This window comes from Anomaloglossus baeobatrachus, chromosome 5, assembly GCF_048569485.1.
Source record: "Anomaloglossus baeobatrachus isolate aAnoBae1 chromosome 5, aAnoBae1.hap1, whole genome shotgun sequence".
In the NCBI taxonomy this organism is placed as follows: domain Eukaryota; kingdom Metazoa; phylum Chordata; class Amphibia; order Anura; family Aromobatidae; genus Anomaloglossus; species Anomaloglossus baeobatrachus.
Window position 1 is genome coordinate 538,228,926 of NC_134357.1, and position 270,474 is coordinate 538,499,399.

The 270,474-nt window shown below is 46.2% G+C and overlaps 3 protein-coding genes across 4 annotated transcripts; all 3 read left to right on the plus strand.

The window, feature by feature from the left end:
- The first annotated feature begins 23,358 nt into the window (after positions 1-23,358).
- LOC142312928 (protein mono-ADP-ribosyltransferase PARP9-like) lies at positions 23,359-24,012 on the plus strand. Its single transcript, XM_075351916.1, has one exon. It carries the CDS (start codon positions 23,359-23,361, stop codon positions 24,010-24,012), a length of 654 nt encoding a protein of 217 aa, XP_075208031.1.
- Positions 24,013-79,635: 55,623 nt separating this feature from the next.
- Positions 79,636-243,310, plus strand: LOC142312194 (uncharacterized). Its single transcript, XM_075351095.1, has 12 exons — positions 79,636-79,812; positions 79,942-80,088; positions 80,171-80,294; positions 80,381-80,478; positions 82,051-82,182; positions 82,303-82,482; positions 82,564-82,687; positions 82,771-82,868; positions 84,005-84,095; positions 100,075-101,077; positions 195,712-196,439; positions 242,575-243,310. The coding sequence occupies exons 1-12, from the start codon at positions 79,636-79,638 to the stop codon at positions 243,198-243,200; spliced, it is 3,528 nt and encodes a 1,175-aa protein (XP_075207210.1). The 3' UTR covers positions 243,201-243,310.
- On the plus strand, positions 176,609-195,640 carry LOC142312191 (oocyte zinc finger protein XlCOF8.4-like). Of its 2 annotated transcripts, none has more exons than XM_075351092.1 (6): positions 176,609-176,853; positions 194,054-194,482; positions 194,565-194,688; positions 194,770-194,867; positions 195,061-195,151; positions 195,566-195,640. In XM_075351092.1, the coding sequence occupies exons 2-6, from the start codon at positions 194,228-194,230 to the stop codon at positions 195,571-195,573; spliced, it is 576 nt and encodes a 191-aa protein (XP_075207207.1). In that variant the 5' UTR covers positions 176,609-176,853; positions 194,054-194,227; the 3' UTR covers positions 195,574-195,640. The 2 variants fall into 2 exon arrangements, with proteins under 2 accessions (XP_075207207.1, XP_075207206.1); XM_075351091.1 differs by having other exon boundaries at positions 195,542-195,637.
- Positions 243,311-270,474: the final 27,164 nt, after the last annotated feature.

Consider the following 270,474-nt stretch of genomic DNA (forward strand, 5'->3'; position numbering starts at 1 on the left):
GCAAATTTCTTTTGGTATTCATGAACACCTTGAGGTTTGTCAAAACTAAGTCACTAAAAGTCTTGATGTGATGACCTTTGCTCCCTGTGGGGTAGAATTTGGATTTGGGTTTGACAATAGTGTGGACAAAGGGGAGATCTGTTGGAAGAGTATTCGTGTCACTAATGGGGGGAGTATTACTATTTAATAAAAAATGCCTCTTTAGAGTCAATTTTCTGATATAATTTTGGACATCTAAAAACACATCAAAGTCCTTGGAATGATATGAAGGGCAATAGGAGAGGCCTTTTTGGAGTACTGATATTTCCCATTTATTCAACTCATAACTGGAGAGGTTAAAGATGTTTTTGGTATTATTAGCTATTTTCAAATCTAAATTAATCTGATTTCTTTTTTGCTGGAGCCGGCGACCTGCTCGAACTCCTCTAAAGTGTTTTTTCTTTTTTTCGTGGAACCCCTGGGTATGAGGAAATCTGTTATCAGATTCTCTTTGTTGGCACGAACTGGGGGCAAAAAAGGAACCAGTGGAGTGGCTTTAAGAGTATTATCAATTGTTATGACTTTATGGGTCATGGGGTTGTCATTTGAAGATGTACCAGCAGACTGTGAAACAGATATCTCCTGCGCCCTTGGCGTTGGAGGGGAATCCTCATGAGTAGATAGATTGAGTAAATCTATAAAATCAAAGTCCTGTGTATTCCCAGTATTTGATGCTGAAATTTTTAACCCTTGGGACTCAGAGAGGTCCCTCTCCTTTCTGATTTTCTCAATCTGAAGCCTAATATTTGCTAAATGTTCCCGTATCTCATTTGGATCCCTGGGGTTGGGTTCCAAAGGGGGCACACTGGTGTCTTTGGTGGACTGGGATTTACCAGGTGAAATGGAATTTTGTGCAGTGCCCACTCGTGAAAAAACCTCACTCGCTAACTGATCTATAGTGTCAGGAATTTTCCTATAAGTTTTTTTAGGGAGGAATGAAATTGTGGCAGCTGATGGATTTACTGCAGTTTTCGCCAGATCACGGTCCTTAGAAGGATCTGATCTCAAAGGTTTATGAAATTTACTATTAACAAAATTTCTACTGTTAGTAGAACTATGCCTCCTGGATTTAGGTATTCTCATTGGGCTGGAATTAATTGTAGTATTGGTATGAGCTTTAGAGACGCAGTCCTGCCTGTCTCTCTGGATTTTTTTAGATTTACGAATGATAGTATCATGCTCCAGCTGGGTTAGGCGAGTATTAATGTCAGAATTAAGGTACTTATATTCTGGATGTGAATTATAACGAATTAAGTCCTTATATAAAGCAGAAATTTTATCAATGCATGCCGTGGCTATGCTATCCCTTTTTTTGTATAAACAAAGGAGCATACCTTGCATGCAGTCCATTAGGAGTTTATCCCATTCAGTGGTGAAAGACAAGTCCTGGGGGAAAGGTGAGGTATGTTGGATCCTTAAGCCTCTGGGACAGAGTCTCTCTTCCATGTAAATGGAGAGGAACCTTGCATCAAGGCTGAAATGAAGTTCCTCCTTTAGGATATCTTCCAAGCAATGGAATAATTTTCTCATATTTGCTGAGTCCTCCTCAGAAAAAGGAGATGGTGGGTCCACGTCTATATCAAAATCTTCTTGTTGCCCAACAGTACGTTGGATAAGCCTCTCTCTAGAGGATAAGCGGTTGTCGAAGTAATCCATACTGATGATGGTTAGAATAAACCCTTGCAGCTGCACTCCACTGGAAAGGATTTTTGGTCTCAAAGCCAAAAAACGGTGTAAGAATCAAAATGCTGTGGAGAGAAAAGCGCACATAGGGTCTTATCTGGCAAACAATGCAGGCTTAGAAAATGAAAACAGGTGCTCACCTGTGGAAGTTGTGACAGGCACAACTCCTATGTATGCAGAAAATGGTCAAGCAGCAGCCCCGATGATGCAACAGGGAATCATGAATGGATAAGAAAGTCGGGTTTAACACTGCGCTAAAACCATGAAGCCAAACGATGTGATGAATTCTTTGCTATATTTTCTTTATTTAGGCCAGGTCTACGCGTTTCAAAGGCATGTCCGCCTTCTTCATCAGGACAAAGGAAAAAACAGCATGATACCAATTGCTACTTGGGGATACATATATATTGAAAAAGAGGCTCCACACCTACACAGGTGATGTCAGTCAGGGAGTGGCTGAACATCACGTGTATGAATAACAGAAAGCAGTGGAGAAAAAAATGGAAGAAACAGAAAGAAGAAAAAAAAAAAAAAAAAAAAGGAATTGGAAGGGGTTAAAACAGAGGGGTGTACGCATATGTCTGTAAAAAATTTTTTTGCTTTAATAAAAAAACAAATGTAAAAAAATAAATGTAAAAAAATGTGCTTTATTTATAAAGCTTGCGCCTAAAAATACATAAAAATAGGTCGCTGCCAAAACAATCAGCAAGAAGGTGCAAAAATATATCAGCAAGAAGGTGCGAAAATATATATATGTATATAATACTGGAGATGATCCAGCAGTAAAAAAAAAGGGGGGTTTATGCTTTAATAAAAACAAATGTGCTTTATTTGTAAAACTTGTGCCTAAAGATACATAAAAATATAGTGTCAGATCGCTGACAAAAACAATCAGCAAAAAAGTGCAAAAATATATATATGTATGATACTGGAGATGATCCAGCAGTGAAAAAAAGGGGGGTTTTTTTCGAGGTACAAAAATGTGAAAAAAAGGGGGGTTGGGACACACGGGTTTTTGCTTTAATAAAAAACAAATGTAAAGAAATGTGCTTTATTTGTAAAGCTTGCGCCTAAAAAATACATAAAAATATAGTGTCAGGTCGTTAACAAGACAATCAACAAAAAAGTGCAAAAATATATATATATGTATAATACTGGAGATGATCCAGCAATGAAAAAAAGAGGGTTTTGTGAGGTACAAGAATGTGAAAGAAAAATGGGACACACGGATTTTTGCTTTAATAGAAACAAATGTAAAAAAATGTGCTTTATTTGTAAAGCTTACGCCTAAAAATACATAAAAATATAGTGTCAGGTCGCTGACAAAACAATCAGCAAAAAGGTGCAAAAATATATGTATGTATGATACTGGAAATAATCCAGCAGTGAAAAAAAGGGGTTTTGTGAGGTACAAGAAAGTGAAAGAAAAATAGGACACACGGGCATAGGGAAAAAAAAAAAAAAAAAAAAAAAAAAAAAAAAACTCCAACGTGCTATGTGAAGTGCTGAAAGGGGTGAAATGAGTTCAAAGCGTGGGAAAAAAATTATAGCAGGGTGAAAAGAATTCATGTCGGCATAGAGAACGGGCTGGTTTCAGCGTGTTTCTTAAAGGTTTTTACTCTTTATATTATATTCATATCTATTGTATGTATTTATTTAAATGTGATACCATCAAACACTGTTTTTTGCCCTTGGATGGATGAATACAAAATTTGATCTTTATATTTGTTTCACTCTCCAGAAACTATCTTCTTTATTATTTGATCTACCCCCTTTTTTCACTCACTGTATTTTGTTCCAGCCCGTTCTCTATGCCGACATGAATTCTTTTCACCCTGCTCCTTCATGCGCACGCATGCGCAGATAATTTTTTTCCCACGCTTTGAACTCATTTCACCCCTTTCAGCACTTCACATAGCACGTTGGAGTTTTTTTTTTTTTTTTTCCCTATGCCCGTGTGTCCTATTTTTCTTTCACTTTCTTGTACCTCACAAAACCCCTTTTTTTCACTGCTGGATTATTTCCAGTATCATACATACATATATTTTTGCACCTTTTTGCTGATTGTTTTGTCAGCGACCTGACACTATATTTTTATGTATTTTTAGGCGTAAGCTTTACAAATAAAGCACATTTTTTTACATTTGTTTCTATTAAAGCAAAAATCCGTGTGTCCCATTTTTCTTTCACATTCTTGTACCTCACAAAACCCTCTTTTTTTCATTGCTGGATCATCTCCAGTATTATACATATATATATATTTTTGCACTTTTTTGTTGATTGTCTTGTTAACGACCTGACACTATATTTTTATGTATTTTTTAGGCGCAAGCTTTACAAATAAAGCACATTTCTTTACATTTGTTTTTTATTAAAGCAAAAACCCGTGTGTCCCAACCCCCCTTTTTTTCACATTTTTGTACCTCGAAAAAAACCCCCCTTTTTTTCACTGCTGGATCATCTCCAGTATCATACATATATATATTTTTGCACTTTTTTGCTGATTGTTTTTGTCAGCGATCTGACACTATATTTTTATGTATCTTTAGGCACAAGTTTTACAAATAAAGCACATTTGTTTTTATTAAAGCATAAACCCCCCTTTTTTTTACTGCTGGATCATCTCCAGTATTATATACATATATATATTTTCGCACCTTCTTGCTGATATATTTTTGCACCTTCTTGCTGATTGTTTTGGCAGCGACCTATTTTTATGTATTTTTAGGCGCAAGCTTTATAAATAAAGCACATTTTTTTACATTTATTTTTTTACATTTGTTTTTTTATTAAAGCAAAAAATTTTTTACAGACATATGCGTACACCCCTCTGTTTTAACCCCTTCCAATTCCTTTTTTTTTTTTTTTTTTTTTTTTTTTTTCTTCTTTCTGTTTCTTCCATTTTTTTCTCCACTGCTTTCTGTTATTCATACACGTGATGTTCAGCCACTCCCTGACTGACATCACCTGTGTAGGTGTGGAGCCTCTTTTTCAATATATATGTATCCCCAAGTAGCAATTGGTATCATGCTGTTTTTTCCTTTGTCCTGATGAAGAAGGCGGACATGCCTTTGAAACGCGTAGACCTGGCCTAAATAAAGAAAATATAGCAAAGAATTCATCACATCGTTTGGCTTCATGGTTTTAGCGCAGTGTTAAACCCGACTTTCTTATCCATTCATGATTCCCTGTTGCATCATCGGGGCTGCTGCTTGACCATTTTCTGCATACATAGGAGTTGTGCCTGTCACAACTTCCATAGGTGAGCACCTGTTTTCATTTTCTAAGCCTGCATTGTTTGCCAGATAAGACCCTATGTGCGCTTTTCTCTCCACAGCATTTTGATTCATTTTTATCAAGTGGCATCTTGCCAGCAATGGTAAGGGTAGGCCTTTCCATCCCCTTAGTTGTGTTATGATTTTTCTGATCAGCGGGCCATAATTCATTTTATAAATTGTTTCCACCGTTCTCCCCATCTGCACTCCCAGGTATTTAATTGATGTCTGTGCTATAGGGATCCCACTTATACAACCATCTCTCAGATTTCTCCCAACAGTCCCATGACCTCCCCTCAAGAACAAGATCTCGCACTTCTCTTTGTTTAACTTAAAGCCTGAGAATGATCCAAATTTTTCAATCATGTCAAGGGTTTGGGGTAAGTCGACGCTTGGGTTTCCCATATACAGTATCACATCATCAGCGAAAAGCGCTATCTTTATTTCTGCCCCGCTAACTTTAATCCCTTTGAAGCTGTTAAGACCCTGGAGAACTCTAGATAATGGCTGAATTGCCAGGTTAAATAGGAGGGAGACACGCCCGGGAGCCATGGTGACACGTCCCTGCCTCCCAGGCGTGCACCTGTGTGACGGCGCGGGTGTAATTCCCCGCCTCTCGCCCCTCTGCCGCCCGCGCATGCGCCGCAACTGTCTGTAATCACCTTTGGATCCCATTCAGTCATATCCACACCGTATATAAACACACACAGTCCTCTACTCTCCTTATACTGCCCTAAGAAAAAGCGCTTCCTGCGAAACGATCGTTGGGAGGGCCTCCCTCCCACTCACTGCGACCTCATACCTCCACAGGTAACCATGGGGAACTGTTAATTTCTTTTTTTTCTGACTATACAATTGTGGATTATCTCCATCTATCACTTCCTTTTTAGGTGATCATATTTGTATTGGCTGTGTTTGCAATTTCCCTGTGGATTGGACATGTAAATCTATTGTTGATATATACTTCCACTCTCAGTAATTTACTCTTTCATGTCCACTCCACGTTTTAATATACACCTGCCAATTTTCTCTGCCACCAATTGATATGGTGCCATCTTTTTGGCATCAATGTCACTATTACCTCCTGGTTTTGAATGTGATTCCATCATATTTGAAAGTACTCGTATAGCCATTTTTCATATGAATTACTTTACAATCTTTCCCGGTTACCCCAAATAGCCTATATTAGGTGGTCGTACTGTCTGGGAGGGGGACCCCTTCACCCCCCTTCCTTGTTTGAATCTGTGCAGTTTCCTATGTAATTTTACTTTCACTGTTCTTGTATCTGACCTCCAGTAGTTTACAAATTCTTATTACTATTTAATAAAATATTTATTATTTTCACTCAAAAAATGTTTTCTGGTTTCGTTCTTCTTTGCCTCATTTCTAAAAATGTACTTTGAAGAACATACCCACTTAGGAACCACTAATTAGTGGCACCCTAGTGTATTATTACTACAATTGTTATGGCCCTTTTTGCATTGTGTCAAATGCTTTCTTCTGTGGTTACCACAGCTCTTTTTCAGGCCTCCATGAATTTCCGAGCCAGAGACCAAACCTGGCTTACCCAGCTCAATCAGGTTACTAAGGACTGTGGTGGTACACATCATGCTCCTTCCACTAACAATGGAACTGTGGAGGGCCCTTTAGTGCAGTCTGTAGTTCACCGATACAGGGACCTGTACAAAAAACGTACCCGTATATGGTGGAATAGAGCCTTTCTCACCAAGTATTTGGAAAATGATCGGATCCCAGAGGCCTCCATATCCATGTTTTCCCCTCATTCCCTACCTTGGATGACTCATTCAAGAAGGATTGGGAGAAAAAACCTACACTCATGTTCCAGAAATCTTCTGGAACTTCTTCTCAACATAATCATTCCACCCTGGCCTCTATTGAGTCAGAGCTGGATAACCTGGAGAAATCACTCTCTGACCTTTGTGATGCTGAATCCTGGCTAAGATCTATGGAGAGATGGAACAGGAGGTGCTTAAATGGGAGAAAGAGATCTGTGATATCAAGATAAAAAAATTCCAACGCGATGCCAATGATTATGCTTCTGAAAACAGTCTATAGATGGAGTCATCGCTACTCAAGAGGCCGCAGCCTATCCCGCCATCCCATTCCCTCTTGGTCGAGGTCCACCTCACTATTCTCTGAATCCTCAGTTGAAGAAGTCGGTACATCTAGCACGTCCGGCGGGTCACGTGATGTGGTTGAACCTGGGAGAATCCAGACTAGGAGTATACGTACGAAAATCGAATAACGCTTCTCGAAGCAGTTATATCCGTCTGGATATTGATAAAAACAAGAAACAGCTCCAGGTAATCAACCTTTCCTCGCATGCCCTGTTGGATGTTGAACTAGACGTATTATCAAAAGGCTTAAATTTTTGTCCCACCAATTATTTTAATTTTTTTGCAGCAGTAAAAGACACAAATCTCTTTGCCCGTAAACTACTACTCAAAAAAACTACATACCCGGAAACAGAGCACTAGCGACATGGACCTGACCGAGAGACAAGCACTGCGTGACCTACAAGATCTCCTCGAGGGAGCAAGACCCCTCCATAGGTAATTCCCCAGTACACCTATTGCCCAGATCTACGAGGTTCCCCCCCTTTGTCCCTTTGCCCAGCTGTTGACATCTTCACACGACTAGTCACGGAAGATTTAAAAAAATTACCAACTAGACGCCAATTCGATAACTGTATATATCAACAACGATTGGCGATCTAAAACTTACAGACATATGATGACATTGTGATTAAGGCAGCGGACAAAGGGGGGCAATATCGTGATCTGGCCAGTACCCATGTACGAGTAGGCAGTTCTTAGACAGCTTCGTGATAAGAACACCTATACACGTCTATCTTGCTGTCCTTTGAAAACTTTCTCCCAGGAATTGAAAAAGATCTTGCTGCACGCCCATGATTTTGGGTATTATTGACAAGAAGATGCTCGAGGGTTTGCTCATAGACTTCCCACGCGTTCCCATCTTTTATCTTCTACCAAAAATCCATAAAGACGCCCCTCAACCCCCCGGGACATCCGATTGTGTCCGGCATAGGAGGGTTATGTAATCCAATCTGTAAGTTTATCGACTTTTATTTAAAACCATTGGTCGAATGCTTACCCTACTATGTGAAGGACACCACGGCTGTCCTGAGGCGTCTTGATGGCGTCTTTATGGATGAAGACATGATCATGGTCTGTGCTGATGTGGAAACACCGTATACCTGCATCGGACATGAGGATGGACTGGAAGCTGTCTGCTTCTTCCTCGGCACCTCCGGTCGGGATGGCACACTCAATGATTTGATCTTGGAGCTGCTCAGTTTTGCCCTCACCCATAATTTTTTTGTTATTAAAGACATCTATTATCTACAGCGGCGCGGCACTGCGATGGGCGCGACCTGTGCGCCTTTGTACGCCAACCTCTTCCTAGGCTACTGGGAGAGGTTGGTTTTTGGAGACGGGGGCGCCCAGGACAGCGCCCATGTGCAGTGCTGGCTCCGCTACATAGATGACATTTTTATTTTTTGGCAGGGCAAACCTGAGCAGCTCAGTTCATTCATTGATACACTCAACTACAATCCTTATAATATTAGACTCACCCATAGATCTAGTCGCTCTAGAAATTGATTTTCTAGATATTCGGATTGTGGTTGATGATTTTGGTGGCGTGCAGACCGACGTGTTCCGCAAGGACACGTCGGTCAATGCACTACTAAATGCATCGTCTAGTCATACTCCAGCCACCATACGCACCATCCCTACCGACAGTTCCTAAGGATGAGGCGGATCTGCTCCTCCAGTGACACCTTCGAGTTCCAGTCCTCCGATCTCCGGTGCAGGTTCCGAGCGAGTGGGTACAGTAATAGGAGTATCAAGAAGGGATATAACCGAGCGAAACATACTCCTTGCAACCAACTTCTTCGGTACACCCCCACGTCGGCCTGGCCATGATCAAAACGTCCGCTTTATTAGCACTTAATAACCATGAGTGGGATGCGATGAGGGGCATCTTGGACAAACACTGGCCGGTATTACTTACTGACCCCTCCTTAGCATCAGTGTTGTCCGATCGTCCCCTCATGACAGCTAAACGGTCAAGCAACCTCAGGGGATCTTCCTTGTCAATAGCCATTATATTTCCCCCCGAAAAAAATTTTTCGGCTCAGTGGCCCACTCTGTGGGTGTTTTCCTTGCGGACATTGTGTGGCGTGCAGGAATATCATCAGAAGCAGACTCCTTTTCCTCCTCTGACGGCAACAGATCCTTTTCTATTAATCATTATATCAACTGTGGGACTTCTTTTGTCTACTATGCGAGCTGTGCGTGTTCCCTGATCTATGTGGGCTTGACCTCGCGGGAGCTCGCATACGGGTCAGGGAACACGTCAGGGATATCATAGGCGTCAAGTCAGCAGAAGATATTAGCCTACTTAAGACTATACCCGCGCCATTTCAGACTTCACCATCAGAGTGATCCCAGTTCCAGGTCAGAGGCATTGATTTAGTCCAGGGTGGTATCCGGGGTGGAAATCTGCGTAAGACTCTCGTTCAGCGAGAGTCTAAATGGATTGTACTTTTGAATACTTTGGTCCCTAGCGGCCTCAATGAGGTTGTTAGTTATGCCCCTTTTATTGTGATAGTATTTTAGAAGAGATTTCTCCCATACCCCTGATTTGGATGATTTAATCAATCCTCGACGTGGTATCTCTTCTCAGTCCCTTCTTGTTGAACTCTTTAGTACCTTACTGCAGACTGCTGTAGGACCCTTCCATAGTTCCTTATATTTAAACATGAACATACATGGTAGTCATTTGACAATTATAAGTTGAGATATATCCATGTATTGGTCATGTCTTTCTTGGAGCACTATATACGTGTATAATTATAGAACGTATAGATTCTGACTGGCCTCCTATTCATGTGGCTTATTTATGCCTATGAACCCTGTGTAATATATGGTGCATGTATATACTTTAATATTCACTTGTCTTTCTCTCTATTATGTATCTCTTTCTCATATAGGTCTTTGTATATATATTCTATGCTTATCCCAAGTACAGGACCGCTTTTCTGGACGTGACATCCCTTCTAAACATACTGCCGATACATGAAACTGCATATAAACTTTATGTACGCTTACCCAGAATTTGTATAACCTTGTTGGTTTTTATGTACCCTTTGTTACATATATTAACCTATTATAACCTTCTATACAGTACAGTCCGTTTTTCTGGATGTGATATCGCTTTTAAAGATATTATTGATATATATAAGTGCATCTATTTTATGTCTGCTTACCTAGAATATGTATAATCCTTCTGGTCGCGTTTGTTCTAGTATCGTTATTTCCACTTTTTTATCTTAACTCGGCCTTCCATTGGTTAGGTCTGAGGGGGATCCCTTGATTGCAGCAGTGCACATGCGCGGACCTGCCGATGGCCAAGCGGCGGTGATTCCCTGCTTTGCTGTGTGCGCACTGCCCGGGAGCCAATGGTGACGTGTCTCTGCCTCCTGGGCATGCGCCTGTGTGACAGCGCAGCTGTAATTCCCCCGCCTCTCGCCCCTCTGCCGCCCGGGCATGCGCCGCAACTGTCCTGTAATCACCTTCAGATCCCATTCAGTCATATCCACACCGTATATAAACACACACAGTCCTCTACTCTCCTTATACTGCCCTAAGACAAAGCGCTTCCTGCGAAACGATCGTTGGGAGGGCGCCCCTCCCACTCACTGTGACCTCATACCTCCACAGGTAACCATGGGGAACTGTTAATTTTCTTTTTTTTTTTCTGGCTATACAATTGTGGATTATCTCCATCTATCACTTCCTTGTTAGGTGATCATATTTGTATTGGCTGTGTTTTGCAATTTCCCTGTGGATTGGACATGTAAATCTATTGTTGAATATATACTTCCACTCTCAGTAATTTACTCTTTCATGTCCACTCCACGTTTTAATATACACCTGCCAATTTTCTCTGCCACAAATTGATATGGTGCCATCTTTTTGGCATCAATGTCACTATTACCTCCTGGTTTTGAATGTGATTCCCATCATATTTGAAAGTACTCGTATAGCCATTTGTCATATGAATTACTTTACAATCTTTCCCCGGGTGCCCCAAATAGCCTATATTAGGTGGTTGTACTGTCTGGGAGGGGGACCCCTTCACCCCCCTTCCTTGTTTGAATCTGTGCAGTTTCCTATGTAATTTTACTTTCACTGTTCTTGTATCTGATCTCCAGTAGTTTACAAATTCTTTTTACTATTTAATAAAATATTTAATCTTTTCACTCAAAATTTTTTTTCTGGTTTTGTTCTTCTTTGCCTCCTTTCTAAAAAAATAAATAGTAGTGGGGATAGCGGGCAGCCCTGCCTCGTCCCCTTCATCAGGGGGAACACTTCAGACAGGAAGCCCGGGGTATGTATCCTTTCTCCCGAGTTGGCATATAAACTTCTCATGTAAAGTCTCATTTTACCGGTAATTCCTGTGGCCTCCATCACCTTATCTAGCCAGTTCCAATTAACATTATCGAACGTTTTCTCGGTGTCGAGTGTAACTAAAGCAGGTTTTGCCCCTCCCTCGGTGCGCCCCAATCTAACCGCATCTACCACTAAGATCGTCTTCCTGATGTTGGTAACTGCATTTCTCCCTTTGATAAACTCTACCTGATGTTCGGAGATTATCCTAGGCAAAATCAGTGCTAGTCTATCGGCCATGATTTTGGACATTATTTTTAAATCCTGATTAATGAGCGATATGGGCCTGTAACTAGAGGGATCATCTAGGTCTTTGTTACCCTTCGGGAGTAATTTAATGTATACTATGTTGGCATTTCTAGGGATTTCTGTTCCTCCCAGGATTGCATTAAAAACTGAGGTTAAGTCCGGTGCAATCAGATCCTTAAGTGCTCTATAAAATTCCCTATTAAAACCATCAGGTCCTGGCGCTTTATTGGTGTTAAGCTCCCCGATTGTTCTTGTTACCTCCTCCACTGAAATGTCCGCATTTAGGGCTCCCAGCTCTTCCTCCATTAAGCTAGGCATTTGAGCTTGTCTTAACCAATCGTCCTCGTCAGTGAAATCATTGTTTCCTGACCCATATAGCTTTCTATAGTATTCCCCCAGCACCTTGTTGATATCTTTGGGATCTGTGGTTACCCCCCCTCCCTTTGTTTTCATTTTGGAGATTACCGTTGTTTTTCTGCTACCCCTTGCCAAATTTGCCAACATTCTCCCTGCCTTATTGCCGAATCTATGAAGATCAGCTTCCTTGTGAGACCAAAAGAGTTGTTCCTTTTTTTTGGCCCACTTGTCAAAGCCCCTCTTTGCCTCCAACCATCTGTCCCTTGCCGAACTAGACCTATCTACCAGATAATTTGTATATGCTAGCTGCACTGCTTCACTATGGGAGTTATATTTCTTGTTCATCCTCCGTTTGATCATGGCCGCATATCCCACCAAACGTCCCCTCAGAACCGCTTTTGCCGTTTCCCAGAACAATACTGGAGTCTCCCTGTGTTCCTTGTTGTCCTCTGTGAACGCTTCCCATCACTCTCGCAGTATCTTGTGAAAATTATCCTGTCTGAGGAGGAACGACGGCAATCTCCATATAATGTCAGAACCTCTCCTGAAATTCTCTCTGATGTCCACTCTCACCGGACTGTGATCAGAGATCACCATATTCTCAATCACGCAGTTTTTTGCTCCATTCACAAGATCCCGAGACATCCAAATCTGATCTATGCGCGACCAACTGTCATGTGGGTAGGAGAAGTGTGTATATTCCCTATCATGTGGGTGGGTTAGCCTCCATATATCTTTTAGCCCTATATCTTCTAATGATACCTCCCTGTTTACCATTCTCTTGTCCCCAGGACCCTTCTCCCCTACCATCTCCCTCTCCTTCTGTCTTCAGCTGAGTTTGGTACTGTGTTGAAGTCTCCCGCCACTATGATGTTGGGTGCCTCATCTGATAGTATGATAGCTTTCATATTATCATAAAACGTAATCTGATGCAGGTTTTGACCATATACATTGTAAATACTGAGTGTGCCCGCTGGACTAGTAATTGTTAGATGTTGCCACCTTCCCTGTTCATCCTCCTCATGAGCCACTACTTCATGGCTGAGCTGTTTGTTTATCAAAATCAATGTGCCCGCCTTCCTACTTTGTGCTGCTGCCCCATAAACTGAACCTACCCAGAATTTTTTCATGCGAAAAAAAATCCTCCCTCCCCAAATGGGTTTCTTGTAGTAGAGCAATATCTGTTTTTTAATCTTTTCAGGTGCCTTAGAATCATTGCTCGCTTGTTGGGTGATCTTAGGCCCTTAACATTCCACGTTGTTAATTGTACCATTTTTGCCTAAGTAGACCACTCTTACCATTTCCACCCCTCAAGACCCCAGCAACAGTGGAGATGAGATGGCTAACTCTAAGCTCACAGATGGCTCCTCCAGAATGACACTTCCTTTCCCCAACTTGTAAATATAACCCAGAACAACAAAGAAAAAACAAATAACGGATAATTATGCAACATGTTGTCCCTTTTGAGGGAGTGTCGGCGCTTTTCGCCATGTTGGTGACTTCCCCTTTTCCTAGCCAACATATGAAACTCCCTAGTCACCCCCCATAACAAACATATCCTGTACTTTATCCCCCGCATAACATGCAGCGACCGCAAACACTATGTCCGTATTAATGCAATATGGTAAATATGGAAAAACCTTAGTGAGATATTAACAATCGGGTCAGTCTTGAAATTAGGGCACTGTCCAGCCGAATGGCCCCGATCTGCTACGCATGGATCTAGTAAGCAATTCAGAGAGGAAAAAAAAAAAAAGAGGGGGGGGAGCAAAGAAGAGAAAAAAAAAATGTAGTGGGACCTCTTTCCCTCCTCCTCGTGGCATCTCTCCCCTCTCATCTTAATGCAATAACATCAGCATCTTTCCTTGGTCGAGGAGAACAAAAAAGAGAAACAAAAACAGGGTGAACCCACTCACAAATCATGTGTCCGGATTCTTCTCCGGTCGCTGGTCCCTGAGACCCGACCTAGGACTGTGCTGCTGGATTGGACTTAGTCTCCTCTCTCCTCCAACCTCACTTTGTACTTGCCCTCTGTGTTTTTCCTTCTCTCTTCCCAAGCCTGTGGGGTATCCTCTTCCGTTGGTGCCTCCTCCGCTGGATCCTCTGTCTTGTCCTCCCGTCCGATTCTTGTCGTGCTCTAACATGAGGGTGTTTTCCGCTTCCTTGTGATCTTTATAGTATGAGAACGAGCCACTAGGGTTTCTGACTTTTAGTATAGCTGGGTAGAGCAGCTGGCATTTTACTCTTTTGTTGTACAAGAATGTGCATATTTTACTGAATTCCTTTCTTCTCTTAGAAACATCAGCAGAGTAGTCTCCGAAGATTAGCAGTCTATTGCCTTGGTATTGTAATGGGCGTTTTCGGTCTCTGAAAGCCCTCAGTATTTCCTCTTTGTGTTTGTAGTCGAGATACTTAACTATCACCTGTCTGGCTCTTGGTGCGGGTTTATTACTTGAATTTTGTCCATCCCCTTTGTTCACCTCCTGTTGCCTCAGTGGTCCCACTCTGTGGGCCCTCTCCACTCTAAACTTTGCTTTTATGCCCAGGGCCTGTGGTAGCTCCTGCTCACATATGCTGTCTAGCTGTCCCACAGATACTGATTCTGGCAGCCACACAATACGCAGGTTGTTGCGTCTTGATCTGTTTTCTAGATCTTCTGCCTTGTCTTTTAAATATTCATTGGATTTCACTAGGTTTGTAATTTGCTCCTGCATGCTCTGGATTACATTCTCAGAATCAGAAATTCTCTGTTCTGTGTCTGTTAGTCTATTAGCGTGGTCGTTTAACTGCTTTTGTATAGTGGCAAGTGAATTTTGTATAGCTGCCTCAATGGCCACTTTTATTTCTTTAGACAGATGGGATGCCACTTCTATTGCCAGTTTTTTATAATCCACATTGAACTCTTGCGGTTGCTCATTATGACCTGCAGGTGGTGCTATTGCCTTATATTTTCTTGTCTCTGCTGATCTGTTTCCTTCTCCCAGTAATTTTCCAGATTGTCATAGCTTTGTGCTTGCACGTTTTTTGTTTCCTTTAAAAGGGGTATTAATGCTTTTATTAAACTTTTGGGAAGATTGGCCAGATCTGTTCCCCCTACACTGCTGGCCTGCATTTTCCTCCTGCCCTCCTAATCCTCCATGCACCCCTTCAGCTCCACCTTCTTCTTCCTCTCTTTCTCCTTCTATGTCTCCTTCATCCTCCCATTGCGATCCTCCCTCTTCTGACCCCTGCATCCACTTCTCTGCAGCATCAGTGATCTCTGCCTCCTCATTTACATCCTCCATTTCTCTGCCTCTCCGGCCCAGCCTTACTGTTTCTCTTCCCTTGTCTTCTGGCTCCTCCCCCAACAGATTTGCCGGCACCATGCTTATCTCCTCCATGCCCTGCAGCCCTTCAGCATCGCATCTCTTCCAGAATCCCTCTCCACTGCTGGCACTCCGTAGCAGGTACCGCTCCATGCCTGCCGACCTCCTGGTCCCTGCTGTATTACTTGCGATGCGGCCACGTGAACGGGGGAGCTTTATTCTGACTGATTCCACGGGGGGTTGCAGGAGATTCTTCTTTATGCATCAAAAACGAAGAAACATCAGCTCTCCCCTCTTCACTCCCAAATCTTACCTCCGGTGCACGGTTCTCCTTTTCTTCATTCTTCTTTATGCCTCCACCTCAGCCAGGACCAGATCCGGAAGTCAGATAACATTTTTAAAACTGTGATAGCCAGATTGCTATACGCGGCAAGAAAATTAATTGCCAAACACTGGATGCAGGGGGACCCACCGACTAGAGGGGAATTTATCACATATTCTAATTATATAGCTCAGATGGAGAAAAGTATATATGGGAAAAGGAAACAACTCTCACTCTTTGATAGGTTGTGGAACCCATGGTTGCAGTATGGATAAATAAAAGGGGCGGGGGAAGACGGTGTCTGAGAGTGGCTATTTGGTTCTATGCATTCCAATATATGTCACTGAAATGTACAAATGAGAATTTTTTTGTATAGATGCGGGTAATGTGTACGCTGAAGGGGGGAGGGGATGTTGGGGAGGGTAAGTTTGTAGTTATGTTTACTATTGCTGGACAAATGACTTTGGCTTTGTATATTTAATGAAAAATAAAAAAAAATTTGATTAAATAAAAAAAGGTATATTCACATTAGTAACATCACAAACATTACACCACACAAACTACATAACACAATACCAAACATCCCAAAACCGGTGATGAGGCGCTACCATTACAAGACTGTCGTGGTAAGTTGGGAACATGCGTCACAGCACAGATATTCCAGCGCAACAAATAATGAAAAGCAGATTAAAAACATTACATAACAATTTAGCTAACGTGTTGCTGTAGCTAATGTCTTGATTCTATTTTCAGGTTCAAGGTGTTGCCCACTTTAGAGATCCTCCAAGTGGCTCCCAGGGTCATCGTGAGCGCAGTGGTGGTCAACAGCGTGTGAGTTTCTTTGGTTTTCAACAATATTTTTTATTTTTGGTGGTATTAGCAATTGTAAAAATGCATTAATATTTAAATGTTTTTAATGTAAATTTTGTTTCTATTCCACAAGTTTCACAGCGGCAGCGGGACGAGGATTCTGATGGGGAGGAATCAGATATTGACGTGGACCTCCTCATCGACCTCGTCCATGCTTGGCAGCCGTTGTGGGACATGCAAGACCACCGTCATGCTGATGTTGTAGTCAGCCAGCGGCTCTGGGACGAGATTGCCGTAGTAGTTATTGATGTAAGGGAGGATCTGAACATGAGGGCACAGAATCAAGCACGTAAGTATAGCTACTTCACAAAATGTCCTTGCCAGCTTTAAACTGTTGTACGCTTAACCTTCTGTATTATCTATTTTCAGGTAAAAGGCTGATGACCCGGTGGTGGTCCTTATGTGATCGCTTCAGGAGGGACTATAATAAGGAGATGCAGGCTCCTAGTGGATCCGCAAGATGCAAAGGCTCAAAATACAAATACGCCAAAGTCCTGCATTCCTGAAAACCATAATGGTAGCAAGAAGGTAGTTACACTGTCTTTTTGTCCATTTCTAATGTATTTATGCTTAACATATTTTTACACCAGCATGCCGGTGAAAAGTAAACATATTTTAATTTATGTGTTTTTGTTTTATCCCACAGAACATTCACTAACACCATGGATCCTGCAGCAGTCCCGCACCCCCCTAGAATGATTTCTGAACAGACCGTCACCGGTGACCCCTCCAACAGACCCTGTGATCCCTCTACCTCCTCTACTTCTGATGCCACCCTCCCTTCCACCTCTAGTTCTACTCCCTTCCACCTCTACTTCTTCTACCTCTTTCCCTTCGATGCCATCTTTCCCGACCTGCCCAGCAGCATACTGGCAGACCTCATTACATGCTCAGCAGCGAGTAGGTGTTCCCAAATCCAACCCCTCGGATGCTCCCGACACTTGAACAGCGTTTGGTTCGGTGCGACAGTGCCAAGGGGACAGGATAGGGGCAGCCATGAATTCTTGCATCTGAATGCATCCATTCACAGCTTATTTAAGGTTCTACTTGAGCAAATTATTGCTGGCTTCACCCTGATAATCCATAGTTTACAGGAGTTGTCCAGCAGAATAGATCTGATGTGTTCAGAGGCAATACAAACACCCACTCAACATTTTTTTCAGTCTGTAGTCAGACAGCTGGAAAGCCTACCCTCTGAGCATCAACTGCAGGCCTGCTGGTAATGCAGGCCTGCCAGAATGCTATTTCCCAAGTCCGTTCTCTTCTCCCTGTTCAGGTGCCCACCATTGCACCACCTCAGCCCACAGCCCCTCCTCCTCCACCACCTGCCCAAATTCAGCCACCTGCCCTGTTCCAGCAACCTGTCCATTACCGGCCACCTGTCCAGTACCACTCTTCAATCCCCGCCCAAACTACAATCCCTGCCCAGCATCTACACTCTGTTCAAACCTCCCTTCATTCCCCGTCTCCACTTTCTAGCCCACATGTAATGTCTGCCCCAACTCCATCCCGTGCCTCACTGTCCACTCCACCTACATTCAGTTCCCCGTAATAGCAATCTGTTTCTGCCCCCTCTTACTCCAAACCCACCCATCCTCCGTCCCTCAGCCATCTCCCAGCCCTCAGCCATCTTCTGTCCCTCAAACTTATTTTCTTCCTACAACTTCTCTTTATTTTGCCACACCTTCACCTTCTGTCTTACCTTCTGCCCAAACTTCCCCTGTCCCATCCTCTCTTCATACCCCATCTGTCAGAACTCCTGATTCCTGTGCTTTTGTTTTCTTTATGGCGGGCCCTGACACTTTATACATCTCTGTGTCTGGTGGCTTTTGTCTCAATCTTTGCTCCTCCATGGACAGGGTCTTACTGCTGCTGGATTCCTGTACCCCACTTGTAGTGCAATGTCCTCCCTCCTGATCCTCCTCACAGTCCTCCATCTGTGTGAGAGGACATCTCTCCCACCTTCAGGGGTCCCCGGGCTCCAGATCTGCGGTCAGTATTGGTGGGTACTTCCCCTGTGATCATCACACTGGGTTTCCCCTATACCTGCGGGCCCATCTGTCGGCTGTCTGGCATCATCGTCTGTGTCTCCTCTGCACTCTGGGTGGTGAGTCCTCTCGGCTGCGTCTGCTGCTGAGCTTTTCCCAGCACCTCCATAACTGCCGACGCTTTGCTGCACGCCGCTTCCACCTCGTGTGTAGCCGCGGCGCCCATCTTGGGAGTCACCTGCAAGGCTTCCTTCTACTCCAGCCCAGATAGAAACTGTTTGATGCCCCTCTCAGACCGGGAAGCTCTGATGCTGCTCCCCTGAGATCTCCCTCATCTCCTTCATTGTATAGCCTGCTTTCTAGTTTCCTCAGCTGCGTGGATTGTCTGATATAAACTCCACACAGCACGTCCTCATTTGCCGCCCCTGCGTCAGCAGCCGGGCTGCTTGGATCCGGATCTGCGGTGGCTCGATGGGCGTCCGGACCCGAGGGTTGTGCGGCCACTCGAATGATGGGGTATTTACAGGGGATTGTGCCTTTAAGGTTCATGACGCCACCCGTGGTGTGTGGTAAGGTGGAGTACCACCGCTGCAGCTGGGAGTACCTGGTGGCATTTGAATGGGCCGCTAGGTGTTTAACCCCTCCACGGGTAGGGGAATGCCCCGGGACTCAGTGATGGTGACGGGGATGTGCCGTTGGGGATGCAAGGGTCACTTGCGTACTCACTCAGTCCATAAAGCTGACACCGACAACTTGATAAACCAAAGTTCTTGACACCGCTGCCGCTGAGGGAGCACGTTTGGGTCCCATTCCCGCTGGTGTTTCCTGATGATCTGTGACCTTCCCCTTGGCACTTTGTTCTCTTAGTTGGCCCCTATAGCTTGAAACTAGTTGGGTCCCGCTCCCCAGTCTGGATAACTGAAGGAGCTTGCTCTCAGGGTTTACGTTTGGGATTTCCTGGACAGTTTAATGGAAAGTCCTATCCCCCTCGTTGCGCTAGTACCCCCGATTCTGGAGCGGGTGGAGAGCGGATCTTGAAGGCTCCGTTCTTGTCGGGTCAATTGTCAGGTTGCCTGAAGCTACTCCCTGATCTAGGGTCCACGTATCCCATCGTGTCCTGGCCCCAGCCTGGTGATGGTGCAAAACCGCCGGCTGTCTTCCTCGACAATACCGTGCCCCTTGTCACGATCCCCTGCGACCGGGGATCCAGCTCCTGCTAGGCCCAGACCACCGTCTGCCCTGCCACCTAGTACTTCCAAGGAGCCCAGCTCCTGACCTCCTCTCACTTCCTCTCTCAGACTCACTTCTCACTGCTTCCTGACACTCCTGACCTCCCCTTAACCAACCCCCCAAGTGGGCGATGCTATTCCACTCAGGTCGTCCACTGGTGTGTCTCGTGGGTGTGGTGCAGAGTGTTCCTAGGGTTTTAATTAGCTGCTGTTGGCAACACCTTTGGTTGGGGACCCCTAACCAAGGAGGTGGTGGATACTGCACAGAAGAACAGATTGTACAATACCCTGTGACGACCTGATAGGCCAGGGCGTCACACTCACTCCTCCATAGCCAGGACACGCCCCTGTTAATGTCATTTTTAATGCGCTTTTGTAAAAAAAGATACAAAAGTACTTGGCACACCAAAATGAATATAAGGACTTAGTTGTACGTGCAATCCCCCCAAAAATTAAATGTTTTGACCCCTATATTTGGGTCTTCATCAGACACAATACACTGTGTGCAGAATTATTAGGCAAATGAGTATTTTGATCACATGATAATTTTTATACATGTTGTCCTACTCCAAGCTGTATAGGCTTGAGAGACAACTATTAATTAAGTAAATCAGGTGATGTGCATCTCTGTAATGAGGAGGGGTGTGGTGTAATGACATCAACAGCCTATATAAGGTCTGCTTAATTATTAGGCAACTTACTTTCCTTTGGCAAAATGGGTCAGAAGAGAGTTTTGACGGCTTTGAAAAGTCCAAAATTGTGAGATGTCTTGCAAAGGGATGCATTTTGAAGCGTGATCACTGAACAATCAAGCGTTTCATGGCAAATAGCCAACAGGGTCGCAAGAAGCGTGTTGGGCAAAAAAGGCGCAAAATAACTGCCCATGAATTGAGGAAAATCAAGCATGAAGCTGCAAAGATGCCATTTGCCACCAGTTTGGCCATATTTCAGAGCTGCAACGTTACTGGAGTATCAAAAAGCACGAGGTGTGCCATACTCAGGGACATGGCCAAGGTAAGGAAGGCTGACAAACGACCACCTTTGAACAAGAAACATAAGATAAAAGTCAAGACTGGGCCAAGAAATATCATAAGACTGATTTTTCAAAGGTTTTATGGACTGATGAAATGAGAGTGACTCTTGATGGGCCAGATTGATGGGCCAGAGGCTGGATCAGTAAAGGACAGAGAGCTCCACTCCGACTCAGACGCCAGCAAGGTGGAGGTGGGGTACTGGTATGGGCTGGTATCATCAAAGATGAACTTGTGGTGTTGAGGATAAACATTAAGTAACCAAAAATACTTAATTCAGCCATTTCATAGACTCCGGTTTGTAGTTTAGTTGATGTAACCTAACACATATTTTATGAATGCTTTTGTTTTATACTAACCCATATATATTCAGTGTTTTTCCTTAACACAATATTTAGCACATGTAACTTAAAGATGGCTCCTACATCGTGGCCAATTCCCAAGATGATGAACACAAAGGAGAATTCTCAACGTATGGACTGACCAATCCAGTAGAGACTATGCAAATTCCTATACGTCCTGAATACAGCCTGTGATACTTGATTGGACTATATTTTGTCTACACCCTTTACTTTTCTAGAACTATAAAGGCTTCGTACTTGAAAAATAAGCGAACAGAAGCTCACTGGCGTCCGTCATGAGAGAAAGTTCATAACTGACTCGTAGTCCGTTATTTAATCCTTTCTCGCGTGCACACATGACAATATAATCTGAACATGGCAGTCAGACCTTAAGAGACCCATTGTAGTCTCACCTCAACAGCTGGCACCAGACGTGGGGAACCGAAAGCGTGAGATCTTCCACCTTACGGACATTAAGAACAGGAGAAGAAAGCAGGGGGGTCAGTGAATAGGAGCTGCGAGTGAGGAACTTTTAGTAGCAGAAGCAGGGGGCAAGCGCTGTTCACAGCATCTGTGACTAATTAGGCACAGGAAAAGGGGAGTCACTGGGCTAGTGGAGGAGATCGATGGGGCTGAGGGTTTGCAGCTGTGACAGTTTGTTTGGCATTTATGAACAGAGCAGAGAGGTGAATTCCATTGCTGTATTTATAGCTGGAGAAACAAAGAAACATACGGAAAAAAGAGTTAAAGTATAGTACCCGTGTGTTGGACGCTGGGAGGAGTATCCTCTAAATACGAGCGAGAGCGAGGAGGGGAGGAGTTCAGGTGAACGATAGTGTTAGAATTAGCATATTCCCCACGTGCCACTGCTGTGTAGGAAGCTGGAAAGGGACGTATGAAGAACAGTATATAGTGTTCATACGTTGGATGTCATAAGAACGTCCTCCCATACGCAGCGAGGTGGGAAAGGATTCTGATTGGAGCTGGCCAGTCCAATTAAAGCACTATGTATACTTTGTTCAAGAAGAAATAGTTTTTTCCTGAAGGAGCTGAAAACACTGTTACTCTAGTCAGTAGACGAGAAGAGAAAAAATATACGAAACATTGTAAGAAATTGTGTAAAGTTGCTGGACTGCCTTCAGGAGGAAGATTGCAGCCTAGTTTATGGAAGTCCATACTGACCTTCAATAAGGGTATACTTGAGGATAATAACTGCAGTTTTACAAAGAGAGGGATGGCAGGAGATAGAAAAGGATCAAGGAAATGTTAAGCTGTATGCTTATTTGTTGTGTAAAACCGAAGGTTCAAGTGACAGATTTACAACACTCGCCACCCGCCGTCCTATAATCGTACTGTGGTTGGTCCAGGCGGGTGGACTTGTCCTGTTTGTGATTGCCAAAATCCTGATTATTGTGATATCTGTTATAATTGTGGAGCACACAGACCCCATTCGATGCTTGTCGCTTCTCACAGTCCCTCTCATTACCTCCCTCTGCCCACCGTGTCTGGAATCACTAAATGTCTCTCTCCACAAGTTACAGTGCCAGTCGTACCTCATTATCCCCCTTTAGGAGTCATTGCATCTGGTACTAATCATAGCCCCCTTCACACACTGGAATGCACACTGCTCCAGAAGCATTAAGGCCAACACCCTTAGCTCAGTCCGTAGCTCCAGCCCCTCCCATTACACCCATAGTGTCCCAAAATGGCAGTACTACACCATCCGGTCCTGGAAGTCAGGTGCCTGGAACTTCCTGTGGCGGCCATCTTGCTACACCCGCTGATGGCATTACAACTCATAAGCTCCAGCCAATTTGTCCAGTCATCACCCCGGCCGGTACCAATTATAACCCGGTGCCTGAACCCGGTTTACTCTGTCCCAATCTTCCAGTACTCTCAGTGGCACCTCCAGTTCTGAAACTCCACAGGCCCCCACCACATAATACCCGTTCTATACTGTCACATGAGCTTATAGATCTCGACCCCTCCCAACAGGAGTGTGTAATCTATGCACAGGAAGGTGTGGCTTATGATGACCCCCATACGGATGGAGGGTCACATGATTCATTTTCTATAAAATCTGAGGACTGGGACCCTGTCTTTGAGCACAATTATGCCGGTGCCAATGGCGCCACCCTCCTATTCTCAGTTGGAAAGAGAGACATTACCACCATGCCTGTAGGAGCTGTGGTTAATCCTGCCGACGGCCACCTGCGCCACAATGGTGGCCTAGCTGCCCGTATAGTCAGGGCTGGGAGCGAATCTATTCAACGTGACTCAGACACTCTAGTACGTTCACAAGGTCCTGTCCAGCCGGGACGAATTGCTATTACAGGCCCTGGCAACCTGCCCTGCCGTCTTATCATTCATGCAGTTGGCCCAATTTATGATTACAATCAACATGATACCAGTTGCCGAGTCCTCCGTGAGGCAGTCAAAGCAGCCATTCAACACGCCTCCCGAACCTCTCATGCCCAGATGCCTCTACGGTCAATAGCCCTGCCCACCATTTCAGCTGGAGTTTTCGAATTTCCTATCCAAGCTTGTGCAACTGAGATTGTTAAAACTATAATGCCCCTAATCCATAGCCAAACGTTGAATTTGCAAGAAATTTGTCTAGTCAGAGGTCTGGAGGCGACTGTTAAGGTTCTCAGAGATGCCCTCAAAGGATATGTCCGCCCATCCAAAACCACTACCACCCACAGGACACTACCTGTCATTGTTGAAGATGCAAGTGATGACCACGTACCAGTCCGGACACAGAAAGTCATACTTGATAAAGAAGACCCAGAACCCTTTATGTATATCAAGTTCACACCTGGGTAGGCAGAAACCTTAGTCTCTACACTGCCAGACCCAGAGGCCCAACCCATGCCATTCTACCGCCGTATTGTACAAATCCAGAAGATGTATGCAGCTACATGGCAAGATCTAATGTCACTGGCCCAAGTTAAAGCAGGAGACTCCTATTGGCCGGTCATGGAAGGAAGCCTGAATGATTCCCACCTGTCTTCTGATGAAACTTTGCAATCCAGAGTCACTTTTTGCGAACAGTTGAAATCCTGGGCACAAGACCGTTTATCTGATCAAGCTACCAGCCTTAAGGACGTGATTCAAGAACAAGTAGTCAGTTGAAAAGTATGCTTCCAGACTCGCACAGATGTTTGCCAACCTCAGATTCTCACAACAAATTAAGACTCAGGCTCAGCTTCTGTCACAGGCCTTTGTCTCTGGTCTGAGGGAGGAGCTCAGGAATAATATAATGAAGACTCGCCCTGAAATTGAAAATCTCCCCATGAAAGATGCTATTACTGTAGCAAAGTGCTTTTAGAAAAATAAGAAGCCCTCCAAGAAGGCGGTGGTTGTCCTGACGGAAGAGGACTCTGGGGACCCTAAATACGTCATGTCTAATTTCCTACGCAAGTGTAACCTCCCACGATCTATCAGACTACAGTCGAACCTTCACCACAATTCCAAACCTACCCTAACCAGAGAGGGATTAGAGGCCCTTGCTTTAGGTGTGGAAGAGAAGGACATATCAAACGTGATTGTCGAACACCCTCTAATAGGTGTTACCCTCAGAATGACAATAGACGACAACAAAGAAGGCAATACTTGGCACTCGAACAAGGTGACCAAGATCAGGCCCAACAACAGCCGCAATGATGGTCAGGCACGCCTGAGCCCACCATGGCTTCTACCACAAGTGCCTTTTCTCCTTGCTCTGCAGTCCCCTACTGGTAGATAATAACCCAATCAAATTCATTGTGGACACAGGTGCGGACAAAACGGTTATTAGACAATTGTCTGTTCCTCTTCAGACACTTTTACTTGTGTTGGTGTAGATGGCACACCAACTAAAAAACAACTCACAGTGCCAGTCCCAATCGGTCCTTTCCCTGAAGTTTTGCCCAGACTCCTGGTGTCACCTACTTGTCCCATTACTCTTCTGGGGGCTGACCTCCTACACTGTTTTCGGGCCAAAATCAATTTCGACTCTGTTGGCATGACAGTAACTTTCCACAATCCAAATATGTCAGAGGGAGTTGAAGACGTGTGTATTATCTCAGCATTGCCCCTAATGCTCCTATACCGGGACGATCCCATGTACGGAATACCTGACAGTACTGTAGCCCTTATACCACAGTCTCTATGATCAACGGGACCCAACGATATTGGTCGTCTACAAGTCCCCCCTGTTGTGGTGCATCTTAAAACCAGGGCACAGCCACCACGAGTGCCACAGTATCCTCTGAAATCCAAGAACAATCACTCAAACTGCAGATATCTGCCCTCCTCGCCAACGGGGCCCTCATCCGCTGTGTTTCACCGTGCAATACGCCATTGTTTCCTGTTAAAAAGAAGATGCCTAAAGGAGAAGCTCCTAAGTTCCGGTTAGTGCAAGACCTGAGGGCCATCAACACTATCATTCTGTTGGAGACCCCAGTGGTACCCAATCCACATACTCTTCTTAGTCAGATCCCGCCCTCAGCGACCATTTTCACTGTTATTGATCTCGCCAATGTTTTCTTCAATGTACCTCTACATCCAGACTGTCAATATCTGTTCGCCTTCACCTTCCAAGGGAGCCAGTATACATGGACAGTCATGCCACAAGGAGCGCAGAACAGCCATAATCAGTTTACTCAGGCGATGTCTATCGTTCTTTCACCATGGCAACAAGAGCACCCGGAAGTGACTCTTCTACAGTACGTGGACGATCTCCTCCTCTGTGCAGGAAGTGAAAAATGAAAAAAAATTCTTTCGGTCTAATATAGCGCAATAAGGATATATGCTGATATTAGTTATTTAAACTTTATTAATTAGGCGCTCCTATTATTACAACGCGTTTCAGCGGAATTGCTTTCATCAGGTAAAATAGGAGCTCCTATTTTACCTGATGAAAGCAATTCCGCTGAAACGCATTGTAATAATAGGAGCGCCTAATTAATAAAGTTTAACCCCTTCACGACCTTGGACGGATCTATCCGTCATAGATCGTGTCCCGTTAAGCCCCGCCCCCTGCCGCGGGCAGGCGGCGTGGATCGGCACACATATCAGCTGTTTTCAACAGCTGACATGTGTGCCTACATGTTCCGAGTGGAATCGCATTCCACCCGGAACATTAACCCCTTAGATCTCGCTGCCAAAGTCTGGCAGCGAGATCTACATGCGCGCGGCCATCTTTTTTACTTACCGCCGCCCCCTCCGGACGTCACGTGAGTGATCACGTGACGTTCGGTGGTTGCCATCGTAGCACAGGGTCATGTGATGACGCCTGGTGCTACGAAGTTTCACTTTCATTCTTCCTCGGCACGGAGCAGAGGAAGAAAGAAAGTGACTGAATCTGCTGATTACAGCGGTATAGCTGTGATCAGCAGATAGCGATCAGCAATCGGATTGCTGATTGCTATAGCCCCCTAGGGGGACTAGTAAAATAAAATAAAAAAAGTAAAAAAAAAGTTTTAAAAAATTAAAAAAAAACAAAAAACCTAAAAGTTCAAATCACCCCCCTTTCCCCCCATTGAAAATTAAAGGGTTAAAAAATAAATAAATATACACATATTTGGTATCGCCGCGTTCAGAAATGCCCGATCTATCAAAATATAAAATCAATTATTCTGATTGGTAAACGGCGTAGTGGCAAAAAAATTCCAAACGCCAAAATTACGTTTTTTGGTCGCCGCAAGTTTTGCGCAAAATGCAATAACAGGCGATCAAAACGTAGCATCTGCGCAAAAATGGTACCATTATAAACGTCAGCTCGAGACGCAAAAAATAAGCCATCACTGAGCCATAGATCCCAAAAAATAAGAACTCTACGTGTTTCGGAAAATGGCGCAAAACGTGCGCCACTTTTATTGGACAAACTTGTGATTTTTTTTTAACCCCTTAGATACAAGTAAACCTATACATGTTTGGTGTCTACAAACTCGCACCGACCTGAGGCATCACACCCACACATCAGTTTTACCATATAGTGAACACCGTGAATAAAATATCCCAAAAACTATTGTACGATCCCACTTTTTTTGCAATTTTTCCGCACTTGGAATTTTTTTGCCGTTTTCCAGTACACTATATGGTAAAACTTATGATTTCATTTAAAAGTACAACTCGTCCCGCAAAAAACAAGCCCTCATATGGCAAGATTGACGGAATAATAAAAAAGTTACGGCTCTTGGAAGAAAAGGAGCAAAAAACAAAAACGCAAAAACGGAAAGTGCCCGGGGGCTGAAGGGGTTAAATAACTAATATCAGCATATATCCTTATTGCGCTATATTAGACCGAAAGAATTTTTTTCATATACCCCCTCCCCATTGGGAATCGGTAATAGCTGCAAAGGACCTGCTGACATATCAAAAAATCTAGCTGGTAGCTGGAGGATTGAAGGAAAAAAAAACCAAAAAAAAAAAACCTGAATTCCATGGTGCCGGTGGAAATCAGTAGCTGACAACGTTACCCCAAATCTGGACTCCTGAAGCCTGGTTACAGGATCTGCTCGGAGGAACTCCAGACTGATAAGCTTACACTGAAGTTGTGCGGGGGCGCACAACCAACAAAGGTGAGCAATTCTAATATTTTAAACGCTAAAAGGATTCCACGGGTGCTTCTCATAGTGCGCTTGTTTTATCTATTTATTTCAGGAAGTGAAAAAGACTGTTATGATTTCTCTGTATCTTTACTTCAGTTCCTTGCAGTTCAGAATTGTAAAGTCTCTAAAGCAAAGGTTCAGTGGTGCCAACCTAAAGTCATATTCCTTGGTCACTCTCTTTCACCAGGCTCCAAACACCTAACAGAGGACAGGAAAGCAGCCATCGAAGCCATACCTTTTTCCAGGAGTATCAAATAACTACAAGCCTTATTATGCTGTCAAAATCAATCATATCACATACAACGATTTTCCTGAGGATTATGACAAACGGTACTGGGCTTTTGAAAAACTTAAAGATGCCATCTTATCAGTCCCAGTACTGGGCCTCCCGAACTACGCTTTGCCATTTACTCTTTTTCTTCATGAGGTCGATGGCCATGCATCCGGGGTGTTAACACAAAATCATGGCTCCGTGCGGTCCATGCTGCGCACCTTCTTCTTGACAAAACGGCCGACATTACCCTTGTCCACCCCACAGTGATTCAAGCACCCCATGACCTGAAGGCGATCCTTGATCAGATTCAACCAACGCCACCTTCGCCTTCAATGCTCCTGTGCCGCCCCCGCCCCAGCAGCCGCCGCTGCTCGGATCCGGACCTCCTAAGGGGGTGGCTCGAGGGTCTCCGGACTCGGGGGTCTCGCGGACATGCCGAATAAATGGGGGGACATAGATGTACGGGCTAGGCCGTATTAAGTTTGTGACGCCACCCATGGTGTGTGGTGAGTTGGGACACCACCGCTGCTGTTATTGTGCACCCGGGGGAGATGTAGTGGCAGCTAGATGTTAACCCCTCCGTGGGTAGGGATGGTTGCCCTGGAACCCAGTGACTTGGTGCAGGGTATAGCGACGGCAAAGGGGTGCTTGATTATTCACAGTCAATGAATCACATGAGTCTTTGGTAAACCAAGGTGCTAGTGGCCGGCGCTGCGGCCGGTTGCATTCGGATCCCCCCACCCGGGCTGGTGGTCTCTATCCTTTTCCTCTGCACTCACTTTGTGTGAGGTGGACTTCCTAGTCTGGAACTCAGGAGTCCTCTCCCGGCTGGATGTGGCCTAAGTAGCCGTGCCCACAGACGCTGGCCCGTGGGATCTATGCGCCCTGGCGGTGACCTCCTATCCCTATCGGTGGGCTGTTGTCTTCTATGAGGGACTTTGGGTGTGACAGGACCTCTAATCCTGGCCTCAATCGGTTAATTAACCATGCCGCTGGTTTCCGGTCCTAGCTTCAGGGTCTGAGTACCCCCCTTGGTGCTCCGGTTTCCGGGTCGGTTCCCCGTGTCTGTACCGGCGTGCTTTAACCCTGTCCCGGTCCACCTCGGTTCTGCTGAGCCATCTTCCCGTCTCCTGCTGATGGAGACCACCGTCTGCCACCTAGCCAAAGGCACCAGGGCTCTTACCCTGGCACTGTTCAACTTGAACCTCCTCTGCTGGAGCTACACCTAGCTCCAGCCCACACTGCTCTCAACTTGAATTACAAACTTAATCTACTTGTTTTCCTGCCCCGGGCTGTCTAGACCCCTGGGTGGGCGTGTCCAACCACCTGGTCCCACCCACTGGTGTGTCTATCTTTCCCTAAGGGGGGGTGACTAGGGTTTCAGGTCGGCTGTGTGTTTCCTAAGTGAGGGAAGGTGTTATGCAGGGCCCTATCTGTGACTACCTGGTTTTGCCAGGGCGTCACACTCCCTACTGCTTCCTGACAATGTTGCTCTACAGCGGTGTACCACCTTGAATCCCACCACACTTCTTCCGTTTTCTAGGGGGGACTACCCCATATGTCAACATGAAGCCCATGAATGCTGCAGCTCCTGCGACATGGTTGGCTGTTACATCTCGTGGCTCTCCTGAGGCAAGGACTGAGGCAGTCTCCCATTCCTTGCCTGCCACGAGCACTCCTGCTCAGCAGCGCCGAAGGTCTGCCAGACTGCGCAGTGTGCAGGAGATACCTTCTCAGAGAGGCAGCAGAAGGGTGACACCTAGTGGTTCTCCTGTTACAAGGAGTGAAGCGGTCTCCCATTCCTGGCCTGCCGCAGACTCTCCTGCTCAGCGGCCCCGAAGGTCTGCGAGGCTGCGCAATGTGCAGAGGTTTACTGCTCAGGGAAGCAGTGAGATTCCCGTTATCTCTGCACATTGTGAGACCGAGGATCCCGCCTCTATTTCCCAGAGGCAGGAGGGTGAGCATGTGCAATGCGTGGTGGGTCCTGATTCGCTCACTGACGTCACACGGCTTGATGACAAGGCTGGTGACGTGGTGAATCCTGACTGGCCAGGCTGGGACGTCGTGGACCCTGATTGGGTCAAGTCCGTCATCTCCGCCTCGCGCCCGCCCTCGGGTGGAGCTGCACCTCCTTAAAAGCTCCCCCTGCCATCATGGCGGCGCGCGACCGTCCTTCTATGTTTGGATGTCTGGCAGCGTGCTGCCACGCCACTGCTCAGGCATTACTGTCTCTTGTGGGCTTGGCCCTTGCTGCTCCGGCAGTACCTCGTTTGCAGGCCGTGTTCCTGCCTTGCTGCTCCGGCAGTATCCCCTTCAACAGGCCGTGTTCCTGTCCCAGGTGAGCGCCTCGAGTCTCCACTGGACTCACCTGGTTATTGAAAGCACACGTGCGTGGGCACCTCTGTGCTACCCTCGTGCCATATTCTCGTGACTTCCACTGGCACACGTGCGTGGGCACCTCTGTGCTTCCTCGTGCAACAGGTACACCGAGCCGTGAGATCCTTGCCATACAACCCTCACGGGTTAGGGCAGATCGGTGTACATAGATCGTCTGTGACATTCCAGACGATCGCTAGCAGCTACCCGCTCACTCTTCACCCACCATAGCGGCGGTCCCTTACACCGCACAGTGGACCTTGACCGGCGGAAGCTGTCCATTTCCCATCTTGGCACGCTTCCCCGGGTCCCCCTCGTAACAGTTGGCGTTCCTGTTTGCAACCATGATTGCTTAAAGGAGATGGAAAAAGAAACTACTACACCTCGCCAAGTATCCGAAACACCCCTGCCAGATGCAGATCTTACTTTGTGGACAGATAGTTCCCGGTACGCGGATTGTGGCAAGTTCTACACAGGATTTGCTGTGACCACTCTGGATCAGCCAATCATATCGGGAGCTATACCACCCCACATGTCAGCACAAGAAGCAGAATTGGTAGCACTCATCAAAGCGTGTGCAGTTGCAGAAGGGAAAAGAGTCAACATATATACTGACAACAGGTACGTTTTTGGAGCTGTACACGACTTTGGACGGCTATGGTTGCACAGAGGATTTATCACCGCAGCTGGAACTCCAGTGAAGAATGCGGCACTTATCCAGAGACTGTTGCAGGCAGTTCAGTTGCCCAAAGAAATAGCTGTCATGAAGGTCCGAGCATATGGACGACTAGACAGCCCAGAAGCACTTGGCAATCATTATGCTGATGAACTAGCAAAAACGGCAGCATGAGAGAATCCGGAAGAATTGGCGGGTATTCTACTCATGGTAACAACCAGAATGGGGAGAACCACACAACCAGTGGAACCAGACGATAAAGTAGAGAGGACCCCGTACAATAAACTAACATCAGAGCAGATCCATGCTCCACCTGATGAAATAAGAGAATGGAAGAAGATGGGAGCCAAGTTGGATGAGAAACTTTGGAAGTTGGAGAATCAAGTCTGTCTACCAAGAAGAATGTTCCAGAAGAATGTTCCCTGCAGTACTAGCATGGGCTCATGGTTGTACGCACAGAGGCAAGAACCAAATGTTGGCACTCATCCAGAAGTTGTATTATGTGAGTCGCCCATCACAGCGCTGCAGCGGTCGCCTGCGGGACTTCTCTGTAGGGACCCTTCTGGCAATAGGTATGTCAGGTTCACTTTCATGGGAGTCGTGACGCCACTCTCGGTTTTGCAGTCAGAATGAGGGGTGACCACCACTGCAGTTTAACGAGCGTCTGGGGATGATGGTGTCTGCAGTCTAATGTTATGGCCTCCCGAGAGTGAGGCTGGCCCCAAGGGCTCGGGTGTATGTGTGTGGATCCACAGATCGCAGAAGAACTCACACACAGTCCAGAATGTCTTTCACGGTTTTTACTCACTTTCAGTTGTTTTCTGTGAGGTAAACCGGGCGATACTGAGACAGACCAGAGAGAACAAGGTATCCTTCAGGCTGAAATAGAGGTAACTGCAAGCTCGCCTTCCTAGCACTTCTTGTTTCGGATAACCCCCGACTTGACGTATATGGGATTCATCCAGGGAAGTCGCATCTGCCTTTTCTCCCCTTTCTGGCCAGTTTGCTGGCAGCGTGGACCAAGTAAAGATGGCTTCTTGCCCTATCTCACTTATGGGCCCCCTCGTTGCTGCTGATGTTGCGGACTCTGTGTGTTTGGTGAGACACTTGGTGTGCCCTCACAGGCAGGTTTTAGCAGACCACTAAATGGATGTCTGGCTCTAGGGACCTGTCCCCGTGCGTGCCTGGTCTACCAGGAGTTCCCGTACTCAATCACCCCGCTTCTTCCTGAGGTGTCTTTCAGGCTGACTGTGTGGCAACCGAACTCCCCCTCAAACAGCCACTACACTTGCAGGGTCTGATTAGCGTGTCTGCGTGCCCGCTCTCCGCTGCAGACTGGCATGTGTCCTCCTCCACTGCTCTCTCTTGGACTGCCACTGCATAACTCCCTCCAGCTTCTCCACCATACCACTAGCTGAGATGTGGAGGCCATGCCCCCTCTTGGGTCTGCCCAGGGGTCCCCTCTAAGGTGTGTGTGAGCCCTGGTTAAAGTGTGCCTGTGTGTCCACACCTTATTCAGCCTTTGGGATTACCTTTTGTACTCACCCAGCATGGGTGCAGTACTCAGTGGTGCCTGACCAGGTCAGGGATGCCACATATGCACCAGGAATTTCCTCAGCAATATCCACATACACTAGAAGCTGCCAGACGTGCATAACATGTAATCCTGCACCACCAGAGAAGACACCACAAAAGCATCTGATGAAGCCTCTCTACCCATTCCAAAGAATACAAGTAGACCACATCCAACTACCTAAGGTGGGGAAATATGATTATGTTTTGGTAGTTGTCGATATCTTTTCCAGCTGGCCCGACACCTACCCGGTAGTCAATATGACTGCTAGAGTCACAGCTAAACAACTCATCACAGAAACCGTGTGCAGGTTTGGAATACCAGAAGTCATTGAAAGCGACCAAGGATCAGCTTTTACAGGTAACATTTACCAAAAACTGTGGAATATGCTTGGAGAAAGTCCAGGACTGCATACTCCTTATCATCCCCACAGCAGTGGAAAAGTGGAAAGGACGAACTCAACTCTGAAGACTAAACTACTCAAGGCCTCACAAGACAGTGCACTACCCTGGACAGAACTTCTCCCTATAGTCCTGTACCATGTCAGAAACACCCTCGTTGCAAAACATGGCCCGACCCCCTTTGAAATACTTTTCGGTTCCGTCCCCAGATTAGGATATTATTTCCCTCGAAATTTGTCTGACCACCATGAGTCGGTGGTACAGTTTGTTATTGAACTAAGTCGAGAACTAGCTAAAACACATGCAGCAGTTTTTTCTTCTCTTCCAGATCCTCAGACAGATACAGCTACCCACCAATTGAAGCCAGAAAAGTGGGTGGGGGTTAAGAAACACATCAGGAACAATTGTCTGGAGCCCAGATACGAAGGTCCGTTCCAGATAATCCTGGTGATTCCCACCTCCGTGAAGCTCGAGGGCAGGACAACATGGATCCACGCCTCGCATTGCAGAAGGGTCGATCCACCAGAGGTGCACTGAGCGTCCTGCTTGTATTTATCCTTTTCAAAAGCCCTGTACAGTCTCAGGCTACCATTACTAAAACAAATGAGGTAGTTACGTTTTGGTACAATAGTGGAACACAAGTTGTCACTTTCAAGTTTGATTACTGTGATATTGTGAAATGTGAAATTAGGCGGGTCGCCCAAATGGGATGTCAGGCACACTTGAGACAGGGACAACATATGCGTTACAGGAGGTGGATATGTGGCGCCCCTGACCTTGTCATGACCACTGAGTACTGCACCCATGCTGGGGGCAGTACAACACAGGTAATCCAGAAGGCTGACCGGGGTGTGGACACACGGAACACTAGTAACCAGGAGCACACACACAGCTAGAAGGGACTCCTGAGCAGACTCAGGGAGGGGGCATGCCCCTCGCCTCCCAGCTAGTGGTGAGTGGTGTCACTAGGAACAGGAGTGTGCAGAGGCAGAGAGTCAGTAAGAGGAAGTGGAGGTGAGGAGTCGCGTCTGGAGGGTAGAGCAGTGAGCAGAGCCCTTCCAGACACTGCACCCTTCATGGCTGCTGGCGGGGGAGAAAGGGCTACCTGGTAGTGCCGCCCGAAAACCACCTGAGGCCGGAGTGCAAGAATGTGGCTGAGTACGGGGACTGCCTAGTGGACCCTGCCCGCACGGGGTACAGGTCCCCAGAGCAGGGGCCCATTCAATGGCCTGCTCAACCTACAGGTGAGGGTACTTCATACCCTCCACCAAAACACCACAGTGTCCTGAGCCACGTAGCAACGAGAGGGCCCATAGATCACAAGAGGCAAAAAGTCGGAGTGACCTGGTCCAGGCTACAAGCAGACGGGCCGAGAAAGGGGAGAACAGGCAGAAGCAACTTCCCTGGGTGACCCCGTAGGACTGCAAGTCTGGGTCACCACGAAAACACAAGGGCTAGGAAGGCGAGTCAGTAGCCACCCTCATAAGTCAGCCTGAAGGAGCCTGGTTCCCACTTGGAGTATCACAGCATCGCCCGGGTTACTCACCCCTGCCACCTGAAAGTGAGAAAAAACCCTGAAAGATATCTCTACCTCACAGTACCCTTAGGCGGGCTTTGCACACTACGACATCGCAGGTGCGATGTCGGTGGGGTCAAATTGAAAGTGACGCACATCCGGCATTGCATGCGACATCGTAGTGTGTAAAGCCTAGATGATACGATTAACGAGCGCAAAATCGTCGTAATCGTATCATCGGTGCAGCGTCGGCGTAATCCATAATTACGCTGACGCGACGGTCCGATGTTGTTCCTCGCTCCTGCGGCAGCACACATCGCTGTGTGTGAAGTCGCAGGAGCGAGGAACATCTCCTACCGTCGTCACCGCGGCTTCCGTAGGATATGCGGAAGGAAGGAGGTGGGCGGGATGTTTACATCCTGCTCATCTCCGCCCCTCTGCCGCTATTGGCCGCCTGCCGTGTGACGTCGCTATGATGCCGCACGACCCGCCCCCTTAAGAAGGAGGCGGGTCGCCACCCAGAGCGGCGGTCGCAGGGCAGGTGAGTGCATGTGAAGCTGGTGTAGTGATAATGTTCGCTACGCCAGCTATCACACGATATCGTACCTACGACGGGGGCGGGGACTATCGCGTGCGACATCGCAGCATCGGCTTGCGATGTCGCAACGTGCAAAGCCGCCCTTAGTTTTCAGAAATGGCAGAAATAAGTCTTTAGGGGGGACTGTTGAGGATAAGCATTAAGTAACCAAAAATGCTTAATTCAGCCATATCATAGACTCAGGTATGTAGTTTAGTTGATGTAACCTAACACACATATTGATGAATGCTTTTGTTTTTTACTAACCCATATATATATATATGTATATGTATGTATATATGTATATGTATGTATATATGTATGTATATATATGTATGTATATATATATATGTATATATATATATATATATATATATATATATATATATATATATATACACCGTATTTTTCGCTTTATAAGACGCACCTGATTATAAGACGCACCCCCAAATTTGGTGAAGGAAAAGAGAATTTTTTAATAAATGGGGTCCGTCTTATAATGCCAGTGTCCGTCTGACAAATCATATAGGGTATATGTCCCTCATAGCCCCCCCCCATGCTAAAATTAGCCCTCTGAATCTGGATATGGCCCAGTGATGCCACATGTCCCCTATGCCTTGCACACATCCTCTATGGCTGGCACACAGCCCACTGTGGCTGGCACACGGCCCACTGTGGCGGCACACGGCCCCATGTGGCGGCACACGGCCCCATGTGGCGGCACACGGCCCCATGTGGCTGCACACGGCCCCATGTGGCTGCAAACGGCCCCATGTGGCGGCACACGGCCCCATGTGGCGGCACACGGCCCCATGAGGCTGCACACGGCCCACTATTACTGGCACATGGCCCCATGTGGCTGCACACGGCCCACTATTGCTGGCACATGGCCCCATGTGGCGGCACATGGCCCCATGTGGCGGCACATGGCCCCATGTGGCGGCACATGGCCCCATGTGGCGGCACACAGCCCCATGTGGTGGCACACGGCCCACTATTGCTGGCACATAGCCCCATGTGGCGGCACACGGCCCCATGTGGCTGCACATGGCCCACTATTGCTGGCACATGGCCTCATGTGGCTGCACACGGCCCACTATTGATGGCACATGGCCCCATGTGACTGCACACGGCCCACTATTGCTGGCACATGGCCCCATGTGGCTGCACACTGCCCACTATTGCTGGCACATGGCCCCATGTGGCGGCACATGGCCCCATGTGGCGGCACACGGCCCACTATTGCTGGCACATGGCCCCATGTGGCGGCACACAGCCCCATGTGGCTGCACATGGCCCACTATTGCTGGCACATGGCCCCATGTGGCGGCACACGGCCCCATGTGGCGGCACACGGCCCCATGTGGCGGCACACGGCCCACTATTGCTGGCACATGGCCTCATGTGGCTGCACGCGGCCCACTATTGCTGGCACATGGCCCCATGTGGCAGCACACGGCCCCATGTGGCTGCACACAGCCCACTATTGCTGGCACATGGCCCCATGTGGCGGCACACGGCCCACTATTGCTGGCACACAGCTCCCTGTGTTATATATCGCCCCATGCTGCTGCTTTTAGTAAAATAAACTTTCCTTACCTTCTCCAGCATTGTCCTGTCTGTGTCCCCCTCCTCGGGGTTGATCTCCGGCCTCCTGCATTTCCTGGTTCTCGGCCGGTCATGTGATCGGCATGGCAGAGTGAAATCTCTTGTGCCTTATCACAGCAGCAGGAGGGAGGCCTGGCAGACACGCTGGAGGAGGTGAGTAAAAAGTTTATTATTTTACTGTTTGTAGCAGCATGGGGGCCATAGCTAACACGGGGGAGGGGGCATGTGCAATCAAAGAAGGGCGCAGGCAGATATAATATACACTGCTGTCCCAGCCCATCGCCGCGGTGCACTTTCAGCACCATGGTGGTGGACAGCGGCTGTGCATATTATATGAGCGGGAGCAGGAGATCAAACGCTGCTGCTCCCAGCTTTCACAAGTCCCCCAGCAGAGCTCCAGAGCTGCCCGCACCTCCCCTGGACTCTGTAGTGTGTGTATATATATATATATATACACCCCCCCCCGTATATTCGGATTATAAGACGCACCCCCTACTTTCCCCCAAAATTTGGGGGAACAAAAGTGCGTCTTATAAAGCGAAAAATACGGTATATATATATTCATTCAGTGTTTTTCCTTAACACAATATTTAGCACATGCAACTTAAAGATGGCTCCTACACCCTGGCCAACTCCCAAGATGATGAACATAAAGGAGAATTCTCAACGTATGGACTGACCAATCCAGCAGAGACTATGCAAATTCCTGTACGTCCTGAGTCCAGCCTGTGATACTTGATTGGACTATATTTTGTCTACACCCTTTACTTTTCTAGAACTATAAAGGCTTCATACTTGAAAAATAAACAAACAGAAGCTCACTAGCGTCCGTCATGAGAGAAAGTTCATAACTGACTCGTAGTCCGTTATTTAATCCTTTCTCGCGTGCACACATGACAATATAATCTGAACACGGCAGTCAAACCTTAAGAGACCCATTGTAGTCTCACCTCAACAGTAGGACCTTTTCGGGTTGATGCTGGAGTGAAGCTCAACTCCCAGACCTACTGCCAGTTTCTGGAAGACAACTTCTTCAAGCAGGAAGAAGTCAGTATCATTCAAGAAAAACATGATTTTCATGCAGGGCAATGCTCCATTACATGCATCAAACTACTCCAAAGCGTGGCTGTCCAGTAAAGGTCCAAAAGATGAAAAAATAATGACATGGCCCTTTTGTTAAACCTGATCTGAACCCCATAGAGAACGTGTGATCCCTCATAAAATGTAAGATCTACAGGGAGGGAAAACAGTATACCTCTGGGTACAGTGTCTGGGAGACTGTGGTGGCTGCTGCACGCCATGTTGATCATAAACAGATCAAGCAACTGACAGAATCTATGGATGGTAGGCTGTTGAGTGTCATCATAAAGAAAGATAGCTATATTGGTCACTAATTTTTGGGGGGTTTTGTTTTTGCACATCAGAAATGTTTATTTCTAAATTTTGTGCCGTTATATTGGTTTACCTGGTGAAAATAAACAAGTGAGATGGGAATATATTTGGTTTTTATTAAGTTGCCTAATAATTCTGCACAGTAATAGTGATCTGCACAAACAGATATCCTCCTAAGATAGCCAAATCTAAAAAAAACTCACTCCAACTTCCAAAAATATTAAGCTTTGATATTTATGAGTCTTTTGGGTTGATTGAGAACATAGTTGTTGATCAATAATAAAAAAAATCCTCTAAAATACAACTTGCCTAAAAATTCTGCACACAGTGTAGATTCTTGTGTAGGGATATGCCTTTAAGGCCTTGGTTCCACTTGCGCTTAACTTTCAATGTGAGAGCGTCAGAAGCGATATGCTAATGACCCTCTGCTGACAGTGTGAGCTGATGGTCATGCTACTGTGATCCGATCTTGCCACGTCGCAATGACACCCAGCGAGTGCAATGCCGAACACCGCATGACTGGTACACTTCAAATCCTCATCAGTTTATGCTGTGAACAGTCTATTAAGCCCTGTGGATATACATGCTGATCACCTTTACAATGTGCTGGCAGGACAAAGCTTCCCTGGGTCCTGTGCTTCCACATTCCTGGACCGAGCAGATGAATATACGCTCCGTGGATTGTACATGCTTAGAGCTCCCATAAAGACGCTGATCAAATCCTTCACATCTTAGCGACATTTTGGCGGTGACGTCCCCTTTCCCAAGCTGACCATCATTGTCATTACTTAGGTACATAACAGCGCACATCATATCCCTCCACCAATGGAGAGCCACCATTCTAAAAGCAATAAACCTGTTGACAGTCATATACATACATGTGTGTGGATTATAACAGGAATACATTAAAAATACAAATCTCATTTAATCCTTTAAGAGTTCAAGTTTCCAAGGTATAAATCCAAAAGTCCTCCCTCTGGAGCAACATTTTCTAAATCTGATCCTTATCTCTGCACCATACCTCTTCAAATATCACCCATCTGAAATCAGATACCACATGTTTATGTTCCCAAAAATGTCATGCTACCAATGTTTCATGAAGTTTCTTCTTCAAATCTCTATCATTCTCTTTTTGTGTCTCCCCATGTCCTTCCACCTTCTTCTGTTTAAAGTGAACCTGTCAGGTCTAATATGCACCAAGAACCACGAGCAGTTCTGGGTGAATATTGCTAATCCCTGCTAACCGTCCCTGTATACACTAATATAGATAAAGGGATCTTTAGAAAAAATATTTCTAAAGATCTTTTAGCCCCCTGGAAGTCAGTTCCCTTTGCCAGTCGCTCCCATTAGCATGTTAGTACGTCCCTGTGGGTGTGCTATCATACTTATGAATATGCAGCATCACACGATGATCTCGCTCACCTCTTCGCCACCATCGCCGCCCAACACTGGATTTCGGCTTAGTGCACCTGACCCTGGAGTTTGGGTCACGCGCACTATGAAGCCGGGTGTATGCGTCCTGGCTTCAAACTGAAGTAGTACGCATGACCCAATCTCCGTGGTCATGCGCACTGAGCCGAAATCCAGCGATAGGCGAAATCCAGCGATAGCGGCGGAGAGGTGAGTGAGCTCATCATGTGACGCTGCGTATTCATTAGCATGATAGCATGCCCACAGGGCGCGTACTAACATGATAATGAGGGGCGACTAATGCCCAGGGGACTAGTGCCATCGCTCATTAGCATACGGTAAAAGATCTTTAGAAATACTTTTTCTAAAGATCTTATTATCTATGCTAGTGTATACAGGGACGGTTAGACAGGGATTAGCAATATGCATCCAGAACTATGTGGTTCTGGGTGCATATTGCAGTTGACGGGTTCCCTGTGACGGGGTATGCAACAGAGCAGGCAGGGACACCAGGCCGATGAACAATCCAACAAGTTTTATTGAGGCAGATAGCATAAAACATCCAATATCCAAATGGTTCTTTAGAGTCCACAATGAGTCCTTACAAAGAAAACAGATCCGGGGCGCCACACAGCAATCCGATGCCAAGGAAAATGCAACAACAGTTCATAGATGTGTTCCTTAAATCCGATAGCGTGGCTGAGACAACACAATCCCACGTAGCAGCTGATCTTCAATGTCCCATAGTCCATACACAGGTACAAGGACCTGCCCTCAGCACAGATCCTCACCTTTCCCCAACATAGCATCAACTAACTCCAAAACATGTGATTGATTCTTCCCCTCTCCTTAGATCCACCCACTGGATGGGAAAGGGTTAACACCCACTTTTTAGTATGTGACTTTATTTGGAAATGATTCCAGGAACTACAGGCTGGTATTGCTTGAGTCCCATGCAGGGAAGAACAAAGACACAGTCGCCCTCTAGATGTTGACCTAAGCCTGATTACATTAAATTTCAGACACATAGGCAAGGGAGCGACACACTGTTATAACCCCTTCCCCCCTCAAGTTGTGTACGGGTCGTTTGTCAAGTACACATAAACATGCCAACCCTGACGCGGGGCTCCTCCTGTCTGGACAATCCATCTGCATTTTGGTGTTAGCTGCAGTTTGCATCCTCCTTCACTTAAACTCTGCTTGCTGCACCCACAAATTGGCATTGTATATCTCCCACATCATTGCCTAGGAGAATGTCTGCAGGAAAGCCGCTCATCACACCGATTATACATTGTTTTGCCCCAAAACCATAATCCAGGGTTAGACTTGCTCTTGGAATATATCTCTGAGTACCTCCAGCCAATTCAATTGCAATTCCTGGTCCCTTTTGAATTGCTTCTGGTTGAATTACTCGGGGATCTGCTATGGTGAGAAAAGCCCCAGTGTCACGAAAGCCAACAACATTTTGGCCATCCAGCATGACCTCCTGTAGATGGTTATGCTGAAGATCATAAGAACAGGTGGCTGTGGCTCGCATCCCATAGACTCCTGGTAGGGAAGTCAACATATCAGAGTCACTTGACAAATCATCAGGGCCTGAATCCAGCTCTTCTCCTACTGAGGGGGTCTGTAGATAATGGACAGGCAAAGGTGGTCTGCAGCTGTTCTGCCTCCGAACACCTGGACAGTGAGCTTGCAGATGACCAGGCTGCCCACATCGATAACATCTGCGCTGCATCACACTCCTTCCAGTTTGCCTTCTGGAGAAGTAGGTAGGAGACCTTGGTGACTGATAAGGAGGTGCAGGTGCTGGAGGTGGTTGTCGATTTGGAGGATGACTCCACGGGATAGATGGGCATGTGGCCCGGGATGCCCACAGCTATAACATCTTCACTCTTCTACTTTCTCTCCTCGTCGCATTCCAGAAAATGTAGTAGAAACAACTGGAGGCACATACACACGGGTATCCACATGAGGTGGTGATCTAGGAGGTCGAGGAACATTGGGCACTGAAGGACAAGGAACCTCTGGTGTTGGGGAGCTGGTCATTTTTGCTCCCTCTGCTAGCAGCTTCTTCTACTGAGGTTTGATAGTGAGCATCTCATCAGCTAGAGCAGCAGCTTGTTCCACTGTCTCTGGTCTCCTCTCACGCACCCATTCCCGGATCTCAGTAGGGCACTTGGCATAAAACTGTTCTTTTAGGATGACCTGGATGAACGTCTCCCAATTTAAGGCCCCCTCTCCCTCCAGCCAGCGATGGCATACTTGTTTTAGTCTGTGGGCATACATCTTGAAAGACACTTCCCCATCACAGGCTAACGTACGGAGTCCTATAAGTATGTGGGGTCATGGCATAATGTTCTAGAATGGTCTGTTTTATCTCCCCATACTCACAATTCCACTGAGGGTCCATAGCTCTATAGGCGTTGGCAGCTCCACACTCCAAGAGGCCCACCAGGTGTCTGACTCGCTCTCTTCCTGGGACTTCCATTAATCGGCACTGATGCACAAAGTCCTGGAAGAAGCCCTCAATGTCGCCTGCAGCTTCATTAAATGGCTTAAAGTCCTTGCGGGACACTCTGAAGAATTCCCTCATAGTTTGTGCTGTGGGTACAGTCTGTCTGGAGCCTCTAGATGCTTCCACAGCAAACCTCCTCTCCAGCAATGCTGCCCTCTCTTGAGCTCTGCAAATGGCATTCCTCTTATCTTCTATGGTGGCCTCCTCTCCAAGCAGTGCCATTTCCTCCTCATACCACACAACTCAATGACTTTTTTGGGTATTTACCTCCAGCTCCCGTCTTTCCTCCCCTTGCTGTGGAAATCCTTCCTCGGTGCCATCTTGCAGGCAAGCTCCTTCCAAAGCCTCAATTAGTTGCTCCTTAGAGAGTCCTTTGTAACCAACTCCTAATTCACGGGCCTTTGTTTTGAGTTTCGACATAGTCCAGTTCCTGTATCCTGAGGTTCTGGTTTCAGACGTTGATGGGCCGTTGTCCTCCATTTCTTCTGCTCTGATCCTGCCGCTGCCAACCAGTTTGTGACTGGGTATGCGACAGAGCAGGCAGGGACACCAGGCCGATGAACAATCCAACAAGTTTTATTGAGGCAGGGAGCATAAAACATCCAATATCCAAATGGTTCTTTAGAGTCCACAATGAGTCCTCACAAAGAAAACAGATCCGGGGCACCACACAGCAATCCGATGCCAAGGAAAATGCAACAACAGTTCTTAGATGTGTTCCTTAAATCCGATAGCATGGCTGAGACAACACAATCCCACGTAGCAGCTGATCTTCAATGTCCCATAGTCCATACACAGGTACAAGGACCTGCCCTCAGCACAGATCCTCGCCTTTCCCCAACAAAGCATCAACTAACTCCAAACATGTGATTGATTCTTCCCCCTCTCCTTAGGGGTACTTCTCACATAGCGAGATCGCTAGCGAGATCGCTGCTGAGTCACGTTTTTTGTGACGCAGCAGTGACCTCAATAGCGATCTCGCTGTGTGTGACACTGAGCAGCGATCTGGCCCCTGCTGTGAGATCGCTGCTCGTTACACACACTGCTGGTTCATTTTTTAGTTGTTGCTCTCCCGCTGTTAAGCACACATCGCTGTGTGTGACAGTGAGAGAGCAACAATCTGAATATGCAGGGAGCAGGTGCCGGCGTCTGGCAGCCTGCGGTAAGCTGTAACCAACGTAAATATCGGGTAACCAAGAAGCCCTTTCCTTGGTTACCCGATATTTACCTTCATTACCAGCGTCCCCCGCTCTCACGCTGCCAGGGCCGGCTCCCTGCTCCCTGCACACGTAGCCGGAAGTACACATCGGGTAAAATTAACCCGATGGGTACTCTGGCTATGAGTGCAGTGAGCCAGCGCTAAGTGGTGTGCGCTCGTAATCAAGGTAAATATCGGGTAACAAGCGCTTGGTTACCCGATGTTTACCGTGTTTACCAGTGTCCGCAGCTTCCAGACGCCAGCTCCCTACAAGCGCAGCATCGCTTCCACGTCGCTGCTGGCTGGGGGCTGGTCACTGGTCGCTGGTGAGATCTGCCTGATTGACAGCTCACCAGCGACCATGTAGCGACGCAGCAGCGATCCTGACCAGGTGTGTCTCTAATTAACTCAGATGTTGCCAATAAACCTATGAGAAGCTTCCAAAGACGTGACATCATCATATATTTAAATGCATAGTACTTTTAGTGTATGTAAACTTTTGACTTTGCAGAAAGTAATAAAAATGTCTTAAAACATTCTCTCATTATTCTGGCATTTAGCAAATATAAATAATTTTGGTTCTTGATTGACCTAAAATGGGAAACATTTATTCTTATTTCATGTCATATAGTGAGAAAAACATGCAGATGTGTCTTTTTAGATAGTATATGTAAACTTCTGGTTTCAACTTGTACATGCAGTGGGAAAAAAAGTATTTGGTCAACCACCAATTGTGCAAGTTCTTCCACTTAAAAAGATGAAAGAGGACATCATACATCATAGGTAGACCACAACTATGAGAGACAAAATGAGAAAAAATAATCCAGAAAATCACCTTTTCTCATTTGGCAAGATTTTGTTTACAAATTAGGGTGGAAAATAAGTATTTGGTCAATAACAAAAGTTCATCTCAATATTTTGTTATATATCCTTGGTTGGTAATGACAGAGGTCAAACGTTTTCTGTAAGTCTTCATAAGGTTGGCACACACTGTTGGTGCTATGTTGGCCCATTCCTCCATGCAGATCTCTACTAGAACAGTGATGTTTTGAGCCTGTTGCTAGGCAACACAGACATTCAACTCCCTCAAAAAGGTTTTCTATGGGGTTGAGATCTGAAGACTAGCTAGGCCACTCCAGGACCTTCATATGCTTCTTACAAAGCCACTCCTTCATTGCCGTGGCAGTGTGCTTGGGATCATTATCATGCTGAAAGACCCAGCCATGTTGCATGTTCAATGCCCTTGCTGATGGAAGGAGGTTTGCACTCAAAATCTCACGATACATGGCCCCATTCATTCTTTCATGTACACGGATCAGTTGTCCTGGTCTCTTTGCAGAGAAACAGCCCCAAAGCATGATGTTGCCACCCCCATGCTTCACTGTAGGTATGGTGTTCTTTGGATGCAACTCAGCATTCTATCTCCTCTAAAAACGACAAGCTGTGTTTCTACCAAACAGTTCTACTTTGGTTTCATCAGACCATATGAGATTCTCCCAATACTCTTCTGGATAATCCAAATGCTCTCTACCAAACTTCAGAGGGGCCCGGACATGTACTGGCTTAAGCAGGGGAACATGTCTGGCATGGCAGGATCTGAGTGACTGGCGGTGTAGTGTGTTACTGATGGTAGCCGTTGTTATGGTGGTCCCAGCTCTATGCAGGTCATTCACTAGGTCCACCGGTGTAGTTCTGGGATTTTTGCTCATTGTTCTTGTGATCATTTTGACCCCCTAGGGTGAGATCATGCGTGGAGCTACATATCGAGGGAGATTATCAATGGTCTTGTATGTCCTCCATTTTCTTACTATTGCTCCTACAGTTGATTTCATCACACCAAGCTGCTTGCCTATTGCAGATTCAGTCTTCCCAGCCTGGTGCAGGGCTACAATTTTGTTTCTGGTGTCCTTCAATAGCTCTTTGTTCTTTACCTTATTGGAGTTTGGAGTGTGACTGTTTGAGGTTGTGGACAGATGTCTTTTATACTGATAACAAGTTCAAACAGATGCCATTCTTACAGGTAATGAGTGGAGGACAGAGGAGCCTCTTAAAGAAGAAGTTAAAGGTCTGTGAGAGCCAGAAATCTTGCATGTTTTTAGGTGACTAAATACTTATTTTTTAACATAATTTCCAAAATAAAATCTTGCCACATCAGACAAAGTGATTTTCTGGATTTGTTTTCTCATTTTGTCTCTCATAGTTGTGGTCTACTTATGATGTCAATTAGAGGCAAATCTCATCTTTTTATGTGGGAGAACTTTGGACAAATTCAGCCAGTTCCCAAGCTTTTTAGCCATGGTGGCCAGTGGTGACCTGATGTTTATGAATTGATCTTGTGGAAAGTGGTTGTCAATAACATGGACTAATGCGATGTATTCCCGGGTCAGTGTGCAATAGTGAAAGTTACCATTACCAGGATTTTCTGATGTACATAATATCCATGTAAATGGAAAAATGAATTTATGAGTGGACTTTCCTGTATATTCCTCAGTGCTGCACTATATATACTTTTTCATATCGTCAATTTATGATTTTGTGCGTTTTTTGATTTGAGACTTATACATAGAGCGCGGGCTGTTGAAGGCTTATGTGGTGAATATCATTCTAGCCTGATTTTGTATCTGGCTCTTTGCTGTCCCAGAAGTGGCAGAGATTGAGTGCACTGAATGGATCTGTTCATCTCTAGTCCCAACCGTCCTGGATACAGCAGCACATGCCCGGATTTGGGCCTACATGTCTGCTGAATGTCCCTCACTGCCACCGCCGCTCTGACATCTGCTCCTGCCAGAGTAGAAAGAAGTGACAAAGGGGTGTGGCTAGGGGCATGGCCAAAATGTGTCACAACGTGCGACTTGTCTCCTTTTCTATTCTTCAGAAGTTGCGAGGTATTGCTCATCTAGTCTGGCCACTCAAATGGGACTGTAAGGCCAAAACTGGATGTGCCAAGGGAGAAACACAATACTATATATACGTACACACACACAGCGCTGCTCAGTACACACACGGCTCCGCTCCGTACACCTCGTACACACACGGCTCTGCTCCGTACACCTCGTACATACACGGCTCCGCTCCCTACGCCTCGTACACACACGTCTCCGCTCCGTACACCTCGTACACGCGCGGCTCCGCTCCGTACACACACGTCTCCGCTCCGTACAACCCGTACACACACGTCTTCGCTCCGTACACCCCGTACACACACGGCTCCGCTTCGTACACACACGGCTCCGCTCCGTACAACCCGTACACACACGGCTCTGCTCCTTACATCTCGTACACACACGGCTCTGCTCCGTACACCTCGTACACACACGGCTCTGCTCCGTACACCTCGTACACACACGGCTCCGCTCCGATCCGTACACACACGTCTCCGCTCCGTACAACCCGTACACACACGTCTTCGCTCCGTACACCCCGTACACACACGGCTCCGCTTCGTACACACACGGCTCCGCTCCATACACCTAATACACACACGGCTCCGCTCCGCACACCCCGTTCACACACGACTCCGTGCCGTACACACACGGCTCCGCTCCGTTCACCTCGTACACACGCGGCTCCGCTCCGTACACCTCGTACACACGCGGCTCCGCTCCGTACACCTCGTACACACGCGGCTCCGCTCTGTACACCTCGTACACACGCGGCTCCGCTCTGTACACCTCGTACACACGCAACTCCGCTCCGTACACCTCGTACACACGCGGCTCCGCTCCGTACACCTCGTACACACGCGGCTCCGCTCCGTACACCTCGTACACACGCGGCTCCGCTCCGTACACCTCGTACACACGCGGCTCCGCTCCGTACACCTCGTACACACGCAACTCCGCTCCGTACACCTCGTACACACGCGGCTCCGCTCCGTACACCTCGTACACACGCGGCTCCGCTCCGTACACCTCGTACACACGCGGCTCCGCTCCGTACACCTCGTACACACGCGGCTCCGCTCCGTACACCTCGTACACACGCGGCTCCGCTCCGTACACCTCGTACACACGCGGCTCCGCTCCGTACACCTCGTACACACGCGGCTCCGCTCCGTACACCTCGTACACACGCGGCTCCGCTCCGTACACCTCGTACACACGCGGCTCCGCTCCGTACACCTCGTACACACACGGCTCCGCTCCGTACACCTCGTACACACACGGCTCCGCTCCGTACACCTCGTACACACACGGCTCCGCTCCGTACACCTCGTACACACACGGCTCCGCTCCGTACACCTCGTACACACACGGCTCCGCTCCATACACCTCGTACACACACGGCTCCGCTCCGTACACCTCGTACACACACGGCTCCGCTCCGCACACCTCGTACACACACGGCTCTGCTCCGTACACCTCGTACACACACGGCTCCGCTCCGTACACCTCGTACACACACGGCTCCGCTCCGTACACCTCGTACACACGGCTCCGCTCCGCACACCTCGTACACACACGGCTCTGCTCCGTACACCTCGTACACACACGGCTCTGCTCCGTACACCTCGTACACACACGACTCTGCTCCATCCACTCTGTAAACCCCTCCTGACCCCACACATAACCTTCCCCTCATCCAGCACCATGACACCCAGCACAGCAGAGTCCTGCATACACTGAGCATGACCATGTGACCCCTGACTCCTCCCCTCCATGTGACATCATCACAGGTCCTGTAAGCACAGAGCAGCCATATATCTAGTGTGCGGCTCTGCAGGAGGAGGTATGTGGAGACTCCCCATTACTGGGGCAGGGGGCATTAACCCCTTCAGCTCTGAGACTTTCTTGGGGTTTTTCTCTCGCTGATTTCTATGAATCGTGAGGTTTTTGTTCCTTTTCCTCTGATAGATACAGACGCCCCAACTATGAGAGGCCGGAAGTGAGGAAACCCGTCTGCCCTCAGTCCTCGGCCCCTTTCCTCCCCTCGGTCCCCGGCCCCTTTCTGCCCTCAGTCCTCGGCCCCTTTCTGCCCTCGGTCCTCGGCCCCTTTCTGCCCTCGGTCCTCGGCCCCTTTCCTGCCCTCGGTCCTCGGCCCCTTTCCTGCCCTCGGTCCCCGGCCCCTTTCCTCCCCTCGGTCCCCGGCCCCTTTCTGCCCTCAGTCCTCGGCCCCTTTCTGCCCTCAGTCCTCGGCCCCTTTCTGCCCTCAGTCCTCGGCCCCTTTCTGCCCTCAGTCCTCGGCCCCTTTCTGCCCTCAGTCCTCGGCCCCTTTCTGCCCTCAGTCCTCGGCCCCTTTCTGCCCTCAATCCTCGGCCCCTTACTTGCTACCACACAGTAATGTTTCCACAGTACCGGCCGCCGTTCCCTCCACCACAGTGTAATGTTCCTGTCATGGGTGACAGATAGTTCTGTGGTGTCCGGCAAAAGAAGGTCACAGCGTTTGGCTGCGCTAAATGCTCCCTGACTTTCTATTGTTTGTGCTGTCAGTATTCAGTGTACTAGGTAGCTCCTCTTCTGGATTTTCATCCTCTTCCATTTAAGACCCAGCAGATCTCTTCTTCCTTTCAGCTTCCAATCATCTGTAATTTCCCTTGGGTTTAAATACTCTCTTTTTCCATGGATTTGTGCTGGTGATATTCAGTTCATTCAAGCTCAGGATGCAAGCAAGGGGCTTGCACTCATTTGTAGTATTGTTGCTGTAAGTTTGCTGAACTTCTATGTGAGTCATCAGTACAGTACACTACAGTTCAAAAGTTTAATGTCACTTAGATATTTCCTTATTTTTATTAAAGAAAAGCACATTTTTTTTCAATGAAGCTGACAGTAAATTAAACAGAAATACACTCTATACATTGTTAATGTGGTAAGTGACTATTCTAGCAAAAGGCTGATTTTTAATGCAATATCTACATAGGTGTTTAGAGGCCCATTTCCAACAACCACCACTCCAGTGTTCTAATGGTACATTGTGTTTGCTAACTGTGTTAGAAGGCTAATGGTTGTTTAGAAATCCCTTGAAAACCCTTGTGTAACCCTTGTGTAAGTATGTTAGCACAGCTGAAAACAGTTTTGCTGATTCGAGAAGCTATAAAACTGACCTTCCTTTGAGCTAGTTGAGAATCTGGAGCATTATATTTGTTGGTTCCATTAACCTCTCATATTAACCAGAAAAAGAGAACTTTCATGTGAAACTCGACAGTGTATTCTTGTTCTTAGAAATGAAGGATATTCCCTGCAAGAAATTGCCACGAAACTGAAAATTTCCTACAACGGTGTGTGCTACTCCCTTCTGAGGAGAGCACAAACAGGCACTAACCAGAGTAGTAAGAAAAGTGGGAGGCCGCGCTGCACAACTGACAACAAGACAAGTACATTAGCGTCTCTAGTTTGAGAAATCGACGCCTTCCAGGTCCTCAACTAGCAGCTTCATTAAATAGTACCCGCAAAATGCCAGTGTCAATGTGGTAGACACACATTTTTTGTTTTTAAAGAAGCCTGTAAACTGTTCTGTAGGCTTCGGCCTTTCTCCTCTTTAGATGAGGAACAGTGAGTGGGGATTATGATCCCTTTGTTGCAAGGGGATCCACAATCCTGGGCTTTCTCTTTGCCACATGCTTCCAGTTGCCTCCGGTCAGTGGATGAATTTTTTGAGGCCTTGGGTCTCATCTATGATGATCCTAACCGAGTCTCCTTGGCTGTCTCCTAGGAGTCCAGGCTGCATTGCCTCCAGCAGGGGGATCAGTCAGCGAAGACTTAAGCGGGTTTTACACCCTACAACAAATCTAACGATTAGTGATGAGCGAGTATGCTTGTTACTACTCGGTACTCGCACGAGTATCACTGTACTCGGGCTACTCGGCGGGGACCGAGTAATCTCGCGATACTCGTGCTGTACTCGTGGTCTTCATGTTGGCGCTCTTTTTACAGCCATCCCTTATGCAGGGATTGGCTGGCAGACCACTGCAATGCCACAGCCCTGTTGTGGAATTGCAGTGATTGGCCAGCCCGCACAGCGTGTCCGTGCCTTTAGCCCGACACTTCCCCGCTCGGCTACGGCCCCTCCCGCACTCCACTCCGCGTGTATATATATATATGCACGCTTACACACACACGCACGTTTTTTTTTTAATTTACAGTTTTCTGGTTTCTACATGCTGCCGGGGGTGATTTCACAAAAATACTCGGGTCTCCCATAGGATAACATTGGGCTCGGTGCTCGGGCCGAGTACACGAGTATCTTGGGATGCTCGGCCCGAGCCTCGAGCACCCGAGCTTTTTGGTACTCGCTCATCACTACTAACGATGTGTCGGCGGGGTCACGTCGTAAGTGACGCACATCCATTATCGTTAGTGTTGTTGTAGCATGTGACAGCTACGTGCGATTGAGATTGAACGTAAAACCGTTCATCGCATGCTTGTCGTTCAAAACCTAAAAATTGAACATCGGATTGTTCAATGTTCCCGAGGCAGCACACATCGCAGTGTGTGACACCCCTGGAACGATGAACAGATCTTACCGGCGTCCCGCGGCTCCCGCCGGCAATGCGGAAGGAAGGAGGTGGGCGGGATGTTTACATTCCGCTCATCTTCGCCCCTCCGCTTCTATTGGCCGGCTGCCGCGTGACATCGTATGCAGAATTAAAAGGTGTAAAGCAGGGTTTATTCTTCAGAATTTCATAAATGTGCAACCGACGCCAAGTGGAATGATCTGGCTCTTAGAGGACAATTCTGTCAGGACCTCTCTGAAAGGTTGAAAGATGCCTTGCTGATTTATGAAACTCCTGAGTCCTTGGAGGCTGCCATGTCCTTGGCTGTATGTGTGGACAGACGTGTTTAAAGACCATTTTTCCTGGGGACTCTTTCTCGGTGCAGTACCCCATTGCTGGGCGGGGTGGCGAACTGGGGGTGGACCATCACCCATGGGTTTGGAGGTGCCCATGCAGCTGGGGGGAGCCACTACTTTGCAAGTTCCCACTAAAATCCGTAAAAAGAAGGTGGTTCTTTTTGTGGTAGAGAGGATCATTTTGTTGGAGTCTGTTTCTCACTTCTTAAGCAGAAAGGAACATAAGGAACCCGGCTTATGCTTTGTGGTGTGGGGATGGACAATCATGGTGTGTGTCTTCCACATGTAATTCGCTTTGTACTGACAGCAGGGGTTGTGCTAGAGAGCAGTATTTGTGTTTGTGGACAGTGGAGCAGGACTCAGCATGGTGGTTGCTCTGTGTGTACGAACTCATGGGCTTACCTGCAGTATGTTAACTAAATCGATCTCCTTCTATGCCATAGACTCGGCTCCACTTGCTCAGTGATGCCTGACACAGATGTTACATGATAGAAAACTGAGGGTAGGACCCCTGCATTATGAAGTAATTTCCTGCTATGTCTTGGAAGGCTTCCCCACTCTTATTGTACTGGGTCTACCCTGGTTAGTGAAACATAATCCTGTGGTGGATTGGCAATCCAGGGAAATTGTGGAGTGGGGAAACTACTGTTTTGATAACTATCTGAATATCTCTCTCTGCGGTCTCCATGGAGACCTTACCGGCATTTTTGTCTGGGTTTGATGCTGTATTTTCGGAGAGGGTGTGTCAGGATTTGCCTCCCCATCGTGTATATGACTGTTCCCATTAATCTGCTTCCTGGAGCATAATTTCCCAAGTCCAGACTATATAACCTTTCTAGACAAAAGGATTGATTCAGATAACGTTATGATTAAGGGCGTCAAGCCAGAAATGCGTTAACGTCTTCTGTGCACTGTCTGATTTTGCACAAATAAATTACCATTAGCACTCAGCTGGATCAAGCCTTTTGTTTATTGCTGTGCGGCCAGGGCAGGGCCGGTGTACGAGCCTGAGGCACGGTGAGGTCAGGTGGTGGTGAGCTGGATTTTTTCAAATAACCTTTCTAGCCCAGAGAGACAGGCCATGAAAGATTACATTGCTGAGAGCCTGGAGAAGGGACATAACAGACCCTCTTCTTTGACCATGGCAGCAGGGTTCTTCTTCGTTAAGAAGATAGACGAGGGTCTCCGCCCTTTTTTTTTTTTTTTTTTTAGAATTAAATCAGAATACCATTTGAGACCTTCATCTTCTCCCTCTGATTCCCATATACAACCAGAATGTGGGAGTTAAGTGGTACTGCAAGTTGGACTTAAGGTGTACAATCTGGTTACAATCACAGAAGAGGATGATCAGTTCTGGGTGCATATTGCTAATTCCAGTCTAACCATCTCTGTAAACACTAATATAGATAAAGAGATCATTAGAAAAAGTATTTCTAAAGATCTTTTACCGTATGCTAATGAGCGAGGGCACTAGTCCCCTGGGCATTGCTTCCCTTGCTAGACGCCCCCATTAGCATGTTAGTATGCCCCTGTGGTTGTGCTAACCTGCTAATGAATGCGTAGCGTCAGAGGATGAGCTCACTCAATTCTCCGCCGGCATCGCCGCCCAATGTTGGATTTCGGCTCAGTGCGCATGACCCCGGAGTTTGGGTCATGCGCACTATGAAGCCGGGTGTACGCGTCCTGGCTTCAAACTGAAGTAGTGCGCATGACAGAAACATCGGGGTCGTGCGCACTGAGCCGAAATCCAGCGTCGGAAGCGATGACAGCGGAGAGGTGAGTGAGATCATCCTCTGATGCTGGACATTCATTAGCATGTTAGCACGCCCACAGAGACGTACTAACATGCTAGCCAGGGGAACTAACGCCCAGGGGACTAGTGCCCCTGCTCATTAGCATACGAAACGAGCTTTAGAAATACTTTTTCTAAAGATCTCTTTATCTATGCTAGTGTATACAGGAATGGTTAGCCAGGGATTAGCAATATACACCCAGAACTGCTCGTAGTTCTGGATGTATATTGGACCTGACAGGCTCCCTTTAATACACCTGAGGCCTCCTTCACACGTCCATGTCTCCGGTACGTGTTTGGTCCGTTTCCTCACATAACGGAGACCCGGGCACACGTAGACCCATTAAAATCAATGGGTCTGCATTCACGTGCGTATTCAGCCATTCGTGTGTACGTGTGGAGCATACGTGTGCCCGTGTGCGCCACACGTAGACATGTCCGTTTTTCTCCGGCATCACGGGTGTCACACGGAACGCAAACAGGTCACACGTATCGCAAACGGACCACACGGATGTGTTCCGTGTGACACGCACCGGAGAAAACACGAGTCTGCGAGAAAAAAAAACAACTTTACTCACCTTCTCCACCTTTGCAGTCTCTGCCATTGCTGTCACTCGCTTCCGACCGCTGCTCATTATGCTCATTGCATATTCACTTCACTGCGGCTAGAAGCATCAGCAGCGGGGAGTCGTCAGGACCGGAGACTGAAGGACAGCGACGCCAGGGACAGGTGAGTAGAAAGTTCACGTTCTCCATGTGTTAACACGGATAACACACGGAGAATACACGTGTGCCATAAACACGGCTCACGGAGGGCATTACGCACCTTTGACAAATGGTGCGTGTTTTTTCACGGACGTGTGAAAGAGGCCTGAAGGACATTTTGAAAGTCTGGTCATGCTATTTGGTCTCACTAATGCCCCTGCCGTTTTCCAACATTTTGTGAATTTTCACTAATTGGTGGGCAGGTTTGTGGTGGTTTATTTGGATGATATCTTTATCTACCCAATATGGAGACATCAGATACATGTAAAACAGGATCTACAGATTTTAAGGTATAACGAATTGTATGCCAAACTGGAGAAGTGTGTTTTCGCTGTCCAAGAGGTACAATTTTGGGGGTACCTGTAGTAGTCTTCAGGTTTGCAGCGCTTTCTAAGGTTTACCAATTTTTACCGGAAATTTATTCAGAACTATTCGGTAATTGTAAACCCTCTCATTGACATGTCAAAGATAGTGACAGATTTCTCTAAATGGTCAGACTCCACCAGCAGACTTTTTCCTCTTTAAAAAGATGTTTTCCACAGCACCTATACTATTTCAGCCTGATGTTTTGCAGTCTTTTATCGTGGAGGTCGATTCATCTGAGGTGGGGCTTGGGGTTGTGTTTTCGCAAGATCCGTATCCCGGTAAATGGCGTCCTTTGTGCTTTCTTTTCCAAGAAATTGTCCTCGGCCGAGTGAAACTATGATGTTGGCAATGGAGAGCTTTTGGCAATTAAGGCTGCTTTCACACTTGCATTGAACGGCATCCGTTGCTATCCGCCGCCTTGAGGAATTACGGTAACCATTGCAGGAAACCGTTTATTTCTCATAGGCTTCTATTAAGGGCGGATTGCAACAGATGGTCCTGCGTTGCATCCGCTCCGCGGCGCATCAGTTGTTTTGTCACTGACAGTCAGTGACCGTCGGGCGGAAGGAACGCTGAGTGTAGCGTTTTTTGTTGCTGTAAAAAAACGCCCTCCGTAGGATTCCGTTGGGATCTGTTACGAGGCATCATGAATGTCTATGGTGCTGGATTCCGTCGCCATGTGTTTGGCGACGGATTCCAGTGCAGGATTCCGTCACGTTCTACTGAGCATGCTCAGCATGTCCAGCAGAACGTTCTAAATCGTTTAAAAGCACTCCTGGTCTCTCTCTCTCTGTCTGTCGGTCGGTCTGTCTGTCTCGGTCTCTATCTCTCAGACGGTCTCTCTGTCTGTCTGTCAGTCAATGTCGGTCTCTCCCTCTCTCCCCCTTTCTCATACCGATCACCGGCGTGGCGCTGCACGGCTGTCACACTTCTCTGGGGGGTTCTCCTCTTTTGAAAATTCTAGCCGCTCATTATTCCATCTAGTATTCACTGCTTCGCCCGTCCACCGGCTCCTGTGATTGGTTGCAGTCAGACGCGCCCCCAAGGTGAGTTACAGCTGTCTCACTGCAACCAATATAATAATAATATCATCTTTATTTCTATAGCGCCAACATATTCCGCAGCGCTTTACAATTCAGGAGGAACATATACAAACAAGTAACAGTTATAGAAAATACAATATTTAGAGGGAAAAAAAAAGACAACCCTGCTCGTGAGAGCTTACAATCTACAATGAGATATGGGGGAGGACAAGGTACAAGTGCTTATTTACAATGACAATCCAGCCATCTCACGGAAATGGGGGATAGATAATGGTTTCCTGGGTCAGTGGGCCAGAGCCTTGAGATGCATTTGGGTGCCATGGAGTTTGATGTGGAGTTATGTTGTGAGAAGTTGTACAGGGACTATGTGAATCGAATCTGATTAGGGAGTGTGATAAGCCGCCCTAAAAATATGCGTCTTTAGGGTGCGTCTGAAGCTGAGTAAGTTGTGATTTGTACTAACTTCTTGGGGTAGAGCGTTCCAGAGGGTTGGTGCAGCTCGGACAAAGTATTGGATCCGGGAGTGGGAGGTTCGAATTAGTGTGGATGTTAGTCGAAAGTCATTTGCAGAGCGTAGCGAATGGGTGGGGTGATAGACAGAGAGGAGGGTGGAGATGTAGAGGGCTGCCGCACTTTGGAGAGCTTTGTGGGTGAGAACAAGCAATTTGAGTTGGATCCTATGATATATGGGCAGCCAGTGCACAGCCAGTGACTGGCACAGAGCAGAGGCATCCGAGTAGCGGTTAGCCAGATAGGTGACCATGGCTGCTGCATTAAGGATGGACTGTAGAGGAGAGAGTCTAGTTAGGAGGAGACCAATTAATAGAGAGTTACAGTAGTCAAGGCGAGAGTGGATCAGGGCCACAGTGAGGGTTTTTGTCGTTTCCATTGTGAGAAAGGGACGGATTCTAGAGATGTTCTTGAGGTGCAAGCGGCAGGTGCGGGCAAGAGATTGTATGTGGGAGGTGAAGGAGATATCAGTGTCAAGTATAACACCCAGACAGCGGGCTTGCTGCCTAGGAGTTATTGTGGTGCCACACACAGAGGGAGATGTCAGGTTTAAGAAGGTTGGAGGACGGAGGAAAAAGCAGAAGTTCAGTTTTGGAAAGGTTAAGTTTCAGATAGAGAGCAGACATGACATTGCAAACTGCAGTCAGGCAGTCACTAGTGTTCTGTAGTACAGCGGGGGTGAGCTCAGGGGATGAGGTGTATAGCTGTGTGTCATCAGCATAAAGATGGTACTGAAAGCCAAATCTGCTGATGGTCATTCCAATTGGGGCAGTGTAGAGGGAGAAAAGCAGAGGGCCAAGGACTGAACCTTGAGGGACCCCAACAGTGAGAGGAAGAGGAGAAGATGTGGAGCCAGCAAATGATACACTGAATGAGCGGCCAGAAAGATAGGAAGAGAACCAGGAAAGCACAGTGTCCTTTAGGCCGATAGAATGGAGCATAGAGAGAAGGAGATGGTGGTCAACAGTGTCAAAGGCGGCAGAGAGGTCAAGAAGGATAAGCAGAGAGTGGTCACCGTTACGTTTTGCTGTCAAAAGGTTATTGGTCACTTTGACAAGGGCAGTTTCTATTGAGTGTAAAGGGCGGAAGCCAGACTGATCTAGAAGAGAGTGAGTGGAAAGGTAGCGGGTGAGGCAAGAGTAGACCAGGCGCTCCAAGAGTTCGGAGATGAAGGGGAGATTGGAGACTGGTCTGTAGTTGCTTGTGCAGGACGGATCAAGAGAAGGTTTTTTTTTAATAATGGAGTAATGATAGAGTGTTTGAGGGAGGAAGGGAAGATACCAGAAGAGAGAGAGAGATTGAAGATTTTAGTTAGGTGAGTGGTGACAACCGGAGAGAGGGACTGGAGTAGAGGGGAGGGGAAGGGATCAGTAGGGCAAGTGGTAGGACGAGAGGAGGATAGGAGCCTGGAGACTTCCTCCTCTGTGACTGGGTCAAATGTGGAAAGTGAGCTGGATGGGATGCGGGGAGGGATGGGATTCACAATGCTTGGTGGCTGGGAGCTGATCTCTCGGCGGATGTTTTCTATTTTCTCTGTGAAATACGAGGCCAGGTCATCAGCATGAAGGGCTGTGATGGGGGTCTGTACTTTGGGACTGAGGAGGGAGTGAAAGGTGTCAAAGAGCTTTTTTAGATTGTTGGCTAGTGAGGAAATAAGGGTGGTGAAGTAGGTCTGTTTGGCGAGGTGAAGGGAAGAGTTGTAGGTCCTTAACATGAACTTGTAGTGGATGAAGTTTTCTGGTGTGCGGATTTTCCTCGATAGGCGTTTGGCACTCCTGGAGAATCGCTGAAGAAATAGTTTGGGATGTGAGCCAGGGCTCTTTTACTCTGTGTTTGGTCTTTCTGAAGTTGAGGGGCGCTACTTGGTCTAGTGTACTCCTGAGTGTGTCATTGTAGTGCTTTACAGCCAGATCAGGAGATGAAAGTGAGGAGATAGGGGACAGTGATGAGTGTAGAGAGTCTGTAAGTGTTTGAGAGTCAATGGCCTGTAGGTTTCTGAATGTGTGATAGGTGGGAGTGTACTGGGGCGGATGAGAGTTTGTGCGCTTGAAGGAGAGGATGTTGTGGCCAGAGAGGGGAAGAGGTGAGTTGTCAAAGTGAGAGATTGAGCAGAAGCGGAAAAAGACCAGGTCAAGGGTGTTACCATCTTTATTTGTCTCAGAGGATGAGAGCTGTGAGAGGCCAAGGGAGGTGGTTAGAGATAGAAGCTGGGATGCAGATGGGGAGGAGGGGCTGTTCATGGGGATTTTGAAGTCTCCTGAGGGTTGGCAATTCAGAGGACATGAAGTGTGGCAGCCAGGCTGAAAAGTAGTCAAGGAACTGGGTGGGTGAGCCTGGGGGACGATATATGACAGCTACTCTGAGGGAGAGGGGATGGAAGAGCCTTATGGTGTGGACCTCAAAGGATGGGAATGAGAGTGATAGAGCTGGGGTGATGACCTGGAAAGTGCATTGTGGGGACAGGAGTAAACAGACTCCACCACCATGTCTGTTTCCAGGTCTTGGTGAATAGGTAAAGTGTAAGACACCATGAGAAATTGCAGCAGGGGAAGTAGTGTCAGAATCCAGAATCCAGGTCTCAGTGAGGGCTAGCAGATTAAGAGAGTTATTGAGAAAGTAGTTGTGGATGTAGGGAAGCTTGTTACATACAGACCGTGGATTCCAGAGAGCACAATTAAAAGAGGGAAATGAGGGTGTACAACTAATGTTAATAAGGTTAACAGGGTTTCTATGGGAGGTGTGGGAGGAGGTAAAGTTAGCATGGGGTGGACCGGGATTAGGTGATATATCACCTGAGAGAAGTGGGAGTAGAAGAAGAAAGATCAGATGGTTTTTTGGACTTGTGGCATGGATTTTTGTGTAAGACCCTAGAGCATGATTGATTGAGATTATTCAGGTAGGTGAAAAGAGCCTGGGAGCTGTACATGGGAGAGGGAAGGAGAGAGGGGCTGATGTGGATGAGTGGTGATGGAGGGGGGACAGGGCGGTGAAAGTGGGCAGTAAAGGCACATAGGATGATAGAGATAGAAATAATGGTCATGGTTGAAACAGACGGTGTCAAAGAGTAGTTTACCTGACTCCTGCCTTGACTAACTGCCATTGAAATAACTGCCCAACACTTAGCAACGATGGCACTTTGCATAAGATGACACACGCATGCAGGCACCCCAAACGCGTGCACCCCTTAAGAAGGACACAAATATATAGGACTGACAAGAGGAATAGTTAAGGGGGATTGTGGGAGCTCACAGCTGCCTGTGGGTGGGTCTATATAGTGCAGTACAATAAACAAATAATTAAAAAAAACGACAGTCGGTCCCCCCCCAATTTTGATACCAGCCAAGGTAAAGCCACACGGTTGAAGGCTGGTATTCTCAGGAGCCCCCCCAGCCGAAAAATATCAGCCAGCAGGAGCCCGGAATTGCCGCATCCATTAGATGCGACAGTCCCAGGACTCTACCCGGCTCATCCCGAATTTCCCTGGTGCGGTGGCAATCAGGGTAATAAGAAGTTAATGGCAGCACATAGCTGCCACTAAGTCCTAGGTTAATCATGCCAGGCCTCTGTGAGACACCCCCAATGATTATCTTGTAAGTGAAAGTAAATAAACACATACACCCGAAAAAATACTTTATTTGGAATAAAAGACAAAAAACCACCCTCTTTCACCACTTTATTAATCCCCAAATACCCCTCCAGGTCCGACGTAATCCAAAAGAGGTCCCACGATGCTTTCAGCTCTGCTACATCGGAAGCTGACAGGAGCGGCAGTAGAACACCGCCGCTCCTGTGAACTCCAAGCAGAAACTGAAATGAGTCGCACTGTCAGCGGGGACGTCACTGAGGTAATGCCGGTGTGTGTGTGGTGCAGTAGTGCAGGGGTGTGTGCGGCGATGATGTGGGCGGTAGTGCCGGTGTGTGCGGTGATGATGGGGGCGGTAGTGCCGGTGTGTGCGGTGATGATGGAGCGGTAGTGCAGCTGTTTGAGGTGATGATGAGGGCTCGCTCTCTCTCTTGGCTATAACGCAACACGTTATTTCACAGGAATCCGTTGCCATTGTTGCCATTGTTTTTTACCAGGTTTATTTTACTGTCACTTACTATCCAGGCAATAAAAATATCAAAGCAATGTATTATTCCGGAGCTTCCCTGGTACCGTGTTTTTCCAAAAAATCATCTTTCCCCAAAAAATATGCCCTAGCAGGAATTTTCAGCATTTTCGGTGTAAGACTTAAATATAAGCCCTACCTGGAAAATAAGCCTAGTTGCAGTTGAATAATAAAGTGTCCGTGCAGCTAAAAAAGATGGAGAATACTGCAGAACACTTCATTATAGAAAGTAGACAGCCCCAAAAGAGAGAAAATAGAAGACCCCAAAATCATACTCACTAGATGCTGAACGGGAGAACCCGCAGTGGAACACACACCCTCACACATCAGATCGCACACACACATAAACATCAGATCACACACAAAATCACACATCAGATCGCACAGACACACTCACCACATCCGATGATACCGATTGCTTTTAGCTGGTAGAGAATCCTGGTAAACAGAGTAGTGGAATGCATAGAGGACCTGCGGTAGAATGCGCCAATGTGTTCCATCACTGAGTCATCCATGCTTTCCATCGCAGGTCCTCACTCACGCTCCACTACACTGCGTCCCATCTTCCCCTGCTGGATGGAAGCAGTCAGTATCTCCAGATGTGGTGAGTGAGTGTGTGTGCGTGATCTGATGTGGGATAGTGTGTGTATGTTTGTGTGTGCGCGGTCTGATGTATGTGAGTGTGTTGGCCAGAAGCAGTTGAGGACCGCGTGGGTCATACCTGCTGGGAAAGCCCGCCGAAGATCACAGGGGGACCTAGGGGCAACGCAGACGTCCAGGGTCTGGTAAATATGCTTCTCCTGGGAAGTGGGTCTGCTTCTGTTTTTTAGGGGGGGGGGGACTTACCCAACCATTTTTCCCCAAGATAAGCTCCATCCAAAAATAAGCCCTAGCGATTGTGTCAGGGCAAACAAAAGTATGACTGTTTTATTTTTGGAAAAACATGGTAGTAGTGATCATGTGAACCTGGTACTTATTTTGCAGAATGGGGTGGTTGTCTCAGCCTTGTGTCCAGACCTGGAGGGGGAGGTGTTGGAGACTCAGGGGGACGCCCCGACCTCTTGCCCTTCAGGGATGTTGTTCGTGCCACCCAATTTGCACTGTAAACTAATTGGGGAACATCACAATTCTGTACTTTCGGGTCATCTAGGTAGTTAAGCAACCTCGGACCTCCTTTCTTGTCATTTTTGGTGGCCGAGGTTGCATCAGGATATGGTTAACTATGTGTCTACTTGCAGTATTTGCGCACACTCCAAAGTAATGCATACACGTTCATTGGGATCTCTCCTGCCATTGGCTATCCCAAATAGACCATGGGCGAATTTATCCATGGATTTGATTACTGACCTGCCTTCGTCTTCGTGAAAGACTGGTTTTGATGATTGGGGATAGGTTCAGTAAGATGATGCATTTCATTGCGATGCCGACACGTCCGAATGTCAAGACTCTGGTTTAGATGTTCATCAATGAGATTATGAAGTTCACGAGATTCCTTCCAATGTGGTCTCAGATCGGGGAACCCAGTTTTTTTCCAAATTTTACAAAGCATTTTGTGCTCAATTAGAGGTGCAGTTATTTTTCTTTTCTGTCTCCCATCCCCAGTGGGAAGACCCAAGCGCATAAATGAAAATTTGGAAACTTACCTTAGATGCTTTGTATCCAAGAACCAGGAGGATTGGGCATCTTATTCACCATTGGCCGAATTTGTTTTAAATAGTCACCTGGAATATACTGGAAAGTCACCATTCTTTGGTGCATATGGTTTTCATCTGCAATTTGGTACCTTTAGTGGTAGAGGTGCTTCAGGAGCTACTGAAGAGGAGTGTTTTGCCTCATCGCTCTTTTCTGTATGGCAAGGGGTTCAGAGTAATTTGAAGTTAATGGGAGACAGATACAAACATGGCTGACAAAAAACGCTTGCCAGGTCCAGACCTAAGTGTGAATGACTGTGTGTGGTTATCTACCAGGAACATAAAGTTAAATATTCCTTCCTGGAAGCTGGGACCTAGGTTTAGTGGCCCCTTTAAAATAACCACTGACATTAACCCAGTAGTATTTTGTCTGGAGTTACCTCAGGCTCTTAGGATCCACATTGTGTTTCACAGGGAACTGCTCAAAAAATATGTGGAACCTTTGGAGCCACACCCCTTGCCGTCGGCCCCAATCGTGGCTGAAGGTAATCTGGAGCTTCAGATGGCTAATATTGTTGCTTCTCATTTTCTATCTTGTTCTTTTCAATACTTTGTGCACTGGAGGGGTTACAGACCAGAGGAGAGGATGTGGGTTCCAGCATCGGATGTGAATGCCGAGAGATTGGTTCATTCATTTAAAGGGGTTTTCCGGCTTCTTTGACTTTTTATTTTTTATTTCCCTATTGGGCTACATTGGGGCAGGTAAGTAGATAGAGACCACTTACCTGCCCTGCTGTCAGCCCCTCTCCCCCCGGCTCAGAGTGGTCATGTGACCGCTCCTGCCGCAATTTTGCTGCTTCCGGTCATTTCATGTCAACATGGGCAGGACCATGTTGACATGCAAATGTGGAACAGCATGTCGCCTCCCTGCTGGGCTGTACAGTGCGATGAGCCCCGCCCCCTTCCCTGCACCCTCCCACACATTCCCCCGCATCTCTTTTACTCTCCAGTAACCTCCCCCTGCACTGCTGTGGGGTCCGTGCCCTGGGGGCGGGGCCTGGCGGCAGCTGCCATGGTGTCAGCTCCAGCACCGGGCCCCCTGCTCAGGATCACACATTCAAATGTACCGGCATCACAGATCACAGATGCCGGTACATTTGAAAGTGCTGATGAGAAGCAGCGCAGCGCTGCTTCTCATCACTGTCCCTCCCGCTGTCTGTGCTCTCTTCAGCACAGCGGTGACGTCACTACTGTGCTGATATGTCCAGAGCACAGACAGCGTGCGAACGTGCAGGAGCGGCGGGGACCGAGGACGGGTGAGTATGTACTCCCCACATGTGTTCCCTATGGGGGGGTGCAGAGCCATATGTGTGCGTGTGCAGAGCCATATGTGTGCGTGTGCAGAGCCATATGTGTGCGTGTGCAGAGCCATATGTGTGCGTGTGCAGAGCCATATGTGTGCGTGTGCAGAGCCATATGTGTGCGTGTGCAGAGCCATATGTGTGCGTGTGCAGAGCCATATGTGTGCGTGTGCAGAGCCATATGTGTGCAGAGCCATATGTGTGCGTGTGCAGAGCCATATGTGCGTGTGCGGTACAGAGCCATATGTGTGCGTGTGCGGTACAGAGCCGTGCGTGTGCGGTGCAGAGCCATGCGTGTGCGGTGCAGAGCCATATGTGTGCGGTGCAGAGCCATATGTGTGCGGTGCAGAGCCATATGTGTGCGGTGAAGAGCCATATGTGTGCGGTGCAGAGCCATATGTGTGCGTGTGCGGTGCAGAGCCATATGTGTGTGTTGCAGAGCCATATGTGTGTATGTGCGGTGCAGAGCCATATGTGTGCGTGTGCGGTGCAGAGCCATATGTGTGCGTGTGCGGTGCAGAGCCATATGTGTGCGTGTGCGGTACAGAGCCATATGTGTGCGTGTGCGGTACAGAGCCATGCGTGTGCGGTACAGAGCCATGCGTGTGCGGTACAGAGCCATGCGTGTGCGGTACAGAGCCATGCGTGTGCGGTACAGAGCCATGCGTGTGCGGTACAGAGCCATGCGTGTGCGTGTGCAGAGCCATATGTGTGCGTGTGCAGAGCCATATGTGTGCGTGTGCAGAGCCATATGTGTGCGTGTGCAGAGCCATATGTGTGCGTGTGCAGAGCCATATGTGTGCGTGTGCAGAGCCATATGTGTGCGTGTGCAGAGCCATATGTGTGCGTGTGCAGAGCCATATGTGTGCGTGTGCAGAGCCATATGTGTGCGTGTGCAGAGCCATATGTGTGCGTGTGCAGAGCCATATGTGTGCGTGTGCAGAGCCATATGTGTGCGTGTGCAGAGCCATATGTGTGCGTGTGCAGAGCCATATGTGTGCGTGTGCAGAGCCATATGTGTGCGTGTGCAGAGCCATATGTGTGCGTGTGCAGAGCCATATGTGTGCGTGTGCAGAGCCATATGTGTGCGTGTGCAGAGCCATATGTGTGCGTGTGCAGAGCCATATGTGTGCGTGTGCAGAGCCATATGTGTGCGTGTGCAGAGCCATATGTGTGCGGTGCAGAGCCATGCGTGTGCAGTGCAGAGCCATGCGTGTGCGGTGCAGAGCCATATGTGTGCGGTGAAGAGCCATATGTGTGCGGTGCAGAGCCATATGTGTGCGTGTGCGGTGCAGAGCCATATGTGTGTGTTGCAGAGCCATATGTGTGTATGTGCGGTGCAGAGCCATATGTGTGCGTGTGCGGTGCAGAGCCATATGTGTGCGTGTGCGGTACAGAGCCATATGTGTGCGTGTGCGGTACAGAGCCATGCGTGTGCGGTACAGAGCCATGCGTGTGCAGAGGCATGTGTGCGTGTGCAGAGCCATATGTGTGCGTGTGCAGAGCCATATATGTGCGTGTGCAGAGCCATGTGTGCAGAGCCATATGTGTGCGTGTGCAGAGCCATATGTGTGCGGGACAGAGCCATATATGTGCGGTGCAGAGCCATATGTGTGTGTGCGCAGAGCCATATGTGCATGTGCGGTATAGAGCCATATGTGCGCGTGTGCGGTACAGAGCCATATGTGTGCGGTACAGAGCCATATGTGTGCGGTACAGAGCCATATGTGTGCGGTACAGAGCCATATGTGTGCGGTACAGAGCCATATGTGTGCGTGTGCGGTACAGAGCCATATGTGTGCATGTGCGGTACAGAGCCATATGTGTGCGTGTGCGGTACAGAGCCATGCGTGTGCGGTGCAGAGCCATATGTGTGCGTGTGTGGTGCAGAGCCATATGTGTGTGGTGCAGAGCCATATGTGTGTGGTGCAGAGCCATATGTGTGCGGTGCAGAGCCATATGTGTGCGGTGCAGAGCCATATGTGTGCGGTGCAGAGCCATATGTGTGCGGTGCAGAGCCATATGTGTGCATGTGCGATGCAGAGCCATGTGTGCATGTGCGGTGCAGAGCCATATGTGTGCGTGTGCGGTGCAGAGCCATATGTGTGCGGTGCAGAGCCATATGTGTGCGGTGCAGAGCCATATGTGTGCGGTGCAGAGCCATATGTGTGCGGTGCAGAGCCATATGTGTGCGGTGCAGAGCCATATGTGTGTGGTGCAGAGCCATATGTGTGTGGTGCAGAGCCATATGTGTGCATGTGCGGTGCAGAGCCATATGTGCGTGTGCGGTACAGAGCCATATGTGTGCGTGTGCGGTGCAGAGCCATATGTGTGCGTGTGCGGTACAGAGCCATATGTGTGCGGTGCAGAGCATACGTGTGCGGTGCAGAGCCATATGTGTGCGTGTGCGGTGCAGAGCCCGATGTGGGGCTGTTATTTGCAATGCTGTAGTGATAACAGGTCAGGTGCTGGGGAAGAATACTGACGGAATGTGTGTGCAGGGGGTGGGCAGGGGGAGAGGCTGGACACTGGGGTGGGGCTGGACACTGGGGTGGGTGGTGACAGCTCTGACTGAGGTTCAGCACAGGAAGTGGCCATGTTTGCTGGATCTGAATGTAAACAAGGAGCTGCAGAGAATAAAGGGATAATTCAAGAGGAACAAAAGATAGAAAACAAAAAATAACAATGTAGGTGTGATTTATATGACAATACAGCACAGATAAACTCAAAAATTTTTGTTAAGCTAATGTCGGACAACTCCTTTAATGTTTCCCATCCAGATAGGATGCGGCCTGAGTGTCCGAAGACCACTTGTAGAAGGGGGTGTACTGTCACGGGTGTGTCTTGGGTGACAGATGGTCATGCGGTTTCTGGCAATAGAAGGTCACAGAATTTGGCTGCACAAAATGCTCTCTGACTTTCTATTGTTCCTGCTATCACTATTCATCGTATTAGGTAGCTCCACTGCTGGATTTTCATCATTTTTCTTTTAAGACGCAGCAGAGCTCCTCTTCCCTTCAGCTACTAATCATTTGTATTTCCCCTTAGGTTTAAGTATTTTAATTTTCCCTGGACTTGTGCTGGTGATATTCAGTTCATTCAAGCTCTGGATACAAGCAGGCGACTTGCACTCTGCTGTGGTGATGTTGCTGTAACTTTGCTGAAATTCTACCTGAATCATCTGTGGATATGTAATTCATGCACAGTGTCAAGGCTGTGAGTCGGTAAGCCAAATCTTTGACTCCGACTCCATCTCGGACTTAAAGGGGCTTTACATGGTAGCGATATTGGTACCGATATCGCTAGCGTGCGTACCTACCCCCATCGTTTGTGCGACACGGGCATATCACTGCCCGTCACCCACAAAATCGCGCTCCCCCGTCACTAGCACATACCTGCTCTGCGACGTCGCTATGGTCGGCGATCTGACTCCTTTCTAAGGGGCTGGTAATTCGGCGTCACAGCGACGTCACACAGCAGGCGTCCAATAGAAGCGGAGGGGCGGAGATGAGCGGGACGTAACATTCCGCCCACCTCCTTCCGCATTGGCGGTGGAGGCAGGTAAGGAGATGTTCCTCGCTCCTGCGGTGTCACATATAGCGATGTATGCTGCCGCAGGAACGAGAAACAAAATCGCTAATGAAAGGTAAACGATTTTTTGTTTTAGGACGACCTCTCTGCGGCCAACGATTTTGGCCGCTTTTGCTATCATTTTAGGTCGCACATAAGTGTCACACGCTGCGATATTGTTAATGACGCCGGATGTGCGGCACTAACGACGTGACCCCGACGATAAAACATTAACGATATCGTTTCGTGTAAAGCCCCCTTTAGACTTCCACATACATGCCTGTTTGTGATAAATTTACTGTAGTAAAATGGTAACATCAGGCTTTTAATCATTATTATGATGCAATAGTCAAGCTGTTTAGACAGAACATAAAATATATTTTATGAAATACAAGTTTAGAACACAAAAAACCTTTAATAAATTGTAAATATGCAATACACTGTGCAGTAAGTGGGAAAAAATAATTTTCAGCAAAAAATGTATGGAGTAACATTTCAGTTTTTGAATTTGCTCTGAGAAATAGTATCGCCTGCATCAGACCCTCCTTAAAAGAATTAGGTCAGATTTGAGGTCATCTATTATCGCAAGAGAACAACCTCTCTACACTAACTTGGGTTGGTGGCAAAGCAGTGACTACATGAGCAACATCTCTAATGATTTAAGGGTATAAAGGAATTGCCTCATGCACACTCAGTTTTGATGAATGGTTCAACTTTTCTACTTTTTTGAGAGCAAGTGAAAAATTTTATTGAAATATCGTCAGTCTGTTTGCTATTGGAGTGTAATCTTTTTACCTGCGGCAACTCCTTGCCTGTTCCATGTCGGCCATATACTTTTCAAAATTAAATTCCTCATCTTATGAGGCTGAAGATACGGCAGTAGTAGCACTGGCAGGATTCAAATCCTCTTTGCTCTTAGCAGTCCTGTTGCCCACTCATCCTAACTGCTATCTCAGTCAAAGCTTCTTTTCCTTTAGTAAGCTGTTGATCATCCAGCAACATACTTGGATCCACATACACAACAGCCAGAAGAATTTTATTTTCTAATAGCAGTGTCTCTCTCTGTTTCATTGAAGCAGCAATGTCATCTGCGATTTAAACCTCCTCTTTGGAACAGGCAAACAACAAGTTCTTCCACTCCTTTATTAATATGCCGGGAGTTAAATCCTCAGCTTGTATTTTTTTAGTCATTAGAAATGGGTGATGAAGCAATTACTTCAATTCAGCCACCTGTGTCTATTGACCGTCAATTAGTGTTACCTGAGGGTTGGCCATGTCTACAAGAAAGGGTTTCAGCTCAAGCAATCACTCAATCATTAAATAAGTGCTGCCCCACCAAGTGGTTGATCGACTATTGCCCCTTTCCCAGCACGTCTCTTCAAGATGGAATCAATTCTACAGGATCTGGCAGCAATATCAATTTCCTCACCTTGCCAATCAGAATCCAGCATGTCCCTCTTGCAGACTCTTTCTTATTGTTGGCTGCAGCGTGTGCACAACACAGCGCATGTGATAAATAGAAAAGAGATGTGCAGCAGCTTTAACAAGATCATCTAATTCTAAAGGATCATTTTGCTGTTTATTGGAAATTTAGACTTGCTTTAAGGCCTAATCCACACGGCATGAAAATCGGAGCGAGTGGAATGCGATGTTTTATCGCATTCCACTCGGACCAATATTAGCCTATGTCCCAGCACCCATGAGTGATTATTTTCTCAGCCCTAATCGGACCGAGAAAACAATCGCATCATGCTGCGATTGTACTGCGAGTCTTGTTTCTCTCGCACCCATGGGGGAGTCTATGGGGCAAGAGAAAAATCGCACTGCATTCGCTGTACACCGGTGTACTGCGATTGCAGGGCGAGAATGGCAATAGCTAGCAGCGGAGGAGATAGAGAGATAAATCCCTCCCTCCCCTCTGCAGTGCTGGCCCGCCCCTCCTCAGCACTGGTCCGCCCCCCCCCGCAGCTTAGGTCCGATCGCATGATCAGATCTCAGTCGCAGTGACACTTGCATGACACTCGACTCCTGCTGTGCTGCCAGCGTGAGCCGAGTGTCATGTGAGGATCGCAGTAGATCCCTGTGTGGCCCCGGCCTTAAGAAGTACTTTCCTTAATCCTAGTTTCCTGTTCACTGTAGAGTCTCTAGCAGTTCTGAGATGATTACAGGCATTTTTTGTTTTTGTTTTTACCCTATCTGTAGAGGTGGAGCTTCACTACTTATATCATGTACCTGAAATGCAGCACAGATTCAGCTCAACTAAAAGCCTAGATCCTTTGATTAGGAATAGACTATATGGGAGAGAAAAGGCGCAATAGGGTCTTACCCGATATATTGGGCAAAATCATAAAGAAGTAATGCACTCACCTGATCGGGTTGTGCCAGTCACAACACCATTGATAACAAGAATGAGCGCCCAAGCGGTCCAGCAGCAGCCCTGCTACACAAAAGGAACATCAGAAAAAAACTGGAGGAAAAACAGGTTTTATGCCGCGCTTGGAGACCACAGACATTGATGTCGGAACAGATGATTCTTTTATTGTTTCATTCCTACGCGTTTCGGAGATCCAAACTGTCTCCTTCTTCAGGGAAAGAATTTTACAGGGGCCAAGGAAGAATCCTTTTAAGAAGCAATGAAAAGGGGAGGGGAGACAAAGAGGAAATCCCTGCCCATGACGTCAGCTCACCATGTGTTGCAGAGCGATGACTCATGGCCACATGGAGTTGAACCTCATCATAGGTCACACTGAAAAAAACATATACTACATATATATATATACATATACATATATATATATATCATACATAAATCCAAAAGAACATCAAAAGGCTGTCAGAAAATGCCAAAAATAGCTAATAAAAATAATGAAGACAATGAAAATATTCATATACATATGAATCTATGCAAATACATATACGTATAAAAAAGCAAGAAACTAGACATACATTAATATAAACCCAAGAAAATTTTTTTTGTGAAAAATCACTAGCTGCTTCACAGTCATTACTATGACTGAAAAGACATTGCACTGTATATGGTGACAGCGTGTGTACCTTCAGGCTAAATTATTATGATCTCCATTTAATGATATTATCATTCCTATTGTTAACCTTGTTATTTGAAACATAGGTTTTGTAAGACAAAGAAGCATTTACAAGAAGGGTGATGAAGCGTGTATTTCGGACATTACTAGATAGATCTGAAAGATCAAAAAAGGGGGAAATCAAAAAGACTTTTTGATATATTGTGCGCATGCGTGAGGAAAGAGAAAATTCTCTTGCCATGGGAGGTGAAGTGAGTTCAAGCCGTGAGAAAAAAGGCAGCGCGCAAGCGCGCTGCACATGGAAAGAAGCAGTATCCTCACAAGGGGGTCAGATGAGTTCAGAAGCGTGGGAACTGACTGTAGCGCGCGTGCGCATACATATCGTAGTTCCACAGCAAACTGAAGGGAAAAAAAGAGGGGATACACATGATCGTGCCATAAAAAAAGTGAATAACATGATGGTAGGGGATAAATGGAACGGGACCTTGCCCGACCGTGCAAGAAATAGAACAATTCGAAAAAAGAGAAAGAGAGAGAAAAAGGGTGCGTTTGAACTTGAACAAGGGGAAAACATTCCAAGTGACAAAATAGATGAATATACAAAAAAATCACAAAAAAGCAACCTTCGTTCGACAAACAAGGCAGTGGGCGGATGACAAGAAGGGGAGGAAATAAAAAAATTATGAACGCGCAATGATGTCTATACTAACCCGATACTGAAAAGACAGTAAAAAAGCATGAACAAAATGTAAATATATATATATATATACATCAGCCAGTACATGGAACTATTAAATAAGGTATTTATCACATTGATGTCTGCATATATGAGCAGAGGGGGAAGGGGCACGGATTAAAAACCATCTATATTTTATTAACATCTGGAATATACATTAAAAATTGAAAAAATAAATATATATATATAAAAAAGTATGTATATAAAAAATGTGTACAAAAATGTATGGGAATATAGAAAACTTTTTGAAAGACATATATACCGTATATAAATTTATAAAAATGTTTATTAATTTGGAAAAATAATAAAAAATGATGAAATAAATTAGAAAATGATAAAATAAATGCAGACATCAAAAGTTACCGGGCAACATACAGCAGATTCATCTAAAGATTAATAAAATTGATAAAATTAATAAAATAAGTCAGTGACTTCATTAAGACCAAAGGGTTTAAGAGTATTCAGCCTGTGTATCCAATAGGACTCCTTTCTACTGAGGGTTTCTGCTCTATTGTTGATACTAGAAGGGACTTGCTCTATGGGTGTAATTTTAAAAACTAAATTCTTATTATGTACAAGCGTGCAGTGTTTGGACAACCCATGTTTTAGGAAGCCAGTTTTAATATTAAAACGATGGGAATTTAATCTGTTGTGGAGCTCCTGACTGGTTCTACCCACGTACTGTTTCCCGCAAACGCAATCCACCAGATACACTACATGATCAGACTGACATGTTAAATGCTCTTTTATTTGAAAGAACTCAGAGGTTCCTGGAGCACTAAAGGTGGTCCTTCCGTGATTTATGCTTTTACAACACAAACATTTTTTCATACCGCATCTATATGCCCCCCCCACGTAACTGGAATGCTTCTTTTTTGGCTCAGTGTTGGTGCTCTGAGTCTACTGGGGGCCACAATAGTTTTGATAGTGGGTGCTCGTCTGAAAGTGACTCCAGGGGTTGGAGGCAACACTGCGCTCAGAATGGGATCCTTTTGTAGGAGAGCCCAATGTTTAGTCAGGGTATTCCTTATAGCGATATTGTCCCTACTAAACGTGGTAATGAAGTTACATGCAAAAACACCCTTATTGGCTACTAGCATATTCCCCTTAGTTGCCTGTATGGGGTTCAGGGGATCTTTTTTCTTTTTGATAAGGTCGGACTGTTTGAATTTAGCAGTCTCCTGATATGCTTTCCGGACTAAGGACTCAGGATATTCTTTCTCTGAAAAACGTCCTTTCAGAATACCCACTTGGTCTCTGAAATCGGCATCACGTGTACAGTTCCTCCTAATCCTCTTGTATTGATTAAGTGGGATATTACATAGCCATTTCACATAATGTTCACTCCCAAAGTGTATATAGCCGTTAGCATCTACTTGCTTAAAAAAGGTTTTAGTGAGAATTTTAACTTCATCATGAAAAATGGTTAGATCCAGAAAATTAATCTCTTTCTCACATATAGTAGCCATGAAAAACAGACCCCAATCATTTCTATTAAGTTCATCTAGAAAAACACTGATGTCAGAACAGTCCCTATCCCAAATTATGATCAAATCATCAATGAATCTTTTGTACGGCACGGTGGCGGCACGGTGGCTCAGTGGCTAGCACTGCAGTCTTGCAGCGCTGGGGTCCTGGGTTCAAATCCCACCAAGGACACCATCTGCAAGGAGTTTGTATGTTCTCCCCGTGTTTGCGTGGGTTTCCTCCGGGTACTCCGGTTTCCTCCCACATTCCAAAGACATACAGATAGGGACTCTAGATTGTGAGCCCCAATGGGGACAGTGTTGCCAATGTATGTAAAGTGCTATGGAATTAATAGCGCTATATAAATGAATAAAATTATTATTATTATTATTATTGTACAATATAATACCACTATTATGTGTGGAATTATCGATTAAAAAGCATTTCAAAAAGCCCCATGAATAAATTAGCGTACGAACATGCGGCTTTTGAGGCCATGGCCGTACCGATCCGCTGGTGATATAGTTTTCCAGAAAAGGTAAAAAAATTGTTGTGAAGGATGAAATGCATACTTTGTAAAAGAAAGTTTTTTTGCAAAGGTGGAAACCTACTATCATTTTCCAGATAAAAGGAATAAGCTAAAAGACCTAGATGGTGGTGAATATTAGACTAAAGGGATGCTATATCAATTGTCACAAAAGTGTAAGACTTATTCCATGTGACAGTATCCAGAAGTTCTATCAGGTGAGCTGAATCTCTAAGGTGGCTGTTAAGATTAATCACATGTGGCTGCATTAAAACATCAACATAATGGGCTAGGTTTGCCGTAAGGGAATTAATACCAGAAATAATTGGTCTCCCAGGGGGATTGAGCAGATTCTTATGTATTTTCGGAAGATGGTAAAAGAAAGGCAATGGGGCATTATTTACCTGTAAGAATTTTTTCTCAGCCGGGCTCAGCATATCCACATCAATTGCACTTTGAATCAAGGATTTATATGCTATAACAGCTTGATCATATTTGTCTTTACTAACTACTTCATAGTATACCGGATCTGATAGAATTCTATGAGCCTCTTTGATGTAGTCTATCCTATTCTGAACGACTATCCCCCCTCCCTTATCTGCCGCTCGAATTACTATTTCACTATTATTTTTGAGGTTGCTCAAAGCTGATTGTTCCATACGTGACAAATTATGCTTGAAGGATCTCTTACAGTTGACTGCTACTTTCAGATCTGCCAGTACTAGATCGCTAAAGGTCTTCAAAAAATGACCCTGACTGGTTGTCGGATAGAACTTCGATTTAGCTTTGACACTGGTATGAAAATAGGGAGTTATTTCTGGACAATTAGCAGAATTAGTATCACCTTTTAGTAAAAAATGCCTCTTTAGAGTCAATTTTCTGATGAACTTTTGGACATCCAAAAAAAGGTCAAAATCCTTTGACTTATAGGAGGGACAGAAAGAAAGGCCTTTATTCAGGACCTGAATTTCCCCCTCATCCAGCACATGATCAGAAAGATTGAAAATATTACCAATTGGGAGGGTTTCTTCCAAATCACCATTAGTGCAAACACCGTTCTTGTTATTCGCACTAACACTATTGTTTAAACATTCTTTCTTTCTTTTTTGCTTATGTTTGGAGCCTGCTCTGACCACTCTGTATCGTTTTTTCTTTTTTTGGTTGATGCTCGTGGAACTAAAAAATCCGTTATTAGATTGGTCTTTTGATTTCTTATTGATGGTAAAAAGGGTACTAGCGGCTGGGTTATATTGGTGTTATCAATAGTGATTTTTTCAGGCTCTATAGGAATACTTTTTTGGACAACAAGGGTATCCGAACAGGATGGGGAAATGTGATCTTCATGGACAGATAAGTTTAATAAGTCAATGAAGTCCTCATTTTGCGACATAATAAGAGTGTTTTCCTCTTGTTCTATAAGGGCTCTTTCCTTTCTGATTTTCTCTATTTGGAGCCTGATTCTCACTAAATGAGCCTGCGTATCTTCTGGAATTAGAACATCTGGATTTGCTGGCAGAGAATTATTAGAAGTAGAGGGGTGAACTACTGGAACTGTTTCTATCATCTTAGGTTTAGAAATGTTGGTTTGATGGAATACCTCATCAACCAGCAGATCAATTTCATCCGGCTGTCTACTGGGTTTACTGGGTCCAGTCAGCCTATTGGAAGTAGGGGGCTCAACTGGTACATTATCGGCATCCACAAAGGTGCTACGGCGATTATTATTTTGTTTATGAAACCTACTATTGATGAAGCTTTTTCTGTTATTAAAATTATTATTATTGCTGGAGGTTGAACTATATCTCCTATAATCACTTTTCTTTGGGAGCGGCACAACACTCCCAACCAAAGGGAGGGGTTTAGCTTGGCTTTTATCATGCCTATCCCTTTGAAGCTTTTTCGATTTCCTCATAATCGTATCATGCTCCAACTGTAGAAGGCGAGTATTAAGTCCAGAATTTAAAAATGTATAGTCCGGGTGTGAGAGAAAGGAAGAAAGTTCATTGTTAAGCTCAGTAATTTTCTGCATTGAAATCATGGCTATATTAGTTCTTTTATCATGAAGACAAAGCAACATGCCTCTCATGCAGTCTTTAAAAAGGGTAGTCCAATTGGCTGTAAAATCTTGATCCTGTGGAAAGGGCGATTCACGTCCAATTTGTAGACCTTTGGGGCAAAGTCCCTCCTCCAAATAAAACGACAAGAACCTGGCATCCAGGCTATAATGCAATTCTTCCTTCATAAGATCCTCCAAAGTATGAAAAAGTTTCTTCATACGGGAGGTGTCCTCCTCAGAAAAAAGCACCTCTGAGTCCATATGGGATTCAGTATCACTGTTAACAGGTGTACCCACAGTTTGGAGTATCAATCTCTCTCTAGAGGAGAGACGATTGCTGTAGTAATCCATGTCGCAAGGAACGATGGAATGCTGAAAGGGACCCTCTGCTGCCCAACTCTCAAGAAAGGGGGATCCTGGTCGCAATGCCGGACCCGGGCGTCCGAACGGACTTGAGCAGACTATATGGGAGAGAAAAGGCGCAATAGGGTCTTACCCGATTATATTGGGCAAAATCATAAAGAAGTAATGCACTCACCTGATCGGGTTGTGCCAGTCACAACACCATTGATAACAAGAATGAGCGCCCAAGCGGTCCAGCAGCAGCCCTGCTACACAAAAGGAACATCAGAAAAAAACTGGAGGAAAAACAGGTTTTATGCCGCGCTTGGAGACCACAGACATTGATGTCGGAACAGATGATTCTTTTATTGTTTCATTCCTACGCGTTTCGGAGATCCAAACTGTCTCCTTCTTCAGGGAAAGAATTTTACAGGGGCCAAGGAAGAATCCTTTTAAGAAGCAATGAAAAGGGGAGGGGAGACAAAGAGGAAATCCCTGCCCATGACGTCAGCTCACCATGTGTTGCAGAGCGATGACTCATGGCCACATGGAGTTGAGCCTCATCATAGGTCACACTGAAAAAAACATATACTACATATATATACATATACATATATATATATATATATATATATATATATATATATATATACATATATATATATATATATATATATATATATATATATATATATATATATATATATATATATATATCATACATAAATCCAAAAGAACATCAAAAGGCTGTCAGAAAATGCCAAAAATAGCTAATAAAAATAATGAAGACAATGAAAATATTCATATACATATGAATCTATGCAAATACATATACGTATAAAAAAGTAAGAAACTAAACATACATTAATATAAACCCAAGAAAAAATTTTTTGTGAAAAATCACTAGCTGCTTCACAGTCATTACTATGACTGAAAAGACATTGCACTGTATATGGTGACAGCGTGTGTACCTGCAGGCTAAATTATTATGATCTCCATTTAATGATATTAAATATTATCATATTCTAATATTCACCACCATCTAGGTCTTTTAGCTTATTCCTTTTATCTGGAAAATGATAGTAGGTTTCCACCTTTGCAAAAAAACTTTCTTTTACAAAGTATGCATTTCATCCTTCACAACAATTTTTTTACCTTTTCTGGAAAACTATATCACCAGCGGATCGGTATGGCCATGGGCTCAAAAGCCGCATGTTCGTACGCTAATTTATTCATGGGGCTTTTTGAAATGCTTTTTATCGATAATTCCACACATAATAGTGGTATTATATTGTACAAAAGATTCATTGATGATTTGATCATAATTTGGGATAGGGACCGTTCTGACATCAGTGTCTTTCTAGATGAACTTAATAGAAATGATTGGGGTCTGTTTTTCATGGCTACTATATGTGAGAAAGAGATTAATTTTCTGGATCTAACCATTTTTCATGATGAAGTTAAAATTCTCACTAAAACCTTTTTTAAGCAAGTAGATGCTAACGGCTATATACACTTTGGGAGTGAACATTATGTGAAATGGCTATGTAATATACCACTTAATCAATACAAGAGGATTAGGAGGAACTGTACACGTGATGCCGATTTCAGAGACCAAGTGGGTATTCTGAAAGGACGTTTTTCAGAGAAAGAATATCCTGAGTCCTTAGTCCGGAAAGCATATCAGGAGACTGCTAAATTCAAACAGTCCGACCTTATCAAAAAGAAAAAAGATCCCCTGAACCCCATACAGGCAACTAAGGGGAATATGCTAGTAGCCAATAAGGGTGTTTTTGCATGTAACTTCATTACCACGTTTAGTAGGGACAATATCGCTATAAGGAATACCCTGACTAAACATTGGGCTCTCCTACAAAAGGATCCCATTCTGAGCGCAGTGTTGCCTCCAACCCCTGGAGTCACTTTCAGACGAGCACCCACTATCAAAACTATTGTGGCCCCCAGTAGACTCAGAGCACCAACACTGAGCCAAAAAAGAAGCATTCCAGTTACGGGGGGGGCATATAGATGCGGTATGAAAAAATGTTTGTGTTGTAAAAGCATAAATCACGGAAGGACCACCTTTAGTGCTCCAGGAACCTCTGAGTTCTTTCAAATAAAAGAGCATTTAACATGTCAGTCTGATCATGTAGTGTATCTGGTGGATTGCGTTTGCGGGAAACAGTACGTGGGTAGAACCAGTCAGGAGCTCCACAACAGATTAAATTCCCATCGTTTTAATATTAAAACTGGCTTCCTAAAACATGGGTTGTCCAAACACTGCACGCTTGTACATAATAAGAATTTAGTTTTTAAAATTACACCCATAGAGCAAGTCCCTTCTAGTATCAACAATAGAGCAGAAACCCTCAGTAGAAAGGAGTCCTATTGGATACACAGGCTGAATACTCTTAAACCCTTTGGTCTTAATGAAGTCACTGACTTATTTTATTAATTTTATCAATTTTATTAATTTTATCAATCTTTAGATGAATCTGCTGTATGTTGCCCGGTAACTTTTGATGTCTGCATTTATTTTATCATTTTCTAATTTATTTCATCATTTTTTATTATTTTTCCAAATTAATAAACATTTTTATAAATTTATATACGGTATATATGTCTTTCAAAAAGTTTTCTATATTCCCATACATTTTTGTACACATTTTTTATATACATACTTTTTTATATATATATATTTATTTTTTCAATTTTTAATGTATATTCCAGATGTTAATAAAATATAGATGGTTTTTAATCCGTGCCCCTTCCCCCTCTGCTCATATATGCAGACATCAATGTGATAAATACCTTATTTAATAGTTCCATGTACTGGCTGATGTGTGTATATATATATATATATATATATATATATATATATATATATATATATATATATATATATATATATATATATATATATATATATATATATATATATATATATATATATATATATATTTACATTTTGTTCATGCTTTTTTACTGTCTTTTCAGTATCGGGTTAGTATAGACATCATTGCGCGTTCATAATTTTTTTATTTCCTCCCCTTCTTGTCATCCGCCCACTGCCTTGTTTGTCGAACGAAGGTTGCTTTTTTGTGATTTTTTTGTATATTCATCTATTTTGTCACTTGGAATGTTTTCCCCTTGTTCAAGTTCAAACGCACCCTTTTTCTCTCTCTTTCTCTTTTTTCGAATTGTTCTATTTCTTGCACGGTCGGGCAAGGTCCCGTTCCATTTATCCCCTACCATCATGTTATTCACTTTTTTTATGGCATGATCATGTGTATCCCCTCTTTTTTTCCCTTCAGTTTGCTGTGGAACTACGATATGTATGCGCACGCGCGCTACAGTCAGTTCCCACGCTTCTGAACTCATCTGACCCCCTTGTGAGGATACTGCTTCTTTCCATGTGCAGCGCGCTTGCGCGCTGCCTTTTTTCTCACGGCTTGAACTCACTTCACCTCCCATGGCAAGAGAATTTTCTCTTTCCTCACGCATGCGCACAATATATCAAAAAGTCTTTTTGATTTCCCCCTTTTTTGATCTTTCAGATCTATCTAGTAATGTCCGAAATACACGCTTCATCACCCTTCTTGTAAATGCTTCTTTGTCTTATCAAAACCTATGTTTCAAATAACAAGGTTAACAATAGGAATGATAATATCATTAAATGGAGATCATAATAATTTAGCCTGCAGGTACACACGCTGTCACCATATACAGTGCAATGTCTTTTCAGTCATAGTAATGACTGTGAAGCAGCTAGTGATTTTTCACAAAAAAAATTTTCTTGGGTTTATATTAATGTATGTCTAGTTTCTTGCTTTTTTATACGTATATGTATTTGCATAGATTCATATGTATATGAATATTTTCATTGTCTTCATTATTTTTATTAGCTATTTTTGGCATTTTCTGACAGCCTTTTGATGTTCTTTTGGATTTATGTATGATATATATATATATATATATGTATATGTATATATATATGTAGTATATGTTTTTTTCAGTGTGACCTATGATGAGGTTCAACTCCATGTGGCCATGAGTCATCGCTCTGCAACACATGGTGAGCTGACGTCATGGGCAGGGATTTCCTCTTTGTCTCCCCTCCCCTTTTCATTGCTTCTTAAAAGGATTCTTCCTTGGCCCCTGTAAAATTCTTTCCCTGAAGAAGGAGACAGTTTGGATCTCCGAAACGCGTAGGAATGAAACAATAAAAGAATCATCTGTTCCGACATCAATGTCTGTGGTCTCCAAGCGCGGCATAAAACCTGTTTTTCCTCCAGTTTTTTTCTGATGTTGATTAGGAATAGAAGAGACATTTATAGAACATTTCATAACTTTACCAAATTCTTCTGAAAAAATCTTTATCACATACTGCAATAAACCGCTGTAACCAATTTATTATATATTTTAGGAGTTGGAGACTGTCCATTTTCTACTGACTCTACCAACATGGACACTGACTCCAATACTCCGACTCCACAGCCCTGCACGCACTTTGTGTCCTCCTCGTTATTTTCCTTAGTGTTTAGTGGTGTGGACGAAGCACTCACCCCTTCCATTCCCTATTTAGGGCCCAGCACTAGTGATACCTAGGGTCAGGTATCCAGCTCAGCACATAGGTGCGGAACCTATCTAGGGTGGTGAGGCACCCCAGGGACCAGCAGTAGGTTTAGTCAAGGGTCACCATATCCCCCTTCCCTAGACACAGGGTTTCCCTTTCGCCGTTCACTTAATACTTCCTCGTACCTAGCATGATAGTTCCCACAGTACTGCTGTCCCCCCCAACACAGTACCGCCATCCATCCACACACAGTATACTGTTCCCACAGTACCGCCATCCATCCACACACAGTATAATGTTCCCAGAGTACCACTATTTCCAAACAGTGTAATATTCCCACACTACTGTCATCCCCTCATGCACAGTATGTTCCCACAGTACCATCCCCCACACACAGTCTAATGTTCCCACAATACCCCAATCCCCATACACAGTATAATGTTCCCACAGTACCACAATTCTTCCACACAAATTATAATGTTCTCACAGTACCGCCATCCCCACCACATAGTATAATGTTCCAACAGTATGGTACCATCCACACCATCGGCTAATAAATAACGAGACAAGAGACAATAAATCATCTACATGTTATATTTCCTGATATGTTTCCCCTCATTATATCTAGTAATTGTATTATTACAGCGGATTCTTTATGATGTTATATTGTCATCTTCTTCCCAGTCAGATCTCTAAAATATTAGATCCTCTCAGTAGAGATCTTCTATATAAGAGAATTTTCCTGATTGACTCGTCAAGTATGGACAAGGACAAGATGGTGGAGAGGATATTACACCTCACCCTAGAGATCCTCTTCCGGCTTACTGGAGAGGTGAGAGATTCTGATGACGTCAAATTACATCATTCTTATCTATGGGAATAACAGATGGACAGAACTGGAGAGGTGAGGATTCTGGAAATGTCTGTAGTGAGATTTATTAATATGTTTCTCCATAACCAGGATTACACAGTAGTGAAGAAGACCTCTAGTGAGCGCTGTCAGGACCCTGTGTCTGAGGGATGGGGAAGACCGCTGATACATGAGGACATAAATGACCAGAAGATCCTAGAACTCACCTACAAGATGATTGAGCTGCTGACTGGAGAGGTGACACTGCTGGGAATGCTGAGACATTATACAGTAACACTATGAAGCGATCGAGGGATGACGGTATCAATGTATGTGTCAGGTTCCCATAAGGTGTCAGGATATCGCCGTCTATTTCTCCATGGAGGAGTGGGAGTATTTAGAAGGACACAAAGATCTGTACAAGGACATTATGATGGAGGTTCCCCATCCGCTTACATCACCAGGTAATAGACAGGACTATATTATACACATGGCCCATAATTATCTATATGTAAGGAATGAATTCAGTCCCTGTATGTGTTTCTTCCAGTTCTGTGCAGTAAGAGGACAACACCAGAGAGATGTCCCCGTCCTCTTCTTCCACAGGACTGTAAACAAGAAAATCCTAGTGTTCCCCAGGATCATCAGGTACTGTAGATGGAGAGAAGATGTCATAAAATCTCCCACATGATGTGTAGACGATAGTGATGGGCGGACCCACACTGTAAAAGTCCAGATCCGCGTGGTTTCAAACGTACTCGGGTGATCATGTTTTCTAACTTGTTCCCTTCAATACTTGGTGCACTGGAGGGGTTACGGACTAGAGGAGAGGCTGTGGATCCCAGCATTGGATGTGAATGCCAAAAGATTGGTTCATTCATTTCATGATGCCCATCCGGATAGGCCTGGTCTTGAGTGACCACAGACCACTAGTAGAAGAGGAGCTACTGTCACGGGTGACAGACAGTCATGTGGTTTCTGGCAATAGAAGCTCACAGCGTTTGGCTGCGCAAAATACTCCCTGACTTTCTATTGTGTCTCCTGTCAGTATTTATTGTACTAGGTGGCTCCTTTGCTGGGTTTTCATCCTTTTTCCTTAAAGACCTAGCAGAGCTCCTCTTTCACCTACTAATCATCAGTATTTCCCCTTGGGTTTAAATACTCTCAATTTCCCTGGACTTGTGCTGATAATATTCAGTTCATTCAAGCTCTGGTTTCAGGCAGGCGGCTTGTACTCTGCTGTGGTGATGTTGCTGTAACTTTGCTGAACTTCTTCTACCTGAGTCATCTGTGGTTAAGTAGTACATGCACTTTTCCACTGTGTGTCCTCCTTTGCAATGCTCGCCACTGGGGATGGTGCTGCGGCAAGCAAAAGTGGACCGACTAGACCGCAGGAAACCCTTTTAGTGGGGTAAAGCTGACTCCCCCCCCCCTTCATCCTTCATGGCAGGGGCGGACAAAGGTACAGACAGGGCTGATTCCGAAGTGTAGACAGGTACCACAAGGGTAGCTTGAGGCAGACAGCACAGGCAGTACGAACAGGCATAGTTTCTAGCACCAACAGGGCAAGACAAGCAGAGTTACTAGCAAGGCAGATGGCATGGCCAGAACGGGTAAGACGGTCACGAGCACCAACATAGCAGGGCAGACAGTCACTAGCAAGGTAGATAGGACAGGCAGAGTCACTAGCAAGGCAGATGGCACAGCCAGGACAGGCAGTCAATATTACCAACAAGGCAAGATGGACAGGGACCAGGTACCAGCAGGGCAGGGTGGGCTGGAACCAGGTACAGGCCGGACAGGACAGGATAGGCAGGTACAAGTGGGACAGGACAGGCAGGAGATCTGACCACTAACTAGACAGAATGCAATTGACTAAACTTAGGGTGTTAAACAAGCACCTCCTCTAGTGGGAGTGTGCCTGAAATACTCAGTGCTTCACAGCAATAGGCTGAGAGGCACTGCTTAGGAGTGGTGCACTGGCTTTTTGAGAGAAGGACAGCGGCACTCGAACATGCACTAGGTGTACTTCCGGAGGCCCCGTGCCACATGCGGAGGAGGAACCCACATGGAGGAGAGCAGGGACTCTGGGCAGCATGGAAGGAGCCGGCCGCAGCTGTGAGTTATATCTCCTGATATGTTTCCCCTCATTATTTCCAGTAATTGTTTTATTACACAGAATTTTTTGTGATGTTACATCGTCATCTTCCTCCCATTAAGGTCCCTACAATATTGGATTCTTTCAGTGGAGATCTACTATATCAGAGAATTTTCCTGATTGACCTGCCAAGGATGGATATGGAGAGGATATTACACCTCACCCTAGAGATCCTCTTCCGGCTTACTGGAGAGGTGGGAGATTCTGATGACGTCACTTTACATCATTCTTATCTATGGGAATAACAGACAGAACTGGAGAGGACTCTGGAAATTTCTATAGTGAGATTTATTAATGTGTCTCTCCATAACCAGGATTACACAGTAGTGAAGAAGACCTCTAGTGAGCGCTGTCAGAACCCTGTGTCTGAGGGATGGGGGAGACCCCTGACCCTAATCATGGGGCTGCAACCTCACCCCCTGATGCAAGAGGACATCAAGGACCAGAAAATCCTAGAACTCACCTACAAGATGATTGAGCTGCTGACTGGAGAGGTGACACTGCTGGGAATGCTGGGACATAGTACAGTAACGCAATGAAGGGATTGGGTAAATGACAGTATTATTGTATGTCAGGTTCCTATAAGGTGTCAGGATATCGCCATTTTTTTCTCCATCGAGGAGTGGGAGTACATGGAAGGACACAACAATCTGTACAAGGAAATAAAGATGGAAGTTCCCCAGCCCCTCACATCACCAGGTAATAGACAGGAGTAAATACACACTGCCTATAATTACCTAAATGTAAAGAATGACTTCAGTCCCTGTTTGTGTTTATTCCAGTTCTATCCAGTAAGATGACAACACCAGAGAGATGTCCCCGTCCTCTTCTTCCACAGGACGGTAAACAAGAAAATCCCAATGTTTCTCAGGATCATCAGGTAGATGGAGAGAAAGTGTCATGAAATCTCCCCCATGATGTATAGACGGTAGTGATGGGCGGACCCGGACTGTAGAAGTTTGGTTCCGCGCGGTTTCAAACGTACTTGTGTGTTCTCAGGAAAATTATCTGGAGCCGGCAATTCGGGAAATAAAAAAAATAAAGGAAAAATAAGAAATCAAGAGTGCTATATTTACCAAGTCTCATGTGCCGCTGTAACTGCTTCTGGGGACGTTCATTCTACGTCCGGGGCCGCTCATTAGCCTCATACATATTCACTGCTTCCCCTTTCCACTGGTAGTCCAAGCGTCTGTGATTTTCACTTTCAGATTAGTAATGGGGTGGTGTCTATGAGACCTCCCCCATTACTAATTTTGGGCTTAGTGGCAGCTGTGAGCTGTTATTAACCCCTTATTTCCCCGATTGCCACCGCACCAGGGCAATTTAGATGAAATAATTAAAAAAAAGCCGAATGCAGTTTCTCTTATTTTCATACACAGCCAAGAGAAGCGCACAGCTGAGGGCTGCAGCCTGTAGCTGTATGCTTTATCTGTGCTGTGGGTATTATATTACAGGGGACCCTATGTCAATTTTTATTTATTTTTCACTATAATAGAACTGCAGACAGGGTCTTTTGATTGTAAGCAGTCAAACGCTGTCATACATGCTGGGGGCGTGTCTGACTGCAACCAATTAGATGCGGGGACTTCTGTGGGTGGGAACAGCTGTACATATGGATGAGCGATAATGAGCGGCCCCGGAAGTAATTACAGCTGCGCCGGAGACTCAGTTAGTATAGCGTGCTTGCTACAATCCCACTATCCCTTCTACCGCTATTTTTATGTGCCGAATTCTGGTCCCCACAGACTTATTTGAAGACCGACGTCCAGCCAGATATCTGGTATCCATTCCGGACTGGAACCGTCTTTTTTTTGTTTGTTTTTTTTATATCCGGTTAAACTTGTTGATCCCGCATATCTGGAAGTCCGCCCATCACTAGTAGATGGCTGTGAAGGTCTTGTGCTCAGTCTTGTTTTATCCACCAGTATTATATGTTTTATACTTGTGTAATGAGAACGGTGGAGATGGCAGGATTAGAGCTGATCATAGATGAGACTTTTACAATATTTGTTTCAGGGTGAAGATCTGACCCATATTAATACTACAGAGACATATGTGAGGGGTGATGAGCGGAGTAAAGAGGAGATTCCTACATATGGGTACCCAGGTGAGTAGTGACCACTAAATGCAGAGAAGTCACAGATTCTTCTCAGTCACAGACTGTGGCTGCTTTATTGGTGGTGTCATCCATAATTAAGATAATCACCATTTTGTCACTACACCAAAACATTCTCCTCCCACTGAAACTGTTCAAATTACTTTGGGCGCTAAAAGCGCCCTTCTTCTATAGAGCTTAAAACCTGGAGGATTCTCCTTCCTTCTGGAGTTACAAGATGCTGACTCTTACCTGCCCAGATCTGTAAATTACAAACACAAATTACAGCGTACGTAGAATGTGCTGACAAGTTAGAAACTCGCTTAAAGAGAACCAACCACCAGGATTTTGCTATGTGAGGTGCAGGCAGCGCCATACTGGCATTAAGATACTGAATCCAGGCATTACTGTTGTAGAAAGATCCGATGCTTGGTTGATGAAATATCTTTAAACAAAGTTGCAGAAGGCCTGTCCCCATTACACTTGTCAATTAAAGTGCAGTTGATTGACAAGGGTAACTGGGACAGGCCTTTGTGGGGCGGGTCCTCTGAGTTTATTCCTCTGGCATGCCCCCTTTTCTTTATTTGAATATCGCGCCACCATTGCTCAATTTACGGCACGTGCACATTGCCACAGTAATTCTGTCTTTATTAAAATTGGACACACTGCGGTGAAGACTAGGAGAGGCATAGGCGCGTATGCAGATTTTTTTTTTTTACACTTGCACACGCGCCCCTGCCTTTCGTAGTCTTCACCGCAGTGTCTTCAATAAAATAATATCAACCAACTTTAAAGTGAATTGCAATAAACTACACAGAAAAAATTACACTTGCGCCATGGTATATCTCTGAGCTGTGCGCGGTTGATATCTGTAATATACATTTATTCATGTCTGCAGAACATTTGTTTTCTTGGCTCAAGCCCTGGGTTCATGGCATCACTCCACTTCAGAAACGCCATTATCAGTTTGATATTAAGGAATATCAAAGTACTGCACAATCACTCCTGAAATGGGGAGCGCTAATACTTTATACTTTTCTGATCAAGACTCAGAGCAGCTCCAATGGTCGATCATAAATAACACAGGTATGCAAAACTTGGGTTTTCTGGTCAGCACTCAAACCAATGAAGAACCATTGCCAGGCTCTCACGCAGGACAACTCTGAAGATGTACACCAAAATAGTGCTTTACTCACAAAGAACACTTCAGTAAGCAATCAGAAGCCTCTTGAAAGGGGAAAAAGAAGTGCTGTGGAGAGGAAGAAATTGAGAGAGGTGGTAGTGGGGAAATCCCTTTTGAGAGGAACAGAAGCTGCTATCTGCTGACCAAACATCACCTCATGAGAAGTGTGCTGTTTTCCAGGTCTCCAAATCAAAGATGTGTCTGACAGGATATCAAGACTTTTCAGTGCTACATGTGACTACCAATTTCTACTAATACATGTAGGAACAAATGACACAACACAAAAGGACCTGGAAACTATATGCAGAGACTTTGAAAACCTAGTCTGGAAAGTGAAGGAACTGGGAGCGCAGGTCCTCTTCTCATCCATCCTCCCACTGGATGGACATGAAACAAGGAGATTGAACAGGATTCTACAGGTGAACAACTGGCTATGTCAATGGTGCTGTCGGCAAGATTTTGGTATGGACTCGTTGCTAATGATGGACTGTGTCTTTGAAAAACAGGAAAACACATATTTGGTAGACGCCTTAATACACTCATTGAGAGAGCTTTAAACTAGAGTAATATAGGATGGAACTTATACGGCCAGGAAATAGTAGGAGGCTAATGAATTCTTTTGAGTACCCTGCTATTAGACGTGGAAATAAAGAACAAAGATGTAATGCTCGCTAGGAGAGCACGGGATGACATCACACAGAAAACCCAAAGGGGCTGGACTACGGAGCCACACCTTGTTTTCACCAGAGCCTCTGATGGTAAGGGTGTTGTGCTGCAGGTGTGAGACCAGGTGCCACTCAGGAAGATTGATGCTGTGACAGCAGGCCCCAGGGGTACGGACATGGACAGTCTCTGATGATACAAACAGCAGCAGCCGGTGTCATGGATACGGCCGAGATGGATGGGTGACTGCATTGCCAGCGACAGAAATAGATACCGTGGGAAGCAGCCAGCGTAGATATTTGCAGCAGATATGGTGGAAGTGGCCAGCATGGATACTTGCAACAGATATAGTGGAAGCGGCCAGTGTTAACTGTTGCAGCAGTGGAAGGTGCCTTAAATAACTGAGAGGCGCTTCTGGGTCAGGCCGTGCTGGCCCTTTTAAGAAAAGGAGTCCGTGCGCACCCTAGGGCCATTCTAATGAGGCCTGTGCAGCATGTGCAGCCCTGTGAGTCAGCAGCATAGACCGGGCACAGAGCATCCACCGCTGGGCGGTTAGCAAGGTGAGAGAGCTGGCATCCCCACCAGGGAAGAAGAGCATGACCGCTACTGAAGGGCAAACATTAGCAGAGATAAAGCCAGTAATGAAGTGAGGTTTGCAAGGGAGACCAAAAGCAATTAAAAAAAAGTTTGGAGGCGTATGTCAAAAGAAAACAAATGTCAGATTATGCAGGATTTTTACAAGATGAAAAAGGTGATGTTGAGAAGGCTGAACTTATAAATTCCTATATTACATCTGTGTTCTCTAAGAAAGCAAATGTAACTTCAACTGATCTTATCTGTACTACAGAAGGAATAAAACAATCCACACTATCTATAAGCAGAGATGGTTCATATTCCTGAAGGAGATTTTATCTCCGAAACGCGTTGAATAAAACATCACCATCAAGGAAAATTTGTGTATTCCAATATTTTTTCACAGTGCAGTATTAACTCCTTCTGTCCTACTTTGTGACCACTGGATAAAAATACAGTAAATTACCAGAGCTTACATGGGTTTGTAGCAAACAAGCCATTGCAAACTAATCAAATTTCCTTCTATGATGAAATCATTGACGTGGTGGATCAGAGAAATGTGGTAGATATAGTATACTACTATTTCAGCAAAGCATTTGATAAAGTATCTCATACCATTCTTATTGGAAAAATTACTAAGTATGGGACTGACAATGCTACAGTTAGGTGGATTATTAGCTGGCTCAGTGATTGTACTCAAAGAATAGTAATAAATGGTTGCACATCCAATTGGAAGAGTGTTTCAAGTGGGTACCACAAAGTTCTGTCTTGGCTCTTGTACTATTCAACATCTTTATAAATTATCTAAATAATTGAACTGTAGGAAAACTAATAAAATTTGCAGACAATGCAAATTATTATTATTATTTATTATTATAGCGCCATTTATTCCATGGCGCTTTACAAGTGAAAGAGGGTATACGTACAAAAATCATTAACAGTACAAAACAGACTGGTATAGGAGGAGAGAGGACCCTGCCCGCGAGGGCTCACAGTCTACAGGGAATGGGTGATGGTACAATAGGTGAGGACAGAGCTGGTTGCGCAGTGGTCTACTGGACTGAGGGCTATTGTAGGTTGTAGGCTTGTTGGAATAGGTGGGTCTTGAAGTTCCTCTTGAAGCTTTCCACGGTAGGTGAGAGTCTGATGTGCTGAGGTAGAGCATTCCAGAGTATAGGGGATGCACGGGAGAAATCTTGTACACAATTGTGGGAAGAGGAGATAAGAGAGGAGCAGAGAAGGAGATCTTGTGAGGATCTGAGGTTGCGTGCATGTAGGTACCGGGAGACTAGGTCACAGATGTAGGGGGGAGACAGGTTGTGCATGGCTTTGTATGTCATTGTTAATGTTTTGAACTGGAGTCGTTGGGTGATGGGAAGCCAGTGAAGGGATTGGCAGAGTGGCGAGGCTGGGGAGTAGCGAGGGGAGAGGTGGATTAGGCGGGCTCAGAGTTTAGGATAGATTGGAGGGGTGCAAGAGTGTTGGAGGGGAGGCCAGAGAGCAGGAGGTTGCAGTAGTTAAGGCGGGAGATGATGAGGGCATGCACTAATGTTTTTGCTGATTCTTGGTTAAGGAAAGCACGGATCCGGGAGATATTTTTGAGTTGTAATCGGCATGAGGAGGGATAGTTAATACTAGAGAAGACAGAGAGAGGATTCAGAAGGATCTTGCTAACCTGGAACAATGGACAGTGACTAATAGAATGGTATTTAACTTGGAGAAATGTAAAATTGTACATCTGGGCAGAAAAAACTAAAATAACCTCTACAGAATGATAGGAATAGAACTAAAGAACAGCACGTGCAAAAATGAATTGGGTACACTATTTTATTACAGACTGCACAGGAGTCAGCAGAGTGATGCAGCAGAAAAAAAATGAAACACCGTTCTGGTATGTATTAAAAGAAGCATAGCATTTAGGTCACTTGAAATAATTATCCCCCTCCTCTTTGGTTAGACCTCATCTGGAATACTGTGTCCAGTTCTTGGCACCACATTGTAAAAAAGACAGAAAAACTGGAGTAAGTTCAGAGAAATGCTACTAGGATGGTGAACGGACTGAAAACTGTTGTATGAGGAATGGTTAAAGGATCTGGGAATGTTTAACTTGCAGAAAAGAAGGCTAAGAGGAGACTAAATAGCTGCCTACAAATTTCTGAAGGCTGTCACAATGTAGAGGGATCATCCTTATTCTCAGTTGCACATGGAAACGCAATACGCAATGGAATTAAACTGAAACGTAGAAGATAAAGATTAGATATTAGAGAAAAAACTTTTTGACACTGAGGGTGATCAATGAGTGGAACAGGCTGCCACGAGATGAAGGAAGGAAGATTTCAAACAGAGGCTGGATAGACCTCTATCTGAGATAGGTTAGTGAATCCTGCACTGAGCAGGGGGTTGGACACCATGACCCTAGAGGTCCCTCCCAACCCCAACATTCTATAAGAAGAAAAACCTTTAGTGTAGCAAAAAATGTACTCAATATTATATACAGTATATATAAAAAATTATTGCGCACTGATTCTGAAACATTATTGAAAATTAATGTATGCTCCTTTTTCATTTTGCCTTCAACGTTTCTCTTGATCCCTTTTCTCTTATAGAAGGCCTGCGGATCTTCTCTGTGAAGTATCCAGTAGTCGCCTGCCATCATGTTCCTTCTCCCTTGATGTCATCTTTCCATCTCCTTGAGATTCTGATCAAATTGTTCTCTTAGTGAAGAACAAACAGCACCAAGGTTTTCAGGACCGTAGTCCAAATAGTAATGTAAGAAATGTATCTTCAAATTCATCAGATATCCCAAAGCTTTGAAACATTTCAGCATGTTCTCCACAATGGACTTAAATTTCGGATCTTTGTTGTGTTACCTAGAAATTACACAACCTTTTTTTTTTTAAAAGAATCCAAAGCCCTTTTCTCAACAGCTTTCATTTTTGTTTTGAACACATCTTCCTTCATGAGCTTTTGAATATCCAGACCCAGAAAAATACCTTCCTTTTTGCTTTGCTTCGGACAGTCCCTGAAACTTGGTACACAAATACTTAAAAGTCTCTGCTTCTTTAGGTAGATCTTTCACAAAGTGCTTCAGTCCAAGCTTAATGTGGAGTGGTGGCAGGAGAACGATAGTGAGATCAACTAAACTTTGCACAACTACAGTATGTTCTTGAGTCCAAGTTGAAAAGATGTTATGTTGGCCAACTTTTTTAGCTCCAGTCATGACTTCTATTCTGGCTGTCCCATTCACACAAATAGCATGGATACTTTGTGTATCCATTTTGCTGCCCAAGGAGCAAAGAGAGAACTTTGAGATCACCACATATTCACCATCATTGATCCTCATAGTTAAGTTTCTTGAGAATAAAGTCTAAATTTTTATAGTTTTCCTTCAAGTGCACAGAATACCATACAGACACGGAAGCATACTTGCTGTCATTGTGCAGTAGCAGCTTTCAGACTTTTTTTGCAATGAATCAAAAAAGAGTCTCCACTCACATTGTACTCAAAGGTACATTTTTCCATCATCCCAGGAACATCACTGAAATACACTGCACCATCTTGAGACCAGAATGGAAGGAATTCCTTTTCTCTGCGTCCGCCAAAGGTCACTTTAGGGGATCAAAGTATGGTGCATGAAAAAGCCTGAGGAGTCAGTGTTTGGGAACAACCTGTACTTGATGGTATGTCTGATTGGCCTGTTTCAATTATGTGAGTCTGGAATCTCTGGTATTTAAAAAAAGGGTCACCATTGTCTCTGCCAAATGTCCAAGATCTAAATTTAAGACACCTCAGCTCTGTACGGTTTTAAAAAGTTTTCTATAAATGTCTACTATTCATTCAAGAAACTCATATTACTACTTTTTTACTGATGACGACTATTGAGTTTGATCATTTCAGTAGATTTGGTATCTATTCTCAGTGTTTTTAACCTGTTAGGTCCCCTCTGCCCTCCAATCCAGCAGCATTCATACCTGTATGCCCACATTCTCTAACCAGCCCTGTACAATGCTATTCACTAATATGAATGTTTAAAAAAATAACTTCTAAAGCTCGCTGTCCCTATGCAATTTAGTCTTGTGACTAGTCGCAGGGGCATTACTTCATCAGACTAGTTTGTTCTTTTTCCATGTTATGATGCCCATGTAGCAGTGATAACATAATTTCCATGAGCCAGTGGCACAGTGAGTTCCTGGAAATTTTGCTCATACGTGCGGCTCATTTGAGTAGCATCAGAACGCTTTTGAAGCAGGGTGGACGCTTCCCGGCTTCATTAGGTGCACTGTGCATGACTAGAAGTTCAGAAGATGTATATGTGAGCCGTTTTCTTAAATTACAGTCATGTGCAGCGCACCTAATGAAGCCGGTATGCATACAACCAACTTCTGAGGCGCATTGATGCTGCCAAAATGAGCCGCGCACATGCAGGAGATTTCCAGGAACTGACTGTGACGCTGACTCTTCAAAATCATGTTCACGCTCACAAGGGATTGATAACATGGAAAAAGGGCTGACTAGTCTGGGGAAACAATGCCCCTGTGCTAGTCACAGGCCTAATTAGCATAGGGACAGCAATGGTTAGAAGTGGTTTCTTTAAATATTCATATTAGTCAATAGCGTTATACAGGGCTGGTTAGGCAGGGAATTTGGCCATACAGGTATCATTACTGCTAGGTTGGAGAGCAGAGGGGACCTGACAGATTCCTTTTAACCACTTCCCGGAACCATTTTTTCTGTTCCGAACAAGCAACCATTTTTAACATCTAACATGTGTCACTTTATGTTAGCAACAAGTGTTTATACAGTGCCTACAAGTAGTATTCAACCCCCTGCAGATTTAGCAGGTTTACACATTCGGAATTAACTTGGCATTGTTTCATTTGGACTGTAGATCAGCCTGGAAGTGTGAAATGCACTGCAGCAAAAAAGAATGTTATTTCTTTTTTTTTTTTTTTTTTTTTAAATTGTGAAAAGTTTATTCAGAGGGTCATTTATTATTCAACCCCTCAAACCACCATAATTCTGTTTGGTTCCCCTAAAGTATTAAGAAGTATTTCAGGCACAAAGAACAATGAGCTTAACATGTTTGGATTAATTATCTCTTTCTTTGTCGCTCCATTGGGAGACCCAGACAATTGGGTGTATAGCTTATGCCTCCGGAGGCCACACAAAGTATTACACTAAAAGTGTAAAGCCCCTCCCCTTCTGCCTATACACCCCCCGTGCATCACGGGCTCCTCAGTTTTTATGCTTTGTGCGAAGGAGGCAGACATCCACGCATAGTTCCACAGCTTAGTCAGCAGCAGCTGCTGACTAGGTCGGATGGAAGAAAAGAGGGCCCATAACAGGGCCCCCAGCATGCTCCCTTCTCACCCCACTGTGTCGGCGGTGCTGTTAAGGTTGAGGTACCCATTGCGGGTACACAGGCAGGAGCCACATGCTGTTTTCCTTCCCCATCCCTTAATGGGCTCTGGGTGAAGTGGGATCCTAATCGGTCTCCAGGCACAGGGACCGTGCTCCCTCCGCAGCCCCTGGGAATCTGCTGGATAGGAGCCGGGTATCGTCAGGGACAAGGCCCTGCTACTGTGAGGTACTCTGTGTCCCCGTGGGACGTGGAGCGCTTGTGCCATACACATTACAGCACTGCTGGGTGTGTTAGTGCGCCGGGGACTACCGCGCATGGAGCGCTTGTGCCATACACATTACAGCACTGCTGGGTGTGTTAGTGCGCCGGGGACTACCGCGCGGCCGCGCTTATTGCCGGCCGCGCTTATAACTTTAGTCCCCGGCTTCTGCGGCCTAGTGTCGTATATTCCCGCCCACAGGCCTGCCAGTCAGGGGAAGGGCGGGACGCTGCACAGATCGTCAGCGCTGAGGGCTGGAGCATACATTAGTATCCTCCTCCCTCCTCACTCAGGACACTGGGGCACTAGATTCCCGCACTTTTCTTGGGCACGCCCACGGTCCCCTCCTCCCCACAGAACGCCGGCAGCCATTCCTGTCAGCGATTCAGACGCTGGAGAGGAGAGACAACACAGGGAGACCCAGGCAGGGAATCTGGTGATCACACAACCGCTCTGAGCGGTCGGTAAGCAGCACCTGTGGTGCTGGCCCCACTGAGTGCCGAAGTGTGTATATATATATATATATATATATAGGCTTATAGGCTATACATTTGCACTGTACGGTCGCTCTGTTGTTTTTTGGCTATATACCCTCCTGGATTGTTCTCAGAGGAGACAACAGCATGTCGTCCGCAAAAAGCAAGGGTGCCAAAGCACAGGCGTACTTTGCAACCTGTACCTCATGTGCGGCTGTACTACCGGCAGGTTCCACTGACCCTCATTGTGTGCAATGCTCGGCCCCTGTGGCACTTACTCAGCCGGAGCCTCTGCTACAGGTGGCCCAGGTGGAACCACCTGCTACCACTGTCCAGGTGACAGGGACGGAGTTTGCAGCTTTTGCTGACAAACTGTCTGAGAGTATGGATAAATGGTCTGCTAAAATACTAGAAGCCCTACAGTCCAGACCGGTGACTCAGGCCCCGGGCACTGTTCAATCTTTGACCCCTGGTCCCCCTCAATTGGAACAGCAAAGTGCCCCTGGGATGACCCATAGGTCCCAGGGTGATGTCTCTGACACGGACCGCAGTCCCAGACCGCCCAAGCGGGGTCGCTGGGAAATTCCCTCCACCTCATCACACTGTTCAGGGTCTCAGCAGGAGGACTCTCTGGAGGATGAAGCGGAGGTAACAGATCAGGATTCTGATCCTGAAGCCGCTCTCAACCTAGATACACCTGAAGGTGACGCCGTAGTGAATGACCTTATAGCAACCATCAATCAGGTGTTGGATATTTCTCCCCCAGCTCCTACAAATGAGGAGTCAGCTTCTCAGGAGAAATTCCGTTTTCAGGTTTCCCAAGCGTACATTGAATACGTTTCTGGATCACTCTGACTTCAGAGAGGCAGTCCAGAAAAACCGAGACTGTCCAGACAAGCGTTTTTCCAAGCGCCTTAAGGATACACGTTATCCCTTTCCCCCTGATGTTGTCAAGGACTGGACTCAGTGTCCTAAGGTGGATCCTTCAATCTCCAGACTGGCGGCCAGATCCATAGTTGCAGTGGAAGATGGGGCTTCACTCAAAGATGCCACTGACAGACAGATGGAACTATGGTTGAAATCCATCTATGAAGCTATCGGCGCGTCGTTTGCTCCAGCATTCGCAGCCGTATGGGCACTCCAAGCTATCTCAGCTTGTCAGGCGCAGATTAATGCAGTAACACGTACATCTGCCCCGCAAGTGGTGTCCTTAACCACTCAGGCGTCGGCGTTTGCGTCCTATGCCATTAATGCTATCCTGGACTCTGCGAGCCGTATGGCGGTAGCATCCGCCAATTCGGTGGTAGTCCGCAGGGCCATGTGGCTACGTGAATGGAAGGCAGATTCTGCTTCCAAAAAGTTCTTAACCGGTTTGCCATTGTCTGGCGACCGCTTGTTTGGTGAGCGATTGGATGAAATCATTAAACAATCCAAGGGAAAGGACTCATCCTTACCCCAGTCCAGACCAAACAGACCTCAACCACGGAAGGTACAATCGAGGTTTCGGTCCTTTCGGACCGCGGGCAGGTCTCAATTCTCCTCGTCCAAAAGGCCTCAGAAAGATCAGAGGAACTCCAATTCATGGCGGTCTAAGTCACGTCCTAAAAAGACCGCCGGAGGAACCGCTCCCAAAGCGGCCTCCTCATGACTTTCGGCCTCCTCAAACAGCATCCTCGGTCGGTGGCAGGCTCTCCCGCTTTTGCGACGCCTGGTTGCCACAGGTAAAAGACCGATGGGTGAGAGACATTCTGTCTCACGGTTACAGGATAGAGTTCAGCTCTCGTCCTCCGACTCGTTTCTTCAGAACATCTCCGCGAAAGAGCCGATGCTCTTCTGCAGGCGGTGAGCACTCTGAAGGCGGAAGGAGTGGTGATCCCTGTTCCTCTTCAGCAACGGGGTCACGGTTTTTACTCCAACCTGTTCGTGGTGCCAAAAAAGGACGGATCCTTCCGTCCTGTTCTGGACCTAAAACTGCTCAACAAGCATGTGAAAACCAGGCGGTTCCGGATGGAATCGCTCCGCTCCGTCATCGCCTCAATGTCTCAAGGAGATTTCCTAGCATCAATCGACATCAAAGATGCTTATCTCCACGTACCGATTGCACCAGAGCATCAGCGCTTCCTGCGCTTCGCCATAGGGGACGAACATCTTCAGTTCGTGGCACTGCCTTTTGGCCTGGCGACAGCCCCACGGGTCTTCACCAAGGTTATGGCAACAGTGGTGGCAATCCTACACTCTCAGGGACACTCGGTGATCCCTTACTTAGACGATCTACTTGTCAAGGCACCCTCTCAAGGGGCATGCCAACACAGCCTGAACATTGCTCTGGAGACTCTCCAGAGTTTCGGGTGGATCATCAACTTTCCAAAGTCAAATCTGACACCGGCCCAATCACTGACATATCTTGGCATGGAGTTTCATACTCTCTCAGCGATAGTGAAGCTTCCGCTGAACAAACAGCGTTCACTACAAACAGGGGTGCAATCTCTGCTTCAAGGCCAGTCACACCCCCTGAGGCGCCTCATGCACTTCCTAGGGAAGATGGTAGCAGCAATGGAGGCAGTTCCTTTTGCGCAGTTTCACCTGCGTCCACTTCAATGGGACATTCTCCGCAAATGGGACAGGAAGTCGACGTCCCTCGACAGGAACGTCTCCCTTTCTCAGGCAGCCAAGGCTTCCCTTCAGTGGTGGCTTCTCCCCACTTCTCTGTCGAAGGGGAAATCCTTCCTGCCCCCATCCTGGGCGGTGGTCACGACGGACGCGAGCCTGTCAGGGTGGGGAGCGGTTTTTCTCCACCACAGGGCTCAGGGTACTTGGACTCAGACAGAGTCCTCCCTTCAGATCAATGTTCTGGAGATAAGGGCAGTGTATCTTGCCCTAAAGGCATTCCAGCCGTGGCTAGAAGGCAAACAGATCCGAATTCAGTCGGACAACTCCACAGCGGTGGCATACATCAACCACCAAGGCGGGACACGCAGACGGCAAGCCTTCCAGGAAGTCCGGCGGATTCTGCTGTGGGTGGAAGCCACAGCCTCCACCATATCCGCAGTTCACATCCCGGGCGTAGAAAACTGGGAAGCAGACTTTCTCAGTCGCCAGGGCATGGACGCAGGGGAATGGTCCCTTCACCCGGACGTGTTTCAGGAGATCTGTTGCCGCTGGGGCATGCCGGACGTCGACCTAATGGCGTCCCGGCACAACAACAAGGTCCCGACATTCATGGCACGGTCTCAAGATCACAGAGCTCTGGCGGCAGACGCCTTAGTTCAGGATTGGTCGCAGTTTCATCTCCCTTACGTGTTTCCTCCTCTGGCACTGTTGCCCAGAGTGTTACGCAAGATCAGGGCCGACTGCCGCCGCGCCATCCTCGTCGCTCCAGACTGGCCGAGGAGGTCGTGGTACCCGGATCTGTGGCATCTCACGGTCGGCCAACCGTGGGCACTACCAGACCGACCAGACTTGCTGTCTCAAGGGCCGTTTTTCCATCTGAATTCTGCGGCCCTCAACCTGACTGTGTGGCCATTGAGTCCTGGATCCTAGCGTCTTCAGGGTTATCTCAAGAGGTCATTGCCACTATGAGACAGGCTAGGAAACCATCGTCCGCCAAGATCTACCACAGGACGTGGAAGATATTCCTGTCGTGGTGCTCTGCTCAGGGTTTTTTCTCCCTGGCCATTTACCTTGCCCACTTTTCTGTCCTTCCTTCAATCCGGATTGGAAAAGGGTTTGTCGCTCGGCTCCCTTAAGGGACAAGTCTCTGCGCTCTCTGTGTTTTTTCAGAAGCGCCTAGCCAGACTTCCACAGGTACGCACGTCCCTGCAGGGGGTTTGTCACATCGTCCCCCCTTACAAGCGTCCGTTAGAACCCTGGGATCTGAACAGGGTGCTGATGGCTCTTCAGAAACCACCGTTCGAGCCAATGAGGGATATTTCTCTCTCACGCCTTTCGCAGAAAGTGGTCTTCCTAGTAGCAGTCACTTCACTTCGAAGAGTGTCTGAGCTAGCAGCGTTGTCGTGCAAAGCCCCTTTCCTGGTGTTTCACCAGGACAAGGTGGTTCTGCGTCCGGTTCCGGAATTTCTCCCTAAGGTGGTATCCCCCTTTCATCTCAATCAGGATATCTCCTTACCCTCTTTTTGTCCTCATCCAGTTCACCAATGTGAAAAGGATTTGCACTTGTTAGATCTGGTGAGAGCACTCAGATTCTACATTTCTCGTACGGCGCCCCTGCGCCGCTCGGATGCACTCTTTGTCCTTGTCGCTGGCCAGCGTAAAGGGTCACACGCTTCCAAATCAACCCTGGCTCGGTGGATCAAGGAACCAATTCTCGAAGCTTATCGTTCCTCGGGGCTTCCGGTTCCCTCTGGGCTGAAGGCCCATTCTACCAGGGCCGTGGGAGCGTCCTGGGCCTTGCGGCACCAGGCTACGGCTCAGCAGGTGTGTCAGGCAGCTACCTGGTCGAGCCTGCACACTTTCACGAAACACTATCAGGTGCATACTTATGCTTCGGCAGATGCCAGCCTAGGTAGGCGAGTCCTTCAGGCGGCGGTTGCCCACCTGTAGGACGGAGCCGTTTACGGCTCTATTATGAGGTATTATTTTACCCACCCAGGGACTGCTTTTGGACGTCCCAATTGTCTGGGTCTCCCAATGGAGCGACAAAGAAGAAGGGAATTTTGTTTTCTTACCGTAAATTCCTTTTCTTCTAGCTCCAATTGGGAGACCCAGCACCCGCCCCTGTTCCCTTCGGGCTGTTGTTCTTTGTGTACACATGTTGTTCATGTTGAATGGTTTCAGTTCTCCGATATTCCTTCGGATTGAATTTACTTTAAACCAATTTATAATTTTTTCCTCCTTCTTGCTTTTGCACCAAAACTGAGGAGCGCGTGATGCACGGGGGGTGTATAGGCAGAAGGGGAGGGGCTTTACACTTTTAGTGTAATACTTTGTGTGGCCTCCGGAGGCATAAGCTATACACCCAATTGTCTGGGTCTCCCAATTGGAGCTAGAAGAAAAGGAATTTACGGTAAGTAAACAAAATTCCCTTCTTTTCCAGCCTTTTCTGGGTAATTAAGACCCTCCCCAAACTTGTGAACAGCACTCATACTTGGTCAACATGGGAAGGACAAAGGAGCATTCCAAGGACATCAGAGACAAGATCGTGGAGGGTCACAAGGCTGGCAAGGGGTACAAAACCCTTTCCAAGGAGTTGGGCCTACCTGTCTCCACTGTTGGGAGCATCATCCGGAAGTGGAAGGCTTATGGAACTACTGTTAGCCTTCCACTGCCTGGACAGCCTTTGAAAGTTTCCACCCGTGCCGAGGCCAGGCTTGTCCGAAGAGTCAAGGCTAACCCAAGGACTACAAGGAAGGAGCTCCGGGATGATCTCATGGCAGTGGAGACATTGGTTTCAGTCAATACCATAAGTAACGTACTCCACCGCAATGGTCTCCGTTCCAGACGAGCCCGTAAGGTACCTTTTACTTTCAAAGCGTCATGCCAAGGCTCGTCTACAGTTTGCTCATGATCACTTGGAGGACTCTGAGACAGACTGGTTCAAGGTTCTCTGGTCTGATGAGACCAAGATCCAGATCTTTGGTGCCAACCACACACGTGACGTTTGGAGACTGGATGGCACTGCATACGACCCCAAGAATACCATCCCTACAGTCAAGCATGGTGGTGGCAGCATCATGCTGTGGGGCTGTTTCTCAGCCAAGGGGCCTGGCCATCTGGTCCGCATCCATGGGAAGATGGATAGCACGGCCTACCTGGAGATTTTGGCCAAGAACCTCCGCTCCTCCATCAAGGATCTTAAGATGGGTCGTCATTTCATCTTCCAACAAGACAACGACCCAAAGCACACAGCCAAGAAAACCAAGGCCTGGTTCAAGAGGGAAAAAATCAAGGTGTTGCAGTGGCCTAGTCAGTCTCCTGACCTTAACCCAATTGAAAACTTGTGGAAGGAGCTCAAGATTAAAGTCCACATGAGACACCCAAAGAACCTAGATAACTTGGAGAAGATCTGCATGGAGGAGTGGGCCAAGATAACTCCAGAGACCTGTGCCGGCCTGATCAGGTCTTATAAAAGACGATTATTAGCTGTAATTGGAAACAAGGGTTATTCCACAAAATATTAAACCTAGGGGTTGAATAATAATTGACCCACACTTTTATGTTGAAAATGTATTAAAATTTAACTGAGCAACATAACTTGTTGGTTTGTAAGATTTATGCATCTGTTAATAAATCCTGCTCTTGTTTGAAGTTTGCAGGCTCTAACTTATTTGCATCTTATCAAACCTGCTAAATCTGCAGGGGGTTGAATACTACTTGTAGGCACTGTATGTTCAAATAAATTTACAAAACCTATTTTTCGGTAACAAATCACTTTTGAATTGCTTTGAGGGGCCTAGATTTTAGAATATCTTCAGAGTATCAGAAATCACATTCTGGAATTAACACAAAATGGAATGCAACAAATTTTTTTTTTCACTGAAATGTTCATGTAGCCCCTATTTTTTTTCATTTTCACGAAGGATAATAGGAAACATATGGACATTACAATTTTTTTTCCAACTTCTTCTGAATCCGACAGCCATATATACAGTTGTACACTGCTGTCTGGGCACATGGCAGGGCTCAAAAGGTAAGGCGCACCATTTAAGTATTGGAACGCAGTTATTGCCTCGGCACCTGGTGACAGATGCTATTGTCCCTGGAGGAGATAACAGAGGAGATGTGACACATAATTTGCTGAATGTGACAGAATGGTAGAAAACCAATGCAGAAGAAAACTCTCTAAAGAGGTTACTCCATTTTTACATTTATAACCCTCAGTGAATTAATTTACAGAAGGATTGACTTGTTGACTCCACAGGCACTTCCTGGAAATCAGCATGCAATCAGTGTTGGAGAGTGAACATTGAAAATATTCCATTTTATTGCCCATCACATAGTGCCCAGATTGTGCTCCAGGCGACACGCACACCATAAATTCAGTGGATTATTCTCACTACAGCAATGCCAAATAGAAGAAAAGTGAGGGGGGCGATTTTACTTTGGGAGAGCGGATTTTCCTGGATTAATTTATGGAAGTTATGTTGCTTTTTAACAGCCTTTGATCCACTAATAATGTGGAAACCCTCAGTTTTTCCTTTGACAGATGATAGACCTAAGTGGGGGCTTGTTTTTTCGGGATGAGTAAGTTTTTAATGGTATAATTTTCACCTATATAGCATTTATGGTGGCTTTTTATACCAATAGTTGGGAGGCAGTATGAACAAACAGTTAAACACCTTGCTCTACTGGTTCGTACTATGAGATCATCTAGTAGGCTGTGAACTGTCATTGTCTTAGTGAAGAAGTAAATTTTGCTACATAACTTGACATTGCTATGGACATTTTAAGTAGGAATGTTCAAAAATATACATTTCAAGGATATTGTATTCATAAATAATTCTTTTTATTCTTGGCAGACGATGGTGACAGGAGATCAGAGGGACAACTGACTGCTTCAATTTTTAAATCAGATGACATTGACTTCACACAGGATACAATTCAAACGAATGTCATTACTTCAGATATCCCATCATCCTTTTACAGCAAAGATCTATCATCTGATCCTATGAAACAAGTCCTGTTTTCTGATTCATTACAGACTACTAAAAAAAGTAAAAGTCACAAAAGAGGCATTAAAAAACAAAGTCCTCTTAAAGCAAAGGAACAAAGTTCAAATTCACAATATGGAAATAGGTTTCCCAGCAAAACATCTTTTGTTAAGCATCAAAAAATTCACACTGAGAATAGATTTTCTTGTTCTAAATGTGGGAGATATTTTAACCAGAAATCACGTCTTGTTAGGCATGAAAGAGTTCATACTGGGGAGACGCCACATTCATGTTCAGAATGTGGAAAATATTTTGCATATAAATCAGATCTTGTTATACATCAACAATCTCACACTGGTGAGAAGCTATATTCATGTTCAGAATGTGGAAAATGCTTTGGGTATAAATCAAGTTTTGTTATACACCAGAGAAATCACACAGGGAAGAAGCCACATTCATGTTCAGAATGTGGAAAATGTTTTGTATATAAATCAAGTGTAGTCAGACACCAGAGAATTCACACAGGGGAGACGCCACATTCATGTTCAGAATGTGGAAAATGTTTTGTATATAAATCAGATCTTGTTATACATCAACAAACTCACACTGGCGAGAAGCTATATTCATGTTCAGAGTGTGGAAAATGCTTTGGGTATAAATCAAGTTTTGTTATACACCAGAGAATTCACACAGGGGAGAAGCCACATTCATGTTCAGAATGTGGAAAATGTTTTGCACGTAAATCACATCTTGTTAGACACCAGAGAATTCACACAGGGGAGAAGCCATATTCATGTTCAGAATATGGGAAATGTTTTACAACTAAATTACATCTTGTTTCACATAAGAGAAGAGACACAGGAGAGAAAACGTATTCATGTTCAGAATGCGGAAAATGGTTTGTGTTTAAATTCAATCTTGTTTTACACATGAGACGTCACAAAATGCTAAAGCCTTTCTCATGTTCAGAATGTGGGAAATGTTTTGTACAGAAACGATCTCTTCTTAGACACCAGCAAAGTCACACAGCGGTGAAGCCATATTCGTGCTCAGAATGTGGAAAATGTTATGCAGAGCAATCTGACCTTGTGAAGCACCACAGCAGTCACACAGGAAAGAAATTTTTTTACTGTTCAGAATGTGGGAAATATTTTAACCAGAAATCAGATCTTATGATACACCAGAGAATTCACACAGGGAAGAAGCCGTACTCATACCTAGATTTTGAAATCTGAATTACTGGAAAATCAAACCATCAAAATAACTCACACAGGGAGAACTTTTATATTTTATAGATAAATTGTACAAAAAACATATAAGAGACCATTGTATAATTGAATGAGAAAGCCAAATTACTTTCAAAGATAACACATTTTTGGACTATAAGACACTTTTAACAAGAAGAAAAATCTTGCTAGTAAGGGAGTGCCTCTTACAGTCTGGAGGCAGCTTCATGTAATGATGGAGAATGCTGAGACCGCGTCCTTCCCGATCACTGAGAGAACTGCTCTCGCTTCCTGTCCCACACTGATCTATGTGATCGGTGTAGAGCAGTAGAGGAAGCTACCAGGACATATACAAGGCTGCACTTCCTTAGTGAGAAACTGAATAAACTTTCACTTGAGTAGCTCATGAACTATCCAGATTACTCAGGTCATGACCTGGAAGAAACGGAAAAATGGTGTAATCTGTACACGGTGTATGTGTATGCAAATGTGCATTTGTAGCAGAGATCTGTTTGTATATAAATAGGGATGGGCGATCCCAATCTGTAAAGATTGGGGATCGTACAGATCACATAGTGATCGTGTGGACGATCTCGATCACGAGCTTTCCTGGAAAGCTCATATTACAGATCGGGTCCAGGGGCTGTAAAAAGAAAGCACATTATTAAAAAACATTATGATCATACTTACAGGTCCCACGACTCGTCCTGCAGACTGTCTCCCGGCCGCTTCTGCCTCTGCGAAGGATGATTTCTGTGTCGCCCAGTAACCAACACTGGACTTACAGGACCTTCAATGACATCATAGCCATGTGACCAGTCTGGTGTGAATGTTGTACAGCAGGGTTAGGGAACCTTTTCTGCGGCCCCCGGGAATCTGCCGGCTGCCGTGTATTGCCGGCTGCTGGCCCTTTAAATCCCTATGTGCTTTGCGAGGATGCTCATTGAGCGTTCAATACTGAACGCTGGTCAGTGCCTGTTTGCTCAGACTTACTTTGTGGGTTAGCGCTCTGTGCCCCGTCCCACAGAAGACCAGCAGCAGTTTCACAGATTCCAGCACTGTGTACTCGCTCCGACTGTGCTGTGTGCCCACTCCCCAGTACGCGCTCCCACTGTGCTGTGTGCCCGCTCCCCCAGTATGCGCTCCAACTGTGCTGTGTGCCTGCTCCCAATGTCCGTGCTTCCACTGTGCTGTGTGCCCGCTCCCCCTGTACTATGTGCCCGCTTCCCAGGTAACGTGTGCCCGCTCCCCCTGTGCCCCCCCCCCACCAGGGCTATGTGCCTCCCCTGGTTCTGTGTGCTCCCCCTCACCTAGGGCTGTGTCCCCCCCCCCCTAGGGCTGTGTGACTCCCCCAAGTACTGTGTACCACCCCTAGTGATTTCTGTGCTCCGCAAGTGTTGTCCATTTCCCCCAGTGCCCAGTAGTGCTGTCTGTGCCCCCGCACTGCTGTCTGTACCCCCGCAGTGATGTCTGTGCCCCCGTAGGGCTGTCTCTGCCCCCCAGTGCTGTCTCTGCACCCCCCCAGTGCTGTCTCTGCCCCCCCAGTGCTGTCTCTGCCCCCCCAGTGCTGTGTCTGTACCCCCCTAGTGTTGTCTCTGCCCCCCCAGTGTTGTCTGCCCCCCCCCAGTGTTGTCTATTCCCCCCAGTGCTGTCTATCGCCTCCCAGTGCTGTCTGTGCTTCTCCAGTGATGTCTATGCCCCCCAAAATGCTGTCTGTGCCCCAAAGCCATATCTATGCTTCCCAGTGATATATATGCCCTCAGCCCCACCAGTGATGTATATGCCCCCAGCCTCTCTTGTGATGTATATGCTCCCAACCCCTCCTGTGATGTATATATTACAGGTGGGACTGGAGCATACACATCACAGGAGACGCTAGGGGCAAATACTTCACATGAGGGGTTGGGGCATATACCTCACTGGAAATGCTGGGGCTATATACATCACACGAGGGGATGGGGGAAAATACATCACATTGGAGACGCTGGGGGCATACACCTCACAGGAAAGGCTGGGGCATATACATCACAGGAGGGGCTGGGTCATACAAATTATAGGAGTGGCTGGTGGCATATATATCACATTGGAGATGCTGGAGCATATACATCACAGTGGAAGTGCTGGGGGCATATACATCACAGGAGAGGCTGGGGCATCTCCTGTAATTTATATACAGCAGTCCCAATGTCTCCTATGTGATGTATATGCCCTCAGCCCCTCCTGTGATGTATGTACAGCAGTTCCAGTGTCTGTTATGTGATGTATATGATTTACCGATCTTATTATCACAAAGAGTTGACTGCGCTCCAGACCAAGACAATCCTGTAAAAGCAGCTGTGAGAAGCAATATGATCAATATCACCGATATTTAACCGCCATACCAAAGAGAAGCAGCTCCAACCACCACAGTAGGGGTGAGTTAATTTAATTTTTTGATGAAATGTAGCCGGGTAATTTTCACATTGATAATTTTGTGCGGCCCCCGAAGGCTGGTAGAAATTTCCAAATGGCCCCCGGTAGTAAAAAGGTTCCCCACCCCTGTTGCACAGACATTGGCTTACAGACTGATCACATGACTATGATGTTATCAAAGGTCCTCTTCCGGGGGTTTTCACTGCCCTGTTCGTCACTCGGAAGTCATCGGCTGTTTTTGGCCGTGTTCGCGGTAACATCAGGTTTCACCCGAGTCCATGGCTCATGGACTCGATTGAACTTTGACTGTCACTGTGCGAGTGTCGCATCACGGCGCTCAATCTCCCGACAGCAGCGGGTCGGCTGCACGTGTTTCCACGCAGCTGAAGTGCTCTTTTGTTGCGATCAGTCCGTGTGGGCTCATGCCCATGCGAGACGCAAGTGCAATCATCCCCTCACTGTCAGCCTGTTTCTTGCTCTGTAGAGAGCGATGTAACAGAGCTGACTTGGCTCCCTGTGCTTCTCACTGTGTATAGACGCTGTCTGTACAGAGTGATGAAGCTGACAATGCTCTACCTGTGGAATACGTTGGACTAAGGATATTTTTTATTATAAAGATGGAGTGGTTTTTTTTGTTTTATTTCTAATAAAAAAAAAATTCTCTGTGTTGTATTTTTTTTTACCGTTTACTAGAATTTCATGATGGCCATGTCTAATTTGGCGCAACACCATGACTTTTGGGCTTAGTACCATCTGAGAATACAGAGCTGGTATTAACCCCTTTATTACCCAGCGTGCCACCGCCATCAAGGCCGCTGGACTAGCCGGGTCAAGTGCCTGGAAATGGCGCTAAGAAACAATGCGCCATTTCCAGAGGTGGCTGCGGGCTGCCGAGAATCCCAGCCCCCAGCTGCCTGGCTTTACCAGAATGGCGATCAAAATACAGCGGGAGCCTACAAATTTTTTCTTTAATTACTTTTTTAAATAATTAAAAAAAATAAATAAGAGAATCAAAAATACTGCGGAGCGCTACGCCATTTTTTAAAATGACTTATTTTTTTTTACAACTATATATTTTGTACATTTTTTTTTTTTCCAATTTAAGATTTTATTAAATTTCAAGGGAATTACAAAATTAAAACATACATCATACATCCATGCTGTACCAAATGATACAAATCAGAAATCCCAAGTCAATGCAATACCATGCCCTCGCAGGCTTCGTGATATTCTATGGATAGTAGAAATAATACCCGGGTAAACATTTAAAACCTTAGATGATAATGTAACAAGAAGAAGAGATTAAGTTGAGTGATAGTCATAGAATCCAAAGAAGGAGAGGTATTTCAGAGGAAAGAGGGGAGAGATAGAAAGCAGGGTGAGGCGACCGGGGCTGATGCCTTGTCTATTGAGCTAAAATTTGTCGAGAGAATGGTGTGTACTGTCTAAAAGAAAAAAGGCCAGGGTGCCCCCAATCCGGAGATTAAATTAGTTCAAGAAATTTCTCACTGGACAGGAAAGACTCCCACTGGAACCACTTAGTGGCTGTCTCCACTGTTTGCCCTCGTGATTGGGCCATCACCATCTCCATGCGATGGATCACATTTACCTCTGTTACCCACTCGTCCAATGTCGGGGGGGGTAGAGTCTTTCCATCGCCGTGGGACCACTGTCTTGGCGGCCTGAAGAAGGTGACCCAAAATAGATTTTTTAAAAACCTTTTCCGGTACGTTAAAGATATACAGTAAAGCTGCCTCCGGGCGGCTGGGTACTACGATCCCTGTAACCTCTTTTATGGCTACCAGTACTTTGTTCCAAAAGACCGACAGGCCCGGGCAGTGCCACCAGATGTGAGACATGGTGCCTCCTGAGGCCCCGCAACGCCAGCACGTGTCCGGTATTTCGGGGCACCACGCATGAAGAGACGCCGGAACCCTGTACCACCTGGAAAGTATTTTATAGCTGGTTTCTTGCATCCAAGTGGCAACTACCGACCTATGGGTCAAGCGGAAACAACGCTCCCATAGATTCCTGGGGATCGTTTGGTTGAGTTCCAACTCCCAAGTTCTACAAAAGCGAGGAAGCGACCCCTCAGCTGCACCAGTCATAAGCTTATACACCCTTGATATTGCATGACGCGTGTCGGAAGGCCCAGTGCAAAGGTTTTCAAAAGGAGTTTGGGGTGGGGAATGAGCCCTGGTAGTGTCCTGAGAGGCTAGGAAATGCTTGAGTTGAGCATACTCAAAGTTAAATCGCATTTTGAAATTCCGGCCCTCTACTATCTCCAGGAGTGGGATGAGAGACCCGCCCGGAGCCACCCGGTTTAATCTTAAAGGAGTCAGTTTCGTGCTTCCCAGAAAATTATTAGATGACGCTCCCGGTAAAAACTCCGGGTTATCGGTTAGTGGCATAAGGGGCCCTCCAGGCTGAATCATGAGATTGCGTGATGACACAGAGTGGACCGTTTTCAATGTTTGTTTAGTACTATAAGACATCTCAATCTTATGTCTGGTGAGGAGCGGCCAGGTCCAGGGCAGGGTCGGTAATGATAAGGGGCACATATCCTGTGCCATACAGACCCAAAGCTTAGAACCAGTATTATGTAAAAGGTCCAGGATCCTGGCATAAGCGGCTGCTAAGTAGTACCGCCTACAGTCAGGTAGTCCTGTCCCTCCCGCATTCTTGGTCCTAGTTAGGACGCTACTCCCTATACGGGCACGCCTTCCGGACCAAACAAATTGATTGAATATGCGCTGCATCTTGGCCCAATAGGATGCTGGAACATAAACCGGAACTGTCTGTATCAAGTACAGCAATCTCGGCAGCGCCGTCATCCTGAGTGCGCTAATCCTGCCGAACCATGAAAGAGTGCCTCTGTGCCACCGGGCTAAATCACCCTCGAGCCGTGACAGGAAACTTTGGTAGTTTAATTGAAAGAGCTTGGACAAGTCAGATGGGATCTTGATGCCCAAGTACCCAATATTACCGTGGGGTGGCCATCTAAAGGGAAAGTTTGGTTTTATAACATTCACAGTTGTTTGGGGTAGAGAAATATTTAAGGCTTCTGATTTATCAAAATTGATTTTAAAATTGGACCATTTGCTAAAGCGGTTCAGCTCCACCATTAAGGATGGGAGAGAGGTGATGGGGTTACATAGATAAATAAGGAGATCATCAGCAAAAGCAGCACATTTATGCTCCCGGTCGGCGATTTTAATTCCCTTTATGTCCGGGTTGGCCCGGATGGCCGACAACAAGTGTTCCATGACTAAGACATACAATAAAGGTGACAAGGGACATCCCTGCCGGGTCCCGTTTCGAATGGAGAAGGGTTTCGACAGAGTGCCATTAATCTTAAGGTGAGCAGTCGGGGCATGGTATAAAGCCATAATTTTGGATGAGAAAACCGGTCCCAAACCTATGTGGTCCAAGGTCTGTGCAATTGACTGCCAGGAGACTCTGTCGAAAGCCTTCTCAGCGTCCAAAGATAGCAACATCATCGGCAGTTGTTTAGTATGTGCGTGTTGAATTAAATCCAAGGTTTTTATGGTGTTGTCCCTTGCCTCTCTACCCGGAACAAACCCAACCTGGTCCAAATGGATCAGGTCAGGAAGCAAAGGACCAAGTCTATTTGCCAAAAGCTTGGCATAAATTTTTAAATCTACATTAAGAAGTGATATTGGTCTAAAACTACCACACACCGTGGGGTCCTTTCCAACCTTACTGAGTAATGAGATGTGTGCTGTGGTGGAATGGGGTGGGAGGGGGACAGAGTCCGAAATCGAGTTAAAGGAAAGGAGCATTAGGGGTGCTAATTGTTCCGAAAAGGATTTATAAAATTTGGCGGGGAATCCGTCGGGGCCAGGGCTCTTGTTTCCAGGCGTGTCGCGAATCACTGCCAGCAGGTCCTCCAGTATAAATGGACTTTCCAAGTTGTCAATTATAGAGCTATCGAGACGTCCAAAAGGTGAGGGCATTAAGGGGCCCTCAGTACTCGACCTGGGGGGCTCGACCGGTAAATTATATAACTTGGAATAATAGTCGTGGAAAGTATTCGAGATTTCTGGGGTGGCATAGAGTATTTCGTCGCGTGGGTTCTTGATGCAAGGTATGAGGGTATGAGCTCTTTCTTCTCTCAGCGCGTTGGCCAACAATCTGCCGGGTTTGTCCCCAAACTCGTAAAACCTCCCCCTTCCCACTTGTATTAGACGCTGATATGAGGAATCAAGCAGTTTTTTAACCTGGAACCTAGCTTGTAAAAGGGCTTGTAGATTTGTGGCCGATAAGGCTCGCTTGTGGATGAGCTCCAGTTCAGAGACCTTCTGGAGAGCTTTTACTATGCTTTGGGCCTTTTCTTTCTTGATTCGGGACCCGTGTTTAATAAAAATGCCTCGTAGGACACATTTCAATGCTTCCCACTTATATGTGGGGGCTGTGTCATCTACTGAGTGGTCCTCCATGAACCTAGTAATAGAGGTCTGAATATCAGTAACACAAAGCTCATCCAGTAGCAACGACTCATTCAGCCGCCACGACCCTTTAGGAGCCGAAAGAGAGGGGATCTCTATTGTGCAATACACCGGCGCGTGGTCTGACCACAATATATTATCCATTCCCGTATGTTGGATCCATGGGAGAGCGCTATGTTGAATTAATATGTAGTCAAGACGACTATAAGAATCCTGGGTGTGTGAATAAAAACTATAGTCTCTGTCCGAGGGATGCTGTATTCTCCAGGTATCAAACAATTGAATGCGCAGTAGAGCTTTTTTGATCCGTTTAATGGTGGTGTATGCAATACTAGATTTCCCTTTGGAATTATCTAATGTGGGGTCGAGGGTGACATTTCGGTCGCCACATAAAATCACTGTGCCCTGTAGCAAGGGGATCGCGACGTCAATCAGACGGGAAACAAAGCTGTCCTGTTTTTGATTTGGGGCGTAAGCATTAATTATTGTGAAAATGTGGGTTCCCACCCTCAGTGAGAGTATAATATATCTTCCAAGACTATCTGTCGTGCACTTTAAGATTTGATGTGGGAGGGATTTATGGATGGCTATTGCCACGCCTTTAGAACGGGAGTCTGGGTTATCTGAGGATACCCATGTCTGGTAATATTTATTTTTAAGAATAGGGGCATGTCCTTGTTTGAAGTGTGTCTCCTGGAGGCACGCTATTCTCACCTTCCGTTTATGAAGATGATACAATATCTGTGTCCTTTTCTCCGGAACATTGAGGCCCCTGGCATTGAAAGAAGCAATGGTTAGATCCGCCATCTATAAAAGAGTAGTACATTAGAGATATATAAGAGAGGGTATCGAACACTATCAGCCCGGCCGCCGAGAATAGAAAGAAGGGAAAACTGGAGGCAAGTAGGATATAGTGGGGAGAAGAGGAAAAGAGTAACGAAAACAGGGAGAACATCAGGCAAAAAAAACCTTGCACAGTAAACTAAATCCGAACAATTGTTCCTAGGGAACATATCCGCCTGATCTAGGCAGGACAGAGGATCCCGACCTATTTGGGGAAAAAGGATGTCAGACATAGCCAAGCCGAGCTCCGTGCATGCAAGAAAAACATTAAAGATAACCACAGGAACCGGCAACAATATCAAATATTCATGCAGTACGGGCGATGAATAAACTTAAAGGCAGCATACATTCCACCACTGAGCACATCTATATCGGTCACCGGGGACGGCCCGTCCCCCGACCCCGCCTTTCTCTCGGGGGCAGCCCCCTGCCGGACACAGGAGGTGTGGACCGTCCAGAAGAGGCCGGCCGTCCCCTAGGTACCCACTGCTGGAGTAGGGTAGTCGGCCAGGTTGCAATAGGGATTGTAGGTAGCTTCAGGCTCTTAGTAAAAGCCGGGAGGTCTTCTGGGGATCGCAAGACCATCCATCGGGAGTCCTTCCGCACCGACAGGGAGAATGGAAATCCCCATCGAAACGGTAGACCCCTTTCCTTCAAGGCATCAAGAAGGGGCTTAAGGGTCGCACGTTGGGCCAGGGTGTGGCGTGAGAGATCCGGCATTATGCGTATGGTAGAGCCATTAAACGACAAGTTTTGTTTCCCCCTAGCTGCTTGTAGGATGGCCTCTTTTACAGCGAAAAAATGCACTCTGCACACGATATCCCTCGGGCGGGGGTCATCTGGATCCGGGGGACGCAGGGCTCTATAAGCTCTATCGAGCTCGAGGGGAGCCCCTGGTGGCCTCTTTAGCAGATTGTTAAAGATAGAACGGAGAGCAGTAGGTATATCAGGAGCGGCAATAGATTCCGGGATACCTCTAATACGTAAATTGTTCCGTCTGTTTCTATTCTCTAAGTCGTCTACATGTTGTTGAAGGGCAAATAGTTGCTTGGATTGGTTTTCTACAGTCTCTTGAATAGATTGAATAGACGTCTGAGAATTTGATTGTTGCTCTGTCAGGGTGTCGACCCTGTGAGTAAGTGAGGAAAGATCTTGCCGTAGTTGGATAAACTCTTGTTTACATTCCGCCACCACTTGATTAGCCAGTGCTGCAATGTCGTTCTTGGTGGGGATCGCTTGCAACAGTGACCGTAGGTCTGCCAGGGAGGCCGGGCGGTCCTCGCCCATCGAGGTGGCAGCGCAAGACGTATTGGGGTATGAATAGAAAGAGTCCTGTATAGCTGGACCGTATATTAGTGTTTGCGTTTGCGTGCTTTGGGGGTTTTTCATATCGTCCCATATTAGTGGCATGGACGTATGGCGCATTGGGGGTGTTCCCAGTGCCCTGGACCCTCCATCCCTGGGAATCAAAATGCCCTTTTCTCTGTCCGAGACTTTCGGGCTCTCAGCCCAGGAAGATCCAGTGGACCATCGATCTGGGGAGGGAGGGGTTACTTCCCTCTGAGGTGTCCCCAGGATTCGTTGGCAGCTACCCAGGATTCAGGTGGCTCCCCTGCATTTCCAGCTTCCCCTGCAAGTCTTTTAACCCCTGGTGCATACGCCTGGCTGGTTACTTTACCTCCCTCTCTGGTAGGAGTCCCGCTCCCCAGGCCCTCCCGCGGTCCCCGTACCTGGGTCTTTTCTCCCAGCAGTCCTTCTGGGCATATCGCTGCTCCCTCCTTTCCTCTAGCTGCCGGGCCAGTGTATGCAGACAGGGGCAGCAGTGCCTGCAGCGCGGCTTCCCTGTGCAGCGCCTGCTTCTCCCGTGCCCGGGCCTGCCACGGTGATGCATCTGCTGGGCCCGAGCACACGTGCACGCACGCCGCATTACTCTCCGCTCCCCTGGTGCCGGCCGCCGGTGAGTCACCCGGATTACCCGGCTCCAGCAGAGATGTCGCGGGGCGTGAGGCAGGTAGGACGCCTGCTGCGGTCGACCCATCTTCCCTTCCCGGTCTGCTGGATGGCGTCTCCATGGCGCGGCCGCCATCTTGGAATGGCGCCGCAGATGATGCCGCTTCCTCCACCGCAGGGGGTCCACTGATTCCCGCCGTCCCCGGGTGTTCTTTGGAGGGTCCATCCTTGTCATGTGGGGACCCTGCCGCCTCACCCCTTCTCTGGGTCTTCGAGCCCATCGCCCCAGCGGACACCGGTGCAGGGGCCCCTTCAGGCTGTAGTTCTCTCCCAGGCTGAGAGGCAGTCCCAGGCTCCCGGGAACGGGTGAGGTACACCCCAATCGTGCCCTGAGATGCAGGAAGTTGCCCTGAGGTGTTGGGCTTGTTTTTCTTGGTGGATTTGCCCATTATATATATAGTAAACCGGCCCTTTGGATGGATATTTAGAGGAGCTCTAACAAGCAGCTTCCTCACTCGGCCATGTCCAGCTCCGCCCCCCCCCATTTTGTACATTTTTATATATATATGGCTATAAAGAAAATCCAGCAAAGACTTGGAAACACCGGTGCTGTAATAAAACTTCTTCTTTATTTGTGATATCCATAAAAAGTAAACACGACCCACAAGGCTCAGGAACAACAAAGTATGGTTAGCAGGCGATATCGCAGATGGGACTCCGCGTTTCTGTGGCCTTGTCCGCCTATCTCACGGTCCTAACCTAGCTTCACCATATTTTTGTATGTTAGCCAGGTACAGCAGGCAGGTACGGGCTGCCCCCAACCCCCAGCTACCTATTTGTACCCGGCTGGGAACCAAAAATATAAGGAAGCCCTTTTTTTAATTAGTTCATGAATTTCATGAAATAATTTAAAAAAAACACGACATGGGCTTCGCCCAATTTTTGTGTCCGACCAGGTACAACTAGGCAGCTGTTAATTGGAATCCGCAGAACAGGGTGATCCAAGCTTTCTGACCCCCTCACTGCAAATTGTAGTCCGCAGGTGCCCCAGAAAATGGTGCTTTCATAGAAGTGCCATATTCTGGCGTTGTATGTATCCAACTCTTCCAGCGACCCCAGTGGTAGGTGGCACACTGGGTAATAAGGGGTTAATACCAGCTTTCTTTTACCAGCTGGTATTAAGCCTGAGATTCTTAATGTCAAGCAAGTTTGACCAGGCCAATAAGAATCTCCAATAAAGGGTTAAATAAAAGACACCACACAGAGAAAAAATACTTTATTAGAAATAAATACACAGACACACTAACGGACTCCATCTTTATTACTCCCTCTCACCCCTCCACGATCCTGGTCTTCTGTCACCGATCTAGCTCTGCTATATCAGAATGCACGGGGAGGAGGAAGATCGCTGCTGCTTCTGCTGCTCCCTGTGGTGTCTAATCACTCAATGAGTGATCAGAGGCTGCGGGTTGGTAAGTGGTGATGTCACCGCTTCCACCGTTGCCATAGTAACCTAACAAGGGGGTTACTAAAGCAACGGTGATCTCCGATCACCTGATTCCCAGCGCCGCTATTAATCACCGGCTGTAGCAGCCAATCTCTGCATGTTGGCTGACTCTGTAAAGAGCGCCAACATGCAAGGAGGGGGAGCCAAGCATGTGCCCGAGCATCTCGCTGTTACACTGCGCTCGCCGAGTATACTGAGTACTGAGATGCTCGGGCGACCACCGTGTACCGGCAAGCATGCTGACACTACAGGACCTTTGCATGACGTCATAGTCATGTGACCCAGTCTGTAGCCAATGAGATAATACAACACTCCCACTAGACTTATCACATGGCTATGATGTCACGGAAGGTCCTTTGGTTACCGGGCAGCACAGTGATGATCGTACTCTGAATCAGAAGCGGCGGGAGACAGAGTCTGCTGGATGCGTCGCGGGACCTGTAAGTATAATAACAATGTTTATTATTAACTGTATTCTTTATTTTACAGCCCCCTCCCTCCCCATCACATAACTGTAAAGTCCAAGATCGGTGATCGGACCCAAGATTGTTATCTCAATCCCGATCTTTACAAAATGATCGGATGAGTCTCCCCGATCCAGACCATCGGGGGATCGCCCATCACTATATAAATGTTCTAACATAGCGGACCTGAGTGTTCGTGTACTGTCCATGCAACAGTGTTGTGTGTATGTATGTTCTCTGTAAATTGCTCATTAATATTTATGCCATGAAGCTATATTTAATAAAACACATGGTACAGAGAAATACTAGCAATAGATTTATTACTTCCCTTTTTACTCTAGTGCATTAAATTTGTGATATTGACCCATCCTTTTTAGATCTCCAGAGAAGATTTTTTTAGTAGAAAAAATGTTTGTCCTATTTGATACTGTCTAAACCTGCATCTTATGGTCTGAAAAATATGGTTTATTTGAATTAAAAATATATGCAATTACTAACATCTTTCATCAAAGGGGAAATAAAAACCAATATTCAATGTGCATTGAATTTTTCACTATGTTATATATTCATATATATCTACACTACATGGAGACGTTTTGCAACCCTTGGCCGTTTCTCTGAAATTTAATACCCAACATTTTCTCTTCCATCTTCGTTCTGACTCCCAATCCCGGAATAGACAAGGAAATTTGGAGTTGCCAAACCTCGCTGTTTTATAGACTTTTGGAGATAAAGCATCTTCAGTCTTGGATCTTTACCTCTCCACACAAGGTCCTTGAGCATATTTTATATTATTTTACATGCTCTTTGTATACAAATTGTGTTATTTGAGACCATAGTTTTAGTTTTTTTAAAATAAAAATTACAATCCCTTTTCCCTTCTTTCAATTTCAAGATTATTGATACAATTCAGGTATACAGGAGAAAAATGATTTTCGCCGCACTCAAACCACACTGTTCGTATATATTAAATTTATGCCTTTTTTAATTGTAGGCACAGGTCAACGTGTTTCAAGGGACTCAGCCCTCTGCATCAGGACAGCAGACCAAAAGAACATAAATTTAGTGCTATTTATGTTCTTTTGGTCAGCTGTCCTGATGACGAGGGCTGAGTCCCTTGAAACGCATTTACCTGTGCCTACAAAGAATAAAAAAGACATAAATTTAATATATACAAACAGTGTGGTGTGAGCACGGCGAAAATCTCTTTTTCTCCTGCATACTGGAATTGCCTACCTCGGGGGGCTGCAGCTAAGCACCTTTTTTCGGCCATTATAGGGGTTGTGACTGGCACAACCACTGTAGGTGAGTGGACTTTACTTTTATACACCAGTATTTTATTGGTTAAGACCCTATTGCGCTTTACTTTTCTGCAGTTCCTGTAGTATTAAGATTATCGATACAGAGAGTACTGTACAGAAATATTAGGGCCTCAGCAACATCATATATTTTATATAGGACAATAGTGCTATCTTCATAGTTATTTATACAATGACATAGGTGAGACAAGGTCCTCGAACTTAGGCAGTTTCTATTTTACTAAAACGCCCTTTATATGAATAGGGTCAGTAAGTCTCATTATACCGAGTGGAGAAGCTCCATGGACGTGGACCCCATTTTGTACTGACACGCTGGAATCCCAAAGTCTCCAGCCAGAAGGCCCAGATTCTGTCATTTTATGGCTGTAGCGTTTCTTTTAGAATAAATCCCCTTCTCATACAGTCCTGTAGTAATGACTTTGTTAATCACGTTTTGTAGGAGAGTTTATCTGAATCCATCTAAATGTTATCAATTTATGTGCAAGAAACAATAACATTTATAATCCCGCAGCATGTTTGTAAAATCAGCAGGTTCCGTTAAGCACTTCGGAGCTTTGGCGTCTGTACGTATGCCTACCTTGTGGAGAAACTGAGGGTCTTATATCCCCTATGGATAATTTATTGTTGTGACAGATTGCACTTTCCCTTAGAACTTATTCAGGTCAGTTTTTCTTGTACAAGTTCTGTCCGTGTGTTTCTTGGATATAACTTGTACCTATTACAGTGTATGAAGTTATTCACATCTGTGTATTTTTGCAGACCAACGTGTCTGCACAGTCATTGAGAAATGGCCAATTTTGAGTCAAAGCTCGGATCAAATTCATCTAAAACTCCCCCCCCTCCAAAAAACTATTGCTCCATGAAAAGATCGGACAGTACCCAGATGCTGTCCATCTGCTGTCTGTTTTTCACAGACTATTTATCATTAGAAGTTTGAGAAACCTCCATCGGTTGATATGTTTCATCCAAGAAAAATCAAGGAAACTTAGAACAAACTCGAACTGACACTGAAGGAAGCTGATGAAATTTTGAACAATAATACTGAGAAAACGTGTACGAGAACAATCACTGATGTCAGAATGAGCTCAGCTTCCACTCCTCCATATTGTTTTAATTCACACCACAATTTATGGATCAGCCCCATAGTCAGCGGTCTGGATCTTCCTTCATTACATGTGCCATTTTCCTAAGCGGCTAATAAATCCATATGCTTGAGATTATGCTAGGTGTCCCCACTAACAGCCATTCTTAGTCCCGCTTTAATGCTAGCATTCTGCTGTAAGGTAATAGAGCCATAGATTTGGAGTTGCCAGTCCTGCATCATCCTGAGCCCTTTATAACACTTCTTGTTTTAGCGTCAGCCATCACACTACGGATCCAAAAATTTGTTCCATGCAATGATTTTTTTGCTAAAACTTGTACAATAACATTTGCAGATTTAATTTAATGAGAATCCACTGACTTTATTCCCTGAATAATAGTGTTGTACGCATTCAGTGTGATTAAAGAAAATAACCAATACAGCTCTGATAATCCATTATTTGCTACTTTATATTACTTGTGATATGTCAGTTATATACCAGCTTTATAAAATCACGTTTTGTTTCAGCTAAAAGAAGGCTAGGCTGAGCCTGCAGATATTCTTAGACTGTTCTGTAATGTTACGTTAGACCTTGTACTATTAGATATTCTCTCACAATCATTTTTCTCCTCTCTCCATTCTTATCCTTGAAAAGTAATAATTGTTATGTTTCACTTTAATCATTCTGTCTGGACATGCCTGGAAACTTCATGGCTGTGAGCCAGAATTTTGATGTAAATACTGCACCCTTCTCCAACAGGGCAACTCCCTCTCTTATATTCACATGGGTCCTGTATACACATTTTATATATTATCATTATAATGTATTAATTGTAATGCTATTCTAAATAAATCTCTTTTTTATTCAATTACCTGTGAAGACAGTTTTCTGTACCTAATTGTTAAACACTGGGTAAAACTGTCTCACTGAAAAAGACTTGGGTGAACGGCAAACTAAGGTTTACTGACCAGTGTCAGGCAGCTGCTGCAAAGGCTAATAAAATAATGGTATGCATTAAAAGAGTCATAGATGCTCACAAGAAGAACATCGTTTTACCCCTATACAAGTCACTAGTGCGATCACACTTAGAATAGAGTCTCCAGTGTAAGAAAGGCCTAGCTGAACTAGAGCGGGTGCAGAGAAGAGCTACTAACGCTATTAAAGGAATGAGTGGACTGCAATGTCAAGATAGGATATTAAACTTGAAGTTATTCAGTTTGGAAAAATGAAGGATTAGGGATCATCCTATTACAATATACATATATATGAGGGGACAGTACAGAGACCTGTCACAATGTGACTACAGGTGTCAAGTCAGGAACAAGAGGACTCTCAGCGAGTGGCACAACACAGTCGGAAGATCCTCGTAAAGTCAACCAGTGGAAGAGAGGACCCACGGAAAGCGACGCAATACAAAGGGTACACCAGGGAAACGTACAACGGCAAGCCCAGGTGCTAGGGAGAAGGGATAGCAGTCACCTACTAACATTCACCTGAGGCTGATCCCTGCACTCCCTAACATTCCTAGATGGGTACTTTTCCGCGTATGTTGATCACATGTCTAGGCCCTTGCTGGCCGTGAACTCACCCTGACTAGTGAAGGCCAGTGAGACGCTACCTTTACTACTACAATAGGACAACATGAGTAAGGTTAGACAAACGGGTGGGGAAAAACACAACAAAAATCACTCCTTGGATTTTTCTACAGGTAACTACAATAGTAACTAACGACACCACAGTTATGCAGCGACGAGCTCTTTCAACATGGACAGCATAGGTATGAGCTATAGCCAACATAGTGAGGAGCAAATATTTATAGCAGAAGGGAGTGACTGCAGATAAGGTTACAACTACCTGTAAGAACACTACAGGATAGAAATGCACCTTAACCCCTTCAGTATCGGATGCAATTAAATATGCTCCAACTCAGGGTACATGACAAGTGGGCACTAAAGCGGATTTGCGATCTACAATGCACTGTAACCTTCTGATGCCATATCGTCCTGAGATCACATCAGGCTGTGACACACTTGTGACAGTACCCTCCCGTCAATGAGGGGCCTCCAGGACCAGGTTGGTCCATGTTAGATGCATGGAAGGAATGCACCAACCTATTGACATTAACTTCTAATGCTGGTACCCATATAGTTTCCTGCAGACCATAACCCTTCCAGTGTACCAAATATTGGAGAACAGCAAACAAAATGAAAATCCATGATTCTTGCCACCTGAACCTATAAGTTACCATCCACAATAACTGGAGGTTGTGATAAAGGTGACAACTCCAAAGATGCAACATATTTCTTTAACAGTGATCTGTGAAACACATTATGGAGCTTGAGTGCTTGCAGTAGCTGAAGAAAAAAATCCACTGGATTAATAACAACGATTACTTTGTACAGACCAATGAACCTTGGAACTAGTTTCCAAGAAGTATTCTTCAACTTAATATTTCGGGAGGACAGCCATATGTAATCACTGACACTCAGGTCCGGACCTGATGAACATCTTTTATTAGCCATACATTTGTATCTGTCTCCATAACCTTTATGTTGCTTTATACCCTTTGCCATACAGAAGAGAGCAACACTGTAAATTGTTCCTCCTCTAGAACTCCCGAAGACCCATCTATAACGACAGCACAGAAATAAGGGTGAAAGCCGTGTGCACAAAAAATGGTGATCTACTGGTAGACTCATTGTGGCGATTGTTTAATGCAAACTCAGCCGAGGGTAAGTAAGATGACTAATCTTCCTGATTATCAGACACAAAACATCTAAGGGATGTTTCTATTTTTTTATTCAGATGTTCTATCTGATCATTCGATTGAGGATGAAACGCCGAAGAAAAGATGTACCTCCAAAACTGTACAAAAGCTTTCCAAAATTGAGATACAAACTGGGTCATCTGATCTGACACCACATCGGAGGCAAACCTATAAAGCTTCACAATCTCAGTGACAAACACTTGAGCTAAAGTTTTAGTGTTAGGAAGGGCTAGTAAGGCAATAAATTGTGCCGTTTTACTAAACCTATCCAAAACAAGCAATATTACAGTTTTTCCAGCTGATGACAGGAGGTCAGCAATAAAATCCATGTATAAATTTGTCCACAGTCTGTCAGGTATTGCCAATGGTAGCAGAGACCCAAATGGAAGAGTATGCGGGGTCTTAGCATGTGCACCAACATTGCAGGTAGACAAAATTGACCACATCATGACTCAACATTGGCCACCAAAAATGATGAGAAAGTAGATCCAATGTCGCTTTACTACCTGGATGACCTGCAAAAGCCGAGATATGATGCTCCTCTAAAATTTTGAGAGACAAATGCAGAAACAATCCCTTCAGCAAGCAGGGGCATCTCCCTGAGTTTTCAACACCTCACCCTCAAGATCAGAGCACATGATGGAGACAGTAGAGAGAAGAGTATTCAGACAGTTATCCTTACAGAAATCATTCCACCCAATAATCTTCCTGGACTGCCAATCAACCACTGGATTGTGCTTAACCAGTCAGGGGAGGCCTAGTACTATATAGGCAGGGAGGCCTTCAAGAACATGACACAATATAAGTTCATTATAAAGGAGCCCTATGCGAAGGATCAAGTTATGCATAACTCGCTTCTAACCCCCCTGTCCGTCAGGTGCAGAGTTGGTCGCATATATGGGGAAAGGTTTCTCTAGAACACTACAAGAGTGACGATGAGTCTGTGCTAACCGGGCACCCACTATATTGGCCCCTGCCCTTTTATCCAAAAGAACAGAAAAAATCTCAGTCTTCAAAAAAAATAAGTTCTGGAGGTAGGACAAACTGAGATGCACATGTGAAGGAGAAATACACTCCCAGGCTGTAATCCTCCACAAAGCCTGAGGTAGGAGGTTTTTCAGATTAATTATTTTTCAGTTTACGTACCGAAAGACAGACCCCAATGAAATGTCCCTTTTAGTCTGCAAAAGAAACATACTCCTATATTGCAGTTATGTGGTCTCTGTTGAGGGGGGAAATGTTAAATTTCAGTTTGGGATACTGAGGGCGAATGGAATTATTGGGGATAGGTGGTTTATCGTGAGGATATTGAGGGGTTATTTGTTTATTGGGTGAAGCTTAGTTTTATTTGGTGGTATCTGTAACACAAATTTTTGCTTTTCCTGAAATTTTTTTTTTATTTTGTTTTATTGGAAACTTTGAACATTTATGTAACAAAAAGCTGTATTTCTAATGTGTTCTTTTTTTTCAAATAGCTTTCATTTGGAAAAAGTACATGCATGTCTTCTTCTGGGAGCCCCCCTCCAAGGCGTCAGCGATTGCAGGTAATTATTAACTACATGTTGTCTTTATCATCTATTGAGAGCAACTAGAACTAAATTTGTCCAATTTGCATATAGGAGGAGGAAGCTGCAGCAGAGGGGCACCTGGAAGAAGGCGAATGGGGTGAAAAAATGCCTGGAGAAGGCTCGCAACATGTAAGTATATTCACATTAGAGGGGGGCGGAGCCTGGATCGGGATGTGAGCGCACATGAGGAGACACTCTCCCGCTGACTCACTGTTATACCACTGGAACCGCCGCATGGCCGATGGATATAGTGGCATCGGAGGACAGGGGAAGGACCCGACACCTAACAGGCGAAGTTCCAGCTTCTGGTTCGGCGAGATGTCCAGATAGCGACAGAAGGAAGCGGGAGAGGGGAAAGTGCCTGGCTCACAAGAGGGCGCCGAGGTCAGAGAGGAGGCAAATGCAGCCTGCCAGTGCCGCATGGAAGCGGCTGCAAAGCTGGCACAGTATGCAAGGCAATCCGAGGAACCTCTGGGGGAGCCTGGTAAGATGGTAGAGGAAAATGGGGAGGAGTAGGAAGACACGGAGGAGGCTGAAGGAACAGAGGGAGCACCAGGGGAAGATAAACAAGATGAGGATTCAGGAGAGCAACAGGCAGCAGAGGAAATACAGGAGAAGCCCACTATTAAGGATGTATTTCAGGTGGTGGTCTTTTGCAAATAAGCCCTCACAACTTTAACCCAGCAAGTCCTGGGAATATGTGACGCCCTGGCACAGCCAGGTTGTCACATAAAGAGTTAATCCTCCTTGGTAATATGATCTCACACCGGTGCAGCCAGACAAGCACAGCCCCCAGTGTAAGGGAAAAGCAGAGGAGAGGGGAGGGGCTGGAGCAGAGAGTGTGTGGAGGCAGAGAGGACAGAGGTCTGGAGTTAGCTCCCAGGCTGGGAGTGAAGTGTTCTCCAAAAGGGCCAGGGCAGGCCGTAGTGAGGAAGGGGCCAGAACAGGTAGCCGGAGCCGGGCGGTGGCCCCTCGGTACCTGGGTACCCGGATCACTACAGGGGAGTAGATTCCCCGTTCCCGGCTGAGGAGAAAGAGGAAGAGAGAGGAGAAAAAGGCACTTTGCTGCAGGGAAGGAAACAACAAGGGCTGCTGCACCGTGTGTGGGACTCTAACACCCCCGTACCAGAGGCCGCGGACACCGGCAATTCTTAGTTCACCAGTGACTCCGTGTGACTTTCTTGTGAGTACACCCGTGCCCTCGGGGACCGCACTGCAGCACTGCGCCCTGCTCCCCGCTTACCCCATCACCGGGCCCCGGGACAACCAACCCCCTACCCACGGAGGGGAGAAATAACATCTAGCTGCTCCATATCACCGCTCCCGGGATCCCCGTCAAAAGCAGCGGTGGTGTTCCAACTTCACCACAACCGTGGGTGGCGTCACGGACAATCTCCCTTACCCAAATCCCCTTTTTCTGTGGAGCCTGGGATCACAGACCGGGTCACGCCATCGTGATACCCACAGAAGTGACTCTGTGGCCCGGATCTGAGTACCCCCTGGTCCCCGGGCGAAACAAATACAGGGAGACATAGCTATTCTTAAGAAAGATCCAGGGCCGTATTTGCCATTAGGCACTTGAGGGCACGTGAATGGGGCGGCACCTTCCAGGGGGCGGCGCCCAGACCAAAACGTAAAAAAATAAAAAATTAATTTTTTTTTTTTTTAAATCTTCCTCCCTTTTCCAAACTCTTTATTAAATCCAGCGCCTTTTTGGAGGAGGGAAGGGGCGCCGCAGTCATTTATAGTCGCGTCTATAACACGCGAATATAAATGAAACTGTGAGCGTGCTGGCACTTCCGGGGTCAGAGGAGCTGGAATCAGCTCCCCGCCCCGACGTGCTGCCGTGCGCTCACTGTGCAGAAGTCACAGCAGCGTGAGGCAGCGCCGCGCAGAGGACGGGAGATGGAGCCGCCGCCGAGGAAGATGTGAGATGCCGCCACCACCGCCACCGCGGAGAACGAGAGATGGAGCCGCAGCAGAGGACCGGAGATGCAGCCTGCAGCGCGCAACATGGTGGATGGGGGGGATGAAGCACGATGTGGGTGCGCAACATGGAGGATGGGGGGATTAAGCATGATGTGGGGGCGCAACCTGGAGGATGGGGGGATGAAGCATGATGTGGGGGCGCAACCTGGAGGATGGGGGGGGATGAAGCATGATGTGGGGGCGCAACCTGGAGGATGGGGGGGGATGAAGCATGATGTGGGGGTGCAACATGGAGGATGGGATGAAGCATGATGTGAGGGCGCAACATGGAGGATGGGGGGGATGAAGCATGATGTGGGGGCGCAACATGGAGGATGGTGGGATGGAGCACGATGTGGGTGCGCAACATGGGGGGGATGGAGCACGATGGGAGGGCACAACATGGAGGATGGGGGGATGGAGCATGATGTGGGGGCCCAACATGGAGGATGGGGGGGATGAAGCATGATGGTAAAATGGGGGGAGGGAAAATGAGGGTGGTGGACAGTATAGCGAATGGGAGTTGCAGTATGGAGAATGGGAGGCATGGTATGGAGAATGGGGTAGCATGGGGGGTGCTCGGTATGGAAGGGAAACCATGGGGGGGCTTGGTATGGAGAAGGGGCAGCATGGGGAGCGCTCAGTTAGGAGCCTGGGAGGGCTCGGTATACACAATGCGAAGCAGAAGGTTCATTATAGAGTGGGGACAGCATGAGGCTGACAGTGAAGTGGGGGCTGTATGGAGAGGTGGGGACAGTGGAGGTCATAGTTCATAAGTGAGGAAGGTCTGGAGGGTATAATTCAGTGGTGAGGACAGTGGGGATTTTCATTTGAGGGGGCAGTGTAGTGGAAATGTTATAGTATACGGCTTCCACATTATTCTCTCCTATAAGTGACACGGTGTGGGGTCATTTTTTGTGAAGTGAGCTCAGTGATGGGCAATTATTTATTCTTGGGCTTACTTAGGGTGGTTACTCTTTAGTGAGGAGAATTATGAGTCTGTCACCAGGTTTTTGCCACCTAATTTGAGAGCAGCATAATGTAGGGGCAGAGATCCTGATTCCAGTGTTGTCACTTACTGGGCTGCTTAGTGTAGTTTTGATAAAATCACTGTTTAATCAGCAGTAGTTATCATTACAGGACTACTTGGTGTGCTGCAGGTAGTCCGGCATATTCATGAGCTCTGTATAACTGCGAGATCTGCAGCAGAGAAAATGACAGCAAACAGCTCAGTAAGTGACACATTGCTGGAATCAGGGTCTCTGTTTCTACATTATGCTGCTCTCAGATGAGGGAGCAAACACCTGGTGACAGATTCCCTATACGGGCACCATTGCAGTATGTGCTGCAGCAGACCAAACAAGAGGGAAGCCTTGGGAGACGCAGGACAATGTGTTGCTAAGAGCGATGACATTTTACTTTTACTCCCAAAATGGCAATTAATCTGCAGACACATTTATATAGGGGACGTCGCTCTGGCATATACAGTTTTAACTTAATATTTTATTATATATATGCAAACTGTTCTGTGCACCCTGGTGCGGCCGGTGTCTTGGTGCAGATGTGCACCCTCCTATTTGCATATTAAAGACAGTCCCTCGTCCTTAGGTGAAAGTCAGTGCTGTCTAAAATCACTTAGCATTTCTGCACGTGTCCTGACACTAGAGGAGCAGAGTAGCACTCCAAGTGTCAGTGTGGGTGCGCATGCAATGTGACTGCAGTGTCAGTGTGGGTGCACACGCAATGTGACTGCAGTGTCAGTGTGGGTGCACACGCAATGTGACTGCAGTGTCAGTGTGGGTGCACACGCAATGTGACTGCAGTGTCAGTGTGGGTGCACACGCAATGTGACTGCAGTGTCAGTGTGGGTGCACACGCAATGTGACTGCAGTGTCAGTGTAGGTGCACACGCAATGTGACTGCAGTGTCAGTGTGGGTGCACACGCAATGTGACTGCAGTGTCAGTGTGGGTGCACGCAATGTGACTGCAGTGTCAGTGTGGGTACACGCAATGTGAATGCAGTGTCCGCGTGGGTGCGCATGCAATGTGACTGCAGTGTCCACGTGGGTGCGCATGCAATGTGACTGCAGTGTCCGCATGGGTGCGCATGCAATGTGACTGCAGGTACGTTCTGACACCTGGTTGCTGCCTGTATTTGACTGCAGATTCAATGAGGAGGAAGGTTGTTGAAGTGAGCAGACAGCACATCACAGCGCCATGTCCCCCTCCTCACTGTGCTCCTCCTGTGTTGTGTGCACACCCGCACTGACGCTTGGAGTGTGCCGCTGTGCTCCTCCTGTGTTGTGTGCACACCCGCACTGACGCTTGGAGTGTGCCGCAGTGTTGGGTGCGGTGCAGTCAGAAGATCTGGTGTTACGGTGCTCACTGTCACCAATGGATCACTATTAACCCCTTAACGACCGCGGGCAGTAAAATTAAGTCCTAGCGGTCATAACGTTACTGCCTGCGGTCTGCCGGCAGCAGTATCCCGCGATCGGCGCATATCTCAGCTGATTTTCACAGCTGAGATGTGTGCCTGCTAGACACGAGCAGAATCGTTATCTGCTCGTGCCATTTAACCCCTGTAATGGCGCTGTCAATATGTGACAGCGCCAATATAAACGCGATCGCGGTAAAGTTTTACTTACTGCCCAATACCGGAAGTCACGTGACATTATCACGTGACTTCCGGTGGTTGTCATGGTAGCACAGGGTCATGTGATGACTCCTGTGCTAGACATGAACCACTTTCACTTTCGCTTTCCACGGAGGCCAGGGAAACAGGAAGTGCACGTATCTGCTGTTTACAGCTGTGTAGCTGTGATCAGCAGATAGTTCAGAGCGATCAGATTGCTGATCGCTATAGCACCCTAGGGGGACTAGTAAAATAAAAAAAAAGTTTTAAAAAATTTAAAAAAACAAAAAAAACCTAAAAGTTCAAATCACATTTAAAGCCTCCCCGAATGGTAAGAGTCCGGGTCCGGACGGATTTACCTCCAAATTTTATAAGATATTTGGTGACCAAATTGTCCCTTTCTTCACGAGGGTTTTTGGCTCTGTATCTGGAGACTCCCTCTTTGTTGCCCAGTCCCTAGAAGCACATATTAGTGTTCTACCCAAACCGGGGAAGGATCATTCATCTGTCTCTAACTACAGACCCATCTCCCTCATCAATGCTGACATCAAAATTTTTGCCAAGGCTCTCGCCAATAGACTGGCTCCACTTCTTCCCGGTATTATTCGCACTGATCAGGTTGGCTTTGTATTGGGTCGTGAGGCCAGGGACAATACCAACAAAACCCTTATTCTTATGGCGCGGGCTAAGGCCAGAGGTCTCCCTACGTGCCTTCTCTCCATTGATGCAGAGAAGGCCTTTGATAGAGTCAGCTGGGAGTTTGTGATGGCCTCTCTGCGGCAGGTGGGACTGGGAGACAAATTCATTAAAAGGGTCTCTTCCCTTTATAGGAATCCCTCTGCTAGGGTCAAAGTCAATGGGTTTCTCTCATCACCAATTGCAATACATAATGGTACATGTCAGGGGTGCCCCCTTTCCCCCCTACTTTATGTCCTGGTTATGGAACACCTTGCCGTGGCCATCAGAAACAATTTCAGTATCCACGGGATAGGGGTGGGGAATGCAAGGCAGCTCTTTATGCAGATGATCTACTTCTGTTCATTTCACAGCCTCGCCTTTCCTTCCCCTCACTTATTCAAGAGTTTGAAAAATGCAGTCACCTCAGCAACTTTAAGGTCAATTACTCCAAATCCGAGGCATTAAACATATCTCTCCCTGATGCTGAGGTGGATCATATCAAGAAAAATTTCCCCTTCAAGTGGCAGGACTCCGCCATTACTTACTTAGGGATAACAGTCCCCATGGATCTCTCAAAACTATCAGCTTAACTACCTTCCCCTTCTCAACAGGAGGAAAGAAAGGAAGAAAGGATCTTACCTCATACAATAGTAAAAGACTATCCTGGTTTGGACGAATAAATGTTATCAAAATGGACGTTTTGCCTCGCTTTTTGTACTTGTTCCAGACGGTCCCCTTGGTTCCTCCTGCGGCCTTTTTCTCCAGCCTGCAGTCAGTTATCACGCGATTTGTGTGGGGAGGTAAGCGCCCGAGGATAGGCTTCACTACCCTTTGCAGACTTAAAAGCCAGGGGGGGATGGATTGCCCAACCTTAAACTCTATCATAAAGCTGCTCTACTGATGCGATTACTAGTTTTGCAATATCATGGGGCCACAAAGCAGTGGGTAAGCCTAGAAGAAATGGACCACGGGATCCCCTTGCGTTACCTCCCTTGGATTAGCTCGGGCTCCAGGGGCCAGCCTCCCTCTGAGGCTGATCTCTTGAGGGCGACATTGAGGACGTGGGATTTAGAAATCAAAAGGGGTCGTCTGTCCAGGGGGCGCGGTCCCCTCTCCCCAATCTTTTCAAACCCACATTTTGCCCCGGCAGTTGGGGCCAATGTTTTCCTGTGCCGGAGGAGGAGCGGGGACGTGCGCTTCTTTCACATACTTCAGGGATCCCCATTGGCCACATACGACTTGCTCTCTGCCTCTGCCTTGGGAGGGGCCATACCCTGGTTTGAATACTTCCAGATCAGGTCTTTCTTGACCGGATCAGGCCGGGAGGCACTTTATGCTGCCCCCCCCTTCCTCGTTTAAAAAGCTCTTTCTTTTGGAAGAGGCTCCGGGACATACCCTGTCTCTTATCTATAACCTTTTGATCCAGAAGGGGGATGTGGACGAGCTCAAATTTGTGGGGGGATGGAGTAGAGACTTGGACATGACTATCCGGGTTGAGGAATGGAGGACTGCTTTTCTTTTCACTCACAAATTTTCTAGGGCTTGTTCGGTCCAGGAAAAGGGTTATAAAATTCTCACCCGCTGGTACCGCTGCCCTCATGCCCTACACGCAATCTTCCCTTCAGTGTCAGACAGATGTTGGCGGTGTAATCACGAGAGGGGGGATATGTTGCATATATGGTGGAGCTGTAGCCTCATTAAGCCTTTTTGGAGTGGTGTCTTCTCGGCATACAATAGCATTAGTGGGGAGGCCCTCTCTAGTTCTCCACAAATCGCTCTCTTATCTATCCTACCGGGGTCTGTTAAATCTCAGAAAATGGGACTATTGCGGTTTTGCCTAGCGGCTGCCCGAGCCTTGATCCCCAGACACTGGAGGTCCACCCGTGCCCCCCCGCCTTGGATGAGTGACTTGAGGAGATGGCCTCCCTTTAACGAATGGAGAGTCTCACTGCTGAAATTCAGGACGCTACTGAAAATTTTATTAAGATCTGGAGTCCCTGGGTCATTTTTTTTGGTTCTCCGGACTTCAGGTCCCTCTTTGGGGCGAGTTGAGACTCTACCTAGATTTTCCCTGCTAGTTATTCCCGGCCCTTTCTTGCCCTTCCCCTTGATCCTTTCCCCCGTCATCATTCACTTTGTCTACTTCCCTCTTTCTTTCTCTCTTTATTTCTTTTCCTTCGACTGACTATTATGTGCCTCTATGGTATGAATGGTAAATCTTTGCTGTTTATGGTATAGTTTATGGATTTTATACTTTTATAATGGTTCAAGACAGAATGATATAAATGTTCTTAAATGTTCTTTATTGTAACAAACTGTATATGGCTACAACCATGCAAAGCCGTTCATGTTTCATTGCATTCTTGTTTTTTTTTTGTTTTGTCTCTATTTGGGGGTTTGCCTTGGTCTGCAGTAGAGATGAGCGAACCGGCCGTGGTTCGGCTCGAGTTCGGTTCGCCGAACGGAGGTCCTGTTCGAATTCGGTTCGTCGAACGTTCGACGAACCGAACTCGAACCGCATAGGAAACAATGGCAGGCATTCACAAACACAAAAACACATAGAAAACACCCTCAAAGGTGTCCAAAAGGTGACAAACAACTCACAACACAACACAAACACATGGGAAAGTGACAAGGACATATACTCATGCGAAAACAAAAGAGCTGGACAAGGAAAAAGAGGAGGAGACACATGGCACGCCCTTCTAAAATCATGTAAAACACCGCAAGGTGACTCCAAGCGGAGGTTCCCTTTTTTCCAAAAATTGGGCCACACACACACCCACCCCTTCAGTGGCAGCACTTGTGCCCCAGTTGTACACTTCACATCTAGATTTGCATCAAGCACATTCAAAAATACGCCATTCTTAACCGTCCCCAGGATGACACCGGGGTAGGTAGCAAAGTCTTTCCTGATCCCAGCTTTGTTCATCTTGGCTCCTTTTAAAATACACAGCAAGGGTTACTCCAAGCGGAGTCTCCCTTTTTTCCAAAAATTGGGCCCCACACACACCCACCCCTTCAGTGGCAGCAGTTGTGCCCCAGTTGTACACTTCACAGCTAGATTTGCATCAAGCACATTCAAAAATACGCCATTCTTAACCGTCCCCAGGATGACACCGGAGTAGGTAGCAAAGTCTTTGCTGAACCATGACTTGTTCATCTTGGCTCCTTTTAAAAAACACAGCAAGCAAGGGTTACTCCAAGCGGAGTCTCCCTTTTTTTCAAAAAATTGGGCCACACAGACACCCCATCAGTGGCAGCACTTGTGCCCTAGTTGCAAACAGGATGTTTTGATTTGCATCAAGCACATTCAAAAATAGGCCATAATTAACCGTCCCCAGCATGACACCGGGGTAGGTAGCTAAGTCTTTCCTGATCCCAGCTCTGTTCTTCTTGGCTCCTTTTTAAAAACACTGTAAGCAAGGGTTACTCCAAGCGGAGTCTCCCATTTTTCCAAAAATTGGGCCACACAGACACCCCATCAGTGGCAGCACTTGTGCCCTAGTTGCAAACAGGATGTTTTGATTTGCATCAAGCACATTCCAAATCCACAAGCATTTACTCTCCCCAGGATGACACAGGGGTAGTAAATTCCTTGTGGATCCATGACTTGTTCATTTTGATGAACGTTAGTCTGTCCACATTGTCACTGGACAGACGCGTGCGCTTATCTGTCAGCACACACCCAGCAGCACTGAAGACACGTTCAGAGACAACGCTGGCAGCTGGACACGACAAAATCTCCAAGGCGTAAGTGGAGAGCTCTGGCCATTTTTCAAGATTTGAAGCCCAAAATGAGCAAGGCTCCATTTGCAAAGTAATGGCATCGATGTTCATTTGGAGATACTCCTGTATCATCCTCTCCAGCCGTTGACTATGTGTCAGACTTGTCTCTGGTGGCCTTGCAAAGGAGGGTCTAAAAAAAATTATGAAAAGATTCAATAAAATTGCTGTTACTAGCACCAGATACAGTCCTACTGGTACGGGTAGACTGTTGAAGATGACGAGACCGTCCCATGTTTGTCAAGTTACAACTGGGAGATTCACTCCCTGCACCTGCACGGTTGTTTGGTGGAAAAGCCGAGCATAAGATCGAGTAACAGCTTCTGCTGATACTCCTGCATACGTGCGTCCCTTTCTATGGCTGGAATTATGTCACAAAATTTGGACTTGTACTGGGGATCTAATAGTGTGGCAAGCCAGTAGTCATCATCACTTCTAATTTTGACAATACGAGGGTCATGTTGGAGGTAGTGCAGCAAGAAAGCACTCATGTGTCTTGCGCAGCCATGCGGACCAAGTCCACGCTGTGTTTGTGGCATAGAGGTGCTACCCGTTCTTTCTTCCTTTGACATCTCCCCCCAACCTCTTTCAACTGAAATTTGACCAAAGTCTCCCTCATCCGCTGAGTCTTCCATGTCCATGGACAGTTCGTCCTCCATTTCTTCATGTTCTCCTGCACCTTCCTCAACATTTCTCCTGCTACCATGCGCCCTTGTTGATCCCTGTCCCCCATGGTCCCATGCCTGCCGCGTTGGTGATGATGAACGTCTGGACCTTGGTGATGTTGTTGTTCCTTGCGCATATGAATCCTCCTGTAGTTCCTCCCCTTCCTGTTGTCCCACCCGCTGACTCCGAATAGTGTTTAGCGTGTGCTCCAGCATGTAAATGACTGGAATTGTCATGCTGATAATGGCATTGTCAGCGCTAAACATATTCGTCGCCATGTCGAAACTGTGCAGAAGGGTGCATTGATCTGAGACCACTCCATCAGGGTGATCTGCGCCACCTCTGCATCTCGTTGGCCCAGGCTATACGTCATGACGTATTGCACCAGGGCTCGGCGGTGCTGCCACAGTCGCTGTAACATGTGGAGAGTCGAATTCCAGCGTGTCGCCACATCGCATTTCAGGAGATGAACCGGCAGGCCGAAAGAATTCTGGAGCGATGCAAGTCGCTCAGCTGCGGCGGTTGAACGGCGGAAGTGAGCAGACAGTTTTCGTGCCCTGGTCAGAAGGCCATCTAGGCCGGGATAGTGTGTTAAAAATTGCTGGACAACAAGGTTCAACACGTGAGCCATACAAGGCACGTGTGTCACCTTGCCCAGGCGAAGGGCCGCACCCAGGTTTGCAGCATTGTCGCACACGGCCTTACCAGGCTGCAGGTTGAGTGGACACAACCATTTATTAAACTTGGACCGCAGAGCTGACCACAACTCCTCAGCTGTGTGACTCTTATTCCCAAGAAATGTCAAGCTAAAGACCGCCTGATGCCGTTGCGCTCTGCTGCCAGCATAGTAATGAGGGGTGCGTGATTCCTTCTGCGCAGTGAGAACGCTGGTGGCCTGACCAGGCAGGCTTGGGGCGGCGGTGGAGGACACAGATGAGGTGGAGGAGGCAGAAGCAGTGGCGGAACTTGGACAGACAGAGGATTGACACACAAGTCGTGGGGACGGCAAGACTTGTGCAGCAGACCCTTCACCATCTATCACCATAGTTACCCAGTGTCCAGTCAGCGACATGTAACGTCCCTGTCCATGCTTACTGGTCCAAGTATCGGTGGTGAAATGCACCCGTTCACACACAGAGTTTCTCAAGGAAGCAGTGATGTTGTGTGCGACATGCTGGTGTAGCGCGGGCACACCTTTCTTAGAGAAGTAGTGGCGACTGGGCATCTGGTACTGGGCCACAGCTACAGACATAAGGTCTCTAAAATCCTGTGTGTCCACCAGGCGGAAAGGCAGCATTTCGGTAGCCAAGAGCTTACAGAGGGATAAAGTCAACCTCTTAGCTTTGTCATGGGTCATAGGAAATGGCCTTTTATTTGTCCACATCTGAGGGACAGAGATCTGGCTGCTGTGTGTAGACGGTGTTGAGTAGGGTGTCCCTGGAAAAATGCAGGTTTGTGAGGAAAGTGCAGGCGGAGACATGATGTTGCCTTCATCCAACGTTGGTGCTATCGATGTCTGAGAGAGCTGTACACACGCACTTGTTTCCCCTTCCAAACCAACTGACGACCTACCAAGCAAACTGCCTGTTGCGGTTACAGTGGTGGAAGTTGTGCATGGAAAACCAGGTGTGACAGCTGTCCCCACAGTCCTAGAAGATGAAGAGCGCGTGGATGCACTGGAAGGGGCAGGCCATGGATGGTTCGCTCCTCTAGGCCACATTGCAGCACGGTGAGCTTCCCACTGGGACATATGATATTTATTCATGTGAGGCTTCATGGAAGAAGTTGTCAAACTGCTGAGGTTTTGCCCTCTACTAACAGAATCACGACAAATTTTACAGATCACATAATTTGGGCGATCTTTTTCTATGTCAAAAAAGGACCAGGCTAGGCAAGGCTTAGAGGGCATGCGACCTGCTGAGCCCCCCCCCGACTAGTGCTCAGAGGCAGAGTGGTGGCTGATGATGCAGTTGTAGACGTGCTACCAGTGCTCCGACTCTGTCCAGGAAGGTGCAAGGTAACTTCGTCGTCGGTTGCATCCTCCTCCACCGCCTCTGTTGACCTCCTCGAGTGCCTGACTGTGGGTTGACAGTAGGTGAGATCTAGAACTTCCTCATCAATTGTTGTGTTTGCACTCCCCTCACCCTCAGACCGAGCCTCTTCTTGCCCTGACCGAATATTTAAGTTGTCATCCCAATCTGGTATCTGCGTCTCATCGTCATCAGTATGTTCCTCATTGTCTATAACCACAGGTGTTACAGTTTGTGAAAAAGGGTTAACATTATGCTCAGAAACTTGGTCCTCACGGTCTGAATCAGAGTCACAAAGGTTCTGGGCATCACTGCAGACCATTTCCTGGTCTGTACTCACTGTAGCTTGGGAGCAGACCTCTGATTCCCAGGCTATAGTGTGACTGAACAGCTCTGCAGACTCAGCCATCTCAGTTCCACCATACTGTGCAGGGCGGATGGAGACTTCAGAGCTGGGAGAAAGCAAGTTTGATTGGGATGACAACTCAGAGGACTGGTGTTTTTTGGATGCAGTAGTTGAGGTGGCTGAGAGGGCACTTGTTCGACCACTTGAGATCCATTCAAGCATTTTCCTTTTTTGGCCATCATCTACCTTTGTTCCAGTTGTTCGTGTCCGTAAAAAAGGGAGCACATCGGATTGTCCACGGTAAGTAGTAGACATCTTACTTTTGCTGGTAGATGGTCTATCTTCAGCAGATGTTAATGGAGCTTTGCCACCTTCCCCATGGACAAACCCTTTTTTTCCTTTTCCAACATGCCTCTTCCCCTTTCCACCAGCATCTGTCATTTTGCCATTCATGTTGATTGCGACAAGATTGTGCACTTAAAATGTGGTAGTAAAAATTGAGAGGTGGTGTAGATTGCAGCGGTGGTCTAGCTTTATTAACAGCAGAATAAACAACAATAATTATCCCTGACAATGCAACTATGGCCCGTAAACTGGCAGCATAAATTGCTAGTATAATAGCTTTGTAACAATGAGCTTGGATGTTCAATGCAGACGTGCTGCAAATATCTTTGCACTAGTGGGACAATACAGAAGTCCAACAGCCACGTTTAGGATGCCACTAAGTTCACTCAGTGTTTGCTAGTATAATGGCTTAGTAACAATGAGTTTGAGTGTGCAATGCAGGCAGACGTGCTGCAAATATCTTTGCACTACTGGGACAATACAGAAGTCCAGCAGCCACTTTTAGGATGCCACTAAGTTCACTCAGTGTTTGCTAGAATAATGGCTTAGTAACAATGAGTTTGAGTGTGCAATGCAGGCAGACGTGCTGCAAATATCTTTGCACTACTGGGACAATACAGAAGTCCAACAGCCACTGTGGAGACACGGGGCTCAGTGGGTGCTCTCGTCCACTAAAACCCGCCGCCTTTAGAAAGAAGCGTGGCTCAGGGCTCATCCCAACTGAACGCCGGCCTCCTTAACCGTGGGCGGAACACTACTCAGACAACACAGGGTGAGGGAACGACAATAATTAGACTTTATTGGATCCCCAAACAATTAACAGCACATAACACATAACCAGCAAAACACACAAATGTAACAGGCAACAGAGTCTCACCCTTCCGCTGGCTCACCAGGGATTTAGAATGTCCTTGCCTCAGAGGTTCCAGGGCCGCTTACTCCAATCCAGCAGCACCCTGCTTTTGGCGGGCACCCACTGAGAAAGGAATAATGCCAGATTTAGAAAGCTGTCTGAGGTCTGCAAAGTCTGTAACAGGTGACTGAACTGTCCCAACCTGAGTGTCCTCCTTAGTTAGTCCTGGTTTGATGTTCCAATCCTGGCAGCCGGAGTCGAAATCCCTAGGCTGTGGATATGGTCTCCAACCGGAACCGGAGTCCCTAGATTGAAGCCATAAGATATCCTGATCCTCTAGTCAGCTCCAAAGAGCTTAGACTGGATCCATCAGCATCCAACAACAACCCCCTGGTGGCTTAAAGAAATTCCTTTTATAGCCACAGCCTTCCACTTGGATACACTGCGTCCTCATCGATTGGTTGGACAAGATCGCCTCTCCCATTGGATGAATCTCAAGCTGCATGGACAATGTTCATCCAAATGATGTCTACAGAAAGACTGAGGGTATACATGTAGTCTGGGAGTCACCGACTAGACAATGGCTACTAAGGTAATCACATTAGCAATACACAACTACAATACAATGGTTACTGGAAAAGTCTGGAGAACAATACGTCTGGCTTTCAGTGGCCAACACAATTACATTGAGTCAACAAGAGTCCTGTAAAAACAATGAGGGACTTCTCCCCCGTCTATAGACAATCTATCATGTTGTCTGGCTGAATTTTAAGAAACTTTAACCCATGAGAGTCCATGTCGTCACAGCCACGTTTAGGATGCCACTAAGTTCACTCAGTGTTTGCTAGTATAATGGCTTAGTAACAATGAGTTTGAGTGTGCAAAGGGCAGGAGGGTACAGTGGCAGGGTTGTGGGTCTCTGGGTAGAGGAAAGGAAGCCTGCCTTTCTATCCCTCCTAATGGGGAAATGCAGCGAGGAAATCCCTGACCTTAGCTACACAGACGCTGTCATCTTGTGTAGCTGTTAAACTCTGTTTTCACGGACCTGTCACCTATGGCTCTGACCCTGCCGGTATTAGCCCTTAAAAGGACTGATATAAACTTCTATCCCTATTCTGTACAGCGCTGTGTATGGAGCGTACACAGCAGTATCGGAGATAGGAGCTGCGCCAGTGATGGCTGACACCAAGGATGCAGAAGGCAGATAATGGCGTGCTGGAGGAAAATGTCCGTTTTTATAATGCAGGGACATGTGACATGGACATCCTATCACACATGCCGTTGCTTCTCTGGCTAAAAGTCCACTTAGCTGTGTGTGTGTCTGGGATTGGCTGACATGCTGGCCCGCCCCACTACACGCGCGCGCTTAGGGAAGGAAGACAAGGAAAAAAAAAAAAAATGGCGATCACCATTATACATACAGCAGTGATCTGAATGCGCTGTTCCCGCATACTATACACTGAAATTTCATAATAGTGTGAGTCACAGAGTGACTTACACTATTACAGCGGAAAGCCAGCTAGGAATTAGCTGGTCTTTTTGCTGCTAGAACCGTTCTCGAACGTATCTAGAACTATCGAGCTTGAGCAAAAAGCTCAAGTTCTAGTTTGATCTAGAACAGCCCCCAAAATCATTCGAGCCGCGAACTGGAGAACCTCAAACCGCGAACCGCGCTCAACTCTAGTCTGCAGCCCTGCTTGTTGTAACCAACCTTAATTTTTCAATAAAAAAGAGATTAAACATAAAAGTTCAAATCACCCCCCTTTCGCCCCATTGAAAAATAAAGGGTTAAAAAAATAAAAAATATACACACATTTGGTATCGTCGCGTTCAGAAACGCCCGATCTATCAAAATATAAAATCAATTAATCTGATCAGTAAACGGCGTAGCGACAAAAAAATTCCAAATGCCAAAATGACTTTTTTGTCGCCACAACTTTTGCGCAAAATGCAGTAACAGGTGATCAAAACATAGCATCTGCGCAAAAATGGTACCATTAAAAACGTCAGCTCGAGTCGCAAAAAATAAGCCACTGAGCCGTAGATCCCGAAAAATGAGAACGCTACGGGTCACGGAATATGGCGTAAAACGTGCGCCACTTTTTTCAGACAAACTTCCGAAATTTTTTTGAACCCCTTATATAAAAGTAAACCTATACATGTTTGGTGTCTACGAACTCGCAGTGACCTGAGGCATTACACCCACACATCGGTTTTACCATACAGTGGACACAGTGAATAAAATATCTCAAAAACCATAGTGCCATTGCACTTTTTGCGCACTTTTCCCAGGGGCCTATACCCTATGCCACCATCACAAGAACCTTCTCACCTACACTGCCTGACAGTTTGCTTAGTATTCCCTGTGAATTTCTCCAGGTTCCTTATAGAGTCCTGCAGGGACACATGCTCCCCTGTTTATGGCAACAGCATCCAATGGCTTCCCTCTAATTGCCACATAAAGCATTTACATGTCTTGGAGGTAACTGAGAACCATTCAGTGAGGGAATCCTATTATTTCCCTTCTACTATCAAATAGTACACAGTATTCAAGAAACAACTACAACCATAGATTGCCTCCAACTCTGTTATGCTCGTTACCATAGACAAGTGCAAGAGACATAGGATCGTAACTTCTTGATCCCTTATACCAAATGGTTATGACCATATTCAATTGAACGTGTATTCTCCCATTATGATATAGATAATTTTGTCCTTGATAACGACCGAAGTGACACGGTTGAAACGTTGGATGAATTATTCTTGTTTTTTGCACTAATAAATTGATTCTGCATTCAAGAAATCTTCTTCATGTCCTCATTCTTCTTAAGTGTGCCAGAACTATTACTATTTTGATTGCAAAAAATAAGCCGTCACTGAGCCGTAGATCCCGAAAAATGAGAACGCTACGGGTCACGGAATATGGCGTAAAACGTGCGCCACTTTTTTCAGACAAACTTCCAAATTTTTTTTTTTAACCCCTTATATAAAAGTAAACCTATACATCTTTGGTGTCTACGAACTCGCACTGACCTGAGGCATCACACCCACACATCAGTTTTACCATACAGTGAACACACTGAATAAAATATCTCAAAAACAATAGTGCCATCACACTTTTTTTGCAATTTTTCTACATTTGGAATTTTTTTGCCATTTTTCAGTACACTATATGGTAAAATCTATGGTTTCATTTAAAAGTACAGCTCGTTCCGCAAAAAAAGAGCCTTCATATGACCATATTGACTGAAAAATAAAAAAATTACGTCTCAGAAAAAGAATGGCGAAAAAAAAACCGGAAAGCGAAAAATCGGCCGGTCGTAAGGGGTTAATTAAGACAACGGCCTGGCTAGTATTTTCCTATATTAGGTGGTAATGGTGCACCCAGGCTTAGGCCGCACAGAAATGTCCTCATTTTCATATCAATTAAATGTGGCTTTTTCAGTGAATATTAAAGGGAACCTGTTACACCCTTTTTCAATTTTAAACTGCCCCCAATGTCTTGTTAGTGATGCAATGTAAGTGATGCACATTTTCTGACTAACAAGACGATGAAGCAGTTTAATATTAAAGGTCGTGACCAGTTCCTTTTAAGCTGAACTATATGGGTGGGATTATTTCTCCACAGATCATGTCCCCCATATAAATATTTCTGCAGTCTAGGTGTCATTTTAGGGTGACAGATCCCTTTCAGTCAGCTTAAAAATCATCTCACCTGACGAATGAATGTTTTGCTCGTGCATCGGGTGATGGACACTGTTTAGATAAATCAGTTTCCCATCTTAGACTGCAGTGTTAATGCTGCTTTAAAGGGGTTTTCTCACATTGGAAACTTACCCCCTATCCTTGGGATGGGGAATAACTTTCCAATCGCTGGGGGTCCGACTACCGTGGCCCCGAGTGTTTCCCAGAACCAGAATATGCAGACAGAATGGATGCCGGGAGTAAAATTTCATAGTCCTGTCTCCTGAGCTGTGCACTTAAGAGGTCTTTTGAGTAATTGGTGGGAGTCTCAAGTCCCACCCCATGATGCCCCTTCTCCCTACTGAGCCCACCTCTGCTCTACTAATCTCCTCAGAATTAATGGACCTAAACATATAAGATCTCCTCCAAAAGTTAAGTCTACTGCCTGGGACTAATCAGTATTGTGGTTCTTATATGGTCCATAGTATAATGATGGCTGGGAACAACTACCAGCATCTCCTTACCATTGTTAAGGACATACTGGGAGTTGTATGTTAATGCAATACATATATGTATATGGTTCTAACCTGACACTGCACTTGATTGCTGTACGAAGTTGGCAATGTATTCATGTACTGATGGTGCTTTTGATGATGTATTATTGTTTTTAGGGTGGGTTTGGTGATGTATTATTGTATTTAGGGTGGTTTTGGTGATGTATTACTGTATTGACAGTAGTTCTGTTGATGTATTACTGTACTAACTGTGGTTTTGATTATGTATTCTTGTATTTAGTGTGGTTTTAGTTATGTATTACTGTACTGATGGTGGTTCTGGTGATAGTCATGTGGCTGTTGTAATCTTTACCTTATCAGTCTTGATCCTAAAACATAGCGTCAGTTTGCTGGACTAAAAATACAGCTATCTGCATGTCTGTCAGCCGAATAAGTAAGAGACTAAAGCCCCCATACAGTATAGTCTGATCTTTCAGCCAACCGCTATCTTGCTCAGCTTTCCCATATACAGGAGCACTGCCATTCTGCCAAGTGTTTGTGTTCTCTATTAGAGCCGCTGCTGGACATCTCCGGCAGCAGCTTATCATTTAGAGGATAATAGGATCTACACTCCATAATTGGACATGCTGGATCGTTATTCCCCCCGACAATCAGAAGTTAGAGGCCCCATTCACATTGGGCTGTCAGCAGAACCTGTCGATATTGGCGGGTTTAGACCACTTTAGGTTAATGTGTATGCAGGTCTTAACTACTATCTGAAGGCTCTGGGCTCTATCAGGGAATGTGCAGACCTCTTGTAGTTGTTGTCTGTAAACCCCCGGAATTATTCAGACAGAAAACACTTCAGGACAGTCATCATTTTATCCTGAAGCAAATTTATTTTTCTTTTTGCTGTTGCTTCTTGGTTGTTTTTTCGAACATCTTTTAGCTACTGGATTTTACTTATTTTTTAAGTGAACTAGTAAGCGGCATCCAAGCAGCAGCCGCCATATAATGGACCGGTCACTGTCAGCCGCTTCATGTCTGAGGAAACCTGACGCGCTTAAAAATACTCCAAAGACTGATATGGACAGCAAGTCGTATTTACATTGCAGTGTATGAGTTCATTTCTTTAATATTTAGAGTTTGGGGTTTTTGGGCGGGTTACAGGGCGGATCTGTCTGAAAACAAAATGCTGTGTTTACATACCCTTAATCTGACTGATCAGAAGGGGGCGCCACCACTGACAGTGCCTAGGGCAGCATAAACCCCAAATACGGCCCTGGAAAGATCAGAAGTCGCATTGCAAAAAGCGGACAAAAAATTCCAGTAACAGACCTCTGAGATGGCCGCAAAAAACGGACGACTTGGAGAATCGTTCCAGGAGGAACAATATAAGGCTGGTGGGCAATCCGGAAAAAGCTGAGGGAAAAAATCCCACTGATGTCATAGAAACGTGGCTTAAAGAGAAGATTGGCGCCGATAGTCTGACTAAGTTATACGCAATTGAAAGGGCACACAGGGTCCCAATACAACCGCAACCACCTGGCAAGGGGCCCCGTATGATATTGGTGAAATTGCTCAATTACAGAGACCGAGATATTATCCTGCGCAAGGCACGAGATATGGAGGACCTAACAATAGATGGACACCCAGTAGCTATTTACCCTGATAACTCCATAACGGTACAGAAGCACAGAATGCAATTCACAGGGGTAAAGAGACGACTCCGAGAATCGGGGGTTAAATATTCGATGATTTTCCCAGCCAAACTTCGAGTAGTAGCACTGGAGAAGGTTCATTTCTTTCTTGACCCAGAGGAGGCCATGAACTGGATAGACATCAATGCAAGGAGGCTGCAAGCAACAGGAGAAGGATAGAAGCTGGCTATGAGCGATATTGCAATCTCGTGTTTTTCCTGGACTCCAGGACTGGTTGTTCATAAGCAATTGCATACGCTAAAAGAGGAGGAGACTTTCTAGGTCTATCTTTATTGCAGAGACGGTATCCCCCACCCACCTTCCCCTCGGTTATCATTGTTGATCTCGTGCTCCTATCCTTGAGTGTTAGATGGGACAGGGGAATTTACTAACAATTAGTTGGATAATGACAGGAGGAGGATAATATTTCTTATTATGGCCGTGCGGTGGCGATTGATAAATGTTTACGTTTTCAATTTTCAGATTAACTGTTTACATTACAAAATTGCAAATGAAAACAAATATGGTTAAGGCGGGAGGTGAGTTAGGGGGTTCTGCTCACTAAGATGAGACATGTTTGGTATGTGAGGAAAAGAGGAGGGAGGTTGACCGGTCTAGGAGAGACAAACCCCATTCCCCATAAGGGAGTAAAAGATGTAAATCGGAGGTGGAGTTTAGTAGGGGTAGTTTAAAGGGGTGGGCTAGGGAAAGGGGAAGACTCAGCGTACAGAGGGACAGGATGCCTGTATAAAGATAGTGATATCCAATATGGGAGGGGAGATTAAAGTATTGTGTTGGAATGTAAGGGGACTGTCAGATAGAGGTAGAAGAGATGCAATGATAAAATATATACTAGACCAGAGACCATCTGTAATGTATTTATTGGAGACACATTTGACAAACGAAACAACGACTGTACTGAGCAAATGATGAGTGCAAAAGGCATATCATTCTACTTTCTCCACTTATGCTAGAGGGATCTCTATATTGGTTCATAGATCCACCCAATATGAAGAAGAGGACACACTTTCATGCATAGACCTGGCCTTGGGAAATGATCTGATGGATTCTGGGATTTCACATGTCGAACACTGGACCAGAGTAATATCAGATCATAGTCCAATTCTGGTCTCTACTAAAAAGCGAGGAGTAGGGGAGAGGATAACAAGAGAATGGAAGCTACACCCAGTGTGGTTAAACAGTATTGATATGGAGGGTATATCTAGTGAAATGCTGGAATTTTTACTCTTAATAGAGGTAGTGCAGATCCCTTGGTGGTTTGGGATGCCATGAAGGCATACCTTAGAGGCCTTTTATTTAGAGATATTTGCCGGTGCAAGTCTCGTAGTAGACAATGGGAAACTGATTGCTTAGTGGGAGCAGATGCAGAGATGGTAGCACAGCCCACACCGGAGAATAAACAAAAGCTAAAAACAGCTCTGGAAGAAGTAAATAGAGTACTATTGGAGAAAGCAGCAAGGAAACAGGCTTTTCAAAGAGAAAAATTTTATGCAGAGGGAGAAAAGGTGGGACACCTGTTATCGGTGGTGTCGGCAGCTCAGAGGAAACCATCCTTCATACACTGTATTCGCACCACAATGGGAGACCTGGTCACAGAAGGGAAGGATATTTTGGATACGTTTGTGGCTTTCTATGAGGAATTGTACTCCATTAGACGGGAGTCGAGGCAACAAGACCTGGATGGTTTTTTAGCTACAGTGACACTACCCAAAATAACAGAGACAGAGAAACATAGTCTAGAGGCCCCTATTACACTGGAGGAGATGGATATTGCTTTGCATGGCATGGCCAATGAAAAAGCTCCGGGGGTAGAGAGACTGCCGGTGGAGGTGTACAAATCTCTGGAAGAAATACTTCAACCCAATTTGTTGAATGTCTTGGAAGAGGCAAGGGAACGGGGGACACTGCCAGCGTCTGAGGGAGACAATAATAACAGTAATCCCTAAAGAGGATAAGGACCCAAAACTGCCCGAATCATACAGACCCATTTCATTGTTAACAACTAATGTTAAAATCCTGCCCAAAGTACTCTCTAATCGATTAACAGAGGTGATATCTGCTTTAATTCACCCAGATCAGTGTTTCATGCCTAGTAGATCTACGGCGAAAAATATACGAAGATTTTACCTTAACATGCAGCTACCAGTGGACAATCCGGGACAGAAAGTGATAGCATCGTTAGATGCCCATAAGGCATTTGACAGTGTGGAATGGGGGTATCTGTGGGAAGTACTGAAACATATGGGATTTGGCCCTAGCTTTATTTCTTGGATACAGCTGTTATATGCTAGACCGTTGGCTAAGGTAAGAATTAATGGAATGTTGTCTCATACAGTGGATTTGCAAAGGGGTACTTGTCAGGGTTGCCTGCTCTCGCCTCTCCTTGTCGCCTTTGCAGTTGAACCAGTGGCGGCCGCTATACGGCAGAACATAGACATAAAGGGATTTGTATATGATCCTCTAGAAGAAAAGATAGCCCTCTATGCAGACGATATTCTGTTATTTTTGCGAGACCCGGGGGCATAATTGAGCCGTGCCATGCAGGTGATCGAACAGTTTGGGAAAATCTCTGGACTGACTCTAAATTGGAGCAAATCAAACCTATTCCAGGTAGACGCGGGAACAGACTGGTCGGTTTCAGGTGACGAGGTTAACAGATTACAAGTTGTGGACCAGTTTAGGTATCTGGGCATACAGGTATCCTTACCAATTGTGAATTACATCACTATTAATCTAGTTCCTTTACTGAAGCAATTGCGTAGTAAGATAACTGCATGGAATAAGCTTTATTTATCAGTGATAGGACGGATAAACCTTATTAAAATGGTACTTATGCCCAAGATACTTTATGTGATACACAATACTCCTATCTGGATCCCTCAGAGCTACTTTAAAGAGATTGACTCTGTTTCGTGCTCTAATATGGAAGAACAAACAAGCCAGACTTAAACTTGAGACGCTGCAGAGACCAAAGGATGAGGGAGGGATAGCATTACCCATCCCCGGAATATACTATTTGGCAGCTCAGAGTCAACATTTTAGGGGGTGGGCAGATTTAACGGCGGTGGATCCAACCTGTAGATTACTGGGGCATGTCTTACGTCGTCAACCATTAGTGTTAGGGTTAGAGAACGGATCATTTGGAAGACTAGGAAAAATAAGCCCTACACTTAATTTGATGAACAGAATTTGGAGAAAGATCAAACAGATGACGGGGGTTATGGCAATAACCGAATACACTCCGGTATGGGAAAATGATAACCTCTCAGAGATGCATGAAATTGGCAAAATTAAGTAATGGGCACGTAAAGGCATATGGTACATGTGGCAAATTTTAGATCAGGGACGTTTGAAACCGTTTATACAAATACAAGATGAATTTGGGGTATCTCCGTGTGGGTGGTATCACTATAAACGGATGGCACATGCAGTCACGGCTCAAGGGATTAAGCAATCACTCTTAAGCTGGGTTTACACACTGCAACATTGCAAAGGACATCGCTGTAACGTCACCGGTTTTGTGACGTAACAGCGACCTCCCTAAGTCTCTGCTAAGTCGCTGGTGAGCTGTCAAACAGGCAAACCTGGCCAACAACTCAACAGTGATCCGGACCTGCAGAGTGACCTAGCTGGTTGTTGGGGGCGTTGATAAGCAGCCTTTTGAAAGGGAAGTTGCTAACAAAGTCTCTGCAAAGTCTTTCACACACTGAAACTTTCCAGCGATGCTTGCTACACAGCTGGAAACAAAGGACCTAGGAATGGTCCTGAACGATTTGTAACGATTACAACTTCACAGCAGGGGCCGGGTCACTGATAGGTTTCACACACTGCAACATCGCAAACAACATCGCTATTGCGTCACAAAACCGGTGACGTTACAGCGATGTCGTTTGAGATGTTGCAGTGTGTAAACCCAGCTTTAGTTCAGGTGGATCTAGTATTGAAATATGTGTGTAGTAGCAGACCTACAAGAGGAATCATATCAACTATATATAGGGATCTATTGCATACATATTTGCTTAACCACCCAGTAAGAATTAGATCTAAATGGGAGGGAGAGATAGACGTGATCACTGATCAGGTGTGGGAAAGTATCCTGGAATACATACCAAAGTTATCAATGAGTGAACCGGCAAGATTGTCCCATCTCTATGTGGTGCATAGGGCATATAGATCCCCATTGGTTATGTGTAAAATGGGACTGAGGAATAACTCTGAATGTCCTAGGTGTAATGGAGACGATGCCGGTAACTTCCATATGATGTGGGCGTGCCCCAGGTTGACGTCCTTCTGGATAACTGTCCTTAATAAAATAGAAGGGGCTTATATATGCGAACTTCCCAGACAACCTTTGGTATGTTTTCTAGGGTATGTAGAAGAAATATTTTTAAAACAGTGATAGCCAGATTGCTATATGCGGCAAGAAAATTAATTGCCAAACACTGGATGCAGGGGGACCCACCGACTAGAGGGGAATTTATCACATATGTTAATTATATAGCTTGGATGGAGAAAAGCATATATGGGAAAAGGAAACAACTCTCACTCTTTGATAGGTTGTGGATCCCGTGGTTGCAGTATGGATAAATAAAAGGGCCGGGGGAAGACTGTGTCTCAGGGTACACTCACACGAGCGACAAATACGGACGAGAGCAATGCAAGAATTTCTCGCATTAAACTCTGACCAATGTTATTCTATGAGTGCGAGCTGTTGGTCAGCTTTTCTCGCATCCAGAATCTGGATGCGAGAAAAGCGGCAGCATGCTGCGTATTCATGCGTGAAACGGCCGAGAATCGCCAATGAAAGCCAATGGGTGCGATTAAAAAACGTAACACACACGGACCGTCCGTGTGTTTCACGTATGCTGTGCAATTTTGATTCGAGTGAAAAAGAAAAAAAAGGAAATTACATCATATAAATTCAGTTTGCATGTGTTAAAAAAAAACCAAACAGGAAGTTCAGCCTCCACGGACAACTTCCAGACAACATGTCCAGGCACATCAATGTAGAGCTGCTGCTGGTGATGGTGCAGGAAAGGCCTGAAATTTGGGATACAAGACACCCAGGCTACTGTGACCGTGATAGGCATGATGCCAGCTGGATAAACATATGTCAACAATTATTTCCCATTTATAATGAGTCATCTTCTGAAGTTCGTCAAGAGATAAGTAAGTGCAAATGTCAAAATCAATGTGGAGATGTTTTATATCACACATGCCAAAAATGTATGTTAAGATAAATTTTTATGTATGTGTTTCTCCATAATATAGTGTCTGATGTAACTCGGCGCTGGCGTAGTTGCCGTGATCAATACCGACGGGAAAGGCAACAGCAATGTCGTAGTGGATCTGAGGCACAGCGGAAAAAAAATATATATATTTTGATCGTTTAAATTTTTTGGCACCAATAATGGATTTAAGGCTGTAAGTAAACATATATATTACTTTAAACTAAAAATCAAAATGCTTGGAATTAAGATTATTTATTTCATAATATTTCAGAACAGACAGTAATTTAAGAAGTCGGTCAACATCAGAATCTGAGGCACAAGTTGAACAAGCAGCGGAGCAGAGAGAAGAGGGCACCTCTTTGGCAAATCCACTAAACAATGATAATGAATCGCAAGATTTCAATAACACACCAGCATTGTTACATAATCCTGATGAGGAAGTTCAACAACAGAGCAGCAGCCCTACAGTGGCTTTAGACCACTCCCCTGTTGCCTTGGCAGTGTCACGCCGACCACGACGACGTCGAGAACTCCCCATCATCAATACACGGCACGAGGTAGATAATGGAGTTTTACAAAATCTATCTCGCACTGTTACTGATGATGGGGAGGAGGCATTCACAAGAAGTATGGCAAACTATCTTAGGCAAATTCCAAGAGAAGTGCGTCTCCGTGCTAGAGCAGCCATGCAAATCGTCATAGATGCATGTACCTCACCAAACAACCCACAATAGTGTTTAATTCACTAGAACAATGGCAACAGTCAAATAATAATCAGCTGAGAATGCCACAACCTGATAATGCAGGTAGGCAGCAAGCACAACCTGAAAATCAAACCAATACACAAACAGTAATGCATCCACCACAATTTCAAACACAAACATTACAATCAATACAGCAACAACCAACACCAAACCAATCCCAACATCAACAATATGTACTACACAACACTTTTGATGCTCAACATGTTTCTAGTGAACCGATTACCTATGGCACTCATGTAATTGAGCCACCTGGATCAGGTGCCCAACACGGTAATCAATCCTGGAATTTTGTAAGGCCTCATCAAGGTTCTAATTTGCCTCAACATATGCCCTATCATGCACAACAACATGGTCAAGCATCAGGATCAGCCCATAGTCAACAAAGAAATCAATACATCACACCAAATTCAAACATATCAACACACCAGCCACTGAATGTTAACATTCCACATTCACCACACACATATCAGAATTTATGAGCATAATAGTTTGTATGTTACATGTTTCTTTTAAAATGTTATTCCATATAAAGCAAATATGAAAGCACTATGTTTTTTGCAAAAATATTAAACAATGTTTTTTTTTCCAAAAGTAATATGAAGCTAATCTAAACAAATCAAAAATGTTTGGTCATTATCACACATAGTTAGGTCAAGTTAAGTTCTGAAAGCATTATTAATGTAAAATAAAAGAAAAGTTTGTTTTCATCAACAATGAATATGTATTTTTTAGACATGAACAGCTTATTTCAAATTTATTTAAAATTAAATTTAGGGCTAGGTCATGTTTACATGCTCAATCAAAACATGTTGGGGAAAATCTATTTCACCCTCTGGTGAAACAAAGTAATTTGTGAAAATTTCTCTCACACGTATGGCGGAAGGGGCACGTATGTTTCTTGCCATGACTTGGCTGCCATGTGTTTCATTTGGTTCCATTGAAGATGTAATATTATCTTCAATGTTATATTTTCTGACAAAATTATGCAACACAACACATGCTTTTATAATGGTGTTGACATTGTTTTCACTCAATTGCAATGGTGTGATCAAGACTCTCCATTTGGCTGTCAGGATGCCAAACGCACATTCAACAACACGTCGTGCTCTGGTTAATCGATAGTTAAAAATACGGTGTCTGTTATCCAGAACACGACGTGGATAAGGCCTAAGGACTTCTCTACGAAGTTGGAAGGCCTCATCACCCACTAATACAAAAGGTGCCTATGTGTCAGATGTGCCAGGCAATAGACGCGGGGGTGGTACAGACAAATCATTGGACCTTAGTCTCTGACCCATGACTGAATTATTAAAGATTCTGGAATCTCCTGTTCGACCACACGCACCGATATCTACAGCCACAAAATTGTAATTAGTATCAGCTATGGCCAGTAGAACAACAGAAAAATATTGTTTGTAATTAAAAAATTGTGTTCCTGAGTTTGGTGGCTTTTTAACACGTATATGTTTTCCATCAATGGCACCAATGCAATTAGGAAATTGTGTTTTTTCATAAAAGCCATTTGCTATCCGGTACCAATCTTCAACACTTGGCTCTGGCATCACTAGAGGTTGTAATTTCTCCCAAATGGCATGACATGTTTTCCTTACAATGATTGAAATAGTAGATTTGCCAAGTAAAAATTCAAGATGTAAGGCAGAATAGGATAATCCAGTTGCAAGGAATCTATATCATAAAGGGAAAAAGTGGAGATTTTTAATAACTTTAAGTGTTGTCAATAATTTGAAAGTACATTTTTTTTAAAAAAAAAGAAAAATACCTTATAGTGAGTAGCAAACGTTGCTCAGGAGATATGGCACAACGCATATTTGTGTCCTGGTATGTGATCATTGGCCTAATCTCATCTAACAAACGATCAAAGGTAGTTATGGTCATGCGGGTGTAAGCGTGGAATTTGTCTTCATTTCTCCTTAACTCAATATAAAGACGATTGAAATGTCCTCTGCTGTATCGTTTGCATAGTAGAGGATGTACCCAAAAGCGACGACGCCTCAGCGGAACATGTTCTTCTGGGTATTGCGTGCCAAACTCTCTGGACAATAACCAATGGTATAAAATTCTTTCAGTTGTGTTGAAAGTAAGATGCAAAGACATTTCTCCAAAGGACATGACACAATGGGTTCACAGGACTGAAAACACAGTTGGACAGTGTAATGTGTAGGAGTCCAACTGTCTCATTGTTCTGCCGTTCATTTATTTGTTAGCCCAAACAACTTACTCATGAGCCCAATTAAAAAACATTGACAACATATGTTAAATGTCAATTTAAAGGTTAAAAAATGCATTCCACACGTATTACACACGGAATGCACACGGACTGTAATACGGATGAAGGTTTGACACACGCATTACACACGCAGTACACACGGAAGACCACACGGATCACTATGGCACGACTATCGCACATGATAATGGGACCGTTTTTTCATACGTTCGTGTGAGTCCAGCCTAAGAGTGGCTATTCGGTTCTATGCATTCCAATATATGTCACTGAAATGTACAAATGAGAAATGTTTTTGTATAGATGCGGGTAATGTGTATGCTGAGGGGGGGAGGGGATGTTGGGGAGGGTAAGTTTGTAGTTATGTTTATTATTGCTGGACAAATGACTTTGGCTTTGTATATTTAAAGGGGTGGTTCACCCATATTTTTTATTGTCTAGATCGATATTATATTGAGAAACAATGTTTCTCTCAAATACCTTGTGTTGTCAATAGTGCCTGTGAGAGGCGCTATTGCAGACCGCTGTTCCCCGTCCAGTGACGTACCCGTCAAATGCTGCCACGTCACATCCGTGCAGCCGGCTACAGTCTTCCGGACTCTGAGCTGTGAGCGGTGTTTCACTGCTGTCACAGCCCATTTGCTCCCCCCTCCTCCTCCCTCCTAGCACGGCGCGTCTCCTGCTCCCCCCTCCCTCCTCCCTCCTAGCAGAACGCTGCAAGCAAGAGACATGCTGTGAGGGAGGAGGGAGGAGCAGGGAGCAGATGGGCTCAGAATGTAGCCGGCTGCACGGATGTGACGTGTGCAGCATTGGGCGGGTACGTCACTAGACGGGGAACAGCGGTCTGCAATAGCGCCTCTCACAGGCACTATTGACAACACAAGGTATTTGAGAGAAACATTGTTTCTCAATATAATATCGATCTAGACAATAAAAAATATGGGTGAACCACCCCTTTAATGAAAAATAATAAAAATATTTAATTAAATAAAAAAAGGTATATTCACATTAGTAACATCACAAACATTACACCACACAAAATACATAACACAATACCAAACATCCCAAAACCGGTGATGAGGCGCTACCATTACCAGACTGTCGTGGTAAGTTGGGAACATGCATCACAGCACAGACATTCCAGCACAACAAATAATGAAAAGTAGATTAAAAACATTACATAACAATTAGCTAACGTGTTGCTGTAGCTAATGTTTTGATTCTATTTTCAGGATCAAGGTGTTGCCCGCTTTAGAGATCCTCCAAGTGGCTCCCAGGGTCATCATGAGCGCAGCGGTGGTCAATAGCGTGTGAGTTTCTTTGGTTTTCAACAATATTTTTTATTTTTGGTGGTATTAGCAATTGTAAAAATGCATTAATATTTAAATGTTTTTAATGTAAATTTTGTTTCTATTCCACAAGTTTCACAGCGGCAGCGGGACAAGGATTCTGATGGGGAGGAATCCGATATTGACGTGGACCTCCACATCGACCTCGTCCATGCTCGGCAGCCGTTGTGGGACATGCAAGACCACCGTCATGCCGATGTTGTAGTCACCCGGCGGCTCTGGGACGAGATTGCCGTAGTAGTTATTGATGGAAGGGAGGATCTCAACGTGAGGGCACAGAATCAAGCACGTAAAGCTGGGTTCACACATAGCGACAACGATGTCGCTGTTACGTCGTCATTTTCTGTGACGCAACAGCGACCTAGTAAGTCGCTGTTATGATCGCTGCTTAGCTGTCAAATACAGCAGACGCAGCAGCGATCATAACGGCACGTGTCGCTGTGGAAGCCATGCTGCACTTGGTAACTAAGGTAAATATCGGGTAACCATTACCCGATATTTACCTTGGTTACCAGCACACACCGCTTAGCGCTGGCTCCCTGCTCTCCTAGCCAGGGTACATATCGGGTTAATTACCCGATGTGTACTCCGGCTACGTGTGCAGGGAGCCAGCGCTAAGCGGTGTGCTCTCACGCTGCCAGTGCCGGCTCCCTGCTCACGTAGCTGGAGTACACATCGGGTAATTAACCCGATGTGTACTCTGGCTAGGAGTGCAGTGAGTAGGGAGCCGGCACTCGCAGCGTGAGAGCGGCGGTGCTAGTAACTAATGTAAATATCGGGTAACCAAGGAAAGGGCTTCTTGGTTACCCGATGTTTACCGTGGTTACAGCTTACCGCAGGCTGCCAGAAGCCAGCTCCTGCTCCCTGGTCGCTTCAGTTCGTCGCTCTCTCGCTGTCACACACAGCGATGTGTGCTTCACAGCGGGAGAGCGACGAGCAAAAAATGAAGCAGGACATTCAGCAATGAGCGCGACCTCACAGTAGGGGCCAGCTCATTGCTGGATGTCACACACAGCGACAGCGACGGGACGTCGCTGCTATGTCACAGAAAATGGTGACGTAGCAGCGACGTTGTTGTCGGAGTCGCGGTGTGTGACACCACCTTAAGTATAGCTACTTCACAAAATGTCCTTGCTAGCTTTAAACTGTTGTACGCTTAACCTTGTGTTTTATCTATTTTCAGGTAAAAGGCTGATGACCCGGTGGCGGTCCTTACGTGATTGCTTCAGGAGGGATTATAATAAGGAGATGCAGGCTCCTAGTGGATCCGCAGGACGCAAGGGCTCAAAATACAAATACGCCAAAGTCCTTGCGTTCCTGAAAACCATAATGGTAGCAAGAAGGTAATTACACTGTTTCTTTGTTTATTTGTAATGTATTTATGCTTAACATATTTTCAGCAGCATGCCGGTGAAAAGTAAAAGAACATATTTTAATTTATTTGTTTTTGTTTTATCCCACAGAACATTCACTAATACCATGGAGTCTGCAGGAGTCCCGCACCCTCCTGGAGTGATTTCTGAACAGACCGTCACCGGTGACCCCTCCAACAGACCCTGTGATCCCTCTACCTCCTCTACTTCTGATGCCACCCTTCCTTCCACCTCTACCTCTGCTCCTTCCCTTCCACCTCTACTTATTCTATCTCTTTCCCCACCTGCCCAGCAGCATACTGGCAGACCTCATTACATGAGGCTGGTGCTCAGCAGCGAGTAGGTGTTCCCAAATCCAACCCTCGGATGCTCCCGACACTCGAACAGCGTTTGGTTTGGTGCGACAGTGCCCGAGGGGACAGGATAGGGGCAGCCCTGAATTCTTGCATCTGAATGCATCCATTCACAGCTTATTTAAGGTTCTATTTGAGCAAATTATTGCTGGCTTCACCCTAATAAACCATAGCTAACAGGAGTTGTCCATCAGGATGGATCTGATGCGCTCAGAGGCAATACAAACACCCACTCAACATTTTTTTCAGTCTGTAGTCAGACAGCTGGAAAGCCTACCCTCTGAGCATCAACTGCAGGCCTGCCTGTGATGCAGGCCTGCCAGAATGCTATTTCCCATGTTCGTTCCCTTCTTCCTGTTTAGGTGCTCATAACTGCACCACCTCAGCCAACAGCCCCTCCTCCTCCGCCACCTGCCCAAATTTAGCCACCTGCCCTGTTCCAGCAACCTGTCCATTACCGGCCACCTGTCCAGTACCACTCTTCAATCCCTGCCCAAACTACAATCCCTGCCCAGCATGTATACTCTGTTCAAACCTCCCTTCATTCCCCGTCTCCACTTTCTAGCGCACATGTAATATCTGCCCCAACTCCATCCCCTGCCTAACTGTCCGCTCCACCTACACTTAGTTCACCATACCAGCATTCTGTTTCTGCCCCCCTCTTACTTCAAACCCACCCATCCTCCATCCCCCAGCCATCTCCCAGCCCTCAGCCATCTTCTGTCCCTCAAACCTCTTCTCTTCCTACAACTTCTCTTTGTTTTGCCACACCTTCACCTTCTGTCTTACCTTCTGCCCAAACTTCCCGTTCCCCATCCTCTCTTCATACCCCATCTGTTGAAGGGGTTAGTTCTACGAGCCCCTCCAGCCTTATTTCCACCCCAAATACCTACATGCATTTGTAAATAGTTATAAAGAAAATTATGAAGAAAATAATTTATAAATTAAAAATAAATCATGTTTTATTGAACTTTTGTTTTGTGTGTGTTTATTGTTTGCAAACAATTGGTTTTATTTAAATTTTTCTAGTGGGTTTCCTAAAACAGGTTTTCTAAAGCAATATCAATAAAATTACGTTCCAAACAAAGAAAAAAAATGCACATAATTATCAATACTTCAAAATATGCAACTCAAATTTTTCAAAAAATATTCATACATTATAAATCGTGAAGTATTAAAGAATTTTCAAAAAATAAAAGAATGAAAAATACAAGGAAATCACACCATTGTATCCTGCCACTCTAATCTGCCAACGGGCAAAACAAAATAATCAGCGGATTGTTCACGGATTTGCAGAACTGCGCTACTGCTTCTGAATGTAAAATTTGTGTAGTCTGGCAAAGGACTGTTTGAAAGTTCATCCTCAGCAAGAATTTGACCATTTGACAAAAGAAAATTATGTAAGACAACACAAGCTTTGACTACTTCATCTACAGTCTCTACTTTCAGATTAATAGCAGTTGACATAACTCTCCATTTTGCTGTGAGAATTCCGAAAGTGCATTCCACCATGCGGCGTAGCGTGCACAACTCAAACAATAGTTAAAGATATTTTTGTTGTGGGTTAAGCCACAGGTGGAATAGGGTTTCATGAGATTTTTATCAAGTTGAAATGCAACATCGCCCACACATACAAACGGCATGGGTGGACCATCAGTATGTGGAAGTGGTCAGGGTGGTGGGAAGTTAAAACTGTCTCCGTACAGATTCCAGCCCATGACAGATAATTTAAAAACCTGTGAATCAATACCACGTCTATACACTCCAATATCCACCGCTATAAATTTATATTCTGCATCTGCAATTGTCATGAGCACAATAGAAAAGTATTTTTTGTAATTAAAATACTCTGAACCTATGCGAGCCGGCTTTATAATTCTAATGTGTTTCCCATCAACGGCACCACAGCAATTTGGGAACTGACAAATTTCTTCAAACTTGCTGCAGCGGCCAACCAATCTTCTTTGTGGGATGAGGGATATACAGTGCCTACAAGTAGTATTCAACCCCCTGCAGATTTAGCAGGTTTGATAAGATGCAAATAAGTTAGAGCCTGCAAACTTCAAACAAGAGCAGGATTTATTAACAGATGCATAAATCTTACAAACCAACAAGTTATGTTGCTCAGTTAAATTTTAATAAATTTTCAACATAAAAGTGTGGGTCAATTATTATTCAACCCCTAGGTTTAATATTTTGTGGAATAACCCTTGTTTGCAATTACAGCTAATAATCGTCTTTTATAAGACCTGATAAGGCCGGCACAGGTCTCTGGAGTTATCTTGGCCCACTCCTCCATGCAGATCTTCTCCAAGTTATCTAGGTTCTTTGGGTGTCTCATGTGGACTTTAATCTTGAGCTCCTTCCACAAGTTTTCAATTGGGTTAAGGTCAGGAGACTGACTAGGCCACTGGAACACCTTGATTTTTTCCCTCTTGAACCAGGCCTTGGTTTTCTTGGCTGTGTGCTTTGGGTCGTTGTCTTGTTGGAAGATGAAATGACGACCCATCTTAAGATCCTTGATGGAGGAGCGGAGGTTCTTGGCCAAAATCTCCAGGTAGGCCGTGCTATCCATCTTCCCATGAATGCGGACCAGATGGCCAGGCCCCTTGGCTGAGAAACAGCCCCACAGCATGATGCTGCCACTACCATGCTTGACTTTAGGGATGGTATTCTTGGGGTCGTATGCAATGCCATCCAGTCTCCAAACGTCACGTGTGTGGTTGGCACCAAAGATCTCGATCTTGGTCTCATCAGACCAGAGAACCTTGAACCAGTCTGTCTCAGAGTCCTCCAAGTGATCATGAGCAAACTGTAGACGAGCCTTGACATGACGCTTTGAAAGTAAAGGTACCTTACGGGCTCGTCTGGAACGGAGACCATTGCGGTGGAGTACGTTACTTATGGTATTGACTGAAACCAATGTCCCCACTGCCATGAGATCTTCCCGGAGCTCCTTCCTTGTTGTCCTTGGGTTAGCCTTGACTCTTCGGACAAGCCTGGCCTCGGCACGGGTGGAAACTTTCAAAGGCTGTCCAGGCCGTGGAAGGCTAACAGTAGTTCCATAAGCCTTCCACTTCCGGATGATGCTCCCAACAGTGGAGACAGGTAGGCCCAACTCCTTGGAAAGGGTTTTGTACCCCTTGCCAGCCTTGTGACCCTCCACGATCTTGTCTCTGATGGCCTTGGAATGCTCCTTTGTCTTTCCCATGTTGACCATGTATGAGTGCTGTTCAAAAGTTTGGGGAGGGTCTTAATTAGTCAGAAAAGGCTGGAAAAAGAGATAATTAATCCAAACATGTGAAGCTCATTGTTCTTTGTGCCTGAAATACTTCTTAATACTTTAGGGGAACCAAACAGAATTCTTGTGGTTTGAGGGGTTGAATAATAAATGACCCTCTGAATAAACTTTTCACAATTTAAAAAAAATAAAAAAAAAATAAATAACATTCTTTTTTGCTGCAGTGCATTTCACACTTCCAGGCTGATCTACAGTCCAAATGTCACAATGCCAAGTTAATTCCGAATGTGTAAACCTGCTAAATCTGCAGGGGGTTGAATACTACTTGTAGGCACTGTATTCTCCATGGAGAGCTTCCCATAATGCACGGCAGGTTGTTGTGACAATTCCAGAAATTGTAGAAATTCCCAGACGGAATTGGAAATGTAACGACGAAAGTGACTCTCCTGTTGCCAAAAATCTGTAAAATAAAAATGAAAATGAATCACCACTCCCAACTGTACAGCCATTACATTATATTACAGGATGGGAAGCGCATAGGCTACTATACAATTGGCTTACCGGAGTGTTATCATTAGCCGCTCTGCTGAAGTGATTGCCAGCCGGCAAAACGTATCGCTGCGGTGTATCATTGGGTCTACCCGCTCCACCAAATGGTCGAAACTTTCTGCTGATATCCGGACATAACTTAAAAACTTTTCTGAGTGTCGCCGCAACTCCAAATAAAGTGTAGAGAAAACGCCCCGGGACATCAGGAATGAGTTAATAGGGTGGACCCAAAAACGCCTACGCCATTGCCGCTCCTTCTCTGCAACCATAAATGCCAAAACATTGGCTTGATAGGAGTAATCCATAAAGGTCTGCCCAATTTTCGCAATAATAGCATACATTTTTCCCCAACCTCTAACAGAACACACTTGTATACGTCTCCAAAATGTCTCTAACTCCCATTGGGCTATCCAAAAAAAACTGATTACGATGGATCCACCGTAAAACAGAAGCACAACGGATTCCTGTGAAATAACTCATCCGCTGCGTCCATTGACAACACAAAAAAGGATGTATCTGTTGTTCCGACGCAACAACGGACCTGGCAGATTTCAAAGGACAGAAGTGTGAAAGCAGCCTAATGCAGGTGGAGATATGTGGAGATTCCGCATTACTGAGTGTAGGGGGCATTAATCCCTTCAGCTCCAAGGCTATGTTGTTGTTTTTGTGTTGCCACTATCTAATAATCATGAAGTTTCAGTTCCTTTTAAGGCCCAGTCACACTAAACAACTTACCAGCGATCCCAACAACGATCCAACCTGATAGGGATCGCTGGTAAGTTGCTAGGAGGTTGCTGGTGAGATGTCACACTTCGACGCTCCAGCGATCCCACCAGCAATCTGACTTGGCAGGGATCGCTGGAGCGTGGCTACACGAGTTGCTGGTGAGCTCACCAGCAACCAGTGACCAGCCCCCAGCCAGCAGCGCCGCGTGGAAGCGATGCTGCGCTTGGTAACTAAGGTAAATATCGGGTAACCAACCCGATATTTACCTTGGTTACCAGCGCACACCGCTTAGCGCTGGCTCCCTGCTCTCCTAGCTACAGTACACATGGGGTTAATTACCCGATGTGTACTGCAGCTACATCTGCACAGAGCAGGAGCCGGCACTGACAGTGTGAGAGCGGCGGACGCTGGTAACGAACGTAAATATTGGGTAACCAAGGTAAGGGCTTCTTGGTTACCCGATGTTTACTGTAGTTACCAGAGTCCGCAGAAGCCGGCTCCTGCTGCCTGCACATTTAGTTGTTGCTCTGTCGCTGTCACACACAGCGATGTGTGCTTCACAGCGGGAGAGCAACAACTAAAAAATGGCCCAGGACATTCAGCAACAACCAACGACCTCACAGCAGGGGCCGGGTTGTTGCTGGATGTCACATTAAGCAACATCGCTAGCAACATCGCTGTTACGTCACAAAAGTTGTTCGTTAGCAGCGATGTTGCTAGCGATGTTGTTTAGTGTGACTGGGCCTTTAGTCTTAGATACAGACAACCCAACTATGAGAGGCAGGAGGTGAGGAAATATGTCTGCTCTCATAGTATGTTCCTGTGTCAGGGTGTTATTTATGCTTGCTTTGCAGCTTATAACAGAGATTGAGATATTATATTAACCCATGCAGGCGCATCCCACTTTACGTGCTATGAAGTGCATACATGCCCCCCTACACACACAGTAATGTGTCCCCACAGTACCAGGTACAGATAAAATTGAGGTGGCGCTGACTTTACCACAGTACCTTAGATAAAATGGAGGAAGCTGTGATGACTCAGCATTTAGCTACTTGTGTGTGGGGTGAACTGTTCTTAAGTAGGCCAGACCTATGTATCCTTTGTTTGTTACTCAAGAGAGGTTAGCTATTGTCTTGTGTCAGACTAATCGGAGCCCACTGTTTGTAGATATGGATTGCCACAGCCCTTCTGATTACATGGCTCAGAGGGAAATTATGCAGTCAGAATGAATTCGTGACCAACGAGAGAGCAGCCATCTCCACCAATCCTGTAAGTGAAGTTATTCTACATGACCCCAGCTGAAGAGCTACGTTTCCAGCTGGGGGAATCACAGAACTGGTTCAAGATTCGGGAATACCATTTCCTGCTTCAAGATTCATTCTACTGGATTTCAGCCTAGGATCCATGGTTTCAGCTGAAGGAACACAGAACTGCTTTACTGCTCAACACTGAGCCCACAAATTCGCTTGGAGGACCCAGGTTACAACTACTCAGTCACTTGCCTACATTTCCAGGTTTCTTGCTGAGCTTGGTTAGCTTCCTGAGCTTGCCGCTATCTCTTCTCAGTCGGTGTCTGCCAAAAGTGGGGTGCTAATGAACTGGGATTATTGACCCCTGAAGCCATGAAGTCACGCAGATTCTAATCCCTGGTGGGCCAGCGGAAGAGTGTCGCTTGTACCATCTTGTGTTCTTGCAGGGAAAGTACGATATGTATTTCCTGTTGGTGAACCAATAAAGCCTTACCAATGTGTAGTTCCCTCACCTCACCCTGTGTTGTCTGAGTAGTGTTTTTCCCACGGGGATGGAATGTGGGCATTCAGTCGGATGAGCTCTGGTCCGTGGGGTCTTTCTGAAGACAGCCAGGCCAGCGAATGAGAGCACCCACTGACCAACCACAGCTGGTTGCAACAGTGGGATACTACTCAGGGCGGCTGATCTGGGTGAACTGCAACTGCAGGGGACTTGTGTTCGTAGACATCATCCAAGGGCTGCATAACCAGGGAGACATATAGGCATACCCAGCAGGTCATGGGTGAGGCATACAGATTTTTGACACCACCATGTCCAACCCCACCTGCTGAGCCTTGGAAAGCGGATAGAAGTGGGCATAAAGCATCAGCAGTAAACGGCTACTACAGGAGCTGTGACAGATTGAATACAGGCCCAACGACACCCGGTCAGATTTGATTCGAGAATTGGTCCTTTGGCCCAGAATGTCAAGGAGGACAATGAAGACCCTGACGAGGGTGACACAGATGAAGTAAATCGTGCCATATCAAGGATCACATGGTAGTCTATAAACAGCAACCCAATCCCAAGCAACCCGAATCTGGGAGCTGATGGCCGCAATTGGGCCTGAAGCCTCCAACGAGAAGTTCTGCAATCAGTTTTGGGAGTTCCAGTTTGCTTACTACCGGTTTCTGGTGCAAAACTATCCCACTGCTACCACTAGTTGTGGAGACACAAGGGTCAGTAGGTGCTCTCGTCCATGGTTCCACGTGTGCTGGTGTGAGCAGGGGGACCTTGCGTGCCCTGCAGGATTTTAATCCATGACAGCGTATGTTAAAAATGGTAATCTTTGAGAATATATCTTTGAGGTCAGGCTGCTCCCCCTCTTAATTGTTTTGTGTATTGTGAAAGGAAAGTGAATTTTAATATTTCATAAAATTTTTTTCAAAATATAGTTGTTATTCGCCTCAGTGTTATGACAAATACGTAAAAATAAGCAACTGTTAATACTAAACAAACAAAAAAGCATTGAAAAAAAAAATGTAAATGCAGAAGGGTGAGACTAAAAATGTAACCTTATCAAGAGTAACCAACAATTTAACATATAAAGTCGCAGGGATTTTGCTTGTCTCTTATAAGGGCATAAAAATTAAGTCTGAAAATCACAACCTTTTCAAATTTTATCTTATTCTTTGTAGTAATTAATCATTGTGATTATGTTCATAAAGCACCACCCCAGCATTTTTTTTTCAGCTCTGAAGTGGTACTTTAAATGTTAGTACCCTGCCCCTTGTATTATAGTCACCTGTCACTGTCTTTATCCTTTTTCGGTGATGCTCCGATCCTACGGTGCCATCTTGTGGCAGAAGTCAGAAGTTATGTCACAAGCTCTCAATGCATCTTTATGAAAGCTAAAACCATACCAGAATAAGGCTCTCATAGACTTGTATTGAAGAGTGACCTCTGGTGCACTCCATGAATCATCAGGGAGCGACACTGTAAAAGATGGACGGTGGCAGGTGAGTATAAGACAGTGTGGAGTGAATATTCGGAAGTGGGAGATGTACAGTATATTGGGGGTTACATGGTCTTGTAGTGGTTTTGCCTGATCACACTCAATACATGATATACATACACTGCTCTATACACCTCGTACACAACACACACGGCTCCGCTCCGTACACCTCGTACACACACGGCTCCGCTCCGTACACCTCGTACACACACGGCTCCACTCCGTACACCTCGTACACACACGGCTCTGCTCCGTACACCTCGTACACACACGGCTCCACTCCGTACACCTCGTACACACACGGCTCCGCTCCGTACACCTCGTACACACACGGCTCTGCTCCGTACACCTCGTACACACTTTAATCATTCTGTCTGGGCACACGTGGAAATCACATGGCTGTGAGCCAGAATTTTGATTTAAATACTGCACCATTCTCCAACAGGGCAAATCCCTCTCCTATATTCCCAGGAATCCTGTATACACCTTTTATATATTATCATTATCTGTAACTTATTAATTGAAACTATATTCTAAATAAATCTCTTTTTATTCAATTACCTGTGAAAATGGATCTTTGAAAGTTTTCTGTACTTAAAGAAAAGGTGTCATAAAAAAAAATAAAATTCAATAACTGAAAAAATGTAAAGTACTAATGTTTTAATGTTTTGTTTAAATAATACTATTTGTTTTTAATTGAGCAAAATATAAATAAAAATAAAAAAGTTTGATATTTTCCACTCTTAAACACTAGGGGGAGCAGCTGTTAAAATCCTACTGTAGAACTAATGAAGAACTAGCTTACATTAGAACTGCAGTAAAAGTGGGTGGAATCTGCTCTCATGTGTGTGATGTCACACCTTCCCTATCCTTCTGGGTGTTTCCAAAAGGATAAGGGAAAATGAAGGTTCACAGCGCAGAGCCATTTGTTGGTGACCGCAAAGTGATCCTAATGTTTAAGGTGTCACCAAGGACAGCTGGCATATTGGTCCCCACATAGCGCTCTGCACGCCCCGTACCATCAATGCTCGTCTGCCCGCACGCCCGCAATGCTCTGCCGCACGCACGCTCGTGTATACCACCCTACTGTATACCGTGTTCCTTATTATACCGCGCTACACCCTCTCAGTGGCTTTCCAGTACCACACCAGAATGGATCCAACACAATTTAAATTGTAACATTTGTGTAAGGAAATTTAATCACAAAAGCATAAGAATTAAGGGAGGAATATAAGAGTGCTGTCATGATGGACTCCTGGAAATACAATTACCGGTAGGTGTAATTCCTGTTTTTCAGGTTGTCCCTTCATGACAGTACCGCCGGAAAATACCAAATGAAACATATCAGGGTGGTATGACTGCCTCAAGGATCTTCCTCCCAAAAAGCAGTTTGCTGATTAGTTAGGACACCTAATTTATAATGCCTGCAAAACATGTTCAGAACTGACCAAGTAGCAGCTCTACAAATCTGATCTAATGAAGCCCCAGCTCTCTCTGCACAGGACACAGAAACTGCCCTGGTTGAATGTGCCCTAAAAAGATTTTGTTGGGTCTTACCGCCCAAAGAATATGCCAAAGAGATGGTGGACCTGACCCATCTAGCGAAGGTTGATTTGCGGCCTTCCTACCCTTATTCTTTCTCCAAAACTGGACAAAAAGGTTTGAATCCACCCTCCAGTTCTGAATAGCCTGCAAGTATGGTATGTAAGCACTGTTCGTCTAACATCGTTGTCCTATGGACAGACTCTCCCACCTCAGCTGTAGATCTCTGCAGTTCATCCAGAGTGATCATGGGCCTCTTCGCTGCATCATTGATCATTCTTCTCCTTGTTTGAGATGAAAGTTTGGATGGACAGCCGGGTCTTGGTAGATTTGCAGTGGTATGATACTCCTTCCATTTCAATATGATCACTTGCACAGTGCTCTTTGGGATGTTTAAAGTTTTGGAAATCTTTTTGTAACCAAATCCGGCTTTAAACTTCTCTACAACAGTATCACGGACCTGCCTCTTGTGTTCCTTGGTCTTCATGATGCTATCTGTGCTTTAAACAGAACACAGACTATCACAGAGCAGGTGCATTTATCAAGGATATTTAAGCCTGCTTTACACGCTGCAATTAATCGTGCGATCATACCCGCCCCCATCGTTTGTGCGGCACGGGCAATTTGTTGCCCGTGTCACACAATGTTGTAACCCCCGTCACACGTATTTACCTTCCAAACGACCTCGCTGTGGGCGGCAAACATCCTCTTCCTGAAGGGGGAGGGACGTTCGGCGTCACAGTGACGTCACACAGCGACCGCCCAATAGAAGCGGAGGGGCGGAGATGAGCGGGACGTAAACATCCCGCCCAGCTCCTTTTTTCCGCATTGCCGGCGGGACGCAGGTAAGCTGCAGTTCATCGTTCCCGGGGTGTCACACAGAGCGATGTGTGCTGCCTTGGGAACAATGAACAACCGGCGCGCAGAAGGACGTTCGATAATTTGAAAATGAGCGACATGTCAATGAGCAACGATAAGGTGAGTATTTTTGCACGTTCACATTCGCTCGTAGCTGTCACATGCTACGATATGTCAAATGATGCCGAATGTGCGTCACTTACGACGTGACCCCGACGACATATCGTATGATATATCGTAGCGTATAAAGCCCGCTTTAGGCTATGTTCACACACTGCATTTTTTACCCGCGTTTTTGGTGCGTTTGTGCTGCAGAAATTTCTTGAGAAATTCTTGTAACTTTTCTGCAGACATTCCCCAGCAAAACCTATGGCAAAAGAAATTAGCTGTGTACACTATGTTTTTTTCTTAAGAAAATTCTTTCAGTAGATTTTCTTAAGAAAAAGAATGATCATGTCACTTCTTTTCTGCAGCTAACTGCGTTTTTTTTTTCACTCCATTGACTGTAATGTAATTATGAAATAGCGCAGGGAATAACGCAGGTAGCAAGTTATGTGCATTATTCCTGCGTTATTCCCGCGTTATTTCGTGACATAGTGTACATCCCTGCCCTGCGTTTTGCAGGGAAGTGATGTCACTAGGAGAGGAAGAAGAGAAAAAAAAAGCGTGTACTCTGCCGTATTTTTACCGTCCAGCCGGGTAAGCACACAGCAGCGGGCCGGTATTCTCAGGCTGGGGAGGGCGAGGGCCATGGTTAATGCCCCCCCCCTCCCGCAGCTGAGAATATCAGCCCGCAGCTGGCCCGGGACTGTCGCATTCATTATGCGACAGTCCCGGCGTGTTACCGGCTCTTCCTGTTGCCGTGATGTGGTGGCAATCAGGGTAATATGGAGTTAACGGCAACCAATAGCTGCCGCTAAGTCCAAGATTAGTAATGGCAGTGTCTATGACACGCTGTCACTAATCTGAAAGTGAAAGTAAAGACACACACACACAGAAAAATCCTTTATTTGGAATAAAAGACAAAAAGCCCCTCTTTCTCCACTTTATTAAACTCCCCGAACACAGCTCCGACGTAATCCACAACAATGTCCCGCGGTGTCTGTGAGCGAGTGCACAATGCAGCTCCCTGAGCGATGCTGCATTAACTCCAGGTCATTTCTCACGGTCGGTGATGGGAACACATTATCAGCCGCGAGAACTGCAGTGTGTGTGGGGGTTGGGGGAAACACAAACATCATAAATAAAGCTGGAATATCTATCCCTGTATTATTTATCTATATATCCCTCTATCTCTCTATTCCCCTAAATATCTATATATTAACTATCTCTCTATTATTTATCTATCTCTCTATCTATTATCTATCTATTCCCCTAAATATCTATATATTATCTATCTATCTCTCTATTATCTATCTATCTATATTATCTATCTATCTATCTCTCTATTATCTATCTATTATCTATCTCTCTATCATCTATCTATATTATTTATCTATCTATATTATCTATCTATCCCTCTATCTATATTATCTCTCTATCTATCTATCTCTCCATCCATCCATCCATCCATCTATCTCTCTATCTTTATTTTTTTTTTTTTTCTTTTTCAACGTGCTTTATTGCTGTAAAAAGCATTAAAAAACGCAGGGAACAACCTGAAAAAAAACGCACCAAAACGCACCTGCGTTATTGGTGCGTTATTTTAAAGCAGGTGCACTGATCCTTCACTACAAGAAATTTCTTAAGAAATTTCTTAAGAAAAATCATTTTTCTAGTGTGAACATAGCCTAAATTACACACTGGTGGCTTATATTTATCATCATTAGGCCCCTTTCACACATCAGTGATTCTGGTACGTTTGAGCTTTTTTTTTAAACGTACCAGAATCACTGACATACGCAGACCCATTATAATGAATGGGTCTGCTCACACATCAGTGATTTTTCACTGCACGTGTCTCCGTGTGGCGTACCCGCGTGTCCGTGATTGCCGCACGGAGACATGTCCATTTTTTCTGGCATCACTGATGTTCCACGGACCACGCAGTGGTGTGGTCCGTGAAACACGTGCCAGAAAAAAACGTGCTTCTAAAATAAAAAGCATTTTAACTCACCCGGTTCCAGCGACGCTCTCTGCAGCCTGTTCTCCCTGCTGCTTCTGAGCCGGCTCATTACTGTCGCGCATATTCATGATGCACGACACAGCCGACCCGGAAGCAGCTGCTGCGGAGGTCAGCGCTGGCCGGATGCTGCACCGCGGGAGCGATCAGCACCATGGAGAGCGGGAGCGCGCACAGGTGAGTTAATCTCTAAGTGCAATCACGGGCCACGGAGAACGGAGCCCGGATTGCACTTAGACAACCCACGTGTGCCGTGATTCACGGCACACGGAGGGACATGTGCGTGTGACGTGTGAAAAGGGCCTAAGTCATTTAGGACAACATTGGATCATTCAGAGATCCTCAATGAACTTCTGGAGTGAGTTTGCTGCACTGAAAGTAAAGGAGATTAATAATATTGCGCGCCCCACTTTTCAGTTATTTATTTTTTAAAAAAGTTTAAAATAAGCAATAAATTTCGTTTAACTTCACAATTGTGTACTAATTGTTGTTGATTCTTCACCATAACATTAAAATTTTTATCTTTATGTTTGAAGCCTGAAATGTGGGAAAAGGTTGAAAAATTCAAGGGAACTGAATACTGTCGCAAGGCACTGTATCAATGACGTCGTCCTCCATGCATGAACAGAATCTCTTCCATATTTTCCTACAGATCGCCAGCGTAACTGGCTTCCTGCTTTCCTGGAGAGTGGTGATTACATGATCCAATAGGCCCTGAGTTCCTGGAATCTGCCTCTCAGGATCCAGGCTGCCATATGAAGATGTTGTACATTTGGATGTAGATGAGAACCCTGTCTTAGGCCCCTTTCACACTTTTGTGCAAAACACACACGTTTTGAATGGTCCGTAGTGTGGGTGCGTATATATGTGTCTGTGTGTGTGTTCAGAGTGTGCTGTCAGTTTGCTATAAGTGTGACATCCGCATAGCACACGGACGGCATGAACTTCTATACTCACCTGTCCCTGGCGATGCTGTCTCCGATGCTGTTGCTGCTTAAGGGGCCGTGGTGCTGCTGCTGTTTCCAGGTCCGTGGTGCAATGAATATTCATAATGAGGCCCAGAAGCAAGTGACTGCAGCGCTAAAGACAGCAGCACTGGAGAGAGGCGAGTATAGAAAATGATTTTATTTCAAAGACATGTGTTTTCTCCGGTAAGTGCCACACTGATGTCACACAAATCACATCAGTGTGCAGTCCATGTGACACCCTTGCTGCCAGAGAAAACTGACACATCGCAGTGTGGAGCACATGAACATGCATGTGCTCCACATGGACACATGTCTGTGTGAAAACAAGGAAATGTGCGCAGACCCATTGATTTTATTAGGTCTACATGTGTCCGTGTCTCCTGTACCTGTGAAAAAGGATGTCACGCGACCCAAAAACACGGACGTGTGAAAGAAGCCTTAGAAGGTTTTTTTCTGAAGAAGCATGATCAGTTCTTTCATGGCTAGCTGATTCAGGAGCGAGAACCAACTTCTTCTTGGCCAAAACGGGACTATCAGCATCACGTTGGCTCGATCCTCCTCAATCTTCATTCATATTCTTGACACCAATGGAAGGGGCACAAAGGCGTATGCCAGACCCATGTCCTAGACCTGTAAGAGGGCATCCAGCCCTACCGGGTTGTCGTTGGGGTCTAGGGAGAAGAAATCTTCCGCCTTTTCATTTTTCCTGGAGTCGAAGAGGTCTATTTAGGGATGGCCCATCTGTCGACCAGCTGATGAAACACCTGTTTATCGAGTTCCCACTCTGAAGATTTTATCTCCTGTTAACTTTGATAATCCGTGACCTGGTTCTCCGAGCCCTTTAGGTGGGCTGCTGTTATTGAGATGATCAATTTCTCCGCCCAACGATTGATCTGTTCTGCAAGACACTGGAATGCTGGATGCCTTTGGCCATCCTCATGGCAGATGAAAGAAACCGCTGTGATGTTGTTGGACAGCACTTTTACATGTCGGTTCCTGAGAAGGACCTGATTGTACTGAAGAGCGTCCCAGCTTGCTCTCAGTTCTCTGAAATTTGATGACTTGTCTCGAACGTCTGCTGTCCATCTTCCCTGGGAATATAGTTCACCTATTCGAGCTCCCCAGCCCCTCCGGCTTGCATCCGTGGTCAGTGTGACACAGGTGTAAGGGATCCAAGGGACCTCAACCTGAAGACTCCTGAGAGCTGTCCACCACTGCAGAGGATTCTTGACCAGGGGTGGCAGGCTGATCTTCCTTTCCAAGGAGGACTGACTCCCCCTCGAGTATGACAGGATTACACTTTGCAGAGGGCGGGAATAAAATAGGCTCCAGCGTGCACAGGGCATGCAGGATGTCATTAGTCCCAAGATGCTCATGGCCTCTCTGACTGTGCACTGGTGTTTTCTTCCTTATCCTGAGTTTTTCTCCTCCGGGAGAAAAGAGCATTCTTTTCTGGAATCCAGCTGAACACCGAGAAAAATCTTGTTAGTGTCTGAATGAAGGTCCAATTTTCCCTCGTTGACGATCCATCCTAATGCTCGTAACAATGATAGGGTGATATTCAGGTGGTGGAACAATTCTTCTTCTGAGTCTATTAGTAGGAAGTCCTAAATATGGAATTGTGAACATTTTCCGTCTAAGGTATGCCACGACCTCTGGCCTTTGTAAGTAAATGAGGAGCTGACGACTGGCGCCAAATGGGAGGCACCAGAAGTGAAATTGATAAACCTGCCCCCCCCTCTTTCTAATGCAAACCTCAGATGTCTCTGTCGTGATGGATGAATGACCAGATGATAATATGCATCCTTCAGATCTATGGTGCACACAACCGCATTCTTGTTTATCTATGAGGTTGTGGATTGTATGGATTCCATACAGAATCTCCTGTATTTTATGCACCAATTTAGGGATTTCAAAGTTATTATTGTGCAGAATTCCCCAAGGGCTTCTTTACAGAAAATAGGGTAGAATAGTGACCTTGGAACTGCTCTTTTCTAAGTCGTGCCATAAACTGGAGAGAGAGGAAGGGACTGAGGCCTTGAAATCCAAAATCTCTAGGGAAGTGGATGGGAAAGCTCTATTGTTTAGCCCTCTGCTATTAATAGGACCCATTAGTTTGTGGAAATCTTCAGCCAATTGTTGATAAAATACGGAAAATAGGAGCTGTGGAAAAAGAGCGCAATAGGGTCTTACCCCAAAAACAACAGGGTGAAATGCACGTGAGATATACTCACCAAGTATAGTTGTGAAAGTCACAACTGCTGTATAGGCATGGTAAAAAGGTCAGCGGCAGCAGTAACACAAATGTTGATGTTTCTTATGCCTGTATTGTCCTGAGGAAGGGAGCAGAGTCTCCTGAAACGCGTAGACCTGAGCATGAAATAAAGTGACATTTATCTCTTCATCTACATGAGTGGTCGTTGGCGCGGTATTCAGAAATCACCTTTTCCTATCTACTTCTATAATTGTTGATAAAATGGCAGAGCCTCCCGCCTACCCCCATGGCGTCAAGATTTATTTGGACCTTGTCTGGATCCAAAAAAGGGTTTCCTGGCTTCTTCCCCTTTTTGGTCATTCCATCTCCCTGATCTCCCTTTCCCTCTAACAATCCTGTCTCCTGTGGGAGCAAAATCTCCAAAAGGGCTGGGACCTATGGGCTGTATCCTCAGGGAACCCTTTCTTCATATCTGCCGCTTTCTCTAAAATATGATCCAGCAATGGGCCAAAATCTCTTAGCCCAGAGGAAGGTATAGAACACAGCTTATTTTTTGATAAGTTGTCTCCAGACCATGTCTTCAACCAGACCACATGATGGGGAGAGTTCGAAAGTGCGTCATTTCTGGACGCAAATCTAACTGATTCAGCGGATTCATCGGCCATGAACCCTGTAGCCATCTTCAGTAGAGTTAGGGACTCCAAGATCACTTTCCTGGGAGTCTTGTTCCGGATGTGACTCTTCAAGTCCTCGATCCACAGGTACATGGACCTGGCAACTGAAGTGGCAGCTATTTTGGCTCGGATAGCGGCTGCTGAGGCTTCCCAGATTCTCTAGAGAAGTCCATCTTCCTATCTATCGGGTCCTACAGATCTGAACAATCCTCAAAGGAAATAGACATCTTTTTGGCTACCTTGGCTATAGGAAAGTCGATCTTTAGAATCTCTTCCCAGGCCTTCACATCCTCTGGCTCGAATGGGAGATACATACGAAATTCCTTCGGAATTGCCAGCCTTTCTGCATTTTCCCACTCCTCCAGGATCATGGCAGACACACATGGTTGTTCACAGGAAAAACTCTTCCTCTGGGCCCTACAGCCCCCCCGAAAATCTCATCCTGGATAGATCGGGTCTTCTCTGCTTCCACTACTTTCATGGTATTCCTCGCTGCTCAAACCAACTCGTCCATATCCTCCGATGCAAACAAGTATTTTTTTCCTTCTTCTGGTGGGACCCCAGATGCTTCTTCTTCTAGATCAGAATCTGAATCAGGTAATAGATCCTCCTACTGCAAGCTCTGCTCTATCACCCATCTAGGTCTCTGACGATGGGGACTGGGCTGGGACATCTGCTGGGGAACCATACTAGATATGGATGCCTGCACCTCTTCCCTTATCACAGATCACATGTCCGCAAGAAATGAACGCTGTTCCTCGCTGACAATTCTGTAGCAACAAGTGCTGCATTGCTTTTTCGGGTAAGCATTGGGCATATTAATGTCACAGACGGGACATCTCCTGGACTTGCCTGCCACCTTCCTACTCTACTCTTTCCTTGTAGTCGTGCCGGACCCTGCTGAAGAGCCCCTAGCCTAAAATACATAAGGGATACCCTTAATACCTGGTCAACAGACTGGGGTACGGGTCCTGGATGTCCACCTACTTTTGACTGAGGCTCCATCAGTCTGACAATATCCAGCATTTAGACTGTATACAACTGTCTCAGTTTCGATCTGCTCTCCGGTCTTCTTGCTTCCCAACCTGGAATGCGCATTCCAGCTCCTGAACTGGAAGTGCATTCCAGAGTGGAACGCATGCATTGCGTATGACCAGAAGCGCAGTCGCGGAATTGCTGCAGGACGCCAAGAGCCCACATGGGCGAGGAAGCGGCTGGCGCCGGGAACCTCATCTCGCTTAACTGGAGCAGGCTGAGGGACATCCCTGGGAGAGGTGTCAGTCTCAGACTACATAACAGGCGGAAGGAGAGAGGTGAACCCTCACAATTCTCCTGAGTCCGTCTCTGGACAGGTTCTTTGCGCTGGCACACTACCTCCTGCATCTATCCTGTATAGCAGGGCAGATTCCTGGGGGCTGCAGTGCTGGGTCCGTTGCTGCGGTCTTGTAAGCTGCCGGCCCTTTAAATCACCACATGCGCCGCTGTCCATTGTCAGCGTGCTCAGTGGTGTGTGTGTGTCCGTTCTCTGGTCTCCGGAGCAGTATGCCCGGTGCCTGCACTCCCGCCACTGTGTGCCCGGCGCCTGCACTCCTGCACTGGGTGTCCGGCGCCTGCTCTCTGTGCCCCGTCCAGTGCTTTGGGGCCTTCCAGTTCTGTGTACCACGCCCCAGAGTTGTGTGCAATGCTCAGTGCTGTGTCCCCCCCACCCATGCTGTGTATCACCCCAGGTTTGTGTCCCCCCAGTAATGTCAGGGCTCTGCAAGTGCTGTGCGCAGCCCGCCCCATGCCGTATGTCCTCCCAATGCTGTGTATCACCCCCAGTGCTGTGTTCCCCCAGTCATGTCTGTGCTCTGAAAGTGCTGTCCGTGCCCCCATTCTCTCCAATGATGTCTGTGCCCCCCAGTGATGCCTCTACCCCAGCCCCTCTTGTGATGTCTGTGCCCCAGCCCCTCTTGTGATGTCTGTGCCACAGCCCCTCTTGTGATGTCTGTGCCCCCAGCCCCTCTTGTGATCTCTGTGCGCACCCAGACCCTCGTGTGTTATCTGTGCCCCCCAGTGATGTCTGTGCCCCAAGCCCCTCTTGTGATGGCTGTGCCCCCAGCACCTCTTGCGTTGTGTACGCCCCCCAGCCCCTCTTGTGTACACCCCCCAGACCCTCTTGCGTTATGTACGCCTTCCCAGCCCCTATTGCATTGTACATGCCCCCACAGCCCTTCTTGCGTTGTGTATGCCCCTAGCGTTTCCTGTGATGTGTATGCACCTCAACCACTCTTGTGTTGTGTTGTTTGCCTCCAGCGTCTCCTGTGATGTGTATGCCACAGCGTCTCCAGTGACTTATACATCACATTGCAGATGCTGGGAGAATATACATCACAGGAAGTGCTGGGGGCATACACATCACAGGAGACACTGGGGATATACACAACACAGGAGGGGCTGGGGGCATTTACATAACAGAGGGCATATATATGTCCCCAGCCCCTCATGTGATGTATGTGCCCCCAGTGTCTCCTGTGATATATATACAGCAGTCCCAGCGTCTCCTATCTGATGTGTAGACGTCAGTCCCAGCATCTCCTATGTGATGTATATGCCCGCAGCCTCTCCAGTGATGTATGTGCCTTCAGCGTCTCCTGTGATGTATATACAAAGAGTTGACTGCGCTCCAGACCGAAACAAACCTGGAAAAGCAGTTGTCAGAAGCAACATGATTAGTATAATCAAACATCACAGCCACACCAAAGAGAAACAGCTCCAGTCACCACAGTAGGGGTGAGTTATTTGTTTGACCAAATATAGCATGGTCATTTTCACATTAATAATTTGGTGCAGGCCCCGAAGGTTGGTAGAAATTGCCAAATGGCCCCCGGCAGTAAAAAGGTTCCCCATCCCTGCTGTATAGGGACAGGAAAAACAGAGGGTGGAGGTGGAAGGGGTTTTTAATCTCTTGTGTTTCCTGTCCCTATAGAGGATATGAGGAGCAACCTCCAGTCGTGCTGTCATGAAGGGACGACCTGGAAAAACAAATTTTAGACGCTGACGATGTCAACTGTAGGGTGAAACTAAAAATGTAACCTTATCGAGAGTAACCAACAATTTAACATATAAAGCAAAGTCGCAGGAATTTTGCTTGTCTCTTATAAGGGCATAAAAATGAAAAGTTTGAAAATCACAACCTTTTCAAATTTTATCTTTTTCTTTGTATTAATTAATCATTGTGATTATGTTCCTAAAGCACCACCCCAGCAGTTTTTTTTCAGCTCTGGAGTGGTGCTTTAAATGTTGAGGTGAGACTACAATGGGTCTCTTAAGGTCTGACTGCAGTGTTCAGATTATAATGTCATGTGTGCACTTCGAGAATAAAATAACGGACTATGATTCAGTTATGACTTTCTCTCATGACCGACGCCAGTGATTCTGCCCGTTTATTTTCCACGAAGCCTTTATAGTTCTAGAGGAGTAAAGGGTGTAGACAAAATGTAGTCCAATCAAATATCGCAGGCTGGACTCAGGACGTATAGGAATTTGCATAGTCTCTGTTGGATTGGTTAGTCCATACGTTGAGAATTCCTCTGTTTCACATATTCTTGGTTACAAGTGAAAAGGTTTTGGTACCGTGTTAGCCAGCTGAAAAGTTATTGAATGTTCTCAGTGAGAGGAACAAAATTATAATCTTGTGATACCTTTTAATGGCTAACTAAAATAAAATATAGTGATGTTACAAAGCAAGCTTTCGAGACATCTCAGGTCCCTTCATCAGGCATGGTATGACAAAATATCTGAAGAAACAAATATATGCACAAACAGAGCAAAGGGATGGTATAATAAAAGACATTTAAATAAACAAACACTGAGCTTAGAAAGTGAATCCTTAATTAGCTTTGATTAGTGGTGTGAGAGTTTTATTGTCCCAATATCCATGTAGGATCAGAGGTCTGGTGAGTCTCTGGAATGACTCCTCAGATTTTGTAATGGGCCATGAATCCTCCTGACAGATTGAGTCCTGTGTCCACAGAGTTAAACATTAAAATCGCACTCAAATGTGGTCCCTGACTCCTAATACAGACAAAACAGTATCATGGCCATAAGAGGACACAACATATAATTATAGATGTATCGATGTAAACATAGACATATGGGATTTTTTGCGTTATCCATTTTTCCTTTTGTTCTTTCCTCTATATGTCTAGGGACAGAGTGTGCTGACATTAGTATTGTAGATCGTCATAGATTAATGCTCTAAATATCCAAAATTGGCACATCCAAAGTCCCAGAAAAAGTATGTCCCCTGATCTGATATTATTCCAGAAGCGGAAGATATAAAAACTCGGTAAGAAAACCTGTAAACATAAAAGACAAAACACAAAAACACACATACACACCATTAATAAAATATTTAAAAAGGACATCGAGGCAATATAATGAGTCCAAGAGACATAGATCACAACCTAAAACCAAGTCTGGAGGAAATCATAAGAAAGAGGAGAAGGATAATTTCTCATTAAGGCTAAGTTCACACATCCTGTGTTTTGCATCAGTCACAATCCGTCGCCTTGGGGAATTACGGTATCCTGCAAAATATTTTGCAGGAATCCAGTATTTCCCCATAGACTTCTATTAGTGATGGATTGCGACTGATGACCTTGCGTTGCATCCGCTGCGTCGCGGTCCGTCGTTTTTAACTGACCGCCGGGCGGGGAGCAACGCAGAATGTAACGTTTTTCGGGCCGTCAAAAGTAACGCGCCCCGCAGGAATCCATCGCCATCCGTCAAGCTTGTAATGTATGTCTATGGTGCTGGATTCCGTTGTAATCCGTCTTACAACGGAATCCAGCACTGGATTCCGTCATGCTCTACTGAGCATGCCCAGAATGTTTGGCACACCCACTGGGCTGTCCCAAACACCAACGGATCATGACTGATCCGTCAAAAAACGGACGCACAGCGGATCTAACGGACGCAACGGATCAGTTTTTTCACAGGATTCCTGTGAAAGGAATCCTGTAAAAAACACATCCGTTGCATCAGTTGACATCTTGAAAATGACTGATCCGTTGCTGACGGACCTGACGGATTGAAAACACAGGATGTGTGAACTTAGCCTAAGTCCGCCAGGTGACATAGTGCCTAGCGTGACAATCCATCTGCACTCGAGACGCGCCAACGCCTGTTGGTAGTTACCGCCCCTCGTCTATCCATCAGTTGTCTGTTTGCTTCTTTAATGTAGTCCGTTGTATTCAGGAGAACTATGGCGCCCCCTTTATCTGCTGGCTTAATAGTGATCTCCTTGTTTTTCTTCAGGCTGTGAATTGCCCTTCTCTCCTGCCCACTGATATTAGATGTTTCTTCTGCTTTTTTTTTTTTTTACAACGCACAGGAACTGCTATGGGAAGCAAAATAGCACCACAGTATGCCAACCTTTTCACGTCTAAACTGGAAAATGACTTTTTAGCATCCTGCAACCTCAAACCATTGGCTTATTTCCGTTTCATCGATGACATTTTAATAATCTGGACCGAATCTGAACAAGAGCTTCTAAAATTTCATGAAAAATTCAATGCATTTCATCCTACCATAAACTTGACATTGGAACACTCAAAAACAGAAATCAACTTCCTGGATACAACCATAAAAATTCAAAATGGTTCAATCCAGACATTGGTGTATCGGAAACCTATTGACCCCTAGAATTGAACTGCTTCAATACAAACAAAAAGAGCAAAATAGTCGAGTACCTCTGGTGGTGACCTACAACCCACAGCTCGAGGTACTGAGAAGAACGGCCAAGAAACTTCACCACATTCTACACAAGGATGACCAGTTAAAATCAATATTCAAAGATCCTCCATTGCTGTGCTACAGGCAACCTCCTAATTTAAGGAGCATCATGATCCGAAGTTCTATGCTCTCAGACACACCAAGAGGAACTTATCCTTGCAATGTAAAGAGCTGCAAAACTTGCACTCATGTAGAGACCAAAGACCGGATACAGATCTCTAACACACAGAAGGACTATAAAATTCCTGGGACATTCACATGTTCCTCCTCCAATGTGGTGTACTTAATCCTGTGCACTATATGTCCTATTGGGGGCCTCTATGTTGGAGAAACAGGACAGAGACTGAGAGCAAGGATGAGATCTCACCGCCACGCAATTACAGGCAAAAAAATCCATTTACCTGTGGCCAAACATTTCTGCGCTTCAGGACACAACATAAATCATGTGAAAGTTGTCATATTAAAAGGCAACTTCAGATCACAGAGCCATCGCAGGGTCTGGGAATACAAATTCATCACAATGTTTAACTCTGTGGACACAGGACTCAATCTGTCAGGAGGATTTATGGCCCATTACAAAATCTGAGGAGTCATTCCAGAGACTCACCAGACCTCTGATCCTACATGGATATTGGGACAATAAAACTCTCACACCACTAAGCAAAGCTAATTAAGGATTCACTTTCTAAGCTCAGTGTTTGTTTATTTAAATGTCTTTTATTATGCCATCCCTCTGCTCTGTCTGTGCATATATTTGTGTTTCTTCAGATATTTTGTCATACCATGCCTGATGAAGGGACCTGAGATGTCTCGAAAGCTTGTTCTGTAACATCACTATATTTTATTTTAGTTAGCCATTAAAAGGTATCACAAGATTATAATTTTGTTCCTCTCACTGAGAACATTCAATAACATCTTCTTGGGCGTTGGCCAGGATGTAGGAGCCATCTTTTAAGTTACATATACTAGTATATTGTATTAATAAAATCATTGAGTGTGTGCGTGTGTGTGCGCGTGTGCGTGTTAGTAAGAAACAAAGGCACTCAGCAGTATGTGTTAGGCTGCATCAACTAAACTATATACCTGAGTCTATGAAATGGCTGAATTAAGTATTTTTGGTTACTTAATTCTTATCCTCAACATAAATATAAGCCCCCGGTACCTGTTATTATACTCACTTGTCATCTTTATCCTTTTTCGGTGATGCTCCGATCCTACGGCGCCATCTTGTGGCTGAAGTCAAAAGTTACATCACAAGCTTTCAATGCATCTCTATGAGAGCCAAAACCATACCAGAACAAGGCTCTCATAGACTTGTATTGAAGAGTGACCTCTGGTGCACTCCATGAATCATCAGGGAGCGACGCTGTAAAAGATGGACGGTGGCAGGTGAGTATAAGACAGTGTGGAGTGAATATTCGGAAGTGGGAGATGTATGTTGGGGGTTACATGGTCTTGTAGTGGTTTTGCCTGATCACACTCACTCATCACACCATTTCAGGACAGTCATCATGCACAGATGGCCGCGCTCTGTGCACCTCCTGCACACACGGGCCCACTGTATAGATATCATGGACAAACACTCGGTAACGCTCTGTAGGCAACATAAACACACACAGTTGTGATTATATACACAAGCTATTTGCCCTGTGTATGATGTACCCACGCGGCTCTGCTCCATACATATGGTAGACAGATGGTTCTGCTCCGTACACGTCATACACACCAGGTTCTGGTCAATACACGACATACATACACTGCACAGCACACGTCATAAACATACGGCTCTGCTCCGTACACACATGGCTCCGCTCCGTACACGTCGTATACACACAGCTCCGCTCCGTACACCTCGTACATACACGGCTCCGCTCCATACACCTCGTAGACACACGGCTCCGCTCCATACACCTCGTAGACACACGGCTCCGCTCCATACACCTTGTAGACACACGGCTCCGCTCCATACACCTTGTAGACACACGGCTCCGCTCCATACACCTCGTACACACACGGCTCCGCTCCGCACACCTCGTACACACACGGCTCCGCTCCGTACACCTCTTACACATACGGCTCCGCTCCGTACACCTCTTACACATACGGCTCCGCTCCGTACACGTCGTACACACACGGCTCCGCTCACACACGGCTCCGCTCCGTACACCTCGTACACACGGCTCTGCTCCGTACACACACGGCTCCACTCCGTACACACATGGCTCCGCTCCGTACACACGGCTCCGCTCCGTACACCTCGTACACACACGGCTCCGCTCTGTACACCTCGTACACACGGTTCTGCTCCGTACACCTCGTACACACGTCTCTGCTCCGTACACACACGGCTCCGCTCCGTACACCTCGTACACACACGGCTCCGCTCACCTCGTACACACGGCTCTGCTCCGCACACACACGGCTCCGCTCGGTACACCTCGTACACACACGGCTCTGCTCCGTACACCTCGTACACACACGGTTCCGCTCCGCACACCTCGTACACACACGGCTCCGCTCCGTACACCTCTTACACATACGGCTCCGCTCCGTACACCTCTTACACATACGGCTCCGCTCCGTACACGTCGTACACACACGGCTCCGCTCACACACGGCTCCGCTCCGTACACCTCGTACACACGGCTCTGCTCCGTACACACACGGCTCCACTCCGTACACACATGGCTCCGCTCCGTACACACGGCTCCGCTCCGTACACCTCGTACACACACGGCTCCGCTCTGTACACCTCGTACACACGGTTCTGCTCCGTACACCTCGTACACACGTCTCTGCTCCGTACACACACGGCTCCGCTCCGTACACCTCGTACACACACGGCTCCGCTCACCTCGTACACACGGCTCTGCTCCGCACACACACGGCTCCGCTCGGTACACCTCGTACACACACGGCTCTGCTCCGTACACCTCGTACACACACGGTTCCGCTCCGCACACCTCGTACACACACGGCTCCGCTCCGTACACCTCGTACACACACGGCTCCGCTCCGTACACCTCGTACACACACGGCTCCGATCCGTAGACCTCGTACACACACGGCTCCGATCCGTACACCTCGTACACACACGGCTCCGCCCCGTACACCTCGTACACACACGGCTCCGCTCCGTACACCTCGTACACACGGCTCTGCTCCGTACACACACGGCTCCACTCCGTACACCTCGTACACACACAGCTCCGCTCCGTACACCTCGTACACACACGGCTCCGCTCCGTACACCTCGTACACACGGCTCTGCTCCGTACACACACGGCTCCGCTCCGTACACCTCGTACACACACGGCTCCGCTCCGTACACCTCGTACACACGGCTCTGCTCCGAACACACACGGCTCCGCTCCGTACACCCCGTACACACATGGCTCCGCTCCGTACACCTCGTACACACGGCTCTGCTCCGTACACACACGGCTCCGCTCCGTACACCTCGTACACACGCGGCTCCGCTCCGTACACCTCGTACACACGGGGCTCCGCTCCGTACACCTCGTACACACGCGGCTCCGCTCCGTACACATCGTACACACACGGCTCCGCTCTGTACACCTCTTACACATACGGCTCCGCTCCGTACACCTTGTACACACACGGCTCCGCTCCGTATACCTCGTACACACACGGCTCCGCTCCGTAGACCTCGTACACACACGGCTCCGCTCCGTAGACCTCGTACACACACGGCTCCGCTCCGTACATCTCGTACACACGGCTCTGCTCCGTACACATACGGCTCTGCTCCGCACACCTTGTACACACGGCTCTGCTCCGTACACCTTGTACACACGGCTCTGCTCCGTACACCTCGTACACACACGGCTCTGCTCCGTACACACACGGCTCCGCTCCTTACACCTCGTACACACACGGCTCTGCTCCGTACACCTCGTACACACACGGCTCCGCTCCTTACACCTCGTACACACACGGCTCCGCTCCGTACACCTCGTACACACACGGCTCCGCTCCGAACACCTCGTACACACACGGCTCTGCTCCGTACACCTCGTACACACACGGCTCCGCTCCGAACACCTCGTACACACACGGCTCTGCTCCGTACACACACGGCTCTGCTCCGTACACATCATACACACACGGCTCTGCTCCGTACACCTCGTACACACGCGGCTCTGCTACATCCACACTGTAAACCCCTCCTGACCCCACACATAACCTTCCCCTCATCCAGCACCATGACACCCAGCACAGCAGAGTCCTGCATACACTGAGGAGCTGATCATGTGACCCCTGACTCCTCCCCTCCTTGTGACATCATCACAGGTCCTGTAAGCGCAGGGTTGAGCCTAGAATGTACGGGCTCCTTCAGGTTTGTGGACGTAGCGATGTTTCCTCCCGTCCACTCATGCAGGCTCCGGTCCCTGCACCCTCATATCTGGGGGTCTTACTTTCCGCTTCTATTATAATCACCTCTATTCCCACATGGACTTAGAAACATAATGTATATTCCGGCTGGAAACGTCAGGCTGCACATTGAACACGCCCCCTTTCACGTGACAAAGTACGTCATACATGGAAGGAGCCCATACATTCTAGCATCTACCGCGGAGGTATGTGGAGATTCCCCATTACTGGGGCAGGGGGAATTCTCGGCCTTTGGCTCAGGCTGAGGTTCTGCCTCGGTCTGGGCCGGAGGTGCGTGTCTCTGCAGACTCCGGAGTGGAGCGGAGATCTTGTGCCTTGGGCATTTAATCATGGCGGCTATAAAGAACACGGTCCGTTTGGAGGTGATTGAGGACAGCGGGGTGCAGATCGGGTTGGAGTATGTGGTGCGTAATGTGGTCATGGAATTGGCCGGTTTCACATTGGACAAGATTTTTTGCATTCAGGAGTTCAATAGAGCCGGTAATTTTGACATCTCTTTTTACCAAGAGGAGGATGCGGTCAATTTCTATGAATTTTTGAAGGGGAAACGTGACCACGAGTACATGCAATTCCTCTCACCGAAGCCGCTGTTCTCCAATGTAGAGAAACCTCTCACAATCCACATGTACAATCACTTTGTGGAGATTCCTATGATCAGGGCCTTTTTGTACCGCTATTGCACCTCAGTGAGGGGTGGAATACCTCAGAAAAACATTTTTGCCATTTTTAATGGGAATGTTAAGTTCTGGGTTCGGTTTAAAGCCGACCCAGAGGGTATTGGTGGGATCATGCACCCACCTGCTAACTTCTCCATTGGAGGTAATAGAGGATTCCTGCATTACCCTGGCCAGCCCTCCTTCTGCAGGAGGTGCTTTCGCTATTGTCACATTTCTGAGGACTGTGGTGTGGGCATTTCCTGTAGGAATTGTAAGAACCCTGGGCATGAGGCATCCACGTGTCCTTTTCCACCCAACTGTGATTTGTGTGGTGCAAGTGACCATACCTGTAGGGCCTGCCCTAATGTCAGCGGGCCGATGTTTGGGAGCTCTGGTGGTGAGAGGCGCGTGGCACGTGAGAGGAGACCTGTGAAAGCCCAACTAAGTGAGCCTCCTAGTGCTACTATGCCTGCAGACCCTGTTCCTGTGGTGTCTGAGATGGAAGTGGTGGAACCTACCCTGTCTGTGGTGGAGGACAGCAATACTTCTGTGGTGGTGGAGGACCCTGTGGCTCGGGAGCTGGTTGCTGTGGCTGCAGATCCTCCACCAGTGGAGCCCCCAGTAGTGGAACTCCCCTCTATGTCTGGAGGGGCATTGTCCCTGGGTGATTTTCCTGGAGGGGTGGAGAGCCCAGGGGCAGTGTTCTCATCCAGTTCTCTTGATATCCAGTGGACTTTATCTCCTGAGGAAAGAGCGGAGAGCAGGATGCCTAAGCCTGAGAGTGTTGCTATTTTTACTAAGGTGCTTGCAGCTAGGCAAAAGGGCTCTAAAGGGTTAAAAAGGTTGAAGAAATCTCTGCATGATCCTCTCACAACATCTAATCGTTTTGACGCCTTAGTATCGGATTCTGAGAGTGAGTCGCCCCCTGCTGGGGCTTACGACCCTGTACCTGTATCTCTAAGTGAGGTGTACCTGGGAGAGGAGGGTGTGGCTGAGTTGGTGGATCTGCTGCAGTTCCCTCCAGAAACCTGAAGAATGATCTTCTAAAATCTCATCTGTCTCAATAGCTGTCTGTCATGGTCCTACAACTAAAAATCACCTCTCAAAATGTGCGTGTGTTTGCTTCTGCCACTAGGCGGGCTGCGGTTCTAGACTATCTGGCCTCTAAAGGCAGCGATGTAATATGCGTACAGGAATGTGGTTTGTCCAGATTTCCGAAAAAGACCGAATGGAGCCATGGTGAAGCAGTGTGGTCATTTTCTAGCACCAATAGAAACGATGGGATTGGTATTCTTATACAAAATAAGGACATTTGTGTAAAGCAGAAGACGATTATACAAGAGGGTAGATGTATGTGTCTGATTCTGTCCTATATGGGATGGGAGTTCCGGTTATTTTGCATTTATGCGAATGCTGTCCAGAATGAACGTTTGGCACTTTTTGAACAATTGAGATTTTTTCTTCCTGGTAAATTACCTTTGATTATTGTGGGAGATCTTAATTGCATTCTTTCCAAAGAAGCCAGAGCAGGAACATGGGAGTCCAGGGTGGATGGTACTGGCCATCTTTGGAATAGGATTGTTGGCGATTTTTCCCTACAGGACGCAGTGTCAGTAAAGCCAGCCTCGTTTACTTACCATGCGGATGATGGACTGGCAAACTCGAGGTTGGACTATTTTTTTTCTTCATCTTCAATTCAATGTGTCTCCTATGTTCAGGAAAAAGTTTGGTTTTCGGATCATGAATGTTTGGGTGGGGTGTTTGAGGTGCAGGGTTTTGTGTATGGTAGAGGTAGATGGCGGATGAACGTGAGTGTGTTGGGAGATGTGAGTGTGAACAGAGCTTTCCGCTTGAAATATGCGTCTTGGGTGAGAATGAAACAAAGGTTTACTAATATTGTGCAGTGGTGGGTGTGGGTCAAGGGAAGGGTGAGGCTTTTCTTTCGGAGGCTTGGGTACAGCACAGCTAAAAAGAAGCGGGTGTTGTATGCGCGTGTGAACAGGAGAATTTCCTTCTTGCATAGTTGTAAGTCTATGGGAGTGGATGTCAAGGAGGAACTGGCGAGGATGAAGAGAGAAGTGGATGACTGGATGCAAGAGCGTGGGAGAGAAATCATGTTCAGGTCCAGAGTGAGGGTTCGGGAGCAGGATGAGAAGTGCACGCGGTTCTTCTTTAGGAAAATGTGTGGTGGCAAAAGGGAAATGAATGTGCTGATTACCGAGGAGGGGAATGAGGTGCGAGGTGAAGGTGTGCTGGAGGAAGTGGGGAGGTTTTATGGAGAGTTGTATGGTAGGAAGGTGCGTGACTTGGAGAATGATGTGGAGTTTCTACATGTGATTACAAATGTTGTGGCTGAGAGTGCGCATGAAGGGTTGTTATGTGATGTATCAGAGCAGGAGTTGTATGAGGCAGTATGTAAATCACCAAAAAACAAAGCCCCGGGGCATGATGGGATACCTTGTGATTTCTATGGAAGTTACTGGAGCATAATCTCCCAAGATCTCCTAGAAGTTGTGCGTGCATTGTTCTCTGGTGTCAGTATGCCTGAAAGTATGAAAGAAGGGTTGGTTGTGTTGTTATTTAAGAAAGGTGAGAGGAAGAGGTTATCCAATTGGAGACCGATTACGTTGCTTAATGCAGATTATAAACTATTTGCTAAGATCTTAGCCGGACGTATGAGAGGAGTGATCGATACTGTGATTGAGGAAGAGCAAGTGTGCGCGGTGCCTAAACGTAAACTGCATGAGAATGTTTGCCTGGTGCGGGATATGATTGAAGATTGTGGGACCCGGAAGAAGAGCGTGATTGTGTGTGCGCTGGACTTTGAGAAAGCCTTTGACCGTGTGGCACATTTCTTTTTATTTAGTGTGTTGGAGCGGATGGGGTTTCCTGAGAGGTTAGTAAGACTGATTATGGGGTTGTATGGGGGTGCTAGGAGCAGGGTGCAAGTGAACGGGGTCCTGACTGCATCCTTTGAAATTTTGTCTGGGGTGAGACAAGGCTGTCCTCTGTCGCCCATATTATTTATTTGTGTGATGGAGCCTCTGCTTCAGCTAATTAGGAGGGATAAAGTCTTTAAGGGTCTATTGGTCCCTGGCAGCGGTGGTAACACGATTAAGGTGGTGGGCTATATGGATGATGTATGTGTGCTGTGTGAGTCCGAGAGTGATCTTGTAAGAGTGAAGCTGTTAGTCAACCTATTTTGTATTGCCTCGGCATTCAGAATCAATTGGGGGAAAGTAAGGTGAAAGTGTTTTTCAGCAACACTGTATTGAGGGATGCGGACATGGAAGTGGTGAGTGGTGGGATCAAAGTGCTGGGTGTGTGTCTGAATGAGGACCTGAGAGGTGAAGAAAGCTGGAAGGAGTTAGGAGGGAAGATTGCGAGGAAGTTGGACATGTGGCGGTTGCGGGAGCTTTCTTTTGCTGGGAAAATTTTGATAATTGAAAGTGTTATCCTGCCCATGCTGATTTATTTGGCATTGGTTTTCCCCCCTTCTGTGGAGATGTTAAAAAAGATCAATAGGCTTTTATTCATTTTTTTCTGGGGCAGCGCTATAGAAAAGGCCAAAAGGGAAATACTGCTTAAAAGCAGGAGAAATGGTGGTGCTGGTTTCCCCAATCTGGAATCCTTTATTGGCATTAATTGCATCTGTTTTTTTGTTGAGCTGCTTTCAAAGCAAACAAAAGCGGCTTGTATGGCCAGATATCTCTCGGGTACCATGGTGTATCGGCTGAAATGGCTGCCGCCTGATAATGCTAAGCCTATTGCTTTTTTATGTCCCCAGTGGTATTTGCGTATGGAATGTTTTATAAAAAAATACCGACTGGAAAAACTGCAAATGGTGAGTTTCTTACGGAACAAGGCTGTGGTGAAGAGGATGTGTGTGGATGACATGTTGTGTAATATCAATGGCCTCAGGTCTGCGGAGGCTGAGGAGGTATGGAGGAAGCTTGATCGGTGTGATATGTCTAATAAGCAGAAAGATCTGGTGTGGATGTCATTACATGGGGTTCTGCCTGTTAAGAGTGTGCAAAAGAGGAAAGGTTTGGCTGTATCTGAACGGTGTCCAAGAGAGCGGTGTGGAAGTAATGAGGAGGTGCATCATGTGTTGTGGTCGTGTCGATATGCTAGGGACGTCTGGGACAAGCTGAGGGGTTTATGTGGTGAGTTGACCGGGGTACAGAAGCTGAGTTATGGCATTGTGATGTTTGGGCTCTGCAATTTAGGGCGTGAGAAAGACAGGGTGTTGTGGTTGTTTCTTGCGTGTGTGAAGGAAGTGTTATGGAATAGTAGAAATTTGTATGTGTACAAGAAGGAAAGCTTTGCTGTAGATGAATGTGTAAGTATGGTTCTGGACAAACTGTACTTTTATTATAAATGTGATGTGAGAGGCAGGCTGGATGCGGAGGGAGTGTGGAAATTCCGAAAGTGGCAACAGATAATTATGAGGTAATAATTGTTTGGATTATTTTTTGTTACGTCTGATTCTTATTAAACGTCCTTCACAACCTGCATGATGATTTAAGTGGTGTCCATCTCTTGTCTCCCTTTATGGGTGAATCGGATGATGGTGGACCGTCAACTTAAACCTGAAATGGTTTTTAAAAAAAAAAAAAAAAAAAAAAAAAAATTAACTCCTTGATTCCCTTCATGATTTTGCACTTTTGTGCCCTCACATTGAGGAGCCGTGTGTTTTCGTTGCTCTCATGCAGCCATATTGGAGCCTGTAATGTGCAGGATGCGGTCGGTGTTGTTGGTGGAGCTTCTCTGGTATGAGGCTGCTCCTGTGCTCTTCTCCCTGCTGAGTTCTTGTCTCCTGTGTGATGTGTATGCTCCGGCCCCAGCGTCTCCTGTGTGATGTGTATGCTCCGGCCCCAGCGTCTCCTGTGCGATCTGTATGCTCCGGCCCCAGCGTCTCCTGTGCGATGTGTATGCTCCGGCCCCAGCGTCTCCTGTGCGATGTGTATGCTCCGGCCCCAGCGACCCCCTATGTGTTGTGTATGCTCCGGCCCCAGCGGCTATGGTGATGTGCATGCTCCGGTCCCAGCGGCTCCGGTGATGTGCATGCTCCGGTCCCAGCGGCTCCGGTGATGTGCATGCTCCGGCCCCAGCATCTCCGGTGATGTGCATGCTCCGGCCCCAGCATCTCCGGTGATGTGCATGCTCCGGCCCCAGCATCTCCGGTGATGTGCATGCTCCGGCCCCAGCATCTCCGGTGATGTGCATGCTCCGGCCCCAGCATCTCCGGTGATGTGCATGCTCCGGCCCCAGCATCTCCGGTGATGTGCATGCTCCGGCCCCAGCATCTCCGGTGATGTGCATGCTCCGGCCCCAGCATCTCCGGTGATGTGCATGCTCCGGCCCCAGCATCTCCGGTGATGTGCATGCTCCGGCCCCAGCATCTCCGGTGATGTGCATGCTCCGGCCCCAGCATCTCCGGTGATGTGCATGCTCCGGCCCCAGCATCTCCGGTGATGTGCATGCTCCGGCCCCAGCATCTCCGGTGATGTGCATGCTCCGGCCCCAGCATCTCCGGTGATGTGCATGCTCCGGCCCCAGCATCTCCGGTGATGTGCATGCTCCGGCCCCAGCATCTCCGGTGATGTGCATGCTCTGGCCCCAGCGTCTTCTATGTGATGTATATGCTCCAACCCCATTGATTCAGCTCAGGTGGTCAAAATATCTGAGTGGCCCATAATCAGGTAATCCTGATTTCCGCTACTATGGAACAGCCTAATCGTGGGTGCAGAGGAACCTCAGCAGATGACTATGACATTACTGGAAATAAATCTCTATACAAAAACCAACAACAATATTACTGCCATGGTGTCCCCATATAGTGGTAGATACCAGTACAGTAGAACATATAACAGATTACAGCACAGTTATAGATAGTGACTTACATGTGATGTTCCTTCAGTTGTCCCCACGCTGTATGATGGCCCCCAACTAGGCCATAAACTGTATAATAGCCCCATATTAGCTCCCACGCTGTATAATGGCCCCCACACTTTATGGAGCCCCCACACTATAAGAAGGTTTTTCATACTTTATACCACACTTTATGTGATTTTTTTTAAAAATTTTTTTTCAATAAAGTCTCCAAATCCAGGATCTGATGGTGTCCGCCAGCAAAGCGTTCTCATCGTTTTGGTGCACACATATGATATCAGAGTCCCACAGCAATATGAAGACACCTTGGCTAGTGCATCACCCTTCCGTTCTGTAGACCACAGGTTTAAAGTGACCCGCGGTTTTCAGAATGGAGAGCAGTAGTGCAGGGAGATCATGTCTCTGCTTTAATGCAGAGCTTAACTGTACACAGTTAAGAGTGGCAGTAGCTCAAGATGAGCCCCTCTGAGCGAGCCCAGAGTGACCATACTCTCTACCCCTCACAGTGGCTCCTATGTGATGTACAGTTGAAACCAGACGTTTCCCTCCGCTCTCTATAAAGACACATCTGCAGGTTTTTCTCACTGAGTGACATGAAAGCAGAATAAAACTTTCCCGTTTTAGGTCAATTAGGAACCAAAATAATTTAAATTTGCCAAATGCCAGAATGAGAGAGAGAGAGAGAATGTTTTAAGACATTTGTATTACTTCCTGCAAAGTCAAAAGTTTCCATCCATTTCATTAGTATTTGGTATCATTGCCCTTAAACGGTATGACTTGGGTAACACATTTTGGATATCCTTCCAGAAGCTTCTCACAATAGTTGGTAGGAATTTGGGCCCATTCCTCCTGACAGAACTGACGTAACTGAGTTATGTTTGTAGGTTGCTTTGCCCTCACTCACCTTTTCATCTTTGCCCATAAATTTTCAATAGGATTGAGATCAGGGCTTTGTGATGGCCACTCCAAAACATTGACTTCTCCTTATGCCACTTTGTAAGCAGTTTTGCAGTATGCTTCAGATCATTTTCCATTTGGAAGACCCATTTCCACCCAAGCTTTAAGTCCCTGGCTGATTTCTTGAGATGTTGCTTTAGTATTGCCACATAATCTTCTTTACTCATGATGCCATCTATTTATGAAGTGCACCAGCCCCTCCTTCAGCAAAACAACCCCAAAACATGATGCTGCCATCCCCGTGTTTCACAGTTGGGATGGTGTTCTTAGGCTTCAAAGCTTGTCCCTTTTTCCTCCAAACATAACGATGATCATTATAGCCAGTTCAATTTTAGTTTTGTCAGACCACAGGACATGTCTCCAAAAATGAAGGTCTTTGTTCCTGTGTGCATTTGCAAACATTAATCTGGCTTTTTAATGTTTTTTTTTTTTTGAGTAATAGCTTCTTCCTGGCAGAGTGGCCTTCATGACACAATCTTACCAGCTTCCGTCAGCATCTTCACACGGTCTTTTGCTTTTGTTCTTAGGTTGATATGCACATGTCTGACCAAAGCATGTTCATCTCTGGTACATAGAACCCGTCCCCTTCTTGAGCAGTATGATGGCTGGACATTTCCATCTTGTTTGTTCTTGCATATAATTGTTTGTACAGAAACAATTAAGAGGTACCTTGAGGTATCTGTAAATTGCACCCATCTCTTTCTCTTTCTGCAAATATAAATAATTTTGGTTCCTAACTGACCTAAAACGGGAAAGAACATGCAGATGTGTCTTTTTATATAGTAGATGTAAACTACTAGTTTCAGCTGTATGTGTTGCAGCCACTGTGTCTCCTATGTGATGTATATGGAAGACCTCACATTGCTTGAGTTCTACAGTATAATGTAATGTGAGCAGTGATGAATTTCCCACTGTGAGGAAACATGAGTGTAATATACCTCTCTGTTCAAAACTATTTACTGCTGCAATTTCTTTCCAAAGTTTTTCAGAGACAAATGATTTTCCTGAAAAATCAGTTGTGAGGAGCAACATAGCAACATGATCAATACCACCTAACATCACAGCTGCATCAAATAGAAGCAGTTCCAGCTATCCCATTAGGTGCAAGTTAAAGGGAATCTAATCTGTCAGCAAGTTTTTGCTACGTAAGCTGAGGTCAGCATGCCCTAAAGCTGGGTTCACACATAGCGACAATGACGTCGCTGTTACGTCACCATTTTCTGTGACGTAACAGCGACCTTGTAAGTCGCTGTTATGATCACTGCTTAGCTGTCAAACACAGCAGAAGCAGCAGCGATCATAACGACACGCGTCGCTGTGCTACATGTGCAGAGAGCAGGGAGCCGCGCACACTGCTTAGCGCTGGCTCCCTGCTCTCCTAGCTACAGTACACATCGGGTTAATTACCCGATGTGTACTGCAGCTACATGTGCAGAGAGCAGGGAGCCGCGCACACCGCTTAGCGCTGGCTCCCTGCTCTCCTAGGTACAGTACACATCGGGTTAATTACCCTATGTGTACTGCAGCTACATGTGCAGAGAGCAGGGAGCTGCGCACACTGTTTAGCGCTGGCTCCCTGCTCTCCTAGCTACAGTACACATCGGGTTAATTACCCGATGTGTACTGCAGCTACATGTGCAGAGAGCAGGGAGCTGCGCACACTGCTTAGCGCTGGCTCCCTGCTCTCCTAGCTACAGTACACATCGGGTTAATTACCCGATGTGTACTGCAGCTACATGTGCAGAGAGCAGGAGCCGGCACTGGCAGCGAGAGCGGCGGTCGCTGGTAACGAAGGTAAATATCGGGTAACCAGGGAAAGGTCTTCCCTTGGTTACCCGATGTTTACCGTGGTTACAGCTTACTGCAGCTGCCAGATGCCGGCTCCTGCTCCCTGCTCCCTTCATTTTCTCGCTCTCTCGCTGTCACAGCGATGTGTGCGTCACAGTGGGAGAGCGATGACCAAAAAATGAAGCTGGACATTCAGCAACGACCGGCGACCTCACAGCAGGGGCCAGGTCGTTGCTGGATGTCAAACACAGTGACAGCGACAGGACGTCGCTGCAACGTCACAGAAAATGGTGACGTAGCAGCGACGTCGTTGTCGTCGTCACTGTGTGTGACACCACCCTAAGGCTTTAAAAAGCAACTGTGCTTCTCTTATCAATGTGTGAGCAATTATTTACATAAACTAAAGGGCTGTGATTACCATTGCAAGACTACAAACGCATGTGAGGGTAGTCCGACACTCCCCCTGGTGTGATTGACACCTCACTGTCAATGTATAATCTTTATTGAGAGCCTGATGTGGGCACGGGCAGCTATCTCAGCTCTGTTTTGCTCCTCTATCTAAATTCTTTATTTCAGAATGGCTGCAGCCAGTAATCTATGTGATACACTGTTGTTTTCAGGATCTCTTTGCCTACATTATTTTGCTGTCAGATGAGGTAGCAAAAACCTGCTGACAGATTCCCTTTCACTGTTTGACCAAATATCGCAAGATCTTTTTCAAGTTGGTAATTTTTTTGGGCCCCGAATAAAGTTATAAATGTTCAAATGGCCCTTGGCAGAAAAAAAGGTCTATGTGCATATCCTCCATACAGCAACTCCACAATAACTGTCTCACTGCAGGAATGAGTACGGAGTTGTTGTGCAGAGGTTCATAATAATTGATTGACTTCCTATTGTCGGGTATTAAACATTCTGTGGGCAAAGATAGTTTTAGAGTTGTGTATTTTATTTACACTTTTATTTATGTTGTATTTATCTGAGTGTTATTTAATTTATTAGTCTGGTAAGATATAATCTCTTATCGTTACAAGAGATGTTAAAGTGATCTTCTTTAAGGAAAGGGGACCAGATGGTCTTGTATAGCTAAAATAACAAACAGAGCAGATACTTCACCCTTCCTGGGTCCAGCGCCGGTTTCCTGCCGCTATTTGGCTATGTGCGCACTGGGAAATGGAATTTTCTTGAGAAAATTCCGCATGCTCTCAAAGATTACCGCACCCGCGGTAAAAAACCGCGGGAAACCGCACCCGAAAACCGCATGCGGTTTGCCGCGGTTTTACCGCGGTATTGCCGCGTGCGGGTTGGGATGTGCTTTATTGCATTCAATGCAATAAAGCACATTGAAGAAAAAAAAAAAAGTCATTTAATTCTGAGATAGTAGATAGACAGAAGAATAGATAGAGGGATAGATAGATAGATGACAGATCGCTGCATTTCCCACGGTCGGCAGTGAGTTCACATTACCGGCCGTGGGAAATGACTGGTAATTACCTCTGCTGTCTGCTGCTTTCATTCAGCGCTGTGTCTGTGACAGTCGCGGCTGGATGTAAGCAGCGCAGGACCTGTGGATTACGCCGGAGCTTTGGTGCAGGAGGGGTTAATAAAATGGTGAACGAGGCTTGTTTGTTTTATTTAAAATAAAGGATTTTTCTGTGTGTGTGTTTTTTTCACTTTACTTACGGGTTGATCATGTCAGCTGTCTCATAGACGCTGCCATGATCAAGCCTGGAGTTAATGGCGGTGGTCCCCCACCATCATTAACCCCTTGTATTACCTTGCTGCCACTGCTACACGGCAGCAAGAAGAGCCGAGGACACGCCGGTGCTGCCGCATAATGCATGCGACAGTCCCGGGGCAGCTGCGGCTGATATTCTCGGCTGCGGGAGGGGGAGTGAGGCGGGGGACATTATCCCTGCCCCTCTCCCTCCCCAGCCTGAGAATACCGGGCCGCCGCTGTGTGCTTACCTCGGCTGGAAGGTAAATATGCAGCGGAGCCCACGTTCTTTGTTTTCTATATTTCCGTTTTCTTTCTGTGTCTGTGTCTGTGTTCTATGTGTCTGTGATGTCTATCTGTGTCTGTGATGTGTTTGTGTTTACTCTCTGCACGGCTTCCTCTTCCTGTAATGACATCACTTCCCTGCAAAACCGCAGATAAGCGATGCACATTACCGGAGGTAAACCGCGAAATACCGCAGGGAATAACGCAGGAAAACGCAGTGAACCGCACAGAATTTGCTGCCTGCGTTATTCCCTGCGGGATTTCATGATTAACATTGGAGTCAATGGAGTGACATCCCGCAGCGACGTGCGGAAAAGAATTGACATGCACTTGTTTTTGTTGCGGAATTCCCGCAGCAAAACATGCAGCTGTCAAATTCCGCCTAGTGCGCACAGGATTTTTTTTCTCCATAGGATTTGCTGGTGATTCACTGCAGAGATGTTATGAACATTTTCTGCAGCGAAACATGCAGCAAATCCGCGGAAAATCCGCGGCAAAATCCGGTAAGTGCGCACATAGCCTTTGGCTCTCCATCCTTTGTGCCACTCCTTTCCCATTTGCGTGCATATTTTTTGGCCTACTTTACTAAACGCCCAGCCTTCTGGCACCAAGTTGGGCCTCTATTAACAGTGTATGTCCTGGTGTTGCGGTCCAAGTTGTGGCGTCATGCTGTTATGATGCGAAGGCCTAATTTTCACTGAATTTGTGTGAAGCAAAGTACAAAAAAACAGTACAATTCAGGCACAATTGAATTATACTCCAATAAATAAATTTGTTCATCTTTGACCATTGCCGCACTGTTCTTTAACCCCTTTCCAACAGGTACAGCTCATATACTGCGCAAGTCAGGAGTAGAGATGAGCAAACCTTTGGATATTTGGTTTGCAGGGCAAATTTGAACTTTAGATAAGGTTTGGATTATGACCCTGACTTGATCTGAACCTCAATAGAAGTCAGTAATTGGGCAGTTCATGTCTCCACCCACATGCAGCCAGCCATAAGTAGAACACTTCCGGGGGAGGATGGACGGGGTTTTTCAATTTTTAATTTTGTTTTGTGTGTGCACACTGCATCTTATCACCCTGATTTTACCCCCAGTGTGAGCCATTCGAACACTGCAAGTGGCTCCCTCAGGGCTGAGCATCACTCATACCCAAGCACAGCGCTACTCACCTGAGTGGTTTGCACTCGTCACTCAAACTTCAAACTCAAACTTTGGTTTGTTTTTTTTTAGTCTGTGTTTGAAACCAAACTTCGAATATCAAACTTCAGGTTTGCTCATCACTAGTCAGGAGTGGGTGTATGGGGCGGGCTCATAAGCAGAACACAGCCCTTACCTGGCAGATACTATGTCACAGCCATGATCTGCCTCCAACAGTCACAAGTGGAGCTCTGTCTTCGACTATAAACCTGTTAAATGCTGCTGTTATCCTCTGACAGCGAAAATAACCGCTCGCCGACATGGATGCGCGTCAATGCATGCCACCATCAGAAATGCTGAGACGCACTGATGAGTTGCTGTGTTAGCCAGGGCTGCCTTGAAACCTAGTCTCTAGCTGGTATTCATAAGATATCATGATATTTACTACATGCAGCTGTACTGTATTGTATATACCATATTTTTTGTTTTATAAGATGCACTGGATTATAAGACGCACCCCAAATTTAATGATAAAAAAGGTAAAAAAAAAGGAGAGTGCGTATTATACTTCGGCGGTGTCTTACCGGAAGGGGGGCGGCAGCAGTGGTGGAGCGGGATCACAAGAGCCAGAGGCGGTGCTGGAGTGGGGCTGTGCTGGCTGCGTGCGCCGTGCTGGTTGTGGGCGCTGTGCTGGTTGTGTGAAGTAGGGTGGTGCGGCAGGTGTCACAGATGCTCTGTTGGAGGTGCGGGCTTCAAAGATATGGCGCCCGGAATCGTCGTGTGCGCAGATTGAGCTCTTGGCTCAATGACAAGCCAATATCTCATCTGCGCACATGCCACCTCCAGGCACCATTTGATGAGCTCTTGAGCCAAAAGCTCCATCTGTGAACATCCAGGCACCATTATTTGAAGCCCGCACCGCCAACAGAGCATCTCACCCACCGCACCGCCCTCCTCCACACAGCCCCCACCGCAGCCAGCACAGCACCCATTCTCCACCTCCCAGTAAGCTACATTCACATTTTCCTCCCAAAAATACAGTATATTACAAGCAATCAGATAATTGTAGGTTTCGGTTCACTAAGGAGACTATGAAAGACACTAAAAAAAAAAAAAAAAAATAATAAAAAATTAATAAAAAATATTTAAATCACTTATTGCTTTTTTCTGACTTAACAATAAAGCGAAATGGGAACATTTCTTTTTGGTCACTGCAACACAGCAAAAAAATTTAATAAGCGATCAAAATATTCTACCTACCTCCAAAAGGTTATCCATCAATGAAAACGTCAGTTCTGACCCCTTAACCAAAAAATAAAAATGTAACAACTCTTCACCAGTAAAATATTAAATAACTGGACAAGTTTGGTGTAATCGTGCTGACGTGGACCACAATGATGTCAGGTGATTCTTACCGCACAATGTACGCATTATGAAACAATTCCCCCCAAAAAAAACAAAATTAGGATTTGACATTTTTTTGAGTTTTCCAATATACTGTATTTTTTGGACTATAAGACTCACTTTTTTTTCCCTCAAATGTTGGGGGAAAGTGGGGGGTGCGTCTTATAGTCTGAATGTGGCTGCGGGGAATGAGGGTGCTGTGGTGGAGCAGGTCATCGGTGGTATGAGCAGGCTGTAGCAGCCTGCCGTGACCACATGGGCCCGCTCATTTCATATGCACGCCCATCCTCCCGCCCATCATCTCTCTGCGCTGAAGCCGGCGCTGACAGGTGGGCGGGATGATGGGCAGGGGGTGTGCGCATAATTAACAGCCTTCCCACATGATCACCCCTGGCAACTACAGCCTGGAGTGATCATGTGCGGCTATATTCACTGCCCCCCGTGCATCATCATCATCGGGGGGGGCAATGAATAAGTATACTCACCCGTCACCGTTGTCTGCAGCATCGTGGTCTCCTCCTGTCTGCCGGCCAGCTGATCTGTGTAGAGAGCGGTGAGCACAGCGATGACGCCATCGCCATGCGCAGCGCTAGTCTCCACACAGGTCAGCGGGCCGGCAGACAGGAGGACGAGCGATGCTGCAGACAACGGTGACGGCTCCACACTCCAGCGGCGCTGCTGCCGGCACTGACAGGAGGAGGAGCGATGCTGCATGGAGCGAGGAAAGGTGAGTATAAACATTTATTTTTGTTGTATGCCACAGGATACAGGCCATATAGCAGGATGCGGGTATATACCAGGATGCGGCCATATACCAGGATGGATGGGGGTATATAGCAGAATGGATGGGGGTATATAGCAGGATGGATGGGGTATATAGCAGGATGGATGGGGTATATAGCAGGATGGATGGGGGTATATAGTAGGATAAGGTCATATACCAGGATGGCGCTATGTAGCAGGATTGGGGCTATACCATGGTGGTATATAGCAGGATGGGAATATATACCATGATAGCGGTATATAGCAGGATGGAAATATATACCAGGATGGGGGACATATATACAAGGATAGGGATCATATACAAGGCAGGGGGATCATTACCAGGATGGGGTACCTTAGTAGAGAATTTGGGGACATTACCCCCATAAGTGTCAGCAGCAGATCCTCGACCCATAAGTGTGTCATTACCACATTTTTTGCTTAAAATTTTATTTTCCTGTTTTCCTCCTCTAAAACCAGGGTGCGTCTTATGGTCCGGTGCGTCTTATAATCAGAAAAATACGGTAGTATGTGGTAAAGTGAAAGATATCATTCAACAGGACAACTTGTTCCACAAAATATAAGACCTAACATGTTTATTTGGGTAGAGAATTGTAAAGGTAATGGCCCTTGGAAGATGGAGAGAAAAAAAAATGAAAACTCTAAAACGGAAATTGGCCATGTTGGGAAGAGGTGTCTTGACAGTTCAAGCGTTATCAAAGCCAAAGAAAAGGAGTCGGATGTAAAATTAGTAGGTAGGAAAAGTTCACTAATCTACCTGGTGACACCAAGGACATCAAGCACCTCATTAACATCTTTGCATAAAGAATGATCTCTGGCAAAAGCAGTACTGGATTTGGACACTAAATCCTATAGGCCAACAACTATCTCCCTCAACCCCGACACACGGGAGCATTTAGGTCTGAGGCCTCTATGATAAAATGTCAGCCTCCTGTGTCGAGACTTAAAATGGTAAAATAGGGTACACAACCAACAAATGGTAAAAAAAAAAAAAAATGTGCTAATGACAAACGTGATCCAAAGTATAGAGATAGCAATACAATAGTGATGAGCACACCTGGATAAATAATACAATTGTATTAATAACCAAACAACACACCATAAAAACACTTAAGTGACACTTCCCCTGACAATGCTCTGGTCCACAGCGATACGCGTGGGGTGTTTGTTCCCAGGACATTCCCTGCAATTTTAGGCTACGCTTTTCTATTACCTTTATATCTACCTTGTGAGTTTGTTTCCCAGTCTTGCATCTTACATGGCTTGGATATTGGACTCTTGATTGTATTCTCAGGACAGCTTCTACCTGCATTTAAACATCTCTTGATAAGGCTACGTGCACACAGTGCGTTTTTCGCAGCGTTTTTGCGCGTTTTTCGGGTGCTTTTTTGGCCTCAAAACTGCATGACTTTGCTTCCCCAGCAAAGTCTATGAGTTTTCAATTTTGCTGTCCGCACACAACTTTTTTTTTAAGCTGCGTTTTTGAGCTTAAAAAAAAAAAAATGGACATGTCAATTCTTTCCTGCGTTTTTCTGCGTTTTCCCCCCATGCAATGCATTGGAAAACCGCAGAGATAAAAAACGCAGCCAAAAACGCACCAAATCACGGTAAAAACGCATGCGTTTTTTTGCTGCGTTTATTTGCCGCGGGTGCGTTTTTGTGCGTTTTTAGCGGCCAAAAACGCAGCGTCAAAAAAACGCAGTGTGTCAACTTAGCCAAACAGGTTTTTTGAACATAGGCTGATTACCAGTATTTCCACCAGCATCATGCCTTTTCACCAGCATTCATATAGGCTATTTGGACTATAGTACTAGTGATGATGAGAGAGAACTACCATGGTCAGGTACTCGTAACAAGCAGTTGAATGTTCGGACAGGCTTGACTCATGTTACTAGAATAATGGAAGTCAATGGGAAATTAGAGCATTTTTCCAGAAGATCTTCCCGTCCAAGCATCCAATTACTCTAATAAAATTGTAGTAGTATTTATTCAGGTGTGCTCATCATCATTGAACTGCTTTATCTCCTTTTGATTCGAATGTTGAATAGAGATGAGCGAACCTGAGATTCGATGTTCGGGTTCTGAAATAGACTACCAGAAAAACAAAGTTCTGGTTCGAAGTTCGAATGAGTTACAAGTACAAACCACTCAAGCAAGCAGCGCTGTGCTTGGGCATGAGTGATGGTCAGCCAAGTACGCGCCGCTTTCAGTGTTTGAACGGCTCAACTAGAGGTAAAATCAGCATGATCAGATGTAGTGTGCACACAAAAAAAACAATTTGGAAACTCCCGCCCACCTTCCCCCTGAGATGTTCTGCTTATGGCTAGCAGCATGTGTGTGGAGCAACAAACTGCCCAATTACAGACTTCCATTGAGGTTCGAATCAAGTTGGCGCCACAAGCTGAACTTTTTAAAGGCTCAACTTTACCTGCCGAACTGAACTTCCAAAGCTTTGCTCATCTCTAGTGTTGAGCGTTATTGTGTCAGTTTGAAATCGGACATACTGGATCATTCGCTGACCCAACATCATCTGTTTGGGAGGCCTCCACTCACATAAATTATTATTTTGTCGTTTTCAGAGAACCGCACATTGCGATGCCAATGCTCTGCTTAACCAACTGCATGTGACAGTTGCTATTAACCGCACCATTTGAGGAGTTAAAAATCCAGTTTTTAAGTTAATCAATTAGAAGAAATAATCCATCTATGTCTGCAAACTGTCTGAGCATCAGCTTACTTGGGCTCATCTTTTTGCTATTCAGGTTCCTACAATATCGTATCCTCTCAGTGGAGATCTTCTATATAAGAGAATTTTCCTGATGGACAAGAATGAGAAGATATTGCACCTCACCCTAGAGATCCTCTTCCGGCTTACTGGAGAAGTGAGAGATTCTGATGACGTCACATTACATCATTCTTATCTATGGGAATAACAGATGGACAGAACTGAAGAGGTGAGGACTCAGGAAATGTCTGTAGTGAAATTTCTTACGGTGTCTCTCCATAACCAGGATTACACAGTAGTGAAGAAGACCTCTAGTGATCGCTGTCAGGACCTTATGTCTGAGGGATGGGGAAGACCCCTGAGCCTAATCACGGGGCCTCCACCTCACCCCCTGATACATGAGGACATCAATGACCAGAAGATCCTAGAACTCACCTACAAGATGATTGAGCTGCTGACTGGAGAGGTGACACTGCTGGGAATGCTGGGACATTATACAGTAACGTTATGAAGGGATCGGGGGATGACAGTATCATTGTATGTGTCAGGTTCCTATAAGGTATCAGGACGTCACTATCTATTTCTCCATGGAGGAATGGGTGTATATAGAAGGACACAAAGATCTGTACAAGGCTGTCATGATGGAGGTTCCCCAGCCCCACACATCATCAGGTAATACAGAGGACTAAATACACAGTCTATAAGTATCTGTATTTAAGGAAGGACTTCAATCCCTGTATGTGTTTCCTCCAGTTCTATCCAGTAAGAAGACAACACCAGAGAGATGTCCCCGTCCTCTTCTTCCACAGGACTATAAACAAGAAAATCACAGTGTGCCTCAGGATTATCAGGTAGATGGAGATAAAGTGTCAAGAAATGTATGATGTGTAGACGGCTGTGAAGGTCTTGTGTTCAGTGTTGTTTTATCCATCAGTATTATATGTTTTATACTTGTGTTATGATAATGGTGGAAATGGCAGTAGAGCTGATCATACATGTGACTTCTCCATCTGTCTGTGATTTTTTTACAATATTTTTTTTCAGGGTGAAGATCTGAGCCATATTAATACTACAGAGATATATATGAGGGGTGATGAGAGGTGTGAAGAAGAGATTCCTACATATAGCAACTCAGGTGAGTATTGACCACTTGATGCAGAGAAGTCACAGATTCTGAGAGTTGCACATCATGCTCTACTGAGTCTTGCTCTGAGGTCTACTGTTAGATTGTGAACTGTCGTTGTCTTCGGATATAATTGAATTTTCCTACATATCTTGCAATTCTATGGATATGTTATATAGAAATAGTATAAAAAGATATATATATATATATATATATATATATATATATATTTTATTCTTGGCAGATGTTTGCATTAGAAGATCAGAGGGACAACTGACATCTTCAATTTCAAAATCAGATAAAGTTGATATCACTCGAGTTATAACTGAAATGAATACCATTATTCCAAATATATCACCGTCCCTTCACAGCAACGATCTATCATCCAATCCTTTTAACCAGGTCCGTTATTTTGATTCATCACAGACTATTAAGAAAAAGAAAAGTCACAAAAGGAGCGGAGTTAAAAATAAAACTGCCAAGAAGCCAATTTCATGTTCAGAATATGGAAACAGTTTTTCTCTAGCAACTTCTTTTGTTACACATCAAAAAAATCCCACAGAGGAGAAAAGATTTTCTTGTTCAGGATGTGGAAAATATTTTAACCAGAAATGCGGTCTTATTAGACATCAAAGAATTCACACAGGGGAGAAGCCATATTCATGTTCAGAATGTGGGAAATGTTTTACATATAAATCAGTTCTTGTTCGACACCAGAGAATTCACCCAGAGGAGAAGCCATTTTCGTGTTCAGAATGTGGGAAATGTTTTGCAAATTATTTACATTTTACAACACATCACAGAATTCACACAGAGGAGAAGCCATTTTTATGTTCAGAATGTGGAAATATTTTTGGAGATGAATTTAGTCTTGTTGAGCACCAGAAAATTCACACAGGAGTGAAACCATATTCTTGTTTAGAATGTGGGAAATGTTTTTCACAAAAATCACATTTATTTTCACATCAGAAAATTCACACAGGGGAGAAGCCATATCCATGTTCAGAATGTGGAAGATGTTTTGTAGATAAATCATATCTGATAAGACATAAGAGAATTCACACCGGTGAGAAGCCATATTCATGTTCAGAATGTGGGAAATGTTTTACAGATAAATCAACTTTTGTTAGACACCAAAGAATTCATACAGGAGAGAAGCCATATTCGTGTTCAGAATGTGGGAAATGTTTTGCAAATAAATCACATCTTTCAAGACATCACACAATTCACACAGGGGAGAAGCCATATTCATGTTCAGAATGTGGGAAATGTTTTACAGAGAAATCAAGTCTTGTTAGACATCACAGCATTCATAATGTCTAAACAAACATCTTTCCCTTTTCTGTATTACAATAGTAAACATGTTCTGAAGGGGGCTTTACACACAACAGCATCGCTAACGAGATGTCGTTGGGGTCACGGAATTTGTGACGCACATCTGTTCTCGTTAGCGACGTCATTGCGTGTGACAGCTACGAACGTCTATTAACGATAAAAAATACTCACCTAATTGTTGATCATTGACATGTCTTTCATATCCCAAATATCGTTGCTGTTGCAGGACGCCGGTTGTTCGTCGTTCCTGAGGCAGGACACATCGCTACGTGTGACACCCCGGGAACGACGAACAACAATGTACCTGCGTCTTGCCGGCAAACAAGGTGGGCGTGTCGTTAATGCGGCTGGTCTCCGCCCCTCCGCTTCTATTGGCGGGCCGCTGTGTGACGTCACTGTGACGGCGAACAAATCTCCTCCTTAACAAAGAAGTTGTTCGCTGCCCACAGCGACGTCGCTAGGATGGCAAGTATGTGTGATGGGTACTAGCAATTTTGTCTGCCACAGGCAGCGATTTCCCGTGATGCACAACGGGGGCGGGTGCTTTCACGAGCGACATCGCTAGCGATGTTGCGGCGTGTAAAGCAGCCTTTATTACAAATTACTATTTACATGTCCAATACATTCCCTTTTTTGTAGGAAAATCTACTGGGATCTGTTTTTTTTTAAAAAATCACTTTGCTTTGTAAGTATAGTGGGTTTTCACCACCATTGGGATCTTGTTTCTTTCTCTAGAACCAGGGCCGGCGTCAGCACCCGGCAAACCCGGGCAAATGCCGGGGCCCTGGAGAGCCGGGGGGGCCCACTCGGCCTCGTCAGTTCTCCTGTCCCTTGGCCGGGGCCCACTCGCCTTTACAGTTCTGCGGTCCCCGGCCGAGTTCCGGGGACCGCAGTCCTCGGCAGCAATCTGCGGCGCCGTCACTTTAAGGCGCGCAGACATCCTCGTTTGAATTTCATCTGTGGGCGGAGCTACCGCCTTCTCAGTCCCACAGATGAAGGAGGCGAGCTTCTGTCCGGCGCTGTGTGGGCCCCCTCTCCACCGTGACCTAATCGGGTAAGTGCCCTCCCCGCCTCCCCATTATAGGCCCCGGTGAGCTGCTTCTACCCCCTGGATGTATGCCCTGGCCCCTGCCAATGCCCCCACCCGCCGATTCCGCGGGTGTGGGCCCCGCCGAGCCGCGGGTGCTGCCAGTGCCGCGGGTGCTGTACCCGCCGAGCCGCGGGTGTGGGCCCTGCCGAGCCGCGGGTGCTGGCCCCGCCGAGCCGCGGGTGTGGGCCCTGCCGAGCCGCGGGTGCTGCCAGTGCCGCGGGTGCTGTACCCGCCGAGCCGCGGGTGTGGGCCCTGCCGAGCCGCGGGTGTGGGCCCTGCCGAGCCGCGGGTGCTGCCAGTGCCGCGGGTGCTGTACCCGCCGAGCCGCGGGTGTGGGCCCTGCCGAGCCGCGGGTGTGGGCCCTGCCGAGCCGCGGGTGCTGCCAGTGCCGCTGGTGCTGTCCCCGCCAAGCCGCGGGTGCTGTCCCCGCCAAGCCGCGGGTGTGGGCCCCACAGAGCAGCAGAGTTGTGTGCATTTGTCTGAATGTAGCAGAGCTGTATGTGTTTGTCTGAATGTAGCAGAGTTGTGTGTGTTTGTCTGTATGTAGCAGAGTTGCATGTGTTTGTCTGTATGTAGCAGAGTTGTATGTGTTTGTCTGTATGTAGCAGAGTTGTATGTGTTTGTCTGTATGTAGCAGAGTTGTATGTGTTTGTCTGTATGTAGCAGAGTTGTATGTGTTTGTCTGTATGTAGCAGAGTTGTATGTGTTTGTCTGTATGTAGCAGAGTTGTATGTGTTTGTCTGTATGTAGCAGAGTTGTATGTGTTTGTCTGTATGTAGCAGAGTTGTATGTGTTTGTCTGTATGTAGCAGAGTTGTATGTGTTTGTCTGTATGTAGCAGAGTTGTGTGTTTGTCTGTATGTAGCAGAGTTGTGTGTTTCTGTATGTAGCAGAGTTGTATGTGTTTGTCTGTATGTAGCAGAGTTGTGTGTGTTTGTCTGTATGTAGCAGAGTTGTATGTGTTTGTATGTAGCAGAGTTGTGTGTGTTTGTCTGTATGTAGCAGAGTTGTATGTGTTTGTCTGTATGTAGCAGAGTTGTATGTGTTTGTCTGTATGTAGCAGAGTTGTATGTGTTTGTCTGTATGTAGCAGAGTTGTATGTGTTTGTCTGTATGTAGCAGAGTTGTATGTGTTTGTCTGTATGTAGCAGAGTTGTATGTGTTTGTCTGTATGTAGCAGAGTTGTATGTGTTTGTCTGTATGTAGCAGAGTTGTATGTGTTTGTCTGTATGTAGCAGAGTTGTATGTGTTTGTCTGTATGTAGCAGAGTTGTATGTGTTTGTCTGTATGTAGCAGAGTTTGTGTGTGTGTTTGTCTGTATGTAGCAGAGCTGTATGTGTTTGTATGTAGCAGAGTTGTATGTGTCTGTCTGTATGTAGCAGAGTTGTGTGTGTGTGTGTCTGTATGCAGCAGACTTGTGTGTGTGTGTGTGTGTATGTCAGTGTATATGACTGTATATATTTGTCTGTTTATATGTATTTTTGTGAGTTTGTCTTTAAATATGTATATGTTCGTATCGGTGTCTGTGTGTGGATGGGGCCCACTGGGACTCTTCCGCCCGGGGCCCACAAAAACCTGGAGCCGGCCCTGTCTAGAACTCAATATGGATATTATTGGATATTTTAAATACTATATCCATTTTTGCAGTGACTAAATTTTCAAAAATGTGTACTTTATAGCATAACTGTAACATACAGTATGATAGGTACCCCCCAACTTAATCTGATGTTTGTCATTTTTGTTATCCAACTTTGACAACACGTTTGTGGTAAATTAATCCTATGTATTAGGAACATTTACAAGATTCTTTACACTCGATTTTTACAAAGTCTTAGCATTCTAGACAATTGATTGTTCTTTAATTATTGGTGATACTTCTTCCCATTTACTTTTTGTTGGAGCAGAGTTTGGCCCATTGGTAACTATCAGTGTGCTGTGCTCAGCGCAGAGCCCCACCTTCACAGAGTGGTCACAGATAATTCCTGCTGGCAATCCTGAGGCTTTTGCTGACATCACGTCAACAGAGCAACTGTTTCTCTTCAGCTCTGTTGACTGGGCATGACGTCTACAGTCACGCCCCATCGACAGAGCAGCCGGAAGTGGAAGAGCTGCACTGTTAATATGAAGTAGCAGAATCGCCAGCAGGAGCTATCCGTGCGTGTGTCATATAGACCAGGCAGGTAGTTGGCAAGTAAAACCATGCGTATAATGTTTTCAGTTTTTTTCTTGTTTTTTAAACCACTGTCTACACCTCCTAATAAACTATTTTGTGTATTGTTGTGGAGTGTAAGCTTGTTGAATTCGACTAGTTGAATAGTTGCAAAAAAATATACCTCTTTTTTGTATTTTGCATTTTTTTTGTGAAAATACCATAATTTTGGCAAAATTTTGTAATTTTTAAACTGTCAATTTTAATATCCTTAAACCAGTCAGTCATGCTGTACAAAATAATTCATAAATATAACCTGCGGATTTTCTAGATTTTCCAGATAAATCCGCGGGTTTATGCAAGTACAGACACTCCTCATGTTATCCTATGGGATTTGGGGTGTGCTGTATCAATGCTGCAGTATTTGCGGCTGCGGAAAATGCTGCTGATTTCCCGCAGCCGCACGTAACTGCATGTCCATTTTTCATGCAGATTTACATGCGGAATTCCTGTCTTTCCACTATGGAGATACAGGGCGGGAATTCCGCAGGAATTCCACACGAAATCCGCACTGTTTCGCAGGTTTACCGCAACAATTCCGCAGAAATACTGCAGCAATGGATAGCTACGGATTCCGGGGAGTTGCTGCGTGAACCTGCGGAAATACCTGCAGAAAAATCCACTTCACATGCTACACAGAAATTAATGCAAAGTGGAATGAAACATTTTTTTTTATTCTCCAAAATATTGCAAAGGCATTTGATACTGTACCACATAATAGCCTTACACTAAAGCTCCAGAAGCAAGGACTAGGGGAAACTATATGCAACTGGGTAAGGAATTGGCTAAAAGATAGGAAACAAAGAGTAGTCATAAATGGAACATTCTCTAAATGGGCTATAGTCAGCAGTGGGGTGCCGCAGGGATCTGTGCTAGGACCAATTCTTTTTAATCTCTTTATTAATGACCTTGTGGATGGGATTGATAGTAAAGTGTCAGTCTTTGCTGATGACACCAAACTATGTAGGATATTAAAAACTGAACTTGATAGTATAATATTACAAAAAGATCTGGATAAGATGTCAGAATGGGCAGATACTTGGCAAATGAGATTTAATGTTGATAAATGTAAAGTAATGCACCTAGGACGGAGTAATCCTATAACTGCGTATACATTAAATGGAAGTAAACTCGGGACTACAGAACAGGAGAAGGACTTGGGTATTCTCATTACAAATAAGCTGAGCAGCAGCACTCAATGTCAAGCAGCAGCTGCTAAAGCAAACAAGATTTTAGGGTGTATAAAAAGAGAGATTAGATCCCGTGATCCCAACGTATTGTTACCCCTCTATAAATCACTTGTAAGGCCACATCTGGAATATGGGATTCAGTTTTGGGCTCCACATTTTAAAAAGGACATTCAAAAGTTAGAGTCAGTTCAAAGGCAGGCAACTAGACTATTACAAGGAATGGAAGGCCTCCCATATGATGACAGGTTGAAAAAGTTAGATATGTTTAGCTTAGAAAAAAGACGTCTCAGAGGAGATCTCATTTATATGTATAAATACATGTGTGGTCAATATAAAGGACTGGCACATGACTTATTTCTTCCGAAGACAATACTAAGGACCAGGGGGCACTCACTGCGAGTGGAAGAAAAGCGATTCCGACAGCTAAATAGGAAAGGGTTCTTTACAGTTAGAGCAGTCAGACTGTGGAATGCCCTACCACAAGAGGTAGTAATGGCAGATACTATAACAGCTTTCAAAAAAGGGCTGGATGATTTCCTCAGTACACACAACATTGTTGGTTATAAATGACTTTGTGACCAAATGTAGAACTGGTGGAGGAAGGTTGAACTAGATGGACCTAGGTCTTTTTTCAACCTTAGTAACTATGCAACTATGTAATATTGCTTTAGCCCCAATTAATTCACTTTAAAAGAGACAGCCTGACAAAATGAATCTCACAATTTGTTGCTCGATTTCTTTTCAGCGTACTAACACACCACATGTGGTCAAAACCCTGTGTTTGGACAAACAGCTGTGTATGGAAGTGAAGGAGCAACACTAATTTGGCTGAAATAAATTGCGGGCACCATGTTGCATTTGCAGGGCTTCTAAGGTGCCTAAACATCAGAAACCCCCACAAGGGATCCCATTTTAGAAACTAGACCCCTCAAAGATTTTATTCAGGGCTATAATGAGCATTTTGAATACAAAAATACTACACAGAATTTCATAACATTAGGTCATCATATTGAAAAGTACAATTTTTTTCATGAAAATTTTGCAATACCCCAAATTTGTAATTTTCACCAATCGATAATTTGGAGAAAACAGACCCCATAATTTGTTACACAATTTCTTCTGAACTCAATGATACCCTATTTTTGGTCAAAAACTGTTATTTGGGCATATGGCAGGGCTCAGAAATGAAAGAGTGCTATTTGATTTTTGGAGTATATATTGTGTTTGGATTAGATTGCGGACGCCATGTCGCATTTGCAGAGCCCCTGACAAAACAGCAGAAACCCCATACAAGTGACGTAGCTAACTTATAACACATTTCAAACACCATTTCACTTTGCTTGCAACAGGTTTCACAATTAGTTTCTCAAAAGGCATTAACATTGTAGTACAGACCGGTCACCTCTGCTTCCTTCTGTCTGTTACTTATCCCTTGGTTCATTCTCTCCACACCACACTACTAACTGGACCCTAACTCTTCAATGATCTCTACTGAACTCCCTAAAATCAGGAAATACCCAACTTTATATTCCCTTCACTATGGGCTGGATTCTTTAGTTAACTCTTTCACCTCTGTCACTAAATCTGTGTCACAATGACTCTGGCATAGCAGGGAATCGGGGCTCCTAAGCTATCACTTAGACTAGGGTGCCCTACGCTATCCCTAATTTCAGGGATACTCCTGATGGTGGAGAGGCCTGAGACTCCTTACGGACTCTGGTCTTGATCAGTTCTGATCTGATTCCCCCTCCCGCCCTGGGAGGTACAGGACAGGAGTCTGATGAAACCCACAGCTAAAGACAGACAAGGGAAAACCGGAACTCTCACACAGCAAAGGTAAAGACATTAAGAGATTCAGGGGGAAAAATAAGAGTAAGAAGGAAGCTACAAAACAACAGGGGTAAACTCCATAACCGCACCAAGCAAAAAGCACAACTTTCAGGTGAGAGCTTAGGATACCACATCTCACAGACCAACATAGAACAAACTATAGCTGGCCTGGGTGGAAGATTTCAATCAGTATAAATAGGAGGGGAGTATATGTGATAGGCCTCTGTATAACGTGTTCAAAAGAGCAAGGAGACCAGCAGAAATTAACTCTTGCAAGCTGGCCTGTGAATAAGCACGCAGGAGGTCGACACCCGAGTCTGCTTTTGTTGAGCCAAGAAACCATCGGGCGGAGTATATGCAATCTGAACAGATCTCAAGGCCACCATGACAGTCGGCGAAGTTTGTGCAAAACTGTGTGACAAACTGAGGTCAAAGCTTACCCTTCCAACTAAGAACCCAGGACTTGTGACATATAATGGTGGCTGTCTTTATACACACACTCAAAGGATTTAAACATATTACTACAGATATACACATAAATACATATTCATTCATATAAAAGGCACTGAAGTCTTCAGGGGGTTGCAGGTCACATTTCACTCTCCTGCATCTCTAAAAACTAAAAGGCAGATAGTTGTTAGCTACTTGCCTGTTGTGTGTGGCGCAGATCTCTGTTGGCACACACTCTGCTCCTGACGGCAACTCTGTAGCTTGCATTGAAGTCATGTCGACAGAGCAGCTGCTTCTCTTCTGCTCTGTTGATGGAGTGTTGCTGCCGACAACATGCTGAGTGACGGCCAAATCCCTGGTGCCTAACTGTGAGAAGGCAGCTGTCAATCAACATGTTGTTGACATTCGCCCTGTCAAAACAGCAGCGAAGAATAGGAAGAGGTGCTCTGTTTTCGTGAAGAAGCAGAATCGCTGGCAGGGGCTGTCCGATCCATAAACGCTTTGGGTTGCCACGCGGTGGAACAGGCATAATAACAATCTTTATTTTTACAGTGCCAACAATCTGCAGCACTTTACAATTCAGATAAGAAATGTCCAAAACATATCAGACATTACAGAGTAATGTGACGCCCTGGCCTATCAGGTCATCACAGGGTATTGTGCAATCTGCCCTTCTGTGCAATATCCACCTCATCCTTGGTTATGGGTCCCTAACCTATGGTGTTGCCAAAACCAGCTAATCAAAATCCTAGGAACACTCTGCAACACACCCACCAGACACACCAGTGGATGGCCTAAGTGGAATAGGGTCGCCCACTTGGGGGGTTGGTAAAGGGAGGTCAGGAGTGTCAGGGAGAGAACAGATGTAGCTCCCGGTGAGAGGAGCTGGGGATAAGAAGCTCCCAGAGGGAGAGTGTAGCGTTTGAGGTGAAAGAGAGAGGAGGTAAGGAGCTGGGCTCCTTGGAAGTACTAGGTAGCAGACGTTGGTCTGGGCCTGGTAGGAGCTGGACCCCCGGTCGCAGGGGATCGTGAAAAGGGGCACGGCATTGTCGTGGAGGACAGCAGGCGGCCTTGTACCATCACCGGGCTGGGACCAGGGCACGACGGGGTACGTGGACCCTAGGTCAGAGAGTAGCTTCAGGCAACCTGACAATTCACCCGACGAGAACGGAGCCTTCAAGATCCGCTCTCCACCCGCTCCAAAATCGGGGTACTAGCGCAACGATGGGGATAGGACTTTCCACAAATACGGTCCAAGAAATCCCAAGCGTGAACCCTGAGAGCAAGCTCCCTCAGTTAGCCACACTGGGGAGCAGGACCCGACTAGTTTCAAGCTATAGGGACCAACTAGAAGGAAACAAGGTGCCAAGGGAAAGGTCACAGATCAACAGGCAACACCAGCAGAAATGTGACCCAAACGTGCTCCCCCCTCAGCGGCAGCGGTGTCCAGAACTTTGGTTTACTAAGTTGTTGGTGTCAGCGTTATTGGACTGAGTGAGTACGCAAGTGACCCTTACCTCCCCAACGACACCTCCCAGCCATCACCACCGAGTCCCGGGGCATTCCCCCTACCCGTGGAGGGGTTAAACACCTGGCTGCCCACTCCATCGTCACCGGGTATTCCCAGCTGCAGTGGTGGTACTCTACCTTACCACACACCACGGGTGGCGTCACAAACTCTCAATACACCACCCCTTGTAAATACCTCCCTTCATTTGAGTGGCCGCGCGACCAGGGGTGGGATTAAAATTTTTAACAACAGGTTCTCTGTAAACCCCGCCCATTTGAAAACCACACCTATTATGTAACCACACCAATTTTGTTAGCCACACCCATTTTCATGCACTTTCCTCAACCAAAAAATACAAGTAATTTAAAGTATAATCTCTTTCCTCTTCTTACCCTCCTCTACAGTCACTCTCCTATCCAGCACCAGTTGTTCCAGTCACTGTCACTCTTATTGTATTAAACGGTTTTTCTACAGTTTTTAAAAATTATTACTAAAGGAGCCCTGCTAAAATTGGAACGAACGACCTTCTCCATACAGATCCCATGTGGCTCCTTTCCCCCAACAGATCCTATCCCATGTGGTCTCTTGCCCCCTGCAGATCCCGTCCCATTATGGCCCCTTTCCCCTGCACATCCCGTCCCATTATGGCCCCTTTCCCCCTGCAGATCCCATCCCATTATGGCCCCTTTCTCCATGCAAATACTATCCTTTTATGGCCTCCTCTCTCCATCTAGCCACATATAGCTCCCCTCTTATGTGGCCCCTCTCCCCATATAGTCACATATAGCTCCCCTCTTATGCGGCCCCTCTCCCCATATAGCCACATATAGCTCTCCTCTTATGCGGCCCCTCTCCCCATATAGCTCCCCTCTTATGTGGCCCCTCTCCCCATATAGCCACATATAGCTCCCCTCTTATGCGGCCCCTCTCCCCATATAGCGCTTCCCTCCTATGCGGCGCCTCTCCCCATATAGCACTCCCCTCTTATGCGGCCCCCTCTCACCATAAAGCGCTCCCCTCTTATGTGGCCCCTCTCCCCATAAAGCGCTCCCCTCTTATGTGGCCCCTCTCCCCATATAGCACTCCCCTCTTATGTGGCCCCTCTCCCCTTATAGCCACATATAGCTCCCCTCTTATGTGGCCCCTCTCCCCATATAGCACTCCCCTCTTATGTGGCCCTTCTCCCCATATAGCGCTCCCCTCTTATGTGACCCCTCTCCCCATATAGCGCTTCCCTCTTATGTGGCCCCTCTCCCCATATAGCACTCCCCTCTTATGTGGCCCCTCTCCCCATATAGCGCTCCCCTCTTATGCGGCCCCTCTCCCTGCATCTTCGGCTGACTGAGCACTTACCTGCAGCAGCGGCCTCTCCTCTGTCTTCTGTCCTCCTCCGCGGCTCTCTGCTTACTGACGCTGACAGACGGCAGGAGGAGGAGCTCCCTCCTCTCACTGCCGTGACCTCTGCAGCGTCAGCGCGTCGCTGCCGACAGGCTCCACTGAACCAGGAAGTGCGGCGCGGAGGTACGGCATTCATTTGTGCTAGTGTCTTAAAGAGACACTAACACAAATTAATACAGGGAACCGGGTCGCCGGAGCTGTTTCTTGCCGGTTGTGGGAAACGGCTGGTATTTTAACAACCGGTTCTCCAGAACCGGACAGAACCGGCTGAATCCCACCCCTGCTCGCGACCCCCCAGAACCGGCTGAATCCCACCCCTGCTCGCGACCCCCGGGTCTGGACACCCTTAAAGCCACCGCGGATCCGGATCCGAGCAGCCCGGCTGCTGACACTATCATATTAACCCAGATGACATCATGCTACAGGGCTCTATGCTATCCCTAACCCCAGGGATACTCCTGATGGTGGAGATGTCTGAGTCCCATCCCTAGCCCTGCTCCTGAGCAGATTTAATCTGATTTTCTTCTCCCCCTCCCCCATTTTAAGGATCCCCTTTTAAGGATGGGGTAAGAGAGTGATGTTAAACACAGATGAAGACAGACAATGGAAAACGAAAACTTTGCACACTGTGCGCACACACACACACACACACACACACACACGATAGGACAATAAGAGATTCAAGAGGACAACAAGAACAGGTAGGAAAATACAAAAAAAGAACTGGGATAAACTCCACCAACGCATAAAGCAACAAAAACTACAAGCACCAGATAGTGTGGGGCACTAAGATAAACTATAGCTGGCATACAATGAAAGGCCCAGGTAGTATATATAGGTTGGGAGCAGATGTGATAGGCTCCCACACAACAAGTGATCAAAGAGTGCAAACAAGCAGACACAGCAAGTCTACGCCCAAGTCTGCTTTGCTCCCAGACACCAAAGAATCTCTCAGGATTATCAGAATCTGCAATTTGAACAGGACCTGACAGTTGGTGAAGTTAGTGAAACGCTCTGTGTGACGAACAAACGGGGGGTCACACACACACACATCTCACCACACAGACATCTCACCGCTGCCACTAATCTGTGAGGAATCTGCACCTTGCAACCCCACGCTGACGTCTCTAAAACGTCGGAGCCACACGATACGACCTTGTCACTTCCACCAACATGTGACATTCTGCACCCCCAAGTGGTACATAAGGGTAGCTTGGCGCAGGGTTACACTAACAACCTATGTCCATGCGAGCACAGGGAGGCACGGGGAGGGAGAGAGTGGGCTGGGCAAACCTTAGGTGCGGCATCCCACTCGCTCCCAACCCTGACAGGCCGACAGACTCTTCACTAGCCCCAGTTAAACAGGGCCATGCCAGCTGAGTAGTCTGCCACCAATTTCTCGTTAGATATAAGCCTAGTCTGTTAGCAGGACTATATCAGGCCAGAAACCAGCCTAGTTAGTAAGTAATACAAAACCAAGTACACGGACATGGGATTCGAGATAAAAGAACCCAGGACTAAATTATATACAGTCATATGAAAAAGTTTGGTCACCCCTATTAATGTTAACCTTTTTTCTTTACAACAATTTGGGTTTTTGCAACAGCTATTTCAGTTTCATATATCCAATAAGTGATGGACTCAGTAATATTTCTAGATAGAAATGAGGTTTATTGTACTAACAGAAAATGTGCAATCCGCATTTAAACAAAATTTGACCAGTGCAAAAGTATGGGTACCTCAACATAAAAGTGACATTAATATTTTGTAGATCCTCCTTTTGCAAAAATAACAGCCTCTAGTCACTTCCTGTAGCTTTTAATGAGTTCCTGGATGAAGGTATATTTGACCATTCCTGTTTACAAAACAATTCCAGTTCAGTTAAGTTTAATGGTCGCCGAGCATGGACAGCACGCTTCAAATCATCCCACAGATGTTCAATGATATTCAGGTCTGGGGACTGGGATGACCATACCAGAACATTGTAATTGTTCCTCTGCATGAATGCCTGAGTAGATTTGGAGCGGTGTTTTGGATCATTGTCTTGCTGAAATATCCATCCCCTGCGTAACTTCAACTTCGTCACTGATTCTTGCACATTATTGTCAAGAATCTGCTGATACTGAGTTGAATCCATGCGACCATCAACTTTAACAAAATTCCCGGTGCCAGCATTGGCCACACAGTCCCAAAGCATGATGGAACCTCCACCAAATTTTACTGTGGGTAGCAAGTGCTTTTTTTGGAATGCCGTGTTTTTTTGCCTCCATGCATAACGCCTTTTTGTATGACCAAACAAATCAATATTTGTTTCATCAGTCCACAGGACCTTTTTCCAAAATTTAACTGGCTTGTCCAGATGTGCTTTTGCATACCTCAGGCGACTCTGTTTGTGGCGTGCTTGCAGAAACGGCTTCTTTCGCATCACTCTCCCATACAGCTTCTCCTTGTATAAAGTGCGCTGTATTGTTGACCAATACACATTGACACCATCTGCAGCAATATGATGCTGCAGGTCTTTGGAGGTGGTCTGTGGATTGTCCTTGACTGTTCTCACCATTCTTCTCTGCCTTTCTGATATTTTTCTTGGCCTACCACTTCTGGGCTTAACAAGAACTGTACCTGTGTTCTTCCATTTCCTTACTATGTTCCTCACAGTGGAAACTGACAGTTTAAATCTCTGAGACAACTTTTTGTATCCTTCCCCGAACAACTATGTTGAATAGTCTTTGTTTTCAGATCATTTGAGAGTTGTTTTGAGGAGCCCATGGTGCCACTCTTCATAGGAGATTCAAATAGGAGAACAACTTGCAAGTGGCCACCTTAAATACCTTTTCTCATGATTGGATACACCTGCCTATGAAGTTCAAGGCTCAATGAGGTTACAAAACCAATTTAGTGCTTTAGTAAGTCAGTAAAAAGAAGTTAGGAGTGTTCAAATCAAGAAATTGATAAGGGTGCCCATACTTTTGCACTGGTCAAATTTTGTTTAAATGCGGATTGCACATTTTCTGTTAGTACAATAAACCTCATTTCAATCCAGAAATATTACTCAGTCCATCAGTTATTAGATATATGAAACAGAAATAGCTGTTGCAAAAATCCAAATTGTTGTAAAGAAAAAAGGTTAACATTAATAGGGGTGCCCAAACTTTTTCATATGACTGTATTTAATCGTCTGAAGGGCACACTAGATAAAACAATATATGCATGAGAAATTTCCAGATATTATGGTCAGAAATGCAGATACAAGTAAGATATAGGAGCAAGCAGATGAACATATGCATCAGTTACTTATTTCTTGCGACTAGGCCTGGTATTGTCTAGGCACAGGGGAGGCACTGTGGAGCCACTGGTTTCCTTGGTACTCCTCACACATTTACTGGACATGACCTCCAAAATGTCCACTTTGATTTTTAATAACCCACGTATCTCCCGCATACCACCCACCTGGTGACCTATGACAGCGCTTGACATAGACCTTCAGGTTCCAGAGAATTATGAAATGGCAGCTTTCCTCATATCTCCACCTCTGAGCATCCCATGTGGAAGATATTATGTTTCCCATTATGATTTTATCTATGCATAGCTAGGAAACATGATGTCTATTGTCCTCCAGTGGCTAGTTATTAATTATGGGCTGATATGCACGGCCCACAATTGAGGAAAAATGTGTTACGTGCATCCCACTATTCTGAGGCCGAAAATATGCCTGCCATCTTTGTGGGAGCCACGCACACCCCAATTTTATACTTTTTATTCAGGTGTCTGTTTGTCTGCCAGGTCCTCTTTGAAACTTCTCTGAATCTAGCAATCGACCGCCCACTTAACTAGCTGAATTACTTTTGTCACCAGGGGTCCTGCTCTAGTCAGAAGATTCTTCCTTATTATAATTACCTTTCACCCTTCACCATTTGTTCCAGATGGAGGTTTTGGATTCTATCCTGAATCTGATGTGTGGAAATATGTATGATTGGCAGGTGGACTGGCATGTATGGATATGCCATATTCATCACACTGTATGACAGATATATGCATGAGAGATCATTTCAGGCCTTAGGACCTGTGTCATTATACGTTAAAATCCAAATTAATTCTTGTACTTAAAACATTGAATCATAACATGACCTGAATGACCACAGTACCAGGAAAAAAGCGCAGGGGTTCCCAGTTCACTTCCTTCCTTGGACTCTCAGCAGGCCCTAATTTGTATAGATTTCTCATCTCTCATATCCTCTTTATCTCACAATCCCAAAAAGCTGTTCAACACTTTCAACTCTCTTCTCCGTCCCCCGGCACCACCCCCCTCTCCTTTCATCTCAGCTGAAGACTTTGCCTCTTTCTTCAAGCAGAAGATTGACAACATCAGAGCAAGCTTTGGCCCACAATCACGACAGCCCCACCTCACAACTACTCACCCTTCGTCCTCCAAATCCAGCTTCTTCACCATGACAGAAGATCATCTTTCCACTTTACTCTCAAGATCACATCTCACAACCTGACCGCTTGATCCCCTCCCATCCCACCTCATCCCCAATCTCACCACAGTCTTCATCCCAGCCCTAACCCATCTCTTCAACCTATCACTAAAGCCTGCTTTACACGAGACGATAGATTGTGCGATAGCACAATCGATCGTACCCGCCCCCGTCGTTTTTGCGGCACGGGCAATTAGTTACCCATGGCGCACAAACTCGTTTAACCCCCGTCACACGTACTTACCTTCCGGACGACCTCGCTGTGGGCGACGAACGTCCACTTCCTGGTGTGGGCGGGACGTTCGGCATCACAGCGACGTCACACGGCAGGCGGCCAATAGAAGCGGAGAGGCGGAGATGAGCGGGATGTAAACATCCCGCCCACCTCCTTCCTTCCTTCCATTAAGCCGTCGGGTGCCGCGGGAGGCAGGTAAAGCTGCTGTTCATCGTTCCCGTGGTGTCACACGGAGCAACGTGTGATGCCACGGAAACGATGAACAACTGCCACCATTTTAATTAAACAATTTTATGAAACCTAGCGACGAGTACACGACTCACGATTTGTGAGCGTTACTGCGTCGCTAGGAGGTGTCACACGAGACGACGTCGTGCGGTATGCCGGATGTGCGTCACGAGAACCGTGACCCCAACGACATATCACACAATCTATCGCCTCGTGTAAAGCCCGCTTAAGAACTGGTGTATTCCCTTCATACTTTAAACATGCCTCCATTACACCCATCCTCAAAAAGCCCTCCCTTGACCCTTCCTCTATGTCAAACTATCGCCCCATATCTCTTCTCCCCTACGCCTCAAAACTACTGGAACAGCATGTCCATCTCGAATTGTCCTCATACCTCTCTTTCTGCTCCCTCTTCGACTGTCTACAATCTGGCTTCCGACCCCATCATTCCACTGAAACTGCCCTAACTAAAGTCAGTAGTGACCTACTAACCGCCAAAGCCTCTGCCTTTGACACAGTAGACCACTCCCTTCTACTACAAATTTTCTCATCTCTGGGCATCACAGACTTGGCCCTAGCCTGGATCTCCTCATACTTAACCGACCGTACTTTCAGCGTCTCCCACTCTCACACCACTTCCTCATCTCGCCCCCTATTTGTCGGGGTCCCCCAAGGTTCAGTTCTAGGACACCTGCTGTTCTCAATCTACATGTTCAGCCTGGGACAGCTCATAGAGTACCATGGCTTTCAGTACCACCTCTACGCTGATGATACGCAGATCTACCTCTCTGGACCTGACATCACCTCCCTACTAACCAAAATCCCACAATGTCTATCTGCTATTTCATCCTTTTTCTCTGCTCAATTCCTAAAACTGAACATGGACAAAACAGAATTCATTATCTCTTCTCCTCCTCACTCAACCCCCCACATGACCTATCCATCAATGTCAATGGCTACTCACTTTTCCCAATGCCACGTGCTCACTTCCTGGGAGTAACTCTAGACTCTGATCTCTCTTTCAAGCCATACATCCAAGCCCTCTCCACCTCCTGCCACCTCCAACTCAAAAACATTTCCCGGATCCGTACATTCCTTTCCCAAGAAGCTGCAAAAACCCTAGTGCATGCCCTTATTATCTCCCGCCTAGATTACTGCAACCTCCTGCTCTGTGGCCTCCCTTCTAACAGTCTCCCTACAATCTATTCTAAACTATGCTGCCCGGCTAATCCACCTGACCCCCCCGCTACTCCCCGACCTCTCCTCTCTGCCAATCCTTTCACTGGCTTCCCATTGCCCAACGACTCCAGTTCAAAACCCTAACCATGACCTACAAAGCCATCCACAACCTATCTCCTTCCTACATCTGTGACCTAGTCTCCCGGTACTCACCTGCACGTAACCTTCGATCTCCTTCTCTACTCCCCTCTCATCTCCTCTTCCCACCATCGCATCCAAGATTTCTCGCGTGCCTTCCCCATACTCTGGAATGTTCTGCCACAACACATCAGACTTTCGCCTACCTTGACAAGCTTCAAAAGGAACCTGAAGACCCACCTCTTCCGACAAGCCTACAACCTGCCGTAACCCTCAGTCTGATACAGCAGTGAAAGACCAGCTCTACCCTCACCTACTGTATCCTCACCCATCCCTCGTAGACTGTGAACCCTCGCGGGCAGGGACCTCTGTCCTCCTGTACCTGTCTGTGCCTTGTATTGTTTATGATTATTGTACCTGTCCCTATTTTGTATACCCTTTTCACATGTAAAGCGCCATGGAATAAATGGCGCTATAATAATAATAATTATTATTATTAATAATAATAATAATAATAATAATTATGATTAATAATAATAATGATAATAATTTGCCTGAGACTTCTGAGTGAAAGGAAGGAGTCAGATGTCTATCTAAACCAGCGGTGGGGAACCTTTTTACTGCCGGGGGCCATTTGGAATTTTCTACCAACCATCAGGGGCCACACCAAATTATCAACTTGAAAATTACCCGGCTATATTTGGTGAAACAATTAATTAACTCACCCCTACTGTGGTGACTGGAGCGGCTTTTCTTTGGTGCGGCTGTGATGTTCAGTGATATTGATCATCTTGTTTCTCACAGCTTCTTTTCCAGGTTAGTCTCGGTCTGGAGATTCTGGGGGCATACACATCACAGGAGACGCTGGGGCACGTAAATTACAGGAGACACTGGGAGTACACATCCCAGGAGGGGCTGGGGCATGTACATCACAGGAGGGGCTGGGGTATACACATCACAGGAGGGGCTGGGGCATACACATCACAGGAGGGGCTGGGGCATACACATCACAGGAGAGGCTGCAGGAGAGACTGGAGCATGTACATCACAAGAGGGGCTGGGGGCGTATACATCACAGGACATGCTGGGACATATACATCACTAGGGGGGCATGGACAGTACTAGGGGTACACACAGCACTGGGGGTACACACAGCGTGAGTGGGGTACACACAGTACTAGGGGGTACACAGCACTGAGCGGCGGGGCAGCGATGGGTTGAGTACTCACCGTACTGGGGTGGGGGAGGAGTCACACACAGCACAGCACAGGTCCGGGGGGCCGGTAAATCTGCTGCAGCTCTTCTGTGACTTTATTGCAGAGTGCTGCTTACCTCGCCCACCAGAGTACTCTAGCACAGGCCGGAGTTAAGCCTAGAATGTATGGGCTGCAGTCAGGGCCTGGGAGAAGCCTGTACATTCTAGCGTTTAGTAGCGAGTATGTTTAGAATGTACGGGCTGATGTCAGGATCTGGATGGAGCCCGTACATTCTAGCATCTACCCACAGAGCATCAGGCAGTGGGATTTAAAGGGCTGGCAGCCGGGAAAAGAGTAGCTACCGCCAGAGCACTGCGGTCGCCGGGAATGTGCCCAGGGGCCGCATAAAAAGTCATCACGGACCGTATACAGCCCACGGGCCGGAGGTTCCCCACCCCTGATCTAAACGAACAGCCAGTCACATTGCTTCCTCCAATGACAATGAAGAGGGACTATAAGACATCATATCTCTAATCTGACTAGAAAGTCCCTGACAAAACTGACTGGAGAGAGCTGGATCATTCCAGGAGGTTTCCACTGCCCAGCATCTGAAATGGGAGCAATAGTCATCCACTTTATAATTAACCTGAACCAGAATATGAATCACCAACTCAGAAACTGCTACCTTATCGAGATCAACGTAAATGAGACCAAGTGCAGAAAAGAAAGCTTCTACAAAAATATTAGTCCTCAAAGAAAAGCAAAGACATAATAATGCCTAGATGTTGAACTTCCCCACAGAGGAAACTGGACGAACGTAAAAAAATACACTTTACAAGAAGAGGAAAAAATGTAAAACTTACTTCGGTCCCCATTGAAGCAGTCTGGAACTTTTACCTTAGGTTCAGAGACAACCTTTGGATGTGACGAAACCTTTGCAGTGGTGGCAAGTGCATGTTGTTACTTAATACCCACCACTTCCAAAGCTAGGGATAGCAATTGCGCGGCCAAAGTGTTTAGTGTCCATAGTGATGTCTCAGCACACACGAAATGTGGTAGGCTGGCGATAGTTATTCACACTATAGTACATACATTTGAATAATTAAATAAAATAAGGTCTAACTCAATACAACTACACCTGACCACCCCGGTTCTTGTACAGACTAGAGGTCCCAGCTAACTGGGTGACTAAGATGACAACTCAGACTTGTTTCTTGATAGGCCATCGAGTGTATCACATACCTCCTTAAGAATCCGGGGCAAGGTACAGTGTAAAAAATAAGTTAAACAATACCGGTAACAATCTGCCAGAGAATTGAACTTGGCTGAAAGGCTGCAATTCAAAGCAGGTTCCACTTCAGCATATCACCAGCTGAAAAGAAAAGCCAGGGGAAACTTTAAATATCTACACCAACCAGGTGGTAGGGCAAGTTCAATTACAGCATGGAAAACAGAAAGGAAATGAACACAAATAAAAGATGATCAGAACCTGGACAGAGACCAAACCTGACTGTAGCTTAATGGAAAGGGAGACAGATGACATCATAGAGGGTGATCGGAGCAAATCCCGAGGCATGACAGGATTGTTGGACAGTAAACTGATGAGGGTGTTGAAGTAATTTTATTTGGAGAGGTGAAGGGCAGAGTTTTAGGCATATCTTATAATGGATGAAATCTTCGACCAGATTGGATTTTCTCCTCAGACGTTCAGCACACCTGGAGCACCGCAGGAGAAAATGTGTTTGCAGCATGTATTAGGGTTTCCACCATCTGTGCTGAGTTTTTGTATATGTAGGGAGTGCAGCTTCATCCAGAGCACTTAATGCATCACAGCAGAGTCAGGACATCAGATGGAGGCAATTGGGGCCAATGACGAATGCAAATTCTTCATAGGTTTCTGGGTATTAACGACACATATAATCCTATAAGTTTGGTAAATAGGGGTTTCCTGAGCAGGGAGACAGTTGTTGACAGGCAATGAAAGAAGATTGTGATCAGAGAGTTATTTAAATCATGCACTGAGCAGAGCCAGGAGAAGATCAGGTCCAGCGTGTTCTAGTCTTCATATGTAGTAAAGTTACTAAGCTGAGAACAGCCAAAAGAGGAGGTTAGAGATAAAAGATGACCAGCACATACGAGGAGAGGATCAACAATAGGGATGTAAAAGTTACCCATGATGAGACTGGTAATGTCACAGGCTAGTAAGTGTGGAAGCCATGTGGCCAAGTCATTGAGGAACTGACAGAAGAAACCAGAAAGGTGAAAAACAACTGCCACTCGCAGAGAGTAGGGCCTATAAAGTCTGACAGTGTAGACCTCATAAGAAGGGAAGAGAAGTGAGGGTGCTGATGTTTTAACCTGAAAAGCACATTTTGTTGAAAGGAGCAGACAATACCTCCACCTGGTCTGTTCTCAGGTCTGGTGGTATGTGAACATTGTAGACCAACATACGAGAGATTAGCAGCAACGGTGGTGTCTGAATGCTGTATCCAGGTCTCAGTAAGAGCTAGGAAGTTAAGGGAATTTAAAAAGAAAGTCATGTATGTAGGAGAGTTTGTTACATGCTGCCCATGGGATCAAGAGGACAAAGTTAAAGGACACAGAAGACATGCAAAGAATATTGATGAGATTTGAAGGGTTTCTTAATGTAGCAGAGAATGAGTAAGACGAGATATCTCCTTGGACTAGAAGGACAAAAGAGTGAGCAGATGGTTAAATGGTTAAGTGATTTGTGAGAGCATCTGTTGCGTTGTATGGTGGGAGTGAATGGATCTGTGCAGTTTAGGCTGCTTTCACATCAGCTTTTTTTGCCGAAAACTGCATCTGACCGAATCCGGTGGATTTAATGTGCAACGCATGCAATCGCAATTGTTATTTTACCGGATCCTTCTGCAGCAGGACACAGAATTTATCGGCCGGCACTGGAGTCAGATGATTGGAAGTCAGAGAAACTCCTGATCTCCCAGCCCGCACACGCTGTGATGGATGCAGGTTAACAGCAGTCACTGCCTGCTGCCGATCACGTGTGACCATGTGCGGGCTGTGTGGTCAGGAGTCAGTTGAGTTCAGATCAGCTGAGGATTCCAGTGACGGACAATTACTTGTTCTGTGTCCCCCTGCATACATCGCAGCGTGTGCGGGCTGTGAGGTCAGCTGAGTTTGGCCGGCACTGGAGTCAGCTGATCTGGACTTAGCTGAACTCGTAGAACAAGTAATCAGATCAGCTGACTCCAATGTCGGCCGATTACTTGTTCTGTATCCCGCTGCATGCATAGCAGAGTGTGCGGGCTGGAGTTCAGCTGCGTTCAGATCATCTGACTCCTGTGCAGGCTGAACTCAGCTGACCTCAAAGCCCGCCACGCTGTGATGGATGCAGGTGACACAGAACAAGTAATCGGCCAACACTGGAGTTAGCTGATCTGATTACTTGTTCTGCTGGGTGTGTGGTCAGGAGTAGGGATGAGTGAGCAGTAAAATGCTTGGGTACTCGATGGGTGAAGCCCATGTCAATTTTTTTTAAATTAATTAAAAAAAATAAACAAAAACAAAATCCCTGGACACATAACCCTAAACCTAGGGTTAGGGGTAAAAAAAATAAATAAAATGCGTGGGCTCCCACTGCATTTTCTATTGCTAAGGGTAACCCAAGCAGCTACTGGCTGCTAAACCCCACTGCTTGGTGTTACTTTCACCAGCAATAGAAAATCCAGGGAAGCCCCTTTTTTCTTTTAAATTTTTTGCCCAAAAACTAAAGAAAAAAAAATGATGTGGGCTTCGCCCTATTTTTCTATGCTAGCCAGGTACAGCGGGCAGGTACGGGCTGCCCCCAACCCCCAGCTGCCTTATTTGTACTCGGCTGGGAACCAAAAATTTAGGGCGGCACTTTTTTAAATTATTTTATGAATTTCATGAATTAATTAAACATAAAACGACATGGGCATCGCCCAATTTTTGTGTCCAGCCAGGTACAACTAGGCAGCTGGGGATTGGAATCCGCAGCGCAGGGTGGCACAAGCTTTATGCCCCCCCCCCCCTGCTGTGAATTGTAGTCCACAGTCGCCCCAGAAAATGACGCTTTCAAAGAGGCACCATCTTCTGGCGCTGTATCCAACTCTTCCAGCAGCCTTGACGCTGGATAATAAGGGGTTAATACCAGCTTTGTTTTACCAGCTGGTATAAAGCCCGAGATTCTTAATGTCAGACAATGTTTGACCCGGTCATTAAGAATCTCCAATAAAGGGTTAAAAAAAAAAAAAAGACACCACACAGAGAAAAAATACTTTATTAGAAGTAAATACACAGACACACTTAGGGACTTTATCTTTATTACTCCCGCTCACCCCTCCACGATGCTGGTCTTCTGGAGAGAGAGAGGCTGGTTTCAGACGTCCATCTGCTGCCTCTCACTATTGACCGCCGCTAATTATACTCACTGAATATTAACTGCACTGCATTGAAGAGCTGGAAGCCGGAGCAGCACTGGGGACTTCAGTGCCGGGGACCGCATCGCTGGGGACAGGTGAGTATCCAGCAGTGTGTGTGTGTCTGTGTGTGTGAAGACATAGGTGTGTGTCTGTGTTGAGTGTATACATGCTTGTGCACTATGTGTGTGTATGTGCTCGGTGTATTCATGTGTGTCTGCTATGTGTGTATATGTGCTCACGTGTGTGTGTGTGCTCACGTGTGTGTGTGTGTGTGTGTGTGTGTGTGTGTGTGTGTGTGTGTGTGTGTGTGTGTGTGTGTGTGTGTGCAGTGAGGACTTGGAAGCTGGAGCATTGTGGGGCCAGCATCGAGGACTCATCATAGTTCCCAATGAACTCTGATGAACCCATGAAGTCACCCTCCTGACACTCGCTGTAGCGTGGGTGTCACGGGGGTGTCATCAGGATGCCACCAAAGGTCATTGGGAACTCTAATGACCTCCTGGACGTCACAGTACACATGCTGCTTGCTGTATACTCACCTGTCCCCGCGGTGCTTTCCCGGTGCTGTCCCTGCGATGCTCCTGCTTCCAGATCCTCGGGCAGTGAATATTCAGTGAGTATAATATAATGAGCGGCGGTTAGGAGCAGGAGACAGCAGAGCTGAAGACATCATTGCTGGATACAGGTGAATATAGAACGTTTTTATTTCACAGACAAGTGTTTTCTCGGTACTGTTACATGTATGACCATAACCATGCGTGTGGCTTGTACCTGATAAAACACGGACGTCTGAAACCGGCCAGAGAGAGAGAATTCTGTACTGACCATGCCAGGCTGCTTTCTGGGCATGCTCAGTACAGAAAACAGGATCCTGTCTATCAGGATCCAATGCCCTTTGAACTACATTGCAGGTACATTGCATCGGATCCAGTAAGATGCAGTATTTTGACCGAGGTAAAAAACGCAACAAGTAGCGTTTTTGAAACTTGGTAAAATACCGGAAAACAACGGATCCACTGCGTGCCGCACGCAACCGCAAGTCACTGCATATTGACGCCATTCCATTGCAAATGCATTGAAATGACAACACATTTGTAAAGAATCTGGTCATATGCGGTTTGCGTTTTTTTGCAGTCAGGCAAAAAAATGCTGATGTGAAAGCAGCCATGAAATTGTGAAAAAGCATGAGAGCTGTACATAGGGGAGGGGAGGGGAGAGGGACTGATATAGATGAAGTGCACACAATGTGTGAAAAGGCATGAGAGCTGTACATAGGGGAGGGGAGAGGGACTGATATAGATGAAGTGCACACAATGTGTGAAAAGGCATGAGAGCTGTACATAGGGGAGGGGAGGGGAGAGGGACTGATATAGATGAAGTGCACACAATGTGTGAAAAGGCATGAGAGCTGTACATAGGGGAGGGGAGGGGAGAGGGACTGATATAGATGAAGTGCACACAATGTGTGAAAAGGCATGAGAGCTGTACATAGGGGAGGGGAGGGGAGAAGGACTGATATAGATGAAGTGCACACAATGTGTGAAAAGGCATGAGAGCTGTACATAGGGGAGGGGAGGGGAGAGGGACTGATATAGATGAAGTGCACACAATGTGTGAAAAGGCGGTAGATAAGGGAGATTGAAATTACTAAAGCATAAATGATACCAATACATAGGCACATCACGCAATACGTTCTGCGGCACAAATGATCTAGGAACAAGGTTGTTTTACTGTCTTGCACGACTTACCTGTCTCCTGCCTGTATAACTGCCACATTATAAAAATGTGGTACTTAGATAAAATTTGCAACAATACTTTCCTCTTAGCTCTGTCTAAATATATAGGAAGGTTTGTGCTCAAATCTAGGTCTAATCTAACATGCTGTATATAAGAGCCCAGGCCGCTGTGTAGAACGTAAAAATCACTTTATAATACTCACCTAAGGGGCAGTGGGATGCAGACCGGTCAGACGGGTATCTCCGTTCTCCGGTGCCGTCACCTCCTCTTTCAGCCATCTTGTCCTCCTTCTTCTGAAGCTTGAGGCCATGACGCATCCTAAGTCATCAACATTAGCCGGCATTGAGGTCCCGTGCAGGCGCACTACAATACTTTGATCTGCCCTGCTCAGGACCTCAATGCCGGCGAGTGTAAATAAACTTTTCCCACACATGGCTCCGCTCCATACAAGTCATACACACACGACTAAGGGCACATTGTGCGCACACTACTCAATTCTGTACACATCGCAGATACACGGCGCCGCACCGTACTTGTACACGCACAGCTTTGCATTTTACAAGTGGTACACACATGCTCTGCTCCGTACTCCTCGTACACACTCAGCTCTGCTCCATACACATGGTACACGCATGCTCTGCTCCGTACTCCTTGTGACGGGGTATGCAGCAGAGCAGTAAAGGACGCCAGGCCAAGGAACAATCCAAAGGGCTTTATTGGAACCACAAAGATAAAGCACCAAACATAAGTGTAGATCCTTAAAGTCTGCAAGGAGTCCACAACAAAACAAAAAGATCAAGGGGCGTCTCCCGGTATTCCAACGCCAGGGAAAATATGGCAATGGTCCTTATATGAGTTTCTTGAGTCCAACAGGGTGAACAACAAAACGCAATCCCACATGGCCACTGATCTCCAGTCTGTAACAGTCCATACACAGGCTCTAGGATCCAGCCTCAGCTATAGATCCTAGTCCTTCTCCAGCCGATATCCAACTAACTGAACTAACATGGGTCTCATTGTACTTCTCTCCTGGTATCAGCCCCTTAGGTGGGCCCAACTCTTGAACACACACGGCTCTGCTCCATACACATGGTACACACATGCTCTGCTCCGTACTCCTCGTACACACACGGCTCCGCTCCGTACACCTCGTACACACACGGCTCCGTTCCGTACACCTCGTACACACACGGCTCCGTTCCGTACACCTCGTACACACACGGCTCCGTTCCGTACACCTCGTACACACACGGCTCCGTTCCGTACACCTCGTACACACACGGCTCAGCTCCGTACACCTCGTACACACACGGCTCCGCTCCGTACACCTCGTACACACACGGCTCCGTTCCGTACACCTCGTACACACACGGCTCAGCTCCGTACACCTCGTACACACACGGCTCAGCTCCGTACACCTCGTACACACACGGCTCAGCTCCGTACACCTCGTACACACACGGCTCAGCTCCGTACACCTCGTACACACACGGCTCCGTTCCGTACACCTCGTACACACGGCTCCGCTCCGCACACCTCGTACACACACGGCTCAGCTCCGCACACCTCGTACACACACGGCTACGCTCCGTACACCTCGTACACACACGGCTACGCTCCGTACACCTCGTACACACACGGCTCCGCTCCGTACACCTCGTACACACGGCTCCGCTCCGCACACCTCGTACACACACGGCTCAGCTCCGCACACCTCGTACACACACGGCTCCGCTCCGTACACCTCGTACACACACGGCTCCGCTCCGTACACCTCGTACACACACGGCTCAGCTCCGCACAACTCGTACACACACGGCTCAGCTCCGCACACCTCGTACACACGCGGCTCAGCTCCGCACACCTCGTACACACGCGGCTCAGCTCCGCACACCTCGTACACACGCGGCTCTGCTCCATCCACACTGTAAACCCCTCCTGACCCCACACATAACCTTCCCCTCATCCAGCACCATGACACCCAGCACAGACAGCAGAGTCCTGCATACACTGAGGAGCTGATCATGTGACCCCTGACTCCTCCCCTCCATGTGACATCATCACAGGTCCTGGAAGCACAGAGCAGCCATATATCTAGTGTGCGGCTCTGCAGGAGGAGGTATGTGGAGATTCCCCATTACTGGGGGCATTAACCCCTTCATTCCCTGCCTGATTTTTGCACTTTTGTGCCCTCACATTGAGGAGCCATATTAGAGCCTGTAATGTGCAGGATGCGGTGGGTGTTGGTGGAGCTTCTCTGGTATGAGGCTGCTCCTGTGCTCTTCTCCCTGCTGAGTTCTTGGCTCCTGTGCACACTCTGCTGTCTGTATCTGGGGAGACCGCGGCCATTTGTGACTTGTGATCAGAGCTGTGGGGTCGGTAAGCCAAACCTGCGACTCCGACTCCGCAATTTCCGTTGCACCGACTCCGAATCCCACATATATTGCTTATATTTAAGTGAAAAATGTATTGTAGTACAATGTGAACGTCAGACATTTAATCATTTTATGATACAATAAGTCCTCATCAATCCTGTTGCTGTATTTTCCCTGTATATTGTATAGAAGCTAATCTCCCAAAAGTACATGAGCTCATAGAAAAAAACAAGCATCCAGCATACAGAGAGAACATACAGTATACTGGACTATTGATTTATGCACAGTTCATTGAAAGTTTAAATACACCTTGTGCAGAATTATTAGGCAAGTTGTATTTGAGGATTTTTTTTCTTTATTATTGATCAACAACTCTGTTCTCAATCATCCCAAAAGACTCATAAATATCAAAGATTAATATTTTTGGAAGTTGGGTGGTTTTTTTAGATTTGGCTATCTTAGGAGGATATCTGTTTGTGCAGATCACTATTACTGTGCAGAATTATTAGGCAACTTAATAAAAACCAAATCTATTCCCATCTCACTTGTTTATTTTCATCAGGTAAACCAATATAACTGCACAAAATTTAGAAATAAACATTTCTGACATGCAAAAACAAAACCCAAATAAATTAGTGACCAATATAGCCACCTTTCTTTCTGATGACACTCAGCAGCCTACTATCCATAGATTCTGTCAGTTGCTTGATCTGTTTATGATCAACATTGCGTGCAGCAGCCACCACAGCCTCCCAGACACTGTTCCCAGAGGTGTACTGTTTTCCCTCCCTGTAGATCTTACATTTTATGAGGGACCACAGGTTCTCTATGGGGTTCAGGTGAACAAGGGGACCATGTCATTATTTTTTCATCTTTTGGACCTTTACTGGCTAGCCATGCTGTTGAGTAGTTGGATGCATGTGATGTAGCATTGTCCTGCATGAAAATCATGTTTTTCTTGAACGATACCGACTTCTTCCTGTACCACTGCTTGATGAAGTTGTCTTCCACAAACTGGCAGTAGGTCTGGGAGTTGAGCTTCACTCCATCCTCAACCCGAAAACGTCCCCCAAGTTCATCTTTGATGATACCAGCCCATACCAGTACCCACCTCCACCTTGCTGGTGTCTGAGTCAGAGTGGAGCTCTCTGCCCTTTACTGATCCAGCCTCTGGTCCATCCATATGGCCCATTAAGAGTCACTCTCATTTCATCAGTCCATAAAACCTTTGAAAAATCAGTCTTAAGATATTTCTTGGCCCAGTCTTGACATCTTAGGCTGCTTTCACACTACGTTTTTTTAACATGCGTTATGAACATTTTTTTGCTGCAAAAGCGGATCCTGTTTTTCTAAAGAAAAACGCATGCAAACGCAACTGTTATTTTACAGGATCCTGCCACTTGTTTATGGGCTGGCATTAGAGTCATGTGATTGTGAGTCAGTGGAACTGAATGTGACAGACTGGAAATTCAGATGCCGCTGGGGAAAAAAAAGAGAGAGAGGAAGAGAGAGAGAGAGAGGGCATGTCTATACCGCGCAGTTAATAAAATAAATAATTAAAAAAAAAACCGACGTGCGGTCCCCCCCAGTTTGAATACCAGCCAGGGTAAAGCCATTCAGCTATTCTCAGGATGGGGAGCTCCACGTTATGGGGAGCCCCACAGCCTAAAGATATCAGCCAGCAGCCGCCCTGAATTGCCGCATCCATTAGATGCGACAGTTCCGGGACTATACCCGACTCATCCCGAATTGCCCTGGTGCGGTACCAATCGGGTTAATAAGGAGTTAATGGCAGCAACCCATAGCTGCCACTAAGTCATATATTAATCATGGCAGGCGTCTCCCCGAGATACCTTCCATGATTAACCTGTAAGTTAAAGTAAATAAACACACGAAAAAATCCTTTATTTGAAATAATAAACAATAACAAATACCCTCGTTCACCACTTTATTAAGCCCCAAAAAACCATCCAGGTCTGGCGAAATCCACGGAGGTCCCGTGACGCTTCCAGCTCTGCTACATGAAGGTGACAGGAGCTGCAGTAGAACATGATCACCGATGATCAGTAGCGCGATCTGCGATGATGTCACTCAGGTTACTCGCGGCCACCGCTGGATCCTCCAACTCTGACAGCAAGTCGCCCAAGTGCCTGAAATGCACTACGCGATTAGAGATGAAGTCACAGGTGAGTTGCGGTCTCGGGTGGAGGACTCAAGCTAGCCGCGGGTAACCTGAGTGACGGCAATGCTAATCGCGCTGCTCACTTAAGTCACTCGGGATTAGCGGTCACCGGTGACTCCTTCACGGGTGACCGCTAATCAGTACGCGACACACAGACAGAGCCGCGGTATGACAATGAAGTCGGGTGAGGTTCACCCGAGTTCATTCTCATCGCGCGACTCTTTCTGCTGTCAGCGGGCATGTATCAACGACATTGTGCATCACACACGGATCATTTCACACGGACAACACATGGACATTACACGTACGTATTACACGCGCACACGGCTAGCATACGCCATCACACGGCTGTCGCACGTACCGGAGAAATGCCCATAAAAAACTGAACATGGACCCGAAAAACGGAATGTGAGACACGTATGTTTTTTATGCGGTAGTGTGTTTCAGGCCTTCAGAAGTAATTACCTTAATCTTGTTATTCTGTTCACTCTAGCAATTCTGAGATGAGTGCAGTCCTTCCTGCTTTCTGAGTGTGGTTACTTTTGCCTGTAAAGGAGAAGCTTCACTGGTGCTCAAGTGCAGCACAGACTTATCTCAGCTAAGACAAAGCCTAGATACTCAGGCTACATACATTCACACACAGGGTTTTTGCGGATCCGTTTTTTGCAGTGAAATGCAGTGACTTTGGGCATCCCAGCAAAGTCAATGAGTTTCAAGATCTGACATTCAGACACATCGTTTTGTGAGGATCCGTTTTTGGTCTCAAAAATGGATCCTCACAAAGAATGAGCATGTCAGTTTGTGTAGCGTTTTTCTAATCTGCTTTTGCTATTGAAAACAATATCTAAGAGCTTAAAAACCTTTCAGGTGATGCGTTTTTTTTAAAAAGCTGATCTGCTTTTGCAGCTGAAAAATGTATCCTCTAGATTCGCAGCGAAAATGCTGTGTGTGAATGTAGCCTTAGATCAGGAATAGAACAGCAGTTTATAGGACATTTCATAACTTTCCCAAATTCCTATGAAAAAATATTCAGCACATTCTGCATTAAACTACTGTATCCAATTTATTATATATTTTAGGAGTCGGAGTCGGTCCATTTTATACCGACTCCGACTCCACCAAAATGAGCTCCGACTCCACGACTCCGACTCCACAGCCCTGCTTGTGATGACCTTTTCTCCGGCCTCTGTGCAGATCCCTGTGTACTGCAGCAGGCCTCGGGCTGTTTTCTGAGCACGCTCATGCTGCAGTCACAGTTGAACGCTGCGGCTCATGCATTGAAGGGTTAATTCCTAATGCTGTCCGGTGTGTCTGGGTGGATTTTGTGGGCAGAATTAGCGCTCTATTTCCCACAAATGAAGTGTGTTTGTGTGCTGCGTATGCTCCGGCCCCAGCGGCTCCTGTGTGCTGCGTATGCTCCGGCCCCAGCGGCTCCTGTGTGCTGCGTATGCTCCGGCCCCAGCGGCTCCTGTGTGCTGCGTATGCTCCGGCCCCAGCGGCTCCTGTGTGCTGCGTATGCTCCGGCCCCAGCGGCTCCTGTGTGCTGCGTATGCTCCGGCCCCAGCGGCTCCTGTGTGCTGCGTATGCTCCGGCCCCAACGGCTCCTGTGTGCTGCGTATGCTCCGGCCCCAGCGGCTCCTGTGTGCTGCGTATGCTCCGGCCCCAGCGGCTCCTGTGTGCTGCGTATGCTCCGGCCCCAGCGGCTCCTGTGTGCTGCGTATTCTCCGGCCCCAGCGGCTCCTGTGTGCTGCGTATGCTCCGGCCCCAGCGGCTCCTGTGTGCTGCGTATGCTCCGGCCCCAGCGGCTCCTGTGTGCTGCGTATGCTCCGGCCCCAGCGGCTCCTGTGTGCTGCGTATGCTCCGGCCCCAGCGGCTCCTGTGTGCTGCGTATGCTCCGGCCCCAGCGGCTCCTGTGTGCTGCGTATGCAACGGCCCCAGCGGCTCCTGTGTGCTGCGTATGCAACGGCCCCAGCGGCTCCTGTGTGCTGCGTATGCAACGGCCCCAGCGTGCTGCGTATGCTGCGGCTCCTGTGTGCTGCGTATGCTGCGGCTCCTGTGTGCTGCGTATGCTGCGGCTCCTGTGTGCTGCGTATGCTGCGGCTCCTGTGTGCTGCGTATGCTGCGGCTCCTGTGTGCTGCGTATGCTGCGGCTCCTGTGTGCTGCGTATGCTGCGGCTCCTGTGTGCTGCGTATGCTGCGGCCCCAGGGGCTCCTGTGTGCTGCACATGCTCCGTCCCCAGGGGCTCCTGTGTGCTGCGCATGCTCCGTCCCCAGGGGCTCCTGTGTGCTGCGCATGCTCCGGCCCCAGGGGCTCCTGTGTGCTGCGCATGCTCCGGCCCCAGGGGCTCCTGTGTGCTGCGCATGCTCCGGCCCCAGGGGCTCCTGTGTGCTGCGCATGCTCCGGCCCCAGGGGCTCCTGTGTGCTGCGCATGCTCCGGCCCCAGGGGCTCCTGTGTGCTGCGCATGCTCCGGCCCCAGGGGCTCCTGTGTGCTGCGCATGCTCCGGCCCCAGGGGCTCCTGTGTGCTGCGCATGCTCCGGCCCCAGGGGCTCCTGTGTGCTGCGCATGCTCCGGCCCCAGGGGCTCCTGTGTGCTGCGCATGCTCCGGCCCCAGGGGCTCCTGTGTGCTGCGCATGCTCCGGCCCCAGGGGCTCCTGTGTGCTGCGCATGCTCCGGCCCCAGGGGCTCCTGTGAGCTGCGCATGCTCCGGCCCCAGGGGCTCCTGTGAGCTGCGCATGCTCCGGCCCCAGGGGCTCCTGTGAGCTGCGCATGCTCCGGCCCCAGGGGCTCCTGTGTGCTGCGCATGCTCCGGCCCCAGGGGCTCCTGTGTGCTGCGTATGCTGTGGCTCCTGTGTGCTGCGTATGCTGCGGCCCCAGGGGCTCCTGTGTGCTGCGCATGCTCCGGCCCCAGGGGCTCCTGTGTGCTGCGCATGCTCCGGCCCCAGGGGCTCCTGTGTGCTGCGCATGCTCCGGCCCCAGGGGCTCCTGTGTGCTGCGCATGCTCCGGCCCCAGGGGCTCCTGTGTGCTGCGCATGCTCCGGCCCCAGGGGCTCCTGTGTGCTGCGCATGCTCCGGCCCCAGGGGCTCCTGTGTGCTGCGCATGCTCCGGCCCCAGGGGCTCCTGTGTGCTGCGCATGCTCCGGCCCCAGGGGCTCCTGAGTGCTGCGCATGCTCCTGCCCCAGGGGCTCCTGTGATGTGTGTGCTCCGGCTTCAGCCTCTCCTGTGATGTATAAACCTTTGCCCCAGTTTCTAGTGGGATGTATATGCTGCAGCCCCAATGTTTCCTGTGATTTTGTCATGGGTATGCCCCACTCTTGGGGACCTCCTGGCGAGTCTGGGAGCAAAAGGTCACAGCGCCTTATTGTGCGCAAGTCTGCAGCTTGTTTAAATGTATTTGCATTGTTTTGGTGCTATAGGTGTTAAGAACTCTTTTCTATCTACAGTGCCTTGCAAAAGTATTCGGCCCACATTTCAGGCTTCAAACATAAAGATGAAAATTTTAAATGAATGGTGAAGAATCAACAACAAGTGGGACACAATTGTTAAGGTGAACAATATTTATTGCTTATTTTAAATTTTTGTAAAAAAATAAATAACTGAAAATTGGGGCGTGCAATATTATTCAGCCCCTTTACTTTCAGTGCAGCAAACTCACTCTAGAAGTTCATTCAGGATCTGGGGAGATTACGCAATATGAGAAGGTATGGGAGATTACGCAATATGCAGGGGATGCCTGCTCAGAGAGGCAGCAGGAGTGTTGAACCTCGCAGTTCTCCTGTTGCAAGGAATGAAGCGGTCTCCCATTCCTTGCCTGCCATGGGCCCTCCTGCTCAGCAGCGCCGAAGGTCTGGGAGACTACGCAATGTGCAGAGCTTAACTGCTCAGGGAAGCACCAAAACTTCCGTTATCCTTGCACATTGTGAAACCGAGGATCCCGCTTCTATGTCCCAGAGGTGGGAAGATGAGCATGTGCACTACGTGGCATGTTCTGATTCGCCCACTGACGTCACACGGCTTGATGACGAGGCTGGTGATGTGGTGAACCCTGACTGGCCGGGCTGGGACGTCGTGGACCCTGATTGGGCCAAGGCTGTCATCTCCGCCTCGCGCCCGCCCTTGGGTGGAGCTGCGCCTCCTTAAAAGCTCCTGCTGCCAATATGGCGGCGCGCAACCGTCCTCTATTGTGTGCTGACTGGCAGCGTGCTGCTACGCCGCTGTACAGGCATTTTTGTCTACTCGTGGGCTTTGCCATTGCTGCTCCGGCAGTACCTTGTCTGCAGGCTGTGTTCCTGCCCTTGCTGCCCTGCCAGTACCTTGTTTGCAGGCCGTGTTCCTACCCTAGGTGAGCTCCTCGGTACTCCTTCGGACTCACCTGGTTCTTGAAGCACGTGCGTGGGCACCGCTGTGCTACCCTTGTGCCACATTTCCATGACTTTCCTCTGGGCATACGTGCGCGGGCACCACTGTGCTTCCTCGGGCAACAAGTACACCGAGCTGTCAGCCCCGTGCCATACAACCCTCACGGGTTAGGGCGGGCCAGTGTACGCAGATCGTCTGTGACATAGCAGACGATCGTCAGCAGCAACCCGCTCACTCTTCAATAACCATAGCAGCGGTCCCCTACACCGGACAGTGGACTTTGACCGGCGGAATCTGTCTCTATACCATCTTGGCATGCTTCCCCGGGTCCCCCTCGTAACATTATGGTTGCGCCAAAGGTCTGGCTATGGCTGAAGAGCAGCAGCAGTTGCTGCGTTATGTGCAGCAGTTGGAGTCACGGTTGGCAGCAGTGGAGCAGTCCTCCTCCGATAAGGCTGCTCTGGCGACAGTCGCCACCCAGGCGGCTACTCAGGCTGTGGTATTGGACGGAAGGTCACCTCGCCTTGCGCTTCCAGAGCGCTTTAACGGGGACAGCACCGAGTGCCGTGGTTTTATAAATCGGGTCACCACCTACTTGGAGCTGTCCGCGACTCATTATGCTACTGAGAAGGCGAAGGTAGCCTTCGTCCAGTCCCTGCTCACAGGGAGAGCGCTGAAGTGGCCCACGCCGTTGTGGGCGGAGATCGGGTGGTGAATAACCTTGCAGCTTATCTTGGGACCATGAGAATGGTGTTGCTCAGGCCTCAAGTCACCCACGACTCCGTGTTGCGGCTCCTACGACTTCGGCAAGGGTCCGCTTCGGTCGGGGACTTTGCGGTGCACTTCAGGACACTCGCCGCAGAGCTGGACTGGCCGGATAAGGTCCTTGTCCCTGTGTTCTGGGAGGGCCTGGCAGGGTTCGTCAAAGACTCACTGGCCACGCGTGAGGTGCCTGCCACCTTAGAGTCCTTGATTCAAGTTGCTTCTCGCATCAATATGCGCCAGGCGGAGCGGAGGCTCGAGGTCTCTTCGGCACCCACGTCTACCCGGCCTAAAAAGCGTCTGGCCCCTATATTCCACCGGACAGGTCTCCCAGCCAGCTCTGTAGATGACTCCGTGGAGTCAATGGAGGTGTCCAAAGCGGCCTGCTCTACCACAGGTCCTCGGTCTTCTGTCATCTGCTTTTCCTGTGGGCAGAGGGGACACATAGCTACCCGATGTCCTAAACCATCGGGAAAAGACAGTGTCTGGTTTCCATCAGAGGGGGGACTCTAGACGCTGCCTTTCCCTCTAGGTTGACCATCAGCGCCCAGTTGCAGTTCGGCACTACTGTCTTCTCTGCCCTGGCTTGCTTGGACTCTGGCGCTGATGGCAATTTCATTTTGATTTCCCTGGCAACTCAGTTGCCTTGATTTTGTTGCCTAAGCCAATCCGGATCCGAGTAGTCAACGGGTCCCTACTTGTCGATCCCATTACCCAGATCACCATCCCTCTCACGATGGACGTACCACCAGGACACCATGAGCAGGTGTCCTTCCTGGTGCTTCCAGAGGGGACGGATGAGATCCTACTGGGACTCCTCTGGTTGAGATCGCATGCTCCTATACTCAACTGGGCAACAGGGGAGATCTCGTCCTGGGCAGGGTCTTGTAGGGAGCACCTCGTGACTACCGGACCACCCACTACCATTAGGTCGGTTGGGTCCTCGGGGGAAAGAGGGGGGTCGGATTTACCGGACCCTTATGAGGCCTACAGGGATGTCTTCTCCAAGAGAGCCGCAGATACTCTTCCCCCCCCCCCCTACGGCCATACGATTGCCAAATAGACCTGAAGCCAGACTCCGAGCCCCCTAGGGGTAGAGTGTATCCACTCTCTGCTCCAGAGACTGAGGCTATGTCCAAATATACCCAGGACAGCCTGGCGAAAGGGTTCATTCGCAAGTCTATATCGCCGGCCGGTGCGGGGTTCTTTTTCGTGCAGAAAAAGGAAGGGAATCTTCGCCCCTGTATCGACTACAGGGGATTAAATGTAATTACGATTAAGAACAAATACCCGTTGCCCCTCATTATGGAGTTGTTTGATCAATTCCGCGGGGCAAAGGTCTTCACAAAGCTGGACCTACGCGGGGCATACAATCTAGTGCGAGTCCGAGAGGGCGATGAGTGGAAGACTGCCTTCAACACCAGGAACGGTCACTACGAGTATCTCGTAATGCCCTTCGGACTCTGCAATGCCCCTGCTGTGTTCCAAGACTCCGTGAATGACATTTTTCGGGATTTGTATCTTTCTGTGGTTGCATACCAGGATGACATCCTCATTTTCTCCCCCGATCTTGCCACCCATTGGAGGGATGTCATCCGGGTACTCAAGAGCGCGCGACCGTCCTCTATTGTTGGATGACTGGCAGTGTGCTGCTACGCCGCTGTACAGGCATTTTTGTCTACTTGTGGGCTTTGCCCTTGCTGCTCCGGCAGTACCTTGTCTGCAGGCCGTGTTCCTGCCCTTGCTGCCCCGGCAGTACCTTGTTTGCAGGCTGTGTTCCTGCCCTAGGTGAGCTCCTCGGTACTCCTTCGGACTCACCTGGTTCTTGAAGCACACGTGCGTGGGCACCACTGTGCTACCCTCGTGCCACATTTCCGTGACTTTCCTCTGGGCACACGTGCGCAGGCACCGCTGTGCTTCCTCGTGCAACAAGTACACCGAGCTGTCAGCCCCGTGCCATACAACCCTCACGGGTTAGGGCGGGCCAGTGTACGCAGATCACCCCTGCCTCCGTCCTGCTGAGGAAGCAGTAGCGATACGCGTTCAGGATTGGTTGCGGTTTCTCCTTCCCCCCCCACTGGGTGTGCTCTTGTGCTCCTTTTGTCTCCATATGGGTAAGTTGCACTGATTATTCACTACTTCATCTGGTACTACCATCATGACCTGGTATAGGTATCTACCCTTGGTTAAGCTCAGGAGCCACTGTGTAATCATTACCAAAATCATTACCTGATTTCAGTTTATGTTTACTTCCTCTATTTATATGGTTGTCACAGGCATCATTATATGCTTCTATTGAGCACACACACATACTTTTATGTGGGGGTGATGTTTTGGTAGAGGTCCTCCTTTATCCTCACAATTGATGTAATTTGAGTGTACATGTATTAGTGTTTTTACTCTATTTTTGCTAAATAAAATTTATTACATTTTATGGAAATTGTACTCCTTTTTTTGTGTGCATACACATTAGCTTAGTAGTCATTATGATGGAGTTTTTCCAGACATTTAATCCTACTTTAAGGGCATTATAAGAGATCTTTTGAGAGTGATATAATGACTTTACAGCCCTTTTTCTTTTGGTCTTTGGTTCTTTTTGCAGTGTACGCAGATCGTCTGTGACGTAGCAGACGATCGTCAGCAGCAACCCGCTCACTCTTCAATAACCATAGCAGCGGTCCCCTGCACCACACAGTGGACCTTGAACGACGGAAGCTGTCTCTATACCATCTTAGCACGCTTCCCCGGGTCCCCCTCGTAACACATACCATTTATTTTATTTAAAAAAATCCATCATATTCTTACCTAATCTATGACTCATGTAATCTATGATCCCGGTAAAGCGCAGATAGACCAATGCCCTGTCATCTTGCCGGTGTCCTCACACATTCTGAGTCCTGGAGCAGCATCATAACTCTAAAGTCCTGTCCATGCGCTGGTGCCTTGTCTAGTAGATCACCTTGCTGATGTGTAGACTGGAGATTTAACTTACCGTATTATTCGGATTACAAGACGCACTTTTGGGAGGAAAATGAAGGGTGCATCTTAAAATCCGAATGTAGCTTACCGGGGTGGTGGAGAATAGGCACTGTGGTGGGTGCTGTATGGAGCACGGCTGTCATGCTGCAGAGGTGGAGGTGCTCTGTCGGCAATGCAATGCGGTGCTGTGCTTGCTCTGGCGGGGAAGATGCTCTGTCGGCAGTGCGGGGCTGTGCTGGCTGCGACTGGTGCTGTGTGGAGCAGGGCAGTGTGGCGGGTGAGATGCTCTGTTGGCGGTGCGATCTATAATCTATAATAATGCCGCAAGGAGTCGGCACGTGCGCAGATGGAGCTCTCGGATTGTCATTGAGCTGAGAGCATAATCTGCGCAGGTGCCGATTCCCGGCGGCATTAGTCATAGATCGCAGCGCCGACAGAGCCACACCACCCTGCTCAGTAGATAGCACAACCAGCCAGCACGGCCGGCCGATCGGCTGGCCAGCAGTAGCCAGTACAGCCAGCAGCAGCCAGCACAGCCGGCCACACCGCAGCCAGCATTGCCCTACTCCAGCACCCCCCTGCCTCCAGTGACGCCCGATCAACCACTGTTGTCACCCTCTTACGGTAAGACACCACCGGAGTATAAGACGGACCCCATTTTTTTTAACCTTTTTTTTTATCTCTACATTTGGGGTGCGTCTTATAAAACAAAAAATTCGGTATATTGCGGAACCCATAGTGAAAGTGAGCCAAAAAGATAAACCCATATAAAAACCTTTTACACAGGATTGCTTGACTAATTTTCTTTTCAATAAAATATTTTTCAATGGTGATCACTTTCCATTAGCACATTTCTTCCCTTTCTTTACTCCATTGATCTTTACATGTGCAAAAGGCGATCCTTTTTGGATGGGACCCTCCTTCACATTATTTCATTAGCATTTTTTTTTTTCGCAATTTCAACGCATTCAGAATTTATTTCCAGTACAGTATGTGGTAAAGTGAATGGTGTCATTCAACATGACAACTGGTTCTGCAAAAAAATAAGACCTCATATGATTATGTGTATGGGAAAGTAAAAAAGGTTGTGGCCCTTGGAAGATGGGGAGGAAAAAATGAAAACGCAAAAACAACTATGTTGGGAAGGGGGTGTCTTGACAGCTTGAGCTTTACCAAAGCCGAAGACAAGGAGTCGGATGTAAAAATAGTTGGAATGTTCACTAAACTACCTGGTGACACCAAGGGCATCAAGCACCTCATTAGCATCTTTGAATAGAGAATGATCTTTGGCAAAAACATTGATGGATTACATAGTTACATAGGACATGGGAAAAAAGACCTAGTTCAGCCTTCCTCCACCAATTATATATTTTATCATTAAGTCATTTATAACCAACAGTTTTGTGTACTGAGGAAATCATCCAGCCCTATTTTAAAAGTTGATATAGTGTCAGCCATTACTACCTCTTGTGGTAGGGCATTCCACAGTCTGACTGCTCTAACTGTAAAGAACCCTTTCCTATTTAGCTGTCGGAATCGCTTTTCTTCCACTCGCAGTGAGTGCCCCCTGGTCCTTAGTATTGTCTTCGGAAGAAATAAGTCATGTGCCAGTCCTTTATATTGACCACACATGTATTTATACATATAATGAGATCTCCTCTGAGTTGTCTTTTCCACCTCTCATCATATAGGAAACCTTCCATCCTTTCAATAATCTAATTCCATGCCTTTGAACTGACTAGAGTCATCTTCTTAATCTTCTTAATATCCTTTTTAAAATATGGAGCCCAAAGCTGGATCCTATATTCAAGATGTGGCCTTACAAGTGATTTATAGACGGGTAACAATACGTTGGGATCACAGGATCTAATCTCTCTTTTTATACACCCTAAAATCTTGTTTGCTTTTGCAGCTGCTGCTTGACATTGAGTGCTGCTGCTCAGCTTACTTGTAACCAGAATCCCCAAGTCCTTCTCTTGTTCTCTAGTCCCGAGCTTAATTCCATTTAATGTATACGCAGCTATAGGATAACTCCGTCCTAGGTGCATTACTTTACATTTATCAACATTAAGGCCGGTTTCAGACGTCCGTGTTTAATCAGGTACAAGCCACACGCATGGTTATAGTCATACGTGTGTCACACATGTGTCACGCATGTGTCATCTGTGTTTGCATATGTGTGACACGTACCGGAGAAAACACGGGTCTTTTAAATAAAAATATTTTCTATATTTACCTGTATCCAGTGCTGTTTTCTTCGGCTCTGCTGCCCCCACTTCTGACCGCCGCTCATTATATTCATTGATTATTCACCACACTGAGGACCTGGAAGCGAAGCATTACAGGGACAGTGCCGGTGATAGCGCCGCCGAGGACAGCATGGCGTTGACAGCACCACGGGGACAGGTGAGTATTCAGCAAGCAAGCCGTGTGTGTGCAGTGACGTCCAGGAGGTCAGCGGATTTCCCGATGAACTCTGATGACATCTTGATGACACCCCCGTGACACCAGCTCTACAGCGGGTGTCAGGACGGTCACTTCACGGGCTCACTAGAGTTCATTGGGAACTCCAATGACCTCCTCGACATCACTGCACACACACTGCTTGCTGAATACTCACCGGTCACCAGCGATGGTGATGCTGTCCTCTGGGATGCTGTCCCCACGATGCTCCGGCTTCCAGGTACACACACACACACACACACACACACACACACACACACACACACACACACACACACACCTGGATACTCACCTGTCCCCAGCAATGCTGTCCCTGGGACTGAACAGTGGAGTGAATAATCAATGAATATAATCAGCGGTGGTCAGGAGCGGGAGGCAGCAGAGCCGGAGAAAACAACGCAGGATACAGTTGAATATAGAAAATTTTATTGAATAGACCCGTGTTTTCTCCGTTACGTGTCACACAGATCACATCAGTGTGCGATCCGTGTGACACACATGCTGCCTTAGAAAAAACAGACATGTCTCCGTGTGTGTGTGTGTGTGTGTGTGTGTGTGTGTGTGTGTGTGCACGCGCGGGGTCATGAGTGGTCACACGGTCCATGTGAATAACAGTATAGAATAACATGGGTGTGTGTGGCATCCGTGTTAAAAACTGATGTCACACGTACCTAAAACACGGACGTCTGAAACCGGCCTAAATCTCATTTGCTAAGTGTCTGCCCATTCCGACATCTTATCCAGATCATTTTGTAATATTGTACCATCAAGGTCCGTTTTTAATATCCTACATAGTTTGGTGTCACCAGCAAAGACTGACACTGTACTATATCTCATCCACAAGGTCATTAATAAAGAGATTAAAAAGAATCGGTCCTAGCACAATTCCTTGCAGTACCCCACTGCTGACTATAGCCCAGTTGGAGAATGTTCCATTTATGACTACTCTTTGTTTCCTATCTTTTAGCCAATTCCTTACCCATCTGCTTATAGTTTCCCTTACTCCTTGCTTCTGGATCCTCATACAAGATTATGTGACACCGTATCAAATGCCTTTGCAAAGTCCAAATAAAGCAGATCAGCTGTATTACCAATATCCAGATTTGCACTTACCTCCTCGTAGAAAACCAACATGTTGGTTAGATACAACTTATTTGATAACCAGTATGGATTCATGAAATATATTATATTATTCTCTCTAATATATCGTTGCATGTCATCTCTTTAAAATGCCCTCAAAAACCTTACACACCACTGATGTCAGATCTATCAGGCAGTACTTACCTGGATCCACTTAAGCTCTTTCTTAAATATCGGTACCACGTCATCTATTCTCCATCCTGAGGTACCAACCTCTTATAAGAGAGTCTTAGAAGATTAAATACAGTGGTCTGTCAATTACTGAACTCAATTCACTCAATATCGGTGAATGAATGCCATCAGGCCCGGGGATTTGTAAATGTTTAATTTACTCAGATGTAGGCGTAATTCTTCTTGTGTTAAATTGATTATATTAGGGGGTGCTTTGGTGAACACGGATGAAAAAAGCTTGTTTGATATCTCAGCCTTTTCTTTGTCCTCTATAATTATCTTGTTATGATATTTTATGGGACTAATACCATCCTTATTTTCCCTTTGGCATTAATGTATGTATAAAAAAAATTGGGGTTTATATTAACCCCTTCAGCCCCGGGGCACTTTCCGTTTTTGCGTTTTTGTTTTTTGCTCCCCTTCTTCCGAGAGCCGTAACTTTTTTATTTTTCCGTCAATCTTGCCATATGAGGGCTTGTTTTTTGCGGGAAAAGTTGTACTTTTAAATGAAACCATACGTTTTACCATATGGTGTACTGGAAAACAGCAACAAAATTCCAAATGCGGAAAAATTGCAAAAAAAAGTGTGATGGCACAATAGTTTTTGGGATGTTTTATTCACGGTGTTCACTATATGGTAAAACTGATGTGTGGGTATGATGCCTGAGGTCGGTGCGAGTTTGTAGACACCAAACATGTATAGGTTTACTTGTATCGAAGGGGTTAAAAAAAATTCACAAGTTTGTCCAATAAAAGTGGCGCACGTTTTGCGCCATGTTCCGAAACACGTAGTGTTCTTATTTTTTGGGATCTATGGCTCAGTGACTTATTTTTTGCGTCTCGAGCTGACGTTTTTAATGGTACCATTTCTGCGCAGATGCTACGTTTTGATCGCCTGTTATTGCATTTTGCGTAAAACTTGCGGCGACCAAAAAATGTAATTTTGGCGTTTGGAATTTTTTTGACACTACGCCGTTTACCAATCAGATTAATTGATTTTATATTTTAATAGATCGGGCATTTCTGAACGCGGCGATACCAAATATGTGTATATTTATTTATTTTTTAACCCTTTAATTTTCAATGGGGGGAAAGGGGGGTGATTTGAACTTAGGTTTTTTTTATTTTTTAAAACTTTTTTACTTTTTTTTTTTTTTTTTTTTATTTTACTAGTCCCCCTAGGGGGCTATAGCGATCAGCAATCCGATCGCTATTATCTTTATCTGCTGATCACAGCTATACAGCTGTAAACAGCAGATATAGTCACTTTCTTTTTCCCTCTGCTCTCGGTCGAGGGAAAACGAAAGTGAAACTTCGTAGCTGCAGGCGTCCTCACATGACCCTGTGCTAGGATGGCAACCACTGATAGTCACGTGATCACGCACGTGACTTCCGGTGGGGGCGGCAGTAAGTAAAAAACATGGCCGCGCGCATTTATATCTTGCTGCCAGACTTTGGCAGCAAGATTTAAGGGGTTAATGGCTGCGGGTGGAAGCGATTTCCACCCGCGGCTAGCAGGCACACATGTCAGCTGTTGAAAACAGCAGGGGGCGGGGCTTAACGGGACACGCTCCATGACGGATATATCCGTCCATGGTCGTGAAGGGGTTAATGTCATTGGCACTTTTTGTTTCAGTAGCTAATTTTGCTAGCTTGATTTCTTTTTTTACATTTCCTATTGAGATCTTTATAGTCCTGAAATGCAATTTCTGTATTCTCAGACTTCAAGATTTTGAATGCCCTTTTTGTTTTTGTTTTATTATACTTTGTACAGTCTTATTTATCCATAGTGGTTTCTTTTTATTCCTGGACATTTTATTGCCAGAAGGTAAAAGGTTTTTTTACAGGACTCTAGTACTATATCCTGAAACTTGTCTCGTTTATATTCGGTATTCCCAGTTAGCATGACATTGTCCCAATTTACATGATTAAGCTCTTCCCTTAATTTGTTGAAATCAGTCTTCGTAAAATTCCAGGTTTTAGCATTTCCTCTTTCAGAAGTTGTATTGAATATTGCATTGAAACTTACCATATTATGGTCACTGCTGCCTAAGTGCTTCCAGACCTGCACATCTGAAGTTTATATCTGGTCTATTTGACAGGACCAAATCCAGCAAATTATCTCCCCTGGTCAGTTCATCTACCAACTGAGAAATGTAATTGATTTGGATGCTACATCCTCCTTTTGTTCAATAAATAGCATAAGGCCAACAACTATTGTTCTCGACTCCCACACACGGGCGCATTTTGCTCTATGGTCTCTTTGATAGAATGTCAGACTCCACTGTCAAGACTTAGCTCGCAAAGAACAAAAGGATCGACAGTGCAAAATCAGGCATCCTGAATCATTCTTTGATCCAATGTCATCTGTGAGGTCTCGACCCCCTCCCCCACTCTTAAATTATAATTTTGTTGCTTTCAGAGAGCCAAAACCTTCATTATACTTGCTGGCTACAATGGTAATAGATGACACAGTGCAATGGTGTAGTGAGATGCCAATGCTCTGCATAACCACCTGCATGTGACAGTTGCTATTGACCGCAGTATATAAGGAGTTGGAAATCCAGCTTTTAAAGCCATCAGTAGGAAGTAATTATTCATCAAGTTATGCAATCTGCCTTTGCATGGATTTATGATGTCTCATCTTCTTCTTATTCATGTTCCTACACTTTGATCCTCTCAGTGGAGATCTTCTATATAAGAGAATTTTCCTGCCTGATTGAGCCATCAAGGATGGAAGGGGACAGGAGCAAGATGCTAGAGAGGATATTACACCTCACCCTAGAGATCCTCTTCCGGCTTACTGGAGAGGTGAGAGATTCTGATGACGTCACATTACATCATTCTTATCTATTGAAATAACAGATGGACAGAACTGGAGAGGTGAGGACTCTGGAAATGTCTGTAGTGAGATATATTACTGTGTTTCTCCATAACCAGGATTACACACTGGTGAAGAAGACCTCTAGTGAGCGCTGTCAGGCCCCTGTGTCTGAGGGATGGGGAAGACCCCTGAGCCCAATCATGGGGCCGCCACCTCACATCCCGATACATGAGGACATCAATGACCAGAAGATCTTAGAACTCACCTACAAGATGATTGAGCTGCTGACTGGAGAGGTGACACTGCTGGGAATGCTGGGACATTATACAGTAACGCTATGAAGGGATCGGGGGTGACGGTATCATTGTATGTGTCAGGTTCCTATAAGGTGTCAGGATGTCGCTGTCTATTTCTCCATGGAGGAGTGGGAGTATTTAGAAGGACACAAAGATCTGTACAAGGACGTCATGATGGAGATTACCCAGCCCCTCACATCACCAGGTAATAGACAGGACTAAATACACACGGCCTGTAATTATCTGTATGTAAGGAATGAATTCAGTCCCTGTATGTGTTTCCTCCAGTTCTATCCAGTAACAGGACAACACCAGAGAGATGTCCCCGTCCTCTTCTTCCACAGGACTGTAAACAAGAAGATCCCAATGTTCCTCAGGATCATCAGGTAGATGGAGAGAAGGTGTCATGAAATCTCCCTATGATGTGTAGACGGCTGTGAAGGTCTTGTGTTCAGTCTTGTGTTATCCTCCAGTATTATATGTATTATACTTGTGTAATGAGAACGGTGGAGATGACAGGATTAGAGCTGATCATAGATAATAATAATAATAATAATAATAATAATTGTATTCATTTATATAGCGCTATTAATTCCACAGCGCTTTACATACATTGGCAACACTGTCCCCATTGGGGCTCACAATCTAAAGTCCCTATCTGTATGTCTTTGGAATAGATGGAATAGATGTGACTTTTCCATCTGTCTGTAACTTTTACAACATTTGTTCTAGGGTGAAGAGTCGACCAATATTAATACTTCAGAGACATATGTGAGGGGTGATCAGCGACGTAGAGAAGACATTCCCATATATGAATTCCCAGGTGTGTAATGCAGAGAAGGCACAAATTTATCCCAGTCACCGGCTGTGGCTGCTTTATCGTTGGCGTAGTGCAGACATATCACAATAAGGTGGTCACCATTCTGCTGTTAATCCATTGCATGCACTCCCCCCCCCCCCCCCCCAAACTCCCAAACGGCTTCTATTACTTTGGGCACTGTAGGGATGCATGCCCACGATCAGTATTTTCAGCGGTTTGGACGCAGCATACGTCAGCTGCGTCCAAATCGCTGCGGTGTACAGTATAAGCATAGTGGACGGGATTTCTATTAATCTCGTGCCCACTATGCTTGTTTTTTCCGCAGCAAACACTGACCTGTGGAGCTACTTTCCATGCGGAATTGCCTGCGTCCTCCGTAGGGAGAATACAAGCAGGAGACCGCAGTGCACGGAACCCTGATCGTCGGTACTGACAGCTGCGGTCTCCTGCAGAGGAGACACGCGCCCCTCCATCGGTCAGGATTCGCTGCGTTCTGAACGCGAGTCCTGATCGTGGACACATACCCTAAGTCTTTCTGTTGGAGGTTTAGCTTTTAATGACAGAATTTATATCCCGGGGGACCCATCCTAGCCTCTGAAATGGGGCTCAGATCTGTGTAATACAAATCCAAATGACAGTGTACTTAGTCTTAGTTAACAGCACATTCTGTTACTTAAAGAAGAATATTAGCCAAACAGTGAAATACCTAAGAGAAAACGGAGGATAACTATTTTAATTGATATCTTTTTGGGCTACATAACATTTTTTGGTGGATTTTTTTTTTTTTATTCCGCAAAATGAACAAAGAGGGTTACACATCATGCTCTAGTGCAGGGGTCTCAAACTCGGCTTGCTGTAGACAAAGTGACATTTTTATTAGTACCATATTTTTTTTTTTTTTTTCGCTACAGTTTTTGGATCACACTTTTTGAATATTTTTTGCTTGTTTATTATAAGAAACGGACACTTTTTTTTTTTTTTTGTTTAAATATATAAAAACATTTTTGATGGTTTAAATAAAATTTCATATTTTATTTACTTTTGTTTACATTTTATCCCTTTCTTGTAAGTAATATAGTTTTACAATTAGCATCATACAGTAATTTTGGCCAACATCTTTTAGTAATGTCCCCCATGCTGTAGTAATGTTCCCGTCCTGGTCCCCATTCTGTAATAATGTACCCATCCATGGCCCCATCCTGTAGTAATGTGCCCATCCTGTTCCCCTTCTTGTAGTAATGTGCCACATCCTTGTCTTCATCCTGTAGTAATGTGCTCATCCTGTTCCGCTCTTTGTAGTAATGTGCCCATCTTTATCCCCCATTAGTAATGTGCCCTCCCATGCAGGTCCCCTTCTTGTTGTAATGTCCTCTTTACTGATCCTCTTCTTGTAGCAATGTCTCATCCTGGTCCTCTATTGTGCTATTTTACACACACACACACACACACACACACACACACACACACACACACACACACACACACACACACACACACACACACACCAAAACAGTCTCTAACCTGTCCTCTATTCCCTCAACGTTCCCTACCTTGTTTCTTGCGGCCCGCAGGCATGAGCCCCCCTTGACGATTGCGGCTGCTGTCAGCGCTTCATCTAAATTTCAGATGAACGTTTTGCCGCTAAGTCAAGCACTCTCTGCACTATTCCAATGACGGCAACCAGCCAATAAGATACAAGCAATACAAGCAGGTGACGTCATATGGATCAGCTGCTTGCCTCTGATTGGCCAGCGGCTGCCATTGGACTGGTGTAGAGAGAGCTTGACCATTAAAATGTTCATCTGAAATAAAGCAGTGACGTCTGCGGCCCCTGCACCGACCGTGATCAACAAAGGGGGCACGTGCCTGAGTATGCTGCATGTTTGAGACCTCTGCTCTAATGGTTCTTTCTCTGTGCTCTACTGTTAGATTGTGAACTGTTTTTGTGTTAGGGTATAATTGAATTTTGCTACAAAACTTGCAAATTATATGCATATTTTATGCAGAAATAGTAGAAACATATTATTTTTAAGGATATTTAAAAATATTTGTTTTATTCTTGGCAGATGACGGTATCAGGAGATCAGAGGGACAACCAACATCTTCAATTTTTAAATCAGATGACCTTGATATCACACAGGTTATAAGTAAAATGAATACCATTATTCCAGATATATCATCATCCCTTCACAGGAAAGATCTATCATCAGATCCTTTTAACCAGGTCCTATATTTTGATTCATCGCAAACTATTAAGAACAATGAAAGTCACAAAATGGGTGGCGCTAAAAATGAAAGCGTTCTTACAGCCACAAAGCCATTTTTATGTTCAGAATGTGGAAAAAGTGTTTCACTTGAAACATCTTTTGTTACACAGAAAAGATTTTCTTGTTCAGAATGTGGGAAATATTTTAACCAGAAATACGATCTTGTTAGACATCAAAGAATTCACACAGGAGAGAAGCCATATTTATGTTCAGAATGTGGGAAATCTTTTGCAGCTAAATCAAGTTTTCATGAACACCAGAGAACTCACACAGGGGAGAAGCCATATTCATGTTCAGAATGTGAGAAATGTTTTAAAAAGAAATCACATCTTGTTGAACACAAGAGATTTCACACAGGGGACAAGCCTTATTCATGTTCAGAATGTGGGAAATGTTTTGGAAATAAATCACATCTTAAAACACATCACAGAATTCACACAGGGGAGAAGCCATATACTTGTTCAGAATGTGGGAAATGTTTTATCGACAAATCAAGTCTTGCTTCACATAAAAAAACTCATGCAAAGGAGAAGCCACTTTCATGTTCAGAGTGTGGGAAATGTTTTGTTGATAAATCAACGCTTCGTAAACATCAGAAATATCACACAGGGGTAAAATCTTTTTCATGTTCAGAATGTGGAAAATGTTTTGCAACTAATTATCATCTTGTTGGACATCAGAGAACTCACACAGGGGAGAAGCCATTTCTCTGTTCAGAATGTGGAAATTGTTATGTCCATAAATCACAGCTGGTTAGACATCAGAGAAATCACAAACAGGAGAAGCCATATTCATAATTGGAATGTGGGAAATGTTTTAGGCTATGTTCACATGTCCTGTAATAATTTCCATTTTTGCATCTGTTTGGGAAATGCAAAAGCAAAATCCATTAACCCCTTCAGCCCCCAGCCTGTTTTCACCTTAAAGACCCGGCCATTTTTTGCAATTTTGACCAGTGTCACTTTGACAGGTTATAACTCTGGAACACTTCAACGGATCCTGGCGATTCTGAGATTGTTTTTTCGTGAGATATTGTACTTCATGTCAGTGGTAAATTTAGGCCGATATGTTTTGCGTTTATTTGTGAAAATTTCGGAAATTTAGCGAAAATTTTGAAAATTTTGCAATTTTCAAAATTTGAAATTTTATGCCCATAAATCTGAGAGATATGTCACACAAAAAAGTTACTAAATAACATTTCCCACATGTCTACTTTACACCAGCGCAATTTTTGAAAAAAAAAAAATTTCCGTTAGGAAGTTAGAAGGGTTCAAAGTTCATCACCAATTTCTCATTTTTCCAACAAAATTTACAAAAAAAAATTGTTTAGGTACCACATCACATTTGGAGTGATTTGAGAAACCTAGGCGACAGAAAATACCCCAAAGTGACCCAATTCTAAAATCTGCACCCCTCACTCTGCTCAAAACCACATCCAAGAAGTTTATTAACCCTTTAGGAGCTTCACAGCAACCAAAGCAATGTAGACGAAAAAATGAAAATTTTACTTTTTTAACACAAAAATGTTACTTTAGCCATAAAAATTAGTATTTTCACAAGGGTATCAGGAAAAATGCATCATAAAATGTATCGTGCATTTTCTCCTGAGTACGCAGATAGCCCATATGTGGTGGTAATCAAATGTTTGGGCACACAGCAGGACTCGGAAGGCAAGGAGCGCCATTTGAATTTTTGAGTGCAAAATTAGCTGCACTCATTAGCGGACGCCATGTCGGGTTTGAAGACCCCCTGAGGTGCCTAAACAATGGAGCTCCCCCACAAATGACCCCATTTTGGAAACTAGAGCCCTCAAATATTTTTTCTAGATGTTTGATGTGCACTTTGAACCCCTGGGGGCTTCACAGAAGTTTATAACGTTGAGCCGTGAAAAGAAAAAAAAATTTTTTTACCACAAAACTGTTGCTTCAACCAGGTAGCTTTTTTTATCACAAGGGTATCAGGAAAAAATGCACCATAAAATTTATGGTGCATTTTCTCCTGAGTACGCAGATACCCCATATGTGGTGGAAATCAATTGTTTGGGCGTACGGCGGGGCTCAGAAGAGAAGGAGCGCCATTTCACAGTAAAATTGATTGGAATTATTAGCAGACGCCATGTTTCATTTGGAGACCCCCCTGAGGTGCCTAAACAATGGAGCTCCCCCACATGTGATCCCATTTTGGAAACTAGACCCCCCCCCCCCATACAAAAAAAATTAGTTTGGCGAAATAAAAAATACAGACATCAGTAAAAAAAAAAAAAAAAAAAAAAAAAAAGAGCGCCTGCCACTAAGACCAGTGCCAAACGTGAGAGCAATGCACGAGTCTCGCATCGCATCATCCACTGCAGTCTGGAAGCGAGCAACTGCGCTGGATAATGCGATGCGAGAGGGCGGGGCGGCAGATGAGAAAGGGCGCAGCGGATGGAAGATGGGAAAGGGCGCAGCAGATGGAGGAGCGGCAGAGGATGGGAAAGGGCGCAGCGGATGGATGATGGGAAATGGCGCAGCGGATGGAGGAGCGGCAGAGGATGGGGGGGTGAGATGGGGATACCTACCTTACAGGATGGATCTAGGCAGCAGGATCACAGCAGACAGAAGAGGCAGCAGATGAAGGAGGCAACAGATCGAGGAGGGTGAGAGGGGGCAGTAGATGGAAAATGGGAGAGAGCAGGCAGCAGATCGGGGAGGGGGGCAAAGTCTGATGCGAGAGAGAGATGGCACATGTAGGGGAAGGGAGGGGGGCTTGCAGCACATGTAGGGGGAGGGAGGGGGGCTTGCAGCACATGTAGGGGGAGGGAGGGGGGCTTGCAGCACATGTAGGGGGAGGGAGGGGGGCTTGCAGCACATGTAGGGGGAGGGAGGGGGGCTTGCAGCACATGTAGGGGGAGGGAGGGGGGCTTGCAGCACATGTAGGGGGAGGGAGGGGGGCTTGCAGCACATGTAGGGGGAGGGAGGGGGGCTTGCAGCACATGTAGGGGAAGGGAGGGGGGCTTGCAGCACATGTAGGGGGAGGGAGGGGGGCTTGCAGCACATGTAGGGGGAGGGAGGGGGGCTTGCAGCACATGTAGGGGGAGGGAGGGGGGCTTGCAGCACATGTAGGGGGAGGGAGGGGGGCTTGCAGCACATGTAGGGGGAGGGAGGGGGGCTTGCAGCACATGTAGGGGGAGGGAGGGGGGCTTGCAGCACATGTAGGGGGAGGGAGGGGGGCTTGCAGCACATGTAGGGGGAGGGAGGGGGGCTTGCAGCACATGTAGGGGAAGGGAGGGGGGCTTGCAGCACATGTAGGGGAAGGGAGGGGGGCTTGCAGCACATGTAGGGGGGGGGGAGGGGGGCTTGCAGCACATGTAGGGGGAGGGTGGCTGGCTTGCAGCACATGTAGGGGAAGGGAGGGGGGCTTGCAGCACATGTGCTGCAAGCCAGCCACCCTCCCCCCACATGTGCTGCAAGCCAGCCACCCTCCCCCCACATGTGCTGCAAGCCAGCCACCCTCCCCCCACATGTGCTGCAAGCCAGCCACCCTCCCCCCACGTGGGGGGAGGGTGGCTTGCAGCACATGGAGGGATAGGTGGTGTGGCGATGGAGAAGGGGCAGCCGATGACGGAGGCGGCGGCGGCCGCCGCCGATCGGGGGGCAGCAGCGGCTGAAAAAGGTGGGTGCGACGGCGGCGGGGACAGTGGCGAGCATGGCGGCGGGGACGGCGGTGGATCGGGAGCGGCGGCGGGGACGGCGGTGGATCGGGAGCGGCGGCGGGGACAGCGGTGGAGCGGGAGCATGGCGGCGGGGGACGGCGGTGGATCGGGAGCGGCGGCGGGGACAGCGGTGCAGCAGGAGCATGGCGGCGGTGACAGCGGTGTAGCGGGGAGCATGGCGGCGGGGACGGCGGTGGATCGGGAGCGGCGGCGGGGACAGCGGTGGAGCGGGAGCATGGCGGCGGAGACAGCGGTGCAGCGGGAGCATGGCGGCGGGGACGGCGGTGGATCGGGAGCGGGCGGCGGGACAGCGGTGCAGCGGGAGCATGGCGGCGGAGACAGCGGTGCAGCGGGAGCATGGCGGCGGGGACGGCGGTGGATCGGGAGCGGCGGCGGGGACAGCGGTGCAGCGGGGAGCATGGCGGCGGAGACAGCGGTGCAGCGGGAGCATGGCGGCGGGGACGGCGGTGGATCGGGAGCGGCGGCGGGGACAGCGGTGCAGCGGGAGCATGGCGGCGGAGACAGCGGTGCAGCGGGAGCATGGCGGCGGGGACGGCGGTGGATCGGGAGCGGCGGCGGGGACAGCGGTGCAGCGGGAGCATGGCGGCGGAGACAGCGGGAGCATGGCGGCGGGGACGGCGGTGGATCGGGAGCGGCGGCGGGGACAGCGGTGGAGTGGGAGCATGGCGGCGGGGACAGCGGTGCAGCGGGAGCATGGCGGCGGAGACAGCGGGAGCATGGCGGCGGGGACGGCGGTGGATCGGGAGCGGCGGCGGGGACGGCGGTGCAGCGGGAGCATGGCGGCGGGGACAGCGGTGCATCGGGAGCATGGCGGCGGGGACAGCGGTGAAGCGGCAGCAGCGGCGGGGCGATCGGAGACAGCGGCGGTGAAGCGGGAGCAGCGGCGGGGCGATCGGCGACAGCGGCGGTGAAGCGGGAGCAGCGGCGGGGACAGCGGTGAAGCGGGAGCAGCGGCGGGGGCGATCGGGGACAGGGGCGAGCGGCGGGGCGATCGGGGACAGGGGCGAGCGGCAGGGACAACAACCTACCGCTCTCCTCGGCTTCTAGGGACGATCACAGGCCGCAGATCCACATTGATTGGAGAGAGCGGTCACAAGACCGGTCTCTCCAATCAGAGCTGGGGGCGGGTGAAGCATCGATCACCCAGCTCCAGCCAATGGCCAGTGCTACAGCAGCACTGATCAGGGCTGGATTTCAATGTTCCAGCCATTTTCAATGGCTGGAACATTACAGTGGCTGTAATTGGCTGAGCGGCGTTCGTCAGCCAATCACAGCCTCTGTAGGTTCGGGGAGGAGGCACCACCCCTCCTGACGTCAGGCAGAGGTCCCCTCCTTCCCGAATCCACCGTTTAAGTAAATAAATTTCACTCCCCGGGGCTCCGGGACCGCGATTTCGCCAGGACGTACTGAGTACGTCATGGGTCGTTTAGCACCATGTCACCATGACGTACTCAGTATGTCCAAGGTCGTTAAGGGGTTAACAGTTTGGTCAAAATTTGTAATCTGTTAGGTTCAATCCATCAGCAATCTCTTGTTGACGGACGAAAAGTCATGCGAGCAGAACTTTTCTTTTGCGGATCCAAATACGGATTGCTAACAGATCTGTTAAGCATAATGGGATTCTATGGGCACTGGATCCGTTAGTAAAGCAACTGTTCACCGATCAGTTAACGGATCTGTTGTACATAGACTCCTATTATGTTTTTATAGATCTGTTGCTAAATGCAGATAGATTATAATAGATTTGAATAGGATAAGATAGATTTGCAAGACATATATAATGTCCCACTCCCCTGCATATTGTAAGCTTGCACCCTTTAGTGCCTTTCATGTGGCACTAAAGGGTGTTTAGCCTTGTTTTTAGCCCCAAACTCAATATTTAAAAAAAAAAAAACCACGTGGGGTCCCTTTTTATATTTTTGGTAGCCAGCTAAGGTGAAGCAGACATCTGCAGTGTAAAGAGAAAAACAGATGCGGTACCGCACCACCGGGTCACCTGATTCAATATTGCAGAGGACAGTAGGTGCTACAATAACCACGAAGGCTCTATGCAGCGATGTTTACCAGAAGGGAACCACTCCAGTGGAGATCAATGTAAGAGAAGTTGAATCCGTGGCACACGCTGTTGTATAAAGTCCTTGCTTTATTATAAATGCATAAAAGGTGAGTGGGTCCGAGACCAGATGCTAGTCTGGAGGACGATAGCCGTTTCACGCTGCTGCGCTTCTACGGTCCCAAGATCCGTAGAAGCACAGCAGTGCAAAACAGCCGTCGTCCTCCGGAGTGCCAGTATCTGGTCTCGAACCCGCTCACCTTTTATGCATTTATAATAAAGCAAGGACTTTTATAAAACAGCGTGTGCCACAATTCTACCTTCTCTTACGTTGATCTTCGTGAGACAGCTGCAGATCGCAGCTAGGAGCTTTACCTTAGCAGGTAATCTAAAACAGAGGGCATCCCACTCTGGTACATTACATTATTTAAAATTAAATAACATAAAAAAAGTGGGGTTTCCCCCAAATTGAATCACCAACCAAGGTAAATCTCACATCTGGGGTCTAGTATTCTCAGGATGGGGAGACCCATGGTTATTGGGCCCTCCTCATCCTAAAAATAGCAGGGTGCCGACGCCCCAGAAGTGGCGCATCCATTAGATGCGCCAATTCTGGCTCTTTGCATCGGCTCATCCATTGCCCTGGTGCAGTGGCAGATGGGGTAATATTACAGGTATAATTAAAGAGACAAGCGAATGTGGGATCACCCAATTGAATAAAAAAAGTATACATTTTATTGTTACATGAAAGGACAAAGGGTTCTAACACACAATAAACCACTTAAAAACATGTAGCTCAAAAACCCAAAAGTATAACTAGTGTGTCTATATAATACTGCACCTAGAAGTCAACCCCTATAATGGATACTGAACACTATATGCTATATCAGCAGGGAGGAAATACCACTGAACATGATTAGTGCAAAAAAAATAATGACCATTTGGTCTGTAGAGAAATGCACAGGAAGTTATTTAAATAAGGGTATAGTACACTATGTAACAAAACCAGGTGCGTCAGAATTGTACAGGCGTAAAATGGCTGAAGATATACATATAACCTGAAACAGACCCTGGGTAGGCAGTGACTCAGAGATAGAGCAATATTAGGAGTACATGAAAACCATAAAGATCAATTCCAAATCCTAATTATAAAGATGATGCTCACTGAACGATACACACAATACCAACAGGGGGAAGATTGCCTCTGAACAATGTTGATGCACATAAGTAGAAATAGACATGTGGTTTAGAGATAAATGCACAAAAGTGATTTAAATAAGGATATACAATACATCATATAGCTTAACCAATCATGTCTGAGTTGTGCAGCCATAAAACAGCCAGGAGTGCATATAAAACCTGAGGAGGACCCTGGGTAACCAGTTAGTTGGAGGTAGAACACATTAAAGGGTGAGGGGGAAAAAAAACAACACGCGTATCGCCACGTGAAAGTGGCTTCCTCAGTGGGAAATTGTACTGAACCATGTCCGGACACTGTCTTAACCCCTTAGTTATGGAGCTAATTTTCACCTTAATGACCCGACCAAATTTTGCAATTCTGACAAGTGTCACTTCATGAGGTTCTAACTCTGGAACGCTTCAACGGATCCCGGTGATTCTGAGAATTGTTTTTTCGTAACATATTGGACTTCATGATAGTTCAAAATGTTGGACAATATTTTTTGCGTTTATTTATAAAAAAAAATTGAATTTTGGCAGAAATTTTGAAACATTTGCAATTTTCAACTTTTGAATTTTTATGCCATTTAAACTAGAGAGTTCTGTGACACAAAATAGTTAATAAATAACATTTCCCACATGTCTACTTTACATCAACACGATTTTGGAAACAAATTTTTTTTTGTTAGGAAGTTAGAAGAGTTCAAAGTTTATGAGCAATTTCTCATTTTTACATCAAAATTTACAAAATCATTTTTTTAGGGACCACATCACATTTGAAGTGACTTTGAGAGGCCTAGGTGACATAAAATACCCAAAAGTGACCCCATTCTAAAAACTGCACCCCCCAAACTACTCAAAACCACATCCGAGAAGTTTATTAACCCTTCCAGTGCTTCACAGGAACTAAAGCAATGTGGAATGAAAAAAAGCAAAAAATAAAATTTTACCTAAAAATGTTGCTCTACTCCAAATTTATTCACATTTAGAAGAAATAACACAACCAAGTGGACCACAAAACTTGTTACCCACGTTCTTATGAGCGTGCCGATACCCCACATGTGGTAAGAAATCTCTGTTTGGACAAATGGGAGGGCCCGGAACAGAAGGAGCAATATTTGAATTTTGGAAAGCAAATTTGGCTGAAATAGATTGCGGGCACCATGTTGCATTTACAGGTCCGCTAAGGTACCTAAACAGCAGAAACCCCTCACAAGTGATGCCAGTTTGGAAACTAGACCTCTCCACGCTTCTATCTAGGGGTATAGTGAGCATTTTGGACCCACGGGTACTTCACAGATTTTGATAACATTACGTTGTCATATTAATAATTTTCATTTTTTTTTTTCTCAAAAATGTTGTTTTAGCATCAATTTTCTCACTTTTTCAAGAGGGTAATTCCAAAAATTGGACCCAATGTTTGTTACCCATTTTCTTATAAGCGTGGGGATACCTCACATGTGGACACAAACTTTTGTTTGGACAATTGGGAGGGCTTGGAATGGAAGGAGCAATAATTGAATTTTGGAAAGGAAGTTTGGCTGAAAAAGATTGCAGGCACCATGTCGCATTTGTAGGGCCCCTAAGGTACGTAAATAGTAGAAACCCCCCACAAGTGACCCCATTTTGGAAACTAGGCCCCTCAAGGAATTTATCTAGATGTTTGGTGAGTACCCTGAACCTCTGGGTGCTTCACAGAATTTTATAACGTTGAGCCATGAAAATAAAAAAAAAAAAAAAAAATGTACCACAAAGTTGTTAATTCAACCAGGTAGCTTTTATTTCACAAAAGTAACAGGAAAAAAATGCACCATAAAATTTATTGTGCAATTTCTCCTGAGTACACCGATATCTCATATGTGGTGGAAATCAACTGTTTGGGTGCACGGTAGAGCTCGGAAGGAAAGGAGCGCCATTTGACTGCAAAATTGGCAGGAATCATTAGCGAACGCCATGTTGCGTTTGGAGACCCCCTGAGGTGCCTAAACAGTGGAGCTCCCCCACAAGTAACCCCATTCTGGAAACTAGACCTCTCAAGGATTTAATCTAGGGGTATAGTGTGCATTTTGAACCCACAGGTACTTCATAGAATTTGATAACCTTAGGTAGTCATATTGAAAATTTTAATTTTTTCAGAAAAATGTTGCTTTAGCACCAAATTTCTCCTTTTTTCAAGAGGAAATAGAAAGAAATAGACCACTCAGTTTGTTATAAGCGCAGTGAAACCCCATATGTGGCAAAAAACCCTTTGTTTGGACAAACAGGCTCAGAACAAAAGGAGCATAATTTGAATTTTGTAAAAGTTGAAATAAATTGTAGGCACCATGTCGCATTTGCAGAGCTCCTAGGCACCTATACAGCAGGAACCCCCACAAGTGACCCCATTTTGAAAACTACACCCTTCAAGCATTTTATTCAGGGGTATCGTGAGAATTTTGAATCTACAGGTACTTCACAAAAATTTTCTGTAGTGCCAAATTTCTCACTTTTAGGCTACCTGCCCACAATCTGGCGACACTGTGTCTAGGATGCAGTTCCAGCCCTCCTGCGGAGATGTATATGCTGTCCACGGGAGAACGCAGCTGCCTGTGCATACAATCCGGGTTCAGACCGCTGCAGACTTTATTCTACCTCCGAAGAACACTTTAGTCTCTGCAGCATAAATTGACATCCTGCTGCTCAGGAAGCTGCACCGCAGGTCAGTTTATGCTGCAGAGAAAAGAAGTGACGTGGGCAGATTTCTAAAAATCCTTCCTCTGTGTTTGTACTGCACAACGCAGCGTTATGGACGCAGTGAAAACACTCTGCCTCAAAAACGCTGCAAATCCTGATTGTGGGCACATAGCCCAAAGAGCTAGGATGGATGGATGGATGTCTTAACACATATAATGTCCTACCGCCTGCATATTCTAAGCTGGTACCCGTTAGTGACTTTCATTGTGTTGTGCCTTGTATTTAGCCCAAATATAAATAATTTAAAAAATAAACGACATGGGTCCCCCCCCCCATTTTTGATAGCCAGCTAGGGTAAAGCAGACGGTTGCAGCCTGTAGACCACAGCTGGCAGCTTCACCTTGGCTGGTGATCCAATTTGGAGGTCACCTCAGGCTGCTTTTTAGAATTATTTAGAAATAATAATAAAAAAAAATGCGCCGTCCCCCTCAAATTGGATTACCAGCCAAGGCAAAGCAGACAGCTGTGGTCTGGTATTATCAGGGTGGGAAGGGCCATGGTTATTTGGCCTTTCCCAGCCTAAAAATAGGCCGCAGCCACCCAGAAGTGGCGCATCCATTAGATGTGCAATCATGGCGCTTCGCCCCAGCCCATCCCGTACCCTGGTGCGGTGGCAAACAGGGTAATGTATGGGGTTGATACCAGCTGTAATGTCACCTGGCATCAAGCCCAGAGGTTAGAGATGTCACGGCATCTAAACAGATACCCGACATCACTAACCCAGTCAGTAATAGAAAAAAATAAAGACAAAAAAAAATGTATGTGAAAAAATGCTCCCCAACACATTCCCTCTTTCACCAATTTATTGAAAATAAACAAATTTCGGTCCGCTGTAATCCATTTTGGAGGTCCTACGACGACTCTGGACCTTCTAGAATATGGGGGGCACGCTCAGGGAATGTATCCCCCATTTTCTGGAAGAGCAAGCTCTTCATGTGATCAGTGTGGGTGCAGTAATCTGAGAATACTGCACTCACACTGCCCCGGTCCAACCTAGCGCAGAGTGACCTGCAGTAACCTCATTCCAGAATATGAGGGGCACGCTCAGAGAACGTACCCCCCATTTCCTAGAACAGCAGGCCCTCCATGTGAGGAGTGTGGCTGCAGATTACTGCACTCCCGCTCCCCCGGTCCACAGTACAGCAGCTGAGCAGCAGTGAGGTCAGCGTCCCTGCTTGCAAGAAACTGGCTGACAGCCGCTGTCTGCACATGCGCCGCCAACTTTCCAGAAGGAGGCGGAGTGATCGAGGGAACCGGAGCAGCAGCCAGGTACCGGGGAAGACCGGGGGCTGACGGGGGGATGACGGCAGGAGACTTGGCAGGACCTGGGGACGACTTTTCTGTCGCATGTGACATGTCACATGCGACAGAAAAGAGAGCAGGATGAATGCGGCCGCGCGCTACTGTGCGCACCGCCATTTTGCATGATTCGGAGAGGGGAAAGGGGGGGGTCTCTGGGGGACCAGAGTGCTCCGGTGTCCCGAAGGAGGGCTCAGGTGGAGGACATTTCCCTCCGGTCTGAAATGTTTGATCATTTCAAATCGGAGGGAAATGAATGCAGAGCCGGCGGCGGCAGTTTTCGGTGCGCTTCGGTGCCATTTTGAATGTTTCGGAGAGGGGGGCGGGGATTCTCCGGTACCGGGTCCTTGGGGGCACTAGGGGTTTATATTTCTTTCTCATCTGACATGTTTGATCACGTCAGATGAAAAAGAAATCCGTTTCACCAGCCAATTCTTTTATTTTCATGTGATCGTCGTTATACGGTATATACTGGCGATCACATTATCAGGGTCCAAAACACCCCGATTCATAATCTGGGGGGTCTCAGCTACCCCCGGTAGCTGATGCCCCCGAGATTTTCGGTCGCTGGGGGGCGCTACAGGCTTTTTTCGGCCTGACGCTTTAAAGCGTCGGAACAGAATAAGTACCCTGCTTTTCCGATGCTTTAAGTCGTACGGCCGTCGTTATGAGGTTAAATACACATGTATGATTACATTTCAGTTAATTAAGGGTCCCTCTTTGTTATCTGTTTGTCAATACCTCTGGTGTTAAATTAATCCTATATATACAGTAATGAACACATTTTATATACTGGGTTTTTAGAAAGTTAAGTCTTAGTATTCTACACAATTGTTCTCATTTATTGGTGATACTTCTTCCTCCCATTTACTCTTTGCTTGAACAAGGATTGGCCCATTTTGTTCCATCATTATTGCATTATATATAGCCCAAATACAATTTTATTACTGCAGTTTTTCTCAATACCTAAGCTATATCTAATATTTTATCTTTTTCCAAAAACATATTTTTTTCCCACCACTCTAAAGGCCACTTTACACGCAACGACATCGCTAACGAGATGTCGTTGGGGGTCACGGAATTCATGACGCACATCCGGCCTCGTTAGCGACGTCGTTGCATGTGAAACGCAGGAACGACCGTTAACGATCAAAAATACTCACCATATCGTTGATGGTTGAACCCGTCGTTCTAAACTCAAATATCGGTGCTGCTTTTGGACGCAGGTTGTTCGTCGTTCCTGCGGCAGCACACATCTCTGTTTGACACCGCAGGAACGAGGATCAACATCGTACCTGCGGCCGCCGGCAATGAGGAAGGAAGGAGGTGGGCGGGATGTTACAGCCTCTCATCTCCGCCCGTCCGCTTCTATTGGGTGGTCGCTTAGTGACGCCGCTGTGACGCCTCACGAACCGCCCCTTATAAAGGGTAAGTTTGTGTAATGGCTGCTAACGATGTTGTGCGCCACGGGCAGCAATTTGACCGTGACGCACAAACGACGGGGTGGGTGCTTTTACCACCGACATCACTAGCGATGTTGCTGTGTGGAAAGTGGCCTTTAATTTTTGACACCACATTTTAAGGCTTAGCAATTGGCCTTTCTTTAGGCTGGATATGAAGTCCAACTCCTATATCGTCCTTATTAGTGATGGGGGAACTCGCAGATATCCGGGTTTGGCGGGTCTATGTAGATTTAAAAAAAAAAAACAAAACTAAATTGTGTCCGGGCCGCAATTGATCCTAGATGTCTGGCTGGACACCAATCCCCATATAAGTCTATGGGGACCAGAATTCAGCGCTGGTGGTAGAAGGGATAGGGGGATTGGAGCCAGTGCGCTATACTTAGAGTCTCTGGCGCGGCTGTAACTGCTTCCAGATCGCTCACACTTCTGGAGCTGCTCATTATTGCTCATCGAATTCACTGCTTCCCCCGCCCACCAGCAGTCCTGGAATCTGTGATTGATTGCAGTGAGACAGCGCTCCCGACCTGTGTGAAAGCGTGTGGTATTGCTCGCAATCACAGACCCTGTCTGCAGCTCTATCATGGAGTAAAACTAAAAGAAAAATAAAAAAATTGTGTATGGTCCCCGTGTGACTGGGTGTACAGCAGAGCAAGGAGAGACAACAGGCCGAGGATGATCCAACAGGTTTACTAACAGGAATACAGGAACAGCACATGACAAGTCCAAATAAAACAGATTCGGGGGCACCTCCCGATAATCCAAAGTGCCAGATCACGACATAATAGTCCTTTTCAGAGTCCCAGAAATCCCACACAATCCACTGGACGGCGAGATCTGTCCGCAGAATCAGATCTCGCTCCCTTCCTCTTCAAAACTCAGCTCCCAACTGCACATAGAAACAGGAGTGCATTGTCTGAGCTCATGGGCCCGCCCCTCAAGGGTAGGGGTCTATGCAATGGTTGGGCCCACTAGAAGATTCTAGAAGGTTGGCTCCGAGATGTCTACAGGTTTGTGTAGTTGGCGTTATCCACTTCTTACGAAACAATGGGAAGTTCCCCTGGCTGTGTGGACAAGAGATAATTGCATTATGGGCCCACAGACACAGGAGATGGGGGGAAGGTATGGTTACTTACATCCCAAGACATTTCAAAGTGTTCAGTAAGTACAACCAGAGGAAAGTTACATCACATCCTGACATAGTATTACAGCAAATACAGTGAGAAGGTAAAATACATCACATGGCATAATATACAAAAAATATGGGATGGAGAAAAGCACATACATCATGACACCCCGATATTATGATACCCAGCACAGATTAAGCATACGGCCACAAGCTGCAGCCCCCAGTCATGCACTTATCTTGGCTATGTATCAAAATAACAGGAATCGCATATAGCTTTTTAAAAAAATTAAATAAATAATTTTAAAAACCAGCGTGCGGTCAACCCCAATTTTGATACCTAGCCATGATAAGGCCGACAGCAGGGGGCTGGTATTCTCAGGCTGGGGAGACCTATGCTTATTGGGCCCCCCAACCTGGAAATAGCAGCCTCGCATCCATTAGATGAGACAATCTAAAACTTTACCCAACTCATCCAGATTGCCTTGGTGCAATGGCAATCAAGGTGATAAGGGGTTAATAACAGACAAAAGCTGCCACTATGCCCTAGATTAGTAATGGAAGGTGTCTGTGACCCCCCCCCATTACTAATCTGTAAGTGAAAAGAAATAAACAGAAACACAAAAAAATCCTTTATTTGAAATAAAATACAAAAAAACACCCTCTTTAACTAATTTATTAACCCCCAAACACCCAGGTCCGACGTAATAATTCACACGAGGTCCCACGACGATCCCAGCTCTGCTACATCTGTGATCGCAGGTACTGTACCTCATTAAACAGACCTGCATATCCTGGCAGAAAACCGCTGTGTTTTACCAAGAGAGGCAGATTTTGTGCTGAACGTTTTACACCATATTCCGGCACCCAATCTACGCCTCCTGGCAAAACAATTGCATCACTACCGCATGATACCACATGCGGGTTTGTTTTTTTTGCCAGGAGATGTAGATTGGGTGCAGTAATATGGTGTAAAAACTTCAGCAGATACAAACAAAAATCCAGCTAACCCCAGGGATTGTCTTGATGACTGACTTTCAGAAGCATGAGATCCCGCTGCTGCTCAGCGTGGTACAAATGTGAAAATACTATTAAAAACTCTGCTGTTAGTAATGGAAAGGAAAAACTAAGAGAAAAAAATCAGAATAATGAAAATATTGGGGAAAGAAAAAACAATCACAAACTAAAATGTTTTTATACAAATGCACAGAGCATGGGCAAGAAACAAGGAGAATTGGAGTTACTAACTCAGGAACAGAAATATGATGTCATTGGCATCACAGAAACTTGGTGAAATTATACACATGATTGGAATACAAGGCTAGAAGAACTTATTTGCAAGAAATAGATGTAATAAACGAGGAGGAGGTGTTGCATTGTATGTTAAAAAATCCTATATCTCCACAGAGATTAAAGCTTCAGAGACTGGGAGTTCTGTGGAAGTTGTTTGGGTAAAAATACAAGGAGTAAACAAGGGATAGAACACCATTGTAGGCGTATACTACAGGCCGCCTCAACAATCGGAGGATATGGATGAACTCTTTATAAATCAGATGACCAACTTCTCAAAAAAATATGATGATGTGATCATGGGAGATTTCTACTATCCAGACATTTGTTGGGAATCTCTCTCAGGCAATAGTAACAGTTCCAACAAATTCTTATCCTCTGTTACTGACAACTTTATCTTCCAAAAGGTAGAGGAGAAAACAAGGGGATCTGCTACCTTGAATCTAATCCTTACAAACAGGGAGGAAATGGTTGAGGAGGTGAGGGTGGCTGGGACCCTGGGAAGCAGTGACCATGCTATCATAGAGTTTTGGATAACTAGAGGAGGAAGACCTGTGAAAACTTAGACTTCAAGGCTGGATTTCAGAAAGGCATATTTTAAGGGACTCAGAAAGAGGATAGCAGGGATTCAATGGCCAGATGTTCTTAAGGACAGAAATGTCCAGGAAGGATGGGACACCTTGAAAAATGAGATTCTCAAAGCGCAATTGTTAACAATCCTTAAAAGAGGGAAGAATAAGAAACATTTAAGGAAATCAGCTTGGATGAACACAGAACTTAAACACATGCTAAAAAGGAAGAAATAAATGTTTAGTAAATGGAATGAGGGAGGCATATCTAAAGAAGAATATAACACAGTCTGCAAAACCTGCAGGGCACACATCAGATTAGCCAAAGCTGATAATGAAATAAGGCTTGCAAGAGATGTCAAAAGCAATAAAAAAGGATTTTGGAGTTATGTCAAATATAAAAGAAAAGTCAAAGATGTTATAGGAATTTTACAGGATGAAAATGGTGAAGTTGTAAAAAATGATCTTGAGAAGGCCGAACTTTTTAAATTGTTATTTTGCATCTGTTTTCTCTGAAAAAGTAAAAGTAAAATCAACTGATCTTCACCGTTCTATTGTAGGATTAGAAGAATCCAGGCCATCAATAAACAAAGATATAGTGAGGGAATACTTAGCTAACATTAATGAATTCAAATCCCCAGGTCCAGATGATTTACACCCCAGAGTACTGAAGGAGTTAGCAGAGGAAATATTAGAACCACTCTTCATCATTTTTGAAAATTCTTGGAGAACAGGAGAAGTTCCAGAAGACTGGAGAAGAGCAAATGTTGTCCCTATCTTCAAAAAGGGGAAGAAGGTGGACCCAGGGAACTACAGGCCTGTGAGCCTGACTTCCATACCATTAAAGATCTTTGAACAAATTATTAAACAACATTTATGCAAGTACCTGGATGAGAATGAAGTGATTAACCAGAGCCAGCATGGGTTTGTAACAAATAAGTCATGTCAGACTAACTTAATTTCCTTCTATGACAAAATCACTGACTGGGTGGATCAGGGAAATGCAGTAGATATAATATATCTTGACTTCAGTAAAGCATTTGACAAAGTATCTCATACAATCCTTATTGAAAAAATGACCAAGTGTGGAATGGACAAGGCAACTGTTAGATGGATTCGTAACTGGCTTCGTGATCGGATCATCATCATCATTAAACTACGGAACAATGAAATAGAGACATCCCTGTACAAGAAGCCAATTGACCGTCCAACATACCTGAAATGGGACAGTTTTCTTCCAAAACACATAAAAAACTCTATAGTGTACAGTCAGGCCATCAGGTACAATCGGATATGTTCCAACACTACAGATAGAGACAATCACCTTGAGGGCCTCAGAAAGACCTTTCTGAATCAAGGCTACCACCCAAGAACAATTGAAAATTTGCAGATTGCAAGAGCCACCAGAATATCAAGAGACCATCTCCTACATTATAAAACTAAAGAAGAAAACAACCGGGTACCTCTTGTAATCACCTACAATCCACATCTAGAGGTGTTAAGAGCAGCCACACGGAAACTACAACCATTACTGCAAAAAGATGCCCGATTAAAATCTATTTTTCCAGACCCCCCACTTCTGTGTTTTAGGCAGCCCCCGAATCTAAGAAGCATCATTGTCAGAAGCTCCCTATCCTCTTCAACAACAACAGGAACATTTCCCTGCAACCAGAAAAAATGTAAGACCTGTCCATTTATATTGACAACGGACAAGATAAAGATTCCCAGATCACATCAGGACTACAAGATCCCAGGTACCTTCAGCTGCACCACAACCAATGTGGTGTACTTAATTATATGTACCAAATGTCCAACTGGGGGTCTGTATGTAGGGGAGACCGGACAACAGCTTAGGACAAGGATGAATTCTCACCGCCACACAATTAGAGAAAAAAGGATGGATCTACCTGTGGCCAAACATTTTTGTAACTCAGACCACAGCATCATGGACATGAATTTGCTGGTATTGAAAGGGAATTTCAAGTCCCAAAGAGACAGGAGAGTCTGCTTGTGTGTGTGTGTGGGTGAGTTTGTGCATGTGGATGAATGTCTCTACACATTTTTGGTAACACATATAACCACAGTATAATTGAGTATGTCTTTTAAAAAAAATTTTTTATCACACTTTCTAATGTACATTGAATTAATATAAAAAAATATATTTTCACCTATACACCTCTTTCTCTGTCACTCACACACATATTTATGCTTACATTACCATTCTCTTTTTTATATTGAACACATATGTATATATATATATACACTTGTTTTTATATGTACTACACTATATTATCACTGTTTTTTCACTTTCTCTCTTTTTTCTCCGATATGATATAATATTATATATATTGTCCTCCTGTATCTATACATTTTATATAAGACTTTGTGTGGCCTGCGTCCCTGCGTCTCTCCCCCACTTGGAGTGGGGCGGCGATTCATGCTGCACACTGTTCTTCCGGCGGTGTGCGCTCTGCCTGCGACCCACGTGACCGTTACCATGCCTACGCGTCCTGTACTCGCTCCCCTCTGAGTTCGGAGCGGGCGGAAGTGACATCGGACGCCGAGGCATGTGTTTCCGGTGCGGGGTCGCGGACATGAGCGCCGACGCTACTGCCTAGGTGAGTGTTATAAAAACCCTTGTACACACACCATTCGTTACCCTCACGAAGAAGCCCTAGGCGAAACGGCCGTCAGGGTATATTTTGTCCCTCCAACCTTCTTCCAGTATGGTATTCGGCAGTCAGACATTTGTCCCTATTTGACTGCTTGTGTATTCTGCCTCTTTTCTATTCATCCATTCTTGGCTGGCACTTTTTCCATGTATCTTTCTACCCAGTACTCTTGTTTGGACAGCATTATCTTTCCTTAATGTATGGTGTTACCACTGCCCTCTCATATGTCTTTACCCCTTTTTGGGCATTCTTATCTTTGTCTATATGGGCAAGTGAACTTCAATCCTTCCTCTTCAGCATAATTTTCTGTCCAAAAGGAAGCCATATTGGCATTATGTTTTAAAACGTACTGGTCTGAAATTCTTTTTTTTTGTTTCATCTATGGGAAAGTGCTATATTTATTCTATTGTTACCTTGAGGCTTTATAAACCACCATTTGTTCTTTTTCTTTCCTGGGGCTGTGCAATATTTTTTCCCTGGGATTGTGCAATATTCTATGTGAGATTTTCTTGCTTCTAGCATGTTATTTAATCTCTCTATTTTTTCTGCACATGCATGAATTATATCTTATAGTGAATATTAGTGTTTTTTCTTGTACACACATATATGAAGTGAAGCAGTGTTGGAAGGTCTGTTTATTGGCAGATATCCCTTTGACTATTCTATTTTTTCATAAAAGTTTTTTATAAAAATGTCTTTTAAATAATGTTTTCAATAAAATAATTTATTTTATCCTATGCTATCTACTCTGGTTACTTTTTTTGGTATTTCTGGATTCTAGAGTTAACACTATTGTGATTGGGCCATTAATTTGGTGCCAGTGCACACAGCTTGTCGGTGGGAAAGGAAGCTCCGCGTGGAAGACTCATAGTTTTTCTGTAGCACGTATAGTTTCCATGCAGCAGCATCATTATTATAAGGTATAGGAAATATACTGGTGACATTAAGAAAACAGTAATCTACATATCAGGAAGAAATGCTTCACCTTACAAAACAGTTTGTATTGAACCAAAATAATTTCACATGCAAAATAGAAACCAAAATATCAGCAGAAATTAAAGTGCTGACATTAGACTGTCGTTGATACGATTTTTCAGGGTTTTCCCTTTATAACATCAACAGTAATCTGCCATTATTGAGTCATTCCAAAAACTCTGGTAGCGGTGTTCTATTACTTTAATGTCCTTGTGAAACCGCTCGCCTTGTTCATCGCTTACATCCCCAAGATTTTGAGGGAACAAATCTATATGTGAATGCAAAAGTGCATTTTCAGAGACATGCGACATCCAGGACACTGGTATGCATATAGCAGTTCCTCAACATCTTCAACATATTCTGGAGATTTATTTGTTTCCTAAGATGTTTTCACAGATCCACTTGAAGCTTTTCCAAGATCTCAATTCCTTATCATTTAAGCGGGCTTTACACGCTGCGATCTCGCCAGCACGGGCATATCGCTGCCCGTCGCGCACAACCTCGCTTACCCCCGTAACACGGACTTACCAGCCCTGCGACGTCGCTCTGGCCGGCGATCTGCCTCCTTTCTAAGTGGGCGGGTCGTGCGGTGTCACAGCGACGTCACACGGCAGCCGTCCAATAGAAGCGGAGGGGCGGAGATGAGCGGGACATAAACATCCCGCCCACCTCCTTCCTTCCGCAATGCCGGTGGAGGCAGGTAAGGAGATGTTCCTCGCTCCTGCGGTGTCACACATAGCGATGTGTGCTGCCGCAGGAACGAGGAACAACATCGCTAATGAGAGGTAAACGATTTTTTGTTTTAGGACGACCTCTCCGCGGCAAACGATTTTTGCCGCTTTTGCGATCGTTTTAGGTCGCACATAACTGTTACACGCTACGATATCGTTAATGACGCCAGATGTGCGTCACAAACAATGTGACCCCGACGATAATCCATTAACGATATCGTAGCGTGTAAAGCCCGCTTTAGAGTTCCTTCAAACACATCATCTCTCATAAGCTCTCTGATCTGAGGACCAACAATTACCCCTTCCTTCAGTTTTGCTGGTGAAATGTACAGGAACCCTTGTGAATTTGTCTTTGCCATGGCTTAAGTGTTTAATCAATCCCAACTTTATATGTAGTGGAGGAAGAAAGATTTTTGTTGGAGCAACTAAAGGATTATGCTGAACATTGTCTCTACCTGGAGCATAGATGTTTCTCTGTCCCCAATCACGACGAACATAATGCTGTACTGTATTTCTACTATCCCAATTGTCCCTCCAGTTAAGGAAGGAGACAAACTCTAGCACCACCTATTGGAAGTAGCAATCCTAATATTCAAAAGTGGCTTTTTAAACAAGCCTTGTCTACTATCCCATAAACAGAAGAAGCAACAATATTTTGTGAAACCTCCTTGCATTCTCATTAGCAGACCAATCACTTTCAAATCTCCACAGATATTCCATTGATAATGCTTATATTGTATAGCATTCAAAACAACTGACATATTTTCATAACTTTCCTTTAGATGACATGAATGAGCAGTAGGGATTGATGGTTTACTATTTCCATTGCGAAGGAACACTGCTTTCAAACTTCTCTGGGTTGAGTCAATAAACAATCGCCAATTTGCAACAAAATACTCTTCATTCAGTTCTTCAAAGAGGCCATTCATATTGTTACAGTAAACCATTGGTCCATCAACTGTGAAAAATTGTGTTAGGGTTACTTCTGTTTCAGTAATATCACATTTTGACATCATCATGAAGAAGATTCTTCTGTTTCAATCTTTAGACAATCTTTTGACCTTGAGAGCTCTCTAATGAGATCATTTAATTCATGTTTAGTAAAGCGTTCTGGCTGCTCGGCTGCTCCATCAGGTACATGCTCATCTTGACTTGAGGGCTGCAAGTCTTCGCCAGTAGCTTGAGCTCCATAGTCTTCATATTCTACTTCATTTCCATCCAATCCAGACAACGGTGGTACAGGAACTGGCCTAATCGTAGATTCAAGTTCAGGGTAATTAATCTTATGTTCGTTCTTTGTAGAAAAGCCCTTCAGTTTGACAAAACAAAAGTAGCAGTCATCACTATGATTTTTGATCTCAGAAACTTTATGTGATAGAGCAAAACTAAGCATATTTTTAGAATCAGCACATCAAACTCCATAAAACAGACATATTACCCTTGCTGATGATTTTTTTGTGTTGACCGATGTAATAGAAGCGGGATCTGGGGGTAAGAGCTCCAGATGAAGGGGTTGAGGGCGGTGGAGCCTGCATCATTATAGTGGATGGGAGGAAACATCGCCACGCCCACTAACCTGGAAGAAGCCCATACATTTTAGGCTCAACCATATATCTAGGGTACGGCTCCATTCCATACATGTCATTCACACAGGGCTCTGCTACATCCACACTGTAAATCCCTCCTGATCCCACACACATCCCCATGACAACCAGCATATCAGAGTCCTGCATACACTGAGGAGCTGATCATGTGACCCCTGACTCCTCCCCTCCATGTGACATCATCACAGGTCCTGTAAGCACAGAGCAGCCATATATCTAGTGTGCGGCTTTGCAGGAGGAGGTATGTGGAGATTCCCCATTACTGGGAGCAGGGGGCATTAAGCCCTTCATTCCCTGCCTGATTTTGCAGTTTTGTGGAATCACATTGAGGAGCCGTGTGTTTTCTTTCTTCTCATGCAGCCATATTGGAGCCTGTAATGTGCAGGATGCGGTCGGTGTTGGTGGAGCACAGAGTTGTCTCTAGAGCTGCTCCTGTCATCCTCTCACTGCTGAGTTTCTGTAGGGAAGTTCTTGGCTCCTGTGCACACTCTGCTGTCTGTGTCTGGGGTGGGGAGGCCGCAGCCGTCTGTGACTTGTGATGACCTTTTCTCCGGTCTCTGTGCATATTTCTGGGGGCAGCTGAGCTCGGGCTGAGATGTGTTTTCCCAGCTGCCGACCCTTTCATTTCTTCTTGCACTGCAAGCACACTCATGCTGCGGTCACTATTGAACATTACGGTGCATGCATTGAAGAGTTAAGTCCTGATGCTGGTCAGCAATGGCAGCCCCATCTTCTCCTGTGTGATGTGTATGCTCCAGCCCCAGTGTCTCCTGTGTGATGTGTATGCTCCAGCCCCAGCATCTCCTGTGATGTATATGCTCCAGCCCCAATGTCTCCTGTGTGATGTATATGCTCCAGCCATAGCGTCTCCTGTGATGTATATGCTCCAGCCCCAGTGTCTCCTGTGATGTATGTGCTCCAGCCCCAGAGTCTCCTGTGTGATGTGTATGCTCCAGCCCCAGCATCTCCTGTGATGTGTATGCTCCGGCCCCAGCGTCTCCTGTGTGATGTGTATGCTCCAGCCATAGCGTCTCCTGTGATGTATATGTTCCAGCCCCAGCGTCTCCTGTGTGATGTATGTGCTCCAGCCCCAGAGTCTCCTGTGTGATGTATATGCTCCAACCATACCGTTTTCTGTGATGTATATACTCCAGCCCCAGGGTCTCCTGTGATGTATATGCTCCAGCCCCAGCGTCTCCTGTGATGCATATGCTCCAGCGTCTCCTGTGATGTATATGCTCAAGCCCCAGCGTCTCCTGTGATGTATATGCTCCAGCCCCAGCGTCTCCTTTGATGTATATGCTCCAGCCCCAGCATCTCCTGTGAACTATATGCTCCAGCCCCACTGTTTCCTGTAATGTATTTGTTCCAGTCTCAGCATTTCCTGTGATGTATGTACTCCAGCCCCAGAGTCTCCTGTGTGATGTATATACTACAGCCCCAGAGTCTCCTGTGTGATGTATATGCTCCAGCCCCAGAGTCTCCTGTGTGATGTATATACTACAGCCTCAGCATCTCCTGTGTGATGTATATGCTCCAGCCCCAGCGTCTCCTGTGTGATGTATATGCTCCAGCCCCAGCGTCTCCTGTGTGATGTATATGCTCCAGCGTCTCCTGTGTGATGTATATACTACAGCCCCAGAGTCTCCTGTGTGATGTATATGCTCCAGCCCCAGAGTCTCCTGTGTGATGTATATACTACAGCCCCAGCATCTCCTGTGTGATGTATATGCTCCAGCCCCAGCGTCTCCTGTGTGATGTATATACTACAGCCCCAGCATCTCCTGTGTGATGTATATGCTGCAGCCCCAGGGTCTCCTGTGTGATGTATATACTACAGCCCCAGAGTCTCCTGTGTGATGTATATGCTCCAGCCCCAGAGTCTCCTGTGTGATGTATATACTACAGCCCCAGCATCTCCTGTGTGATGTATATGCTCCAGCCCCAGAGTCTCCTGTGTGATGTATATGCTCCAGCCCCAGAGTCTCCTGTGTGATGTATATTCTCCAACCATACCGTTTTCTGTGATGTATATACTCCAGCCCCAGGGTCTCCTGTGATGTATATGCTTCAACCCCAGTGTCTCCTGTAATGTATATGCTCCAGCCCCAGCGTCTCCTGTGATGTATATGCTCCAGCCCCAGCATCTCCTGTGAACTATATGCTCCAGCCCCACTGTTTCCTGTAATGTATTTGTTCCAGTCCCAGCATTTCCTGTGATGTATGTACTCCAGCCCCAGAGTCTCCTGTGTGATGTATATACTACAGCCCCAGAGTCTCCTGTGTGATGTATATGCTCCAGCCCCAGAGTCTCCTGTGTGATGTATATACTACAGCCTCAGCATTTCCTGTGTGATGTATATGATCCAGCCCCAGCGTCTCCTGTGTGATGTATATGCTCCAGCCCCAGCGTCTCCTGTGTGATGTATATGCTCAAGCCCCAGCGTCTCCTGTGTGATGTATATACTACAGCCCCAGAGTCTCCTGTGTGATTTATATGCTCCAGCCCCAGCGTCTCCTGTGTGATGTATATACTACAGCCCCAGCATCTCCTGTGTGATGTATATGCTCCAGCCCCAGAGTCTCCTGTGTGATGTATATACTACAGCCCCAGAGTCTCCTGTGTGATGTATATGCTCCAGCCCCAGAGTCTCCTGTGTGATGTATATACTACAGCCCCAGCATCTCCTGTGTGATGTATATGCTCCAGCCCCAGAGTCTCCTGTGTGATGTATATGCTCCAGCCCCAGAGTCTCCTGTGTGATGTATATGCTCCAGCACCAGCGTCTCCTGTGTGATGTATATGTCCAGCCCCAGCGTCTCTTGTGTGGTGTATATACTACAGCCCCAGCATCTCCTGTGTGATGTATATGCTCCAGCCCCAGAGTCTCCTGTGTGATGTATATACTACAGCCCCAGAGTCTCCTGTGTTATGTATATGCTCCAGCCCCAGAGTCTCCTGTGTGATGTATATACTACAACCCCAGCATCTCCTGTGTGATGTATATGCTCCAGCCCCAGAGTCTCCTGTGTGATGTATATGCTCCAGCACCAGCGTCTCCTGTGTGATGTATATGCTCCAGCCCCAGCGTCTCTTGTGCGGTGTATATACTACAGCCCCAGCATCTCCTGTGTGATGTATATGCTCCAGCCCCAGAGTCTCCTGTGTGATGTATATGCTCTAGCCCCAGAGTCTCCTGTGTGATGAATATGCTCCAGCCCCAGCGTCTTCTGTGTGATTTATATGCTCTAGCCCCAGAGTCTCGTGTGTGATGTATATGCTCCAGCCCCAGAGTCTCGTGTGTGATGTATATGCTCCAGCCCCAGAGTCTCCTGTGTGATGTATATGCTCCTATCGCAGAGTCTCCTGTGTGATGTATATGCTCTAGCCCCAGAGTCTCCTGTGTGATGTATATTCTCCAGCCCCAGAGTCTCCTGTGTGATGTATATTCTCCAGCCCCAGCGTCTCCTGTGTGATGTATATTCTCCAGCCCCAGAGTCTCCTGTGTTGTGAATGTTAGTTATGTTTTGGCTGCTGGGAGACTCCCTCTGGTGGCCAGGAATGGTTTGGACTTGGACCAGGTGTGTTGTGCAGTGGGTGTTTCCTTTGCTAACTCTCTGCTTATTTAAATCCTGGTCTGATTGCAGGCTGTTGCCGGATGTCAGTTGTTCTTTGTATCTCCAGCCTGCTTAATCCTGCTCTACATCACATCTTCCCCAGATAAGTGCTTGCTCTTTATTTATTGTCTGGTTCTTTTGTTTATCTGGGTTTGTCATTTACTGTGGTTGGTTTCAGTTTATTTGCTTGCAGGGATTTTCCCCCTTAGTGGATTGTTGAGGAACTCCCTGTAGTTCTGTGTGGTGTATAGCTTCTTTGGGTCCATGTGTTTTTGTCTTGTTGACATTGGTATGACAAGGGCACCTGGTATAGGACGGAGTTCAGATCGTGCGATCTGAGGGCCTTTTTGTACTATCAGGAAGTTGGTATTTTGCAGGGTTTTTCTCTGGCCACCATCAGTCCCTTTCCTGTCCTTTCCTATTTTAGTCAGCGGGGGCCTCACCTTTGGCTAATCCTGTCATCTATGTTACGGTTGCTGCGATCACTGGAGACTATGTCCAGATTTCTTGCTACTGCACATGTGCGAGCGCTGGAGACTAAGTCCAGATTTCTTGCTACTGCACATGTGCGAGCGCTGGAGACTAAGTCCAGATTTCTTGCTACTGCACATGTGCGAGCGCTGGAGACTAAGTCCAGATTTCTTGCTACTGCACATGTGCGAGCGCTGGAGACTAAGTCCTATCTTGGAGCCATTGCACATGTGCGGGTGACATCATCGCTGACACGAAGTCACATGTCTCTGACACCTTCTATGCCGATTGGTCGCTGGTCATGTGCTTGTGACGCCTTGCTCGGTGATAGGCCAGCATGACGTCACTCTTGTCGTTCTGGCAGCCGATTGGTTCTGGTGTCCTCCATCTTGGATGAGGCACAGAGTCTATATAAGACCCTGACACACGCCGCATGGGGCTCAGTCCTCTTGGTTCATGCATGAGGGTAGACGCCCTGTGCACGTTCCTCTAGGCATTCCTCTGTCTATGCAAGGTGAGCGCTACCGGCAGGGTAGCGTTCTTATACCTTACAGCTTCGGCTGCTGTCCGTATCCTTACCTCTTAGGGGAGCGGACATAGGCAGGTGCCTGAGGCACATGGTCTGGCTGGGCCTTGTGATTCGACTCGTAGGTGGACGTTGCCGCTAGGGTAACGTTCCTTATACTGCGTCTGGCAGTTGTTCGTATCCTCGCACACTAGGGGAGCGAACAGAGGTAGGAGTTTTGTGCGGCTTACGCTGCTGTTCGTCTCTTTTGCACCACTAGAAGAGCGGACCTAGGCAGGTGCCATATCTAGTGGTTCGTGTCCTCGCACACTAGTGGAGCGAACGCAGGTAGGAGCTTTGTGCGGCTTACGCTGCTGTTCGTCTCTTTTGCACCACTAGAAGAGCGGACCTAGGTAGGTGCCATTTCGCACACATTGCCTTTGTCTCTGTGATTATTAACAGAGATCATTCCACACACCCTCCAAGTAAGGGAGGAATTGCTTTACTTACTTATTATATCCTTCTGTGAGTTAACAGAGGTATTGCACTCTGCCATAGTCTGCAGCAGAGTCTTTGCACGGTGGACCCTGACTGTCTGATACTCCTTTAAGTTATTATCAGACAGCCCCCCGTAACAATCTACCTGTGTATTGTCTTTTTCCTATATCACCGCAGTCTTTGAATGTGGGGGGCTAGCTATTCTTGTCTATTTTCTGAGGCAGAGAGTTATTCATCTTTCCTACCTTTAGGATAGTTAGTTCTCCGGCTGGGTTCGCGGTGCACAGGATGTTAGTTCACCCCTCGGCTACTTCTAGTTGTGATGGTTAGTAAGGGGATGGCGGCCAGATTAGTTGCCAATGCTCTTGTCACCTTTTGCCAATGATTTGTGGTGGTCTTCCATGGTTCCGGATCATAACACTCCTGTGTGATGTATGTGCTCCAGCCCCAGAGTCTCCTGTGTGATGTATATGCTCCTATCGCAGAGTCTCCTGTGTGATGTATATGCTCCAGCCCCAGAGTCTCCTGTGTGATGTATATTCTCCAGCCCCAGAGTCTCCTGTGTGATGTATATTCTCCAGCCCCAGTGTCTCCTGTGTGATATATATGCTCCAGCCTCAGAATCTCCTGTGTGATGTATATGCTCCAGTCCCAGCATCTCCTGTGCTGTATATGCTCCAGCCCCAGCATCTCCTGTGATGTATATGCTCCAGCCCCAGCGTCACCTGTGATGTATGTGATCCAGCTCCAGCGTTTTTTGTGATATTGTCTTGGATGTGCCAAGTCTGGGACCAGAAGGTCACAGACCCTTATTGTGCACAAGTCTGCAGCTTATATTTAAATGTATTTGCTGTCTTTTGGTGCTGTAGGTGTTATGGATTCCTTCTTCCTATTTGGCTGTCCATTGGAGCCTTAATCTGAGGTGCAGCTCTTTCTGACCGTTCCCATTCGCTATAAATAGTCACGTGTCTTAATATTTGATGCCGGTTATAGAATCTCATCGTTCTTATGATGACCCCTTTGGAAGGAGTCAGTCTCTGGAAGAGACTGAAGTTTTGTGACAATTGCAGCTGTGTTTTTTCCTGCATTGTAATTGCTTGGAGTGTTTTTCCTGTTGTTTTTTTTTTTGTCTATTTCCCCTTGTCTATCTCCCTACCCCTGTGTTGTATTATTGCAGTGGTGAGACTTGTGCTGTCATTGGCCTTCTCACTAGCTACGGTGAGTTTAGGGCAAGCCAGGGTCTAGGCATATGATTGGCTACAAGAGGAATGACTCCTATAGTGACATAGGGAGTGCAAGCAACAGCCTCAGGTGAGTGCAGGAGGTGACCCCGCTCTCCTCTCCCTAGCGCCAGTGCCCCCCAGTGTATTGTGTTCCCAGTGTACACTGTTTGTTGCAGCGCTCGCCTGACAGATATGTGCTTCAGCCCCAACATCTCCTGTGATATACAGTATGTGTCTCTTGTGATGCATATGCTTCAACCCCAGGGTCTCCTGTGATTTATATGTTCGAGCCCCAGCATCTCCTGTGATGTATGTGCTCCAGCCCAGAGGAATAGCTAGGTGTTCAGTTCACA

Excerpts from the sequence above, each read along its gene's own strand:
- LOC142312928 (XM_075351916.1), top strand. The coding sequence starts at position 23,359 with ATGCCTGTAGGAGCTGTGGTTAATCCTGCCGACGGCCACCTGCGCCAC.
- LOC142312194 (XM_075351095.1), top strand. The coding sequence starts at position 79,636 with ATGATGTTATATTGTCATCTTCTTCCCAGTCAGATCTCTAAAATATTA. Across the intron at positions 84,096-100,074 it reads TCCTACATATGGGTACCCAG|ACGATGGTGACAGGAGATCA; the intron begins GTGAGTAGTGAC and ends TATTCTTGGCAG. Across the intron at positions 196,440-242,574 it reads GAAATCAAGTCTTGTTAGAC|ATCAAAGAATTCACACAGGA; the intron begins ATCACAGCATTC and ends ATCTTGTTAGAC.
- LOC142312191 (XM_075351091.1), top strand. The coding sequence starts at position 194,228 with ATGGACAGAACTGAAGAGGTGAGGACTCAGGAAATGTCTGTAGTGAAA. Across the intron at positions 194,689-194,769 it reads CCAGCCCCACACATCATCAG|TTCTATCCAGTAAGAAGACA; the intron begins GTAATACAGAGG and ends TGTTTCCTCCAG. Across the intron at positions 194,868-195,060 it reads GTGTGCCTCAGGATTATCAG|GGTGAAGATCTGAGCCATAT; the intron begins GTAGATGGAGAT and ends ATTTTTTTTCAG.